This window comes from Dasypus novemcinctus, chromosome X (genome assembly GCF_030445035.2).
Source record: "Dasypus novemcinctus isolate mDasNov1 chromosome X, mDasNov1.1.hap2, whole genome shotgun sequence".
NCBI lineage: Eukaryota > Metazoa > Chordata > Mammalia > Cingulata > Dasypodidae > Dasypus > Dasypus novemcinctus.
Genome location: NC_080704.1, coordinates 132,602,540 through 132,890,897, shown reverse-complemented (window position 1 = coordinate 132,890,897; position 288,358 = coordinate 132,602,540). Strand labels below are relative to the sequence as shown.

The 288,358-nt window shown below is 37.5% G+C and overlaps 2 pseudogenes; both read left to right on the top strand.

Annotated features, from left to right (window-relative positions):
- The first annotated feature begins 22,435 nt into the window (after window positions 1–22,435).
- LOC101420366 (Friend leukemia integration 1 transcription factor-like) lies at window positions 22,436–28,500 on the top strand (annotated as a pseudogene).
- A 67,537-nt stretch (window positions 28,501–96,037) lies between these two features.
- On the top strand, window positions 96,038–280,660 carry LOC101421168 (acyl-coenzyme A diphosphatase NUDT19-like; annotated as a pseudogene).
- Window positions 280,661–288,358: the final 7,698 nt, after the last annotated feature.

Below are 288,358 nucleotides of genomic sequence, written 5' to 3'. Positions count from 1 at the left end.
AATGACCAAAAAGTGCATGCAATATGCTTAATATGATTACCTATTAGGAAAATGCAGGTAAAATCCACTATGATAATATTTCCTACTCATTAAAAGTTCTACTAATTTTAAAAAACAGACATTATGAAATATTGGAGATAATACAGAGAAATAAAAACATACATCCATGGTTATTAGGAAAGTGAAAGAGTGTAGTTGTTGTAGATGGTGCAAGACAGTTTGGTCTGGAAACAAGTATAGAATTACCATATAACCCCACAATTCCACTTCTAGATATATAACAAAATTAACTGTAAGGAAGGACTAAAATAGATATCTGTGCAGTGATGTTTGTAGTGACATTATTCATAATAGCCCAAAGTTAGAAGCAATACATGTGCCCATCAATCATTGAATGAGTAAAAATATGATATATGCTAAAAATGTAATATTATTCTTCCATCAAAAGAAATTAAATTCTGGTATATATAACAACATGGATGAATCTTGAAGACATCACGTTGAGTGAAACCAGACAAAGGACAAATATTGTGTGCTCTTACTGAAATGAAATAATTAAAGCAAATTTAGAGTCAGAAACTAGAATTCAGGTTACAAGAAGACAGGGTGGCATTAGTGAATGGGTAGTTAAAGCTTATATTTTACAGCAGGCTTTTCTTCTACCCCTAGGATTTCTGCAACAAAAAATAATATTTCTTGGTCAGTTCCATTGATCACAATTCAACAAATTGGAAAATAGTTTAAAAATAATCATCCCTAAATAACAAACAGTTTAAATTTTAAGAAAAACACATTCCTTTTACCCATGACTAAGAAAAAAAATCATAGAAAAAATATGTTGAAACTATTACACAAAAAATTATAATGAATACACAACCTGTGAGATGTACACATAATATTCAGAATGGAATGTATTTGACTGTGAATTATAGCTAATAATATAATTATAAAAATGTTCTATCACCAATTGTAAGAAATGTTCCATCCAAATGCAATGTCTCAATAAAAATATGCGATTCCTGTATTTTATGTGTTATTGTTCTTTAAACCCACAACTTTTCTGATAATGAAAAAAGTAGTGTAGTGCATGTGTATATGACAGATTAAAAATGTAAGGATAAAGTATTCAACTATAAAACCAGAATGAGAACAATAAAATAAATGCAAGTTAAGCTGAATGAAAGAATAAGAGAATAAGAAAAAAATGGTAGAAATAATCCACAGGACAAAAAAATTATTGGACAAAGCTAATTTAATACACAAAATATTATAAGTTTAATAAAAAAGAGAGAAGGCAAAAATAAACAATGTTAAAAGACTGCTGGCGGCAGACTTTGCTAAGCGGTTAGGGCATCCGTCTACTACATGGGAGGTCCGCGTTCAAAGCTCGGGCCTCCTTGACCCAGGTGGAGCTGGCCCATGTGAAGTGCTGATGCACACAAGGAGTGCCCTGCCATGCAGGGGTGTCCCCCACAGAGGGGAGCCCCATGTTCAGGGAGTGTGCCCTATAAGGAGAGCCACCCAGAGTGAAAGAAAGTGCAGCCTGCCCAGGAATGGAGAACTGACACAACAAGATGATGCAACAACAAAAAAGAAACACAGATTCCCATGTTGCTGACAACAACAGAAGCGGACAAAGAAGACACGGCAAATAGGCACAGAGAACAGACAACCGGGTTAGAGGGGGGAAGGGGAGAGAAATAAATAAATAAATAAATCTTTTTTAAAAAGACTGCTATATTAGGATGATACTAAGTACAAATTATACCAACATATTTGCTCATATAGACAAAGCAGGGTGTTACTTAGTAAAACAATGAATATGCAAAGTAGAGAAATTGAATAGAGATTTGAATGGCAAAATGAAATGCACAAACATATGAATTCTAAGCATCCCAGAGGGAGAAGAGAGGGAAAGTGGACAGAAGGTGTGCTGTAGGAAAAGATAGCTGAATATTTTCCAGCCCTATTGAAGAACATTCATATATGACAGGAAGTATAGCACACCCCAAACATTATAAATGTTTGGAATAACCTGTAAGTATTTACAATGTTTAGGGTATGCTGCACTTCTTGTCAAATTGTTCCAATCCACAAGAAAAGGGAGAATGCTGAAAACAAGAAAAGAGATCCATTACATACAAGGGAAGCTTGATAAGACTAAGTGTGGATTTCTCATCTGAAATAATGGAGGCAAGAAGAAAGTGGTATGACATAGTTAAGGTGCTATAAGAAAAAAACATACCAGGGAAAAATTCTCTATCCAGCAAAGATGGTATTGAAAAATGAGGGAGAGTTCAAAATATTCAAAGATAAACAGAAATTAAGAGGGTTTTTCAATAAGAAACCTGCCCTACAGGAAATATTAAAGGGAGTTCTGCAGGTAGAGAAAAAAAAAAAAAAAACAGGTGAGAGAGAGTTGGAGGAGAATGTAAGAACAAATAAAAGGATAAAAAAAATAAAAACAACATATGGCATACATAAACCTAAAGTCAACATGGTTAATGTTAGTAATTCCTTGAAAATAATAGCATCGACTGTTAATAGATTAAACTTTCCAGTCAAGAGCCATAGATTGCAGAATGGGTAAGTTTATATGACCCATCTCTATGCTGTCTACAAAAACTCACCTTAGACCTAGGGACTTAAAGTGGCTGAAAGTGAATGGATGGAAAACAATCTTACCTGAAACAATAACCAAAAAGAGCGGAAGTAGCTTTACTAAATCAGACAAAATGGCTTTTAAATGCAAAACTATTGTAAGAGACAAAGAATGCCACTATATGTTAATAAGTCTATATTATTTTCATCTGTCAAGAAGAAAAAACAATCATAAATATTTTTGCATCTAATCAGAGTGCCTCAAAATATATGAGGCAAAGAAAAGAAAAAAATTAAGTGGATAAATAGATGCCACCACAATTATAGTGGGAGACTTTAATACACCATTATCATGATTATACAGAATGTTTTGACAGAGAATCAATAAAAACCAAAGATTATGAATCACACATTAGAGGGTCTGTACCTACTAAACATATACAGAACATTGCACTCAAATACAGTGGGATATACACTTTTAAAATAGCTCAAAATTAATTCAGAAAGATTGAAATTATACAAAGTAATTCCTCTGGACTCAATGTAATGAATTTGAAAATCAGAAAGCAGCAGAGAACCACATTAGGCACAAAGATATGGAACTTAAACAATACACTATTAGACAAAGAGTGGGTCAAGGAGGAAGATTAATAAAATTGACAAACCATTAGGTAAACTAACAGAGAAAAAAGATGGTTCAACATAAGAAAATCATAATCAATTAATATAACACACCACATAAGCAATGAAAAGAAAAAATCACGTGATCACCTCTAAAGAAGCAGAAAGAGCATTCAGCAAAATACAGCACCCTTTACAGATAAAAATACTTCAAAAGATATGAATAGAAAGAAACTTCTACAACATGACAAAGGGTATCTATGAAAAATCCTCAGTTAGCATCACATTCAATGGTGAAACCATAAAAGCTTTCCCTTTACTATCTGGAACAAGGCAAGGATCCCCTCTTTCACCACTCCTATTTAACATTGTGTTAGATGTACTTGCTCAAGCACTTAGGCAAGAAAATTTATAAATATCCAAATTAAGAAGGAAGAAGTAAAAATTAGACTATTTGTAGTTGACATTATCATATAGATAGAAAGCCCTGACAAATATACAACAAAGCTTTGATTGCAGATAAATGACTTCAGTAAAGTTGCAGATTATAGGATCAATGTGCAAAAATCAATAGCATTTCTGTACTCCAATAATGAGTAAACTGAGGAGGAACTCAAGAAAAAAATCACTTTCACAATGTCACCTAAAAGAATCAAATAACTAGGTGCAAATTTAAATAAATATGTAAATAACATGTACACAGAAAACTACACAGCACTGTAAAAGTAAATCAAAGAAGACCTAAATAAATGAAAGTATATTCCCTGTTCATGGGTAAGAATAATGAACTTCATTAAGATGTCTATTCTACCCATACTGACTTACAGATTAAATGCAATCCTAATAAAAATTATCATAGCACTTTTTTTGCTGAATAGGAAAAGCTAATGATGAAATGTATTTGGAAGGGCAAGGGGGGCCCTGAATGGCCAAAGACATATTGAAAAGGAGAAGTGAAGTTGGAGGAATCACACAACCTGACTTTAAAACATACTAATGCTACAGTGGTCAAAAGTGCAGGGCATTGGCACAAGGATAGAAATACTGACCAATGCAACCAAATTTTGAGTCCTAATAATGATCTCAAAATATACAGTCAACTGGTATTCAACAAGGCCACCAAAGCCAATCACCCGGGAAAGAATGGCCCCTTCAACAAATGGTTCTTTAAGAAATGGATATCCATGTCCAACAGAATGAGAAAGAAATAACATCTCACACTGTATACAAAAATTAACTCAAGATGGATCAAAGATCTAAATATAAGAGGCTAGAGCATAAAATCCTGAAAGATAATTTAAGGAAGCATCTACAGGATCTTGTAATAGGAAATGATCTCATGAAATTTACACTCAAAGCAGTAGTAATGAAAGAAAAATAATAGGTAAATTGGACTTCCTCAAAATTAAAAACCTAAAAGGAATTTGTCAAGAAAGATAAAAGGCAGCCCCTTCAATGGAAGAAAATATTTGGTAATAAAATAACTGATAGCGGTATAATATACAGCAGATATAAAGAAACCCTATACTTCAAAAATAAAAAGGCAAACAAAACATTTCAAAAATGGGTAAGTGATTTGAATAGACACTTCTCTAAAGAAAAAAAATATGAATGGCTAAAAAGCAGATGAAAAGATGCTCAACATCACTAGCTATTAGGGGAATGCAAATCAAAACCACAATAAGATATAATTTTCTCCCATTGAACTGGTGGCTATAAAAAATAGAAGAATATAAGTGTTGGAGAGGATCTGGAGGAATAGAAACTCTCATCCACTGTTTGTGGGAATGTACAATGGTGCAGCCATTGTGGAGAATAGTTTGGCAGCTCTTCTGAAATCTAACTATAAAACTGTCATATGATCCAGCAATCCCACTGCTGGGTATCTATCTATTCAGAAGAATTGAAAACAAGGACATGAACAGATATATGCACACTAATGTTCATAATGGCATTATTCACTATTCCCACAAGTTGTAAACAACCTAAATGCCCATCAAAAGATGAATGGAAAAACAAATTGTGATATGTCCATACAATAGAATATTACTCAGCTGTAGAAATGAAGTAAAAGCATGTGGGATAACATTGATAAATCTTGATGACCTTAAACTGAGTGATGTAAGCCAGGCCTTGAAGGACAAATATTATATGACCCCGCTGATGTTAATTAAGTAAATTGAGCAAATTCAAAGAAATAGAGTCTGGATGATAGGCTAACAGGAGACAGAAAGGGAAACGATTGTTGTGAGTCAGTGCCCATATGGACAAAATATATGATAGGGAGTAGTTCAGTGGATGGGCATTACACTGTGCAGTGATGCTGTTGGTCTGGGCTCTGCTGGTCTGTGAGAGGTTGGGGAGGTTGGGTAGGACTATCAATGGAACTGGGGGAAGGGCTAAGGGAAACAGCAGGTGAACCATTGTGACTTGTGTGTTTGTAGTTAAAACTAAAAGGTTGGGAATGATCTTTTGGCAAATATGGCAGGAGGAAGTTATTGCTTTAAGGTGTTTAATTTGGAGGGCATGTGGGACAGGGACCAGTTGAGTCAGATGTCTAGAAAATGTGTAGTGTCAATTATATCATAGTGTGGTGCATCAGTGAGTTGAGATGTATATAATGAGTGCGAAGGTGTTGGAATCCCATCCTGGGGAGTCCTGCTATTATCTCAAATAGATGGGAGGGAGTCTCTTGGGAGCAGAAGCAGAGCCTAATACAGGAGGAGAGATGAGTATGTCAAACCCTCAATGTTGTTGCACAAAACTCTGAATCTTGTCATTCAATGAGTTAATCTTGGTGGTTGCCATGGTTCCTGAGAGGAGAGGGAGGAAGGAATAGAATAGATAGAACATAGGCATTTTGGGAGTGTTAAATTGTTCTAAATAATCTTGCAAGGATGGATACAGGCCATCTTAAATTTTATAAAAATTTATAAAATTGTATGGTCTAAAATGTAAATCACAATGTCCAGCATCAGTCCCTGCAGTACCACCCAGGACAACTCCAAGACCTGAAAACACATCCACATCATAGCTCTTCTTGCCATTCCCAAACCTCAGCAGCTCCCTTGGCCACTTTTTCTACATCAGTGATATAATTTCTTCCATTACTAATCACAATAGTTCCATAGTAGAATATCAGTAAGTTCACACTAATCCATACTCTCTTCCTCAGTCCTGTGGAACCTGGCATGGTTGTGTCTACTCCACCTCTATATATAGAGGGGCTTAGATTCCACATGAATGATGGATGCAATTCTCCTGCTTGCAGTTGTAGGCATTCTTGGCTTCCTGGTGTGATGGTTTAACTTCTTCACCTCCCTTTTAGCTGGCTGGGGCTGGATAGATGCTGTACCTTGTATCACCTGCCATGGCCCACTGAGTGGACTGGGGGAGAGTATAAACTACAATGTAAACCACTCTCCATGTGGTGCAGCAGTGCTCCAAAATGTATTCACCAAATGCAATGAATGAGCCACGATGATGAAAGAGGTTGTTGATGTGGGAGGAGGGGGGTAAGGGGGGTGGGGGGTTTGTGGGGACCTTTTATATTTTTTGAATGTGTCATTAAAAAAAATAGAGATAAGTAAATAAATAATAGAAAAAATTTAAACCACAATGTAAAATATTGGCCATGATTAGTAGCAATGTTTCAATATTTGTATGTAAATAGTAACAAATGAAACATCGACATGTAAAAAGTTATTAATAAGGGAAAGGGAGAGGATGTTTGCTATATGGGAATCCCCTGTATTCTGTTTGTGATTTTTCTGTTACTGAAAGCTTTTGTGAAGACAAAAAAAAAAAAAGAAAGAAACTGGGGGAATAAATGTCACTGTGCATAAAATACAACACATTTTACAGTGATGAAAGACAAATTGTCAATTTATTTAACTTAATATATGCTTTTTATTTCAAAAACCTTTAATTTTTAAATTTTATTCTTTATTTTTAGAAAAAAAACATTGTTATTTCATTTGCCTGTTTCTTGTATTCAATTATTTTGTTGGCTCCAATTTGGAAAACTGTTGGATCACAGAAGGGTTACAACTGTGGCAGGGTAGGATCTTTGGTGCAGGATGTGAGAGATGGGGCTGCATGGGAGGAAGTTCACCTGGGGTATACCTAAAAAGCTTATGAACGTGTTCAAGTGGTTATGGGGCATTGTCACAGCAGATGGAGAGTCACACAGTAACCAAAAGAATATTAAATTTCCATCATGGGGAGCTCTGCCACATTTTCTAATGGGACATCAAGATTCCCGTAAGTACAGGGGTAATGACTAGGGAAGGAGGATGAACCACTGATTGACTCTTAAGACTGAAGACTGTACTTAGGAACCTTTGCTTTTGAAATTGAAACTTAGACTAGTTTATAGGTGCATAAGAGCTACCTCTGGAGAACCTCCTTTTTGCTCAAATGTAGCCTTACACTGAGCCAAACTCAGGATATAAATGCTTTACCTACCCCCCAGCATGGGACATGACTCCTGGGAGGGGGGTTCCTTGGCACTGAGGGAATCCTACCAAGCACCACCTATCAATGCAACTGGAAAAATACCTTGACTTAAGGGGGAAAGCTTAAATACAAATGAGTTTATATGATTCAGAGACTTCAAAGTCACTTAGCAGTTCATTTGATAGTTACGCTTATGCACAATTCAGCAGGACCTCATTTTCTTCCAAAGCAAATCTTGCCTAAAATACCATGGATTCTGAGGACTCTGGAATCATTCAGACAGGAAAGGCAATGCAGACAGCTCAGATGTTTGAAGCTCTCCCAGTGCACCTTACTTTGGTATTTATGTTCCCCCAGTGTGACAGTTTGACTCACTTGAATTTTCACTACACCTGGCTCTTCTGCCCCTTCTATTTGAACCTATAGTTAGTACTAGAGTTGATAATTGTATTTCAAAAAGACTTAAATCTGTGGACTGTCCTAGTACCAGTTGGAACCAGAATCTCAACAGATTTGCAACACATAGTCTCTGTTCAACGAACTTATCCAGGACAACTAACAAGGAGATGATGATGTAGAATGACCATCTCAAGGAACAGAGAGGATCTGAAACTGCAAGCAAGATAGTTCCATCCTTCTTCCCCATGGGATCTAAGTCCCCTCTCAATTAGAGGTGGAGTGGGCATCATCATCCCAGATTCGTCAGGACTGAGGAATGAATAATGGAATAGAGTAGACTTACTGTTATTCTACTATAGATTTACTGTTATTCTAGCTATGGAGAACTTCTATCACTGATGTTGAGGCAAGGGACAACAAAGGTTCTGAGAGGAAGAAGGAGGAAAATAGGTGTAATTTATGGGCATTTTCAGTACTTGGAATTGTTCTGAATGAAATTGCAATGACAGATACAGTCCATTATATATTCTGCTATAATCTACAGAATGGAGTGGAAGAGAGTGAAAACTGTAATGTAATCTGTATACCATGCTTTGTGGCAATGCTAAAAAATGTATTCATCATTTTTATCAAATATACCACAATAATGAAGGATGCTTTTTAATGTGGGAAAATGTGTGAGGAGAGGGAGTGGGGCATATGGGAATCCCTATATATTTTTTTCTTTTATTTCACTATTTTTTAAAATGTTATATTAAAAAATATGAGGTCCCTATATATCCCCCATCCCCCTCACCTCACTCCTCCCACATCAACAACCTATTTCATAATCTTAGAAAATTCATTCCATTTAATCAGTACATTTTGGAGCACTGCTGCACCACATGGATAATTGTTTACCTAGTAGCTTAAACTCTCCCCCAGTCAACCCAGTGGGCCACGGCGGGACATCCAATGTCCAGCATCTGTCCCTGCAATACCATCCAGGACAATTCCAAGATCTGACAGTGCCTCCACACCAAAATTGTTACATTAAAAGTATAAGAGGTTTCCATATACCCCACACCCCTCCCCACCCATTCCTCCCACCCCAATAACCTCTTTAATCATTGTGGCACATTCATTTCATTTGGTAAATACATTCTGGAGCATTGCTGCACCACATGGAAAACAGTTTACATTGCAGTTTGCACTCTTCCTCAGTACTTTCAGTGGGTTATGGCAGGGTATATAATGTCCAGCATTTTTTCCTGCCAATATAATTCAGGATACCCCAATCCCAAAAATGTCACCACATCAGGTCTCTTCTTTCCTCTTCCTACCCACAGCAAATACTGTGGTCATTTTCTCCACATTGATGCTACAATTTATTTCATTACCAGTCACAATAGTTATATAGTAAAATACCAGTAAGTCCACTCTAATCCATATTTTATTCCTCCATCCTGGTGATGTCCACTCCTGGTAATGTCCCCTCCATCTCTATATTGAGAGAGGAATTAGATCCCATGTGGTTGATGGATGCAGTTCTCCAGCTTGCAATTGTCGGCACTCTCTGGTCCCTGGTGTGGTGGTTGATCATCTTTATTTCCCTTTTACTCAACCTTGGTAAGTCCAATGAACTGGAGAGTAGGATTTGCAACTCTTCTGAGGCTCAGGACACAGCTGGCACATGGTCAGTCCAGAAATTCAAATCTCCTGAGTGTACACCAATGCCAGAGCCAACCACAGGTACAGTAAAAGTGACAGAAGAGGCATGTGTAGAAAGATCATATCTGAATCCAACTCGGTTACATTCAGGAACACAAAATACAAAGTAGGGTTCACTGACAAGGCAATGATCTCCATAAACACATGGGTGGGGTTCTTTTCTTGGTCCAAGGTGATATCTTAATTCCAGATCTCAGCTTCCATGGTTTTCCTCTTAAAGCTGTTTCTCCTTCAATCTCCCCTTTCCATGTCCATTTTAGCCCAAACTGGCAGTGGTTTTGTTCATACAGTTCTTTCGAAAACCTTCTTGGTTTAGTATGCAAGAAACAGGGGTCTGAAGTCATCATACAGCAAGACTTTCCACAAGTCTTTCTGAGATAACTGAATCTTCAATCCTGATTCATAAGTTCCATGTTTAGTTAAATTCTCCACTAGGGCACTTTCATCTGGGAGCTTGATGTGCAGAGGCTTGGAATTTCCTGAATTAGTTTCTGTTTTCTTTGTGCCTGACAGTTCAGTCCTCAGTATATCTCTCTTGTCTAACATTTTGCTATAAGCTGCAAGCAGAAGCCAAGCCACATTCTTTGGGTTTACTTTGGAAATTTCTCCAGCTAAGTACCCAGGCTCACCATTTTCAAATTCTGCACTCCATAAAACACCAAGAGTTAATCTTGCTAAGTTCTCTGCAACTTTAAAACATGGATCACCTTTCCTCCAGGTTCCAATAATAGTTTCATCATTTACTTCTAAGACATCATAAAAAGTCTCTTTAGCAATGATATTGCTATCAACAGTCTATTCAAATCATTGTAGGTCTTTTCTTTCTAGCTTCTCACATTTCTTTCAAAAAGTACCTCTTACCCCTTTATATAACCATTCCAGTATTTTGGTAATTGCAAAAGCACTTCCCCAGTCCTCAGTACCAAATTCTGTATTAGTCAGCGAAAGGGGTGCTGATGCAAAATACCAGAAATTCATTGGCTTTTATAAAGGCTATTTTTTGGGGGGTATGAACTTACATATACAAGGCCATAAGCATAACTTACTTCCTTCACCAAAGTCTATTTTTACGTGTTAGAGCAAGATGGCTGCCAACATCTGTCAGACTTCAGGCTTCCTGGGTTCCTCCCTTCCAGGGTCTTGCTTTTCTCTGGGTTCAAGGTTCCTTTCTTTCCATGGCTTGCTTCTACCTGGGCTCAGCTTTCCTCTCTTCCTGGAGCTGGCTTCTCTTTCCTCTGTGAGCTTAATTCTCTGGGCTCAAGCTTAAAGTTTCATCATCAAACTCCAACATAAAAACTCCAACATCAAAAACCCTAAACTGTCCTTTGCCTTGCCTTTTATGTGAGTTCCCACCAAGGGATGGGGACTCAACACCCTGATTAAGTGGCCCAATCAAAGTCCTAATCCTACCTTAATAATTCCCAGGTTCAGACCAGTTTGAAAACATAATCTAATATCTATTCTTGAATTCATAACTATGTCAAACTGCTACAGGTACATTAAAATCACTATAATTAAATAAAGATGGAATCCTAAAAAAAATGTTTATGTAATACAAAGGAGAACAAGGAGAAGGAAATAGAGGTATGAGGACCAGAGGAAATTAATAAATAAGTAATAAAATAGCAGAATTTAGCACTAGCATATAATTACCTTAAATTGAGTTAGACCCATTTATAGTTTACCTAAACATGATTCTTCTATCCCTTATATTTGAACCTATAATTAGCTCTGTACACAGTAAATGTATGTTACAGCCAAGTAAGTCTTTGGTCTGTTCTTTGCTTTTTGATACCTGACTCTCAGCAAAGTTGTGGCCAACACCTATTCTTCAGTTCTTCAGACTTACCCAGTACAACTGAAAAATGATGATGATGGACAAACCTCATCCCCAAAAACAAAGAGTACCTACAACTGCAAGCTAAACAGTTCCTTCCATCTTCCTCTTAAGAATTAAGGTCACTCTCATTCTGAAGCAGAGTGGACATCATCATCCCAAAATCCTCAATTTTGAAGAATGAGCAAACATAAAGGGGAAATGCAACCATGAACAAAGTAAACTTATTAATATTGTAGTAATGAAAAAATATATAACATTGATATAAACATTGTGGTTACCAGAGGTTCGGACGGAAGAGGGATGGAAAATAGGTTAACATAAGGCATTTTTAGGGTATTGGAATTATGTGTAAATCACAATGTAAACCATAGCCTTTGTTTAGTAGCCAGGCTTCAATATTTATTCATCAATTGTAACAGGTGTACCACACAATTGTAAGATGTTGTTAATTGGGGATGATGTGCAAGGGGAAGGTGTAGTGTATATAGAATCCCTACATTTTTTTTACATTTTTAAAATTTATGGAAATATATCACTCATACATAAACATACATAAACAATAAATGTATAATATTTTGTGAACTTAGTAAGCAAACATATATAACATCAAACATAAAATACCTCACCCTACCACCAATAACTTGCATTGTTTTTAAACCTTTTAAACTAATGATTAAAGAGCATTGTAAAAATATTAATACTAAGCAAAGTATTTTCCCCTAGCCTATCAGATTATTATCTTTATACCATTTATATATGAACTTACATAAACATTTAAGTACATACTAAAAGTTGGTAACTTCCAAAGCAAACTAGCATAACATCATACAGTGGTCCCATACATCATCCCTCCACCAAAACCTTGCATTGTCATGAGATATTTGTTACAAACTATGAAAGAACACTCAAAATCTTACTACTAATCACAGTTCTTGTCTTTCATTTGGTGTGTTTTCCCCAACCTACAGTATAATAATTTTTTAAATATTTTTATGACAGAAGTTGTAAACTTATAAAACAATCATGCACAGGTGCAGAATTCCCAAACAACCCCCCTCCATCAACACACCACAATGTGGTGTGTCATTTGCTACAGATAAAATAATGTCATCTGATTATTGCCATGTCCATAGTTGTCATGTCCACAGTGTACATTTGGCTCACATTTTTCATATTGCCTCAGTATTAACACAGTACATATTTTGCATAGATGCAAGAATATTATATTATTACTACTAACCACAATCCACAGGTCATTCCAGCTGTATTTTCCCATGCTTTACCACATTCCCAACATCCTGCAGTAGTGATATACATTTGTTGTAGCTAACAAAAGACACTCTTGCATCTACCATCAACCACAATTCTCACCCACCTCTTGGTTTACTGTGCTATCTAGTTCCTAGATTATTCTCAAGCATCCTGTCAATTGACATTTACTTAACTAGACTACCAATTTCAGTCCCTTCCCCTTTTTATAAACTAGTTGTTAATTATTGTGTATTACCATCCACTCTATATATTTCCACAATTTTTCAGTAAAGCTTATTAAATCTTCTATATACATTAAACGTCAGCAGTCCACTCAGTCCTTCTCTTATCTCCTTTAAGAATCCATTACTTATCACCATGACTTGAAGATATTTTCCAATAATTTCTTCTAGAAATTTTATGATTCTTGCTTTTATTTTCAGCTTTTTTATCCATTTTGAGTTAGTTTTTAGATAACATGTGAGATAGGGGTCCTCTTTCCTTCGTTCAGCTATGGATGTCCATTTTTTTCAGCACCATTTATTGAATGGATTGTTCTGCCTGACCTGTGTGTGTTTGACAGGCTAGTCAAAAATCACTTGACCATATCTGTGAGAATCTCTTTCTGAACCATAAATTTGGTTCTATTGGTCTATTTTGTCTGTCTTTAGGCTAGTACCATGCTGTTTTTACCACTATAGGTAGATATTTTGTCTTAGCGTCTGGAAAGGAGGGTTCTTTTTTCCTTTTTATGATGTTTCTGGCTATTCAGGACTCCTTACCCTCCCAAATAAATTTAATGATCATGTTTTCAATATTTTCTTTAATGCTTATGAAAGTTTACCAGGATTGCATTTAATCTGTATATCAATTTGAGTAGAATTGACATCTTAATGATATTTAGTCTTCCAATCCATGAGCATGGAATGTTCTTCCCCTTATTTAGGGCTTTTTTGATTTGTTTTAACCTTGAGTTGCAGTTTTCTGAATACAAGTGCTTTACATAATTGGTGAAGTATATTCCTGACTATTTGAGTTTTATCTGTCATGTTTTATTTTCACCACTCTTTTGACACTTTTTGTTACTTTTATTGATATAATATTCATTTCTAGACTTTCTTCCAGGCCCTTCTTTCCTGTATTTTCTTTTCAGGCTCTAGCACAACTTTTTTAGTATTTCTTGAAAATCTGGTCTCTTGCTTAGAAATTCTCTGTTTCTGTTTATCTGTGCATATTCTAATTTTTCCCTCACTTTTTTCTTTATTTTTTTTTAATGTTACATTCAAAAAATATTAGGTCTCCATATACCCCCCACCCCCCTCACCACACTCCTCCCCCCATAACAACAACCTCCTCCATCATCATGAGACATTCATTGCATTTGGTGAATACATCTCTGAACACAGCTGCACCTCATGGTCAATGGTCCACACCATAGCCCATACTCTCCCACAGTCCATTAAACTCATCACTATATTCCATTTAACTATTAATGGAGCATCACCCTAATTTTTGAAAGACAGTCTTGCTAGATATAAGATTCTTTGCTGGAAATTTTTCTCTTGTAGTATCGTAAATATATCAGACCACTGCCTAATTGCCTCCATGGATTCTGTTGAGAAATCAGTACTTAATCTTATTGGATATTGGAGAAGGACTTGGCCCAATGGTTAGGGCATTTGTCTACCACATGGGAGGTATGCAGTTCAAACTCCAGGCCTCCTTGACCCCTGTGGAGCTGGCCCATGTGCAGCGCTGATGCATGCAAGGAGTTCCCTGCCATGCAAGGGTGTCCCCGTGCAGGGGAGCCCCACATGCAAGGAGTGCACCCTGTAAGGAGAGCCGTCCAGTGCAAAACAAAGTGCAGCCTGCCCAGGAATGGTGCCACACAGAGAGCTGACACAACAAGATGATGCAACAAAAAGAAACACAGATTCCCATGCTGCTGACAAAAACAGAAGCAGACAAAGAAGAAGACAGCAAATAGACACAGAGAACAGACATCCGAGGAGGGGTTGGGGGTGGGGGGAAGGAGAGAGAATGAAATAAATAAAATCTAAAAAAAAATCTTATTGGATATCCCTTAAATATTATGCATTTCTTTTCTCTTGCTGCTCTCTGAATTCACTCTTTGTCTTTGACACTCTGATGAGTATGTGTCTTGGAGTTGGTCTCTTTGGATTTTTTCAGATGGGAGTACATGGTGCTTCTTGGACTGGGATATCTATGTCCTTCAATAGGGTTGGGAATTTTCTACCATTATTTTTAAAAATTTCCTTCTGCCCCTTTTCCCTTCTCTTCTCCTTCTGGGACAGCAATGACATGTATATTTGCATGCCTTTTGCTGTTATTTAGGTCCCTGAGACCTAGTTCAATTTTTTCCATTCTTTTCTTCATATCTTCTTTTGTATGTTAACTTTCAGAGGCCATTTCTTCAACCTCATCCATCCTTTCTTCTGCCACCTCAAATCTACTATTACATGATTCCATTGATTTTAAAAATTTCATTGATTGCAACTTTCATTCCCATAAGATCTGCTATTTTTCTATGTATACTTTCAAATTCCTCTTTGTGCTCATCCAATGTCTTCTTAATATCCTTAATCTCTTTAGCCATCTCATTGAATTTATTAAGGAGATTTGTTTGAACAGCTCTAATTAGTTGTCTCAACTCCTTGATGATATCTGGAGGTCTATATTGTTCCTTTAACTAGGCCATAGCTTCCTGTTTCTTGGTGTGGATTGTAATTTTTTGTTGGCGTCTTTGCATTTGGTTTACTAGAGTATTTTTTTCTGGGTGCAGTTTTTCTCTCTAGTTTAGGGCTTCTATCATTTCTCCCTTGCTGGTTATGCAGTAGGTTCCAAGCATGTAGTTGGTTTTGTAAGCTCTGGATGTTCAAGCTGCCCTCATTGCACCAGGGACCAATGAAGTTTCTTCCAATTTTCTCCTTTGCCAGGGGTAGATACCGAGTCACAGCTATGTGGAATAGTCCCTGTGCAGGCCTAGACTGTAGTTGCCCAGAGAGATTGATGAAGCTTCACATCCTTTTCTCCTCTGCCTGGGTCAGGGATAGAGCTGGAGGTGTGGGCAACAATCTATGCTGTGTGGGTCCTAAGAAGACCACAGTTTTCCTGGTAGACTTCTGATTTTCATTCTATGCCAGCCAACGTTCCCTCCAGTTACCTGTATATGCTGGTGCATGGCTCCTCAGCCTCCTCCCAGCCAGAGGCAGTGCTGAAGCCTAGGTGGGCTGCAGGCTGATCTGTGTGAAAGAAATTGTCAGCATGGCTTCCCGTCAGGTCGGGTTAGAGTCAGAATGACAGCTACTAGACTCTCTCTGACTTATATTCGTTCTTACCCCGGCTGTCCCCAGGGTTATCTCTTAGCCAGCCAAGTCTCTCAATCAGTAGCTGAAATCAACAGCCAACCATCTCCTCCTCCCCTGTTTCTAGGAAATGGTGCTTCTAATTCCCACCACAGAACAGCTCCTGGGATGGTTTGTGCCACCAGAGTAGGATATTCACTGGCTTCCACAGGTTGTCCAGTAATTTGCCAGAGAGCCTGGCACAGGTCCCCGCAGCTTCCTCCCTGCTGGAGGTGGCACTGGGGCCTAGGCTACACCTGCAATATGATCTGGATGGGAAGAAGCTGGTTCCCAGCAGCACTGGGATTCTCAGTCAGCCCTGCTTCCCCTCGTGGCAAGTGTGGAGTTAAGATGGCTGATCCCAGCTTCTTTCTGACCTGGACAGGCTCAAACCTTATGTGTTCTCAGGATCATAATATAGCCCACTGAATTTCCTCATCATAGCTGAAATTGGTGCCCAACAGTCTCTTCCTCCCTTGTTTTGGGAAGTGGACCTTTCAGTTCCAGGCATGGAACAGCTCCCGAGGCTGCTCATGCTTCCAGTGGAGAATGGGCACCAGCCTCCAGGGTGTGGAGGGCTCTACTTATGAGTCTTCTCTGCAGATGGGCAGTCTCCTCCTTCCACTCCCCCAAGAACATTGCAGGATGCTCTTCTGTCCTCCTGGAACCCCCAAACAGGTGCTTCAGCTAGCTCCAGAGACCTCTGGGAGTTTTATAACTGCCCTGGAGCAGGAGCTGACTCTATAATCTCCTTACTCCATGGTCATCTTGCTGGTTCTTCCCTTACACTTTTGATGTAACTTTTCTATAATCTAAAAGTTCTTTAAAATAATGTTTATTATATAAAAATAAATTCTCCATTCAAACGTAAGAGATTGATAGAGTGGATTTAATATAAAAGGACCTACCTGTGTGCTATTTGCAAGAAATTCACTTCAAATTTAACATTGTAGGTAGGTTGAAAGTAAGATGATGGAAAAATATACCATGCAAGCATCAATTTTTTTCTTAATTCAGGAATTGCTATAATATCCAACAAAGTAGACTTCACAGCAATGAAAACTTATAGAGGCAAAGAGGGATATTAAGTAAAAATAAAAGAATTAATACATCAGAAAGAAAAAGTGATATCAAAATGTACACACCAAACAAAGGAGTCTCAACATACATTAAGTAGACATGGATAGAGCTGATAGGAGAAAAAGAAAAATCTAAAATTATAGTTGATGACTTCAATGATGACAGGATTACATGAGAGAAAATTATTAAGTATATAGATCTGAACATTCCAAGCAACCAAATTATATAGAACAATCCATCCAAAAATAATGTATTACATATTTTTTTCAAGTGCCAATGAAACATTTGCCAAGATAGACAGTGTCCTGGGACATTAAAATAAATCTCAACCAATTTTGCAATATCAAAATGCTGACTCTTTTGTACAGCACATACATGAGGTTTTCAGGGAATTCTGCAAAGGCCACTTCCCCCTATTCAATTGCCTAACAGTTGGACTTGGGTTCTTCAACTCAACATCTTGAACCTAATCCCCAGGCATCTATTTCATAGATTTTTCTGCAGGGCTGTCAATATCTAGTAGTTAACCCTCTTGCATGGGATAATGAAATATGGCTCAAGATCAGCTGATTTCCCAATATCCACTTGGTCATGGGTAATTCATTTCCTTGCCACATCAAATACTTTTGTCTCCTCTAATTGGCCATCTATTGTTTCCTTAAACATTTTTCTTACCTTTATTTAATTTTTTAAAGTTTATTGAATTATATCCCACATGTATAACATATGTAAACAATAAGCATATGGTAATAGTTGTGAACTTGATAAATAAACATACCTAACATCATATAGGGCTCCCATACATCACGCTACCACCAATACCTTGAATTGTTGTGAAACATTTTCAACTAATGATTATAAAGTATCCTCACAATATTACTATTAACCAAAGTAATTTACATTTGGTGTATATTCCCCTAATCCCCCCCATTATTATTATCATCATCATTATTATTATATCATTTCTACATGAACATACATAAAAAATAATTTTATAGTAAAAGTTTTGGACTTGCAAAGAAAACATGCATAACATCATACATGGGTCCCATATATCATCCAACCACCAACACCTTGCATTGTCATGAGACATATGATACAAATTATGAAGGAAAATCTTCAAAATATACTACTAGCTAAAGTCGTTATCTTACATTTGGTGTTTTTCCCCCCAACCCACGCTATTATTATTTGATAAATATATATTTTAAGACAGAAGTTGCAAACTTACAAAACAATCATGCCATGTGCATAATTCCCATACAATACCCCTCTATCAACATGCCACATAATGGTGGAACATTAGTTTCAGAGTATGAGATAATATCAAGAGAGTATTACCAGGTGCATAACATATATTTGGCACAATTTTTCCATACATCTCCACTATCAACATTGTGCATCTTTGACTTAGATGCATGAATACTACATTACTGTTAACTGCACTCCATAACTCACTCTGGTAGTATTTTTTTGTCATGTTTCTGCACATTCCCACCACCCTGCAGTAGTGATGTACATCTGCTCTAGCTCACAAAGGACACTCTTGCACCTGTACCATCAACCATAATTCTCATCTATCTCTAGGTTAACTGTTATTCAGTCCCTAGAATATTCTCTAGCTTTCATTCAATTGGCATTTAAATCCCTAGATTACCCTTTTCACCCACATTCCTAATTATAAAACAGCTGTTACTCATTATATATAATGTGTTATCATTAACACTATTGAATGTCCACACTTTTAGAGTAAAGTTGATTAAAATTCTATATACATTAAACATCAGTAGTCCATTTCAGTCCTCCTCTTATCTCTGTTAAGAATCCACCACCTACTACCATGTCTTGAAGATGATTTCCTACATTTTATTCTAGAAGCTTCATGGTTCTTGCTTTTATATTGAGGTTTTTGATACATTTTGAGTTAAATTTTGTATATGGTGTGAGATATGCATCCACTGCCCTTCTTTATGCTATGGATATCCAGTTATCCCAACACCATTTCTTGACTGGACTGCTCTGCATGAACTGGGTGGTTTAACAGGCTTGTCAAAAATCACTTGACCATTGATGTGAGGGTCTGTTTCCGAACCATAAAATTGGTTCCATTCATCTATATGTCTGTCTTTTTGCCAGTACCATGCAATTTTTACCACTGTAGGTAAGTAATATGATTAAAAATCTGGAAGTGAGAGTTCTCCTACTTTGCTTTTCATTTTTAAGGTGTTTCTGGTTATTCAGGATACCTTATCCTTCCAAATAAATGTTTTAATTATATTTTCATTTAGTTTTTGAAATGCTGGTGGAATTTTTATCAGGTTTGCATTGAATCTACATATCAATTTGTGTGTTATTGACATCTTAATGATATTTATTTATTTATTTTTTTAGTTATTTTTTAAATTGACTTTGTAATAATATTACATTAAAAATATATATGTGAGGTCCCATTCAACCCCACCCCCCCACCCCCCTCTCCCCCCCCCCAACAACACTCGTTCCCATCATCATGACACATCCATTGGATTTGGTAAGTACATCTTTGGGCACCTCTGCACCTCATAGACAATGGTTCACATCATGGCCCATACTCTCCTCCATTCTATCCAGTGGGCCCTGTGAGGATTTACAATGTCTGGTGATTACCTCTGAAGCACCATCCAGGGCAGCTCCATGTCCCAAAGACGCCTCCACCTCTCATCTCTTCCTGCCTTTCCCCATACCCATCGTCCACCATGTACAGTGTGCAACAGAGGAGTACAAGACAAAGAAAGAAACAGGAAATGATGATTCATCCAAAGGAGGAGGATAAAAACACAGGAAAAAAAGAACAATGGAGAAGATAAGAATATGGATATACTGAAAAAAGCTTTTTAAAAAAGAATCCTAAAAATGCAAAGGGAGATGAAGGAAAATACATAAAATTAATTAAATTTTATCAGGAAAATAACAAATGAGCAATATGAAAGTCTAAGTAAATGGATAGGAATTTTTAAAAAGGAATCAGAACTTCTAAAGTCGAAGATCACAAAAACTGAAAGGGAAAATTCTCATATGGGCAAAATCTATGATGAGGTGGAATAGTGTGGTTGTAAAGTGGATGGCTGTGAGAGCAGTGCAGTGATGAGTTTGGGTTCAATGGTGCTGGTCTGTGAGGTTGAGTAGGTTGGGGGGTTTGGACTGGACAATTCATGGAAATGGTGGAAGGGCTGGAGGAAGGAGCAGGTGAACTCAGGGGATTTGCTCATAAGTAGTTAAAACTACAATGGTGGAACTGTTCTTTTGGCAAATATGTCAGGGGAGGTTTACTGGCTTAGGTCAACAGGTGTGGGGTGATATGCAGGATGGGTGTAACTGGGGCATACTTCTATGGGATATGTAACTGTTCATATTGTCTTTTGTTGTTATCTCAGTGTGTGGAGACCCACACACAAAAAAAAACACAATATTAAAATCCCATCCTGGGAGTCCTGCAGTGTTCTCAATTACAGGGGCAACAAAACAGACCAATATGTCAAGTTCTCGATATTACTGCAAGTACCTATACATCTTATTCTTTAAATACTGAAACTAATTGTTTAACATAGGTCCTGAGAGGAATGGGAGAGAAAAACAGAATACATGGAACATAGGGCACTTCTTGGGCATTAGAATTGCTCTGCATGATCTTGCAATAATGGATATAGGCCATTTTAAATTTTGCCGAAACTTATAAAATTGTATGGTGTAAAATGTAAACCATAACGTAAAACATTGACCATGGTTAGTAGCAAAGTTTCAATATTTTTACATCAATTGTAACAAATGTACCATTCACATGTAAAATATTATATAATAGGGGAGAATGGTATAAAGGGAATCTCCTATATTTTATATCTGACTTTTCTCTGACATAAAACTTCTTTGAAGATAAAATTAAAAAAAAATAAGACACTGGGGGAACAAAAGGAAGAAATTCTCACTGTACCTATAAGGTAACAGATCTTTCAGTGTTGAAAGATACAATGTATAAAAATTCTTATTTTATTTCAATTTCTTGTATTTTATTTTTTATTTTTAAATTTACTACTTTTATTTTATTTTATTATTAACTTGCCTTGGTTTCTTTGGATTCACTTTTTGAGAGATTTTGGATCAAAGGGTAACAACGTGATAGGGAGGACAACTGGTGTAGGGTGTTGGTGATGAGGGAATATGTGCAGAGGGTTGCACCTGGGTCATGCCTCTAAAGCATATTAATATGTTCAAGTGTTAATAGGTCATTGACTCAGTGGGCAGAGACATAAAAAATAACCAAAATAATATTGAATTTTCGTTCTGGGGAGTCCTGCTACATACTCTAACAGAATGGCAAGAATCCCCTGAATACCCAGGCAGTGGCTAATGTAGGAACACAGACCATTACACCAGACCCCTTTATAATGATGATTTTACTTATTAATCTTGTTCATGTGAAGTTAACTAAGAGTTACCTCCTGAAAGCCTCCTTGTTGTTCAAATATGGCCTCTCTCTAAGTCAAATTCAGCATATAGATGCAATACATTCCCCCCAGCATAGGACATGACTCCTTGTGATGAGCCTCCTTGGCACCAAGGGATTATTACCAACCATAAACTAGCAATGTATCTTGAAAAAGACCTTGACCAAAAGGGAAAATATGAAATACAAACATGTTTTTATAGCTATGATTTTTCAAAGAGATTTGGGAGATCATTTCAGATGTTACATTTACGTACATCTGAGCAGGATCTCATTCACTGCCACAGTAAACAGTGCCCCAAACAGTGGGTTTCTGAAGGTTCTAGCGACATATAGAATCTATAAGCAGGACAAATAAGGTCAAGAAATGGGCATGATTTCAGTGGACCTTACTTTGGAATTTATGCTCCCCAGTGTGAAAGAGTTAGGTTCATTTATAGTTTCCCTACATATGGTCTGCTCCCCCTTTTATTTGAATGTATATTTAGCAGTATACTTGTTATATATGTTCCAAGAGACTTAAACATTTGGTCTGTTCATGTGTCGTTTGAACCCTGATTCTCAGCAGAGTTGCAAAATCGACATTCCAGTTCATTGGGCTCCTACGGATCAATTAATAAGGAAGTGATGATGGACAATGCCAATCCCAAGGAACAGATAATGTCTGAAACTGGAAGCAAGATAGTTCCATCCATCTGCCCCATGGAATCTAAGCCTCCTCTCAGTTAGAAACAGAGTGGGCATCCCCATTGCAAATCCTCAAGATTGACAAATTAACTATGGACTAAAGTAGAATTATTATTCTATTAAAGAATTACCATTTTTGTCTTTTTTTTTAAGGTTACATTAAAAAAATATGAGGTTCCCATACACCCCCAATCCCCTCACCCCACTTCTCCCCTCATAACAACAAACTCCTCAATCATCATGAGACATTTATTGCATTTGGTGGATACATCTCTGAGCACCACTGCACCTCATGGTCAATGGTCCACATCATAGCCCACACTCTCCCACAGCCCATCCAGTGGGCCATGGGAGGACATACAATGTCCAGTAACTGTCCTTGCAGCACCACCCAGGACAACTCCAAGTCCCAAAAATGGCCCCACATCACATCTCTTCCTCCCACTCCCTACCCCGAACAACCACCATGACCACTTTCTCCACACCAATGCCACGTTTTCTTCGATTACTAATCACAATAGTTCATGAATAGAATATCAATAAGTCCACTCTAATCCATACTCTATTCCTCCATCCTGTGGACATTAGAATGGTTGTGTCCACTCCACGTCTATATCAAGAGGGGGCTTAGATTCCACATGGATGCTGGATGCAATTCTCATGCTTTCAGTTGTAGGCACTCTTGGCTCCCTGGTGTGGTGGTTGACCTTCTTCACCTCCATGTTAGATGAGTGGGGCAAGTCCAATAAACCAGAGTGTAGGAGTTGCAAATCTGTTGACGCTCAGGGCCTGGCTATCACATGGTCAGGCCAGAGATTCAGGTCCCTTGAGTATACATTAAACCCCAGCACCAACTACAGTTTTGGTAAAAGTAACAGGAGAGATTTGTGGACAAAGATCATGTCTAAGTCCAGCTCCATCACACAGAAACACAAACTCCAGAGTAGGGCCGACTGACATTGCACTGAACACTATCTGCCATGACCGTAGAAACTGTGGGTCTCTGTAGCCCTCAGAAGAACCAATACCTGGGTTTGTATCATTTTTCTAGCAATGGAACAACTTTTATCATTGATATAATGGCAGTATTCAGCAGATGTTCTGAGAAGAGGGCGAGGGAAGAATAGGTGTAATGTGGGGACATTTTCAGAAAACTGGAAATGTCCTGCATGGCATTATGGGGATGGATACAGGCCATTCACATTTTCTCATAACCTATAGAATTGTGTGTGGGAGAATGTAAATTATAATGTAAACTACAGACCACGGTTAGTAGCAATGCTTCAATATGTGTTCATCATTTTTTAAACTTTTATTTATTTATTTTTATTAAATTGTCTTTGTTTTAAAGATAGATAGATCACAAAAAGTTACATTTAAAAACATGAGGTTCCCCGATACACCAATCCCCACCCGCCACTCGTCCATATATCACAGCAATGAAAGATGTTAATACAGAAAAATGTGGAACTGGCAGAGGTTGGGACATATTGGAATTTCCTATATTTTATGTATCATTTATATGATCCTAAGCTTATTTTTAAAATGGAGAAATAAAACTAAAAGATAAAAACTAAAAATATATAAAAGACATTGGGTGAGCATAAATAACAATTTGAAAAATGGCAAAGAAGAGTAAGGGAGCTAATACCAATGAAAGAAAAAATGGATGGGATTAAAAATACAGTAAAGCAATATAACAGCAGGTTTGAAATGAAAGATTGAGAAATGAGATAAGGAATTACAATAATACATGACAAAATTCTATGCTAGATTAAATAAAATATACAAAATTATAACCTAGTTTAAGAGTCAGGTAAGAATTTCCCAAATATCTTTAGTGGAAAAATATTTGATAGCTCATTTTCAAGGGTATACTAGTAAAAGAGTCAGTAAGTGTGAAATGCTGAAAGATGGAGAAACACCATATATTTAGTTGAAAAGAAATATATTTAGTGTAATGAAGAAAAATATTCTAGAGGAAGAAAGAAGAAATGAGCCTGGATATGTAGGCAGCATCTGGACATTGAAAGAATTTTAAGCAATATTTAGTAATGAGATGTTATTCTAAGGACAATGAGAAGAAATTGAAAGGTTTTATATAGAGAAGTGGCATAATAATATTTGCCTTTAAGAGAGATAACTCTAACTACTTTGTGGAAAATAGATTGGAGAGGAACACATTTGGCTGCAGGGAATCTACTTGGGAAAATAGTGGCCTTAAGCACAATTCACGTTCTTGCATTAGGTAGAAGAGATATGATATGGGAGCATTTTCAGGACTTGGAGTTGTCTTGGGTGGTACTGCAGGGATAGATGCTGGACATTATATGCCCTGCCATGGCCCACTGGGTGGACTGGGGGAGAGTGTTAACTATAATGTAAACCACTATCCATGTGGTTCAGCAGTGCTCAAAAATGTATTCACCAAATTCAATGAATGTCCCACGATGATGAAAGAGGTTGTTGATGTGGGAGGAGTGGGGTGAGGGGGGGTATGTTGGGACCTCTTATATTTTTTGAATGTAACATTAAAAAAATAAATAAATATAAAAACCTATGCTAATTGTTTAGTGTCATTTGCAGCTTTTACTTCCCATTTTGACTCAGAGATACAGAAAGTCTTACGATCTGTCTGATATCATGTTGGATTTTCTCCATCTTTATGTAAATTGCATGGTAAGCTTCTGTATCCCTGGTCTTTAAACATAATCTATTGCCCTTCACTTGGTTAATGTATTTCCTTCAATCACTTTCACACAGGAACACTCACAGATACATTTAGGAAATCCAAATTAATTCTCTTACAAGCAAAAATAATGTCCTATATTACGTCATTAAAATGAAATTAAATTTCGGCGTGTGGGAGCATCATTTTAAATTTTAAATATGAATAGACAATTAGGGAGAATAATTTATGTTAATATTTATTTCTTTTTGCATCTCTTACAAAAGTTCTTTTGATTTTTCCTTCCTCCCATTCCAAGAAAGAGTCGGGTTTCAACTCCGTTGCCTCAGAAATTTTTGAAGTATGTATAGTAAAAGTTACTTAAATACAACTAAATTAATTGAGAGTAATTTGTTAAATGTGAAAGATAACTAGAATTATTTAGAGTAATTTGTTAAGTGTTCGTGATTGGGAAGTAGGAGATGTAGTGCCTGATAAATTGATATGATCTTCTATGTAGTGAAGCAATTCCCCTAAAATTAGAAGGACTAGAATGTTTGTGGTTGTTACCGACAATGGGCACCCATGAAAACAGGAGGAATACTAGGGCAATGACTCTTAGTCTTAGAAAACAGACTGCCAGGAATCACATAAATTTGAACAAAGGACATAATAGTGGTTAATGTGATGGACCAAACTCCAGAGGGGCTTTCACAAATGTTTTATTAGATGCATCCCTTGCATCTTTTTATAATTCTGAAAAGAGGTGGGATCATTAACACTGAAAATGACTGAAAATTTAATCTTGCTTTAATTCATCAAAATGCAAATTTGGATTTGAATTACATTTTATTTAAAGAAAATAGTGTCTAAGAAAACACTTTGTGGAATAAGACTCAAATCATTATATAAAATAAAGATTTTAAATAAATAACTTTCATGTTAAATAGAACAACAAAATCACAAAGTATTTTACCAAAAAGAAACAAACTCCTAAAACGAAAAAAAATATGGGGTGTGGCTAAAGATGTACTAAAAAAAATCCAAAGCCTCAAATATATTTTCATTGGATATGCAAGAATGAAATAATTGAACTGGACATTTAATTGAAGAAAATACAAGAAAAAGTTTAAGGGAAAAAGAAAGAAAGAAATGAAATAAATAGCATAAATTGATGGATTAGAAAACAAAAATAATCATATGAATTATTTATTTGAGAAAACCAAAGCAATTAGGGAAGGTTTCAGGGGCATGTGATTTGTGCCATTACGTAGACCCTTATTCTCAGAAGCGCAATTCTCTTGATTTAATGATCTGTTGTTGCTGCTGTGAAATACTTAGCTCTAGTCTTGAAGGTAGGCTTTATACTTGAAGTCCCATGGGACAATGGGAGCATGTAAATAAGTAGAGGAGATATGTGCTATATGCAGGACTGCAGCTGTTACATGACAACTAATTTTCATATAAATTTTGAAATGCTCCAAGAGTATAGAATTCTGGTGGATCAATGAGGTTTGGGAATTCAGCAAGATTCAAAGTGAGTACAAGGAAGTACGTTATATCTGTGACAAAGTAGGCAAGGATACTGTGATCTCCAAAAGTCCATGCTTTCTGCATGAGCCAGAACTTACTCCTGAATATTGAAAAAAAGGAATGGCATTCTAAGAAACATGTACAAAAAAGAAATCCTATTATATTATTTCTTACTAATGATGCTTCCCTGTGTTAGTCAAATACTTAGACTGAAAGTATTCAAATGGAAAAGGAAAAAATATGGCAATCCATAATCCCTTTCCATTCTTTCCTGCTTGAATCATCAGTAAGCCATAGCTAGAGAGTGTTCATAGAATTTGCACTTATGGAGAAGTGAAAAAAATAGTACACCTAGTGACTGAATACAGTAAATAAAAAATAAATACTCCCTCCATTTTTCATGCTGTAGCTTAACTACTCCACACAGCTAGGAAGAGACATTTCTTCTTATGCCTGAAAGAGTCCCATGTGGCCAAGTGCCACATAAACATATGTCCACACTGTGTGGCCACTGTTCTCCACCCTCCTCTCCACCCTCTTTTTTGAGGATGTCAGCCTACAGACCCAAAAAATGAAACCAGTGTCTAAACTCTCTTTTCACCCTGGGTATACAGGAAAGACCCAATCAGTTTTGCATAACAGTATATTTACCCATGGTAGTTGAGTCAATCAGCAAGCTGCATGCATAGTTAGGCCTTCAGAGAAAGATGGCCCAGGACAGCCTAGCTCAGAGGGAGAATGCCTCTTGATGATTAGTCACTGGCTATCTGTCTTTTTCTCCTGGTTTTCCCAGGCCTTCAGGAGTCTCTGTCAATGGTGAGCAATGACCAATCCATTTGACTCCACATAAGGAGCTGCAGCCTACCTTACCAAAGTTGACACGACCATCTCATGGAATACTGACAACAGCTTCACATAATCAACAGTCTTCTGTCACAGCAGGAATGGTTAAACTGGGAGGTGAAGGTCAATGTCAAGTGGGAGTATTACTACATGAATAGATTCAGGGATTCTCCAGGGGACTGCAATGTTAGCAAATGCAGCAAGCTGGTTAAAGGAGGCTACTCCAACCCCATAACCTACAACACCTACATGGATGAGAAGAAGAGCCTCTTTCTCCAAATATGACCACCAATGAAAGGAGAGCCATTATCCCAACAAAATCTACCCTCTGAAAATAGAGTATTGTCACAGTGACTGGAGTGGGCCATAAAGGTGTAAGTCCTGAGGGAGATTGACACATCTGTTTTCATAACCTGAATGGCAAGGAAATGTATAAAAGGAACAAGGAGGACTTTCTCCAAGCTGCCTCGATCTACAACATGGAAGTGCTGTTGTAACAACTCAAATATATCATGGAAAATTCACCATTGGCCTGTAACACATCCTCCCACACAGGCCATTCCTTAAGAATGAGTATTAAGAAGATGCTACTTATAATTCAGGAGAGGAGGAGAGGAGGAAAGGGCAATAATATGAATTCTGGCTACAACAAAAATTGTACCCTTGGAGGAGCAGAGACAACAAGTAGGAATACTCAACAATGGCCCCAGGCAGATCTGTATCAGATCTTTGTTATGACCAGCAGTTATCTAATGAATCCTGGAAGTGGGTAAAGCCAGCTGTGGCAGTTTCTTCTAGAGGTACTCTTGGATAGTGCCAATGCCAGCTCCATGAACTTGGAGGGGAGCATTGGGGTGTTCAAAATGACAGACCTGGATGAGGTGACTAGATGCTGGGTGGGGAACAGAAAAGCAAGCTCAATGTGAATTATGACAAGCTGAGACGGGCCTTCCTATACAACTAGAATAAAAAAAGACATGATGAGATCTAAGAAGGTGGAGTAGGAAATGGCAGGCTGCAATCTTCCTCCAGAAACTGCAGGACATTAAGCAGGTTTACATGGAAGAAGGGAAGCTACAAATCTGTGGGGATGATTGAAGAAGGCAGCTAGGGAAGGGGGCTTAGTAGGCCAGGGAAAAGGGAAACCATGGGAGATGGGACAGGCAAGCCAGCACACAGCCGGCTAAGAAAAGGGAAGCCAGGGAAGTAATTTGGCTAGAAGACCAGTGTTCAGCTGGCTCTGAGAGTGAAGAAGGCCCCTGGTTGACCACATGGGGAGGGGAGATAGGGTGAGTGGACCATATCTTGGTGGATCCAAGAAAAGAAAAGACTACAGCTGGTACTAAACAGCTCTAGGGAGAGGGAAGGAGAGGTGAAAGCTGATCAGGTAGGCTGTCACACTCACCTGTCCTGGGAGAGAGAGAAACTAGATCAGTGAGACTGACAGACATCTAACAGTTCAGGAGAGAGGGAAGAGCAGACAGGCGGCCAGCGAATAATCAGAAGCCCAAGTGGCCTGAGGGCAAGGGGACAGGGAGCCCAGGAGCTGTCAGATGCCAAACCAGTATGGAAGACAAGGGATTTAGAAAGCAATCCAGTTTGTTTTCAGGTACCCAGCCAGTTCCCTTATGGTGGGATGTTGACGGACAAGCTGCCTCATGAGTGGAAAAATAGATTGAGTTTTTTTAGGCTTTTTATAATTTTTATTTTTAGAATAATTTGTTCTTTATTTTCTCTACACTGGGTCCTTTACCTGTGGAGGGCAGGTTGAAAGATAATTAGTGAATACTGGTAGTCAGAGACAGTTACTAGTAGCCTGAAAGGGATGACCTCTTTATTTATTTATTTTGTTTCTTCTTCTTTTTTCTCTTTTTTCTATCATTTTTATGGTCATAATATTTTTTCATGGGAACACAAATACACGGATAGAGAATAAGTGGAACCAAGTGACAAAGAGGGCCTTTAACACAAAACAAAATTAAATTAAAGCCTAGAGTAGAAAGAGAAGCTAACCAACTGAATAAGCTCATCAAGATAAAGAAATGCCTAAACAACAGCTAAAGATAATAAGCCATACTATGAAATAGGGAGACCTGGCCCAGTCTAATGAACAAACTAAAAAGCAGGAGGAGATGCAGGATGTGGAACTACTAATCAAGGATTCCAAACAAATCACATGGATCCACTGAGTGCAGTGAAGGAAGAGAAAACAGATATTAAGAAGACACTTGAGGAACATACAGTAGAGATTGTATAAATGCATAAAAATATAACAGATCTGATAGTGATGAAAGGCAAAATGCAAGAAATTAAAAATGCACTGGAAACACAGAGCAGCAGATTTGAAGAGGCAGAGAAAATAATTAGGAATGTCAGAAAGAGAACATTTAATATCACACAAATTTTAGAACAGATAGGTAAAAGAAAAAAAAAAAGTCAGTAGAGACTCAGGGCATTATAGGCATTCCAGAGGGAGACAAGAAGGGAAAGGGGGTAGAAGGAGTATTGGAGGAAATATTGGCTGTAAATTTCCCAACTCTTATATTGGACATGGATGTACATGTCCAGGAAGTACAGCACACTCCAAGCAGTATAAATTCTAATAAGACTACCCTGAAACACATACTTATCAAGTCATGAAACTCTCAAACCAAAGAGAGAATTCTGAAAGCAGCAAGAGAAAAGAGGTACACCTTGAAGGAAAGAGTGATAAGATTAAGTGATTATTTCTCATCTGAAACCATGGAAGTGAGAAGGCATGGGTATCACATAGTTAAGATGAAAAATGAAAAACAAAACTGCCAGACAAAAACTCTGTACTCAACAAAGCTGGAATTCAAAAATGATGGAGTGTTCAAAGTGTTGACAAATATATAGAAATTAAAAGAATTTGTCAACAAGAGTCCTGCCCTTTGAGAAATACTAAATGGAGTTCTACAGGATGAAAGGAAAAAAAAATGGGAGAGAGGGAGAGAATTGGTGATTTCATAGAGATTGTAAAAGGGGAAAGTAGGGATGAAAAGAGAAATTAAAACAAAGTATGAATATATAAACCTAAAGAAAAATGTCAAAAGTAAGTACTGCCTTGACAGTAATGAAATTAATGTTTATGGATTAAATACTCTAATCAAAAGACACAGATTCACAAAATAGATAAGGAAATATCACTTATCTATATGCTGTCCACAAAAACTAACCTTAGATGCACAGAGACAAGGAGGTTTCAAGTGAATGTTTGGAAAATAATTTTTCAGTCAAACAATAATTTTTAAAAGGAGAAGTAATAGCAAAAATAACAGACAAAATAGACTTTAAATGAAAAAGAAATTATAAAAAGAATATTATTTCAAGAAGAAAGAATAAGCATAAATATTTATGCACCTTTCCAAGCTGCCACAAAATAAATGAGGCAAACAATGGAAAAACTAAATGGAGAAATAGATACTTCTACAATCATAGTGGGAATCTTTAATACACACTTAAGACAAATAGACTGAGCATCTCAACAGAGAGTCAATAAAGAAACAGAGATGTTGAATAATATTCTAGAAGCCTAGATCTAATCAATACATACTGAACATTACAACCAAATGCAGCAGGCTACACGTTCTTCTTAAGTGCACATAGTATTTTCTCCTGGATAGAGCACATGTTAGGTCAAGAACAAGTCTCAACTAATTTAAAATGATTGAAATTATACAAAGTAATTTCTCTGACCACAACTGAATGAGGACAGAAAATAAAAAGAGAATCAGAATATGAAAAAAAACATATGAAAGTTAAACAACAACATCTTAATCAGTGTGTCAAGGAGAAAATTGCAAAAGAAATCCGTAACTAAATTGAAATGAAAAAAAAATGAGAACACAACATATCAAAATCTATGGGATGCAGGAAAAGCAGTGTTAAGAAGAAAATTTCTAATAATAAAAGCTTATATTAAAAAAGAATAAAGAACTAAAAGACACAACTGGAAGAATTAGAAAAAGAACGACAACCTAATCCCTAAACAAGTAGAAAGATATGTTTAAAAAACATATCAAATGAATTATACACCATTACCAAATGGAATTTAACACTATTATGCAAGGATGGTTCAACATAAGTAAATCAATCAATATAATATACTAAATTAGTGGTTAAAATGAAAAAAAAATCACACGATCATTTCTATGAATACAGAAAAAGCATTTGACAATAAAGAGCATATCTTCTTTATAAAATAAAAACCCTCCAAATTATAGGAATAGAAAGAAACTTCCTCAACTTTATAAAGGGTGATATATGAAAAACCCACCGCTAACATCATACTCAAAGGTGAAATGTTAAAGTTTTTCCCACTAAGATCTAGAAAAAGGTAAGGCTGCACACTGCCACTGCTCTTATTTAACAATGTGTTAGAAATACTTGCTCATGTATAGGCAAAATAATAAAAACAAAGATAAAAAGGCATCCAAATTGGAAAATAAGAAGTAAAAATGTTGTCATTTGTTAACATGATTCCCTATGTAGAAAGGCCAGAATAATCTACAAAAAATTTTCTAGGGCATATAAACGAGTTCAGTAAAGTAGCAGGATATAAGATCAACATGGAAAAAATCAGTAGCATTTCTGTATACCCATCAAGAGCAATCTGAGGAGGAAATCAAGAAAAAAATGTTTTGAATCAAACAAAAAATCAATTATCTTGGAATAAACTTAACTAAAGATGCAAACTATACAGAAAACTACAAAACATTGTTTAAAGAACTCAAAGAAGACCTAAATAAATGGAATAATATACCATGTTCATGGATTGAAGACTAAACATCATTATGGTGTCCCTCCTACCCAAATCGATTTACAGATTTAATGCAATACCAATAAAATTGTATTAGCATTTTTTACTGAACAGGAAAAGCCAGTCATGGCCAATTATGGACATGAATACACAAAACCATATTGAGAAAGAAAAAGAAAATAGAGGAATCAGGCTCTGCCTGACTTTTAGTCACACCACAAATCTGCAGTGGTCAAACTTGCATGGTTTTGGCACAAGATTAGACATATTGACCAATGGAATCAAATCAAGAGTTCTGATATAGAGCCACATATATACAGAAAATTGATAATTGACAAGGTCACAAAATCCACTCAACTAGGTCAGAATGACCTCTTCAAGAAATGGTGTTGGGGGAACTGGATATTCATATCCAAAAGAATTATAAAAGATCACTATCTCACACCCTATACAAAAAGTAACACAAAATAGATCAAAAATCTAACTATTATATAAGAGCCAAGATCATAAAGCTCCTAGAAGATAATGTAGGAAAGTATCTATGTGTTCTTGTAGTAGGAAATGATTTCATAAACTTTACACCAAAAGCATGAGCAAAGCCTGTGCCTCAAAGGACTTTGTCAAAAAGTAAAAAGGCAACCTACTCAATGGGAGAAATTGAGAATCACTTACTTTATAAAGGTATAATGCCCAGAATATATAAAGAAATCCTATGAATCAAAAATAAAAAGACAACCCATTTTTAAAATGGACAAGCAATTTGAATAGACACTTTTACTGGGAGTTAAAAATGTACATGAAAAGGTTCTCAACATCACTAACTATTAGGGAATTACAATTGAAAACCACAATGAGATGTCATTTTACACCTATTAGACTGGCAGCTATAGGAAAAAAAAACCAGATTACTACAAGTGTTGGAGAGTATGTGGGGCAAAAGGAACGCTTATTCATTGCAAGAGGGACTGTAGACTTGTACAGCATTTGTGGAAGAATGTTTGGCTGTTCTTCAGATAGGAAACTATAGAACTGCCATATGACCCAGCAATCCCACTGCTTGGTAGATAACCAGAAATACTGAAAGAATGGACATTAACAGACATATGAACAGCAATTATTCACTATTGCCACAAATTGGAAGCAACTCAATTGTCCATCAACAGATGAATGGATAAGCAATATATTGTTATAAGACATACAATATAATAAGATTCATCCTTAAGAAGGAATGAAGTATTGGCACATGCAATAATATGAATAAATCTCAAAGAGGTTATCATACTCAATAGTGAAAATATTAATGACATTGGCCAGTCAATAAGGGACAAATATTGCATGATCTCACTATTACGACCTAATTATATTGAGCAAAATCAAAGAGGTAAAGTCTGGAAGATAAGTTACCAGGAGACAGAAAGAAAGTAGAGTGCGGTGAGCAGGTGATCAATCTGGGCAGAAATTATGATAAGGTGGAAGGGAGTGATTTGTTAGTGGATGGAGATGATAGTGCAGGGATGTGAATAGGGTCAAAAGTGCTGGAATATGCAGGTGAAATGGGTAGGGTGGTGGGTTTGTAGATTCCATGTAATTGAGGGGAGGGCTAGAGGAAGGAACAGGTGAACTCTGGGGATTTGTATGTTTGTAGTTGAAACTAAGATTGTGGGAATGTTCTTTTGGCAAAAAAAGAAATGGAGGGTCACTTGTGCATGGTGACAGTAGTGGGGGATATGTGGAAGAGGGTGCACCTGGGACATGTTTCTGTGGAATATGTATGCATTCATTTTGTCACATAGTGTTATCTCAATGGGTGGAGACCCACAAAATAAACAATAAAATATTAAAATCCCATCCTGGAATGTCCTGCTTAGTTCACAAAAAGCAGCAGGAATCTCTTGGGTACAGAGGCAGTGCCTAATAAATGAAAATAAACTAGTATGTCAAGCCCTCAATGTTAATGCATTTAACTATGAATTTTATTCTCAAAATATTGAAACTTAGGGTTTACCATAAGTTCTGAGGAGAGGAGGAGGGAATAGTTTGGACATAGGGCATTTTTAGGGCACTGGAGTTGCTCTGCATGATTTTACAATACAATGACAAACACAGGCCATTATAAATTTTATCAAAACCTATAAAATTGTATAGTGCAAAGTGTAAAACATAATGCAAACTATTGAGCATGATTAGGAACAATGAATCAATATTTGTCCATCAATTTTAACAAATGTATCATACTCACATGAGATATTACTAATAGAGTAAAATGTGAGAGGTAGAAGTTCTGGGGTATATGGGAATCCCATTGTTACAACATAACTCCTGAAGGACACAAGATCATGTGACCATGAGACAAAGAATGCACTGGGCATTTAGTCATGCATAAGCTTTATTGGGACTTATGGACAGGAGAGAATTTCTGAAGGTGGAAGTACAGATAATGGCACTCCATAAAGAGATGAGAAAATAAGGAATAATATATAATGGGTTTCAGAACAAGGATATTCCATAGGGTATGAGAACTGAGCTCCTGCTAGGATCACATGAAGCATACACATGGTGTGTGGTGAAGTTTTCATTAAGCTTGGAGGAAGGAATTTTATGAAGGGTGTTTACTGCTTTGGGAAGATTCTAGTTTACGATGCCATCTATGCATTCTCTCTCCTCTGTGGAAGGTTGTTAATGTCTAACTTATATCTAGGTCATGCAGGTGGCTATGTGCTTGGAACTTAGAGGGGCCTGGATCCCCACACCCCTGTATTTTGAATGCAGGTTTTCTGTCTTTGCAAAGTGAAAAATTAAGACAGTGGGGAACATAAATAGAAAATTATAAGCTCACAAAAAAATATCAGATGTTTTGAAGATGAATGCGACAAGGCAAGAAAAAATTTTTTTTCGGGGGTAGGTTTTAGATTAAGAAAATGTTACAACAATGGCAGGGAAGGATCAATGGTGCAGGGTGTCAGTTGTAGGGGGATGTGTGAGGAAGTATGCTTCAGTGGAATATTAATAAGTTAATGTGGTCATGGGGTATTGTCTTAGTGGGTGGAGACTCACACAACAGCAATCAAAATATTAAAGTCCTATGCTGGTTAGTTCTGCCACATTTTCTAACAGAGTGGTAAGAATCTCTAGAGTGCATAGTCAGTACTTAGCAATAGAGGAGAGATTAATATGCCAGTTCCTTGATATTAATGCTTGTACTTATGAGGCTTATTCTTGAAAAAATTGAAACTTAACCTAGTAATATATACTGCCTGAGAATGACCTGCTGAAAAGCTCATTTTTATTAAAATAAAGCCTCCCTCTCTAATCAAAACCCGGCATAGAAACTCACTGCCTTCTCACTAGTGTGGAACATTACTCTTGAGAATGGGCCTCCCTGGCACCAAGGAATTATGACCAAGTGCCAACTAGTGATGCATTTGGAAAAAAAAACATTGATCAAATTGGGAAAATATTAAATAAAAAAGGATTTTTATAAATAAGAGATTTCAAAGTGAGTTGGCATGACTTTCCAGAGGTTCTGCTTATGCACGTCTCAAGAGGTTTTCATTGACTGCCACAGTGAACAATTCCTCAAAAGGGATATTCCTGAGGGATCTAAGTAAGTATGGACACTATAGGCAGGGGAAAAATAAACAGTAAATCAACACTCATCGGTGGGCCTTTCCCTAAATTATATGTTAACCTTTCTCCCCAGAGGATCAGAGTTAGTATTAATCACAATTTTCATACAAAAGGTTCTTCTACCCCTTTCATTGAACCTATAATTAGAGTTATATACATAAAGTATATGTCCCAAAGATTTAAATCTTTGGTTTGTACATATGCCAATTGGGCCTTAAATCTCAGCAGACTTACAGTCAACACCTACTCTCCAATTCATTGGAATTGCCCAGGACAACTAACAAAATGATGATGATGAGCAATGCCCATACCCTCAATAAAAGAGTGTATCTACAATAGCAAGCAAGAAAGTTCCATCCATAGGCCATGTGGAATCTAAGCACAGTCTCTCTCCAAATCCAGGATACAATTTCTTCCATTGCTAGTGTAACAATAATTCTATAGTAGAATACTAATGAATCCACTCTAATTCATATTTTTTCCTCCATCCTGAGGACCCTGGCATGGTGATATCCACTCCACCACTAAATCAAGAGTGAGCTTATATTCAACATGGCTGATGGATGTAATTCTCCTGCTTGCAGCTGTAAACTCTTTCAGTTCCTGGTGTGCTGATTGACCATCCTCACCTCCCTGTTAGCTGACCTGGGTAAGTCCAGTGAACCAGAGAGTAGGTGTTGCAATTCTGCTGAGGCTCAGGCTAAGTTGGCACATAGAGTTGAGAGATTCAAGTCTCCTGAGCATACATGAACCTCAGCACCAACCACAGGTTCAGTATAAATGATAGAAGAGGCAAGTGTAGAGAGGTCACATGTGAGTCCAACTCCATCACATTCAGGAAAACAAATTCCAAAGTAGGGCCCACTGGCAAGGCACTGAACTTCAGAGCCATCTTGCATGACCACCAGACCTGGGTGTCTCCATAGCCCTCAGGAGCACCACTTCTTGGTATTTTATCTAGTTTGGATGTCTCTGAGATCCTGCTGAGTTGTGCATAAGCATGACCCCTCCGATGACCTCCCAATTCATTTTGAAAACTCTTAGGCATATGAACTCATTTGACTTTACCATTTACCCTTTTACTCAAATTCCTTTTCTAGTTGCATCAGTGCATGGTAGTAATCCCTTGGCACCAAGGTGGCTCATCACTGGGAGTCATGTCCTATGCTGGGGGAAGGTAATCCATTTACATCCTGAGTTTGGCTAAGAGAGTGCCCACAATGAGCAACATGGGAACTCTCAGAGCTAACTCTTAGGCACCCTGGTGCTCTAGGCCTAGTTGAAATTTCAAGCCCACAGTCTTATAAGCATAGACATCAGTATCAAGGGTAGGGACTTAACACCTTCCCACTTATTGTATAGATCTCTACCCACCGATATAACACACTATGGCATAATGAACACTCACACACTCCCTAGAAGGCTGCCCAAGCTGGACCCTGTGCCAGGTGTGTCCTGAAAAATACCTTACACCAGGAATCCTTCCTTATTATATTTTCTAAAGAGTTTTTTCAACATTACAGTTTCAACTACATACCCAAAAGACTCCCATATTCACTTGCTCCCCCGAAACCTTCCCTTTTTTCCTTGGACCATCCACCAAACCTCCCAACCCTGGTTCCCCACAAGCCTCCAGAGCCCCTCCCAATAGTATCCCTATGCCTCCATCTTATCCCTTCACTGCACAACTACTTAGATCCACATTTTCATTGATTTCACCCATGTGTTCATTGGCTCCCAAACTTCCTCACCCTTCCAATTTCCTGTAAGCCTATCTTCCAGTCTCTATCTCTCTAAGACAACTTGTTTTTCTTAATTCATACCAGAGAGGCGTTCTGGTATTTGTCCTTCAATCCTGGCTTGCTTCAATCAACATAAGGTCCTCAAGATTCATCCATCTTATCTCATGTTTAATACTGTATTCCTTCTTACAGCTGAGTAGTATCCCATGTGTGTCTATACCACAATTCATTAATCCTTTTATCTGATATGGGCATTTGGGTTGATCCCAACTGTGGCAGTAGTGAATAATGCTGCTATGAACGTTGGTCTTCACATATTTTTTCATGTCTTTGATTTCAGTTCTACTGGGTATATATACAACAGTGGAATTGCTGGGTCATATGGCAAATTTATAACTAGTTTTTTTTTTTTTTTGAGGAACCACCAAACTGTTCCCCACAATAGCTGGATCCTTCTACATTCCCACCAGCAATGGATGAGGGTTCCCATTCCTCCACACCTTCTCTAACACAAGTAGGCCTCTTTTTTTAAATATCCGCCTGCCTAATGGATGTTAGATGGTTTCTCATTTTAGTTTTGATTTGCATTTCCCGAATAGCTAGTGGTGTTGAGCATCTTTTCATGTGTTTTTGAGCCATTTGTATTTCTTCTTTGGAAAAGCATCTGTTCAAATCTCTTGCCCATTTTTAAAAATGGGTTGTTTGTCTTTTTATTTTTGAGGTATAGGATTTCTTTGTATATGTTGCATATTAGGCTTCTATCAGATATATGGTTACCAAATAATTTCCCCCATTGGGTAGCCTCTCTTTCAATTTCTTAATAAAATCCTTTGAGGTGCAAGAGGTTGTAATTTTGAGGAGGTCCCGTTTATCTATTTAATTTTTCACTGTTCATGATTTGAGTGTGAAGTTCATGGAGCCATTTCTTATTACAAGTTCCTGTAGTTGCTTCCTTACATTGTCTTCCAAGGTCTTCATGATCTTGGCTCTTTTATTTAGATCTCGCATCCATTTGAGTTGATTTTTGCATAAGGTCTAAGATGGTACTCCTTTCTCAAAGTTTTGCATATGGAAATCTAGTTCCTAAAGCATCATTTGTTGAAGAAGCCATTCTCTCACTGTTGAATGTGCTTGGTGGCCTTGTCGAATATCAGATTATTCTCTATGTGAGAATGTATATCAGAACTCTCAATTCGGTTCCATTTGTTAGTATGACTATACTTGTGCCAATACCATGCTCTTTTTTGTCTTTATTTATTTTTAATACTACATTAAAAAATATGAGGTCCCCAAATACCCCTCAATCCCCTCACCCAACTCCTCCCCCCTTAACGACAATCTCCTTCATCATGAAGAGACATTAACTGCATTTGGTGAATACATCTCTGAACACCGCTGCACCTCATGGTCAATGGTCCACATCATAGCCCACACTCTACCATGTTCCACCCAGTGGGACATGGGAGGACATACGATGTCCAGTAACTGTACCTGCAGCATCACTCAGGACAACTCCAAGTCCCGAAAGTGCCTCCACATCTAATCTATTCCTCCCATTCTCCACCCCCAGCAGCCACCATGGCCACTTTCTCCACAAAAATGCCACGTTTTCTTTGATTACTAATCACAATAGTTCATGAATAGATTATCAGTAAGTCCACTCTAATCCATACACTATTCCTCCATCCTGAGGACCTTGGAATGGTTGTGTCCACTCCACATCTATGTCAAGAGGGGGCTTAGATTCCACATGGATGCTGGATGCAATTCTTCTGCTTTCAGTTGTAGGCACTCTTGGCTCCCTGGTGTGGTGATTGACCTTCTTCAACTCCATGTTAGCTGAGTGGGGTAAGTCCAATAAACCAGAGTCAAGGAGCTGAAGTCTGTTGAGGCTCAGGACCTGGCTATCACGTGGTCAGTCCAGATTCAGGTTCCCTGGGTATATATTAAAACCCAGCACCTACTACAATTATGGTAAAAGTAACAGGAAAGGCTTGTGAACAAAGATCACATCTGAGTCCAGCTCCATCACACAGAAATAGAAACTCCAAAGTAGGGCCAAGTAACATGGCACTGAACTCCATCTGCCATGACAATAGAACTTGCTGGTCTCTGTTGCCCTCAGAAGAACCAAAACCAAGGGTTGTATCTAAGTTATCTACCTCTGGGACTCTGCTGAGTTGTGCATAAGGGCAACCCCTCTGATGACCTCCCGGCTCTTTTTGGGAACTCATAGCCATATAAACTCATTTGTCCTTTCCATTTCCCTCTTTTCTTTAGGTCAAAAAGCATTTTTAACTCCTGGTATTATATGTAGATTGAGATATTCTCCTGGTCTGAGTTGACCCTTTTTTTCAAGGTCATTTTCTAGTTACATCATCAGCTGGTACTTGGTAGCAATCTGTCAGTGCCAGGGAGGCTCATTCCCAGGAGTCATGTCCATGCTGTAGGAAAGGCAAAGCATTTACATGCTGAGTTTGGCTTCGAGACTGGCCACATTTGTGCAACACAGAGACTCTCGGGAGGTAACTCTTAGGCATCCTGCAGCTCTAGGCCTTCTTCTTATTTCAGGTGCACAGGCTCACAAACATAGTCATTAGTATCAAGGGCTCATTGTTGGACCTTCCTTATTTTTTGGTCTTTGCCATTGCACTTGGGGGATTGTTGCTGTTCCTTTATGGACTGTGATAGAACTCCCTTTGCTAGGAATTCAGCACTCCCTCAGTTGTTGTTTTTAATTGTATCCACTATAAAAATATCAAAACATTTTTATGTACCCTGGATATATGACCTGGAGAACTCCCTTCCAACCATGTGTCCCCTGTCAATAATATCCCACACCAGTATTTCTCCCCTGCCATTGTTGAACCTCTCTGTGATCCAAAACTTGCTGAAAAGTGAAGCCCAATGTATTGCCAGGTTCCATTAATAGTAAAATGGAATATAGCGAAAAGTTTAAAGGTGAGATATAGAATACATATTAATTAGGAAAAATTAAGGTAAAAATAAATTGGGATATCAAAAAGTTAAGAAATGCAAAAGCTTTCTTTTTGATGTTTCACTTCCATCACTGCAATAAGTGTTGACTTGTAAGTAAATTGTCAAGGCAACTACATACGTCTTTTCCTCAGTGTCTACATCCTATCTTTTTCTTTTCTTTTTCTAATTATTAAGCTTATCTTCACAGGAGGTTTAGATCACAGTAACTCATATATACAATATACAGTATTCCCACATATCCAACATAGAACCTTTCCCTTCCACAGCAATAATCTTTTTACATATTCATAATATTTTAACTGAAACTGATGTACAGATATTGAGACAATAGCTCTCAAAAAAGGTAACATATGGGTTTACATTGTGGTATATTTTTGACTATACAATTTTCTAAATTTTTAGTTATCTTATGTTTTACATTATGATTTACATTTTAGCCTATCAGCCCATATATATTTTTGGTGTAACTTTACATGCCTTATAACCATCCTTGCATAATCTTTTGGAACACTTCTCTTGCCCACACATTTACATTGGTTCCATCTATTCAATACCTCTTTCCCCCTCCCCTTAAGGCCCACTCTGACAGTGAATCTTCATTGCTTGAAAGGTCATGTTCAAAGATACTTACAAAAGTGTTGAGGGCTTGACATACTCAAATGCCCTAATGAACTGGGAGCCACCATTTCTCTTGAGAGATACAATTCCCTCTATTTGAGGGCATCAGTCCTCCCCAGGATGTGGGTATATTTTCACTCTCATTAAATGGGTCTCTATCCAATTATATAACCAACTTTGGCAAAATGAGCATTCACATATTCCCTAGGAGCCTGTCCTGCATCAGATTATCCTCCTTAACCATCTTACACAGGTAACCTTCCTTATTATATATATATATCAAAAATTGAAGAATTGCACATTTGGAGGAATTAGTAAAAAAAAACAAAGTAACCCCACAGGAATAAGAAAGAAAGAAATAACAAAGATAAAAGCGGAAATAAATGAAATAGAAAATAAGAAAGTACTTGAAAAGAAAAACAAAACCAAGAGCTGGTTTTTTAGAAGATCAATAAAATTGAAAAACCATTTGACTAACAAAGAAAAAAAGAGAGAAGATGCAAATACACAAAATAAGAAATGAGAAAGGAGATATCACCACTGACCCCACAGAAATAAAGACTATCTTAAGAGGATACATTGAAAAACTATATTCCAACAATAATGACAGTTCAGAGGAATTGGACAAATTCCTAGAAACATATAAGCAGCCTATATTGATGAAAGAAGAAATTGATGATCTCAACAAACCAATCACAAGTAAAGAGATAGAATCAGTCATTAAAAACCTCCCAACTAAGAAGATCCAAGGGCCAGACCTCTTCAAAGGTGAATTCTACAAAACATTCTGCAAAGAACTAACACCAATCCTGCTGAAATTCTTCCAAAAAATTGAAACAGAAGGAACATTACCTAACTCATTCTATCATGCCAACTTTACCTTAGTACCAAAGCCAAACAAAGACAACACAAGAAAGGAAAACTACAGACCAATTTATCCAATGAACCTAGATGTAAAAATCCTCAACAACATACTTGCTAACCATATTCAACAACACATTAAGCGAATTATAAAACAGGACCAAGTGGGATTCATTCCGGGTATGCAAGGATGGTTCAACATAAGAAAATCATTCAATATAATACACCTTATAAACAGATTGAAGGAAAAAAAAATCACATGATTATATCTATAGGTGCAGAAAAAGCATTTGACAAAATACAGCACTCAGTCTTGATAAAAACACTGCAAAAGATTGGAATACAAGGAAATTTTCTGAAAATGAAAGAGTATATATGAAAAATCAACAGTCAACATTGTTAACAATGGTGAAATCCTAAAATCCTTCCCTCTAAGATCAGGAACAAGGCAAGGATGCCCACTCTCACCTCTTCTATTTAACATTGTCTTAGAAGTACTTGCTTGAGCACTGAGGAAAGAACCAGAAATAAAAGGCATTCAAATTGGAAAGGAAGAAGTAAAAATTTCATTATTTGCAGATTACCTGATCCTGTACATAGAAAACACTGAGAGGTCTACAACAAAGGTTCTAGAACTCATAAATGAGTTTAGTGAAGTCACAGGTTATAAGATTAATGCACAAAAATCAGTAGCATTTCTGTACACCAATAATGAGCAAGCTCAGGAGGAAATTAAGACACAAATACCATTTACAAAAGTAAATAAAAAAAGTCAATTACCTAGGAATAAATTTAACTAAAGATGTAAAAAACTTATGCACAAAGAACTACACAAGACTGTTCAAGGAAATCAAAGAAGACTTAAATAAATGGAAGAATATTTCCTGTTCATGGACAGGAAGACTAAATATTATTAAGATGTCTATCCTACCAAAACTGATGTACACATCCATTGCAATCCCAATAAAAATCAACACAGCATTCTTAATGGAACTAGAAAAATTTGCTATGAAATATATTTGGAAAGGAAAGAGGCCCCGAATAGCCAAAGACATATTTGAAAAAGAAAAACAAAATTGGAGGAATCACACTACATGACTTCAAAACATACTACATACCTACAGTAGTGAAAACAGCATGGTATTGGCACAAGGAGAGACACACAGACCAATGGAACTGAACTGAGAGTTCTGATATAGATCCTCATATATATAGTCATGTAATATTCAATAAAGCCACTAAACACTCTCAACTGGGAGAGAATGGCCTATTCAACAAATGGTGCCTGGAGAACTGGAAATCCATATGTAAAAGAATGAAAGAGGATTATCATCTCACACCTTATACAAAAATCAACTCAAGATGGATCAAAGACCTAAATATAAGAACCAAGACCATAATGACTTTGGAAAGCATTGTAGGGAAGCATATACAAGACCTTGTAATATTAAATGGCTTCATGAACTTCACACCAAAAGCACGAGCAGCAAATGAACAAATAGATGAATGGCACTTCCTTAAAATTAAAGCCTTCTGCACCTCAAAAGAGTTTGTTGATAAAGTGAAAAGAGAGCCTACACAATGGGAGAAAATATTTGGTAACCATATATTGGATAGGAGAATTATAACATGCATATATAAAGAACTCCTATATCTTGAAAATAAAAAGATAAACGACCCATTTAAAAAATGGGGAAAAGATTTAAACAGACACTTCTCCAAAGAAGAAATACAAATGGCTAAAAACAAATGAAAAAATGCTCCAAATCTCTAGCTATCAGGGAAATGCAAGTCAAAAGTACAAGGAGATACCATCTTTCTCCCATAAGATTGGCAGCTATGAAAAAAAAAAAAAAACAGAAGACTATAAATCCTGGAGAGGATGTGAAGGAATAGGAACACTCATCCACTGCTGGTGGGAATGCAGAAGGATCCAGCCATTCTGGAGGACAGTTTGGTGGTTTCTCAACAAACTAGTCATAGATTTGCTATATGACCCAGCAATTCCACTGCTGGGTATATACCCAGTAGAACTGAAAACAAGGACACAAATCAATATATGCACACCAATGTTCTTAACAGCATTGTTCACTATTGCCAAAAGTTGGAATCGACCCAAATGCCCATCAACAGATGAATGGTTAAATAAAATGTAGTATATACATACAATGGAATACTACTCAGCTTTAAGAACGAATACACTACAAACACCAGTGATAACATGGATGAATCTTGAGAACCTTATGTTGAGTGAAGCAACCCAGGCATTGAAGGACAAATACTACATGACCTCAATGATATGAAATTAGTAAACCAAGCTGCCTCAGAGAGCTAGAAACTGGATGATAGGCTTACAGGAAATTGGGGTTAGAGGAAGGATGTAAGTTGACACCTACATGGGTGAAATCTATGATAAGCTGGAGGTAAGTTTTTGTACAAGGAAGGGATAAAATGGGGGCATAGGGTTACCTTTGGGTGGGGCTTTGCAGGCTTGAGGTGTGCTAGGGGTGAGAGGATTGGTAATATTGCCCAAGAAATTGGGAGGAGGATGGGGCAACATATGAACATAGGAGATTGTCAGGTATTTGATTGAGGGTATAATGCTGAGAAAACTTTTTCAAAAATACCATGCTCCTAATATTATAGATTTGCAGTATTCTTTAAAGTCAGGTAGTGTGATTTCTCCAATTTCAGTGTTCTTTTTCAATATGTATTTGACTATTTGGGGCTTATTTTCCTTCCAAATAAATTTCATAGTTATTTTTCGTAGTTCATTTTAAAAATCTATATTGATATTTATTGCGATTGCATTAAATCTTTACATCAGTTTGGGTTGGATATACATCTTAGTGATACTCATTCTTCCTACCCATGAACAAGGAATATTCTCTATTTATTTATGTCTTTTTCATTTCCTTTAACATTGCTATATATTTTTATGTTATAAGTCTTTTACATCTTTAGTTGAATTTATTACTAGGTATTTGATTTTTTAAATTTACTATTGTAAATGGTATTTTCATCTTGATTCACTCCTTAGATTGCTCATTATTGGGGTATAGAAATGCTACTGATTTTTGAACATTGCACTCATAACCTGCAACAGTACTGAAACCATTTATAAGTTCTAGGTGCTTTGTTGTAGATTTCTCAGGGCTTTCTATGCATAGGATCAAATAGTGATATTTGACTTTTTCTATGTCAAATTTTTGTTCCTTTTATATTATACGTCTTGCCTCAGTATTCGACCAAGTACTTCTAACCCAATGTTAAATAGGAGGGGTAATAGTGGGTATCCTTCTTTTTTTCCTGATCTTGGAAGGAAAGGTTTTAGGTTTTCACCATTGTAAATGTTGTTAGTTGTAGGTTTTTCATATATACCCTTTATCATGTTAAGAAAATTTCCTTCTATTCCTATCTTTTGCAGTGTTTTCATGAGGAAAGGGTGCTGTGTTTTATCAAGTGTTTTTTGGCATCCATATATGTGATCGTGTAATTTTTTCCCTTTGATTAGTTTATAATATTGATTGATTTTATTATGTTGAACTATCTTTGCATACCAGGGTTGAAACCCACTTGGTCATGGTGTATAATTCATTTGATATGTTGTTGAATATAAATAACATGTATTTTGTTGAGTATTTTAGCATCTAGGTTCATTAGAGAGATTTTTCTGTAATTTTCCTTTCTTGTGCTGTCTTTGTTTTGCAGTGCTATTGGGATAATGTTGGCATCATAGAATGTGTTAGGCAATTTTCTTTCTATTTCAAATTTTGGGAAGACTACAAGCAAGATTGGTATAATTTCTTTCCAAAATGTTTGGTAGAATTCACCTGTGAAGCGATCAGACTTGAGGCTCCTATTAGTTGGGAGGTTTTTAAGCACTCCTTCTAGATCTTCACTTGTGATTGGAGTGTTGAGATCATCAATTTTTCTTTCATCAATGTAGGCTTCTTATGTGTTTCTAGGAATTTGTCTATTTCCTCTAATTGTCTTTCTTGTTGACATATAGTTATTCAAAGTATCCTCTTATCATAGTTTTTAATTCTTTGGGTTCAGGGGTGATATTCCCTTTCTCATTGCTTATTTTGGGTATTTGAATCTTCCCTCTTTTTTCTTTGTTAGTCTAACTAAGGGTTTTTCAACTTCTCAAAGAACCAACTCTTTGTTTTGTTAATTTTTCTAATGCTTTCTTAGTTTCTATTTCATTTAGTTCTGCTCTGTTCTCTATTTCTTTCTTTCTTCCTTTTCAGGTTTAGGTAAATTTTTATAATTTATTAATTACTAAAAGTGTGCAGTTAAGACTTCGATTTTAGGTCTTTCTTTTTTGGTGTATGAATTTATAGCTATGAATTTCCCTATCTATACAGGTTTTGCTGCATCCCATAAATTTGATACGTTGTGTTATAATTTTTATTAGTTTCAAGGCACTTACTGAGTTTTTGAGATTTCCTTCTTTACTCACTGTTTGTCTAAGAGTGTGTTGCTTAACTTTCATATCACTGTGCCTGATCTAGTTCTCTGTCCCTTATAGATATTCAATTTCATTCCACTGCGGTCAGAGAAATTATTTTCCATGATTTTAATCCTTCTGAATTCATTGAGACATTCTCAGTGGCCTAGCAAATGGTCTATCTTGGAGAATGACCCCTGCGTGCTTGAGGAGAATGTATATCCTGCTGTTTGGGGGTGTATTGTTTTGTATATGACTATTAGGTCCAGATCCCCTAATAGAAAATCCAAAGTCTACTTCATTGTTGATTCTTTGTTGAGATGTTCTGTCAGTGGTGATAATGGTGTATTAAAGTCCCCCTGTGTAATTGTCAAGGCATCTCTTCCTCCACTGAATTTTTCCAGGGTTTGTCTCACATATTTTGAGGGACAATTTTTAGGTGCATAAATGTTTATGACTGTTCTCTCTTCTTGAAAGATTACCCCTTTTACTAATATATACTGTCCACCTTTGTCTCTTGCAATAATTTTGCATTTAAAGTCTATTTTGTCTGATATTATTATAGCTACTCCTGCCTTTTTGGTTATTGTTTGCGTGTAAGATTGTTTTCCAGCCATTCCCTTTCAACCTTCCTGAATCCCTGAGTCTAAGATGGGTTTCTTGTAAACAGCATATAGATGAGTCATAGTCCCTTATCTATTATGCTAATCTGTGTCTCTTGAAACATGTGTTTTATCCATTAAGATTCAGCATTATTACTCTCAAGGAATTATTTACATTAGCCATGATTTCTTTGGATTTGTGTATGTCTTATGCTGATTTCATTTCTTTTTGTATTTTTAGTTGTTCTTACACACTCCTACAACTCTGTCTCTCCTGTTTTGTTCTTTCCTCCTGCAGAACTCCCTTTAGTATCTTGAAGGGCACCCTTCTTATTGGAATACTCTCAGTTTCTGTTTAGCTCTGAATATTTTGTACTCTCCATAATTTTTGAATTCCAGCTTTGCTGGGTTGAGTATCCTTGGCTGGATTTTTTTTTTCTTTTAGTAAATCAATTATGTCATACCACTGCCTTCTTGCCGCCATGGTTTCAGATGAGAAATCATCACTTAATCTTATTCAGCTTCCCTTGTATGTGATGGTTCTCTTTCTCTTGCTGCCTTCAGTATTTTCTCTTTATCTTGATCATTGGATTATTTGACAATTATATGTTTTGTGGTAGGCCTGTTGGAATTTATGTGTTTGGGGTACTTGCACTTTTTGGACATGCATATCTATCTCCCTCAATAGGTTTGGGAACTTTTCAGCCATTATTTCATCCAACACCCCTTCCGTCCCCTTTCCCTTCTCTTCTCCTTCTGAGATACCTATAATGCATATGGGTCTTTTGTGTTGTAATTCAAATCCTTAAGTTCCTGCTGGTTCATTCTTTCTTTTCATCTATCAATTCTACAGTCTGCTTTATTTCACATCACTAATTATTTCCTCTGACACTTCTAATCTTCTGTTATTTGCTCAGAGTGTATTTTTGACTTCTTGGATTTTCCCATTCATTACCATCATATCTTTTATATTTTTGCATATGTTAACAATTTATTCAACATCCTTTCCAAGTGTTATCTTAATATCCCTAATCTCTTACTTCACTTTATTATGTTGTTCCATGATATTTGTTTGGAGAGCTTTGATTAGTTGTTTGATGTTCTGCTCCTCTTCCTGGTTTTTAGTTTGTTTATTGGCTTGGACAATATCTTCCTGATTATTGGTATGCTATATAATTTTTTGTTGGTCTCTGGTCATCATTTTATCTGTATGGATTTGTTCAGTTGATTAGCTCTCCATCTAGTCTCAGGTTTCATTTATTTTTTTTAATTTTTTTTCTTTAATTTTGTTTTTTATTTTTACTTTTTAAAGATTTATTTAATTTATTTTTATCCCCTTCCCACCCATTGTCTGCTCTCTGGGTCCATTCACTGTGTGTTCTTCCGCATCTGCCTGCATGGCGGCACTGGGAAAATGCATCTCTTTTCTGTTGCTTCATCTTTTTTTTTCTTTTCTTTTTTTTAAATTAAAATTATTTATTTTTACGAATTACATTCAAAAAATACGAGGTCCAGGGGGAGGAGACAAGATGGTCGCTGAGTGAACTTGCCTTTGTGGTCTGTCCCGGGAAGAGACGGCTGGGTGCGGCGGCAGGTTCTCCAAGGCGAGGCTTTTTCAGGATTTTTGCAGGGCAGAAGTGCCAGGACATCGATTGGGTGGAAAGGTGCGGCAGGAAACACCTCACATTCGCTGGGTTTTCTCATCCTTCACTGCCTCATTTCTGTGTGAACTGATTTAGGCTACCTACACTATCCTCTTTCCCCTACATCTTGATATCCGCCACCATCTACTGGCTCTCCTATATTCCACCTCCCACCTCCCTTTCTTCGATCCAAGACGGGACTAAGTCTTAATTTCTAATACCTATGTTTTGTTTTCTGTCTGTTATCCACTCTTGAAACTATTACCTTTCTTTTCTCTTTCCCTCTCTCACGAAATCAATTGCTTTTTAGCTCATACCATATTCCTCCCATATTCAATCATCTACCTCATAATAGGTACTCTACCTACTGCTATAACTCTACACAATTTACATGAATCTAACCTCCATCCTCCCAGATCTCATGTTCTTGCTTTGTTAACATATATCACCAATACTACTTTACACTTTTCCCTTGCTTACACAATTGCCTTTCCCCAACACTAATACTTTCCTTTAAAGTGAACTTAACCAACATCAAGAAACTAGAATAAGAAGAAAAAAGTGACAAAGAGAAGATATAACACCTATGCAAAAATAACAGCTAATTAACATCCAAGAGTAGACAAAGAAGCTAAGGAACTGATTAAATCCGTCAAGATAAAGAGATGACCAGAAAGCAACAAAAATCTACAAACCAAACCAGTAATCAGGAAAACATGGCCGAATCCAATCAACAAACCAATAATCACGAAGGGGAGCAAAACTTGGCACAAGCAATGAAAGATCTCAGAACATTTATCACCAACAAATTTGACGAAGTAATGAAAGAGGTTAACAAAATGAAGACATCACTTGGAGGGGAAATTGCAGACATACGCAAAAACATAACAGATATGATGGGAATGAACATCACAGTTCAAGAAATCAAAAATACACTTGCAGCAAATATCAGCAGACTAGAAGAGACAGAGCAGAGAATTAGTGATGTGGAAGACAGTACATCAGAAATCAAACAGATAGTAGAAGGGATCAATAAGAAGATAGAAAAAATCCAATTAGGATTTAGGGACCTGAATGACAATGCAAAATGCTCAAACATACGTATTATAGGCATTCCAGAAGGTGAAGAGAAGGGAAAGGGGTCAGAAGGAGTGCTGCAGGAAATAATGGCTGAAAACTTCCCAAATCTACTGAAAGAGACAGATGTACATATCCAAGAAGCACAGCGCACTCCACTAGTCATAAACCCCAACAAGCCCACCCCAAGACATATACTTGTCAAATTATCCAATGCTCAAGACAAAGAGAAAATCCTAAAAGAAGCAAGAGAAAAGAATACCATCACATACAAGGGAAGCTCAATTAGATTAAGTGCTGATTTCTCTTCTGAAACCATGGAGGCAAGAAGGCAGAGGTATGATATAGTCAAGGTACTAAAGGAAAAAAATTTCCAACCAAGAATACTCTATCCAGCTAAACTAGCATTCAAACATGATGGAGAGTTCAAAATATTTGCAGACAAACAAACTGAAAGAGTATACCAACAAGAAACCTCCCCTTCAAGAAATTCTAAAGGGAGTTCTGCAGGAAGAAATGAAAAAACAGGAAAGGCAGAGGTGGAGGAGAGTATAAGACCAACAACAACAACAAAAAAAGAAAAAAAAATATACAAACAAATTATGACAAACACAAATCCAATCAAAATATGGCTAACACAAATAATTCCATGATAGTAATAACACTGAATGTCAATGGATTAAACTCACCTATCAAAAGATTCAGACTGGGACATTGGATAAGGAAATATGACCCATCCGTATGCTGTCTACAAGAGACACATCTTAGACCCAGAGACGCATGGAGATTGAAAGTGAATGGCTGGAAAACAATCATACAAGCTAACAATAACCAAAAAAAGGCAGGAGTAGCTATATTAATATCAGACAAAATAGACTTTAAATGTGAAACAATTGTGAGAGACAAAGAAGGATACTACATTTTAGTGAAAGGGAAAATCTGTCAAGAAGATCGAACAATCATAAATATTTATGCCCCTAACAAGGGTGCCTCTAAATACGTCAGGCAAACGCTGGAAAAACTAAGTGAAAGAATAGATACATCTACAATTATAGTGGGGGATTTTAATACACCACTATCAACTCTGGACAGAACATCTCAAAAGAGAATCACCAATGAAACAAAACATCTGAATAGTATATTAGAGGAGCTGGATCTAGTAGACATATATAGATCGCTACACCCAAACACAGCAATATATACATTTTTCTCAAGCGCACATGGATCATTCTCCAAGATAGATCATATGCTAGGCCACAAAGAAAGGCTGAACGAATTCAGAAAAATTGAAATCATACAAAACATTATCTCTGACCACAGTGGAGTCAAGCTGGAGATTTGCAAGGGACAGAAGCCCAGATTTCACACCACGATTTGGAAATTAAACAGCACACTCTTAGAAAAACAGTGGGTCAAAGAGGAAATCTCAAAAGAAATCAATGACTACCTTGAAACAAATGATAATGATAACACAACATACCAAAATTCATGGGATGCAGCAAAAGCAGTACTGAGAGGGAAGTTTATAGCCATAAATTCATATATCAAAAAAGAAAAAAGAGCAAAAATTGAAGAACTAACTGCACATTTGAAGGAATTAGAAAAACAACAACAAAGTAACCCAACAGGAAGAAGAAGGAAGGAAATAACAAAGATAAGAGCAGAACTAAATGAAATAGAAAATAAGAAAGCAATTGAACAGATAAGACCAAGAGCTGGTTTTTTGAGAAGATTAACAAAATTGACAAACCTTTAGCGACACTAACAAAGAAAAAAGAGAGAAGATGCAAATGCACAAAATAAGAAATGAGAAAGGCAATATCACCACTGACCACACAGAAATAAAGACTATCATAAGAGGATATTTTGAAAAACTATATTCCAACAAAAATGACAATCTAGAGGAAATGGACAAATTCCTAGAAACACATAAGCAGCCCATATTGACAAAAGAAGAAATTGATGATCTTAACAAACCAATCACAAGCAGAGAGATAGAATCAGTTATTAAAAATCTCCCAACTAAGAAGAGCCCAGGGCCAGATGGCTTCACAGATGAATTCCACAAAACATTCCGGAAAGAACTGACACCAATCCTGCTGAAACTATTCCAAAACATCGAAACAGAAAGAACATTACCCAACTCCTTCTATGATGCCAACATTACCCTAGTACCAAAGCCAAACAAAGACACCACAAGAAAGGAAAATTACAGACCAATTTCTCTAATGAACCTAGACGCAAAAATACTTAACAAAATACTTGCTAATCATATTCAACAACACATTAAACGTATTATACACCAAGACGAAGTGGGATTCATCCCAGGTATGCAAGGATGGTTCAACATAAGAAAATCAATCAACGTAATACACCATATAAACAGATTGAAGGAAAAAAATCACATGATTATATCTATTGATGCAGAAAAAGCATTTGACAAAATACAGCACCCTTTCTTGATAAAAACACTCCAAAAGATGGAATACAAGGAAATTTTTGGAACATGACAAAGAGTATATATGAAAAACCTAAAGCCAATATTGTTTACAATGGAGAAATCCTAGACTCCTTCCCTCTAAACTCAGGAACAAGACAAGGATGCCCACTGTCTCCGCTCCTATTTAACATTGTCTTAGAAGTACTTGCTCGAGCACTGAGGCAAGAACCAGAAATAAAAGGCATTCAAATTGGAAAATAAGAAGTAAAAATTTCATTATTTGCAGATGACATGATCCTATACATAGAAAACCCTGAGAGATCTACAACGAAGATTCTAGAACTTATAAATGAGTTTAGTAAAGTCGCAGATTATAAGATCAATGCGCTAAAATCAGTAGCATTTCTGTACACCAATAATGAGCAAGATCAGGAGGAAATCAAGAAACAAATACCATTCACAATAGTAAATAAAAAAATCAAATACTTAGGAATAAATTTAGCTAAAGAGGTAAAGAACTTATACACCCAGAACTATACAAGATTGTTCAAGGAAATCAAAGAAGACCTGAATAAATGGAAGTCAATTCCTTGTTCATGGATAGGAAGACTGAACATTATTAAGATGTCTATCCTACCAAAACTTATCTACACATTCAATGCAATCCCAATAAAAATCAACGCAGCCTTCTTTAAGGAACTAGAAAAACTAACTATGAAATTTATTTGGAAAGGAAAGAGACCCCGAATAGCCAAAGATATACTGAAAAAGAAAAACGAAATTGGAGGAATCACACTACCTGACTTCAAAACATACTACAAAGCTACGGTGGTGAAAACAGCATGGTATTGGCATAAAGAGAGACACATAGACCAATGGAATCGAATTGAAAGCTCTGATATAGAACCTCACATATACAGCCACATAATATTCGATAAAGCCACAAAACCCTCTCAACTGGGAGAAAGTGGCCTATTCAACAAATGGTGTCTGGAGAACTGGATAGCCATATGTAGAAGAATGAAAGAGGATTACCATCTCACACCTTATACAAAGATCAACTCAAGATGGATCAAAGACCTAAATATAAGAGCGAAGACCATAAAAACCTTAGAAAGCAGTGTAGGGAAACATCTACAGGACCTTGTAATAGGAAATGGATTTATGAATATCTCACCAAAAGCACGAGCAGCAAAAGAACTAATAGATAAATGGGACTTCCTCAAAATTAAAGCCTTCTGCACCTCAAAGGAGTTTGTCAAGAAAGTAAAAAGGGAGCCCACACAGTGGGAGAAAATATTTGGCAATCATATATCTGATAAGAAACTTATAACTTGCATATATAAAGAACTCCTATATCTTGAAAATAAAAAGATAAACAACCCATTTAAAAAATGGGAAAAAGACTTAAACAGACACTTCTCCGAAGAAGAAATACAAATGGCAAGAAAGCACATGAAAAAATGTTCCAAATCTCTAGCTATCAGGGAAATGCAAATCAAAACTACAATGAGATACCATCTTACACCCATAAGATTGGCAGCTATGAAAAAAACAGAAGAATACAACTGCTGGAGGGGATGTGAAGGAAGGGGAACACTCATCCACTGCTGGTGGGAATGCAGAAGGATCCAACCATTCTGGAGGACAGTATGGCGGTTTCTCAAAAAACTAGCCATAGATTTGCCATATGACCCAGCAATACCACTGCTGGGTATATACCCAGCAGAAATGAAAACAAGGACACAAACCGATATATGTACACCAATGTTCATAGCAGCATTGTTCACTATTGCCAAAAGTGAAATCAACCCAAATGCCCATCAACAGATGAGTGGATCAATAAAATGTGGTATATACACACAATGGAATACTACTCGGCTGTAAGAACAAACACACTACAAACACATGTGACAACATGGATGAATCTTGAGAACCTTATGTTGAGTGAAGCAACCCAGACATTGAAGGACAAATACTACATGACCTCAATGATATGAAATAAACAAGCTGCCCTAGATAGCAAATGACTGAACGATAGGCTTACAGGAAATCGGAGGGTGGAGGAAGGATGTGAGCCGATGTCTGCAGGGGTGGAATTTAAGATGTAAGTATGAACACAAAGAAGAGATAAAAGGGGGCCAAGGGGTTGCCTTTGGTTGGGGCTTTGCGGGTTTGAGGGTGGCTGGGGAGGGACGGATGGGTAACATTGCCCAAAAGTGGGGGGAGGGAGGGGTAGCATATGAACACAGGAGAAGGTCAGGTGTTGGTGGAGAGTAAAATGCCGAGAAAATCATATGAAAATATAATAAAGAGGGTTACCTGTTTAGAATGCTCGGAGGGGATGGTCTGATGCAGGACGGGCTCCTGGGGAAAATCTAAATGCTCATTCTGCCAGAGTGGGTGACACCATGGGGTAGAAACCCAAGTAGTGAGAGAGGGGGTGGACCCACATCCTGGGGAGGACTAATGCCATCAAATAGAGGGAACTGTATCCCTCGAGAGAAAGGGTGGCTCCCAGGGCATTGGGGCAGTTGAGCAAGTTAGGCCCTGAACACTATTCCATCTATCTCTGGAAGTGGCTCCTCAGGAAACGGAGGTTGGCTGTCACTGTGGGCACCAAGCTTGAAGGGAAAATGGACGTTAAATGTGTGGAACCAAGGTAAATGGTGGGTAAGAGAGGAGTTTCTTGAGAGTACACAAGGATGGATATAAAACATGTAATATTAGACCATAACATATAGGAGATGACGGACTGATAATGTAAACCATAATGTAAAACATAGGATAACTAAGAATGTAAAAAACTGTGTATCCTAAAGTATGCACCATAATGTAAGCACAGATGTCACCTTGTTAGAAAGCTAGTGTCTCAGACTCTGTACATCACGTTAAGTAAATATGATGTGAATAGGGTGTAAGAGTATCGCTGTGGAAGGGAAAAGGTTTTGTGGTGGATGTATGGGAGTGCTGTATATTATATATATGCATTGCTGTGGTCTAGGGCTCCTGTGAAGAGAAGCTGAATAATTAGGGGAAAAAAAAAAGAAAAAGATAGGATGTAGAATTTTTTCCAAGTAAACACGTGTTCTTTATCTAACCTTTAAACCTATCGCTATATGCCATTCCCTAGTAAGGGACCCTGACATTATATTGGGCTTCAAATTTCGGGGAGTTCTGGATCACAGAGTGTTTCAACAATGGCAGTGGAGGGATACTGCTATGGGATGCCATTGACAGGTGATATATGGCTGACAGGGAGCTGTACAGAACATATGTCCAGGGTGCATGGTAATGTTTGGATATATTCATAGTGGCAACAATTAAAAACCACAGCACTGGGGGTACTGGGTTCCTGGCCAGTGGTTCTCTGTTGTTGTCCCTACAGGAGCAGCGACAGTCTCCCAGGTGCAGCGGTGGGGACTGGGAGGAAGTGAGGGTTCAACAGTGAGCCCCTGATGCTAATGACTATGCTTGTGAGCTGATAAGCCTAAAATAAGAACAAGGCCTAGAGCAACATTGTGCCTGCGAATTTCCTCCTGTCAGCCTTCATGTTACTCAAATGTGGCCAGTCTCGAAGCCAAACTCAGCATGTAAATGCAATGCCTTCCCCCCAGCGTGGGACATGACACCCCGGGATGAGCCTCCCTGGCACCGAGGGACCACTATCAACTACCAACTGATGATGCAACTGGAAAATGACCTTATACAGAAGGTTCAATGCGGATCAGCAGAATATCCCTGTCTACATAAAATAACATGACTTTAAAATGCTGTTTGACCTAAAGTAAGGGGGAAATGGAAAGGAGAAATGAGTTTATATGGCTATGAGTTTCTAAAAAATAGTCTGGAGGCTGGCAGAAGGATTGCCCTTATGCACAACTGAGCAGAGTCAGAGAGACAGATAAAGCAGATACAACACCCAGATATTGGTTCCTTTGAGGGCTTAAGAGACCCATGGGATTTATGGTCATGGCCGATGGGGTTAACTACCAGGTCAGATGGCCCCTCTTTGGAAATGGTGTTTATGTGTGATGAATCTGGACTCAGATGGGATCTCTGTTCATAAGACTTTCATGCTAATGTGCTGAAGGGGCAGTTAATGTTGGGGTTTAAGATATATTTAGGGAGGAAGAGATGAGATGTGGAGGCGTTTTCGGGACATGGAGTTGTCCTGGATAGTGCTTCACGGACAATTACGGGACACTGTAGATCCCCCCAGGGCCCACTGGATGGAACGTGAGAGAGTCTGGGCTATGATGTGGACCATTGACTATGGGGTGCAGTGATGCTCAGAGATGAACTTACCAGGTGCAATGGATGTATCACGATGATGGGAGAGAGTGTTGCTGTGGGGAGAGGGGGGGGGCGGGGGCGGTGGGGTTGAATGGGACCTCATATATATTTTTTAATGTAATTAAAAAAATAAATAAATAAATATTAAAAAAAAAAGATATATTTAGGGGATTTGAATCTCTGGACTGACAATGTGATAGCCAGGTCCTGAGCCTCAACAGACTCCAGCACCTACAATCCGATCTACTGGACTTACCACACTCAGCTAAGATGTAGTTGAAGAAGGACAACCACCACACCATGGAGCCTAGAGTGATTACAACTGAAAGTGGGAGGATTGCATCCAGCATCCATGTGGAATCTGAGCCTCCTCTTGACATAGAGGTGCAATGGACACAACCAATCCAATGTCCACATAGAAGAGGTGGCATTGGATTGGGAAAAGTGGATATGGTGGCTGATGGATATGGGGAAAGGCAGGAAGAGATGAGAGGTGGAGGCATCTTTGGGACATGGAGCTGCCCTGGATGGTGCTTCAGAGGCAATCACTGGACATTGTAAATCCTCACAGGGCCCACTGGATGGAATGGAGGAGAGTATGGGCCATGATGTGGACCATTGACTATGAGGTGCAGAGGTGCCCAAAGATGTACTTACCAAATCAAATGAATGTGTCATGACGATGGGAACGAATGTTGCTGGGGGGGGGGGGGGAGAGGTGGGGTGGGGTGGTGGGGTTGAATGGGACCTCACATATATATTTTTAATGTAATATTATTACAAAGTCAATTAAAAAAAAAGAAGAAGGAAACAAAAAAAAAAATATGAGTTCCTAATCAACCCCACCGCCCCCACCCCCCACTCCCCCCACAGCAACACTCTCTCCCATCATCATGATACATCCATTGCACCCAGTAAGTACATCTCTGAACATCACTGCACCCCGTAGTCAATGGTCCACATCATAGCCCACACTCTCCCCCGTTCCATGCAGTGGGCCCTGGGGGGGTCTACAATGTCCTGTAATTGTCCGTGAAGCATAGTCTCAGGTTTCATTTAGTTGCTGTTTGTGTGTATTTTCTCTTGACACTGTTATTCTTATTCTATTTCCTTGTTCTTCTTTAAATTCCCTTGTAGGATAAAAGATTAAAGCCAGGGAAAGGAAAAGAGGTAAGTAAAGAAAAAATTATAATATTAGTATTGATATAAAATATTTGCGGAAGAACCCTGTAATAATTAGGCGAATGAATATTAAACTCATGTAAGCTGTGTAGAGTTATAGGAATAAAAAATTGGAGTACCTACAATGAAAGTTAAACTGAATATGGAGAATAAAATAGTATGAAATAAATGTCAGCATGATCAAGAGAGAGGGAAAGAGAAAATAAAGGACAATAGCATAAAGACTTAATAAAAAATAGAAAACAGAAGTGTTAGAATTAAAAAGTCACACAAATTGGGGGCTAAGAAAAGAGAGGTGGATTGTAAGAGCACCAACAGGAAGAGAAAGGTAGGAAGATGTAGGAAGGCAAAGAAATCACACTGGTAGCCAAAATCAGTACACAGAGAAAAGAGGAAATTGGAGATGAGGAAGCAGAGCAAACAAGAAAAAAGTCAGCAACACCTGACAGAAAAAAAGGAAAAAAAAGGTGGAGTCCAGCCATTACCCACTGATTGTACTGGTGAAGTGTGTAAACTACAATGTGAACTATAATCCATGTAGTGCAGCAGTACCCCAAAATGTATTATTCAAGTGCAATATTTGTCCCACATTGATGAAAGAGGTTTTATGATGAGGGAGGAGTGTTGGGGTGGGGAGTGGCATATATAGGGACTTCATTTTTTTTACATAAAATTTTGTGTGATCTATATATCTTTTAAAAATACAGTAGAAAAGTAAATAAAAATAAAAAATAATAAATATATTACAAAACAAAAAGCAGGGTGGGATTAAAAGGAAGGAGAGTCAAGAAAACAAAAACAAACAAACAAAAAACAGACAAGTGCACAAGCAAGGAGTCAACCAAAAACTAAGAAAAAACAGACTTCCCTCTTATGCCCCTGTGGAACTTGTCAGTCTTCTAGTGTTCATCAATTACCCTGCAGCTTTCTCACTGCAGGTTTTGAAGTGGTTTTTAAGTTACTAAATTAATTCAAATTACGTAATAAAAGAACAAAAATTTTTTTTTTTTTTAGGAAAAATTAGAAACCCAATGAACACTAATACAAGGATGATGTCTATGTTTTCCCTGTATCATAGGATCAGCTAAATGTTTAATATCCCACTGGGTCACTACTCTAAGAGGAGCCAGGAACAGAACCAGAGACCTTGCACATTGAAGGCGGAAACTCCTCCACTGAACCAAACTCTCCTTCCAGGGCAACCTTATCCTCAAAAAGGGTCCAGTTCTAGGGAAGGACTGACTCTTTGCAATTGAATAAACTGATTAGGAATCTGTCCTTTCCCTTTTCTCCTTTCCTTACTTCCCTCTGTCCCAGGGCAGCAGGAAGCCCATGAGAGCTCCCCTCTGAGATTTTAATGGGACTCTGATGAACCAAATTACCACAGAAAATGACTCTCAGTCTCTTTGAGAGAGAGCACATTCACTTTACTAGGAACCATAAATACGTTCTCAGAAACCTACCAAGCACTTCTTAATGCCCCCCCTCCCTTAGATGTGTTTCACAGAACTAGTTAATTGCCTGACTTCGCCTTTTCCCAGAGCAGTTTTCCATATCCCAATGTGCTTAGGTAAATCAGGCTGCCTCATCAGACTTGCCTTTCATATCTTCCTAGCTTCTCTTCAAACCTTCTGGTATGCTTCTCAAAGCTCAAACAGGGGTTTCAGACAATTGAAACCATACTCATTGGACCCCTCTTTCCCCTTCAACAGAACCCTCCTGCTATCAGTTTTTCTGATGCAAGCAGGGTTCATGGAACACCAGGATTCGGGGTTCAGGGAATGCTAGATTTGGGAAATGTGGGTTTGGGAACTGTGGACTCAGGGATTGCAGATATGAAGAACACGGGGTTCAGGGAAGGCTGCCATGTGGCTGGTAGGGTTCAGGGAATGCTGTTGCTACCTTCGCTAATGGAGAGACTTAACCATCCTACAGCTACAGCCACAAGTGAAAGAAACCCAAGATTTTACCTTAAGCAATCACTCATCTTATTGTACTCTCTCCAGATCGATATCCAGAAGCCTCCTACTTTGTGTGTTCCCAAAACAGCTCATTCAGGCACGATTTTGTCCCCACTCAGACATTTTTTTGTAGGAGAGATGATGTGGGTGCACTTACTCTGATTCCATCTCCCCTCTCTTACTTCACATATTTTTTTTTAATATTGAAAAATTTTGCTTCTCTTTCCTTGAACAATAAGTTGGAACATTTTGTAGGCCAGGACTCCATTTTAGATTTTCAAACTTCAATCAACTTATAAGCCAATAATTTATATTTCTGGAGAATTTTTATCATGATTCTGGTTAAGAAACTGTAAAACTTTCCCTGTATTTTATGACCAAAGTAGTTTCTTGTCACCATATTTATCTCATCATGGACCTTGTGAGGTTCTGTTTGGTCAAGAATAATGGATTTAACTAGTTATTCTCTTGTTTGTGACTTAGTGAGAACAGAAGCAGTATACATACAATTTATTTTAGGAGAACCTAATTAAGTGAATGACCACTGTTCCATTAACTGTAAGGTAATTAAAATTTTCACCCAATAGGAGCCAAAGTATTTAGTGGTGCTCATGAGGGCTATGGAGTCTCCCAGGACCTACAGTCATGACAGATGGCTTTGGAGTACAATGCCTTGCCAGTGGGCCCTACTTTGGAATTTGCTCTCCTGAGTGTGATGGAGTTGGACTCAGATGTGACCCCTGTATGAGTGATTCTTCTGCAACAATTACTTAATCTGTGCTTGGTACTGGGGTTGGTGTTTGCTCAAAAGACTTGAATCTCTGGACTGCCTATGTGTCAGCTGGGGCCTGAGCTTCAGGAGAGGTGCAACACTGACACTCTGGTTCATCGGACTTGCCCAAGCCAGCTAACGGGGAGGTGATGAGGGCCAACCATGACACCAGGGAACCGAGAGGGTCTAAATCTGCAAGCAGGAGAATTCCATCCATCAGTCATGTGGGATTTAAGCACCCTCTCAATTTAGAGGTGGAGTGAACATCACCGTCCATGGGTCCTCAGGATGGAGGGATAAAATATGGATTAGAGTGGGCTTGTTGTTAATCTACTATGTAATTATTGTGACTCTAGCAATGGAATAAATTATATCATTGATATGGAGACAGTGGCCATGGGGGATACTGAAGGCAGGGAGAGGGAAGAAGAGGTATGATATAGGGGCATTTCTGGGACTTGCAGTTGTCCTAAATGGTATTGCAGGTAGAGATGCAGGACATTATATATCCTGTCATAACCCACTGAATGCACTGACAGAGAGTGTAAGCTGCAACATAAACTATTATTCATACTTTGTAGCCATGCTTCGAAATGGTCTCATCAAACAATGGATATTACACACTAATGAAAGAAGTTGTCATTGTGGGAAGAGTGGGGTATGTGGGGAGTGGGGTATATGGGTACTTCTTATATTTTTTTAATTTAACATTTGTCCAATTTAAGTATATTTAAAAAGCTAATAAAAATTTAAAAAAAAGAACATGGGTGTGCTTTTAAGAAACCAAAGAGCAGGAGTCTCTTGAGAGCATGGATGTTTCCTGATAGGGGAAACAAACCAGTGTGTCAAGTCCTCAGTGCTGCTGCATGTAACTGTGAATCTTGTTATCCCAGGAGTGAGCATGGGGAGTCACTGTGGGTCCCAAGGGGAGGGGGAAAGATGAATAGAATAGATGGAACAGGGGATATTTAGTGGAAAGTGTAATTCTTCTGCATGATCTTGCAATGATGGACACAGACCATATTAAATATCATCAAAATTTAAAAAGTGTATGGTCTAAAATGTAAACCTTAATAAAAACATTTGACCATGGTTAATACCTATTTTTCCCTATCGGTATACCAGTTTTAAACAATGGTACCATACAAATATAAAAAAGTTATTAATATGGAAAGGGGGAAAAGGGGGAGGATGTTGGGTATATGGAAGCTCCAGTATTCTGTATGTGACTTTACTGTGACCTAACATTTCTTTGAAAACAAAATTAAAATAAATAAGACACTGTTGAATAAAAGGAAGAAAATGTCACTCTACAAAAAGATAATAGATATTAAAGTGAAGAAAGGGAAAATATCAAAACACTTTTAAAATATTTCTCATTATTTTTAATATCCCAAACCTTTAATTTTATTTCTACTTTTCTAAAAGTTTTATGTATTTTATTCTTATAATTAAAACTATTGTTATTATTTCATTTGCCTACTAAATTTATTTGGCTATTTTATTGTCTACATTTTTTTAAGATGCTTTGGATCACAGGAGGGTTACAACTGGGTCAGGGAATGATCATTAATGTGGGGTGTCAGTGATGGGGGATACAAGGGAGGAAGTTTACCTGGGCATACATATAAGGTATATAAATGTGTTCAAACGTTCATGCGACATTGTCACAGTGAGTGGAGGCTCACACAATAACTGAGAAAACACCAAAACTCCATCCTGGATAACTCTACCATGTTTTGTACTGGAGAAACAACAGTCCCCCAAGTGCAAGGGCAATGCCTGGCTAAATAGGGTGGTCATTGAAACAACCATGATATTGATGACTATGCTTTTGAGCCTTTGCTCTTGAAATTGATACTTAACCTAGTTTTGTGGAGTGCCTAAGAGTTGCCTCCACAGAGCCTCATTGCTGAAATGTAGTCTCTCTCTAAGCCAAGCTCAGCATATAAATGTTTGGGACATGACTCCTGGGGATGAATCTCCCTTGCACAAAAGCATTACTACCAAGCACCAACTAGCAATACAATTAGAAAAAGACCTCAAACAAAAGAGGGAAAAGGTAAAGATAAATGTGTTTATAGGGCTAAGAGATTTGAAAGTGAGTAAGGAGGTCATCCTAGAGGTAGTGCTTATGCACATCTCAGCAGGATCTCATAGCCTGCCAAAGTGGATATTACACTAAGTAGTGGGACTCCTAAGGGCTCTGGAGACACCCAGACCTTATGGTCAGGGCATAGAGCTCCAGTGGCAGTGGACCCTACTTTGTAGTTCATGATCCTGAGAGTGACAGGGGTAGGCTCATTTATGACTTCCCTACATGTGGCTCATCTCTCCCTTCTATTTATACCTCTATTTGGTGCTGGAGTTTGACAGTGCATATCCAAAAGACTTGAATCTTTGAGCTGGCCATGGGTCAGCTGGACCCTAAGCCTAAGCAGAGTTGCAACACCTACTTCCCAGGGGATTGGACTCTCCCAGAACAACTAACAAAATGGTGAGAATTGACAACCACCATTCCAAGGAAATGAGAGCTAGCATACATCTGCAGGCTATAGAATCTCATCCATTGGCTGCATGGGATCAAAACCCCCTCTCAGTTAAATGTGGAGTGAACATCACCATCACAGAAGCTTCAGGACTAAAGAATCAACTATGAACTAGATCAGACTTAATGGTACTCTACTATCGCCTTATTTTGATTCTAGCAGTGCAAGAAACTACAACATTGATGTGGAGGTCATTGACACCGGAGGATCTGGGGGCAGGGAGAGTGGTAATCAGTTATAATACAGGGCCTTTTTTTGGAGTTGGGGATCGTCCTGAATGACACTGCAAGGTCAGATATAGGCCATTATATATTTTCCCATAACAAGCAGAATTATGGGGGAGAGAATGTAATCTACAATGTGAACTATAGTCCATGATGAGTGGCAATGCCCCAGGATGGGTTTATCAATTGCAATGAATGCACCACACTAATGAAGGATGTTGCTTATGTGGGAGGGTAGGGGAGGTTTGGGGTGTGGGACATATTGGAATCCCTATTTTTTCTGTGTAACATTTATGTAATCTAAATATCTTTTTAAAAATAAGCAAAGTATAGTATTAAAAATAAAAAGAAGACAAGGGAATTACAAACTACCTCACAGTGGGCGATAAGATTGAAAATAAGAAAGTTTAATGCAAACACAGACATTCTAGAAAGACAGAAAATTAAATAGCTATTATTTTAAAATAATGATATTGGGTTTTATAACTTTGAAAAGTCTGGGGATTTCTATAGACAATTAGACTCTCAAACCCTGTTCATTTGTCAGTTTAACAGTACAGGGTCAACCAAGCATAAGGCAAGTTACTGTATAAATTATGCAAAGCTATTTTCATATATCTTAAACACTATTAAAATAAATTTTAAACATTAAAATTAATAAATGAGTTGACATCATTCACAATTACAATTTTGTAATCATCAAATCCATTATCATATTTTAAAAATGTAATTTATGTATATTGTGTCAATCTTTGAATTTGAGTTGTTTGTATGGTTTTATAGATTATTTTATTAAAATGACATAATGTCCATCTGCCCCATTGTATCTAACACTCTCTTAGTTAGAGGTAAAGTGATCATTACCATCCCAAAAATCTCAGGATTGGGGAATGAAGGATGGATTAGACTAGACTCACTGTTATTCTATTATAAGCTTATTGTTATTATAGCTATGAAAGAACTTTTTATCTTATTTTATTGTCTTTTTAAAAGATACATAGATCAAAAAATGTTACATTTAAAAATATAAGAGGTTCTCACATACCCAACACCCCATCCCCCCCACTCCTCCCAAATCAACAACCTCTTTCATCAGTGTGGCACATTCATTGCATTTGGTGAACACATTTTGGAACACTGCTGCACCGCATGGATTATAGTTTACACTGTAGTTTACACTTTCCCCCAGTACATTCAGTGGGATGTGGCAGGATATAAAATGTCCAATATTTGTTCCTACAATATGTTTTAGGGCAACTCCAAGTCCCAAAAATGCCCCCACATCTCATCTCTTCTTCCTCTCCCTGCCCTCAGCAACTACCATGACCACATTCTCTACATCAATGTTACTGTTTCTACCACTACTAGTCACAATAGTTCTATAGTAGAATACCGTGGAAGATTCTTGGTTATGTGCTGGAAGAACTTTTTATCATTGATGTGGAGGCAATGGTCATCAGAGTTTCTGAGCGGAGGTGGAGAGGAGAGAAAAATAGGTGTAATATGGTGGCATTTTTGGGACATTGGAATTGTTCTGAATAATGCTGCAGTGACATACACCTTGACATAACTTACAAAATTGTGCAGAAGAGAGATAAACTATAATGCACACTTAGTGACAATGCTCCAATATGTGTTCATCAATTGTAACAAATGTACCACACCAATGAAGAATGTTGTTAATGTGGGAAAGTGAGGGGTGGCAGGGAGTGGGGCAAATTGGAATCCCCTACAAATTTTCTGTAATATTTAATAATCTGATTATCTTTTAAAAATTAAAAAGTATGTATATAAAAAAGGCATAATGTGCATAATGTGTTTATTGTTGAAAAGGACACATGCTATTTGAGTCACTGATTTAATAGAAAGTAAAGAAATGTTGCAGTTATTTAACAGGCACACAAAAGGTTGTAACACATCCATTTAATCCTTTAATTCTTTGGAAATGTGTATAAATAATTCTACTGCAAAAATCACAACTTTTGTAAAAAAAAACACAAACTTTCCTTTGCTGATACAAGTGATTTTCCGGTTCTATGTATGAAATATATTTTTCAGATATTGAAATTATATAATTTTGAAAGTAGTCTTAGAATTTTTTAAAACTTTATTAATTGTTCAACAGTCAATGAAGACTATGTAGTAAAATAATTTGAGTAAATGAATTTTGCCTTCCATTCACAGGAAAAATTAATGACATTTCATTTATTTTTGCAGTTTCCACTGAATAAAACACATATGATTGCAAGAGCTACAAAATACAAATTGTCTAATTTTAGTGATTTTGTACATGCTGTGAGTATACTGATAATTGTATTTAAAAGTTACAATTCAAAATTTAAAAGTAAACATAAATATTTATGCTAATAAATTTAAAAATAAGTTTTATATTCTTAGAAGAACTTTCAGTTGCAAAGAAAGAAAAATATGATGTGTTGTGTTCATGATAAAGCATAAGAGAAAATGAGGTGAAGTACCTATCTGTGAATGTAATGATTAAATGAAAATATGCATAGAAAACCTTGGGAACTGCAAGGTCCATTTACCACCTTGCTTCCAGAGTTTTAGAAGCCAACTACTGTGGCCATTTTCTCCACATCAGTGCTACAATTTGTTCCATTACTAGTCACAATAGTTGCATAGTAGAATATCAGTAGGTCCACTCTAATCCATATTTTAGTCCTCCATCCTGCGGACCCTGGGATGGTGATGTCCACTCCATATCTAAATTGAGAGGAGGCTTAGATCCCACATGGTTGATGGATTCAATTCTCCTGTTTCTTTTTACAGGCACTCTTGGCTCCCTGGTGTTGTAGTTGGCCATCTTCACCTCCCTGTTAGCTGACCTGGGTAAGTCAAATGAACCAGAGAATAGGGGTACAACTCTGCTGAGTCTCATGGTTCAGGTGGCAAATGACAAGTCCATGCATTAAAGTCTCCTGTGTATACACCAAAGCTACTTCCAGCCACAGGTTTAGTAAAAGTGACAAAGGAGGAAAATGTAGAAAGGTCACATCTCAGAACCTGACATTATATTGGGCTTCACTTTTCAGGAAGTTTTGGATCACAGAGTGGTTCAACAATGGCAGCGGAGGAATACTGGTATGGGATGTTATGGACAGGAGACATATGGTTGACAGGGAGTTATACAGGGCATGTGTCCAGGGTGCATGGAAATGTTTGGATATACTCATAGTGGAGACAATTAAAACAACAGCTGGGGGGTATTGGGTTCCTGGCCAGGGGGGGCTCTATCGTGGTCCCTAGGGGAGCAGCGGCAGTCCCCCATTTGCAACGGCAAGGACCAGGGAGGAATGAAGGCCCAACATTAAGCCCCTGATACTAATGACTATGCTTGTGACTTATACACCTGAAATAAGAACAAGGCCTAGAACAGCACTGTGCCTAGAAGTTCCCTCCTGACAGCCTCTGTGTTACTCAAATGTGGCCAGTCTCAAAGCCAAACTCAGCATGCAAATGCAATGCCTTCCCCCCAGCGTGGGACATGGCACCCGGGGATAAGCCTCCCTGGCACTGAGGGATCATTACCAAGTACCAGCTGATGATGTAACTAGAAAATGACCTTGAATTAAAGGTTCAATGCGGACCAACAGAATATCCCCGTCTACATATAATAACAGGAGTTAAAAATGCTGTTTGACCTAAAGTAAGGGGGAAATGGAAAGGACAAATGAGTTCATATGTCTATGAGTCTCTAAAAAAGAGTCTGGAGGTTGTCAGAAGGATTGCCCTTATGCACACCTGAGCAGAGTCTCAGAGACAGATAAAGTAGATAAAACCCCAGGCATTGGTTCATTTGAGGGCTAAAGAGACCCACAGGTTCTATGGTAATGGCAGATGGAGTTCCCTGCCATATCAGTTGGCCCTTCTTTGGAGCTGGTGTTTCTGCGTGATGGAGCTGGACTCAGAAGGGATCTCTTCTCTATTGTGGTTAATAATCAAGAAAATGTGGCATTGGTGTGGAAAAAGTGGCCATGGTGGCTGCTGGGTGCGAGGAATGGGAGGAAGAGATGAGATGTGGAGGCATTTTCGGGACTTGGAGATGTCCTGAGTGGTGCTGCAGGGACAATTGCTGGACATTGTATGTCCTCCCATGGCCCACTGGATGGAACATGGGAGAGTGTGGGCTATGATATGGACCACAGAACATGGGGTGCAGTGATGCCCAGAGATGTACTCACCAGATGCAATGGATGTGTCATGATGATGGGGGAGAGTGTTACAGTGGGGGGAGTGGTGGGGTGGGGGCGGTGCGGGTGAATGGGGACCTCATATTTTTTTAATGTAATATTTTTTAAAAAACGAATAAATAAAATAAAATTAAAAAGATAAATAAATAAAATGCACTCTGAATTTAAAAAAAAATTCCAAAGCAGGGCCTGCTGCCATGACACTGAACTCCAGAGCCTTCTGCCATGACAATAGAACCTGTGGGTCTCCATAACCCTCAGGAGAACCAGGTTCTGTGGTTGTACCTACTTTGGCTCTCTGTGGGGTCGTGCTGAGATGTGCATAAGCACAACGACTCTGATGACCTTCCAACTCTTTATTGAAGACTCTTAGCCATATAAACTCATTTGTCTTTGTTGTTTCCCCTTTATTCAAGGTCAAAAAGCAGTTTTTAATACATGATCCTACATGTAGCCTGAGATGTTCTGCTGGTCTGAGTTGGCCCTTTTATTCAAGGTCTCTTTCTAGTTGCATCACCAGTTAGTGATTGGTAGTAATTCCTTGCTGCCAGGGAGGTTCATCCGTGGGAGTCATATCCTACAGTGGGGGGAAGATAATGCATTTACATGCTGAGATTGGCTTAGAGAGAGGCCACATTTGAACAACGTGGAGTCTCTCAGGAAATAACTTAGGCACCCTGCAGCTGTAGGCCTAGTTCAAAATTCAGGCACACAGTCTCATAAGCATAATCATCTTATTCTTTTTTTGAATATTTAGAAAAATTGACCAGAGAAGACAATTTTCTATATTGGGAGATGTTTGAATACCCATTCAATCTCCTTACTTATTATAAGTCTGTTCAGAGTTTTAAAATTTCTTCTTGAGTCAATTTAGTTAGTTTGTGGGTTTCTAGGATTCTTTCCATTTTGTCTGTGTTATTTAATATTGTGGCATACAATGGCCAACAGTATCCTCTTATAATCATTTTTTTAAAAATATATCAACTATTACTAGCAATGTCCCTATTTACATTTCTTATTTTTAAATTTCATCCTCTTCCTTTTTAATCATTTAGTCTAAATAAATTTTGTCAATTTTATTGATCTTTTAAAGAATAAAGTTTTGTTTATTTGACTCTGTCTATTGTTTTCCTATTCTCTATTTTATTATTCTGTGCTCTGATATTTATTATTTCTTTCTGATCACTTTGTGTTTGATTTGCACTATTTTCCTCATTCTTCTATATGTAGGGATAAGTTACTTGTCTGAGAACCTTATTCCAATTTAATGTAAGTATTTACAGCAATAAATTTCCCTCTGAACGTTGCCTTATATGTATCACATAATTTTTAGTTTGTTGTGTTTTTTCATTGTTGTTCATGACAAGGTATTATTTAATTTCCCTTTTAATTTCTTTGTTTATAATTTAATAGTGTAATTTTAATTTAATAGTATAAAGTAGTATAAAGGTTTATTTCTCTGGAAATCTGAGTTTTCCAGTTGTCTTTCTATTATTAATATCTACCTTCATTATATTATGGGAGGAAAAATTGTTGATATGATTTGGCTTAAGTATTCTATATATTTCTGCTAGTTTTACTTGATTGATTGTATTGTTCAAGTCTTCTATTTCCTTACTGCTCTTCTGTCTGCATCTTCTATTCATTATTGAAAGTGGTGTATTGCAATCTTCTATATTTATGGGGAAACATTTATTTCTACCTTCAATTCCCTCTGTATGATTTCTTCATATATTTTGGGCCTCTTTTGTTAAATTAATATATGTGTGTAATTGTCATGTCCCTTCATTGAATTGATCCCTTTATCAATTTATGTCCGTCTTTTCCCTTATAGTACTGTTTTACTTAAAATCTATTTTTATTATATTAATGTAACTACCCTAAACCCCCTTTGTTTGTTGTTTGTATGGAATATTTTTCCAGCTTTTCACTTTCAAACTACTCATGACATGAATATGAGATGAGTTTTTTGTAAATAGCATATATTTGGTCCATGGCTTTTTAATTCCTTCTGCCATATTCTATCTTTGATTTGGAGAGTTAATTTACATTCATAGAAATTATTCATAATGTAGGACTTTCCTCTGATATGCTGCCGTTTGGTATTTTTTAAAGTTTTATACAAGTTTTTTCCTTGTTTCTTCTGTTGTTGCCTACATTTGTGTTTAGTTGATCATCTATATTGAACCATTTTAGAGTAACTTCCCATTTCTTTTTATGCATAATTTTTCATTGTGTTTACCTTGGGGATTAGTTTAATATCTTAAGTCTCATTTATTTGGTACCATTTGAACTTTAATAGCATACATAATTTATGTTCATATATTACTCCATCCCTCTGTGTTTATGTTCTTCTTGTTTCATATCTTTATGCATTCTATGCTAACATTTAGATTTATAATTAAGTGTTATAAATAAATTATAAAATATAATGTATAATTTTTATACATTCTTACTTTACATCATGTAAGAAGTGAAAAATGGAATTATATTCCAAAAATATAGTAACAGAGGGATTTGGTTTATCCATGCAGTCACCTTTATCAGAGATTTTTATTTTTTCTTATAGCTTTGAGTTACTGTCTCCCATCCTTTCTTTTCATCCTGATGAGCTCCCTTTAATATTGCTTGTAGGGCAGGTCTAGTGGCTATGAACTCCCTCAGTTTTTGTTTATCTTGGGATGTCTCAATTTTTTACTTCATTTTTGACTGACAGTTTTGCCAGATATAGATTTCTTGATTGGCAACATTTTTTTATGTTCAGCTCTTTTAATATATCATCCCACTGCCTCCACTATTCAAATGTTGCTGATGAGAAATTGACACAGCCTTTTTCAGACTCCCTTGTCGATTGCATGTTTCTTCTCTCTTAATGTTTTCTGGATTCTCTTTGTCCTTGGCATTTAACAGTTTGGTTTTAGTATGTCTCAGTGTGGATCTTCCTGGGTTTATTTATTTGGAATTTGTTGAGATTCTTGCATGTATACATTGATGTCTTTCAAAAATTTCTGTTACCTTACAGCCATATTTTTTGAAATATTATTTCTGCTTTTTTCTTTCCATTTTGGGACTCCCATAGTGCATATATTATCATACTTGATGGTGTCTTAGAGGTATCTTAGGCTCTTTTCTTCTTTTTAGCTTTTTGTTCCTTAGGGTAGATCATTTCATTTGTCCTATCTTTGAGCTTGTTGATTTTTTTTCTTCTAGCTTCAATTTGCTGAACATCTATACAAATTTTTTATATCAGTTACTTTATTGTTTTGCTCAAATATTTCTCTTTGGTTCATTTTCATAATTTCGACATCTTTCTTGATATTCTCCTTTTGCTTATATATCATTTTCCTGACTTTCTGTCATTCTTTATTGATGTTTTCCTTTATCTCTGTGAGAATATTTAAGAAAACTTTACCAGTCTTTGTCTGGACCAAACTTTTTCCAAATTCAGACATGTAACCAGCTGGAGCAGGTGTGGCAGTGACAGTACAGCTGTGACATGGGAGCAGGTACCCAGTAAGAATGCAAGGTATGGGGAGATCCTGGCTGTGAGGATCTAGTGACAACATGAGAGGTTCTAGGTTTTTACAACAACTTGGCACCATGTGTGAATATATGCTTGTCCTTCTAGGCACAGCAGGCATTGGAAACTCTGCTCGGATCATGCAGTTTGTTCAAGGAATTTTGCTGAAAATATGATCTTATGATAAAAGTTTCTTATAGAAACAAATTGAATTAGATACACAACAGTGTATCCTTGAAATCTTGGATGCTGCAGGAATGGAACATTTTACAGCAATGATGGATTTGTACATGAAAAATGGACAAAGTTATAGCTTATTCCATGACATTAGAGTACAGTGTGCATTTAATAATTTACCAGATCTGAGAGAACAGATTCCTTAAATAAAAGACACTGATGATGTTCCAATGAAAATAGTTGGCAATAAATGTAACTTGGAGGATGAAAGAGTCATAGGAAAGTAGAAAGGATGAAATCTAGCAAGAAATGGGACAACTATACATTCTTAGAATTTCCTCTAAAATAAAAAATAAATGCTAATGAGATCTTTTATGACTTAGTATAGCAAATTAACAGAAAATCTCCAGTGCCTGAGAAAGTCTAAAAAAAGACATCAAGTCACTTGCTTTAATATACTAAATGCATTGTAGCTCTGAGCCGGTTCTGAAGAACTGTTGTCCAATTCAACAATGCCAGCATTCCAACTTTTTTGATTTCACAAATATCTTAAATGAACTTTCCTGTGGTAGTCTTTAGAGTCAGATGAAGTCTACTTCATCAGTTTTCATATTCTAATCATTTTCCAATATCACAAGAGAGGTTTTTACTTACAAAATAGTAAAACCAGAAGCTATATCCATTATTACTGATTAAAAGATATTCCTTATTGACCAAAGTTCAACATGTATAAAAATGGTGTACTGTATACTTTTAAATGCCCCATAAACTATGTATTGGAGAGTACAATAATTTATGTCCTAAAGCAACACTATTTTTGCTTAATAAAAGAAAGCTAAAAAATTTCCTATATAGATTCCTCTAAATAGCTGCTCCTTTGAAACTTGTAGCTTATTGTAATTATCTTTTTTCCCATTTTTAAAATTTACATATATTTTTTGAGGTATGTATTATTCAGTCAAAGAGGTGCTGATGCAAAATATTAGAAATTGGTTGGGTTTTTATTTATTTATTTATTTATTTATTTTCTTCTTTATTTTCTTTTAATGTTACATTAAAAATACATGAGGTCCTCATATACCCCAACCCCACCCACTCTATCCTTCAGACATCAACAACCTCTTCCGTCATTGTGGCACATCCACTGTACCTGGCAAAAACATTCTGGAGCACTGCTGCACCACATGGACAGTGGTCCACATTGTAGTCCACACTCTCCTCCAGTTCACCCAGTGGGCCACGACAGGGCACACAACATCCAGCATCTGTCCCTGCAGCACCACTCAGGTCAACTACAAATCCTGAAAATGCCCCCACACCATTTTCTTTTTAGAAATTCAAAGTCATTATCATATTATTGTATAAATAATCCCTTCTTGATTAATGTGGCTATACGGTTTTTTATTAAAAAGAACAACAACAACTGATGGATGTAAGGTAAAATGACCAAAAATATGAATGTATTGTTTGTTCCATTTTGCGGGGATACAAAGGAAAGAATTAAATATTAATTAGAAAGTAATGAGATGCAATCGTCCTTTGGTGCCAGATTCCATTTTTTGTGATTCCTGTTGAAGAGATGAAGTATGAAAACCAGCTTCAACTGGTTGGTCAGACCTGCACAGAAGAAGATCCTTGCTGTCCTCACTTCTACTTGCTTAATTGACAGTAAAATTCTCATTTAAGTGTGGAGTAATCGGTCCCTTTTTCAATCATGCAATGTATGTGCAGGTGTGATTTCCTGAACATACTAATCATGCAGTTATATAGCTATGTATGTGTCTTCATCCATATGTATAAATGCTAATACATAATCAAAGCAAATGCTGCATGAGAACTTACGTATTTAAGCAAGACTAAAAATGCAGCACAGATAGTCAGGTCTGAGTCTCTTTAGATTGACCTTGGCTTCTGCCTCTGCAGACACAATAAATATAAGTTCTGCCTAACTCTTATGTTAATTTTTTTCTCTACATTTCTTGTTATCCCCAAAAGACCAGCTTTCAGGCCTAATCAAACCTGTCGATGCTGTCATTTGTCTCTAAAATATCATGGTCCTTTCAGTACAATGTTTTAAAGACATTGCCTTTAAGTATTTTTTAAGAACTAAATGTCCAGACTTGTCTTATATATGTTTCCTTTCTTTTTTTACATAGGGAACAACATTTATAATGTGTGCAGTGGGGTTCTACTATAAGATGTGTATACATTTTCAAACATTTTTTAATGATTTACAAAATTTTGTAAATCATCAGGCTTCTGCAGCTGTCAGTTTTGACTGTGGATCCCTTGCTTGTTCATGTGTATTTGCTATACCAAATATACAGGTTTCATATTTTTACCTGTTACTGATTGTGTTTCACATGTGTAACATTTTTGCTTGATGTTAAGTAATGGACGAGTTCTGTGGATGTGGGAAGTAATTTTAATCATGTGTAGTTGTTCACAAGGCCTAAGTTACAGTAATTATTGCTGTTTTATTTAAGAATGCCTTGTTGCTTTGTATGCATCAAAGATTGTGTGTCTACCCAACAGAGAGCTACATTATTTAAACTGACTAACCTAGTGTTATAACTACTTTGAAGTGTCCAAATGTAAACTAAAAGCCTTAATTAAAGTGGTGCAATTTTGTATAACTTACCATCAAAAGTACAATCAATTGTGATTGCCGTGCAAAAACAAAGTTTTCATCTGGTATGTTCATTATCTGTTCTTACTGATGATTCATTGACTATCTGTCACTTTATTTTGGACCTTTATAATGGGGGAATTTGTTCCTCATTCTTTAAATGCTTTGTGCTTTTTGTTGCTGAAATCTCTATTTTTGAATATTTTAACATTATTACCAGGTGCAATGGATGTATCACGATGATGGGAGAGAGTGTTGCTGTGGGGGGAGTGGGGGGCGGGGGCGGTGGGGTTGAATGGGACCTCATATATTTTTTTAATGTAATTAAAAATAATAATAATAAATAAATATTTAAAAAAAATAAATAAATTTAACATAGTAATAAGTATAAAAAAAAACTGGAAATCAAATTCTTACTCCTTCCCTAGAGTTTGTTTTTTATCCCTGTTTATTGTTGAAGACTATTGTGATATGGGCTGTGTGGGGAGGCTGTATGTTTCTTCATAAATAACCTGGGCTGTGTGTGTAAACTAAATGTGTTAATTCAAGCTTACCTGGAATGAGGAAGATATGTGTTTATTTAAGCTTACCTGGAATATAGGGGATATGTGTTAATTCAAGCTTATCTAGAGAGTATGTGTTAATTCAAGAACTATCTGATAGTCAGATAAAGCACTTGAAATTCTAGAAAACTAACAAAAAAGTCCTTTTTGAGTGTAAGCACCATTTGACTACCCACTCCTACATTCTCTGTATAAAAGAAACCCAAAGATCCTATTCAGGGCTCAGATTTTTGAATTGGTGTCCCCAAACCTGACTGGTCATAAATAAATTTTCCTTCCCAAGAATATTACTGAGTCCTGGCCTTCACTGAATCTCTCTGCTTCCACAACATTTCCTGGGGGCTCATCCAGGATCACAACAAAGGTCAGAGATGGGAGCGCTTCACTACCCCTTTTAGATATCTCCAAGGAAGCCAGAAGGGCTCAGGTGAACCCCAAATTTAGGTACCCCTGGACAACTTTCAGTGCAGAAAAAGGATGTGGGCTCCACTGGAGTCCTCCTGGGGACAATAGGATACACTGGAAGGTCTAAAAGGAAATTCTGAGAATGAAAAAATTCCACACACCTAACATGTAAGACCACGCCCAGGGGCAGAGTGTCAGGAAAATCTAACTTTAAACATTAGAAGGGGAGCCAGAGCAGCTCCCAAAGAAGTCCAAAGTACCTCCAAATATTCAGGGAGAAGCCATCTTCTCCAGGTCTGAAAGAAAAGAAAAAAGCCTAATATTTAATTTTAACTAACTGTGAGTTAGCATCTGGTTCTGGTTCTGCCTTCACTAAGAAATAGTGAAGGTTTGATTATAGTGGAAAAGAACACTAATGGGTTTAAGTCCTAATGCATCGTGAAAAATCAGTCTGGATTTGAAAAATGTTGGTTATAAAAAAGTGGATTGGTTCTTGTTATAAACCTTAGTCTGAATATGAGTTAAAGAGTGGAAAGGTTTATCCAAAAATAAGTCTTTGTTTTGGTGCTTGATTGAAAATGAACTTGTTTTGTAAATAATAAGGTTAGGCAAAAAGTCCCGTTAAAAGTTTGGTTTGGTATTTAAAGCTCTTCCTCACTAAGGTTGCAATAATTAAGAAGCTGTAGCTCAAAAACAGTCATACTGGAAAAATGAAAATTACGAGTCAAATTCATGGGCTTTGTGTTTCTGTCTGTTTATTCAATGCTAGTGTGTAGATTTTCATGCCTCCAGATAGTAGTATTAAATTGTGTGAAATAGTGGACTTTGGTTAAGCTGGAGTCCCTCCCTTGCCATTGATAAAGGAGTGGAATAATTAATAGTTTATAAAGCAAACTGTGAAGGTTGAACTTATGCGTGCTCCACTGTCTTGCTCTAAGCCCATACCTGCCCTTTGTACACTGCTCTTGCCATTTGCTGGGGCTCAGGAATTCTGTGTCCATTCTGTGCACCCAGGTTTATTTAATCTGACCCCTGTCAGGATGGCTGGGTCCTAGAACAGTTGCTTAAGTCATGGCTCTGCCAATACAAAGGTTCCCCCAGGAGAACACTGGGCCCTACAAAGCTTCTTTAAGCCATTTTAGTAGCCATTGCCCTGAGACTTACCTACCATTGCCTTTTCCCACCCTCTCTCCTAAGGGAGTGCATGGCAATGGTGGACAGCTGAGGACTTACCCCTCCCATCAGGCCCACAACTTTGCAAGCCGCATTCCTATCTAACCACACAGAACTACCTGGGAAAATGAAGTAAGAAGGAGTCAGGCAGAAACCAAATGAGTGTAGTGGAAGTTCCTTTCCCCAAGGCAGACATAGGCCAGGATACCTTTGCATTATCAACCTTTACCCATGTTTACCTTTCTACTTCTTGCTACTGATTTTCCTTTGCAAGTTTGTGTTAAAATGCTTTGGAATGTTTTAAAAACTGTAAAACTGGTAAAGTGCCTTTATCTAGCCAAAAAGCTATTGCCTCAAAAACCCAAAACCTGTTAGCTAGAACAATGAAACTCCAATCACTTAATGGCCTTTTAAGGGCTGGTTTAACTGGGGAACTATCAGACCATAAAGTCATGAAACTAAAACTGTGAAGAAGGAAAAAAAAACACAATTTCACATGGCAACTTCATGTTAAAATTTAATCAGCAGTCTAAAACTGCCCCAGAAGTGCAAAGGAATACAATTCTTTTGTGTTAATCTGTGCTTAATTTTGTGTTTAACTTTAAGGTCCATTTATTTTTGTCAATTTGCTTATGCCTAGAAAATAAAATTTAGAGTTCACTTGTTACAAGTTGGATGATGGTAAAAGGTAACCTGGAAATGAAACTTTGAATGCCAATACTGTCTTGCTAATAAATTTTATGCACAACTCACAAGTGAAATTTATTTAATTGCTGAAAATGTGGAAACACTGCACAGAATTGTTACTAATAAAATTATTTTAATTGGATAATTAATAAAGTTACCCAAATTAATTTTAAGTAAAATTTTTCTAGAAACTCAAAATTGAAAAGGTATAAGTACCTTTATAAATATATATATATGAAATTTATAACTGAAATTATTACAGTGGAGTATATGTAGCCTAGATTTCAGCTATTGTAATAGTAATCTTAAACTAATTTACCTTTGTTTATGGTTACTTCAAGCTTATTTAGTGCTTACTATAATAAGAGTAGTTATAACTTAAACATCTTTATAGTCATTTTATAACTAATTTCACCTACCCCTAGACTTCAACAATTGTGATGATAATTATAAACTGAATTCACCTTTGCTTATGGTTACTGCAAGTCTATTTCAAAAAATTGCATTATAGCATTGGAAACATTTTTGTTATAAGCCATTAATTTAATAACAGCCACAAAGGGAAAATCGCAAACCCCTAATCTGGAAAAGCCAGCAAAAAAGAGCATTCAGGAAAATCTTTCAAATATTATTTTACAGTTAAACTTGTTTTATAGGAAAAAAACCCACCATTTTTTGTTTAAACAATAATAATTTCAACTTATTTTGCTAAGAGTTGTCTTTTTGTAAAACCTGGTTTTAAAACACCAGGTTAATAGATTAACATTATATGTATTAGATCTTTAAAATAATAAAAAACATACTGTAAGTTTGTGTTTAATAAAATCGAGTTTTTAAAAAAAATGTAAGTCTGCCTCCTCCTAAATGCATAAAGTAAACTCCATTGATTGCCAATTTTAATTAGAGGTAAATTAACCAGTCTATATAATTATATTTAAGTATAAAAATTTGTAAAAGCTTCTTCAAAATTAAAACATGTAAATGACTACTTATAAAAAACATTAATTAAAAATCTAAATTGATATTAATGACAAAAATAAATTACTTTGTAACAATAAAACCTGTATGAAAGTCACATTAATGTGCATATTCAAGTGGTGGGAGTAAAAAGTTACCTTGATTCCATTGGGAATCTTCAGTTTTTGTTTTAAAAATAAAAAAGTTATTTTTCCCTCTACTGCTAAAATAAATTACCTGTTTAATTAATGTCTCCATGGTAGAAGTATAAAAATAAAAAGCAAAGTACTGAAAGTTCATTTAATATATAGCACAGCGCATTAAAAGTGTTTAAAAGATGTATAAAAATCAAGAGATAAACTTCAACATTGTCAAAATCTCTTGTGCATTCAAACCAGGTGTCCAATTCATACAGGGTGCTTCTCCATGTAAGTTATTAGCTAGTTTGGTCACTGACCACTAAAACAATAAAATTATCTACTACATCTCTGGTCATGCCCCTGAAGTGGATGGAAACTACTTTGCAGTTTCAAGCTCCTGCAGCAGCCAGCAATGGTTAAGTACAACCAAATGTACAAGAGACATAACTCCAAACTGGTACTGTTTCATAGTGCCAGAGAGCACTATGCTCCAGGCTGGTAAGATCTACTCCTTAGTTTCTCTCTAGGGTCAATGGTGCTGCAACTTCTGTGAAGAACATACAAAGTGGAGCAATAAATACCAGAATACTGAATAGAATTTAAACACAATTAGCACTATAACTTGCTCCCATGGAAAAATAACCTGTATAGTATTGTAAACCTGAAGCTTAAGGCTATTAATTGCAGCTCAAGAAAAACTTATACATTAAGTAATACATTAATTAGTATTAAGTACTCTACCTATATCCTATTCTAGATTTATGTCTGATAACTATGGTAATGCTTCTAGTAAATCATATAGAGAAAAACATTGAACATGTTAAAGGTCCTGATCAACTTCATTTTCTGAATACTTAATAAACATGTCTATAAAATAAAAAAGTGGCGACCTTGCCTGAGAGCAATGGGATCAACAAACATTTTAATTAAAAAGTCACCAAATTAACTTAGGGGCAACCTCTCACATCCTTCTCCCCACACTAGGTGAAGGATGTGCTTGAGTCAAAAGCCACCAATGACTTACAGGTAATTGGTTAATTAATACCAGGCTCAATTACTGAAAACTTCCAAGGTGCAAATAATGGTGTATCAAACTCTCAACGCAGAATTCCAGCACCTGTACTAGTACCTAAATTTCCACAGTGTACCCAGGGTAAACCAACCAGGGTAGATAGCTTGAATTTCACCCTAAAAACTCATGGGTAGATTGTTAAAAATGTTAAAATCTACCTGCCAGGAGCAGTGTAATAAAAAGTCCTTCCTGAACTTCACCAAGGCACTCATCTGGGGAAAAATGCCTGATCCAGCTTAACAAAACAGATTCTCAAAAAAACAAAGCCTGGTAAAACCGTCAAAAAATTTATGAGGAGTTACTCAATTAAAGCCAAAATATAAAAGCTTTACTCTGTAGTTCTGATTACTCCCACAGCTATTAAAGCTAAAGGAATATCCAGCTTGATTTGCTAATCCTAAATAAAGTCAGCTACCCAAGAGTGCCAGCTCATCAGAAGCACCTGACTAAACACATGAGTGCCAGTCATTGAACATCCTGGGATGCATCTTCAAAAATAAGCAAAGCTAAGTGCCTAATAACATTGTCTATTACAATTTCTCTCTGGGGTTAACCAATAACATAAGGTAACTTAAATATATATATATATATAATACTGCACCCCACCAACTTTAGAAAAGTGCCATCTTTGCAGGTACCTAATGTTTTCTACTTCTGTAATCCAGTGTCCTCTTAAAAGAAAACATGTATTCCCAAAATTCTAATTAAGTTTGTTTCTTTAAAAATGGGCATCTTTTTAGCCATGTGAAAACTTCATCCAGCTTCATACAGAATGCCAGATCCATCTTACTCCAGTCAAAATAAAGTAACTAAGTTTTTACACATTGTCAGGTAGGAACTACAGACCATGGCGAGTAGGAAGTAGCTACAGAAAAAAAAATCATCTCCCTTCAGCAACCCTTTAAGATTAAAGGTGTAAATTCTCTAAAGGAAAAAGAAAGCAAAATTAATAAGATAACAAATTAATAGATGGATCTGGAACCTGGCAGAGAGTCCATGTGAACATCAGTAACCCCCAAGATGGCTGTTGGAAAATCCCCACCCCCAAGATTCTGCTATACAAAACAAAGCCTTCTTCTGGAAACAAGAAAAAGCCCCAGATATTACCCAAAAACTTTATGTTTAAGCCCTCATTGGGAAATTAATAGATGGGGTAATCAATCAAAACAAAAAATATCTGCCCACCTCATAACTTCAACAATAGTGATGCCAAAGCTAAACAAGTTAAGCTGGCATCAAAGGTGGGAATGATATGGTCTATGTGTGCGGGGGGGGGGGGGTTGTGCATTTCTTCATAAATAACATGGTCTGTGTGTGTAAGCTAAATATGTTAATTCAAGCTTACCTGGAATGTAGAAGGTATGTGTTTATTCAAGCTTACCTGGAATGTAGGGGGTATCTGTTAATTCAAGCTTATCTAGAGAGTATGTACTAATTCAAGACCTATCTGATACTCAGATAGAGCACTTGAAACTCTAGGAAACTAACAAAGAGTCCTTTTGAATGTAAGCACCATTTGACTCCCCACTCCTACATCCTCTGTATAAAAGAAACCTAAAGATCCTCTTCAGGGCTTGGGTTTTTCGAACAGGAGTCCCTGAGCTCAGTCTGTCATAAATAAATTTTCCCTCCTAAGAATAGTACTGAGTCCTGTCCTTCCATATGTAATCTTTGAATCACTCTGCATCCACAACGATAGCAGTCTGTTTAAACTTTTTGCAAAGACTATCGCTTTTTGTTGTCATTGGGGCACATGTATCTTTAATTAAGTTGCCACTGATTAAAAGTCAAATACAATATCTTTAATCTTTGTATGTTCCTTATCATTTTCATGTTCACAGTTGATTTAGAGTGTGGGATATTCCAAAAGTTCATAATGACTTCTGAAGTATAAAACTGTATTTTCCTCTATCACTGTGAATAGCAAGAGATGTCCGAGTCATCTGCTCCAGACATGGGTACCTTAAACCACCCTGGGGTCAGCCACACAGTCTTCTGCTTGCTGGGCAGTAAGTTGTTACTGATGTTTTCCATTCCCTAAGGTTGTATTCAGCTAGTGTTATCACAGAGATTCCCTGAATGCCAGGAGCTATCAAACAAAAAGAAGATAATAGGAAAAAATCACCTTTCCCAGTCTTTGCAGATTGACCCTGTTTAGGTGTTTTCATTCAGTACTTAGCCAGCCCCACACTAAAACTGAAGGACAGCCTGAAGTGAATGCATAGGGTACTCTCATGTCTTTTTGGAGCATTTTTCTTGTCCTGGGAATGGACATCTGGCCTTTTCAATTTCCCCATATCCACTGAGAGTTGAAATGAACCATGATTCATCATGAAAATTTGCAGCCTTTCTTTCTGCTCTGAATGGTATTGTATGTATCAACAGATGATTGTTTGCCCCAGTCAGCTATGGTTTGATTGTTCTCTTACTGTGTTTAAGCAGCCCTTCAAGCCATCTCTACTTCCAAAGTAACCTCACAGAATTGTGAAAATGGGATTCTTGTTCGGCATTAGTGCCTCAGACTTCTAACCAAAGGATTGGAGAAAACATAAACGCACTGCAATATATGCACAAAGGTTACTTTGCTCCCTCCAGATATTTGGGCCAGGGAGGGAATGGGGAAATTGGCTGTAAAAGTTCCATGTGCTTTTTTAAAATAAATTTTTTATCTGTTTTTAAAAGATACCTAGATCCCACAAAATAAAATGTTACATTAAAAATATGGGAGGTTCTTATAGTCCCCACTCCCCATACCCTCCAGATATTTGGGCCAGGGAGGGAATGGGGAAATTGGCTGTAAAAGTTCCATGTGCTTTTTTAAAATAAATTTTTTATCTGTTTTTAAAAGATACCTAGATCCCACAAAATAAAATGTTACATTAAAAATATGGGAGATTCTTATAGTCCCCACTCCCCATACCCCTCCCCACTATTTCCACATCAACAACTTTGATTAGTGTTGTGCATTCATTGCATTTGATGAATACATATTGGAGCACTACTACACAGTGTGGATTATAATTTACATTGATGTTTACACTCTCTCCCATTCCATTCAGTGGACTATGGCAGGATATATAATGTCCTGCAACTGTCCTGGATTTAAGTTGCCTTTTTCTTAATTTGTCCTTTCCCCAGCTACTTCAATCCTTTAACTGTTTTCCGAAAGTCTGGGAACGTTAGTTCAGCCAGTGTCTGTTGTTTTTTAATTGTTGCTATTTGGGACTAAAACCCTGGAGCCTTTTTCTTTCATTTTGCTGTTGTAACTCCCTGAGATTGGCCTTTTAATCGCTCTTATATTCATCTACAATATGTGACACAAGATAATATCCAATGGCTATTGTCTTTTAAGAGGTTTTTATGATACAAACAAGTATTTTGCCTAATGAGTTCTACTGACGTTATCTGTATCTATCACCAGCCTAAAATTTATGAGGCCAGCACTCTTCAACAGTTTATATCTAGTTGTATGAGCCTCCTAGTTTCCTTAATAAATGTCCACTATCTTGGTTTTCTAAAGAAAAATTGTTTAATTTAACATGAAATTAACAGCACTAAAAAGAGAGAGTATTGGGATACTAGTAGTTATGGGGTTTCAAAAAGTTTTAATATAGGTGATTTTTAATTTACAGAGAATTCGCAATAAATTTCTGTTAATTTAATTACAATAATTACATGATAATAATGAATAAATGAGCAGAGAAGTTATTGAGGAAAGACAGCAAGCAGGACACATGCTCAAATTTTAAAAATGAATATAGATTTGTAATAGTCAGTAAACTTTCAGCAAGAGGTAAATATTCTCCTGAGTCTAAAAGTTTTAAATATAAAATACAACCTTTTTTTCAGGTAGTTTCTATTACTGAGGATGCAACATTGTTCTGAAAAGAATAAATGTATAATCTTTTTACCTCCTCCTGAAAATCATGCAAATTATGCAATTGAGACACAATTCAAGGTATGGGTTTATATGACTAATTATCATTCTTTCTTTTTACTGATAATGGTGTAAGAATAAGAAGAATATGATTTATAGCAGGTTTGTTTTTCCTCTGATCCCTTTGCACATCTTTAGGCAGTTAAGACACACACATTTCCAAATACCTGGATATATTAATAAAAGGACACTACCACGTTTACTCTTTTGCTTTGCTTTCTTAGGACTCCCCTTTAGAAGCATTGCATTTTTGGACAATTCTTGGGAGATTGTCTTCATTACCACTGCCCCACTCTTGCATATATTGGAATTTTCCCCCACAGAGACCAACATACCTTGTTCTATTCTTAACACAAATAGGTATAAGTTTTGGAGATTTGGGCCCGAAGAGTATCAGGAATGATAGAAAGACAAAGGAGAAGGAAACAAAGAGAAAGAAAGAGAGAGTGCTGGGATCAGGGGTGTGTGAGTAGAGACTCCTCATACAACTTTATTTTCTACAAGTGGCATTATATATACTCGAGCTATTGTGATAACAAGCAGCGTAGCTACACATTAACAATACTCATAAATTAAGCTACTTACTTCAGAGTACAAAGATTTAGTATTCCTTTCAAACTGCAAAGTGTGTTTGCTCATATTTCTCCCCGGCCTGGACAGCTTTGTCCTGTTGATCCAAAAGGCTTAATTGCTGCATTCCAATGTTAAAAGCATAGTCATGGAAACAGCACAGTCTCTTACTGCAAGACCACCATGTCTTTGTTTCCCACATATAAGAACTTTTATGGGGTTATAGTGCCTTAATTAAAGAAGGCATTAAAAGCAATAATTGAAGTGATCATTCAAGAGATATTTACTTTTGGTCAGGAGAGTAAGATTAGGATTAAATGAGAGAAAGATCCTTCTTTTGTAAATTGTGTGGAGGACAACTAAAGGTATATTCTTAGGTGTAGCTGAGCGTGGGGGTTTCGTCCTCGCTCAGGCCCAAGGGTCGGGGGGGCTTGCTCCTGCCGATCAGCCGGCGGGGGGTGCCCCAAGAGGGAGCACCGGTTCTCCAGGCGTGGGGGACGCGCGGTTGGGGAAAAACCACGGAGAATGCTTGAGCGCAAGAACAGGTCTGCTTTATTGCGGAAGTACACTTGGTTATATAGGGTTGGGTAGAGGGAGGGGTTGGAGCTAGGGTGGGTTAGCTCGGGGGTGGTAGTGGATAGGTGGAAGTGGGCGGGTGGCTATGAGATAAGCAGTCGCTAGGGAAGGAGGCAGATTATATGTTGGCAATGTGGGCGGGACTGGCGGAAAAGACGGCGGGGGCTGAAAGGGGAGGAGGGGCGGAGAAAGGCGGCAGCACTTAGGTAGTTCACTTTAGTGAAGTGTTCATATGGACATTGAAGTTCTACAAATTGAATCTTTTAAAATTATCAGTGTCTGAGTATCTTTTGGAAAATATTCATCTATTTCCTGGTTTATGTATACTCCAGTTTGATGACCATTAATTCAGGGACTTAGGTTCACTGGAAGACTGTATCATCATAGTAACAAAGAGGTCAAATATTTCATTCATCTCATTGAAAAATAATTGGCTTTAGAATATGCAATTACCTGGTTGATTCAGGGAATCATTCAAATTAGTTGTTTGGTTTCATAAAAGTCAATTTGCTAATGGACCAACAAGCATAATTTTCTACTAATAGGTAAACTAACTTATTAGTACAATATAATTAGTACAATATAATTAGTACAATATAATTTATCAACAATTAAAAATGCATGGCAAGTCTCCCTGCAGCATGCCCACAATCCATGCCTTGGATTGTGTTATCTCTTCTTGTTTCTTAGCAAACTCTCTAATGCCTTGCCAACCCCCAAAAAAATTTACGGTAATTTTATTTTTTAATATGCTTTTTGAGGGGTAAGTATTGTTTAACATTTCGTTTGGTTTTGAATAGACATTTTTTTTTGTCTTTAGGTCAATGGATCTAAACTCGCTGACTATTTTGTCTTATGGCTCATTCAAAATAATGTAAGTGAAATTAAATAGTCTATTTCTTATTTTATCCCATAATATTTATTCAGCTTCTTATATCCTGGACTGAAGGAACCAGATTTTCTGATAAAATTTAAGCTTGCAAACCTGGAATAATAACTTGAAGAGAGGTGTCAAATTAGGCATACTGAATATTTTGGATAGTATTTAAATTTTTTCAGGGTTTTTACTGATGAAATTCTGAGAACTAAACTTTTCCCTCTTTTCCAGACTGTGGAGACATCCTGCACATTTTTAGTCATTTCTGGAAATCAGTAGAGGTGCCATCATGTTGAATCTCCTCATAACCTTGGTCATGATGGAAGTATAAGGTTTAAGCTATTCAGTAGGGTCTTCTTTGATTTAAAATTAAATTAAATGCTATCATGGAACATGAAGAAATCCTGCCTCTTGAAAAGGGATGTTTTCCTTTTGTTTCTTTTCAATATCAGGTTACATAAAACCCTGGCCCCTTGGTGGGCTGATATAAATGGACAGTCACTCAAGAAGACACGTAGAAGAGATCGATCTGTCATGTTTTATCCTGGAAAGAAATTAGCCCTATGCCAGCCTACAGCTGAGATTGGAAGAAGCTGGGCCCTCAGAGCCTTAAGAAGAAGAAAGAATGTGAGACCAGGCAGAGCTCATCCACCATCTTGCTTCAACATGTGGCAACTGACTTTGGTGAGAAAGAAACTTTGAGTTGGACTCCTTAAGCCCTTATAACTGTGAACTTTTACCCCAAATAAATACCCTTTATCAAAACCAAAATATTTCTGATACTTTGCATCAGCACCCCTTTGGCCGACTAACAGAAAATTTGCTAATGAATGTGGGGAACCTTCTGATGCATTTATCCAAAATGATGGAATGATATTTTAAATAGGTAAGGGGTAGTTTGTGGAGGAATTGTGAGATCCTTGGTAACACATAGACTGCTTTGAAGAAAATGTTGGTAGGAATGTGTATGCTAAAGAGACCTTTGATAAGGACTTAGAAGGAAGTGATGAAACTATTTTAGAATTTGGAAGAAAAACGATCCATATTTTAAAAGTTGCAGAAAAATTAGCACAACTGATTGCTGATGTTATACGAATGGCATAATTTGAAAATTATGAGCCTGGACATTTAGTTAAGGAGATTTCTAAACTAAATGTGGAAAATGTAGCCTAAATTCTCCTTGCAGCTTATATCAAACTTTTAATGGAAAGAGATAAACTGATAAATGAATTGTTGGGCACAAAACAAACAAACAAACAAACAGAAACTGATTCCAGAAATCCCACACCTCTGGAAATCAAGCCCCCAGATGATAGGGCACAATTTAAAGAATTAATTAAACTTAAAACTTGTAAATCAGGATTGAAAATACCATTATTTAGGAAAGACTTATGGAAAGTCTTACTATCTGATGGCTTGGACTCCTGGTTCTTATAGGCTAAAACAGCAAGATTTTTGAACAAACCACTGTACGTCTAGACTAAAAGAGACAGAGCAGGGAAAAATCAAAGGGAAAATGATTTTAAGAGAAAAACCATGGAAGCTGAAGTCTGGAGTTAAGACCTCTCCTTGGGCCAAGAGAGGAACCCTACCCAGTTATATGGAGAGAGTGAGTTTACCTGAGCATTTGAAGAGGGTGGATGCTCCAGCCCACTAATCAGGCAGACTTTTGCCACCCCAGGCTACTGAGAGGTTGAAACACATTCCCTTAGGGTTGGGGAGAGTAAAGTTGCCACGCCAGTACTATGAGAGGTGGGGCCTATTCCCCATGGTTTAGGTAAAGCTAGATCAACACCCCAGTGCTCTGAGAGTGTTGGACTTCTTCCCCCAACTTGGAACGAGTGAATTTGACACTCCATTACTCTGAGAATGGTGGGACTGTTCCCCATATATTAGGGAAGTTCAGGTCACCACTTTATTGTTCTGAGGAGATTGGGCCAGTGTGCTAGAGATTAGGGAGAATGTTGCCACCACCTAACTGTACTAAGGGGGTTTAGACTCTGCCCAGGTGACTGTGTAAAGTGTTACCTTCACCCCAATGTTCTTGGAGGGTGAGATCTGGAGCTTGTTGATCACCCAGTTGTTTGATGAGGGAGGAATCAAGAAATTAGCTATTGGCAAGCTGTGGAATGAGCAGATCCCCATGAGGCCCTAAGGAGGAGGAAAAAACCTCATCTTAAGAATGACTCTCTCTTTATACTCTCTCCCATACAATTCTGCATGTTTTGGCAAGATAAAAAACTATTGTGTATGCTCAGTGGGAATATCCCAGATGAGTTTTATCAGTTGCAATTGATGTGTTACACTAATGAAGAATGTTGTTTATGTGGGAGGTTGTGGATGGTGTGGGGAGTGGGGCATATGGGAATACCTAAATTTTCTTTGTAACATTTATGCAATTTAAGTATTTTTTAAAAAATAAAAAAATATATGTATTTTTTTTAAAAAGGGACTATCAGACTTTGAGATCTAATGGAGTATGCCCCGCAGGTTTTCAGAACTGTTGGATGACTCATGTTTCCCTCCCAAATTTCCCTTATGGTAATGCAAATGTTTATTTTATGTCTGTCCCTTTGTATATTTGAAGCAGATAAATTGTTTTATAAGTTCACAAGTCTACATCCAGAGGGGATTTTCCCCAGGACAAACAGTATTTCTATAAACTAATTATGATGTGATTTTGTACTTAGCATTGTTACTGAAATAAGCTTTTTTTTAATATTGTAATATCTTTTTTGGGATTCAGAGGGTGGTGTGTGGCAGTTTCATATTATTTATGAACCCCCAAATAGAAAAAGATGTTTGCAAACTGGTCTGTTCCTCTGGGTGTGATACCCATTGAGTATATTAAATTCAGCTGACATGTATTTATTAAATTACCTATTATGATTAGAGCTTTGATTGGCAATGTAAGTAGGGCATGACTCAGGGTTGGGAACCTGCCCCTTTTGTGAGCTGATATAACTGGGCACTCACTCAAGAAGAGACAAGGAAGAGGAGAGAGTTCTGTAATTTTTGATCCAGGGGCCTCGGGGAGAGATGAGCCATTTACCTGATAGTTTGATGCTGAAGAGAATAGAACAGCTGAGCAGCTGATAAGGCCTGGAAGGAAACCAATCCTAAGCCAGACTGATATAGGAATCCCTGAGAGACAAGCCTTATACAAGCCTATAGCTGAGATGGTAAGAAGATGGTCCCATGGAGCTGTAAGGAGAAGTAGGAAGGAGAGACCAGGCAGAACTTGCTTGCCATCTTGCTTCACCATGTGCAACTCTTTCTGGTGAGAAAGTAGCCTTGAGTAGGATGTTTTAGGGCCTTGAAACTGTAAGATTTTACCCCATGTAACTATCCTTTATAAAAGTCAACAGATTTCTGGCACTTTTGCATAAGCATCCCGTGGTAGATAATATACTATTTTTACAAATTCTTTAATATTGCCTCTGAATTTTTGAGAAGCTTTGCTATTTGTTTTGAATCTATTAATTAAAATAAAATATTTCGGTTAGAATTTTGTTTGAGTGAATAGAATAATTGAAGATCCTAGCTGAAGCATATTTGTCTACTTAGGAAGTGATTATGATATTTTCTGTCATGAAAGAATGTGTGGGAAATTAAAACTTGGGTATTTGTATATAAATTGATTTCTCCAAATATTTTTATTTGTATCATATGTGCTATTATTTCCCTTACTTGAAAATCGTTAAATTAAGTGACAAATTTTTCAGCTAGTTTTTGTTCTATTTTTTTCTAATTTATATGTGAACAATGTCACTTTCTTACTCTTTGTAAAAAATGTAAGTGCCAATGGATAAAATTAAATATTGGTTCAACATCTTTGTGATCCATTAGTTCAAGAGTCACATGGTGATCAATTGCTAATATAACCCAACATAAATATAAGCTCCAGGTCAGCTTCAAAAGCATAATCCCTATGTAGGTAACTGGTTCTATTCACAAATTAAGCCTTGAATCACAAATCAAGTTTAATACCAATCTTCCTAATATCCAGCTTTAAAGATAGGTAGCAGAACTGAAAAGTGACAATGTTCTTCCTTGTCATTTTCCTAAGGCCCCATCTAACTTGAGGCTTAGCTTATACTTATATCAAACTAATTCTTCCTATGTGAGTGGCATATATTGTTTATTTATTTACCTTTGTTGTTTTGCAATATGGAAATACCTTTATTTTCACTTATTATAAATATATATTTAAAACAAATAGCCACACAAACATGAATATAGAGAGAATAAATTAACATAGCATGTAAATATCACCTGTATTTCCACCCTCCAGAGATAATTGATAACACTATATCCATCTTCTTCATGACAATTTTAAGTTTTGGTTTGACAATTTTTATTCATACAAAAATATTTGCTAAAAGTAGCATGATTCTGTTCTTTTTTATCCTTTAGATTTCAGGTACATAGAAATTGAGTAAAAAAAATGCATGCAAAGAAATGAAATTGCTATAATATTACAGGTGTTTGAAGGGAAATTAAAAAGAAAGAAAAACATGCAAAAAATGGAGATTACACTACTCAGTTTCTGGGCACTGTCAGCATGAGTCCATGTTAAACCTTATTATATTTTTTTTCAGTTCAACCTTTATTTTACAACCTGTAGGCTTCTGGTCGCTAAACAAAATGGAGTTTTTTGGGTGGCCATTTTTAAAATTAAAAAAAATTTTTTTTATTAGAGAAGCTATAGGTTTTCAGAAAAATCATACTGGAAATACAGTATTTAATTATTTCCTTTCTGGAAAGCAGACTTGGACCAATGGTTAGGGCATTCACCTACCACATGGGAGGTCTGCAGTTCAAACCCTGGGCCTCCTTGACCCGTGTGGAGCTGGCCCATGCACAATGCTGATGCATGCAAGCAGTGCCCTGCCACACAGGGGTGCCCCTTGTGTAGGGGAGCCCCATGTGCAAGGAGTGCACCCCGTAAGAAGAGCCGCCCAGCATGAAAGAAAATGTGGCCTGCCCAGGAATGGCACTACACACATGGAGAGCTGACATAGCAAGATGATGCAACAAGAAGAAACACAGATTCCTGGTGCCACTTATAAGGGTAGTAGCGGTCACAGAAGAACACACAGCAAATGGACACAGAGAGTAGACAACTGGACTGGAGGAGGAGGGAGAGAGAAATAAATTCAAAAAATAAAAATAGAATTAAAAAATTATTTCCTTTCTTGTACATATGCATGCCCCTTCCCCTTTCTCTATCACCGATACCTAACTTAAAGCATTTAAAGTGCTTTCAGTCTACCTTCAATATAATAAGTTGTGTACATGTGTATCTTGAAAAGTATTAAGTGTTGTATTATGTGTATATTCAATTTTAAACAAATAGTAGTGTGATTTGAATATATACATCTTTTTTCACATTTAACTGCTGTATAGCATTTCACTGTATTCCTATGTTAAATCTTATTTATTAATTTTCCTAGTGATGGATCTTATTTATTAAATTTCTTAGTAATTTCCTGCTGTTGTGGGAAACTGGCATACTTGTTCCCTATTTGTTGCTTCCTGTATTGTAGATGTTGCCTTATGATGATGTTGCCTTATTGTTGAAGTTGCAGTTGCTTCCTGTTGTAGACATTGCCTTATTGTAAATGTTGCAGTTGCTTTCTGTTATTGTGGATGTTGCAGTTGCTGCCTGTTATTGTAGATGATGTTGCAGTTCTGATAGCAAACAGCTGATTGTTAGTTTCTAAATAAATACAATGTGGAAACTAGGGTTGAGGCTTTCAGTTCCAGAAGCTGTGAGTCCCCTGTTCCCATCTTTATCTCCTCTCTTGTGTCTCTCTCTCTGTCCTTATTTTGTAAAGTTCTGTGTTACCTTCCCTTTGAGCCAACCAACTGCTGACTTAGTGCAGCAACTGGCACCTGAACAGGGACCCAAAGAGAAGAAGTCTTGCTTGGAGCAAAGCTAAAAGGGAGTGTAACATCATAAAGCCCTGAGTGGTAAAGAAAATTTTCCAAGTTCTCAGTAAGTAAGGACAATCTCAGGTGATTTTGCAGGGTTATGATGGGAAACAGACAATTCAACAAAATATTGTGTGTACGTGTGTCCCTTGAAACACTTCTCAAAGCAAAATGAGCTAAGGCCACTGAGCCTTGTATTTTGGAACTCCTACAGGTTATAGAACAATATTGCTCGTGGTCCCTAGCAATAGGAAGTTCAGAATTAGGAGACTGACTGTGAAAAAGGAGGAAAAGAGTTAGAAAAATTACTTGTATGAGGTAATCCACTCCCTATTACTATTTGGCCTGCTGTAATTATAATTAAATCTGTTTTAGAACCCTTGTAAACAAGAAGATGAAAATGGAGAATGTGAGGAAATTCTTCCCATTATTTTGCATTCAGCCCCTTCATTAACTGACTTTAGAAAATCAGTTTCCCCTCCACTGATTCCCTCTTCCCCTCCCAAATCTGGAGACACTCAAAGTTGTCCACTTTACAACAAGGCATCTTACAGGATAGAAAGGAGGGTGATTTGAAGGCATTTCAAGTGGCCTTTCCAGTTAACATACCAGAAAGAGTAGCTCCTGGAGTAGGTCTCAAAAACCCAAATGGAGTGTATGAGTTCACCAACAAATTTCCCATTTAAAATATTGAAAGAGTTAAAAGCAGCAGTGCAACAGTATGGTCCAACTTCTCCTTTTACCTATGGTGTAGTGCAGGAGCTTGCTGATTCCGGCTAACCGGTCTGCGTTAGCATGCATCACCTTAGGGCCTGGAGAATTTTACAATTCAAAATCTGCTGGACAGATAATGCAGAGACTCAGGCTGCTCATAATAGAGCTCATAACATCCCCATTTCCTTGGATTGATTAGTAGGGGTGGGGAACTGGGTGTGAGTAGAACAATTAGTGATGAATTATCAAACCATCACACAGGTACAGCGCTGTTGCTTAAGAACCTGGGAAAAGATTAAGACTAAAAGCAAGCCTCTAGTGTCACTTCAAAAAATATTACAGGGACCTAAAGAACCCTATTCTGACTTTATTGCTTGGTTACAAGAGGCTATCAAAAGACAGGTCAATAACTTAGAAGCTGCAGATTCTATTTTGCAGCTAATGGCTTATGAAAAGGCTAATCAGGATTGTCAGAAAGCTATAAGGATTATGAAGGGTAAAGGGGATTTGACTGGATATATTAAATTGTGCCAGGATGTAGGGAAGGAGGGTCAATGTGCTACAATTATGGCTCAGGCTATGGCAGGGATGAAAATCAATAAAAGGTTTTCTGGAAAATGATTTAATTTTCAAAAAAACTGGTCATATGAAAAAAAAAGATTGTTGGAAAATCTCTGAGGGAAAAACAATGGAATTAAGACAGAATATTTCAGCTTGAAAGTAACACAAGCTCTGTCCCCACTGTGGTAAAGGATTTCATTGGTCTAACCTCTGTTGGTCTAAATACCATAAGAATGGCACCTCCATGTCTGGAAACTTCCAACGGGGCCTGCTCCCAGGTACACTCCAAAAGTGGGTTTTCCCACTTCAGCAAAACAATCCATAATGGCCACTGCTCAGTCTAACCTCCTTGGACCACCCAAACCCATTCCTCTTAAAGGGAATACAACCCCTCTGGTATGGGTTGAAAAGTGGCCATTAACCCTAAAACAATTGGAAGCAGTCCATAAATTTGTTAAGGAACAGTTAAATAAGGGGCATATTGAAGAATCTTTTAGTACTTGAAACTCTCTGGTGTTTCCTATTAAGAAAATTCAGGCAAATGGAGGCTTTTAACAGACCTCTGAGCAGTAAATGCAGTCATTCAACCTATGGGTGCACTGCAACCAGGTTGGCCCAAACCAGCTCTGACCCCTTGCAGCTGGCCACATGTTGTTATTGATTTAAAAGTATATTTCTTTACATTACCTTTGGCTCCCTAAGACTGAGAAATTTGCACTCTCAGTGCCTTCTTTCAATAACAAAGAACCCACAAAATCGTTTCAGTGGAGATATCTTCCTCAAGGAATGTTTAATCACCCCACCATATGTCAAAATTTTGTAGCTAAAGCATTAAATCTGGTCAGATTGACTTTTACTTCTTGCTGTATTATACATTACATTGATGATATATTATGAGCTGCTCCCTCTTCCTAGACTCTAGTTTTAGCATATCAGGCCTTAGAAAAGAGCTTAACTGTAGTAGCATTAAAACTTGCCCCTGAGAAAATACAAAAGTTTACTCTTATTTGTTATCTTGAGACTATTGTTGATAAAATTACAGGTAAGCCTCAGAAGTTTCAGATTCATAGAGACTCTATTAAACTTTGAATGATCTGCAGAAATTATTAGGAGATATAAATCAGCTGAAGCCCAAATTAGGATTTCCACATATGGAACGTCTAAACTCTTTTCAGTATTATGAGGAGATCCTCAATTAAAGAGTGACCAGGTTCTAACAAGAGAGGCAGAACAAGAACTGAAACTCATAGAGAAAATTGAAAGTGCCCAAATTGAGTGCATTAATCCAGAATAGCCAATGCAATTGATTATCTTACATTCCTTACACTTCCCCTTGGGAATCATTATGCAACAAGATCGTTTTGCAAAGAATGGATATTTTTACCTAACAGTATTGTTATAACTTTATTTCCTTATGTGGATTTTATGGCTCAAATTATACTTAAAGGCCATGAACGCACTCATGCCCTTCACCAGCAGGACCCTTGTCATACCATTCTTCCACTTTTGCACAAGGAAGTTGAGGCTTCCCTTCAAAATCGCTTACAATGGCGAATAGCCTTTGTCGATTATATTGGACAAATAGCGAGCAGGTAAGCCAGTTGTGCTAAGAAGCAATTGTAATGATCCTCTCTTACATGTTAACCTGTAGACCCCTACTTGAATTTCTTTGGGATCTATATCCAAAAGGGGGATTCCTGAATCAAAGTTGCAGAGGTGGTTAATACAATTTAAAAGATAGTTCCTAAATACTCTCTGAAATGTGCTTATCAGTATAGAGCACAAGAGATTTGCTATATCCCCATATATTAATAATTTCTGACTTCCTAATTTGCCAATTTGATAAATGTAAATTGGCAACATATCTATTTTATGTGCATTTCTCTGATTATTAAAGTTTTTAAGCATTTATTCATGAGTTACTAGCCAGTCCTTTTTTCCTTCTGAAAATAATCTATTAATACTGCTTATCTATTTTCTCTATTATGTTTCATTTATCAGTTCACTGTTTTGCATGAATTCCTTGTGTTCTCTAAATATAAATCTCTGTTTGGATTTAGATGTTGTGTATGCCTTCTACTCTATCACCTAACTAGTAGCTTTACTATGGTGTTTACCTTGTAGGTCTCTGTATATAAGGCATTTACATCATTAGATATTTATTCCTAGATGTTTGGCTTTTATAATTACTATTGTAAATGACATTTTTTCTTGATTTCCTTCTCAGAATTGTCATTATTGGTGTTCAGAACTTGCTACTGATTTTTGCACATTGATCTTATAACCTGTGACTTTACTGAATTCATTTATAAGTTCTAGAAGCTTTGTTGTAGCTTTCTCAGGACTTTGTATGTATAGGATCATGTTATCTGCAAATAGTGAAATTTTGACTACTTTTCTAATTTGGATGTTTTATGACTCCTTGTTGACTCAGTGCTCAAGCATGTACTTCTAACCAATGTTAAATAGGAGGGGTTATATGGGAAATCCTTGTCTTGTTCTCAGTATTAAAGTGAAACCTTTTAGAATTTCAACATTGTATATGATGTTAGCTGTGGGTTGTTCATATATACCCTTTATCATGTTCAGAAAGTTCCCTTCTATTCCTACCTATTGCAAGGTTTTTATAAGGTAAGGTTTCAGTATTTTGTCTAATGATTTTTCTGCATCAATAGAGATGATCATGTGCCTTTTTTTTCATTTTAATCTGTTTATGTGGTGTAGCAGTTTGACATAGTTATGAATTCCAAAAATAGATATTAGATTATGTGTGTAAACTGTTCTGAACATGGGCATGATTAAGTTATGATTAGAGATTTGATTGGGCCACATCAATAGGGTGTTCTATCCCCACCCTCTGGAGGGTGGGGAATCACAGATAAAATGCATAGTGAAGGAGAGTTGAGGGTTTTTGATGTTGGAGTTTTTATGTTGGAGTTTGATGCTAAAGGCTTAAGCTGGAGTCCAGGAAGTAATCACACAGAGGAAAAAGAGGCAAGCCCCAGGAAAAGGGTAACCTTGAATCCAGAAATAAACAAGACCCTGGAAGGGAGGAATGCAGGAAACCTGAACTCTAGTAGACATCAGCAGGCATCTTGCTCCAACACATGGAAATAGACTTTGGTGAGGGAAGTAACTTATGCTTTATGGCCTGCTATCTGCAAGTTTTCACACCAAAAAAAATACACTTTATAAAAACCAGCCAATTTCTAATATTTTTCATCAGCTCCCCTTTGGCCGACTAATGCAGAATTTGGTAGCAAGGTGTGGGGAAGTGCTTTTGCAGTTACCGAAATGCTGGAATAGTTTTATAAATGGATAAGGGGTAATTTTGGTAGAAATTGTGAGATGCTTGATGGAAAATGCCTACAGAGTTTTGCAGAGACTGTTGATAGCAATATGGAAGCTAAAGAGACTTTTTATGATGCCTTAGATGTAAATGATGACACTATTATTGGAAACTGGAGGAAAGGTGATCTGTGTTTTAAAGTTGCAGAGAGCTTAACAAGTTTAACTCTTGCTGTTTTATGGAAGGCAGAATTTGAAAATGACGATCCTGGGTATTTAGCTGAAGAACTTTACAAATTAAACCGGTAAAATGCAGCTTGGCTTCTTTTTGCAGCTTATAACAAAATGCTAGATGAGAGAGATATGCTGAGAACTGAACTGTCAGGTATAAAGAAAACAGAAACTGATTCTGGAAATTCCAAGCCTCTGAAAACCACGCTCCCAGATGAAAGTGCCCCATTCCAGGACTTAACTAAACTTGTAACTTGTAAATCAGAATGGAAGATGCAGTTATCTCAGAAAGACTTGTGGAAATCTTACTGTCTGATGGGTTTGACCCCTGCTTCCTGCATGCTAAAACAATAAGTTTTTTGAGAGAACTGTATGATCCAAAGCACTGTCAGCTAGGACTAAAAGGGACATGGAAGGAAAAGATTTATGGAGAAACAGCTAGGAAAAACATGGAAGCTGTGATCTGTAATGAAGACATCACCTTGGACCAAGAATGGAACCCCACCTATGTGTACAGAGATGGTGAACTTGCTTCCATGGTTGAAGAGTATGTATCTTCCCACCCTATGTTCTGGGAGAATTTTGCCACCCCAATGTACAGAGGCGGAACACATTCCCCAAGGTTTATGATGGTAAAGGTCAGCACCCCACAGATCTGAGAGGGGTGGACCTGTCCCCCATGGATTAAGGAAGACCAGGTGGCCAACTCATTGCTCTGAGAGGGTTGAGCCTGTATGCTAAAGGTTAGGGAAAGCCAAGGGTTCAACTCATTGCACTGAGTAGGTTGAGCTGTATGCCAAAGTTTAAGGGGAATGTTGTCTTTGTGTCACTGTACTAGGGAGGTTAAGACTCTAATACAAAGATTGGGTAAGGTCTGGAAATCACACCAATTCTCTTTGGGTGAGATCTAGAGCTTGGTCTACACCCAGATGCTTGATGAGGGTGAAAACTCATCAAGGTTGGGAAATGGCTCTTGGGAAAGCATGTTGAAAGGGCAGGTTCCCATAAGGCACCAAGGAGAAGAAACCATCAACTTAAGAGTGACTGTCAAACTGAAATTGGATGGAGGATGCCGTATAGGTTAACTGAACTGTAGAGGACCCATGCTTCATCTCCCTCCCAATTTCTCCTTATTGTAATTAAAACATTATCCTTTGTCTGTACATGTGTGTATTGGAAACAGATATATTGTTTTGTAACTTTCAGAGGTCTATAGCAGACAGGACTTTGCCCCAAGACAAAATGTATTTCTTTAAATTGATTGTGATATGATTTAATACTTGCACTGTTACTGATTTAAAGTTGTTTTTTTTTTAATCAGAATGTCTTTTTGGAATTCATAAGGTGGAGTGTAGCATTTTGACATAGTTATGAGTTCCAGAAATAGATATTGGATTATGATTGTAATCTGCTCTGTACAATGGCATGATTGTTATGATTAGGGCTTTGATTAGGCCACTTCATTAGGGCGTTTAGTCCCCACACCTTGGCGACTGGGGACTCACAGATAAAAGGCATGGCAAAAGACAGAGTTGAGGGTTTTTGATGTTGGAGTTTTGGTGTTGGAATTTGATACTGAAGCCTTAATCTGGAGCACTGATAAGTAAGTATACATAGGAAAGAGAAGCAACTCTAGGAAGAGAGGAAACCTGAGCTCATAGAGAAGCAAGACCTGGGAAGCAAGAACTCCAAGAAGCCTGAACCCTGGCAGATGTCAGCAGCCATCTTGCTACAACACGTGGAAATAAAATTTGAAGAGGGAATAACCTAGGCATTATGGCTTGGTACATGTAAGCTCCTACACCAAATAAATATCCTTTATAAAAACCAACCAATTTCTGGTATTTTGCATCAGTACTCCTTTGGCTGACTAATACAGGGCCAGCTTTGTGGAAGTCATGGTTACTGTGAGGAAAGTTGAAAGTCTATTTCTATTACAAATTTTAAGAGAAATGAGGATTATTTGTTTTGAATACCTAAGTGGAAACCATATCAGGTTATAGATTCATATGCCTTCAGAAAATCTAAATCCAAGTTATATAGTGCTGTATTACTACTATTTTTACTTTTTAATAATTGATAACACCTGTTCTTTGCTTTCTGTATCTGCACATCTGACACAGTGGAAATCCTATGAGCATTGAATCAGAAATCTCCTAGTTTGATTTCCTGATCTTCCATTTGCTATCTTCTCGAACTTGAGAAAATTACTTAAGTTTTTTTTTTCTCATCTGTAAAATCAGTAAAATAATTTACATTTCATGGTAGTCTTGTGAAGATTAAATAATCAGTGCACAGCAGGATAGTTGACACTGAACATGTGTTTCCCATAAACCTCTTTCATCTTCTTGCTTCCATAGATTAGATTTAAATCATGCCATACTAGCATTATGGTAACTTCTAAGGAAAGTTACAATTACAGGGAAATAGACCTGTAGTGACTAATATCTGACTTCCTTTACACTGGAGGATCTCATTTCATAAAATTGATGTAGTTATATAACGGTAATTTTTTCCTAAATAGAATCCTTTTCAAATGTTTTGGGGAAGGTAGTACTTTAAAAGATCTTATTATAAACTATATCGTAAAATAAAATATCACTCTCCCATTTATTATTGCTTTGACACCACTGTCATAGTTGTTATTTTATGAATATATTTAACATAAGTATATATCTTTATTAAGCATGCTAAATATAAGCAACTTAGAAATATATATTAAAGCACACCATTCTTTACAGGAGAGATAAACATAAAAAAATAATTAGGCACTAAGAATAAATTACCCACTGTTTACCGGACATTGTATGTCCTCCCATGGCCCACTGGGTGGAATGTGGGAGAGTGTGGGTTATGATGCGGACCATTGACATTGACATTGACATTGAGGTGCAGTGGTGTTCAGAGATGTATTCACCAAATGCAATGAATGTCTCATGATGATGGAGGAGATTGTTGTTATGGGGGGAGGACTGGGGTGAGGGGGGTGGGGGGTATATGGGGACCTCATATTTTTTTAATGTAATATTAAAAAATAAATAAAGGCAAAAAATAAATTACCCAATGTTATAGAATATAATAGAATATAATTTGGGGTTTGTGGAGAAAGGAGGAATGTGTTTACTTATTGCACTTTCTTTTTTTTTTTTAATTGATTTTGTAAAATTATTACATTAAAAAAATATGAGGTCCCATTCAACCTTACCACCCCCATCCCACCACTCCCCCCCCCCCCCCAGCAACCCATCATCATGACACATCCATTGCACCTGGTAAGCGCATCTCTGGGCATCTCTGGGCATCTCTGCACCCCATGGTCAATGGTCCACATCATGGCCCATACTCTCCCACATTCCATCTAGTGGGCCCTGGGAGGATTTACAATGTCCAGTGATTGCCCCTGAAGCACAATCCAGGGCAATTCTAAGTCCCAAAGGCGCCTCCACCTCTCATTTCTTCCTGCCATTCCCCATACCCATCAGCCACCATATCCACTTTTCCCACTCCAATGCCACCTTTTCTCTGTGGGCCTTGGATTGGTTGTGTCCGTTGCACCTCTATGTCAAGAGGAGGCTCAGATTCCACATGGATACTGGATGCAATCCTCTTGCTTTCAGTTGTAGGTCCTCTAGACTCCATGGTGTGGTGGTTGTCCTTCTTCAACTCCATCTTAGCTGAGTGAGGTGAGTCCAATAAATCAGATTGAGGAGTTATGGTGACAGATTTCATCATGTAATGACAGTGGTTTAAGTATTTCACTCCAGGCTGTGCTGTCATTTGAGATAACTAGAATTGCATATTTCTCCATGACAAGTTTTTTTAAAAATCTGAGTGACCATTATTTTGAGCAAATGTTATCAGGTTGTGTATGAAGTTAAATCTCTAAATAAGAATTTGCTATTTTATATATAAGCTTATAGGGATAGATATTTTCTAATATAAGAGGTTTTACTTAATAGCATTTTATTGGTTTTGTTTTGTTTTTGTAAAAGTAATAAATTCTAGAAATTTTTAGAAAATTGAAAAGAGAAGTATACATACAGATGCAAGAAAGTATACCAATAGCAAACACCCATTAATCTTTTAATTAATTATATTAATTAAGGTAAAACTATACATTTTGCCTTCTTCAACTATTATTTAAGTTATTAAAGTGGAATTTGTCTACATTATTAAAAATCTTTTTGCACGCTAATTTTAATGGTGTCAGCATTTCCATTGACTGCACATACATTAAGTTATTTAAAAATTCAGGAATTGTTGGGCATCATAGTTGATTAAACTTTTTACACTTCTGTAAATGTTCTGTTATTGGCATTTCCAGTCTCCCTCACCCCTTCTGGGAATTACTCCTACTCTTAATATGTCCACATGTTTACCATAGATACTGTCATGTTCTTACATGGACTTACCCTTAGACTATAGTTGAATTATTAAGGTATTACTTAGCATTTTACCTCAAGCTTGGCTAATCATTCTGTTCTCTAGATTATTGGGAATTTTAATGAAAGAGAATCATGTACATGTATTGGAAGCTGTTGGCAGCTGAATGTAGTGTCACCTGTCAAATGCTGAATTTGCTGAGAGACAATGGAACTGCTCTATATGGAAACTAACCTGAAAGATAGTATTTTATTTCCTGTTGCAAGAATTTTTAAAAAATGGTGTTATGTGAGTTTCTAAAATGTACAGAAAAGGAGGTTTCTTTGAGACACTCTATTAAATATCATTGGGCACAGCACATGGTCCACATTTGAAAGTAATTCTTTAAGTATAAAGTATCAAAATAGAATTACTGGATGAAATTTTCTGTATATTTAAAAGTCTCAGAATAAGGGGATTTAAATACCATAAGGTTTAAAGAAAATGGTGAAGACAATCCTGATAAGCTACCAAGTTTTGCCTTATTCCTGAAGACACTTGTGAGAATGATGGCAAAGAGCTAGCAATCAGTTAAAGAAGGACTTGTATGTGTCATGATGATGGGAACGAGTGTTGTTGGGGGGGGGGAGAGGGGGGTGGGGGGGTGGGGTTGAATGGGACCTCACATATATATTTTTAATGTAATATTATTACAAAGTCAATAAAAAAAAAAAAAGAAGGACTTGTAGCTCACCATGATAAAACAGTATCTCACCATTCCCTAACTCACTCTGGCCACTGATAACCTATGTTCTAGTTTCTCATTCTATGAATTTGCGTATTCTAAGTATTTCCTATCAGTGAGATCATAATGCCTAATTGGTGCAGAATTTCTGTTTGGGGTGATCGAAAATTTTGGGAATGCATGGTGGTGATGGTAGTACAGAACTATGACGCTAATTAATAACACTGAACTATATATTTAAATGTGGTTGAAGGGAGAAATTTTAGGATAAATGTATGTTACTAGGACAAATATAAGATACAATAAAATAGGATTGTAAAATACAGTGAACCCTAACATAAACTATGGGCTATAGTTAATAGTACAATTATAATAATCTTTCATCAATTCTAACAAAGATACCACATTAGTGCAAGGTGTTAGTAATACAGAAGGTATATGGAGACTCTATTTTGTACATGATGTTTCTGTAAACCTTCAAATTCTAATAAAAACATTATGTATATAAAATGTCTGTGCATTGTATTAATAAATGAGAAATAGATTAATGTCTCCAGCTATAGCTATTCTTCAGCTTTCAGATTTCACTGTTTTATACTTCACTATTCAGATTTTCAAAAAATTACCTCCTGGTTCTCTTTTAAGCAATGGGCTTTTTAATTGAATTAGTTCCAGTATATATATGTAAATTAACATGTCTATACCTTCACAAAAGGTTTCTTATAAAACTTAGTTCTGTTACATATTTTAAAATGAAATCCCTTACCAAGTAGAATAAAAAATGAAGATATAAGAAAGTGGACTGATCACCTATGCATCAAGGTTCTTTATTGCCCACCCTAGAGGGGCCTTTAACTTGTAGTCATCTCCCAGAAATGTACAGAAATATTTGTGGCAAGTAAATGGACAGTATATACACAAATATCTATATAATCTCTTACTGTCCACCAAATTGGATGATCTGGTTACAGTACGTCCTTCAACTAACATATGCTCTTACTAATCCCTTTTGAACTGTATCATGGATTGTATGTAGTATCTGAGGAGTGCTTGTCAGTGAATAACCCATCCTCTATCGCATCTATTCTTGTTTCTTTCTCTACCACAGCAATTTCATATTACTGAGAACCTAGGGAGATTTTGTCTAAATCCTTGTTAGTTACAGAATTATTATATTGAAAGGACTTAAGGTGCAGCCATAGGTTTGGAAGGTGGACTAAATTTTTTATATTAAAGGTGTGTGTACATATGATGACCTCCATTTTTTATTTAGTCTGTATGATTATTTGAGATAACTTGAGGATATTTTGGAGGGATTGTACTACCTCTCTACTACCACCTATTTGTTTTATAACTGTCCAAAATCATCACAATTTTAACCACCAAGAAATGTATTTTAATAATTTTTTAGAACTAATAAGATGGAGATGAATTTTTGTTATGTCCAGACTATTTATGCAACTGAAGTAGATCTTCATCATACTGAGTTCCAATAGGTCAAAAATACCAGTTACCTGGAATAATTTAGGAATGAAGAGAGAAGATCTCTTCAAGGGATAGTGAGGGAACTAGAGTAAGGGGAGACTAGACCTAAGGAATATGAATTTTATGATTTTTGTGGAGGTTCCAGGGATTGAACCTTTATTGTACTTGAGAAGCAGGCACTCAAACACTTAGCAACAGCTGATCCCCGAATACTACAATTTTGATAGGAGAGATGTATTTTACAATTTTAACTTTGGTAGAGTGGTGTATATTCAGCATTATTTGATGTAAATGCAAGGATTATAGAGACTTGTCAAAGAATAGTAGAAAACGTTTTAAAGAAGCAATTTGGAATAGATTCTTTGGAGTATATCCAAATATTTTTCTATGAGCTGGAATTAGTTCATAAAACATAGCCTAAGAGATATTCAGAGAATAGGTAAGAGAATGATTAATCTTGCACTGAGAAAAAAAAAGGTGAAGGTCCCTTGAAGTCCATGAACATTGGCTTTTTCCATAGTAAGACTACAATTGTATCAGTAGCAGAGATAACCCATAGCTCAAAATTTCATGTGGAGATGGGTAACTCATAAATTGAAGGCACCATCTGTTTCTTATGGCTCATTAATGGAGCCTGAACAGAAAGAGTAAGACCCATGAAACGTAGAAAGACTCAAAGAAACTGGCAATGAGCAGTAAAATCAGAATAAAGAGGGTCATTTGACATCTCCACCATTATACAGAAATTTTATAGATAAAATAGGATGACAGAGGTGGAAATCACATATGTATTCAATGGGAAAGACTAAAATATTTACATAAGTCACTGTAGCAGAGTAGAAATGGACAGATGGCATTTCTGGTTTTTTTCCCTCAGGTTTTTTTTGTTGTTGTTGTTCTCCAGTGAAAGTCAGCTACCCTCTATTTGAATAGCTCACCTCTAATGTTCTCTGCCTTTAGCAGAAAGCTAAGCCTCATTGCCCAGGACAGTATTTCTCTCTGTTCTTAGGGTGCTGCTTCTTTCCAGCAGCTGGAGAGGCATCTAGCCTTTGTATACCCTTTCCTTAAAACTCACCAAGTGGAGCTAAGCTGCCTATAGGAGTTGGGGAAACATTTTTTTATCTAAGTTTGAGAAGTGGGGAGTGAGTGAGCATTATTTGAATAATTCTAGCTCTGTCAAAGAAGTGTGGGTAAAGACCTGAAGTAACCCTCTTTTCAGTAGAGGTTAGATAAAAAAAGTCTAGTCTGGGGACAGCTGCAGCATGAAAGTTTCTTTCTTGGCTCTCATTATTCCTTTTTTGCTGTCTAGAACTGTTTTCTATAAAATTCTATAGAAAGTTAAAGCTTATAAAATGTCTTTACTGCACAGATAACTCTGGTTCCCTTTGAAGTCATGTAACCCAATGGTTTTCAAAATTTTTAAAATTTGATATATAGTGATACAATTTATATTACAACTTAGAGCACACACATATAAATGTACAGGTAATGAAACAAAAATTTCAAGAAACAGCTTTACTGAATGCAAGGTTTTCAGATATTTTCTTTTCTATCATATTTTATTAAAAATCTGCTGTGGGAGGCAGAGCAAGATGGCATCTGAGTGAGTTTACCTCATAATCTGTCCTGCAAAGAAGCAACTGAGTAGGGTTGGAGTCGTGCTGGACTGGGTTGTTTTGGGTGCTTGCAGGGCAGGAGGTGTCTGGACATCAATTTAGTAGGGTGGTGACAGAGGAGATTCTTGCAAGAGGTAGAATTTTGGGTCTCTTTCATGGAGTTCCAGGTTGTGGGCAGGACCATTCCCCCTGGGGCTGGTGGCCTATGGGCAGTGATTCCTGAAGGCTTTACTGTGCTGGGGAGTTCTCAAGCCCTGAGCAGGCTGTTTTGGGGGCTTGCAGGGCAGGAAGTGCCTGGAAGGCGATTTGGTGAGGCAGTGACAGAAGAGATTCTTGCGAGAGGTGGAATTTTGGGTTTCTGACACAGAGGTCAGAAGTTCTGGGTGGAGCACCTCCCCCTAGGGTTGGCGGCCAGGCCGTGGTGATCCCTGAGATTTTTGTTTTGTAGGATGTTCCAAAACCATGAGCGCCCTGTTTCTGGGGCTTGCAGGGCAGGAAGTGTCTGGATGTCGTTTTGGTGAGACAGTGACAGAAGAGATACTTGCAAGAGGTGGAACTTTTGGTTTCTGACATGGAGGTTAGAAGTTGCAAGTGGAACCCCTCCCCCTAGGGCTGACAGCCCATCCACAGTGGTCCCTGAAATCTATGTTGTGCTGTGGTGCTCCGAAAACCTGACAAGCTGTTTCAGGGGCTTTCAGGGCAGGAGGTGTCTGGATGTCGATTTGGTGAGACAGTGACAGAAGAGATTCTTGTGGGAAGTGAAATTTTGGGCTTCTGACATGTAGGTCAGAGGTTGTGGGCAAGACCCCTCCCCCTAGGGCTGAAGCCCAGATGCAGGGATCCCTGATGGCTGTGTTTTGCTGCAGTGCTCCCAGACCCCCTGTTAACCAGATGCATGGTTCCCAGGTCTGTACCACTAAACCCTGGTGGCCCACGCTCGAGAGACTCACAAACCTTGTGTCTGCAATATCACAGAATTCCCATCCCTGAATCCACCGCATCCTGAGGTCCCTAGCCCTCGGCATTTGCAGGGTTTTTTTTCTTTTTTATCTCTCTCCTTGAACTTGGAGGAGTGTACCAACTGTATTGGGGAGAGTCTAGGAAGAAAAGAGAGGTGAATCTGCTGAGAAAGCCCAATATACCTAAATGGGCTGAGATAAGAAACTTGGTCTGGGAGAAGGTGGAGTCAGAAAATCAATTAGACCTCTCCTAGCATACCTAAGGGGGAGGGACTGTAGGAGGTGCTATCCAAGTTTCCAATAACATATTTGTGGTTTCTGGTGAGGTGTAGGTACTCTCAAGCTAGAAATAAAGAGATGTAGTCTTCTGTGTTGAGTTGGTTCAAGTTGGACCTACTTGAATCTCCTACAGGACATGTCAGGCAGCTTTCCTGCTGCCCAGGGAGAGAGAGAAGTGAGGAAAGGAGAAAGGGGGAAGGTCAGATCCCTAAGTATATTATTTAACTGCAAAGAGGATTCCTAGCTTGAAACATTGGTTCTTTTTTTTTTTTTTTTTTTGGAATGGTTGCTAATATTGCATTGTCTCCTGGTCTTTTCTCACATTGTATCCCCCCAAGGACCTTTTTCATTTATTTAGTTTTTTTCTCTGTTTCTTTTTCTTGCTTGTTTCCCCTCCTTTTTCTTTGCCCCCACCTTTTTCTCTTCTCTTTTTTTTCTTTTCTCTCATTTTCTTCTTTTTTGTTTTATTTTATTTATATAATAGGTGCTGGAGGGAGCAGTTCACACTTGCTGTGTTTCCTCATCTTCCATTTCCTCTTTTTGGTATGTTTTGATTTTGGCCACCTACACTATCCCCTTTCCCCCACATCTTTCTATCCTCCATCATCTGCTGTTTCTCTTACATTCGACCTCCCTTTCATTGACCCCCAAATTGTCTGACATTTTATTTCTAATACCTTTGTTCTGTTTTCTGTCTTTTATCCTCTCTTGATATTATTGTCTTTCTTTTCTCTCTCCCTCTCTCATGAAAACACTGGCCTTTTAATTCATACTATATTCCTCCCCATATTCAGTTGACTATCTCAGTATATGTACTCTACTTACTGCTCAAACTCTACACAACTTACATGACTCTAATATCTATTTTCCTAGATCTCACATTGTTGCTCTGTTAACATTTATTACCAGTACTACTATGCACATTTTCTTCTCTCACTCATTTTGCTTTCCCTGGCCCCAATAATTTCCTTCAAAGTGAACTTAGCAAGCAAAAAGAAAATAGAGTAAGAAGAACAAAGTGACAAAGAGAATACATAACACATATGCATGAACAACTAATTAATCCACAAGACTAGACAAAGAAGCTAAGAAACTGATTAAACTTGTCAAGATAAAATGATGACCAGACAGCAACAAAAAACTACAAACCAAGCCAATAATCAGGAAAACATGGCTGAATCCAATAAACAAATAAAAACCAGGAAGAGGAACAGAATATTGGACAAGTAATTAAAGACCTCAAAACATATATTAGAGACTAACTTAATGAAGTAAAGGAAGAGATTAACTATATGAAGAAAACACTTGGAGAGGAAATTGAAGACATATGCAAAAAGATAACAGATATGAGGTTAAGAACAACACAGTTTAGGAAATCAAAAATACACTCTCAGCACATAGCAGCAGATTAGAAGAAGCAAAGGGAGAGAATTACTGATGTGGAAGACAGTACATCTGAAATCAAACAGAGAGTAGAACTGATTGATAAAAAGATAGAAAAAATCCAGGTACTTAGGGACCTGTATGACAAATGCAAAATGCACAAACATATGTATCATAGGCATCCCAGAAGGAGAAGACAAGGGAAAGGGGACAGAAGGGGTGTTGGAGGAAATAATGGCTGAAAATTTCCCAAACCTATTGAGGGAGATGGATGTACATGTCGAGGAAGCTCAACACACACCAAACACCATAAATTTCAACAGGCCCACCCCAAGACATATACTTGTCAAAATATCCAATGCTCAAGACAAAGAGAAAATTCTAAAAGCTGCAAGAGAAAAGAGAACCATCACATACAAGAGAGGCTCCATATGATTAAGTGCAGATTTCTCATCTGAAACCATGGAGGCAAGAAAGCAGTGGTATGATATAGTCAAGGTACAAAAAAAACAAAATTCCTACCAAGAATACTCTACCCAGCTAAACTAGCATTCAAAAATGATGGAGAGTTCAGAATATTCACAGAAAAACAGAAATTGAAAGAGTATGCCAACAAGAACCCTGCACTTCAAGAAATACTAAAGGGAATTCTGCAGGAAGAAAGAAAAAACAGGAGAGGCACAGTTGGAGGAGAGTGTAAGAACAACAAAAAAGACAAAAAGAGAAGGAAAAAAACAAACAAGCAAAATATGACAAACACAACCCCAAACAAAATATGGCTAACATAAATAATTCCTTGAAAGTAATAACACTGAATGTCAATGGATTAAACTCACCTGTCAAAAGATTCAGACTGGAAGATTGGATAAGGAAATATGCCCCATCTATATGCTGTCTGCAAGAAACACGTCTTAGACCCAGGGGTTCATGGAGGTTGAAAGTGAATGTTTGGGAAAGAATCTTATAAGCATACAATAACCAAAGAAAGGCAGGAGTAGCTATGTTAATATCAGGCAAAATAGACTAAATGCGAAACAATTGTGAGAGACAAAGATGGATACTACATATTAGTGAAAGGGATCATCTTTCAAGAAGAACAAACAATCATAAGTATTTATGCTCCTAACAAGTGAGTCTCCAGATACGTGAGGCAAACACTGGAAAAACTCAGTGAAAGGATAGATGCCTCTAAAATTATACTAGGAGATTTTAATACACCACTATCAACTTTGGACAGAACATGTCAAAAGAGAATCAATAAAGAAACAAAAACTTTGAACAATATATTAGAGGAGATTAATGTAATAGACATATTAGATCATTACACCTGAATACAGCAGGATATACATTTTTCTCAAGTTCACATGGATCATTCTCAAAGATAGACCATACGCTAGGCCACAAAGAAAGGCCCAATGAATTCAGAAAGATCAAAATCATACAAAATAGTATCTCTGACCACAGTGGAGTGAAGTGGAAATCTGCCAGGACCAGAGACCCAGACTTCACACCAAGTATGGAAATTAAACAGCACACTTTTAGAATAAGAGTGGCCAAAGAGGAAATCTAAAAAGAAATTAATAACTACATTGAAATTAATGAAAATGATAACAAAACATAAAAAAACATATGGGATGAAGCAAAAGCAGTACTGAGAGGGAAATTTATAGCCATAAATTCATACTTCAAGAAGGACAATCACCACACCATGGAGCCTAGAGTGATTACAACTGAAAATGGGAGGATTGCATCCAGCATCCATGTGGAATTTGAGCCTCCTCTTGACATAGAGGTGCAATGGACACAACCAATCCAATGTCCACATAGAAGAGGTGGTTTTGGATTGAGAAAAGTGGACATGGTGGACGATGGGTATGGGGAAAGGCAGGAAGAGATGAGAGGTGGAGGTGTCTCTGGGACATGGAGCTGCCCTGGATAGTGCTTCAGAGGCAATCACCAGACATTGTAAATCCTCACAGGGCCCACTGGATGGAATGGAGGAGAGTATGGGCCATGATGTGGACCATTGACTATGAGGTGCAGAGGTGCCCAAAGATGTACTTACCAAATCCAATGGATGTGTCATGATGATGGGAACGAGTGTTTTGGGGGGGAGAGGGGGGGTGGGGGAGTGGAGTTGAATGGGACCTCACATATATATTTTTGATGTAATATTATTACAAAGTCAATAAAAAAAATTCATACTTCAAAAAAGAAGAAAGAGCAACAATTAAATAACTAACCTCACATTTGGAGGAATTAGTAAAAAAACAACAAAGTAACCCCAGAGGAAGAGGAAAGAAAGAAATAACAAAGATAAGATCAGAACTAAATGAAATAGAAAATAAGAAAGCACTTGAAAAGATAAACAAAACCAAGAGCTGGTTCTTTGAGAAAATCAATAAAATTGAAAAAACCTTAGCTAGACTAACAAAGAAAAAAAGAGAGAAGATGCCAATACACAAAATAAGAAATGAGAAAGGAGATTTCACCACTGGCCCCTCAGAAATAAAGACTATCATAAGAACATACTTTGAAAAACTATATTCTAACAAAAATGACAATTCAGAGGAAATGGACAAATTCCTAGAAACACACAAGAAGTCTATATTGATGAAAGAAGAAATTAATGATCTCAACAAACCAATCACAAGTAAAAATATAGGATCTGTCATTAAAAACCTCCCAACTAAGAAGAGTCAGGGGCAGATGGCTTCACAGGTGAATTCTACAAAACATTCTGGAAAGAATTAACACCAATCTTGCTGAAACTCTTCCAAAAAATCGAAACACAAAGAACATTATTTAACTCATTCTATAATGCCAGCATTACCCTAGTGCCAAAGCCAAACAAAGCCACCACAAGAAAGGAAAATTACAGACCAATTTCTCTAATGAACCTAGAAACAAAAATCCTCAACAACATACTTGCTAACTGTATCAAACAACACAATTAAACAAATTATACACCATGACCAAGTGGGATTCATTCCAGGTATGCAAGGATGTTTCAACATAAGAACATCAATCAATTTAATACACCATATAAAGAGACTGAAGGGAAAAAAATCACGATTCCATCTATAGATGCAGGAAAAGCGTTTGTCAAAATACAGCGCACTTTCTTGATAAAAGCAATGCAAAAGATCAGAATACAAGGAAATTTTCTGAACATGGTAAAGAGTATATATGAAAAAAACACAGCCAATGTCGTTTACAATGGTGAAATCCCAAAATCCTTCCCTCTATGATCAGAAATATTACAAGCATGCCCTCTATCACCTCTTTCATTTAACATTGTCTTAAAAGTACTTCCTCGTGCACTGAGGCAAGAACCAGATATAAAAGGTATTCAAATTGGAAAGGAAGAAGTCAATATTTCATTATTTGCAGATGACATGATCCTATACATAGAAAACCCAGAGAGGTCTACAACAAAGCTTCTAGAACACATAAATGAGTTTAGTAAAACTGCAAGTTATAAGATCAATGCACAAAAATCAGTAGCATTTCTGTATACCAATAATGAGCAAGCTCAGGAGGAAATCAAGAAACAAATACCATTTAAAATAGTCAATAAGAAAATCAAATACCTAGGAATAAATTTAACTAAAGATGTAAAAAACTTATACACAACAAACTATACAACACTGTTCAAGGAAATCAAAGAAGACCTAAATAAATGGAAGAATATTCCCTGTTCATGGATAGGAAGACTAATTATTACTAAGATTTCTCTTCTACCAAAACTGATCTACATATTCAATGCAATCCCAATAAAAATCAACACAGCATTCTTTAAGGAACTAGAAAAACTAGCAATGAAACTTATTTGGAAAGGAAAGAGGCCCCGAATAGTCAAAGACATATTGAAAAAAAAAATGAAATTGGAGGATTCACACTACCTTACTTCAAAATATACTACAAAGCTACAGTAGTGAAAACAGCATGGTATTGGCACAAGGAGAGACACACAGACCAATGGAACCGAATTGAGAGTTCTGATATAGATCCTCATATATATAGTCATATAATATTCAATAAAGGCACCAAAACCTCTCAACTTGGAGAGAATGGCCTATTCTACAAATGGTGCCTGGAGAACTGGATATCCATATGTAAAAGAATGAAAGAGGACTACCATCTCACACCTTATACAAAAATCAACTCAAGATGGATCAAAGACCTAAATATAATATCCAAGGCCATAAAGACTTTGGAAAGCAGTGTAGGGAAGCATCTATAAGACCTTATAATAGAAAATGACTTCATGAACTTCACACCAAATGCACGAGCAGCCAAAGAACAAATAGATAGATGAGACTTCCTCAAAATTAAAACCTTCTGCACCTCAAAGGAAATTGTCGATAATGTGAAATGAGAGCCTACATAATAGGAGTAAATATTTGGTAACCATATATCTGATAGGAGACTTATAACTTGCATATATAAAGAACTTCTATATCTTGAAAATAAAAAGACAACCCATTTAAAAATTGGGGAAAACATTTAGCAGACACTTCTCCAAAGAAGAAATACAAATGTCTAAAAAACACATGAAAAATGCTCCATATCTCTAGCTATCAGGGAAATGCAAATCAAAACTACAATAAGATGCTATCTTACTCCCATAAGATTGGCAGATATGAAAAAAACAGAAGACAACAAATGCTGGATAGTATGTGGAGGAATGGGAACCCTTATCCACTGCTGATGGGAATGCAGAAGGATCCAGCCATTCTGGAGGACAGTTTGGCAGTTTCTCAAAAAATCAGCTATAGATTTGCCATATGACCCAGGAATACCACTGCTGGGTATAATCCCTGTAGAACTGAAAACAAGGACACAAACTGATATATGCACAGCAATGTTCATAGCAGCATTGTTCACTCTTGACAAAAGATGGAATCAACCCAAATGCCCATCAACAGATGAATGCATAAGTAAAATGTAGTATATACATACAATGTTATACTACTCAGCTTTAATAAGGAATACACTATAAACTCACATGATAACATAGGTGAATCTTGAAAACCTTAAGTTAAGTGAAAAAATGCAGGCATTGAAGGACAAATACTACATGACCTCAATGATATGAAATAAATAAACCACACTGCCTCAGAGAGCTAGAGACTGGTTGATAGGCTTAAAGGAAAATGGGGGGTAGAGGAAGAATGTAAACTGACACCTATATGGGTGAAATCTATGATAAGCTGGAGGTAAGTATTTGTACAAGGAAGAGATGCTTCCTTTTAAGAGATGCTTAAAGGAGATAATCTGATGCAGGACATGCTCCTAGGGAGTATTTGAATGCTCATTTTGCCATACTGGGTTATATCATTGAATAGAGACCCATATAATGGGAGTGAAGATATACCCACATCCTGGGGAGGACAGATGCCCTCAAATAGAGGGAATTGTATCTCTCAAGAAAAATATTGACTCCCAGTGCATTAGGGCAGTCGAACATGTCAAGCCCTCAACACTGTTGCAAGTATCTCTGAACATGGTCCTTCAAGCAATAAAGATTGACAGTCACTGTGGGCCCTAAGGGAAGGGGGAAAGAAGTATTGAATAGATGGAACCAATGTAACTGTGTGGGAAATAGAAGTGTTCCACAAGAGTATGCAAGGATGGATATAAGACATGTTAAATTACACCAAAAATGTATAGGGGCTGATAGGCTAAAATGTAAATCAAAATGTAAAACATAAGATAACTAAAAATTTAGAAAATTGTATAGTCTAAAATATAAATCACAATGTAAACCCAAATGTTACCTTATTTGAGAGCTATTGTCTCAGTATCTGTACATTAGTTTCAGTAAATATAATATGAATATGTAAAAAGATTATTGCTGTGGAAGGGAAAAGGATTTTACGCTGGATATGTGGGAGTACTGTATATTCTATATATGAATTACTGTGATCTAAAGCTTTCATTAAGATAAGTTTAATAATTAGGGAAAAAAAAGAAAAAGATAGGACGAATACACTGAGCAAAAGACGGAAGTAGTTGCCTTGCCAATTTGCATACAGGGCAACAGTTATTGCAGTGATGGAAGGCAAAATATGAAAAACAAAGTTTTGCATTTTTAAATTTTTTGATACCCCAATTTATTTTTACCCTAATTTTTCTAAATTAATATGTATTCTCTATTTAACCTTTAAACTCATCACTATAATCCATTTTACTATTAATGGAACCTGGCAATATATTGGGCTTCACTTTTGAAGAAGTTTTGATTCACAAAGAGTTTCAACAATGGCAGGGGAGGAATACTGGTGTGGGATGTTATTAACAGAGGACACATGGTCGGCAGGGAGTACTACAGGGCATATATCCAGTGTACATAAAAATGATTGGCTATTTTCATAGAGGTTACAATTAAAAACCACAACTGAGGGAGTGCTGAGTTCCTAGCCAGGAGTGCTCTATCACAGTCCCTATAGTAACAGCAACAATCCCCCAAGTGCAATGGCAAAGACCAAAAAAGAAGGAAGGTCCAACAGTGAGCCCTTGATATTAATGACTATGCATATGAGATTGTGCACCTGAAATAAGAACAAGGCCTAGAGCTGAAAGGTGCCTAAGAGTTACCTCCTGAGAGCCTTCATGTTGCTCAAATGTGGCCAGTCTTGAAGCAAAACTCAGCATAAAAATGTGTTACCTTCCTACCGGCATGGGACATAATTCCTGGGGAAGAGCCTCCATGGTGCTGAGGGATTACTACCAAGTACCAACTGATGATGCAACTAGAAAATGACCTTGAATAAAAGGGTCAACTCAGACCAGGAGAATATCTCAGTCTACATATAATACCAGGAGTTAAAAATGCTTTTTGGGTGGCAGACTTGGCCCAGTGGTTAGGGCGTCCGTCTACCACATGGGAGGTCCACGGTTCAAACCCCAGTCCTCCTTGACCCATGTGGGGTCAGCCCATGCACAGGGCTGATGTGCACAAGGAGTGTCCTGCCACGCAGGGTTGTCCCTTGTGTAGAGGAGCTCCATGCGCAAGGAGTGCGCCCAGTAAGGAGAGCCGCCCAGCGTGAAACAAAGTGCAGCCTGCCCAGGAATGGTGCTGCACATACAAAGATCTGATACAGCAAGATGATGCAGTGAAAAGAAACACAGATTCCTGTGCCACTGATAACAACAGAAGCGGACAAAGAAGACGCAGCAAATAGACACAGAGAACAGACAACCGGGGTGGGGGGGAAGGGAAGAGAAATAAATAAATAAGTAAATCTTTTTAAAAAATCTTTTTGACCTGAAGAAAAGGGGGAAATGGAAAGGACAAATGAGTTTATATGGCTATGAGTCTCCAGAAAGAGCTGGGAGGTTATCGGAAGGGTTGCCATTATGCACACCTCAGCAGAGTCCCAGAGACAGATAAAGTAGATACAACCCCAGGTATTGGTTCTGCTGAGTGCTACAGAGACCCACAGGTTCTATGGTCATGGCAGATGGAGTTCAGTGCCATCTCAGTTGGCCCTACTTTGGAGTTTGTGTTTCTATGTGATGGAGTTGGACTTAGATGTGATCTTTGTCCACAAGTCTCTCCTTTTACTTTTACCGGAACTGTAGTTGGTGCTGGTGTTTAATGTATACACAGGGGACCTGAATCTCTGGACTGACCATGTGATAGCCAGGCCCTGAGCATCAACAGACTTCCAACTCCTACACTCTGGTTTATTGGACTTACCCCACTCAGCTAACATGGAGGTGAAGAAGGTCAACCACCATACTAGGGAGCCAAGTCTGCCTGCAACTGAAAGCAGGAGTATTGCCTCCAGCATTAATCTGGAATCTAAGTCCCCTATTGATATAGATATGGAGTGGACACAACCATTCTAAGATCCACAGGATGGAGGAATAGAGTATGGATTAGAGTGGACTTACTGATATTCTGTTCATGAACTATTGTGATTAGTAATCGAAGAAAATGTGGCATTGGTGGGGAGAAAGTGGCCATGGTGGCTGCTGGGGGTAGGGAGTGGGAGGAAGACATGAGATGTGGGGGCATTTTCAGGACTTGGAGTTGTCCCTGGGTGGTGCTGCAGGGATAGTTACCATACATTGTATATCCTCCCATGGCCCACTGGGTGGAATGTGGGAGAGTGTGAGGCAAGATGTGGACCATTCACCATGAGGTGCAGCAGTGTTCAGAGGTGTATTCACCAAATGCAATGAATGTCTCATGATGATGGAGTAGATTGTTGTTATGGGGGGAGGTGTGGGGTGACGGTGGGTATATGGGAACCTTATAATTTTTAATGTAATTTTAAAAAAATTAAAGACAAAAAATGAAAAATTATTTCAGATGTAAAAAAAGAATCTGCTGTGACCCATGCCACTAATTTCAAAGCAAATTAATATATTGTTACATCAATCTAATCTAATAAAATTAATGAATTCCTCCTTTTGCATGTATTTATCATTTACTTGATTTGCTAACTTAAAAAAATCTATTTTCAACTTCCATGAAAACAACTGTATCCTATATTAATGTATTTTAAATAGATCAACAACTCTTAGTTTCCTTTTTTTTTCCTATTGTATGAGATGTAGAATGGTAAAGTCGAAAGAGCACTGGATTGGAACTTTCAGTCTTGGATCTGAAACTAGTTAGCTTTGGTATATTTAGCAAGTCTCTTCCCATCTCTTGGTCTAAATTTCCTCAACTTTAATATGAGAAGATTAGATTATAAATTACTTACAAGGTCCATTTCAAGTAGAATCTGTGATTTTATGTCATTTTCCCAGCAATTGATATTATGATGATGAGAGGTAATACACATGATCAATTTATGCAACATTTTGTGACCCTAATTTCTTTAATAATAATAGTGAATTTTGCACCTAAATGGGACTCAGCCACTTTGGCAGAGAGGTGAGGAATAAAGAAAATTTATGTAACTTATATGGTGGCAGGAAAAAATGTTATCTGAGCTCATGGAACTTTCCAAACTATAAGTATTCCTGAATTCAAATCATAGTCCAAAGCACTAATTTACTGTCTTTGAGTATCACTTAACTTATAAGTATTAGAAAAATGAGATAGTTATGTAATCACAATGTCAAGTGGTTAAAGGAACTCAGAATTTATTTAATTCACAGAGCATAATTATATGTCCCTGAATATATCTAAATTTTGCAGAGAAATACAAAGTAAAATCTGAGCATGGATTGGATTTATTCAACAGAGCAGAGTTATTCTGCAGTCTTCTTCAAAATTGGAGAGGGTTTTTTTTAAAGTATGTAATACAATCTTTGTTTTAATGAAATCATTGACAATTACATTTGGAAACTGGGGAGTAAAAAAATTCTTCTTAGATTTTTGCAAGTCTGGGGGAATATTTTGCAATAGAACATTATTTTATCCTTTAATCTGACTCTAAAATGAGGTGCTTAATTTTAATAATAGGTTTGAAAATATGATTTCTCTGTTGTTGGGAAGTCCAATATATCTCATGTATAGCACTGAAGACTTTGTCTTAGTAAGCATGTTCAAATGAACCTCATCCCAATTGTGGAAGTTTGAGAAAAGTGGTCTGGTATATCCTATTGGAGGACTGCTTTACAACAAAACAACAAACATGTATGAAGAGCCTTCTGGGGCAGACATTGTGTTCTGACATATTTGACATAGCATTTGAAATTCTTGTAAATTTTTTCTTGAAACTATCATTATCAAAGCTCGGTGAAAGATGAGGCACTGGGCAGAATTAGCAAGCATGCTGATTTAATCATAAGTCAGGGGTTTGCAGCCAGAGTTCTGACACTGTTCATTAGGATTCAAAACAGAACCATTTTTTTTAATTTATAGCAAAATAGTATTTAATAACTTTTTGGAAGGTTTTAAATACATGAATACTCTTTCTAAAACAATTTAATGTTAGCAGATAGAAAGCATCCTCCGCAAGAAATAAACCCATAAATTCCCTTTTAAACTGCATTATTTTATTTGTTGAATAAGTTACCTGAATTAACCAGTTGTGTTTTTTATACATAATGTAGGCATGATTTGTTTCTTTTATTAATTTACTTATTTTACCTATGTTAAAATATACACAATATAAGAACCATTGAAACAATTTTACATGGGCAATTCATTGACAGTACTGTGTAAATTTCACCATTATCTATTTCCAGACTATTTTCATCATCCCAAACCAAAACCCATACTCATTTAATAATAAGTCACCTTTTCCCATTCCCCCGCCACTGGTAATTACAATTCTGCTTTCCTTTATTTTAATGAATTTTTATTGTCTTTTTCTTAAAGATACAGAGATCACAAAAAATTACATTAAAACGTATGAGGTTCTCATATGTCCTACTCCCCATCCTCCTCCCACATCAACAACCTCTTTCATCATCATGGCACATTGATTGCACTTAGTGAATACATTTTGGAGCACTACTGCAGTGCATGAATTATCATTTATATTGAACTTTACACTCTTCCTGATTCCATTCAGTGGGTTATGGCAGGATATGTAATGTCCAGCATCTGTCCCTGCAATATCATTTAGGACAACTCTAAGTCCCGAAAATGTCCCCACGTCACATCTCTTCTTCCCTTTCCCTGTCCTCAGCAACTACCATGGCCACTTTCTCCACATCAAAGCTACAATTTCTTCCATTACTAGTCACAATATTTCTACAGTAGAATACGAGTAAATCCACACTAATCCATATTTTATTGCTCCATCCCATGGACCCTGCGATGGTGATGTCCACTCCATCTCTAAATTGAGAGGGGGCTTAGATCCCCTATGGCCAATGAATGCGATTCTCCTGCTTGTAGTTCTAGGCACACTCGGTTCACTGGTGTGGTGGTTGAGCATCTTCACCTCCCTGTTAGCCTACATGGGTAAGTCCAACGAACTGGAGAGTAGAAAATCAAACTCTGCTGGGGCTCAGGGTCAAGTTGGGACATGGCCAGCCCAGAGATTCAAGTCTCCTGAGTATACACAAACACCAGCACCAATCACAGGTTCAGTAAAAGTGTCAGAAAGGCCACATCTGAGTCCAACTCCATCACATTCAGGAAAACAAATTTCAAAGTAGGGCCCACTGACAAGGGACTGAACTCCAGAGCCATCTGCCATGACTGTAGAACCTTTGCTTCTCTGTAAGCCTCAGGAGCACCAATACCTGGGGTTGTATCTACGTTGGCTGACTCTGGGATCCTGCTGAGATGTGCATAAATGCACTGATGACCTCCTGAGTCTTTTTGAAGTCTTTAATCCATATAAACTCATTTGACTTTACCATTTCCCCCTTTAATTCAAGGTCTTTTTCTTGTTGCATCACCAGCTGGTGATTGCTTTCTGACTCTATGAATTTGCTTCTTCTATTTCATATGAAATAATCCATGGAATATTTAACCTTTTATTTCTGACTTATTTCATTTAACAGTATATCTTTAAGGTTCATCCATACTGTAGCATGTACCAGCACTTCCCTTGTTTTTACAGAGGAATCATATGGAATCATATGGATATACCATATTTTGTTTATCCTTTCATCTGTTGATAGACACCTGGGTTGCTTTCACTTTTTGGCTATTGTGAATAATTCCGCAATGAACATGAATAAAAATATCTATCTTTTTTCCTGCTTATTATTCTTTTGGATATATATATAAAAGTGGAATTGTTGGATCATATGGTAATTCTGTGTTTAAATTTCTGAGTGCAGCAGTTGTGTTTTGTTTATGAATTATAAAATTAGAAACTGAATTATGTTTGTAAACTGGTCTGTTCCTCTGGGCGTGTTCCCCTTTGATTATGTTAAGTTAGAAGTTTCACTTTTCCTTGATTAAATTATGATAAAGCCTTTGGCTGGGCTATGTCAGTAGGACATTGAGTCCCCACCCCCTCGGTTGGTGGGTATTCACAGAGACAGTGACATGGCAGAGGACTGAGTCAAAATTTTGATGCTGAAGCCCTAGGAAGTAAATATATAAGAGAAGGACACAGAGGAATAGAGTCAATTCCATATACACAGCAGAGGCCCTGGGAAGAGAGAAAGTCTGATAGTTTACAGCTTACTTTGGGGAAAGAACAGAGCAGCTGAGCCTGGGAAGAAATGAGCCCTGGGGAGGGAGATGGTTTGTTCGCAAAGTTATAGTAATGGATTGTGCTATGGTAGCACAAATTTGTGAATGTAATTAAAGGCACTGCATGATATATTTGAATGTAGTTGAAAGGGGAAATTTTATGTTGCAAATATGTCCCTAGAACAAAAATTTAAACAAAAATCATAGGACTGTACAACACAATCAGTGGACCCTATTGTAAACCAGCTTAGATCAATAGAAGCTGGGACCATGGAGTCTGAAGAGGAAGGCTGAACCTTTGCAAAGAATAGCAGCCATCTTCTTCAACACAAGGCAACAGACTTTGCTTAAATCAACAGAAGCTGGAACCATGGAGTCTGAGGAGGAAGGCTGAACCCTTGCAGAGACCAGCAGCCATCTTCTTCAACACAAGACAACAGACTTTGGTTAGGGATGTAATTAAAGACTGGAGGCTGTAAGCTTTTACCCCAAGTAAATACCCTTTATAAAAACACTCTATTTCTGGTATTTTGCATCAGCAACCTTTTGGCTGACTAATACACTGAGGAACTGTTAAACTGTTTTGCACAGTGGCTGCACCACTTTACATCCCCACCAACAACGGATCCTCACCAACACTTGTTATTTTCCCTTTATTTAATAGAAACTGTCCTGGTAGGTGTGACATGGTTTCTCATTGTATTTTTTTGTGTGTGTGTGTGGATATTTTATTTGAAAAGAGAAATTACAAAAATTATGCATTAAATACAGAGTTCACATACACCACCATATTATTAACACTTTGCATTAGTTTGCTACATTTATTGCTATTCATGAAAAAACATTTTTTGTTATTCTACTAGAAACTATAGTCCATGGTTTACAATAGGGTTCACTGATTGTGTTGTACAATCCTATAATTTTTGTTTAAATTTTTGTTCTAGAAACATATTTGCAACATAAAATTTCCCTTTCAACTACCTTCAAATATATTACTCAGTTCCTTTAATTACTTTCACAAATTTGTGCTACCATAGCCACAATCCATTACCATAACTGCCAGCAAACCAAATAGAAATTCTTTCCAATTAAGCAAAAACTCCATGTTCCCTACCCCCAGGTAAATTATTCAATTTTGGAACATTTTTGATGACTGAGTCAATCTGTTTACTTGTAATTGGTCTATTGAGATCTTCTGTGTTTTAGGGTAGTGTAAATTATTTGTGTGTTTCTAGGAATTTGTCTATTTCATCTAATTTGCATAATTTATTGTTATAGAGTTGTTCATAGTATCCTCTTTTGATCCATTTTTTTCCTGTAAGATAATTGGAATGATCCTTCTTATTTCTGGTTTTATTTGTGTCCTCTTTTTTTCTTTGTAAGTCTCACTAAAATGTAATCAATTTTATAGATTTATATGAATAAAAAACTGTTGGCTTTGTAAATGCTCTCTGTTGATTTTTTATTTCTCTTGTTTATTTATGCTCCAATCTTTTTTTATGTCTATCTTTCTGCTTGCTTTGACTTTAATTTGCTATTCTTTTTCTAGTTTCTACAGGGGTGCATTTAGATATTTAACTTCAGTTCTTTTTCATATGAAATTTAGGGCTATACATTTTCCTCTAAGCACTACCTTTACTATATCCCATATGTTTTGATATGTTGAATTCTCATTTTCATTTGTCTCAAGATATTTACTGATTTTCCTTGTGAATTCTCCATTGACACATTGATAGTTTAAGGGTATGTTATTTAACTTCCGTATATTTGTGGATTTTCCAGTTTCCTGCCTGTTAGTGATTTCCAGGTCCTGCCATTGTGGACAGAGAAGATGCTTTGTATAAATTCAACTGTTTTAAATTTACTGAGATTAATTTTTTGATGCAAAATATGCTCTATCCTGGAGAATGATCCATGTGCTCTTGAGAACTATATGTATTCTGCTGTTTTGGTGTGCAATGTTCTGTATATGTGTGTTAGGTCTAGTTAATTTAACATGCTGTTCATATTTTCTGTTTCAGTATTGATGTTTTGTCTAGAAGTTCTATCTATTGATGATAGTGGTGTTTTAAAGCCCTAAAAATTATTGTAGAAATGTCTATGCCACTCAGCAGGTCATGAGTTTTCCCTTAAGACAATCAGCAAGAAGCAGCATTGGGAAGCTGCACAGTAGTACTCAAAGAATGGTCCTTGGAAATGTGTTAGAAATTCTAATTTTCAGGGCTAAAACAGAACTACTGAAATAATAAATTTTGGATTTGGGGCCCAGCAAATTGTGGACATTTGGATTAGCATTTTTCTCTTATTTTTAAGGAAGATTTTTAAAAATTGAATTAATTCTTTTATAAATAAATGTTAGATTGCATAAGTGTTATATAAAAAAATTGTGGATTCCTGTATGTCCCACTCCTTCCACCTCCCACACTTCCATGTTAACATCATCCTCCATTAATGAGGTACATTTTTACAATTGATAAACACATATTGAAGCATTGCCACAAACCATGGACTATAGTTTACACTATAGTTTACATTCTGTCTTGCACAATTTTGTAAGTTTTGACAAAATATGTAATGAACTGTGTCCGTCATTGCAACATCATGCAGAACAATTCCGATGTCCAGAAAATGCCTCCTTCATATTACACCAATTTTTCACTCTCCCTCCCTTCAGTTCTCTAGTGGCCACTGCCTACACATCAATGATAAAATTTCTGCCATTGCTAGAATAACAGTAAGCATATAGTAGAATAATTGTAGGTATAATCCAATCCATTGTTCACACCCCAATCTTAATGATTTGGTGATGGTGATGTCCACTCTGCTTCTAAATGAGAGGGAGCTTATATTCCATGAGGCAGATGGATGGAATTCTCTTGCTTGCAGTTACAGACTCTGTTCCTTGGGATGGGAATTGTTCATCATCATCACCACCTTGTTAATTGTCCTGGGTGAGTCCAATGAACTGGAGAGTAGGTGTTTCAACTCTACTGAGATTCAAGGCACAACTGGCACATATATGGAACAAATATTTAAGTCTCTTGTACATACACCTATTAAGTATAATACTAACTATTGGTTCAAATAGAAGGGGCAGAAGATCCATGTGTAGGGTAATCACAAATGAGTCCAACCCTGTCACATTGAGGAGCATAAATCCCAAAGTAAGGCCTAATAACAAGGCATCAAAGTCCTGAGATGTCTACCCTGCCTATAGTTTCTGGATGTCTCTAGAGCCCTCAGGAGCCCCACTATTTGAGGCAATATTTACTATGGCTGTCAATGAGATTCTGATGAGACCTGCATAAGTGTAACCTCTGGAATGACCTCCTGACTCACTTTGAAGTCTCTTACCTATATAAACTCATTTGTTTTAGCATTTCCCCCTTTTGGTCAAGATTTTTTTTTCAGTTGCATTGCTAGTTGGGCCTTGGTAATCATCTCTTGGTACCAGAGAGGTTATTCCCTGGAGTCATGTCCCACACTAGACAGAAATTAGTATATTTATATGCTGAGTTTGCCTTTGAAAGAGGCCATATTTGAGCTACAAGGAGTCCCTCAGGAGGTAATTATTGGGCAATATGTAATACTAGTTGAAGTCTCAATTTCCAAACTAAAGGTTCATAATTACAATAATCCATAATTACAACCTCAGGAGGTAACTCTTGGGCAATATATAATACTAGGGTAAGTTTCAATTTCAAAAATAAAGGTTCATAATTACAAGCATTCAATGTTCTTCCCCCTTCACTAGTCTCTTCCCCTCTGCTTGGGGGATTCTTGCTGCCCCATTAAAGACTGTAGCAGAACTTTAGATTACATAAATGTCACATTGAAAATATTGGAACTCCCATACACCCCTCCCATACTTTCCCCATTAACATATTTCATTTGTGTAATATATTTGCTAAAATTGATTAACACATACGGAAGCATTGCTACTAAGCATGGACAATAGTTTACATTATGGTTTACACTTTTCAGCATACAATTTTATAGATTTTAGCCAAATGGGTTGTATCTGTTATTACAATATCATGCGGAATGATTCCTGTGTTCCAAAAATGCTGGATGTAATACCTATTTTTTCATCTCCCTCCCCTTATAAACTTTGGTGGCCAAAGTCTTTATATCAGTGTTATGATTTCTTCTGTTTGTAGAACAATAATAAGTCTATAGTTGCAATCTTCCTTATGATTGTTCTTTTCTCAATCAAGGATTTTGGAATGGTGATGCCCATTCTGCTTCCAATTGAGAGGGGCCTTAGTTCCCATAGGGCAGATAGATGGGACTGTCTTGCTTGAAGTTGTAGATACTCTCCAATTTGGGGGGATGAGCATGGTCCATCATCATCCTTTTGTTAATTGTCCTGTGTGAGTCCCATGAACTGGAGAGTAGGTGTTGGCTGAAACTCTACTGAGATTCAGGGTTCAAAAATCACATGAAAAAAATGAAAAATTTATATCTTTGGGACATATATTTAACAGATATAGTGCTAATTATAAGTTAAAATAAAAGAAGCAGAAGAATCATGTGTAGGAAAATTTAAATAAGTCTAAATCTGATGCATTGGGGAGATAGGTTAACATATATTCCATGGCAAGGTGCACCAATCAGGTACTGATTTCCTGGGGTTGTCTGCACTGTCCATAGGGTTTAGATGTCTTTAAAGCCTCAGCGCCTTGAGGCACTATTTATTGTGGCAGTCAGTGAGATCCTCCCTATTATGTGCATAAACCTAATTTCTGGTTGCATAAACCTAACTTCTGGTATGCCCTCCCAACTCATTTTGAAATCTCTTAGCCATAAAAACTCATTTGTATTTAATATTTCTCCCTTTTGGAATAGGTCCTTTTCTAAATGCTTCACTGGTTGGTGCTTGTCAGTTATTCCTCAGTGCCAAGGAGCTTCATCCCTGGGAATAATGTACTTCCTGGGTGGGGGTGGGGATGTAGTGAATTTATATGCTTATTGTGGCTTAGGAAGAGTCTGCTTAGATTTTAACTCCTTTCTCATTTATCATCCAATTTCCCAGGTCACACTCAGCTAATGTACCCACCAAAATGACTCTTTCACTCTTTCTGGAATCATATCTACTCTATTCTTTCTGTTTTAGCAATACTCTCCTCCATTTTTATAGAAACATTTTATATTTTATTTCAATATTCTTATTTTCAGTGGAAGTTTTGGGTACCATAAGTTCATGTATATTACCTGGCATCTTGTGCTTTGTAATTTTTATCGTATGTGTGATATAATATGGGATTCAAAAATATTAAAGTAAAACATTCTATCAATGCTTTTCATTAATTTTTGGTGATTTACTTGATTTCATTAAAATATCTTCCAAATTTTCATATATAAATATATTTCAATATAAATATATTTTGTTTCTTTTTTATTTTTAAGCAAATAGTACAGAGTTCTTATATACATCTTCTTTACTCCCCACCCCACTAGTCTCTACATCACCCCACTAGCCCTGAATTTTTGCAGTTTCCCCTATCATTATCATCTTGCATTAATGAGGTAGATTAATTACAATTTTTAATCAATATTGCTATATCATTTACTGAAGTACATAGTTTACAGTAGGGTTCAATCCCTGTGTTTTAAAGTTCTATGAGTATTGACAAGTGCATAATGTCATGTATTCACCATTAGGTTATCCTACAGAATAATTAAAAAATCCAAAAAATCTCATGGTATACCTCTTCATCCTTTCCCCACTCCCCCCATATCCATCAAAAACAATGATCATTTTACTATCTCTATATTTTTGCCTTTTCTAGAATGCCATGGTTGAGATCATAGTATGCAGCTTTTTCAAATTAGCATCTTTTACTTAGCAATATGCATTTAAAGTTATTTCATGTCTATTTGTGGCTTCCCAGATTATTTATTTTTACTGAATGATACTTATCATCTTTTATCACTGAACAATATTATACTGTATGGATGTAATAGTTAGTTTATATTTACCTATTAAAGAACATGATGTTTGCTTCTAGGTTTTGGTTAAACTATGAATAAAGCTTATATGAACATTCATGTGTGGGTTTTTGTGTAGACATAAGTTTTGAACATATTTTTTTAAACTCCTCAGAGTGTGATTACTTGGTTGTGTGGTAAGACTAAGTGTAGGTTTCTAAGGAACTGTCAAACTGTCTTCCAAACTGGTTGTATAATTTTGCATTCCCATGAGCAATGAATGAATATCTTGTTGCTCTACTCTTTCAAAAGCATTTCATGGTGTCAGTCTAATGGATTTTATTTTATTTTATTTTTAATATATTTTTAATTTTAAAAGACATCTAGATAACATAAATTTTACAGAAAAATATAGGGGATTCCCATATGCCCTGCTTTCTACATCTCACAAATTTTCCCACATTAATGACATCCTTCATTAAGGTTGTACATTCACCACGGTCAATGAAAACACGTTGGAGCATTGAAACCAAGCATGAACTACAGTTTACATTGTAGTTTACACTCTCTCCAGCACAACCTTGGAGCTTATGACAAGACATGCAATGGACTGAATATGTTGCTGCAATGTCATTCAGGACATCTCCCAAGTCTCAAAATTCCCCACATCACACCTGTTTATCCCACACCCTGCTCTCAGAACTTCCAGTGGCCACTGCATCCACATCAATGATATAATTTCTTGTATAGCTAGAATCACAATTCTATATCGAAATATCAGCAAGTCTACCCCAATCCATAGTTCACTCCCCAGTCCCAAGGACACTGGGATGGTCATGTCCATTCGACCTCTAACACAGAGGGGGCTTCAATCCCCTGAGGAAAATGGATGGGACTCTCTTAAAGTTGTAGACATTTTTGGTTCTTTGGGATGATCATTGTCCATCATCAACACCTTGTTAGTTGTCCTGGCTGAGTCCAATGACCTGGAGAGTAGGTATTGCAACTCTTCAGGACCCAGATTGCACATGGACAGTTCAAAGATTTTAGTTTCTTGAATGTACACCTATCAACCCTAGTACTAATTTTAGGTTCAACTAGAAGGGTAAGAAGAGCCATGTTTAGGGAAACCAAAACTGAGTCCAAACTATCATACAGGGGGTCATAAATTCCAAAGGAAGGCCGATGGGCAAGGCAACAAAATCCTGAGCTATCTATCCTGAACAGAGTGTCTGGATGTCTCTAGATCCCTTGGAAGGCCCACTATTTGAGGTAGTATTTACTTTGGCAATCAAGGAGATCCTGCTGAGACATGCATAAGTGCAACTTCTAGAATGACCTCCTGACTCACTTTGAAGTCTCTTAGCCATATAAACTCATTTGTCTTTACATTTCCCCCCTTTATTCAAGGTCTTTTTTCATTTGCATTACTAGTTGGTGCTTGGTAGTAAGCCCTTGGTGTCAGGGAGACTCATCCCCAGGTCATGTCCCATGCTGGGAGTAAGGTAATACATTTATGCACTGAGTTCGGCTTAGAGAGAGGCCACATTTGAGCAACAAGGAGGCTCCCATTAGGTAACTCTTAGACACCCTATAATACTAGACTAAGTTTCAATTTCAGGTATAACATTTCATCAGTACGGTCATCAAAATTAAGGGCCCATCAATGGACCATCCTTCTTTACTAATTTTTGTCCCTGTACTCAGGAGATCCTTGCTGTTCCATTAGAGAATGTGGCAGAGTTCTCTAGAAGGGAATTCAGTATTCGTTCAGTTATTGTATGAATATCCACTTACCTGGACAATGCCCCATGGACATTTGAACACATATGCCTTATGTGTATGCCCAGGGGAACTCATCCAATATATCCCCCATCACTGACACTTCACCCAAATGATACTCAACTGGCATAGTTGTAATCCTTCTGTGATCCAAAACTTCTTCAAAAATGGGAAGTGGAAGTGACGCAATCAATTGGGCTCCCTAGGGTCTATTCCCAGATCCTCCTTGTGAAGGCAAGCTGGCCTGCCTGCACAGAGAGCTGACAGCCCATGCCCTCAGAGAGCTGATGGCCCATGCCCTTGGAAAGCTGGAACAGAAAGATGACACAACAAAGGGAGACAAGCAGACACAGAAGAACATGCAGCGAATGGACACACGGAGCAGACAGCAAGCAAGCAGCAAGGGAGGGTAAATAAAAATAAATAAATAAATAAATAAATAAATAAGAAGCCAACAAAATAACTAAATACAAATAACAAGAAAATGAAAATATAATTACAGTTTTAAAAAGAAATACAATTTTAAAAATAAATTTTAAAAAATTAGAATAATAAAAAGTAATGAAAATATATTTAAAAAGTATTTTCTTTTTAAAAAGATACATAAATCACACAAAATGTTACATTAAAAATATAAGAGGTTCCCATATACCCCACTCCCCACTCACTCCACTCCTCTGACATTAACAACTTCTTTCATAGTGTGATACATTCATGGTATTTGATGAGTACCTTTTGGAGCATTGTTACACAACATGGATTATAATTTATGTTGTAGTTTGCACTCTCTCCCAGTCCTTTCAGAGACTTATGGTGGGATGTATAATGTCCTGCATCTCTCCCTGCAATATCAATGAGGACAGTTCCAAGTCCAGAAATTACCTCAATATCACACCATTATTTCCCGCTCCCTGCCTTCAGCAACTCCTGAAGTCCTGTCTCCACATAAATGGTATAATTTATTCCATTGCTGAGAGTCACAATATTTCTATAGTAGAATAACAGTAAGTCCACTTTAATCCACATTTTATCCCTTCAACCTGAGGACCCTGGGATGGCAAGGTCCACTCCACCTCTAAAATGAGAGGGTGCTTATTTCCCTCATGGGTGATGGATGGAATTCTCCTGTTTGCAGATGTAGACTCTCTCTGTTCCCTGATGTGGTGTTTGACCATCCTCACCACTGTGTTACCTGGCCAGGGTAAGTCCAATGAATGAGAGAGTAAGTATTGCAACTCTGCTGAAGCTCAGGGCCCCGTTGACACATAGACAGTCCAGAGACTCAAGTCTCCTGAATGTACACCAAATTCAGCAGCAACCACAAGTTCAGTAAAAGTGACAGAACAGGCATGTGTAGAGAGGACACATCTAAGTCCAACTTCATCAAAATCAGGAGCACAAATTCCAAAGTAAGGCCCACTGACAAGGCTTTGATCTCCAGAGCCATCTGTCATGACTAGAGAATATGGGTTTCTCTGTAGCCCTCAGAAGCACCACTACCTGGTATTGTACCTACTTTGTCTGTCTCTAAGATCCTGCAGAGGTGTGTATAAGCATGACCCCTCTGATGACATCCAATTTCATTTTGAAGTCTCTTAGTCATATAAACTCATTTGCTATTGCCATTTACCTTTGTTATTCAAGGTCTTTTTGTAGTTGCATCATCAGCTGGTGTTTCATAGTTATCCCTCAGTACCAGGGAGGCTCATCCCCAGGAGTCATGTCCAACACTGGGGGGAAGGTAATGCATTTATATGCTGAGTTTGGCTTAGCGAGCAGCCACATTTGAGCAACATGAAGGCTCTCAAGAGGTAACTCTTAGGCACTCTGCACCTCTAGGCCTGGTTGAAATTTCATGCAGAGAGGCTTATAAGCATAGTCATCAGTATCAAGGGTCCATCATTGAACCACCTACCTTCACTAGTCTTTGCCCTTGTACTTGGAAGATTGCTGTTGCTCCACTGGGGAGTGTGGCAGAATTTCCCAGAATGGGAACTCATCACTCCCTCAGTTCTCTTGTGAAACTCTAATCCATGTGTCAATACCCAACGAACATCTGAATATATCTATAAACCCTATATACATGCTCTGGAAAACTCCCTCCCACCCATGAATCCCCCATCAATGACACCCCATATCAGTGCTCCTCCTTTGCCATAGTTTAATCCCTCTGTGATCCAAACTGCTTCAAAATGAAGTCTAATATATTGCCAAATAGAATTAATAGTAAAGTGAATTAGTAATGATAGGATTAGAGATTAAAGTAGAATACATAGTAATTTAGAAAAAATAAAATAAAATAAAAAATAAATTGGAGTATTAAAAAATGGAAAATATCACATTTTTTTTTTACATTTTGACTTTCATCACTATAATAGGTGTTGCTCTGTATGTACAGTGGCAAGGCAATCTCTTCCAATTATTGCTCAGTATCTAAATCCTTTTTATTTATTATGTCTTCAAAGAAGTTTTGGTCACAGTAAAGTCACGTAGAGAATAGAAGGAACCCCATATATCTGACATAAAACCCTTTTCCCCTTTTCCTAGCAATGATCTTTTTACACTTGAATGTTATATTTACTGAAACTGATGTATAGATATTGAATCATAGCTACTAACCATGGTTCCATTATAATTTACATTATGGTTTACATTTTTAAAAATTATTTATTTATTATTATTTTTTAAATTACATTAAAAAAATATGAGGTCCCATTCAACCCCACTGCCCCGGCCCCCCACTCCCCCCACAGCAACACGCTCTCCCATCATCATGACACATCCATTGCACCTGGTAAGTTCATCTCTGAGCATCACTGCACCCCATAGTCAATGGTCCACATCATAGCCCAGACTCTTTCACGTTCCATCCAGTGGGCCCTAGGGGGATCTACAATGTCCCGTAATTGTCCGTGAAGCACTATCCAGGACAACTCCACGTCCCGAAAACGCCTCCACATCTCATCTCTTCCTCCCGTTCCCCACACCCAGCAGCCACCATGGCTACCGTTCCCACACCCATTCCACATTTTCTCTGTGGACATTGGATTGGTTGTGTCCATTGCACATCTATGTCAAGTGAGGGCTTAGATTCCACATGGGTACTGGATGCACTCCTCCCGCTTCCAGTTGTAGACACTCTAGGCTCCATGTTGTGGTGGTTGACCTTCTTCAACTCCATGTTAGCTGAGTGGAGTAAGTCCAATAAATCAAAGTGTAGGAGCTGAAGTCTGTTGAGGCTCTGGGCCTGGGTGTCATATTATCAGTCCAGAGATTCAAATCCCCTACATATATCTTAAACCCAGCACCAAGTACAATTCCAATAAAGTAGCATGCAAGTCTTGTGAAAAGAGATCCCCTCTGAGTCCAATTCCATCACGCAGAAACACCAGCTCCAAAGAAGGGCTATCTGTCATGGCAGTGAACCCCTTCTGCCATGACCATAGAACCCGTGGGTCTCTTTATCCCTCAAAAGAACCAATACCTGGGGTTGTATCTACCTTATCTGTCTCTTAGACTCTGTTCAGTTGTGCATAAGGGCATTCCTTCTGACAACCTCCAGACTCTTTTTTAGAGACTCACAGCCTTATAATCTCATTTCTCCTTTCCATTTCCCCCTTACATTAGGTCAAACAGCTTCCCAAAGTCATGTTATTATATGTAGACAGGTATATTCTGCTGTTCCGCATTGAATCTTTAATTCAAGGTCATTTTCTAGTTGCTTCTTCAGCTGGTATGTGGTAGTGATCCCTCGGTGCCAGGGAGGCTCATCCCCGGGTGTCGTGTCCCACGCTGGGGGGAATGCATCGCATCTACACGCTGAGTTTTGCTGTGAGAGTGGCCACATTTGAGTAACATGAAGGCTCTCAGGAGGAAACCCCCAGGCACAATGCTACTCTAGGCCTTGTTCTTATTGCAGGTGTATAGGCTCAAAAGTGTAACCATTAGTATCACAAGCCCACTGTTGGGCCCTCCTTCCTTCCTGGTTCTTGCCGTTGCACCTGGAGGATTGCCGCTGCTCTCCCAAACACCCTCTATTTGACTTATAACATATCAAATGAACTTAATTATTACTTTAATTTTTCTTTCAAGGTAAAAGAACAAATCTCTTATAATTAGTTTGGAATAAAAGGCTACTGTTCAGGATTAGGTTTTGAGAAAGCAGTTTTGAACATTATGTTCCTTTAAGAGATAAAGCTTTCCTTCTTGGAATACTTAGGAAACGATAAGCACAAGAAACACAAGACAGACTTTCTTTGTATACTGACTGAGGATAAGAACTTTTACCAAAACAGATTAATGGTGAAAGGCCTTGAGAAAGAACAAAAATTTTTAACTTTGCATCAGCATACTACCCGACACCAAAGCCTGTAAAATTTTATAGATAGACCCATTAAATTTTATTTAACTTTAACTGTAAAAATTCCTTTTCCACCAACTTTCTGCAGTTTCAGCATTTACTCAGGTTTTGTCCTATATTCTACTCTTTCCGATAATTGATTATTTTATCTCAGGATAAAATCATTTTCTGTTTCTTAAATAATAAAAACAAATTCCATATAGCCTACATACAAAGTTATTAAGCAAAGTTCTTATAATACTGTGAACACTAAACAAGCTTGTTAAAATAATGAACCTTTCTTTAAATACTTAGTAGCATGCAATATTAGAAACAGTTTCCTAGAAGCAAGTTGGCAGGGGAGGCTGGTTGCTGCCAATCTTTCCTGTTATAAAATTACCTTTTATTATTATTATCATCAATTCAGTTTTATATGTATTTAAGAATGACCTTTTGGAATTAGCCATTTAATACCTTAATGTAAACAATGCTTTATTAAACCTTTTATTTATAACTATATAGACTATTGAAGACAAATTTTCTTTACAGAACACATTCCCTTACTTAAAGTTATCACAATACCTTTTACAGCTTGCCACATGCAAATTAAGTTTCAAGAGTTTATGAAAAATTAGCTATTCTTCTTTAGGACAAAATACGCCTTTTTGCAAAACTTATTACATTTCAGTTAGCATTTTCACAAACTTTTAACCAAATGTTCATTTAAGTTTTGCATCCTTCATATTATCCTGTGAAGAAAGATAAGTTATTTATTTCAATCTAGGCAAGAACCATTTTTAATGAAAAGACATAGTAATTTTGTTAATTAAGACTCACAATTTTTATTATTGTAGATATCTTATTAACATTTAAACTTATGTATTAATATAATAAACTTAAGTATTAATATAAGCGCTTATTTAATTTTTGGCCATTTGAATAGAGCTCTTTTAAAAATTTCTAGTAATTTATATTTACCATCCAGAGGTATCACAATATACATTGACATTGAATGAACAGACGGACAAACACAAAACAATTACAACACATTAACAGAAACATACAGTTTATTTACAATCGACTCATAATTCTTTACTTTCTTGGTATAGCTGCTTTTAAATCTTCTGTTATATAGCACATCTTAGATTGTACCTTTCAAGATTTCTTCTGGAATTCATGTTGCCTGTAATATGCAAGCTTGTGCTTGGAAACATTATTATTAGTTATCAGCAATCAGTTAAAATAACTTGAGCAGCAGTTAGGCAGACCATTAGCACACATTTTTGGATTATTACTGTAAGACTATACTGAGACTTGAAGTTCTGGAGATAATTATTGATTTAAAACTGAAAATTCCTTTTAGACCTTGATAAAAATTTTGTACTCATTTTATTATCTTGGTTAAATTAAGCCCAATCAGAATTAGCATGGAAATAAAACAAAACACAAATGTTGCCACGTTTTTCTCTCATACCAGTGGATTAACTATTATTAGCCTTCACTAGTCCAGAGCTACATTGTCATGTAGATAGTAGGGAGCCCCAGGAGTTGTGAAAGGGGTGGGTGTTTGCTGGAGCAGAGTTGATTGCCTTATAAGCTTGTTTGGATTTTGGGGCTTGTGGCTGGCCTTGTTGATAGGCGGGGCCAATTTCAGAACAAAGCCTGATGTAACCAGACAAGTTCTCCTACTTTCTGTTAGATCTAACTGCGGCCTGATAAGCCGCATTTGCATTTACAAAGGCAATTTGCTTAACAAAGTCTGTTTCTGAGTTGGTATCGCCAAACAGTTTTTCTGCAGCATTGCACAATTTGCCTACAAACTTTGAAAAGGGTTATTTTGGCCCCTGCTTAATATTAGTGAGGGAGGAGGCAGTAGGGATTAGCGACTCATTTTCGAAAGAGATGAGGCTAACGAGTGAATCGGAACACTCAGGGTTATTCTCTTTTGTACTTTCCCCACCCTGGTTTCTATATTCCTTGTCTCAGCTGCTGCAACATGAGGCAGGGCGGGAAGGTGATTGTGATTTAAGGACAGTTTTCCCTTCCATAATAATATCTTTAATATCAGGGGGTTTATTGTCAAAGGAAATTAAGCTAAAAGGTGAGTCTGGGCGTGAGTGATGGGGTTGCGAGTGATGTTCAGACCTCTTACTGCAACCCGAAGGGGGTTGAGAACTTAATTTTAAAGCAGTCTCCCCTTCTGTAACTAAATTCTTTATATTTAGTCAGGGGGTGATTCCTAGTACATCTTGTACTAGCCGCCAGTAGCTAAAGGCAGTGATGGGGACCCTTTGAGGTCCAAAAGTTTTGTAATAATCAGTTAAACAATTGCCTACTCTGTTCCAACATTTTTCATCTATTGTGCCCTCCTCGGGAAACCATGGACAGGTTTTGATAACAAACTTAAAGAACTCAGTTAAACTTTTCTTTTTAACCTTAACTCCTCGTGTCTTGAGTGCCTCCTTTACTTGGCAAAGAAATAATGAGTGTGAGGATTTTGCTTGTCCCATGATTACAAAGAAGTGAAGTGAAATAGAGTATTTCGCTTACCCGCTTGGCCACCGTCAATGACTGAAGGATTTACGGGTTGGTGAAGAGCTGTTCCCTTTCCGCCCCTGGGAGCCTTTCATCGGCTGATGTGCTGGGAGTACTCCCTTCCTGGGTGAAGCGACGTTCTGTTCTTGATTACAGGGAATCATCGGGCCCCACGTTGGGCGCCAAACTGCCCCAGCCCACGGGACAGCAACGGAGACCCGAAACCTGCCGAGAAAGAATGGTGGGACAAGAGACACAAAGAATGACAGCAAGACAGGGTTCTGATCAAACTGCAACATTTTATTGAGGGGACTGAGCATATATACTCTTGGGAAGGGGAAGGGCGGTGGGTGGAGGTGGAAGCTAGGGATTGGCTATTTCTGTTGCTGAGGTAGAAGACGGACTTCAGTTTCACGTCTTGCGCCTGTGCACTATCTTATCAGTCTGGGCAGTGGCGGGAAACGGAGAACAAAGGAGCAGGGAGGGAGAACAAGGAAGTGGGCTCTGCTCTGGTGGCCATGTTGCTGGCATTGCTGAACTCAGTGTATACTCGTATTGACCGCTCCCAACAAGAGTTGAAGGAAAGTGTAAGATCAATTAAAACAATAAAAAGAGAAAAAATCAAACAACATGTTACAAACACAAACACAAAGAAAATGTGGCTAATATAAGTAATTCCTTGAATGTAATAACACTGAATGTCAATGGATTAAACTCACCTGTTAAGAGACACAGATTGGAAAATTAGATAAGGGAATATGACTGATCTTTATGCTGTCTACAAGAAACACATCCTAGATTCAGGGATTCAAGGTGATTGAAAGTGAATGGCTGGAAAACAATCTTACAAGCAAACAATATCCACTAAAGGGCAGGCGTAGCTATATTAATATCAGACAAAATAGACTTTAAATGCAAATCTATTGTGAGACATAAAGATGGGCAATTACATATTAGTGAAAGTGATAATCTTTCAAGAAGAAAGAACAATCAAACATTTATGCCCCTAACAAGGGTGAGTCCAAATAAATGAGGTAAACACTGGAGAAACTAAGTGAAGTAATAGATGCCTTTAGAGGTATAGTGGGGAACTTTAAAACACTACTATCACCATTGGACAGAACATCTCAAAAGAAAATCAACAAACAGACTTTGAACAATATATTAGATAATCTGAACCCAATAGAAATACACAGAACATTACACCGAAATACAGAAGGATATACATTCTTCTCAAGTGCACATGGAACATTCTCCAAGGTAGACCACATTCTAGGCCTCAATGAATTCAGAAAGATTGTAATCATACTAAATAATTTCTCTAACCACAGTGGAATGAAGCTGGAAATCTTCAAGGTGCAGCGACCCAGATTTGGCACCAAGATAAGGAAGATAAACAACACAATCCTAGAAACACTGTGAGTCAAAAAAGAAATCACAACAGAAATCAAAAACTACCTTGAAAAGAATGTAAATGATTGCTGCGGAGACAAGGTAAACACGCAAGTCCAACTTTATTGAGGGAGAGGCAACAGTTTTATAGGGGCTGGGGAAGGCTGATTGGTCAAAGCCACGCCCTGCTCTGATTGGTTGCTGGAGAAAGTTCAGTGGGAGGTGCTGGATGGGGGAGGGGTGGTGGTTAGGGATTGGCTGTCACTGTTGCTGGGGGAAGGGGCAGGGTTTAGGGATTGGTGGCTGCTGTTGCTGGGGTGGAGGGCAGACTTGAGTTTCCCGCCCATGCCTGGCTGTTGCTGCTGTCAGGGGGAGGGGAAAAGGCGGACTGGAATTTTCCGCCCTGCGCCTGCGCAGGGAGAAAGAAGGTATCGTGTGGCGCTATCTGGGAGGAGGGGCGGCCACGGAAGCATGGCTGCCGAGAAGGGGAGACCCGAGGGCACTCTGCGCCCATGCCGAGCTTCCTTCAGGGGTGGCGGTGAGTCCGACCAGCCACCCTATTATGGGGGCAGCGGCTTGGAATTAGGCCTACCGCAGCCGCTCCCCTGCCAGGCCAGTAAACCACACTTTGGCCTGAGGGGTGACTGCAAATGATAACACAACATATCCAAACTTATGGAATGCAGTGAAAGTTTTTGAGAGGGAAATTCATAGTCATAAATTCAAACATCAAAAAAGCAGAGAGAGCTAAAATTGAAGAATTAATTGCAGATTTGCATGAATTAGTAAAACAACAACAACAAACTAACCCCAAAGGAAGAAGAAAGAAAGAAAGAACAAAGATCAGAGCAGAACTAAATGAAACAGAAAATAAGAAAGCACTAAAAAAAACAACAACAGATAGCTGGTTCTTTGAGATCAATAAAATTGACAAACCCTTAGCTAGACTAACAAAGAAAAAAAAAGAAAAGCTGTAAATAGACAAAATAAGAAATGAGAAAGGGACTATCACCACTGAACCAACAGAAATAAAGACTACCATAAGAGTATATTTTGAAAAACTATATTCCAAAAGACAGACAATTTAGAGGAAATGGACAAATTCCTAGAAACACATAAGCAGCCCACATTGATGAATGGAGAAATCCTTGACCTCAACAAACCAATGAAAAGTAAAAGGATACAATCAATCATTATAAACCTTCCAACTAAGACAAGCCTTTTGTCAGATGGCTTCAGAGTTGAATTCTACCAAATATTCCAGAAAGAACGAAAACCAATCTTGCTTAAACTCTTCCAAAAGTTGAAATAGAAGGAACATTGCCTAACTAATTATATGATTCCAATGTTACCCTAATACCAAAGCCAAACAAAGACACCACAAGAAAGGAAAATTACAGGCCAATTTCGATAATGAATCTAGATGTGAAAATCCTCGAACAAATATACTTGCTAGTCATATTCGACAACACATTAAATGAATTATACACCACGATCAAGTGGATTTCACTCCTGGTATGCAAGGATGTTTCACCATAAGAAAATCAATTAATGTAATACACAGCATAAACAGATTGAAGGGAAAAATCACATGTTCATATCTATAGATGCAGAAAAAGCATTCAACAAAATATAGCACACTTTCTTGATAAAAACACTGCAAAAATAGGAATAGAAGGAAAATTTCTGAACACAATAAAGGGTATATATGAAAAACCCACAGTTAACATCATTTACATTGGTGAAACCCTAAAATCTTTCCATCTAAGATCAGGAACAAGAAAATGATGCCCATTATCACCCCTTCTATTTAACATTGTGCTAGAAGTACTTGCTTGAGCACTGAGGCAATACCCAGATATAAAAGACCTCCAAATAAGAAAGGGAGAAGTCAAAATTTTACTATTTGCACATGACGAGATCCTATACATAGAAAGGCCTGAGATGTCTCCAACAAAGTTTCTAGAAATTATAAATGAGTTCAGTAAAGTTACAGGTTATAAGAGCAATGCCCAAAAATCAGTACTATTTCTGTACACTGATGATGAATAATTTGAGAAGGAAATAAAGAAACAAATACCTTTTACAATAGTAAATTAGAAAAAATTAAATACCTAGGAATAAATTTACCTGAAGATGTAAAAGACTTATACACAGCAAACTACACAGCAATGCTCAAGGAAATCAAAGAAGACCTAAATAAATGGAAGAATATTACTTGTTCATGTTTAGGAAGACAAAATATTAGTAAGATATCTACCCTAATAAACTGTTCTACAGATTCAGGGCAATAACAATAAAAATCAATACAGCATTTTTTAATGAACTAGAAAAACTAACTATGAAATTTATTTGAAGAGGAAAGAGACACCAAATAGCCAAAGACATTGAAAAAGAAAAATGAAACTGGAGCAATCACACTACCGGACTTCAAAACATACTTAAAAGCTTGAGTAGTGAAAACACATGGTTTTGGCACAAGGATAGGCACACTGACCAATGGAACCAAAGTGAGAGTTCTGATATAGGTCCTCATTTATACAGTCATCTGATATTTGACAAGGCCACCAAGCCCACTCAAATGAGAGAGAATGGCCTCTTCAAAAAATGGTGCTTAGAGAATTGTTTATCCATATGGAAAAGAAAGAAAAGGATTGCCATCTCACATCTTATACAAAAACCAACTCAAGACGGATAAAAGACCTAACTGTAATAGCCAGGATCCTAAAAACCTTAGAAAACAATGTAGGGAAGCAGCTACATGATTTTATAATAGGAAAAACCTTCACAAACTTCACACCCAAAGCACAAGCAGCAAAAGAACAAATAGATGAACAGGATTTCCTCAAAATTAAAACATTTTGCACCTCAAAGGAGTTTGTCAAGAAAGTGAAAGGAGAGCCTACACAATGGGAGAAAATATTTGGTATCCATATATCTGATAGGAGACTTACATCCTTCATATATAAATAATTCCTATATCCTGAAAATAAAAGGCAAACAACCCATTTGAAAAATGGGAAAAAGATTTGAACAGATGCTTCTCCAAAGAAGAAATATAAATTGATAAAAAGCAATGAAAAACATGCTCAAAATCACTACCTATTAGGGAAATGCAAATCAAAACTACAATGAGATACCATCTTACTCCCATAAGACTGGAAGCTGTCAAAAAAACCCAGAAGACTACAAGTGCTGGAGAGGATGTGGAGGAATGGGAACACTCATCCACTACTGGTGGGAATACAGAAGCATCCAGCCATTTTGGAGGACTCTTTGGCAGTTTCTCAAAACGTTTGCTATAGATTTGCCATATGACCCAACAATTCCACTGCAGAGTATATACACAGAAGAACTGAAGATAAGGACACAAACCGATATATGCACACCAATGCTCTTAGCAGCATTATCCACTATTACCAAAAGTTGGAATCAACTCAAAGCCCATCAACAGATGAATGGATAAATTAAAATGTGGAATATACATACAATTGAATACTACTCAGCTATAAAAAGGAATACAGTACATGCACATATGATAACATGGATGAATCTTGAGTACCTTATGTTGAGTGAAGCAAGCCAGACATTGAAAGCCAAATACTACATGACCTCTCTGATATGATAAAAGCAAACCGAGCTGTGTCAGAGACCTAGAGACTGGAAGATAGGCTTAAAGGAATTTGTGGAGGGAAGGAAGGTTGTGAGCTGATGCCTACATGGGTGAAGACTATGATAAGAAGCAGGTAAGTATTTGTACAGGGAAGGGATAATTAGGGGCATAAGGATACCTTTGGGTGGAGCTTTGTGGGCTTGCCAGGGGCTAGGTTTGGGAGGATGGGTCAGATGGCCCAAGGAATTATGGGGAAGGCTGGGGGTAACAGTTAAATATGGGAGAGTGTCAAGTATATGTTTGAAGCTATAACATTGAGAAAACTATATTATATTATAATATCATAAGGAAAGATTATGTGTTTAAGTTGTTTAAGGGGGTTATCTGGTACAGGGGCAAGTTTCTAGGGAGGGTGTGAGTGCTCATTTTGTCTTAGTGTGTTATGTCATTGGGAGGAGACCCATAGAATGAGTGACAAGTCATACCCACCTCCTGGGGAGACCTGATGTTCCCAAATAGAGGGAATTGTGTCGCTCCAGAGAATCCATGGCTCTCAATTAGTTAGGGCAGTCTAGTATGTCAAGCCCTCAGCATTGTTGCAGTATCTGTAAATCTGGTCTCTCAAGTAGTGAGGGTTGATTGTCACTGTAGGCCCTGAGGGGAGGGGGAGAGAGTTGTAGAATAGATGGAAGCAGGGCAACTGGGGGACAATGCAAGTGCTCCACAAGACCAAGATGGATATAGGACATGTTAAATCACATCAAAAGTGTATAGAAGTCTGTAAACTAAAAGGTAAACCATAATGTAAAACATAAGGAAGTTAAAATTTAGAAATTTGTAAAGTTTAAAATATAAACCATAATGTAAACCAAAATAGGACCATGTTTGAGAGCTATTTTTCAAAATCTGTACATCAACTGCAGCAATATAACATGAACATGTAAAAAGATCACTGCTGGAGAAAGGGGAAAAGGGTTTGATATTGTATATATGTAATTACCCTATATTGTGTATGTGAATTATTGTGATCAAAAAATTATTTGAAGACATCATTAAAAATTAGGAAAAAAAGAGAAAGGATGTAGACACTGAGGAAGAAATGAAAGAAAGTGTCTTGCCACTGTACATAAATGGCAGCAACTATTACAGTGACGAACAGTAAAATGTTTGAAAAAAAGCTTTATAATATTTTTCATTTTATTAATACACCAATTTATTTTAATTTTATTTTGTATTTCTTAATTATGATGTATTCTGTTTCTAAATTTTAAACCCATCTCTATATTTCAATTTCCTGTTAATTGAATTTGGCAATATATTAGGACTCATTGTTGAAGAAGTTTTGAAGCACAGGGAGGTTCAACTATTGCAAGGGAGTTAAACTGGTGTGGGGTGTTATTGATGGGGAACACATGAGTGGGGGGAAGTTCTCCAGGGCATGTATACAGGGGACATAAAATGTTCTGATACATGTTGGGTATTTTTATAGTAGTTACAGTTACAAACATCAACTGAGGGAGTGCTGAGTTCCTACCCAGGGGACCTTGGGCACCTTCCCCAATCGAGCAACAATAATACCCCAAGTGCAAAGGAAGGATAGTCCAATAATGATCCCTTGATATTGATGACTATGCTTATGAGTCTGTGTGCCTGAAATATGAATTAGGCCTAGAGCTGTAGGGTGCCTAAGTGTTATCTACTGAAAGCCTCTATGTTGCACAAGTTTGGCCACTCTCTAAGCCAAACTCAGAATGTAAATGCATTACCTTTTCCCCAGCATGAGACATGACTCCTGGGGTGTGTCTCCCTAGTACCAAGGGATTTCTACCAGTCACTACCTGGTGATGCAAATAGAAAGAGACATTCAATAAAAGGGTCAACTCAGAGCAGCAGAATATCTCAGCCTACAGATTGGATCAAATGTTAAAAACTGCTTTTTTTACATTGAATAAAAGTGGGAAATGGCAAAGACAAATGAGTTTATATGGCTAAGAGTCTTCCAAAAAGAGTAGGGAGGTCATCAGAGGGGTCATGCTTATGCACACTTCAGCAGAACACCAGAGAGCCAAAGTAGGTACAACCCTAGGGGCTGATTCTCCTGAAGGCTACAGAGATCCACAGGGTATATGGTCATGGCAGGTGGATTTGGAACACTGTGTCATGTCAAAGGGCCCTACTTCATAATTTGTGCTGCTGAGTGTGATCGAGCTGGACTCAGATGTAACCTTCCTACACATGCCTCTTCTGTCACATTTACTGAACCTGTGGTTGACACTAGAGATGGTGCATATCAGGGAACTTGAATCTCTGGACTGCCTATGTGCCAGCTGGGCCCTGAACCTCAGCAGGATTGTGACATCTACTCTCTGGCTCATTGGATCTACTCAGGTCAGCTAACAGGGAGGTGAAGATGGTCAAACACCACACCAGCAAATCAAGAGTGCCAACAGCTGCAAGCAGAGGAATTGCATCCATCATCCATATGAAATCTAAGCCCCCTCTTGATCTAGAGGTGGAGTGGATATCACCATCCCAGGGTCCACAGAATGGAGAATAAAATATGGACTAGAGTGGACTTACTGATAATCTACTATAAAACTATTTTGACAAGTAATAGAAGAAATTGTAGCAACTTCAGGAGCATTCACCTGCAGAGAATGGATGGTTGGGTGCCTGTGGTTTCATCCCTGTCCCTGAAAGGATGTGAGGGACAGAACAACATCAACTTCTCAGGGAAACTGAAAATTATTTTATCCCACAGGGACTGGATTGTTGGGTGACTGTGGCTCCATTCCTGCCCCTGAATGGACAGAAAGGACAGTTCACCTTCATCCTCTCAATGCAACTGCAGGCACTATTAGTCCACATTCGTTGGACTTTTGAGTGTTTGTAGCTCAATCCCTGCTCCCAAATGGGTAAAAAGCAGAATACTACCTCAGCCTCTGTGGACAGTGTCAGGAAATTTCAGCCCACACAACTTAGATTTCTGGGTACTTCTGAATTTCCATCCCTACCTATGGCAGGGGAGTTGGGGTTCAGAATTACATTAATCTACCTTGGCAATGTGGTGAGTTTTGACATGTATGACTTAGTTTGCTTCCCACATCTGCAGCCTATCCTAACCCATGCAAGGGAAGAAGGGATGCGAAGCTTGATTGGTCTCATTGAGAATCTATAGGTGATCTTGGCCTACATAACATGGATTACTTCACATGGCTGTGGCTAATTCCCTGTTCCTGGCAAAGGAGAAGAGTGAGAGAAGCTTCATTGGATCCTTAAGCAACATGGGACTGAAGCTTCAATCTCAATGGCTAAAAGTAGAAACTGCATCTTCAGGTTCCAGTATGCAACCAACAAGGGAGAAATTGCAAGAAACAGAAAAAAGATTAAAAATTCAGTTCCAAATTTAATTGATCCAAGCATCAAAAAGGGGTGCAGCACAAAGTCAATCAAATAGAAGGCCCTAGAATAAAGAGAGAAACTGTCCAGAAAAATTAATCTGATAAGCCTGATGCCCAGGATACCAACAAAATTTTACAATCCATACCAAGAAACAGGAAGATATGGTCCAAGCAATTGAAGAAACTAAGCCTCCAGATGACATAAAGGAGTTGAAACAACTAAACATTTATGTTCAAATAAATTTCCTTAATAAATTCAATGAGATGGCAAAGGAGCTTAAGGATATTAAGAAGATACTGGATGAGCACAAAGAAGAATCTGAAAGCAAATATAGAAATAATTAGATCTCATTGGAATAAAAGGCACAATAAATTAAATAAAAATACACTGGAGTTATGTAACAGCAGAGTTGAAGAAGTAGACAACAGGATCAGTGAGCTTAAATACATGCCCCCCCCCCAAAAAAAAATGAACAGACATTTGAACAGATAAAGAACAGAATGGAAAATATTGAACATGGTCTTGGGGAAATAAAAGACAGCAAGAGATATGCAATCATATGTCACATGGGTATCCCAGAAGGAGAGGAGTAGGGAAAAAAGTCAGAAGGAATATTTGAAGAAATAATGGTAGAAAAATTCCCAAACTTATTGAACAATATAGACATCTGTATCCAAGAATCACAATATACTTCCATCCAAATAAATATGAATAGACCTCCTCAGAGACACTTACTAATCAGAATGCCAAATATGAAAGACAAAGAAACTCTGGAGAGCAGCAAGACAAAAGCAATGCTTCACAAATACAAAATACCCAATACATTCAAGTACAGATTTGTCATCAAAAACTATGAAGGCAAGAAGGCAGCCTCATGGTGTATTTAAGCTGCTGCAAGAGAAAAACTGCCAGCCAAGAATCTAATCTGGGAAGATAGTCTTTCAAAAATAAAGGTGAATTTAGAGTATTCAGAGATAAACAGAAACTGAGAGTGTTGTAACCAAGAGGCAATCCTTGCAGGGAATGCTAAAGGGAGTGCTGCAGTCTGAAAAGAGAAGACAGGAGAGAGAGGATTGGAAGAGTCTAGAAATGAAGGTAACATCAGTAAAAGTTATGAGAAATGCAAAGGTGGTGAAGGTAAGATATGACAAATAAAACCCAAAGGTCAAAATGTGTGAAGTAAGAACTGCCTTTACAGTAATAATATTGAATGTTAATGGATTAACCTCACCAATCAAAATACACAGACTAGTGGAACTGATAAGAAAATAGAAGCCTTCTATATACTGTCAAAAAAAGCCTCACCATAGTCTCAAGGATAGCAACAAATTGAAAATGAAAGACTGGAAAAAGATATTGATACATGCAGTAACCAAAAAAAAGCTGGAATAGATATACTTATGTCTGATGAAATGGACTTTAACAGCAAAACTCTTATCAGAGACAAAGAAGAATATTATATATTAATAAAAGGGACAATTTAACAGGAAAAATAACAATCATAAATGTATATGCACCTAGCCAGGCAAACACTTACAAATCTTAAAAGAGAATTAGCTATATCTACAATACCACATGGAGACTTCAAGACACCACTCTCATCATTGGATAGAATATCTGAGCAAAGGATGAATAAACATACAGATAGCATAAATAATATGATAAATAGACTAAACCTAACAGACATATACAGGATGTGACATCCCAAAAAAAACCAGGATATACATTCTTCTAATGTGGTCATAGAATTTTCTACTAGATAGACCATATTCTGGGTCACAAAGAAGATTATAATAAATTAGCAAGATTGAAATTATGCAAAACACCTTCCTCTGATCATAAGGGAATAAATTTATAAATCATAAACAGGGAGAGAAAGGGAAAATACAAAAATGTGTGGTAATTATACAATACATTCTTAAACACTCAGTAAGTAAAAGAAGAAATTTTGAGAGAAATTAATAAATACCTCAAGACAAATGTAAATGATAGCACAACATGTCAGAACCTATGGCATGCAGCAAATGCAGTGGTGAGAAGGAAATTTATATTGCTCAATGCTTACAATAAAAACAAAGAAAGGCATAAAACAATAACCCAACAACACAGCTGGTGGAACTAGAAAAAGAACAGCAGTCTATTCTCAAAGCAGGCAGTGGTAATGAAATAAATATTAGAACTGAAATAAATGAAATTGAGAATAAAAAAATAGAGAAAATTAAAAAACAAAAGCTTATTCTTGAAGATTAACAAAACTGACAAACTCTTAGCCAGACCGACAATGAAAAAAGAGAGAAGATGCAAATTTTAAAAATCAGAAATGAAAATGTTGACATTATTACTGAACCTACAGAAATAAAATATTTCATAGGAGGATACTAAGAACATGTATATAACAACAAACTAGACAATTTAGAAGAAACAGAGAAATTCCTATGAAAATAATAACAACCTACAATGATTCTAGAAGAAATAGAATACCTCAGCAAACCAATCAAGAGTAAAGAGACTGAAACAGTCTTCAAACAACTCCCTAAAATGACAAGCCCAGGACCATATGGTTTAACAGGTGAATTCTACCAAGCATCCAAAGAAGATATAACTCAAACTCTTCCAAATACTTGAACAAGCAGAAAGGCTAACAAACTCACTCTATGAAGCCATTATCATTCTACTGGCAAAGCCAGATAAAAATATTACAAAAATAAATAAATTTGCAGGATCATTTCCTTAATGAAGACGAATGAAAAAAATCCCCCCCCAAATACTTACTCATCAAATCCTACAACCTATTAAAATAATTATTCATCATGATCAAGTGGATTTTATACCAGGCATACAAGGGTGGTTCAACACAAGGAAATCAATCAGCATCTATCAGCCTAATATATCTCATTAATAAATCAAAGAAGAAAAATCACATGATTATCTCAATTAATGCAGAACAGGCATTTGGTAAAATCCAGTATCATTTCTTGATTAAGATACTGCAAAATGTAGGGACTGAAAAAAATTCCTCAGCATAATAAAGGGCATATATGAAGAAAATGACAACTACACATTGTAGTCAATGGTGAAAGATGGAAATCTTTCCTGTTAAGATTGGGAACAAGACAAATATGACCACTGTCACCCCTATTGCTCAATAGAGTGCTAGAGGTTCTAGCTAGAGCAATCACGCAAGAAAAATAATTTAAAAGAGTCTAAGTTGTAATGGAAGAAGTAAAACCTTTACTATTCACAGATGATATGACCCAATACCTAGACAGCCTCTAAAAATCTGCAACGGAGCTACTCGAGCTAATAAATGAGCTAAGCAGGTTGGGAGGGTACATGAGAAATGCAGAAAAATCTATGGTGTTTCTATACACAAATAATAAATTGTCTGAAGAGAATGTGAGGACAAAATTCCATTTACAATAGCAAATAAAATATCAAATATTTAAGAATAAATGTAACAAAGCACACAAAGCATTTGTATTCAGAAAACTGTAATGCACTGCTAAATAGAATCAGAGAACACCTAAATAAATTGAAGAACATGGGAGTGGGTGTTGCTCAATGGTTGAGCATCTGCTAGCCATATACAAGGTCCTAGGTTCAACCCTGAAACCCCCTAAAAAATAAATAAAAATAAATTGAAGAGTATTCTGTGTTCATGTATTAGAAAACTAAATTTTGTTATGATGTCAGTTCTACTCAAACTGGTACACAGATTCAACGCAAACCCGATAAAAATTCCATTAGCATTTTTTGAAGAAATGGAAAACAAAATTACCAAATTTGGAAGAGTAATTTGACACAAACAGCCAGAAACAATTAAAAGGGAAGAACAAACATGGAGTACTGTCACTTCTGATCATTAAATCATATTATGTAGCTACAGTAGTAAAAACAGTATGGAACTAGCATGAACATAGGCATATAGATCCATGGAAACAAATTGATGGATTGGTAACAGACACACATCTTTGGTCAAGTGAGTTTTGACAAGGCTGTCAAGCCCTCCGAGCTGTGGCAGAAAAGACTATTTAACAAATGTTGCAAGGAGAACTGGGTAGCCAAAGCCAAAAGAAAGAAAGTGGGCCTCTATCTTAAAACTTATACAAAAATTTAACTCAAAAGGGATCAAGAACTAACACACACCTTATACAAAAATTTAACTCAAGAGGGATCAAGACCTAACTTTAACATATACAACCATGAAGCTCCTAGAAGAAAATGTAGGGAAATATTTTCAGTACCTGGTAGTAAGTGGTGCATACTTAAACCTTACACTGAAAGCACAAACAAAGAAAAAATGTATATATGGGACCTCCTCAAATTTGAACAATTTTGTAAAACAGAAGACTTTGTCAAGATGGTGAATAAGCAGCCTATTTAATAGGAGAAAATATTTGGCAAACATATATCCAGTTAAGGGCTTGGTTTCCATGCTATATAAAGAAATCATACAACTCAACAATAAAAGAGAAAGGAGTCCAATTTAAAAATGGGTCAAGACTTAAATAGACGTTTCTACAAAGAGGAAATACAAATGTGAAAAAATGCTCAATATCACTAACTACTACGGGAATGCAAATCAAAACAGCAATGAGATATCATCTAACCCTTCATAGAATGGCCATTAAAAGAAAAACAGAAAGCTGTAAATACTGGAGAGAGAGTATGTGGAGAAATAGGAACTCTTTAATTGTCGGTGGGAGTGTGAAATGGTGCAACCTTTATGGAAAACAGCTTGATGGCTCCTCAGAAAGCTTAGTGTAGAACCACCATATGATACAGTAATTCCTCTTCTAGGAATATATCCATAAGAACTGAAAACAGTGACACAAACATTCAATCACACACCAATGTTCATGGTGATATTAATCACAATTGCCAAAAGATGGAAACAATTCAAATTTCCATCAAGTAATGAATGGATATAAAAATTGTGGTATATTCGTATGGTGGAATACTATGCTGCAGTAAGAAGAAGTGGAATTGGGATTGATATGATAACATGGATGAAACTTGAAGACATTAAGCTAAGTGAAATAAGCCAGACAGAAAGGGAGAAATATTGTATGGCTCACAAATATGAAGTAAACACAAATAATAAAATGCATGGAGTTAAATCCTTGAGTATAGGTTACTAGATGACAGAATGAGTGCTGAGAGTTATTGATGCTTAATGTAAGTAGACATTTTAATTAACTTGTCTCTAAAGGTAAAGTAATAGGCAAAGTTTATGGTAACACATTATACTGAGTTTAACTAACACAGCTGATTTATAAATGGGATTGTGCCTGAAAGACTTAGTCTAGGAATGTAATTGTGTAATGAAAGAAAGCTAGAGAATAATCTAGGGACTGAACAACAGTGAATCCAGAGGTGGATGAGAATTGTGGTTAATATTTCAAATATAATAATGCCCTTCTATGAACTAGAACAAATGTACATCACTATGGCCAGATGGTGAGACTATGACAATGCATGGGAAATTATGATTAATGTAACCTATCAGTTATACTTAACAGCAATGTTTTAGTATTCCCCCATCAATGTAAAACAAGTACTGTGTTAAGAATAGGGAGGTATGGAAAATATACCAAAGGGACCCTATAGACCATAATTAGTCTATCTGTAACAAATATTCCATAGCAATGCTCCCTCTTGCTAGAGGGATATTGTATGGTAAATCTGCACAGTTGCATGATTGCTTTGTAAATTCACAACTTCTCTAAATATATATTTATGTATAAAATCCTACAATAGACTGGACACCAAATTAAAGATATTGTGTGTAGTTAGTAGTAATGTTTTGAGATGTTCTTTCATAGTTTGTAACAATTGTTTCACAACAATGCAAGTTGGTGATGGTAGGGCAATATTTGGGTGTCCTGTATTATGTTATACATGTTTGTCTTGTAACGTCACAGCTATTAGTATACAATTATTGTTTATGGCTGTTAATGCATGAATGTAAACATCAATAAAAAAGATTTAAAATCGTAATATAATGTATAATTGAAAATTATTTACTTATTTGCCGTTATTTCTTCTTCCATCTTTCAAATGTGATTATTAATAGAATTTTCCTTTGTTCTCCTTCCCTACTTTATTTTTTAAAATATATTTATTTACTTTTTACTTTTTACTTTTTGATTTCTCTTATTTATCCCCTTCCTCTCCCCTAGATGGTTCATCCAAAACTTCCTGAAAAATTTGGCCAAAAATGTAACTAAATACAATTAATAAGAAAATTAAGTAATAATGATAGTTTTAAAAATAGCATATAAAATAAAAAAAGAATTAAAAGAAAATTTGGAATAATAAAATATAATGAGAAAAACATAAACAAAATTTTAACATTATGTCCGTCATCACTCTAAAATCTGTGGGAATATCTCTAGGGAGTATATGAGTGTTCACTTCTTCATAGTTGATTGTTTTAATTGGTGGAGACCCACATAATGAGTGGGAAGGTGTTGAAACCCCATCCTGGAGATTCCTGTTGTGTTCTCAAATAGAGAGTTTTGAGTCTTTTGAGATCATAGGCAGTGCCTAATAGGGAAGGAAAGGCTAGTATGTCAAGCCCTCAGTTTTCTTGCAAGTAACTATGAATCTCATTCTTCCTGGAGTAAAGCTTGGTGATTGCCATGAGTCTTGAGGGAAGGAGACAGAAGAACAGTATATATGGAAAATGGAACATTTTGGGGGGCCATGGAATAGTACTAAATGATCTTGCAATGATGGGTATGGGAAAAGTCAAATTGCATTCGCATTTATAAAAGTATATGGTCCAAAATGTAAACCATAATGTAAATCATTGACCACGGTTGGAGAAATTGTTTCAATATTTGTACATCAAATGTAACAAATACACCATCTACATATAAAATATTATTAATAGGGCGAAGGGGAAATGGAGGAGGATATTTGGTGTATTCTGTACATCACTTTTCTGAAACTTTGTCTTTTTCTTATTATTAATCTCTTTAAACATCTCATTGAATTTACTAAGGGGATTTGTTTGAATATCTATGATTAGTTTTTTCAACTCCTTTATGTCATCTGGAAGCTTATCTTTTTCATTTAGCTGGGCCATATCTTCCTGTTTCTTGCTATTTATTATAAATTTTTGTTAGTGTCTTGGAATCTGGCTTCTAGATATATTATTGGGCATGAAGTTTCTCTCTTTAGTTCAGGGCTGTCTGGCTCTTTCTCCCTAGCTGATTGGGTAGTAGGAGCCAAGGATCCAGTTGGTGCAGTAAACTGTGGAGGCTCAAAATGTCCATGTTGCTCCAGGGATTGCAGCCCCCCAGACAAGTGCTTTAGATAGCTCTGGGTCATTGCTAACTCTACTGTAGCACAAGGTGGCACTAGGACCTCCTTTTTATATTGTCAGTATGCTGGTTGTCTGCCTTTCCTTAATTTTTAAAATTTTGAGATGATTTTTAATTTCAAAAATAAGTTTTTCCTTCAATTTTTCCATTTTTAGCATTCTATCCTTATTTCAAATACAAAATTTATATATTCTGAAGATATTAGTTGCTGAATTTTTTGCAGGCTTATGTGTTTCCTATGATTTCTCTTTATTTCTTTCTTTTCTCTTGACTTTTAGTGTTTTCATGTTTGAGAGTTTCTGATCATCTTGTTAACCTTCGACTAATTTCAGTGAAATAAAAGGGTCTTCTGGTAGAATATAATGTGTAGAAACTTAATCTGTCTGAAAATATTGTATATATAATTTGGAATAGAAAATTCAGAATATTTCTGTATGAATATGTACAGTGAAAAAGTGATATTTAGGTTAGAAGACACTTGTCTGTGCTTTTATTTTGATACTAAAGAGATTGAGAGTCATGTGGGTTTTCCTTCTCTCAGGAGGATTTGGTGAAAAAAATAGAAGTTTGTGTGAAAGACTCTTCATGAATTTGCTTTAAAAAAAAGGAAACTGAGCTCACTAAAGAGATAATGGTAGTTATTCCAAAGCGTGTAGGAAGATGGGAGTGCCTTTATAATATTGGAGTGATAGAGAAGAATTTTTCTCTGGTCTTTGGAAGTTTCAAGGTATGGGGCATCTTCCAGCATACCCTTGCTATGGCAGCACTCAGAGAGGGTGGTAAGAGCTTAGGAGTGAATATTTAAAGAGCTACTTGGAAGTGCTGTATAAATGACCTGAACTTTTTAGTTAGCTTCAATGTCCAGGGATTGTACAATGATCCAGTTCTTTTGCTAGGAGAATCTACAAATGTTTTTTCTCTGAAGTCCTTCCATTTTTAAATAAAATATCTAATATCCTATGTAGCATGTATAAACTGGCTTCTAAAATTATGGAAGCAGGGTGGCAAATGGACCCTGCATTTCCCAAGGTTCACTATGCACATTTTCATTTAATTATTACACTCACAGATATGTATTTCACCTCATCTTCTCTATGCTTTGTCATGAATACAACACATCATGTTCTTTCTGTGTTATTGAATGTTCTAGGAAAATAAAACTTATTTTTAAAATTATTAAGATAATTCTGTTTATTTTTTATGTAAAGTGTAACTTTAAAATGCAAATATAAGTACACTTACATCATGTGCGAAATCACTAAAATTAGACAATTTGTATATTGTAGCTCATGCAATCATATGTGTTTTGTTCATTGGAAACTGTACAAAAGTAACTGGTCATTCTTTTTTCCTGTGAAAGGAAGGCAAAATTCATTCAGTCAAATTATTTTACTACATAGTCTTCATTGACCACTTAACAATTAATATAGATTTAAAAAGTCAAAGATTACCTTCAAAATTATATGATTTCAATACCCGAAAAATATATTCAATATATAGAACTGGAAAATCATTTGTATCAACAAAGGACAGTTTGGTTTTTTTTTTTACCAAAATTATGATTAATATAGTATAGTTATTTATACACATTTCCAAAGAACTAGGGGATTAAATGGATGTGTTACATCCTTTTGTGTGCCTGTTAAATAATAGCAACAGTTCTTCAGTTTCTATTAAGTCAGTGACTCAGATATCCTGTATGCTTCTCAACACTAGTCACATTATGCCTTGTTTTATAAATGCTTTTATAATTTTTAATAGATACTTAGATTACATAAATATTACACAAAAATTATAGGGAATTCCCACTTGCCCCACTCCCTACTCCTTCCACATTTTCTCACATTGACAACATCCTGCATTAGTGTGGTACTTTTGTTATAATTGATGAACAGATATTGGAACATTGCCACTAAGTGTGCTTTATAGTTTACATTATAATTTATCTCTCACACAATTTTGTAAGTTATGTCAAGATGTATAATGACCTGTATCTTTTTTTCTTTATTTATTTATTAATATTACATTAAAAAAATATGAGGTCCCTGTATAACCCCACCCCCCTCATCCCACTCCTCCACCCATAACAACAACCTCCTCAATCATCATGAGACATTCATTGCATTTGGTGAATACATCTCTGAGCACCACTGTACCTCATGGTCAATGGTCCATATCATAGCCCACACTCTCCCACAGTCCACCTAGTAGGCCATGGGAGGACAAACAATGTCCAGTAACTGTCTGTGCAACACCACCCAGGATAACTCCAAGTCCCGAAAACGCCCCCACATCACATCTCTTCCTCCCTCCCTAACTCTTCCTCCCTCCCTGCCCCTAAGAGCCACCATGGACACTTTCTCCACACCAATATCATATTTTCTTCAAACACTAATCTTAATAGTTCATGAATAGAATATCAGTAAGTCCACTCTAATCCATACTCTATTCCTCCATCCTGTGGACCTTAAAATGGTTGTGTCCACTATACATCTATATCAAGAGGGGGCTTAGATTCCACATGGATGCTGGATGCAATTCTCCTGTTTTCTTTTCTTATTTTTTTTAATTCATTTTTAAAAAATATTACATTAAAAAAATGTGAGGTCCCATTCAACCCCACTACCCCCACCCCCCACTCTCTCCACAGCAGTACTCTCTCCCATCATCGTGACACATCCATTGCACCTGTTAAGTACATCTCTGGGCATCGTTGCACCCCATAGTCAATGGTCCACATCATAGCCCACACTCTCCCACGTTCCATCCAGTGGGCCCTGGGAGGATCTACAATGTCCCGTAGTTGTCCGTGAAGCACCACCCAGGACAACTCCAAGTCCTGAAAACGCCTCCCCATCTCATCTCTTCCTCCCATTCCCCGCACCCAGCAGCCACCATGGCCACCCTTCCCACACCAATGCCACATTTTCTCTGTGGACATTGGATTGGTTGCGTCCATTGCACATCTATGTCAAGTGGGGGCTTAGATTCCACATGGATACTGGATGCAATCCTCCTGCTTTCAGTTGTAGGCACTCTAGGCTCAATGGTGTGGTGGTTGACATTCTTCAACTCCATGTTAGCTGAGTGTGGTAAGTCCAATAAATCAGCATGTAGGAGCTGAAGTCTGTTGAGGCTCAGGGCATGGCTATCATATTGTCAGTCCAGATATTCAAATCCCCTAAATATATCTTAAACCACAACACCAACGACAATTCCAGTAAAGTAGCATGAAAGTCTTGTGAAAAGAGATCCCATCTGAGTCCAGTTCCATCAGCTCAAATTAAAAGATAGAGAAAATACATTCAAATTACATTAAAAAATCGATGATGGTTTTGATGATTACAAAATAATATTTGTGAATATGTCAACTCATTTATTATTTTCATTTTTATTTCTTTTTTAAAAGAAATTGTTTTATTAAGATATGCATCATATACCATAAACTTCATCCATTCATCACCGGAGTCAATGTTAGTACATTTTCATTAACTCGCAAAGAGAAAATATAACCTTTACTTCTTATTATCTTACACTTCTATGTCTCATTTAGTATTTTTTTTCATTTTTTATTTTTTGGTTTACATTGTGGTTTATATATTTTTCCTTCTTTATTTTCTTTTAAATGTTACTTTAAAAAACATGAGGTTCCCATATACCCCCCACTCCCCCCAGCCCACTTCTCCCATATCAGTGTTTAAGATATAGGAAAATAATATTTTATAATTTTTTATCTGTTAAATGTTTCTTTCTCTATTTATAAATGTTACATTAAAAAATATGAGGTCCCCATATACTTCCAACACCCTCACCCCACTCCTCCCACATCAACAACCTCTTTCATCATCATGGCACACTCTTTGCATTTGGTGAATACATTTTGGAGCATTGCTGCACCACATGGTCAATGGTTTACTTTGTAGTTTACACTCTCCCCCAGTCCACCCAGTGGGCCATGGCAGGTACAATGTCCAGCACCTGTCCGTGCAGTACCTCCCATGACAACTCCAAGTCCTGAACTTTTCATAATTTATACTGTAAATTGCCTTATGATTGAATGACCTTGGCTGATAATCTGACAAATGCACAGGACTTGTGAATTTCCTTGTCTTAAGAAATCCTTAATAATTTTCAAAGTTCTGTCTTCCAATGTCATTATTTTAAAAAATAGCTTTTATATTATGGTCTTTCCAGAATGCTGTGTTTGCATTAGACTTTCTTATTTCCAATCTTATCTCCCACTGTGAGGTAGTTTGTAATTCCCTTAACTTCTTTTTCTTTTAGAAAATGTAACAATTCCCATATATCCGACTCCCCAAACCTGCTCCACCCTCCCACATAAACAACACCCTTTATTAGTATGGTGCATTAATTGCAATTGGGCTTTGCCACTCAGCATAGGCCATAATTCACATATAGATTACACTATCTCCCACACAAGTCTGCATGTTATTGGACTATACAAAATGCCCTATATCAGTCATTGTAATGTCATTCAGAATGATCGTCAAGGCCAGCAAAGGGCCCTGTATTAAGCCTGTTTATCCTTCTTCCTGCCCCCAGGGCCTCCAGTGACCATGGCCTTCACATCAGTGTTTTAATTTCTTCCACTGCTAGAATCAAAATAAGTCTACAGTAGAATACCAATTAGGCTGATTTACTTCATAGTTCATTCCCCAATCTTGAAAATTCTGCAATGGTGATGTCCACTCCTCCTCTAATTAAGAGGGGGCTTTGATCCCATACAGCCAATGGCTGGGACTCTCTTGCTGCAGTTGTAGGCTCTCTCATTTCTTTGGAATAATGGTTATCAATCCTCACCTCTTTGTTGCCCTTGGTGAGCCCAATGCACTGGATAGTAGGTGTTACAACTTTGCTGAGGCTCAGGGCCCAACTGATACAAGGCCAGCTCAAAGATTCCAGTCTTTTAGCCATACACTGACAAACTCCAGCACCAAGTAGATATTTAAATAGAAGGGACAGATGAGCCATGTGTAGGCAGGCCATAATTGAGTCCAATTCTGTCACTCTCAGGACCACAAACAAAAAAGTAGCACCCACTGGCAACACACCAAAATCCAGAGCTCTGTGCCCTGGCCAAAGGACGTGGGTGTCACCAGAGCCCTTAGGAATCACACTACTTGGGGTAGTATCCACTTTGGCAGGCTATGAGATCCTGCTGAGATGTTCATAAACAATACCTCTGGCATGACCTCCCAACTCACCTTGAAGTCTCTTGGCCATATAAACTCATTGTCTTTACCTCCCCCCCTTTTATTTATGGTATTTTTCCAGCTGCATTGCTAATTGTTGCTTGGTAGAAATCCTTCCATGCAAGGGGCACTCATCCCCAGGAGTCATATCCCACACTGGGGGGAAGGTAATACATTTATGTGTTGAGTTTGGCTAGAAATAGGCCACATTTGAGCAATGGGGTTCTCAGGAGGTAACCCTTATATAACTCTCAGGAGGTAACTCTTATATAACTCTATATAACTAGGCTAAGTTTCAATTTCACAAAAAAAAGGCTCACACACGTAATCATCAAAACTCAAAGGACCATCAATGGACCACACTCTTTTGCCAGTCATTGCCCCTGTACTTGGGGGACTGGTGCTCCTCCATTAGAGAACGTGGCAGAATTATACAGGATGTAAATTTAATATTTTCTCAGTTATCATATGAGTCTTCATCCACTGTGACAATGCCCCATGAACAATTGAACACATTTATATAACTTATATGTATGCCCAGGTAAACTTTCTCCCTTGTATCCCCCATCACTGAAATCCCACTTCAATGATCCTAAATGTGGCCAAAAAAATAGCCAAATACAATTAATAGGAAAATGAAATGATAATGATAGGTTTAAATATAAGAAATAAAATATATAAAATGGTTAAAAAGTTTAAATAAAATTAAAAGATGGGATAATAAAAAATGAAAAATATTTAATTTTTTGACATTTTGCCTCTCATTACTAATATTTATTGTCTTTTTGTATAGTGACACTTTCTTACTTTTATTCCATAGTGTCTTATTTATTTTAATTTTGTTTTCAAGGAAGTTTTATATCACAGTAAAGTCACATACAGAATACAGGGGACTCCCATAAACCCAATATCCCCCCCCTTCCCATATTAATCACTTTTTATATGTGGATGGAACCTTTGTTAAAACTGGTATACCAATAGTGAAACATAGCTACGAACCATGGTCAATGGTTTTAATTAATGTTTATATTTTAGACCATACACTTTTAAAAATCTTGATTATATTTAATATGGCCTGTGTCCATAATTGCAAGATCAGGCAGAAGAGTTCCACTGCCCATTAAATACCCCCTGTTCCATCTATTCTACTCCTCCTTTCCCCTCCCCTCAGGACCTATGTTAACCCCACAGCTTCACTCATTGGATGACAAGATTCATAGTTACATGCAGCAAAACTGAGGTCTTGACACACTGGTTTGTCTTTCTCTATTAGGAACCATCCATTCTCTCAAGAGACACCCGCTCCTTGGTTTCATTTTTTAAATATATATATTAATTGACGACTCTCCTGCTTGCAGTTGTAGGCACTCTTGGTTCCCTGGTGTGGTAGTTGCCCATCTTCTTAAATGCATACACATGTTCTTTTTTATTTTTTAATAATCTTTCTTAAAGATATATATATATATCACAAATATTACATTACAAATATGAGGTTCCTATATACCCCACTCTCCACAACTCCCACTCCTCCCACATTGACAAATTCTTTCATTAGTGTGGTAGGTTAATTGCATTTGATGAGTATATTTTGGAGCATTGCAAAACAGCATGGATTAACGTTTATGTTGTAGTTTACACTCTCTCCCAGTCAATTCAGTGGGTTATGGCAGTATATATAATGCCCTGCATCTGTCCCTGCAATATCATTCAGGACAACTCCAAGTTGAGAAAATGTCCCTATATTACACCTCCCTCTTCTTCCCTCTCCCTGTCTTCAGCAACTCCCATGGCCACTGTCTCCACATCAACGGTATAATTTCTTTCATTACTAGAGTCACAATAATTCTATACTAGAATACCAATAAGTTCACTCTAATCCATATTTCATTCATGCATCCTGAGGACCCTGGGATGGCAATGTCTATTCCACCTCTAAATTGAGAGGGAGCTTAATTCCATATGGCTGATGGATTGAATTCTCCTGCTTGCAGCTGTAGAGTTGTAGACTGTCTTGGTTCCCTGATGTGCTGGTTGACCATCTTCACCTCCCTGTTAGCTGACCTGGGTAAGTCCAACGAAATGGACCGTAGTTGTTGCAACTCTGCTGAGGCTCAGGGCCCAGTTTGCACATAGATAGCGCAGAGATTCAAGTCTCCTGAGCATACACCAACCCCAATGCTTACCACAGGTTCAGTAAAAGTTACAGAAGAGGCAAACTTAGAGAAGTCACATATGAGTCCAACTCCATCACACTCAGGAGCACAAATTCCAAAGCAGGACCCACTGGCAAGCCTCTGAACTACAGAGACATCTGTAATGACCATAGGTCCTGGGATTCTTCAGGGCCCTCAGGAGTACCATTAATTGGTGCTATATCTACTTTGTCTTGCATTGGGGAAAAGTTCAATTGCCTTACAGTCAATGGTACAGTTGTCATCCACTTAATTAAGTCCTCCTAAAATAAGGTCATAAGTGTACTGCCGCTGTTCTCACTAAGTCTCAAACCAGAGAATGACTGCTTAATTCATAATTCTTGACCATACTGAGACCATGATGAGAAGCAATATGTTGACAAGAAACTACTTTGGTCATAAAAATACAGAGAAACTTGATAAAACTGCTCCAGAAATATAAATGGTCAACTCGTAAGATAATAGAAGATTGGAACTAGAGTACGGGCTTACAAAATGTTCCATCTTATTGTTCAAGGTAAGGGAAGCCAAACTTACCAACATTTAAAATATAATGTGAAGGAGGTGAGGCAAATGGCTTCAGAGTAAGTGCACTCACATCATCTCTCCTACCAAAAAACTGGCTGAGTGGGGACAAAATCCTTCTTGAGTGAGATGTGTTGGGAACACACAAAGCTAGAGGCTTCTGGACATTGATCTGGAGAGAGTGTGGCAAAAAGAGTGATTGTGCAAGGTAAAAGCATGGGTTTCTGGAACTTGTGGCTGGAGCTGTGTGGAGGTTAAGCCTCTCCCTTAGGGCAGGTAGACATGGCAGTTCCCAAACACCCACCGTCACACAGTGGTAGTTCCCGAACCCTGTGTACCCAAAACCCAGCTTTCCTGAACCCCAAACCACAGCATTCCACGAACTCTGCCTGTCTCAGGCAAACTCCGAGAGTGGGAGGGTTCTGCTGAAGGGAGGAGTGTGGTCCCCCGAGTGTGGGCTCAATTGTCTAGAACACCTTTTTAAGCTTTGTGTGGCATACCAGCAGCTTGAAGAGAAACTAAGATGTGGTGAGAGGCAAATTTGCTGAGGCCCCCTGACTTGGGAAAGGAAAAATTCATCTGTGAGAAGGTGGATTCAGGCAATTATCTAGTCATGTGCAACACACCTAAGGGACTGTGAGAGTAGGAAGTGTTTGATAGGCTTCCAAGAGCATATTTTAGGTCCCAGGTAAGGTGTGGGTGCTCTCTCTCTCAAATAGACTGATAGTCATTATTTTCTGTGGTGAGTTAAATCACCAGGGTCCCATTAGAATTTCAAAAGGGAAGTCACAGGCATATTTCCAGGTACCCTGGGAGAGAAAACAATTAGGAAATAAAAGGGGGGGGGGCGGAGATTCCTAATTAGCAGTGTATCCAATTACAGAGTTGATACTGCACCAAGAAAGGGAATATTTTTGAAGAGCAAATAAACCCAGAAATGAAGTTTAGTGCAGTGGAGGAGTTTCATCCTTAAGTGTGCAAGGGCTCTAGATCAATTCCCAGCTCCTCTGAGAGTAACAACCCTCTGGGATATAAAATATCTAGCTGATACTTTAGGTCAGGGAAAACATAGACATTATCCTCATATTATCTTCCCTCGGGTTTCTTTTTGCTTTTTTTTTTTTTTTTCCACACTATTTTATTTTTTTAACATAATCTTTTTTATTGTCTTTTTTAAATTGAAAAATAAATCACACAAAATGTTACATTAAAAAATATAAGAGGTTCCCATATACCCCATTCCCCACCCACACTGCTCTTCCCACATCAACATCCCCTTCCATCAGTAAGGCACATTCATTACATTTGGTGAATACACCATGGTGCACTCCCATGCCACATGGATGACAGTTCATTCAGTGGGTTATGACAGGATAAACAATGTCCTGCATCTGTCCATGCAATATCATTCAGGAGAAATCCAAGTCCCGAAAATGCCCCATATCACACCTCTTCCCCCTTCTACCTGCCCTCAGCAATGTCCATAACCACCATCTCCACATCAATGATACAATTTCTTCCATTGCTAAAGTCAAAACAATTTTATAGTAGAATACCAGAAAGTTCACTCCAATCCATATTATATTCCTCCATCTTGTGGACACTGTTATGGTGAGATACACCCCACCTCTAAATCGAGAGGTGGCTTAGAGCCCACATTTCTGATGGATGCAAATCTCCTGCTTGCAGTGGTAGACATTCTCAGGTTTCTTATTTTTCCTAAAAAAAATTACTTTTGTTACATAATTTAGTAGTTTACTGAATAAAACCTTTTTCAAAATCTGCAGAGAGAAATATGCAGGGTAATTGACTGATAAACACCAGCATCCTGACAAATTCCACAGGGGTTTAAGAAAGAAATCTGTTTATTCTTAATCTTTAGTAGACTCTTGCCTGTGGGTTCATCTGTTTTGTTTTATTTTTTTATTTCTTATCTTTCCTTCCTCTTTATCCCCCACCCATTATTTTTCCCTTTCTTCTTCTTTTTAATTACATGCTGCTGGTTTGTCTCTTGATTTCCTCTTTTCTGTTTCTACAGATTTTGGCTACCAATGTTATCTCTTTCCTTTCTACTTTATTCTATCTTCCACCTCTGTTGTTGCTCTTACATTCCACCTCTCTTTCTTTAGCACCCAATTTTTCTGACTTTTAACACTTCTATTCTGTTTTCTGTTTTTTATTAGCTCTTTATGTTAGTGTCCTTTCTTTTCTCTTTCCCTCTCTCCTGATCACTCTGGCCTTTTAATTCATATTGTATTTTTCTCCATATTCAGTTTCCCATTTCATTGTAGGTACTCCAATTTTTTTATTCCTATAATTCTACACTGCTAACATGAGTTTAACATTCATTCTCTTAGGCCTTATATGGTTCTTCTGCTAACATTTTCTATCAATAATACAATTATACTTTTATTTTTCTTCCCTCGTTTGCTGAATGACAACACAAAGCATGCAAATACATGCATTACAGGTATCCCAGAATTAGAAGAGAAGGGAGAGGGGACAGAAGGAATGTTGGAAGAAATAATGGCTGAAAACATCCCAAACATATTGAGGGAGATGGGTGTATATGTCCAGGAAGCACAACAAACCCCAAATGTATAAAATTGAACACAACTTCTCTAGGACATATACTTGTCAAATTATCCAATGCTCAAGATGAAGAGGAAATACTGAAAGCAGCAAGAGAAAAGAGAACCATCACATACAAGGGAAGCTCATCAAAATTAAGAACTGGTTTCTCATCTGAAATCATGGGGGCAAGAAGGAAGTTGCATGACATAGTCAAGATACTAAAAGAATAAAAAATCCAGCCAAGAATAGTCTAGTTAGCAAAGCTGGCATTAAAAAATGATGGAGAATCCAAAATATTCAGATAAACAGAAACCAACATAGTATGCCAATAAGAAACATGCCCTTCGAGAAATATTAAAGGGAGTTCTGAAGGTTGAAAGAAAATAACAGGAGAGACACAGTTGGAGGAGGGTATAAGAACAACTAAGAAGACAAAATAGAGATAAAACAACATATGACATACAAAAATCCAAAAAAAATATATGGCTAATATAAGTAATTCCTTGAGAGTAATAACACTGAATGTTAATGAATTAAATGCATCATTCAAGAGAGAAAGATTGGCAGAATAGAAAGGAAATATAACCCATCTATAAGCTGTCTGTAAGAAACCCACCTTAGATCCAATGATTCAAGGAGGTTGAAAGTGAATGACTGGGAAACAATCTTACACAGACACAATAACAAAAAAGGCAGAAGTAGGTATAAAATTAATGGGAAAAATAGACTTAAAATGCAAAACTATTGTGAGAGAAAAAGATGGACAGTAAAGATTAGTAAAATGGATAATCTTTCAAGAAGAAAAAACAATAAAAAACATTTTTGTACCTAACCAGGGTGCCTCAAAATATTCGTGGCAAATACTGGAAAAACAAAGTAGAGGAATAGATGCCTCTACAGTTATAGTGGGGACATTAATAAACCATTATCACCATTAGACAGAAAATCTTAACAGAGAATCAATAAAGAAACAAAAACTTTAATAATATATTAGATAATCTGGACCTAATAGACATATATAGAGCACTACACCGAAATATAGCAGGATATACATTGTTCTCAAATGTGCATGGAACATTCTCCAAGATAGACCACATGCTAGGACACAGAGAAAGTCTCAATGAATACAGAAAGATTGAAATCATACAAAATAATTTCTCTGAATACAATGGAATGAAGCTGGAAATCTGAAAGAGCCAGAGAACCAGGTTAGGAACAAAGATATGGAAGTTAAACAACACACTTTTAGACAAACTGTGGGTCAAGGAAGGAATCTCAAAAGAAATCAGTTACAACCTTGAAACTAATGAAAATGGCAACACAACATATCAAAATTTATGTGATGCAGCAAAAGCTGTATCGAGGGAAATTCATTGCCATAAATTCATATATCAAAAAAGAAGAAAGAGCTAAAATCAAAGACCTAACTGTACACTTGGGGGAATTAGTAAAACAACAACAACAAAATGACAACAAATTAATTCCAAAGGTTGAAGAAAGAAATAATGTACATTAAAGCACAATCAAATTAAATAGAAAATAAGAAGGTGCTAGAAAAAATAAACAAAACAAAGAGCTGATTCTTTGAGATCAACAAAATTTACAAACCCTTTGCTGGACTAACAAAGAAAATTAGAGAAAAGATGTAAATACACAAAATAAGAAATGAAAAAGGGGATATAAACATTGACCCACAAAAATAAAAATAATCATAAGAGGAAACTTTGAAAAACTATATGCAATAAAAAGGACAATTAGAGGAAATTGACAAATTCCTAGAAACACATGAGCAGCCTACATTAGCAAAAGAAGAAATTGATGATCTCAACAAACCAATCATAAGTAAAGAGTTAGAATCAGCTATTAAAAAATATATAAGTAAGAAGAGTGCAGGGTCAGATGGCTTCACAGGTGAAATCTATCAAACATTCTGGAAATAATTAACACCACACTTGCTTATACTCTTCCAAAAAAAATCAAAATAGAAGTGTAGCATTTTTGTATGGTTAAAAATTCCATAAATAGATATTAGATTATACTTGTAATCTGGTCTATACCTGAGCATGTTTAAGTTATCATTAGGGCTTTGATTAGGCCACATCATTAGGGTGTTGAGTCCCTACTCCTTGGTGGGTGGGTATTCACAGATAAAAGGCATGACAAAAAACATAGGTAGAGGGTTTTTGATGTTGGGAGTTGATGCTAAAGCCTTAAGCTGGAGTCCTGAGAAGTAAGCAAAAAGAAGAAAGAGAAATAAGCCCCAGGAAGAGAAGAACTTTGAGCCCAGGAAGAAGCAAACTGCTGGAAGAGAGGAACTCAGGAAGCCTGAACCCTCACAGATGTCAGCAGTCATCTTGCTCCAACACATGAAAATTGACTTTGGTGAGGGAACTAATGTATGCTTATAGCCTGGTGTCTGTAATTTCCTACCACAAATAAATACCCTTTATTTTTTTTTTTTTAAATTTTTTTATTTTTTATTGACTTTGTAATAATATTACATTAAAAATATATATGTGAGGTCCCATTCAACCCCACCCCCCCCACCCCCCCTCTCCGCCCGCCCAACAACACTCGTTCCCATCATCATGACACATCCATTGGATTTGGTAAGTACATCTTTGGGCACCTCTGCACCTCATATACATTGGTTCACATCATGGCCCATACTCTCCTCTATTCCATCATGTAGGCCCTGTGAGGATTTACAATGTCCGGTGATTACCTCTGAAGCACCATCCAGGGCAGCTCCATGTCCCGAAGACGCCTCCACCTCTCATCTCTTCCTGCCTTTCCCCATAACCTTTGTCCATTATGTCCACTTTTCCCAATCCAATGCCACCTCTTCTATGTGGACACTGGATTGGTTGTGTCCATTGCACCTTTATGTCAAGAGGAGGCTCAGATTCCACCTGGATGCTGGATGCAATCCTCCCATTTTCAGTTGTAATCACTCTAGGCTCCATGGTGTGGTGGTTGTCCTTCTTCACCTCCATCTTAGCTGAGTGTGGTAAGTCCAATAAATCAGATTGTAGGTGCTGGAGTCTGTTGAGGCTCAGGATCTGGCTATCACATTGTCAGTCCAGAGATTCAAATCCCCTAAATATATCTTAAACCCCAACATTAACTGCACCTCCAGCACATTAGCATGAAAGTCTTATGAAGGGAGATCCCATCTGAGTCCAGATTCATCACACATAAACACCATTTCCAAAGAGGGGCCATCTGCCCTGGTAGTTAACCCCATCGGCCATGACCATAATTCCCATGGGTCTCTTTAGCCCTCAAAGGAACCAATATCTGGGGGTTGTATCTGCTTTATCTGTCTCTCTGACTCTGCTCAGTTGTGCATGAGGGCAAACCTTCTGCCAGCCTCCAGACTCTTTTTTAGAAACTCGTAGCCATATAAACTCATTTCTCCTTTCCATTTCCCCCTTACTTTAGGTCAAACAGCATTTTAAAGTCATGGTATTTTATGTAGACATGGATATTCTGCTGATCCGCATTGAACCTTCCGTATAAGGTCATTTTCCAGTTGCATCATCAGTTGGTAGTTGATAGTGGTCCCTCGTTGCCAGGGAGGCTCATCCCCGGGTGTCATGTCCCACGCTGGGGGGAAGGCATTGCATTTACATGCTGAGTTTGGCTTCGAGACTGGCCACATTTGAGTAACATGAAGGCTGACAGAAGGAAATTCCCAGGCACAAAGTTGCTCTAGGCCTTGTTATTATTTTGGGTTTATCAGCTCACAAGCATAGTCATTAGTATCAGGGGCTCACTGTTGAACCCTCACTCCCTCCCGGTCCCCACCACTGTACCTGGGAGACTGTCGCTGCTCCCCTAGGGACCACGACAGAGCACCACTGGCCAGGAACCCAGTACCTCCCCTACTGTGGTTTTTAATTGTTGCCACTATGAGTATATCCAAACATTACCATGCACCCTGGACATATGTTCTGTACAGCTCCCTGTCAGTCATATATCACCTGTCATTGGTATCCCATACCAGTATCCCTCCATTGCCATTGTTGAAACATTCTGTGATCCAGAACTCCCCGAAATTTGAAGCCCAATATAATGTCATGGTCCCTTACTAGGGAATGGCATATAGCGATGAGTTTAAAGGATAGATAAAGAACTTGGATAAAGTTAGATAAAGAACTTAGATAAAGAATGTTGACTTGAAAAAATTCCACATCCTATTTTTTTCTTTTTTCTTTTTTCCCCCCCCCCCCCCCCTAATTATTCAGCTTTTCTTCACAGGAGTCCTAGACCACAGCAATGTATATATATAATATACAGCACTCCCACACATCCACCAGAAAACCTTTTCCCTTCCACAGTGATACTCTTACGCCCTATTCATATCATATTTACTTAAAGTGATGTACAGAGTCTGAGACATTAGCTTTCTAACAAGGTGACATCTGTGTTTACATTATGGTGCATACTTTAGGATACACAGTTCTTTACATTTTTAGTTATCCTATGTTTTACATTATGGTTTACATTATCAGTCTGTCATCTCCTATATGTTATGGTGTAATATTACATGTTTTATATCCATCCTTGTGTACTCTCAAGAAACTCCTCTCTTACCCCCCATTTACTTTGGTTCCACACATTTAACGTCCATTTTCCCTTCCACCTTGGTGCCCTCAGTGATAGCCAACCTCCGTTTCCTGAGGAGCCACTTCCAGAGATAGATGTAATAGTGTTCAGGGCCTAACTTGCTCAACTGCCCCAATGCCCTGGGAGCCACCCTTTCTCTCGAGGGATACAGTTCCCTCTATTGGATGGCATTAGTCCTCCCCAGGATGTGGGTCCACCCCCACTCTCACTACTTGGGTTTCTACCCCATGGTGTCACCCACTCTGGCAGAATGAGCATTTAGACATTCCCCAGGAGCCCGTCCTGCATCAGACCCTCCCCTCCGAGCATTCTAAACAGGTAACCCTCTTTATTATATTTTGATATGATTTTCTCGGCATTTTACTCTCCACCAACACCTGACCCTCTCCTGGTTCGTATGCTACCCCTCCCTCCCCCCACTTTTGGGCAACGTTACCCACCCGTCCCTCCCCAGCCACCCTCAAACCCGCAAAGCCCCAAGCAAAGGCAACCCCTTGCCCCCCTTTTATCTCTTCTTTGTGTTCATACTTACCACCATCTCGTCTTAAATTCCACCCCTGCAGACATCGGCTCATATCCTTCCTCCACCCTCCGATTTCCTGCAAGCCTATCGTTCAGTCTCTTGCTATCTAGGGCAGCTTGTTTATTTCATATCATTGAGGTCATGTAGTATTTGTCCTTCAATGTCTGGGTTGCTTCACTCAACATAAGGTTCTCAAGATTCATCCATGTTATCACATGTGTTTGTAGTGTGTTTGTTCTTACAGCCGAGTAGTATTCCATTGTGTGTATATACCACATTTTATTGATCCACTCGTCTGTTGATGGGCATTTGGGTTGATTCCAACTTTTGGCAATAGTGAACAATGCTGCTATGAACATTGGTGTACATATATTGGTTTGTGTTCTTGTTTTCAGTTCTGCTGGGTATATTCCCAGCAGTGGTATTGCTGGGTCATATGGCAAATCTATGGCTAGTTTTTTGAGAAACCGCCATACTGTTCTCCAGAATGGTTGGATCCTTCTGCATTCCCACCAGCAGTGGATGAGTGTTCCCCTTCCTTCACATCCTCTCCAGCACTTGTATTCTTCTGTTTTTTTCATAGCTGCCAATCTTATGGGTGTAAGATGGTATCTCATTGTGGTTTTGATTTGCATTTCCCTGATAGCTAGAGATTTGGAACATTTTTTCATGTGCTTTCTTGCCATTTGTATTTCTTCTTCGGAGAAGTGTCTGTTTAAGTCTTTTTCCCATTTTTTAAATGGATTGTTTATCTTTTTATTTTCAAGATGTAGGAGTTCTTTATATATGCAAGTTATAAGTTTCTTATCAGATATATGATTGCCAAATATTTTCTCCCACTGTGTGGGCTCCCTTTTTACTTTCTTGACAAACTCCTTTGAGGTGCAGAAGGCTTTAATTTTGAGGAAGTCCCATTTATCTATTAGTTCTTTTGCTGCTCGTGCTTTTGGTGAGATATTCATAAATCCATTACCTATTACAAGGTCCTGTAGATGTTTCCCTACACTGCTTTCTAAGGTTTTTATGGTCTTGGCTCTTATATTTAGGTCTTTGATCCATCTTGAGTTGATCTTTGTATAAGGTGTGAGATGGTAATCCTCTTTCATTCTTCTACATATGGCTATCCAGTTCTCCAGACACCATTTGTTGAATAGGCCACTCTCTCCCAGTTGAGAGGGTTTGGTGGCTTTATCGAATATTATGTGGTTGTATATGTGAGGTTCTATATCAGAGCTTTCAATTCGATTCCATTGGTCTATATGTCTCTCCTTATGCCAATACCATGCTGTTTTCACCACCGTAGCTTTATAGTATGTTTTGAAGTCAGGTAGTGTGATTCCTCCAATTTCGTTTTTCTTTTTCAGTATGTCTTTGGCTATTCGGGGTCTCTTTCCTTTCCAAATAAATTTCATAGTTAGTTTTTCTAGTTCCTTAAAGAAGGCTGCATTGATTTTTATTGGGATTGCATTGAATGTGTAGATCAATTTTGGTAGGATAGACATCTTAATAATGTTCAGTCTTCCTATCCATGAACAAGGAATAGTCTTCCATTTATTTAGGTCTTCTTTGATTTCCTTGAACAATCTTGTATAGTTCTCAGTGTATAAATTCTTTGCCTCTTTAGTTAAATTTATTCCTAAGTATTTGATTTTTTTATTTACTATTGTGAATGGTATTTGTTTCTTGATTTGCTCCTGATCTTGCTCATTATTGGTGTACAGAAATGCTACTGATTTTTGCGCATTGATCTTATAACCTGCGACTTTACTAAACTCATTTATGAGTTCTAGAATCTTCGTTGTAGATCTCTCAGGGTTTTCTATGTATAGGATCATGTCATCTGCAAATAATGAAATTTTGACTTCTTCCTTTCCAATTTGAATGCCTTTTATTTCTGGTTCTTGCCTCAGTGCTCGAGCAAGTACTTCTAAGACAATGTTAAATAGGAGCGGCGACAGTGGGCATCCTTGTCTTGTTCCTGAGTTTAGAGGGAAGGAGTCTAGGATTTCTCCATTGTAAACAATATTGGCTTTAGGTTTTTCATATATACTCTTTATCATGTTCAAAAAATTTCCTTGTATTCCAATCATTTGGAGTGTTTTTATCAAGAAAGGGTGCTGTATTTTGTCAAATGCTTTTTCTGCATCAATAGATATAATCATGTGATTTTTTTCCTTCAATCTGTTTATATGGTGTATTACGTTGATTGATTTTCTTATGTTGAACCATCCTTGCATACCTGGGATGAATCCCACTTGGTCGTGGTGTATAATTCGTTTAATGTGTTGTTGAATACGATTAGCCAGTATTTTGTTAAGTATTTTTGCGTCTAGGTTCATTAGAGAAATTGGTCTGTAATTTTCCTTTCTTGTGATGTCTTTGTTTGGCTTTGGTACTAGGGTAATGTTGGCATCATAGAAGGAGTTGGGTAATGTTCTTTCTGTTTCGATGGTTTGGAATAGTTTCAGCAGGATTGGTGTCAGTTCTTTCCGGAATGTTTTATAGAATTCACCTGTGAAGCCATCTGGCCCTGGGCTCTTCTTAGTTGGGAGGTTTTTAATAACTGATTCTATCTCTCTGCTTGTGATCGGTTTGTTAAGATCATCAATTTCTTCTTTTGTCAATATGGGCTGTTTATGTGTTTCTAGGAATTTGTCCATTTCCTCTAGATTGTCATTTTTGTTGGAATATAGTTTTTCAAAATATCCTCTTATGATAGTCTTTATTTCTGTGGGGTCAGTGGTGATATCGCCTTTCTCATTTCTTATTTTGTGTATTTGCATCTTCTCTCTTTTTTTCTTTGTTAGTGTTGCTAAAGGTTTGTCAATTTTGTTAATCTTCTCAAAAAACCAGCTCTTGGTCTTGTTTATTTGTTCAAGTGCTTTCTTATTTTCTATTTCATTTAGTTCTGCTCTTATCTTTGTTATTTCCTTCCTTCTTCTTCCTGTTGGGTTACTTTGTTGTTGTTTTTCTAATTCCTTCAAATGTGCAGTTAGTTCTTCAATTTTTGCTCTTTCTTCTTTTTTGATATATGAATTTATGGCTATAAACTTCCCTCTCAGTACTGCTTTTGCTGCATCCCATAAATTTTGGTATGTTGTGTTATCATTATCATTTGTTTCAAGGTAGTCATTTATTTCTTTTGAGATTTCCTCTTTGACCCACTGTTTTTCTAAGAGTGTGTTGTTTAATTTCCAAATCGTGGTGTGAAATCTGGGCTTCTTTCCCTTGCAAATCTCCAGCTTGACTCCACTGTGGTCAGAGATAATGTTTTGTATGATTTCAATCTTTCTGAATTCGTTCAGCCTTTCTTTGTGGCCTAGCATATGATCTATCTTGGAGAATGATCCATGTGCGCTTGAGAAAAATGTATATCCTGCTGTGTTTGGGTGTAGCAATCTATATATGTCTATTAGATCGAGCTCCTCTAATATACTATTCAGATGTTTTGTTTCTTTGGTGATTCTCTTTTGAGATGTTCTGTCCAGAGTTGATAGTGGTGTATTAAAATCCCCCACTATAATTGTAGATGTATCTATTCTTTCACTTAGTTTTTCCAGCGTTTGCCTGACGTATTTAGAGGCACCCTTGTTAGGGGCATAGATATTTATGATTGTTCGATCTTCTTGACAGATTTTCCCTTTGACTAAAATGTAGTATCCTTCTTTGTCTCTCACAATTGTTTCACATTTAAAGTCTATTTTGTCTGATATTAATATAGCTACTCCTGCCTTTTTTTGGTTATTGTTAGCTTGTATGATTGTTTTCCAGCCTTTCACTTTCAATCTCCATGCGTCTCTGGGTCTAAGATGTGTCTCTTGTAGACAGCATATGGATGGGTCATATTTCCTTATCCAGTGTCCCAGTCTGAATCTTTTGATAGGTGAGTTTAATCCATTGACATTCAGTGTTATTACTATCAAGGAATTATTTGTGTTAGCCATATTTTGATTGGATTTGTGTTTGTCATATTTTGTTTGTATATTTTTTTTTGTCTTTTTTGTTGTTGTTGTTGGTCTTATACTCTCCTCCAACTTTGCCTTTCCTGTTTTTTCCTTTCTTTCTGCAGAACTCCCTTTAGAATTTCTTGAAGGGGAGGTTTCTTGTTGGTATACTCTTTCAGTTTCTGTTTGTCTGCGAATATTTTGAACTCTCCATCATGTTTGAATGCTAGTTTAGCTGGATAGAGTATTCTTGGTTGGAAATTTTTTTCCTTTAGTACCTTGACTATATCATACCACTGTCTTCTTGCCTCCATGGTTTCAGAAGAGAAATCAGCACTTAATCTAATTGAGCTTCCCTTGTATGTGATGGTTTTCTTTTCTCTTGCTGCTTTTAGGATTTTCTCTTTGTCTTGAGCATTGGATAATTTGACAAGTATATGTCTTGGGGTGGGCCTGTTGGGGTTTATGACTTGTGGAGTGCGCTGTGCTTCTTGGATATGTACATCTGTCTCTTTCAGTAGATTTGGGAAGTTTTCAGCCATTATTTCCTGCAACACTCTTTCTGACCCCTTTCCCTTCTCTTCACCTTCTGGAATGCCTATAATACGTATGTTTGAGCGTTTTGCATTGTCATTCAGGTCCCTAAATCCTAATTGGATTTTTTCTATCTTCTTATTGACCCCTTCTACTATCTGTTTGATTTCTGATGTACTGTCTTCCACATCACTAATTCTCTGCTCTGTCTCTTCTAGTCTGCTGATATTTGCTGCAAGTGTATTTTTGATTTCTTGAACTGTGGTGTTCATTCCCATCATATCTGTTATGTTTTTGCGTATGTCTGCAATTTCCCCTCCAAGTGATGTCTTCATGTTGTTAACCTCTTTCATTACTGCATCAAATTTGTCGGTGATAAATGTTCTGAGATCTTTCATTGCTTGTGCCAAGTTTTGCTCCCCTTCGTGATTATTGGTTTGTTGATTGGATTCAGCCATGTTTTCCTGATTATTGGTTTGGTTCGTAGATTTTTGTTGCTTTCTGGTCATCTCTTTATTTTGACGAATTTAATCAGTTCCTTAGCTTCTTTGTCTGCTCTTGGAGGTTAATTAGTTGTTATTTTTGCACAGGTGTTATATCTTCTCTTTGTCACTTTTTTCTTCTTATTCTAGTTACTTGTTGTTGGTTAAGTTCACTTTAGAGGAAAGTATTAGTGTTGGGGAAAGGCAATTGTGTAAGCAAGGGAAAAGTGTAAAGTTGTATTGGTGATGTATGTTAATAAAGCAGGAATATGAGATCTGGAAGGATGGAGGTTAGATTCATGTAGATTGTATAGAGTTATAGCTGTAGGTAGAGTACCTTTTATGAAGTTGATGACTGAATTTGGGAGGAATATGGTATGAACTACACAGCTATTGTTTTCATGAGAGAGGGAAAAAGAAAAGAAAGGTAATAGTTTCAAGAGTGGATAATAGACAGAAAACAGAACAAAGGTATTAGAAATTAAGAGTTAGACACTTTGTGGATCAAAGAACGGGAGGTGGGGGGTGGAATATAGGAGAGACAGTAGATGATAGTGGATATCAAGATGCAGGGGAAGGGGGATAGTGTAGGTAGCCTAAATCAGTTCACACAGAAATGAGGCAGTGGAGGATGGGAAAACCCAGCAAATGTGAGGTGTTCCCTGTAGCACCTATTGTATACTTGAATTAAAGTAAAAATAAGTGGAAGATGAGGGACAAGAGGGAAAGAGAAAACCGAAAAAAGAAAAAAAAAAAACAAACTAATTATAATAAAGAAAAAAGAAAGGCAAGAAGAAAGGAAGAAAGAAAAAGAGGATGGGCAAACGGTGGGGAACGGATAGGGAGAAGAGAGATACAGGTACACACGTGTCACAATTGCAACACTATCTAAAACAACAACTTCCCCCCGCTTTGCCCTAAAACCCCCCCGTCTGTCTGCCCAAATGGGTCTGCAAGCACCTCCCTTCCCACAAACCCCCAATAGGCCGCCCAGGGCCCACGAACTCCCCAGTACTGCAGATACTCAAAAAAAAAAAAAAAAAAAAAAATTAAGTAAAATTAAAAAAAAAAAAAAAAAAAAAACAAACAAAAAAAACCAGAAACCCCTCCGCATGCCCGGCTCCGCCCGCCGCGGAGGCTTGGACCGGCTCTGCCCGGCTCCTCACGCCGCCTTGGCCTGGCCTGGCTCCGCCCAGCTCCGCTCGCTACAGCGGCCCAGCTGGCTCCGGCGTCCACCTCCCGCCACCGCGGCCTGGACCGGCCCTGCCCGGCTCCGTACCCGCCGCGGCCTGCACCGGCCCCGCCCGGCTCCAAACGCTACCGCGGCCTGCAGCTGGGGCCTGCACCGGCCCCGCCCGGCTCCAAGCACTACCGCGGCCCGCAGCCGGGGCCTGCACCGGCCCCGCCCGGCTCCAAGCGCTACCGCGGCCCGCAGCCGGGGCCTGCACCGGCCCCGCCCGGCCCCAAGCGCTACCGCGGCCCGCAGCCGGGGCCTGCACCGGCCCCGCCCGGCCCCAAGCGCTACCGCGGCCCGCAGCCGGGGCCTGCACCGGCCCCGCCCGGCCCCAAGCGCTACCGCGGCCCGCAGCTGGGGCCTGCACCGGCCCCGCCCGGCCCCAAGCGCTACCGCGGCCCGCAGCCGGGGCCTGCACCGGCCCCGCCCGGCTCCAAACGCTACCGCGGCCCGGCTCGGCCTGGCTCGGCCCCGCCCGGCCCCGCTCACCGCCGGCGCAGCGCGGCCCGGCCTGGCTCAGCCCCACCGAGCGGGGCTAGATGCCTCGTCTCCGCCTACCCAAGAAGGGAATCCTCTACAGGTAGCTGGGATCTCCGTGTATATTTCACAGACGAATCCTCTCTGTTACCTTCCCTCCAAATCGATGTCCAGACACCTCCGGACCAGCAAAAATCCCGAAACAATCCGGTCCCAAAGAGTCTCCAACGCCGCCCCATAAATACCCTTTATAAAAACCAATGAATGGGATACTCAGGAGATTTAAATCTCTGGAATGGGCATATGCCCATTGGGCCCTGAGCCTAAGCAGAGTTGCAACTCCTACTAACTGTTTCGTTGGACTTACCCAGGTCAGCTGAAAAGGATGGGCAAGTACCACACCAGGGAACCAGGAGGGCCTAGAACTGCAAGCAGGAAAATCATATCCATCAACCATGTGGAATCCAAGCCACTTCTCAATTTAGAGGTGGAGTGGAAGTCAACATCCAAGGGGCCACAGGATGGAGGAATAAAATATGGATTAAAGTGGACTTACAGGTATAGAACCATTGTGACTAGTAATGGAAGAAATTGTAGCATTGATCTGGAGAAAGTGGTCAGGGTAGTTGCAGGGGGCAGGGAGAAGGAAGAAGAAATGTGATGTGGGGGCATTTTTGGGACTTGGAGTTGTCCTAAATGATATTGCAGGGACAGATGCTGGACATTATATATCCAGCCATAACCCACTGAATGTAATGGGGGAGAGTGTAAGCTACAATATTAACTATAATCCATGCGGTGCAGCAGTGCTCCAAGATGTATCCACCAAATGCAATGGATGTGCCACAATGCTGATGGAGATTGTTAATGTGGGAGAAGGGGGGTGGGGAGTGGGGTGTATGGGAAGCTCCTATATTTTTTAATGTGACTTTTTTTGTTACCTATGTATCTTCAAAAATTATAATAAAAAACTGTTGGGAGGTGGGGAGTGGGGTATATGAGAACTTCTTATAGTTTTTAATGTAACATTTTTTTGTGATCTAATACCTTTAAAAAGATAATTAAAAATAAAATAAACTTTAAAAATAAATGAATAAGAAAACAAGAAACAAGAAAGAAAAATTACAGATCAATCTCTCTAATGAACCTAGATGCTAAAATTCTCAACAAAATACTTGCTAATGGTATTCAACAACATATCAAATGAATTATACACCATGACCAAGTGGGTTTCATCCCTGGTGTGCAAGAATGGTTCAATATAATAAAAGCAATGTAATATATCACATAAACTTCTCAAATTAAAAAAAATCACAGTATCATATTTATAGATGCAGAAAAAACACTTGACGAAATACACCTGGACTTTCCTGATGAAAACACTGCAAAAGATAGGAACAGAAGGAAACTTTCTAAACATGATAAAGGGTATATATGAAAAACCACAGCTAACATAACTCACAAAGTTGAAATCCTCAAATCTTTCCATCTAAGATCAGGAAGAAGAAAAGAATGTCCACTATCACCCCTCCTATTTAACCTTGTGCTAGAAGTACTTGCTTGGGCACTGAGGCAAGAAACAGTTATAAAAGACATCCAAATTGGAAAGGAAGAAGTCAAAATTTCACTATTTTCAGATGACATGATCCTATACAAAGAAATCCCTGAGAAATCTACAACATAGGTTTTAGAAATTATAAATTAGTTCAGGTATGTTGCAGGTTACAAGATTAATGTGCAAAAGTTAGCATCATATCTGTATGCTAATAGGGAGCAATCTGATCAGGAAATCAAGAAAAAATACCATTTGCAATAGTAAATTAAAAAATCAAATATATAGGAATACATTTAACTAAAGATGTGAATACTTATATGCAGAAAACTACACTACACTGTTAAAGGAAATCAAAGAAGACTTAAATAAATGGAAAAATATTCCTTGTTCATGGATATGAAGACAAAACATCACTAAGATATCTATCCTACCCAAACTGATCTACAGTTTTAAGGCAATCCCAATAAAAATCAACACACCTTTTTTTATTAATTGGAAAAACTAATTATGAAATTTATTTGAAAGGGAAAGTAGCCCCAAATAGCCAAAGGGATATTGAAAAAGAAAAATGAAATTGGAGGAATCACACTACCTGACTTTAAAGCATATTTACAAAGATATAGTGGTCAAAACGTTAAGGTATTGGCATAACAATAGACATTGAGTAATGGAACCGAACTGGGAGTTTTGATACATATTTTCACATGTACAGTCATCTGAAATTCAACAAGGCTACCAAGCCTACTCAACTGGGGAAAAAAAATTGGCATCTTCAATAAATGGTGCTTGGAGAACTGGATATCCATCTGGAAAAGAATGATAGGGGGATACCATCACATCTTAAACAAAAATCAATTCAAGATGGATAAAAGATCTGAATATAAGAACCAAGGCCATAAAGACCTTGGAAGACAATGTAAGGAAGCATCTACAGGACCTTGTAATAGGAAATGTCTTCAAGAACTTCACACTCAAACATGAACAGTGAAAAAAAATAGATAAATGGGACCTCCTCAAAATGAAAGTCCTTTGAACCTCAAAGGAGTTTATCAAGAAAGTGAAAAGACAGCCTACCCAATGATAGAAAATATTTGGTAACCATATATCTGATAGGAGCCTAATATTCAGCATATACAAAGAATTCCCAAGTCTCAATAATAAAAAGAGAGTCTATATAAGAAAAAGGGCAAGGGATTTGAACAGACACTTCTCCAAAGAAGGAATAAAAATGGCTAAAAGGCACATGAAAAGATTCTCAACACCACTAGCTGTTAGAGAAATATGAATCAAAACTGCAGTAAGATACTATCTTACACCAGTTGGGTTGGTGGCTATTCAAAAGACAGAGAACTACTTGTGTTAGAGAGAATGTGGAGAAATGGAAACCCTCATTCACTGCTGGTGGGAAAGTAACATGACCTAGCCATTGTGGAAGACAGTTTGGTGGTTCCTCAAAAAACTAGCTATAGATTTGCCATATGACCCAGCAAATCCACTGCTGGGTATACATCCAGAAGAACTGAAAACTAGGACACAAACAGATCTATGAACACTGATGTTCTTAGCAGCATTATTCACTATTGCCAAAAGTTGGAATCAACACAAATACCCATCAACCAATGAACAGACAAACAAAATGTAGTATATACCTGCAATAGAATACTACTAAGCTGTAAGAAGGAATACAGTACTAACACTTGGATAACATGGATGAATCTTGAGGACTTTATGTTGAGTGAACCAAGCTAAGCATTGAAGGACAAATACTCATGATCTATTAGTCAACCAAAAGGATACTGATACAAAATACCAGAAATTCGTTAGTTTTAATAAAGGGTATTTATTTGGGGTCTTAAAGCATAAGGTACTTCCCTCACCAAAGTCTCTTTTCATGTGTTGGAGCAAGATGGCTGACAATGTCTGTGAGGGTTCAGGCTTCGTGGCTTCCTCCCTTTCTGGGGTTTGCTTTTTTTTCTCTCTGTGTGCTTTCTTCTTGGCACTCTAGCTTAAGGCTTCAGCATCAAACTTCAACATCAAAACTCCAATATCAAAAATCCTCAACTCTGTCCTTCGACATGCCTTTTAAATGTGAATCCCCACCCACCAAGGGGCAGGGACTCAATGCCCTAATGACATGGCCCAAACGATGCCTGGATCATAAATTAATCATGTCCAGGTACAGACCAGATTAGAAATCTAATCCAAAATATATTTTTGGAATTCATAATCATATAAAACTGCTACACTTCACCCTCTGAATTCCAAAAACACATTGCAATACTAAAAAAATAAAATTAAACAGTAACGACACAAGTGCTAAATCATATCACAATCAATTTTAAGAAATATGTTTTGTCTTGGGGCAAAGTCCTGTCTGCTATAGGCCTCTGACACTTACAAAACAATTCATCTACTTCCAACATCCAAATGGACAGACAAAGGATAAACATTGTTATTACAATAAGGAGAAATTTAGAGGGAAACATGAATCATGGGTTCCCTACAGTTCAGTAAACCTGCAGGGCAGCTTCCATTCGATTTCAGTCTAACAGTCATTCTTAAGATGGTGGTTTCTTCTCCTTGGTACCTTATGGGAAGCCACACTTTTGACATGCTTACCCAATGGCCATTTTTTCTTGGTTCCACCCTCATCAAGTATCTGGCTGTCGCCAAACTCCAGACCTCTCCGTCTAAGTGTGTTGAGGTGATTGCCACACCTTACACATTCTTTGGGTTAGAGTCTTAACCCTCCTAGTACAGTGACATGAAGACAACATCCCCCCTAACTTTAGCATACAGAGCTCAACCCCTTCAGAGCAATGAATTGACCACCTAGCTTTCCCTAATCCATGTGGAATAGGTTCACCCTTCTCAGACCTCTGGGGTGCTGACCTTAACCATCCTAATCCTTGAGGAAAATGGCCTACCCTCTCTGTTCCATGAGGGGCAAAACTTTCCCAGAATATCAGGTGGGAACATCAACTCTCTTCAACTGCTGGTGGAAACTGGCCCTCACAGTACACATGGGTGGAGTTCCTCTCTTTGCCCAAGGTGATAAATTAATTCCAGATCTCACCTTCCATGGTTTTCCTCTTAAAGCTATTTCTCTTTCCATGTCCTTTTGGTTCCAAGCTGACAGTGGTTTTGTTCATGCAATTCTTTCAAACCCTTGTTGGTTTAGCATTCAAGAAGCAGTGTTCCTAGCCATCAGACAGTTAAGACTTCCACAAGTCTTTCTGAGATAACTGCATCTTCCATCTTGACTTACAAGTTCTAAGGTTATTTAAGTCTCCAAATGTGGCACATTCATCTGCGAGCTTGATTTACAGAGGCTTGGAATTTTCAGAATCAATTTCTGTTTTCTTTGTGTCCTCAAATTGTCTCTTTCATCCAGCATTTTGCTATAAGCTGCAAGCAGAAGCTAAGCCGCATTCTCTGGGTTTACTTTGGAAGTTTCTTGAGCTAAATGCCCATTCTAATCATGTTCAAATTCTGCCTTCTGTAAAACAACAGGAGTTAATCTTGCTAAGTTCTCTGCAACTTTAAAACATGGACCGCCTTTCCTCCAGTTTCTAATAATAGTTTCATCATTTATTTCTAAGACATTATATATAGTCTCTTTAGCATCCATATTGCTATCAACACTCTCTTCAAAGCATTGTAGGCCTTTTCCATCAAGCATTTCACAGTTCCTACAAAAATACCCATTACCCATTTATAAAACCATTCCAGCATTTAGGTAATTGAAAAAGGACTTCCCCACTCCTTGGTACCAAATTCTGTATTAGTCAGCCAAACGGGTGCTGATTCAAAATGCCAGATATTGTTTGGTATTTATAAAGGATGCAATCTCTCCTACCAATTAAGCAAATCAAGCTGTCTTAGAGAGCTAGAGAATGGAAGATAGACTTACAGGAAATGGGGGGGGGGGAGGAAGGTAGTGAGTCAATTACTACATCAAAAAAATTATGATAAAGTGGATATAAGTAGCTGTGCAGTGAAGGGATAAGATGTGGGCATAGGGATACTGTTGGGTGGGGCTTTGCTGACTTGATGGATGTTAAGGTGGGAGAATGAGTCACATGGTCCATGGAAGAGTGGGGAGTGTTGGGAAGAGCACGTGAACACGGGAAATTGTCAGGTGTGTGTTTGATACTATAATGTTGAGAAAACACTTTAATATATATAATAAGGAAGGGTTACAGATTAAAAGTGTTTGATGCAGGACAACTGGAGGAGGGTGCACCTGGGGTAGGCTTCTAGGGAGTGTGTGTGCTCAAATTTCATAGTATATCAGTGGGTGGTGACCCATATAATGAGTGGGAAGGTGCTGTATCCCCATTCTGGGGAGGCTGGACATTCTCAAACAGAAGGGTGAGTGTCTATTGAGTGTATGGGTGGCTCATAATGGGGTATGACAGACTAGTGTGTCATGCCCTCAGCATTGTTGCAAGTATCTATGAATCTTAAACTTTAAGCAGTGAAGCTTAATTGTCAATGTGGGCCCCAAGGGGAGGGGTAGAGAGGAATAGACTAGATGGAAGAAGGAGTAATGGGACAATGGTATTGATCTGCCTGTTCATGCAATGATGGATACAGGCCACGTTAAATTTCAACAAAAATATATGAAACTGTATAGTCTAAAATGTAAATCATAATGTAAACAATAATGCAATAAGTAATTTTTCAATATGTATAGTCCCAAATATAAAGCATAATGGAACCATGGTTGGTAGCCATGTTTCAATATCTGTACATTTTTTTGTATCAAATGTAACATCCACACGTAAGAAGATCATTTCTGGGGAAGGGAAAAAAGGGTTTGATATTGGGTACATGGAATCCTCTATAATCTATATGTGACTTTACTGTGACCAAAAATTTTTTGAAGACATAAGAAAAAGTTTAAAACAACAGCAACAAGAAAGGAGGTTGGCACTGAGGAAGAAAAGGAAGATATTGCCTTGCCACAGTATGTACATGGCAACTCATATCATGGTGATAAAAGGTAAAACATTTTAAAAAATGATATTTTCATTTTTAATACCCCAGTTTATTTTTTACTTTAGTTATTCTAAATTATTTTACATTCTATTTCTAATCTTTAGACATGTCTCTACCATTTCATTTTCTTACTAATTGAATTTGGCAATATATTAAATTTCAGTTTTGAAGAAGTGTTGGATCACAGAGGGTTTGAACTATGATAGGGGACTAGCACTGGTGTGAGATGTCATTGATGGGGAATACATGGCTTAGAGGGAGTCCTGCAGGGCATGCATATACAGTATATAGATACGTTTGGATGTTCATTGGGTATTGTCAAAGTGGGTAGTTACACACAACAACCTAGGGAGTGCTGAGTTCCCATCCTGAGGAACTCTGTCACATTCCCCAGTGGAGCAGCAACCATCTCCCAAGAGCAAGGGCAAAGACCAGTGAAGAATCCCTTGATACTCATCTCTATGTTTATGAGCCTGTGTGTCTGAAATGTGAACTAGGCCTAGGGCTTCAGGGTGCCTAAGAGTTACCTCCTGAGAGCCTCCATGCTGCTCAAATGTGGCCACTCTCTAAGCCAAACTCAGCATGTAAATGCGTTACATTATTCCCAGCATGGGACATGACTCCTTGGGATGAGTCTCCCTGAGGATGAGGAATTACGACCAATTACAATTACTTGGTACAATTACTACCTTTACTACCTTTACTAGCTGGTGAATAAAAGGGGGAAATGGGAAAGACAAATGAGTTTTTATGATTAAGAGAATTCAAAATGAGCTGGGAATCATCAAAGAAGTCTCACTTATGCATGTCTCAGCAGGATCCCAGAGACAGCCAAAGTAGACACAACCCCTGGTAGAGGTGCTCCTGAGAGCCACAGAGACACCCAGTTCCTACAGTCATGACAGATGGCTCTGGAGTTCCGTGCCTTGTCAGTGAACCGTACTTTGAATTTAGTACTCCTGAGTGTGATGGAGTTGGACTCAGATGTGACCTCTCTACACATGCCTCTTCTGTCACTTATACTAATCCTATGGTTGGTGCTGGGGTTGGTGTATGCTCAGGAAACTTGAGTCTCTGGACTGTTCATGTGCCAGCTGAGCCATGAGCCTCAGCAAAGTTGCAACTCCTACTCTCCTGCTCATTGGACTTACCCAGGTCAGCTAACAGGGAGTTGAGGACTGTCAACCATCACACCAGTGTACCGAGAGTGTCTACAACTGCAAGCAGTAAAATCCTACCCATCGGCCATGTGGGATCTAAGCCTCTTCTCAATTTAGAGGTGGAGTGGACAACACCATCCCAGCGTCCTCAGGATGGAGGAATAAAATATGGATTAGAGTGGACTTACAGGTATCCTACTATAGAATTATTGTGACTCTAGCAATGGAAGAAATTACATCATTGGTGTGGAACAGAGGCCACAGGAGTTGCTGAAGGCATGGAAAGGGAAAAAGAGGTGTGATAGGGGGCATTTTTGGGACTTGGCGTTTTCCTCAGTGATATTGTAGGCATAGGTGCAGGACATTGTATATCCTGCCATAATATACTGAATGACCTGGGGAGAGAGTAAATTATAATGTAAAGTATAATCCATGCTGTGTAGTAGTGCTCCAAAATGTATTCATCAAATGCAATGAATGTGCCACATTGATGAATGAGGTTGTTGATATGGGAGGAGTGGGGGGGGGTTGGGAGTGGGGTATAAGAGAACCCCCTTTTTTAAGGTAAAATTTCATGTGTGCTAAGTCTCTTTAAAAATATGGCAATAAAATATTTTTTAAACATTTATATATATAGAAAACTCAAAAGAACACACAAGAAAAATACACTAGAATCAATAAGCAATTTCAGCAAAGCGGTGTGGTACAAGACCAATGCATAAAAATCATTTGAATTCTGATATAATAACAATGAACAATCCAAAGAGGGAATTTAGAAAAAAAAATCCTCTTACAAAGAGAAATTAATGAATAAAATATGTAGGAAAAAATTTAACAAGAATATTGGTTTTGTTTGCTCAACACTTACAAGGCAATATATCAGAATTGTGTTGGCGTGTTAAAATGGGTGTTCATTAACTTAGAAGCTTACAGTTCTGAGGCAGTGAGTGTGTCTAGTTCAACACATTATCAGGCTATGCTTCCTCCCCAAGCTGCAGTTGTGGGTGATCAGGCATGTCAGCATCTGCCTTGACCTCTGGGCTCTGATTTTTTCTGCTTCTGACTTCTTTTCTCCCCAGCCCATTGATTTCTACTTCTTGTCCTTATGGCTTTGTCTCTCAGGTTCTGTGATTTCTTCTCAGTCTCTTCAGCCTTTTTTTCTCTGTATATTTATCCAACTTTTAATGACTACAGTAAGATAATTAAAACCCACCCTGGGCAGTGCCTTACAGGAGTAATATAATCAAAGATTCACAGTAGGTTCATATCCCCAGGAATGGAGTAATTTAAGAATATAATTTTCTGGTGTCTACAAAAGACTCAAACAACCAAAAATATAACAAACTTTTATACTGAAACAAAAAACAGTGCTGAAAGAAATTAAAGAATATCTAAATAAATGGCAAAATATCCCATTTTCATGGATTGGAAGGGTATTATTGTTAAGAAACCAATTTCACCCAAAGTTATCTACTGAGAAAATGAAATTCCTATAAAAATTCCAGTAGCATTTTTGCAGAAATGGAAAAACCAAACCTCAATTTCATAAGGAAATGCAAAGGGACCTGAGTTGCCTAAATAAGCTTTTAAAAAGATAAAAAATGGAAAACTCACACTTCCTAATTTCAAATTTCAAATTGCTTTATAAATCTGAAGTAAAAAATACAGTGTGTTACAGGTATAAAGATAGGTAAATAGACCAATGGACCAGAACTGAAAGTCCACAAATAGATCCACACATCTGTGTTCAAGTGATTTTGACAAATGTTTCTAAGTACATGCACTCTGGAAAGAATAGTCTCTTCAGCAAATGTTGCTTGGAAAACAGGATATCCATATGCAAAAGACTGAATTTTTACCCCTATATCAAATCATATTAAAAATCACCTAAAATTAACCAATGGCCTAAATATAAGAGATAAAAGTTATAGAAGATAACATAGAGTTAAATCCTCATTACCTGGGATATGACAATGAATTCTTAAATATGACACCAAAATCATGGCAACAAAAGAAACAATAGATAAATTCAACTGAATGAAAATAAAAAAGGACCAAAGGAAATTATCAAGAAAGTAAATAGACAACAAAAGAATGAGAGAAAATCATTTTCAGTCTGAAAAACGTAAGAAGGGCTTAATATCCAGAATATATAAAACCCTTTTACAACACAACAACAAAAAGTCAAACAACCAAATGAAAAATTGGGAAGAAGTCTTGAAGAGACTTTTCTCCAAAGAAGATATACAAATGACCAATAAACATTTGCAAAGCTACTCTACATAATTAGGCATTAGGGGAATGCAAATTATAACCCCTGTGAGATACCACTTCGCATCCATAAGGATGATTATTATTAATAAAAAGTAAGTTATGGCTCATGACCCTTTCTGTCTTCTGTAAATCTATCTTCCAGACTCTAGCTCTGTGAGTATGCTCAATTTGCTTAATTCATATAAGGAGGCCTTATAATATTTGTCCTTCAGTAGCTGGCTTAATTCATTCAAAATAATGTCTTCAAGATTCATCCATGTTATCCCATACGTTAATATTGCATTCCTTCTTACAGCATACAGGCCATTATATATTTTATAATAACTTACAAAATTGCATGGGATGGAATGTAAACTATAATGTAAACTATACTCCACAGTTATTGGCAATGCTTCAATATGCGTTCATAAATTGTAACAAATGTACCACACAAATGAAGGATATTGGTAATGTGGGAAAGTGTAGGAGGGGGAGGGAGTGGGGCATATATGAATCCCTTGTGTTTTTTAAGTAACATTTATGTAATATAAATTTTAAAAAATAAATTTTAAAAATTAAGCTTACAAAAAAGTAAAATTATTAGTGAAATGCAAAAGCATAGGAAAAATGAACTCTGAGCTCCATTCCGGATGTTATCAGATGCCTTAGACAAGATTATCACACTGCTCTATGTCTAATATTCTTCGACATTTAAATGAGAATAACGAAATCAATTGAAAGAATTAAATAAGATAGTGTGTGTAAAAGAAAAAGAAATAAAAAATCAACAACAGGGAAATTTCAAGTGTTGGAGAGGATGCAGAGAAATTTGAACTGTAATACAATGTTGGTGGGAATGAAAAATGGTGCAGCCACTGTGGAAGGCAATATGGCTAATCGTCAAAAGGCTATATATAGAATTCCATTTCTATGTGTATCCTCAAAGGAAGGGAAAACAGGGTCTCAAACAGATAGTTGCTCATCTATGTTTATAGCAGCATTGATCACAATAGCCAACAAGTGGAAACAACTCAAGTTTCCATCAAGAAATAAATGAATAAAAAAAGTGCATACATTCACTGGAATACTATTCAGCCTTGACACAGAAAGAAGTTATGAGAAATGCTGCAACATAGAAGAACCTTGAAAATATTTTGTAATAATGAAATAAGCAAGGCACAAATTGATATATATTGAATGCTATGACTTATAAGAGATAACTAGAGAGAGCAAATTTGCAGAGCTAGAAAGTTGATTAGTGGTTATCACTGGATAATTTATTTTTGGTAAAAATTTAAAGTCATTGTTTATTTAATATCCGTTCTTATCTGAGCTGAGAAATATCGTGTAAAAGTAATGTTCCAAGTCAGGCTCATTACCTCTGAAATTTGAATGTTGACTGGAACTTACCAAAATTTTCCTTGCAGTAATTAACATGCAATATATGACTTGCAATTTATTTATATTTCCAAGTAATTAGTAACTGACAATAATACAAATTATGTGCTTGATAAACATGCAGAATTATATTTTCCAAACAGTTGTATTTAGGTTCAAAAGAAGGTACAGTTTTATGAATGTGCAAACAAGGATATAAAATTGGAAAGACAACAGAATTGAGGTGAACACACATTGCCAAGTACCCTGCCACCCACCATTTGGTGTATGAACTGCCCTGATAAATGTTGGTCTTGGTGAAATATCCCACAGAAAAATGAGCCTTGAGAGCCATTTTCTCTTGCTGTCATCCTTTATTAGTCCCCTGAGGAATTAGTGGCTGTAAAATAAAGATCTGGACCAGTGCCGATAACAGACTCCCATTTCCTGCCTCACCTCTTTAAAAGCATATAAGGAACAATGCTTCCAGAAGCTATTTCCTTTACAAATTGGCACACAGTTATACACAGTTACGACATATAGCTTGTGGATATTCCAAACCCATGAGATTGTTCAGAATGGACAGGCAATACATACCTAGAACTTGGCCCAAAAGTAGTACAGTTTAGTTCTTGCAATGCAGTAGCATAAACAAGTCTGTGCTTAAAAAATTGGGGTAACAGGAGAAGGTTGTCTTCATTGTCATTCAGCAAATATGTACTTAATACTGGTTATGTGGCAGGCACTTATTGAGATACTACAGATACAACAATGAAAACAAGTGAAAAATTCTCAACTTTGGAGAATCTTACATTCTAGTGAATGGCAAGAGAAATTAAACAAATAAAGCAAGGAAGATGGAAAGTATGAGAAAAGATAGTGAACTACCATTTTAAATAAAATGGTTGTGTAAACATCATAGCGAAGGAAAAACTTGAGGAAAAAAGCCCCATGTATGCTGGCAGAAAAAGCACACTGATTAGAGGGAACAATAAATGCAAAAGCCCTGAGTGAGGGCCATGCCTGGCATCTTTGAAGAACAGAGACGGGGCCAGTATGGCTAGAGCCAAATGAAAAATATGGGGGGAAGCAGGAGACAAGGACAGAGAATTAATGGCATCTGGGTTGGAGGGAACGAAAAACCATATAGTGTAGGTGCTCAGAAGGATAGTTGAAAGGACTTTGGATTTTACTCTGACATGGAAATGTGGTTGAAGAATCAGAACAAAAAGTTTATTTCGCTTGTATTTTAAAATTATCACTTGAGCAACTGTGTAGACTGAATGGAAGCAATGATACAAGTAAGGCCCTCTCTTAGAAAGCTGTTAGAATAATCCAAATGAGGAATGATGGTGACCTCAGTCAGAGGCGTTTAGTGACAAAATTAATTTTGAGTCCAAGGCAAGCACAGGTGTACTAAGTAACAGTGGGTGAGTTGCATGCATGTTAAAGGAAATTAGATTGGGGCTCAGTAACCATGTATCCTAAATTATCCACACGCTCCCTACTAACCTCTGTTGTCTGGGCGTAATTACAAAGAATGCCTTATTTTCCTCTCAAAAATGTCTGTTATTAGATGATAAACTGTGTGGTAATACTAGTTATAGCTGAGAAAATGAGGACATAAATTTGGATGATTCTAGTGTTTGGCCTTAGATGTGATTGCATGGTGAGTTAGAGGAGATTTGTCTTTATATTTTCCATTATCAATCATACACTACATCCAATTAGTTAATTTTTTTCTTCTAAATAACTCATATTTATTTTCTCAATGGTAAAAAAATAATAAAAGAAACAACCATAGACCTCTTTTCAGGGTAAGTCATTGTGAAATATTATATACATAGTGTGATAGTTAAGATTTGTGTCAATTTGCCAAGGTTATACTGTCCGGTTGTTTGAGTTAACAAGAACTGGCCTGATTCATAATGTGAGGGTATTTCATGGATTTAAAACATGAGTAAGCTGATTGCATCTATGGCAGATCACATTTAAAATCAATTTAGGAGATTGCTTTAATAGGAAGAGAAGTCTCATCCAGTCAGTTTAAGGACTCAAAAAGAAAAGGGATGTAACTCTTAGGCACCATGCAACTCTAGACCTATTTGAAATTTCAGGCACACAGGCTCATAAGCATACTCATCAGAATCAAGGGGTCATCATTGGACTATCCTTCTTAACTGGTCTTTGCCCTTGCACTTGGGAGATTGTTGCTGTTCCATTGGGGAATGTGACAGAGCTCCCCAGGAGCTCTGCACCCCCTCAGTTGTCGCTTGTAACTCTACCTACTATGAAAATTGCCCAATGAGTATCCGAACATTTTTATTTATGCTACATACATATCCTGGAGAACTCACTCTCAACCATGTGTCCCCCATCAATAACCCCCCCACACACAACGGTGTTCCTCCCCTGCCATAGTTGAACCTCTCAGCGATGTAAAACTTAAAAAATGAAGCCTTATATATTGCCAAATTTGATTAGTAGGAAAGTGAAATATGAATGATAGGAGAAACACTAGAAATAGAATATGCACTAATTTGGAAAAAACTAAAATAAAGTAAAAAAATAAGTTGGGTTATTAAAAATGAAAAAATACCATAAAACGTTGTTTTTGACATTTTGCCTTTCATCCCTGTCTTAGGTATTGCCCTGTATGTACAGTGGCAAGGTAATCTCTTTCAATCCACCCTCAGTGTCTACATCCTAGTTCTTTCTAATTTATAATTTTGTCTTAAAAATAATTTTAGATCACAGTAATGTAACATATAAAATATAGGGGACTCTCATACATCCAACATCAACCCCTTTTCCCCCTTCCTCAGCAATGATCTTTTTTTTTCTTTTTCTTTTGGCTTTATTTCTTTTTTTAATATTACATTCAAAAAATATGAGGTCCGCATATACCCCCCACCCCTCTCACCCCACTCCTCCCCCCATAGCAACAATCTCCTCCATCATCATGAGACATTCATTGCATTTGGTGAATACAATTCTGAGCACCGCTGCACTTCATGGTCAATGGTCCACATCATAGCCCACACTCTCCCACGTTCCATCCAGTGGCCCATGGGAGGATGTAAAATGTCTGGCAGTTGTCCCTGCAGCATCACCCAGGACAACTCCAAGTCCTGAAAATGCCTCCATATCTCATCTCTTCCTCCCATTCCCCACACCCAGCAGCCACCATGGCCACTTTATCCACACCAATGCCACATTTTCTTCGATTACTAATCACAATAGTTCATGAAAAGAATATCAGTAAGTCCACTCTAATCCATATTCTATTCCTCCATCCTGTGGACCTTGGAATGGTTTTGTCCACTCCACATCTATATCAAGAGGGGGCTTAGATTCCACATGGATATTGGATGCAATCCTCATGATCTTTTTACATGTTCATTTATATTTGCTAAAGCTGATGCACAGATACTGAAAAATAGCTACTAAGCATGGCTCCATTATGGCTAACATTACGGTTTATGTTTTAGACTGTACACTTTTATAAATTTTTAGGTACATTATGGTTTACATTTTAGACTATGCACTTTTATAAATTTTTGGTGAAATTTAACATGTCCTATATCCATCATTGCACTATATTGTCGAAAACTTCCATTGCCCACAGTTACACCCACTTCTATCTATTCTATTCCTCTCTCCCCCTCCCTTCAGGGCCCACAGTGACACACAAACTTAATGCTTGAAGGACCAGATTCATAGATACTTGCAACAATGCTGAAGGCTTGACACACTAGACAGCCCTCCCCCATTGAGAGCAACCAATGCTTTCAAGAGACTCCCTTTCTTCTGCTTGAGAACTTCAGGCATCCCCAGGATGGGGGTACACCTTCCCACTCATTGTATGTGTCTCCACCCAATGATATAACACTCTATGAAAAGATGAGCACCCATACACTCCCTAGAAGCCTGCCCCTGTGCCAGATGCCCCCATTAACCACCTTTAACAAGTAACCCTTGCTTATTTCATTTCCTAAAGAGTTTTCTCAACATTTAAGTTTCAACTACATAACCGACAATCTCCCATGTTCATCTGCTTCTCCCAACCCTCCCCCCAATCCCTTGGACCATCTGACTCATCCTCCCAATCCTAGCCCCCCTCGAGCCTGCAAAGTCCTACCCAATATTGTCCCTATGCCCCCATTATTATCATTTTCCTGCACAACTACTTACCTCCACTTTTTCATAGATTTCACCCTGTAGGCAACAGCTCACAACCTTGCTCTCTGCCACAATTTCTTGTAAGCATATCTTCTAGTTTCTACCTTTCAAGACAGCTTGATTTGCTTATTTCATATCAGAGAAATCATGTAGTATTTGTCCTTCAATGCCTGGCTTGCTTCACTCAACATAAGTTCCTCAGAATTAATCCATGTTATTTCATGTGTTAGTACTATATTTTTTCTTATAGCTGAGTAGCATTCCATTGTATATATATTCCACATTTTGGTTATCCATTCATCTCTTGATGAGCTTTCGGATTGATTCCAACTTTTGAAAATAGTAAATAATGCTGCAATGGACATTGGTGTGCATATATCAGGTTTGTGTTCTTGTTTTCAGTTCTTCTGGGTATATACACAGCAGTGGAATAGCTGGGTCATATGGCAAACCTGTAGCTAGTTTTTGGAGGAAACACAACACTGTCCTCTAGAATGGCTGGATACTGAGCCCCCATGTTGCTCAAATGTGGCCACTCTCTAAGCCAAACACAGCATGCAAATGCATTACCTTCCCCCAGCATGGGTCTTGACTCCCAGGAATGAGAATCCCTGGCTCCAAAGGATTGGTATCAATCACCAGCTGGTGATACAGCTAGAAAAATATCTTGAAAACAAGGGGGAAATGGTAAGGACAAATATGTTTATATGGCTAAGAAACTTCAAAATGAGTTGGGCCAAAGTAGATACAACCCCATTTACTGGTGCTCCTGAGGGCTACAGAGACACACAGGTTCTACTATCATGCCAGATGGCTCTGGAGATCAGGGCCTTTTCATTGGGCCGTACTTTGGAATTTGTGCTCCTGAGTGTGATGGAGTTGGACTCATATGTGAGCTTTGTACACATGCTTCTTCTGTCACTTTTGCTGAACCTGTGGTTGGCGCTGGGGTTGGTGTATACTCAGGAGACTTGAAACTCTGGACTGGCCATGTGCCAGCTGGGGCCTGAGCCTCTGGAAGGTTGCAACACCTACTCACCTGTTAGGTGTACTTACCCAGGTCAGCTAACAGGGAGGTGAATATGGCCAACCACCAGATCAAGACCTGAGAGTACATACGACTTCAGGAAGGAGAATCACACCCATCAGCCATGTGGAATCTAAGCCCCCTCTCAATGTAGAGGTGGAGTGGACATCACTATCCCATGGTCTGCCAGATGGATGAATAAAATATGGATTAGAGTGGGCTTACTGGTATTCTACTATGGAACTATAGTGACTCTAGTGATGGAAGAAATTGTATCATTGATGTGAAAACAGTGGCCACGGTAGTTACTGAGGGCAGGAAGAGGGAAAAAGAGGTGTGATGTGGGGGCGTATTCAGGAATTGGAATTGTCCTAAATTATATTGCAAGGGCAGATACAAGTCATTATATATCTTGCCATAACCTGCGACGGCTTGCTCGGTCGGTAGAGGTGGGGTCTGGCTGCGGACGAGGGGTCGGTCCAGCTCTGGACGAGGGGTCGGTCCCACTTGGGACGAGGGGTCGGTCCCACTTGGGACGAGGGGTCAGTCCGGCAGCAGACGAGGGATCGGTCTCACAAGGGGTTGCGCGGTTCGGCTGACGGGGTCGCCCGGCGAAGCCGGCGACGAAGGGGTCGCCCGGAGAAGCTGGCGACGAAGGGGTCGCCCGGAGAAGCAGGCGACGAACTGGGGACAAGGGAGGCCAGGCCCTTGTCGGGGGCTCTCAGGACTGGAGGGCGCACGGCAGAAAAACTACCGCGGGGACAAGGTAAACACGCAAGTCCACTTTACTGAGGGAGAGGCAACAGTTTTATAGGGGCTGGGGAAGGCTGATTGGTCGAAGCCACGCCCTGTTCTGATTGGTTGCCGGCGAAAGGTCAGTGGGCGTTACTGGATGGGGGGGGTGGTGGTTAGGGATTGGCTGTCGCTGTTGCTGGGGGAAGGGGCAGGGTTTAGGGATTGGTGGCTGCTGTTGCTGGGGTGGAGGGCAGACTTGAGTTTCCCGCCCACGCCTGGCAGTTGCTGCTGTCGGGGGAGGGGAAAAGGGCAGACTGGATTTCTCCGCCCACACCTGGCTGTTGCTGCTGTCGGGGGAGGGGAAAAGGGCAGACTGGAATTTTCTGCCCTGCGCCTGCGCAGGGAGAAGGAAGAAGAAGGGTGCCGCCCCACAAGGCATCGGGTGGCGCCATCTGGGAGGAGGAGCGGCCACAGAAGCATGGCTGCCGAGAAGGGGAGACCCGAGGGCACTCTGCCCCCATGCCAAGCTTCCTTCAGGGGTGGCGGTGGGCCCGACCAACCACCCTATTATGGGGGCAGTGGAATTAGGCCTACCGCGGCCGCTCCCCTGCCAGGCCAGCAAACCACACTTCAGCCCGAGGGGTGACCGCAATAACCCACTGGATGGACCGGGGGAGATTATAAACAACAATGTAAACTATAATCCAGGTGGTGCAGCAGTGATCAAAAATGTATTCACAAAGTGCAGTGAATGTGCTACAATGATGAAAGAATTTTTGATGTGGGAGGAGTGAGAATGTGGGGTGCAGGGTATATGGGAACCTCTTTTATATATATATATATATATATATATATATATATATATATATATATATATATGTATTTTAAATTAGGAATTATTTATTTATTTAAAATATACATAGATCACAAAAGTTGTTACATTACTCCTTGCTTTCTTGTGTTTCTCTGCTCCTCTGCGTTCCTCTCTGTACGCCTGTGGCTCTTTTATATTCATCTCATTTATAAAAGACTCTAGTAAGAGGATTAAGTCCTAGCCAGGGTCACGCCCTACTGAAGTAACCTAATCAAAAATAAAGTTCCACCTACAATAGGTTTATACTCACGGAAATGGATTATTTCTAAAGACATGATATTTTCTGGGGTCAGTAAAAGCCTCAAACTACCACAGCAGTCTAGAAGCAACCGAGCGTCAGGGAAATGCAAATTAAATAAATATCTCAGTACCACTTTCATCCTTGATATAGGAAAATAATAGTATAGAAGAAAATAAAAGACTTCTCTCTAGTTTTAAGAAGGTCTGAGGAAATGGGCCATCTCAACCATGGCTTTAGGGAGTATGAATTTGCTATAAGTTTTTGTCATTTGTTTTATAATTTTATTTGATATTAAACTGTTATTTATATATATTTTATTGAAGTATATCGTTCACACATGAACATACATAAACACAAAATGTGTAGCAAAAGTTGTGTACTTTCAAAATAAACATGCATAACATAATAAAGGGGTCCCATTTGTACCCCTCCACCAACATCTTGCATTGTTATAAAACTTTTGTTACAAATCCTTCAAGATCATTACCAAAATATTACTACTAATTATAATCCTTATCTTATATTTGGTGTATTTTTCCCCAATCCAACCTATTATTTTTATAAAATATATTTTTATTATGGAAGTTGAGAGCTTACAAAAAAATTATGCACATTTGTAGAATTCCCATACAACACCTCTTCACCAACACACCACACCATGGCAGAAATTTGTTACAATTTATGAGATATCATCAGACTATTACCACCAAATGTACTATAGTATACATTTGGTGCCCTTCTTCCATAATCCTCCATTTCAGCACAGTTATTGTTATTCCACATTGACTCTGTAGATTTTTGAAAGTGATAAAAGGCATATAGGTAAACAATGTAGAGCTTGTTTGGTAAATCTTCATCCTAATTACATCTTCTTGACAACCGTACATGAATACAGTATGACACATTCCATGTTGCTTTGGCCTAGACAGTTTTGGTGAGCCTTGAATGAACACGTCGGACATTTCCATTTCCTTCATCAAATATTTCCAGATCTCTTTGAGTACCCAAGGGACAGCTTCATGAAGCCCACTCTATGGATACATTTGTGCATGTTGATGGTATACTTCTCAGTTTACCACCAAAATGATGGCAGAATGGCCTTTTTCTCAGCACCATTCATTTCAGGAACCAATCTTCTAGGACCAGATTGGAAAAGAACATGACAGATTGTTGCTATAATTATTTAATATGCTAATTTTTCAGCACATTAAAGTTAAATATGTTTTGACCCAGAATTTCCACCTTTAAGAAACCATCCCACCTTAATAAAATCAACAGCATGTAAAAAATATACTGCATGTTATTTTACTTTTTAAAAATTATGAATATTTCCTTTTTGTGAGGGAATGGGTAACTAAATTTTGTATTGTCATTCTAGATTTTAAAAAGAAACGAAAATATTTATATCTATTGTCCCAGAGACATCTCCATAGTACTTTATCTGGGAAAATACTGAAGAATAAGGGTTATAACATGATTCCCTAATAACATAAAGGGATCAAGAAATTAAAAATTAATATTTTCCTCTGTTAATGCAAAAAAGGCATTTGAATAAATCCAGCATCCTTTCTTTCTTTTTTTTAGGGTCTTAGAACTGCTTTTATTTTATTTATTTTTTATTTTTCAAGAAGATATGGATTATGTATATTACATCAAAAATAAAGAGGATTCCCATATACTCCATCCACTTCCCCTATCACACTTTCCCACATTAAAAAACATATTTCACTATTGTGGTACATTTGTTACAATTGATGAACACATTGAAGCATTGCTACCAATCATGACCTATAGTTTACCTTTTAGTTTATACTGTGTCCCACACAATTTTATAAGTTTGAACAAAATGTATAATGGCCTGTATCCACTGTTGCAATGCCATGCAGGACAATTCTAATGTCCCCAAATTGCCCCCATGTTACACCTATTATTCTCTCTCTGTCCCCTCAGAACCTCTTTCTTGAAAAAAACACTTTGAAAGGTAGGGATAGAAGGAAATATCCCTGACATTATAGAGGTCATAGATGAAAAACCATTAGCCAACGTTGTATTCAGTGGTGAAATTATGAAAGCTTTACCTCTAAGATCAGGCGCAAGACAAGGATACCCACTGGTACCACTGCTATTCAAATCAAATTGGAAAGGATGATGCAAAACCTTCACTATACACAGATGATGTGATCCTATACTTAGAAAACCCAAAAAAATCTACAATAAAGCTGCCAGAGTTACCAAATGAGTTCAGAAAGATGGTAGGATAGAAGATCAACATGCCTAAAATTTGGTTTTGTTTCTCTTCACTACAAATAAACAATCAGGAGGAAATCAGGAAATAAATTCCATTTACAAGAGCAACTAAAAGAATCAAATATATAGGGATGTGCTTGACCAAGAATGTAAAGATTCTGTACACAGAAAGTAACAATACATTGCTAAGAGAAATTAAAGAACACCTAAACAAATCGAAGGATATTCTATTTTTATAGATTGGAAGATTAAATATCATTAAGTTTCAAATCTACCAAATTTGATTTAGAGATTCAACACAATCCCCCAAAATTCTAACAGCATAGTTTGCAGAAATGGAAAGGTCAATTACCAAATTTGGAAGAGAAAGGAACCCTGAATAGCCAAAAATATATTTAAAAAGAAGAACAAAGTCAGAGGACTCAAACTTCCTGATTTTAAATCAAATTACAATGCTGCTGTGGCCAAAGCTGCATGGCATAGGCTAAAAGATAGATAATAGACATAAAGTTCAATGGGATTGAACTCAGAATTCAGAAATAGATGCTTCTTTTAGATCAGAATATTTTCATTTTAAAATATTGACATTATTATCTAATATGTGTATAACATATTCCATAGCTGAATATTCCATTATACTTTACATATATATAGATATATTATCCACACACATTCATACATATACCATAATTTATCCATTTTATTCTTGAGGGTAAATTGCTTTTTTTTTCCACTTGGAGTATATTAGAATACAATTTTTATGAGCATTTTTTCTTTAAAGATTTGTTTTATTTATTTATTCACCCTTACTGCATTCAATTGCTGCCTGCTCTCTTTGTTCATTTTTTGCATGTTCTTCTGTTTCTGCTTGCCTTTTCTTCTCATCTTCTTTTTAGGAGACACTGAGAACTGATCCTGGGCCCCACCAATGTGGGAGAGAGGCACTCAATCGCTTGAGCAACCTCAGCTCCTTGTTTGATGTGCCTCTAATTGTCTTTCCTCTGTGTTTCCTTTTTGTTGCATCACCTTGTTGTGTTAGCTCTCAATGCAGGCCAGCATGACTTCACCAGGAGGCCCTGGGAAGTGAACCCAGGACTTTCCATATGGCAGACAGTAGCCCAATCACTTGAGCCACATCCACTTCCCTATGAACATTCTTCTACACATGTTTTTGTGAACATTTTTATATTTTTGTGGGATAATTAAGAGTAGAATTTTTGGTGGTGCAATATGCATATATTCAGCTTTGAGAGATATTGCTAAATCATTAAATCCTCAGGGTGATTGTGGAGAATCTAGTGATATAGCAGTGTGTTTAGCTAATGGAAAGATGACAAATTTTTGACAAGGGTAGCAAGTACAATGAACTGGGACAGAGCAGTCTATTCAAAAAATGCTGACAGGAGAACTGGATATTCATATCTAAAAGAATGAAAGAGAATCCCCATATTAAACCTTTTACAAAAATTAACTCAAAATAGATCAAATACCTAAAAATAAAAGCCAGGAACATAAAAATTCTTGAAGAAAATGTAAGAATATTTAGGATCTGGAGGTGGTTTGTTAGAGTTTAAACCCAAAACATATCAATGGAAGGAAGAATAGATAAGTGGTACCTTCAAAAATTAAACTATTTTGTACTTCAAAGAACTTTGTAATGAAGGTGAGAAGACAATCTCCTTAATGGGAGAAAGCATCTGGAAATCATGTATCTGATAATGGTTTAATAGTCATGATATATAAACAGATCCTACAACTCAACGATAAAAAGGCAAGTGACTAATTAACAAATGGGCAAAGGTCTTGAATAGATATTTTTTCCAAAGAGAAAATACAAATAACAAAGAAAAACAAATGATAAGGTGCTCAACATCTCTAGTTGTTAGGGAAATATAAATCAAAAGTACAAGATATAATTTCACACCTATTAGAATAGTCACTATTTAAAAAACAGAAAACTGTAAGTATTGGAGAGGATATAGAGAAACAGCAACACTTAACTATCTATTGCTGGGATTGTAGAATGGTGCAGCCACTGTGGAAGGTTATTTGGCAGTTCTTCAGGAAATTAAATAAAGGGCTGCATACAATTAGGCAATCTCATTCCTAGGTATATACTCAGAAGTTAGGATGCAAACAGACATTTGGACGCCAATTTCCAGAGCACTGCTATTCACAAATGTATAATCTCACTAATAGGAACAAATATAATGAGTAAAGTCACGGAGTTAATAACTAGAAGATTGGTCACCAGAAGATAAAATGAAGATAGAGAGGGGAGCAGAGACTTAATTTATGTAGAATTTTTTAATAAGGTTCATCGTAACTTTTTGGAATTGGATAGAGGTAATGATAGCACAATAGAGTGAATGTAATTAGCAGCCTCAATGTAAGGGTATAATTGTGGCTGAAAGGGAAAGTTTAAGGTTATGTATGCCAGTAAAAGAAATGCTAAAGGGTGAAACATGGGATTTCATAGCATAGTGAAATTGTTGCAGACAATTTATGATTAACTGTATAAATATGAGAAGAATGTTGTTCTTCCATGGATCAGGACAAATGTGTGTTAATATTACAGAATGTTAATAAAAGGGTGATAATTGAGCTAAAATAAACCTAAGGTAAATAAGAACCATAGTGAATAGTAATATATGAATATTTTTTCATTAATAGTAAAAAAAAAAGAATTATCCTGTTTCATAACCAGACAAGAAGTACTGCTGCATATTGCATTTATATTCATTGCAAATATACATAAATTTGTAGAGATGGAATTAGATTTGCAGATATGTATAGTATGAGAAGTGTAGAGGGATTAAGAGGTGACTGTTGTAGGATGTGGTTGTTTTTTTTTTGAGGAATGAAAATGCTCTAATATTGACTATAGTACTAAATGCACAAATTTGTGATTATACCAGAAGCCACTGAATTTACGTTTTGGGTGGATTTTGTGGTAAGTGTGCATATTTCAAGTAGACATTCTTACTCTGTTAATGGAAGAACTTGTAGTATTGATATAAAGGCAGTGGTCACCAGATTTTCTAAGGGAAGTGAGAGTGAAGAATAGTTGTAACTTGGGGCATTTTGGGGACATTTGGAATTGTTCTGCATGACATGATAATGATGGATACAGGCCATTATGTATTTTGTCAAAACCTATAAAACTGGTGCAAAGCAACAGTGCATGGTTAGTAGCAATACCTCAATATTTGTTCATCAATTGTAACAAATGTACCACACTAAAGAAAAAATGCTGTTATGAGGAAAAGCATGGGAGGGGAAGGATGGAGTATATGGAAGTTTGATATGTGGTATATGGAAGGTTGACAGCCAGAACTTAATTTTGCCACAGGGCAGATCATTCCTGTAACTGATTTTTATGAAACTTTGTACTCGGTCTTCTTACTGAAATGATTTTGGACTCTACTGAAATATTTTGATGGAAAGAATGTATTTACTCATGGAAAAAACATGTCTCTGGGGATTCCAGAGGATGGAGACTGGTAGTTTGAGGCTTATATGAGTCCCAGAAAAGATCATGTCCTTAAATCTAAGCCACTCTTGTAGGTATAAATCTATTGTAGATGTAACTAACACTTGATTAGATTACTTGAGTAGGTTATGAGGTGCAACTCTAGGTGGATTTTATTCCTCACATTGGAGGTTTTTATAAACAGGATGAATACAGAGAACGTGACAGGAGCTCAGAGAGGAATGTCGAGGAGCAGAGAGAGAAAGACACTATAGCAGGGAGCTGAAATTAAAAGAACTCAAGAAAGAGGAAGCCAGAAGCTGAAGAGATGAAACCTGGAAGAGAAGGGAGAAACCAGAAGATGCCTCCATGTGCCTCAATTCTATAACCTTTCAACCTAATAAATCTCCATTGTACAAGCCAACGCATTTCTGGTATATTGTTTTCAGCAGCTTTTAGCAATCTAAAACAACTGCCTAGGTTGTTCCTATATTTACTGTTTACCATCATGTATTTGTGGATAATCAGTGCCTACTATGTGCTGTGCACTGGGATAGATTCCTAGGAATACAAAAAACAAATGCAATTCTTTCCCTGACTCTTAGATTTCATCTGCCATTTGGAGAGTGTGGCAGTTTGAAATTATTTATGAATGTCCAAAAGAGGAATTATGCTTGTAAACTGATCTGTTCCTATGGGTGTGATTCCTCTTGATTATATTAAACTAAGATGCCTTTTTTTTTCTTTTTCTTTTTTTTATTCATTTTTTAAAAAATATTACATTCAAAAAATATGAAGTCCCATTCAACCCCACTGCTCCCACCCCCCTCTCCCCCCACAGCAACACTCTCTCCCATCATCATGACACATCCACTGCATTTGGTAAGTACATCTCTGGGCATCACTGCACCTCATGGTCAATGGTCCACATCACAGCTCATACTCTCCCACGTTCCATCCAGTGGGCCCTGGGAGGATCTACAATGTCTGGTAATTGTCCCTGAAGCACCACCCAGGACAATTCCAAGTCCGAAAAACGCCTCCACATCTCATCTCTTCCTCCCATTCCCCGCATGCAGCAGCCACCATGGCTATTTTTCCCACACCAATGCCACATTTTCTCTGTGGACCTTGGATTAGTTGTGTCCATTGCACTTCTATGTCAAGAGGGGGCTTAGATTCCACATGGATACTGGATGCAATCCTCCTGCTTTCAGTTGTAGGCACTCTAGGTTCCATGGTGTGGTGATTGACATTCTTCAACTCCATGTTAGCTGAGTGGGGTAAGTCCAATAAATCAGAGTGTAGGAGTTGAAGTCTGTTGAGGTTCAGGGTGTGGCTATCATATTGTCAGTCCAGAGATTCAAATCCCCTAGATAAATCTTAAACTCCAGCACTAACAACAATTCCAATAAAGTAGCATGAAAGACTCGTGAAAAGAGATCCCATCTGAGTCCAGGTCCATCACGCAGAAACACCAGCTCCAAAGAAGGGTCAATTGACATGGCAGTGAACCCCATCTGCCACGACCATAGAACCCGTGGGTCTCTTTAGCCCTCAAAAGAACCAATACCTGGGGTTGTATCTACTTTATCTGTCTCTGAGACTCTGTTCAGGTGTGCATGAGGGCAATCCTTCTGACAACTTCCAGACTCTTTTTTAGAGACTCATAGCCATATAAACTCATTTCTTCTTTCTGTTTCCCCCTTACATTAGGTCAAACAGCATTTTGAAGTCCTGTTATTATATGTAGACAGGGACATTCTGCTGGTCCACATTGAACCTTTAATTCAAGGTCATTTTCTAGTTGCATCATCAGCTGGTACTTGGTGGGATCCCTCGGTGCCAGGGAGGCTCATCCCCGGGTGTCATGTCCCACGCTGGGGGGAATGCATTGCATTTACATGCTGAGTTTGGCTTCGAGACTGGCCACATTTGAGTAACATGAAGGCTGTCAGGAGGAAACTCCCAGGCAGAGTGCTGCTCTAGGCCTTGTTCTTATTTCAGGCGTATAGGCTCACAAGCATAGTCATTAGTATCAGGGGCTCATTGTTAGACCCTCATTCCTTCCTGGTTCTTACCTTTGCACCTGGGGGACTGCCACTGCTCCCCTAGGGACCACGACAGAGCACCCCTGGCCAGGAACCCAGTACCCCCCCCCCAGCTGTTGTTTTTAATTGTTTCCACTATGAGTATATCCAAACATTAACATGCACCCTGGACATTTGCCCTGTAAAACTCCCTGTCAAACATATATCGTCTGTCCATAACATCCCATACGAGTATTCCTCCGCCACCACTGTTGAACCACTCTGTGATCCAAAACTTCCTGAAAAGTGAAGCCCAATATAGTGTCAGGTTCCCTTACTAGTAAAATGGAATATAGCGATGAGTTTAAAGGTTAGATCTAGAATACGTATTGATTAGGAAAAATTCTACATCCTATTTTTTCTTTTCTTTTTTCCTAATTATTGAGCTTCTCTTCACAAGAGCCCTAGATCACATTAATTCATATATACAATATACAGTACTCCCACACATCCACCATAAAACCTTTTTCCTTCCAAAGCGATAATCTTATAACTTATTCATATCATATTTACTTAAACAGATGTACAGACTCTGAGACAATAGCTTTCAAACAAAGTGATATCTGTGCTTACATTGTGGTCCATACTTTAAGATATACAGTTTTCTAAATTTTTAGTTATCCTATGTTTTACATTGTGGTTTACTTTATTAGTCTGTTGTACCCTATATGTTTTTGGTGTAATATTACATGTTTTATATCCATCCTTGTGTACTCTCGTGAAACTCCTCTCTTGCCCCCACGTTTACCTTGGTTCCATCCATTCAACGTTCATTTTCCCCTCCCCTTGGGGCCCTCAGCAACAGCCAATCTCCATTTTCTGAGTAGCCACATCCAGAGATACTTGCAACAGTGTTCAGGGCATGACTTGCTCAACTGCCCTAATGCCCTGGGAGCTACCCTTTCTCTCAAGAGATACAGTTCCCTCTATTTGATGGCATTAGTCCTCCCCAGGATGTGGGTCCAACCCAACTCTCATACTTGGGTCTCTACCCAATGGTACAACCCACCCTGGTAAAATGAGCATTCAGAAATTCCCCAGGAGTCCGTCCCGCATCAGACCATTCCCTCCGAGCATCCTAAACAGGTAACCCTCCTAATTATATTCTGATATGATTTTCTCAGCATTTTACTCTCAACCAACACCTGACACTCTCCTATGTTTGTATGTTGCCCCTCCCTCCCCCCAATTTTTTGGGCACTATTACCCATCCGCCCAGGCCCAGGCCCCCTCAAACCCGTAAAGCCCCACCGAAAGGAAACTCATTGCCCGCATTTTATCTCTTCTTTGTGCTCATACTTAATGCCAGCTCATCATAGATTCCACCCCTGTAGATGTCAGCTCACATCCCTCCTCCACCCCCCGATTTCCTGTAAGCCTATCTTCCAGTTTCTAGCTCTTTGAGGCAGCTTGCTTATTTCATATCATTGAGGTCATGTAGTATATGTCCTTCAATGCCTTGGTTGCTTCACTCAACATAAGTTTCTCAAGATTCATCCATGTTATCAAGTGTGTTTGTAGTGTATTTGTTCTTACAGCTGAGAAGTATTCCATTGTATGTATATACCACATTTTATTGATCCACTCATCTGTTGATGGGCATTTGGGTTGATTTCAACTTTTGGCGATAGTGAACAATGCTGCTATGAACATTGGTGTGCATATATCGGATTGTGACCTTGTTTTCAGTTCTGCTGGGTATATACCCAGCAGTGGTATTGCTGGGTCATATGGCAAATCTATGGTTAGTTTTTTGAGAAACCGCCAAATTGTCCTCCAGAATGGTTGGATCCTTCTGCATTCCCACCAGCAGTGGATGAGTGTTCCCCTTTCTTCACATCCTCTACAGCATTTGTATTCTTCTGTTTTTTTTCATAGCTGCCAATCTTACAGGAGTAAGATGGTATCTCATTGTAGTTTTGATTTGCATTTCCCTGATAGCTAGTTATTTAGACCATTTTTTCATGTGCTTTTTAGCCATTTGTGTTTCTTCTTTGGAGAAGTGTCTGTTTAAATCTTTTGGCCATTTTTTAAATGGGTTGCTTATCTTTTTATTTTCAAGATATAGTAGTTCTTTATATATGCAAGTTATAAGTCTCTTATCAGATATATGGTTGCCAAATATTTTCTCCCATTGTGTGGGTTCCCTTTTTACTTTCTTGACAAACTCCTTTAAGGTGCAGAAGGCTTTAATTTTGAGGAAGTCCATTTATCTATTTGTTCTTTTGCTGCTCATGCTTTTGGTGTGACGTTCATGAAGCCATTTCCTATTATAAGGTCCTGTAGATGTTTCCGTACACTGCTTTTCAAGGTCTTTATGGTCTTGGCTCTTATATTTAGGTCTTTGATCCATCTTGAGTTGATCTTTGTATAAGGTGTGAGATGGTAATTCTCTTTCATTCTTCTACATATGGCTATCCAGTTCTCCAGGCACCATTTGTTGAATAGGCCATTCTCTCCCAGTTGAGAAGGTTTGGTGGCTTTATCAAATATTATATGGCTATATATATGAGGTTCTATATCAGAACTTTCAATTCAATTCCATTGGTCTGTTATGCCAATGCCATGCCTTATGACAATGCCATGCTGTTTTCACTACTGTAGCTTTGTAGTATGTTTTGAAGTCAGGTAGTGTGATTCCTCCAATTTCGTTTTTCTTTTTCAATAAGTCTTTTGCTATTCGGGCCTCTTTTCTTTCCAAATAAATTTCATAGTTAGTTTTTCTAGTTCCTTAAAGAAGGCTGTGTTGATTTTTATTGGGATTGCATTGAATGTGTAGATCAGTTTTGGGAGGATAGACATCTTAATAATATTTAGTCTTCCTGTCAATGAACAAGGAATATTCTTCCATTTATTTAGGACTTCTTTGATTTCCTTGAACAGTCTTGTATAGTTCTCAGTGTACAAGTTTTTTACATCTTATTTAAATTTATTCCTAAATATTTGATTTTTTTATTTACTCTTGTGAATGGTATTAGTTTCCTCCTGATCTTGCTCATTACTGATGTGCAGAAATGCTACTGATTTTTGTGCATTGATCTTATAACCTGCAACTTTACTAAACTCATTTATGAGTTCTAGAAGCTTTTTTGTAGATCTCTCAGGGTTTTCTATGTATAGGATCATGTCATATGCAAATAATGAAATTTTGACTTCTTCTTTTCCAATTTGAATGCCTCTTATATCTGGTTCTTGCCACAGTGCTCGAGCAAGTACTTCTAAGTCAATGTTGAATAGAAGGGGAGACAATGGACATCCTTGTCTTGTTCCTCAGTTTAGAGGGAAGAATTTTAGGATTCTCCATTGTAAACAATGTTGGCTGTAGGTTTTTCATATATACTCTTTATCATGTTCAAAAAATTTCCTTGTATTCCAATCTTTTGGAGTGTTTTTATGAAGAAAGTGTGCTGTATTTTGTCAAATGCTTTTTCTGCATCTATAGATATAATCATGTGATTTTTTTCCTTCAATCTGTTTATATGGTGTATTACATTGATTGATTTTCTTATGTTGAACCATCCTTGCATACCTGGAATAAATCCCATTTGGTCGTGGAGTATAATTAGTTTAATATGTTTTTGAATACGATTAGCAAGTATTTTGTTAAGTATTTTTGCATCTAGGTTCATTAGAGAAATTGGTCTGTAATTTTCCTTTCTTGTGGTGTCTTTGTTTGGCTTTGGTACTAGCGTAATGTTGGCATCATAGGAGGAGTAAGGCAATGTTACTTCTGTTTCGATTTTTTGGAATAGTTTCAGCAGGATTGGTGTTAGTTCTTTCTGGAATGTTTTGTACAATTCATCTGTGAAGCCATATGGCCATGGGCTCTTCTTAGTTGGGAGGTTTTTAATGACTGATTCTATCTCTTTACTTTTGATTGGTTTGTTAAGATCATCAATTTCTTCTTTCGTCAATATGGACTGCTTATGTGTTTCTAGGAATTTGTCCATTACCTCTGAATTGTCATTTTTGTTGCAATACAGTTTTTCAAAGTATTCTCTTCTGATAGTCTTTATTTCTGTGGGGTCAGTGGTGATATCACTTTCCTCATTTCTTATTTTGTGTATTTGCATCTTCTCTCTTTTTTTCTTTGTTACTCTCGCTAAAGGTTTATTAATTTTGTTGATCTTCTCAAAAAACCAGCTCTTGGTCTTGTTTATCTTTTCAAGAGCTTTCTTGTTTTCTATTTCATTTAGTTCTGTTCTTATCTTTGTTATTTCCTTCCTTCTTCTTCCTGTTGGATTACTTTGTTGTTTTTCTTCTAATTCCTTCAAATGTGCAATTAATTCTTCAATTTTTGCTCTTTCTTCTTTTTTGATATATGAATTTATGGCTATAAATTTCCCTCTCAGTACTGCTTTTCCTGCATCCCATAAATTTTGGTATTTTGTGTTATCATTATCATTTTTTTCAAGGTAGTCATTGATTTCTTTTGAGATTTCCTCTTTGACCCTCTGCTTTTCTAAGAGTGTGCTGTTTAATTTCCAAATCGTGGTGTGAAATCTGGGCCTCTGTCCCTTGCAAATTTCCACTTTCACTCCACCATGGTCAGAGATTTTTTTTGTATGATTTCGATCTTTCTGAATTCATTAAGCCTTTCTTTGTGGCCTAACATATGGCCTATCTTGGAGAATGATCGATGTGTGCTTGAGAAAAATGTATATCCTGCTGTGTTTGGGTGTAATATTCTATATATGTCTATTAGATCCAGCTCCTTTAATATACTGTTCAAATGTTTTGTTTCTTTAGCGATTCTCTTTTGAGATATTCTGTCCAGAGTTGATAGTGGTGTATTAAAATCCCCCACTATAATTGTAGTTTCATCTATTCTTTCACTTAGTTTTTCCAGCATTTGCCTCACGTATTTAGAAGCGCCCTTGTTAGGAGCATAAATATTTATGATTGTTTGATCTTCTTGACCGATTGTCCCTTTCACTAAAATGTAGTATCCTTCTTTGTTTCTCACAATTGTTTCGCATTTAAAGTCTATTTTGTCTGATATTAATATAGCTCCTCCTGCCTTTTTTTGGTTATTGTTAGCTTGTATGATTGTTTTCCAGCCATTCACTTTCAACCTCCGTGAGTCTCTGGGTCTAAGATGTGTCTCTTGTAGACAGCATATAGATGGGTCATATTTCCTTATCCAATGTCCCAGTCTCAGTCTTTTGAAAGGTGAGTTTAATTTGTTGACATTCAGTGATATTACTTTCAAGGAATTATTTGTAATAGCCATATTTTGATTGGACTTGTGTTGGTCATATTTTGTTTGTATTTTTTTTCCCTTCTATTTTTGTTTTTTGTTGCCCTTACACTCTCCTACAATTCTGCCTGTCCTGTTTTTTCCTTTCTTCCTGCAGAACTCCCTTTAGAATTTCTTGAAGCAGAGGTTTCTTGTTGGCGTACTCTTTCAGTTTCTTTTTTTCTGTGAATATTTTGAACTCTCCATCATATTTGAATGCTAGTTTAGCTGGATAGAGTATTCTTGGTAGGAATTTTTTTCCTTTAAAACCTGGACTGTATCATACCACTGCCTTCTTGCCTCCATGGTTTCAGATAAGAAATCAGCACTTAATCTTATGGAGCTTTCCTTGTATGTGATGGTTTTCTTTTCTCTTGCTGATTTTGAATTTTCTCTTTGTCTTGAGCATTGGATAATTTAACAAGTATGTGTCTTGGGGTGGGCCTGTTGGGTTTTATTACGAGTGGTGTGTGCTGTGCTTCTTGGATATGTACATCTGTCTCTTTCAGTAGATTTGGGAAGTTTTCAGCCATTATTTCCTGCAACCCTCCTTCTGACCCCTTTCCCTACTCTTCTTCTTCTGGAATGCCTATAATACGTATGTTTGAGCATTTTGCATTATCATTCAGGTCCCTAAGTCCTAGCTGGATTTTTTCTATCTTTTTATCGTCCTATTCTACTATCTGTTTGATTTCTGATGTACTGTCTTCCACATCACTAATACTCTGCTATGGCTCTTCTTGTCTGCTGATATTTGCTGCAAGTGTATTTTTGAATTGTTGAACTGTGGTGTTCATTCCCATCATAACTGTTATCTTTTTGTGTACGTATGCAATTTCCCCTCCAAGTGTTGTCTTCATGTTGTTAACCTCTTCCTTTACTTCATTAAATTTGTTGGTGATAAATGTTCTGAGATATTTCATTACTTGTGTGAAGTTCTGTTCCCCTTCCTGATTTTTAGTTTGTTCATTGGATTCAGTCATGTTTTCTTGATTACTGGTTTGGTTTGTAGATTTTTGTTGCTGTCTGGTCATCATTTTATCTTGATTTGTTTAATCATTTCCTTAGCTTCTTTTTCTAGTCTTGGAGATTAATTAGCTGTTGTTTTTGCGTAAGTGCTATATCTTCTCTTTGTCACTTTGTTCTTCTTATTCTAATTTCTTATTGCTGATTGAGTTCACTTTAAAGGAAAATATTAGGGCCAGGGAAAGGCAATTGTGGAAGCAAGGAAAAAGTGTAAAGTAGTATTGATGATATATGTTAACAGAGCAACACTATGAGATCTGGGAGGATGGTGTTAGATTCATGTAAGTTGTGTAGAGTTATAGCAGTAGGTAGAGTACCTATAATGAGGTAGTCGACTGAATATGGGAGGAATATGGTATGAATTAAAAATTTATTGTTTTCATGAGAGAGGGAAAGAGAAAAGAAAGGCAATAGTTTCAAGAGTGGATAACCGACAGAAAACAAAACAAAGGTATTAGAAATTAAGAGTTAGACACTTTGTGGATCAAATAAAGGGAGGTGGAATATAGGAGAGACAGTAGATGATGGAGGATATCAAGATGTAGGGGAAAGGGCATAGTGTAGGTAGCCAAAATCTATTCATACTGAAATGAGGCAGTGAAGGATTAGGAAACCCAGCAAATGTGAGGTGTTCCCTGCAGCACCTATTGTACAGTTAAGATAAAATAAAATAAGAAGAAAATGAGTGACGAGAGAGAGAAAGAAAAAAAGGAGAAGAAAGGAAGAAAGAAAGAGAGGGAGGGTAAAGGGCAGGGATCAGGTAGGGAAAAGAAAAAAAAGATATACACCTACCACTACAGCCACAATAACAATTAAAAAAAAACCCTAAATAACTGAAAAAAAAAGGACTTTGGGGAATACGCTGGGAGAAAAGACTAGGGGATAATTCAATGTTAGCAGTCAGGACATTAAAAAAATATAAAAAAATAGAATAAAAATAAAAACAAAACAAAACAAATGTTGAGGGCTAGGACATTCAAGGACCTCAGATGGACCTCAGGGCATGATGAATTTAGGGATGGAAAGTCTGAGATATTGAAGACTCAAGAGGTGTGAGTCTCTGGGATGTGGGTCACCAGGGTTTAGGGGACTCAGACCTGACAACCTCAAGTCCAGTTAACAGGGAGCCTGGGAGCACTGCAGTGCATCACAGCCTTCAGGTATCCCCGCAGCTGGGTGCCAGCCATGTGGATGAGGTCACATCCGCATGCTCTATCCTGTGTGTCTGTATCCCACAATTCACTCACTCACTGGGTTCTATTCTGTGGCTGTATCACCAATTTGACTTTAGGACCCCTCTCACCCTGTGATCCCCCGGAACGGCCACCTGGGGGCGCCTCTACACTGCAGCCAATTTAATGACTCAGATCAATAGCCAGGCCCGGGCGTGTGGCTCCAGCCGGAAACACTAATAACAGAGTCCAAACCCAAAATTCCCATGCTTTGCAAAATATCCCCCTAATCGGCTTCCAAACTCTCCCACTCTGCCAGACCCTGGTGGCATCTCTTTATTGCTATCAATTTAAGTCCACCATAGATGGGCAGCTGGGTTTGGGGGGGGCAGGGCTCTAGGCGGAAGCACTATTGTTTGTGTCCGCAATCAAAAATTCCCCCGCTTCGCAATAAAACTCCCGTTTTTCTCCCCAAATCGGCCTGCAAGCACCTCCTGTCCTATTAACCCCCCAATAGGCCGCTCAGGGCTTATGAATTCCCCAGTACTGCAGAGCCCCCGAGATAAAAAAACAAAAACAAAGAAAAACGCTGTGGCGGTTCCAGGGGCCGCGGCTCCGCCCACCCTAGGGGGCAGTGTTCCCCGCCCAGCCGGGAGTTCCCTGTAAAGAGTCTTAATTATATTTTATAGACATATTTTCTCTGTTACCTTCCCACCAAATCGATGTCCAGACAACTCCTGTCCTGCAAAAATCCTAAAACAGCCTGGTCCCAAAGAACCTCCAACGCTGCCCAGCAAGTTCTTTGCAGGAGATATTATCAGGTAAGCTCACTCAGCCACCATCTTGCCCCCCTCCCACCATCGAGATGCCTTTGATTAAATTACCTGTTAAAATTAAGATATTGATTCAAACACTCCAGTAGGGAAGTCTCCACCCCCTTGATGGGCTGATATTAATGAACACTCCTTCAAGAAGACACATGGAAAAGGAGAGAACTTGGCCATTTAATCCTGTCATGTGACAGAAAGGAGAAGGCTCAAACAGCTAAACTGCCAGGAAGAGAGATAAGCCCTATTCTGGCCTACAGCTGAGATTGAAAGAAGCTGAGTCCATGGAGACTTAAGAGTAAGAAGGAAAGAAAGATCAGGTAGAGTTCACCAGCCATCTTGCTTTAACAAGTGGCAAGACTTTGATGAGAAAGCAGACTTGAGTTGGACTCTTTAGGGCTGTGTTAACATAAGCTTTTACCCCAAATATAAAAGCCAACATATTTCTGGTGCTTTCCATTAGGACTCATTTGGCTGACTAATACAGAGAGAAGAGAAAACAAATAAATCATGTCTGATAAGGGCTGTCTTAGAGATAAATATAGGGTGTGTTATGAGCATCATAGATGAGCATTTAAATGACCCATGGCATGTGTTGTTTTGGCTCAGTTTTCAAGAAAGGTAGACGTTAACTAGGTGAAAATATAGATGGAAAGAAATATTCAGGCAGAGAGACTAATTTTTAAAAACCATGGATGCATAAGCAATAGAATGCACTGAAAAATAGTAAATAATTCATATAAAGACAGACAGATAGACCAAAGTAACTGAATTGAAAACTCAGAAATAGACCCTCATATCTACAGGCAAGTGATTTTTGACAAGGCTGTTAAACCCACCCAGCTGGGTCAGGACAATCTACTCAAAAAATGCTGCTCAGAGAACTGGATAGCCATAGCCAAAAGAAAGAAAGAAGACCCCTCTCTCACTCTTTATATCAAAATCGACTCAATATAGATCAAGACCTAAATACAATAGCAACAACCATAAAACTCCTGGTAGAAAATATAGGAACACATCTTCAAGATATTGTGAAAGGCAGTAGTTTCTTACACTTTACATTCAAAGCACAAGCAACAAATTAAAAAATAAGTAAATCGGCCCTCCTCAAAATTAAACATTTTTGCACCTCAAAGGCTTTGGCAAAAAGGTGAAAAGGCAGCCAAATCAAGAGGAGAAAATATGTGTCAATCACATATCTGATAAGAGTTTATTATTTATGATATACAAAGAGATTTTACAAGTAAACAATAAAATGTAAAATGACCCAAATAGAAATTGGACCAAAGACTTGAATACACATTTTTCCAAAAAGGAAATGCAAAGACAAGAAAACACAAGAAAAGATGTTCAATAACATATCATGGAAATGTAAATAAAAAATAAAATGACATACAATTACACACCTATTAGAGTACAAGCCCACAATTAAAAAGTCAGAAAACTGCAAATGTTGGGGAGGATGAGGAGAGAGAGGAATGCTTTTTCACTGTTGGTGGTAATGTAGAAAGGAACAGCCACTGTGGCAAACTGTTCGGCAGTTCCTAAGGAAGCTGCATATAGACTTACCATGTGACCAGGAAATACCATCACTAAGTATGTCCCCAGTAGAACTGAGAATAGTGACATGAATAGACATCTGCACACCCATGTTCATACCTGTGCTGTTCACTTTTGCCAAAAGCTGAAAACAACACAGGTGTCCCTCAGCTGATGAATGGATGAACAAATTATGGCATTTATACATGATGAAAAATTAAGCAGCTGTATGAAGAAATGAAGTCGTGAAGCATGCAAAAACATGGATGAATCTAAAGGACATAATGTTGAGTGAAGGAAGGCAGACACAAAAGAACAAATTCTGTATGATTGTGCTATTATGAACTAAATATATTATATAAACTCATGGAATTAATAATTAGAATATATATCACCTGAAAATAATCTTTGCAGAATTGTTTAAAACCCTATTTGAAAATCTTTGAAAATGAATGGAAATGAATAATAGCAGAACTATTATATGAGTATCACACTGGTTGACAGGGAAGTGTAAGGAAATTTATATTAGTAGAAGGAAAGATACAAAATGTAACAGGGAACTGTATAACATAATGAAACTTCAGGTAAAATATGAATAAGGGTGATAATTGCATATATAAGAGTTTTTTATAAAATATAAATATAAATAAACTAGAGAGAAGGAAACAGTAGCAGCTACGTATAGCAGAGAAAGCATAGAGAGATTGAGAGGCCATGAGTTTTGTTTGTTAGACTTATTTTTTTTTTCGGTATTATTGCTATTACTGGAATAAAGAAAATGCTCTAAAAATGATACTAGTGATGAATTCATAGATATGTGATTATGCTGAATACTGTTGATTGTACACCTTGGATGGATTTATTCTTTAATAAAATGTATCAGTAAAATTGATTTGTGAAAATATGGTGAATACTTCAGCATATCTGAATTTACTTATGATTTTGAGGGATGAAAGTGGAAATCTTGAGAAGGGATGGGTGTTGAGGAGCCAAATAAGAATGGACTGTATGTGGAGCAGGTGTAACTCGTGGTTGAGCAGCTGCTTTGCATGTATGAGGTCCTAGGTTCAATCTCCATTACTTCCTCCAAACTTATAGTAGGTTTTGGATTCTACTTAAATGCCACAGGAAAATAGGGACAGATTTTGATTGTGAGAGCAAGGTGATTACATTTGTGACATTAAATAATAATTCTGTATTGTACATAAAGAAAGGTTAAGAGGATGGGTCACACTTGTGAAAGAGAAACTAGTAAATGTCTTTTTCTGTAATCCAGGAAGTGTTTGGACTAAGGGAGAGGGAATGGAGAAAAAGTAACATAAATGTGTTAGGAGGCAGCATCTATAAACTTTGTTGAAAAACTGTTGATTTAGGGGGTGTTTAGTGAGAGAGTAGGTTAATATTACTCCCATATTTTGAGTGGATGACAGAAATGTTCACAGAGAAAAAAAGGTAGAAGGAGTGGTGTCTTTGTTGCAGAATGTGGGTAGAACAAAGCAATAATAAGTTCAAATTTTTACATGTTGCATTGGAGGTCCCTACAGGAAAGCCAGATGAAAATGTATATTATGATATTTGCTATAATGCCTGGAGCTTAGGGGATATATTGTTGCCAGGGATATAGACTGAGGAATCATATAATACTTAAATGGTTATTGTAACCATCATCTCAAATGAAGTCCGGTATGATGAGTTCAGTGGCTCAAACTGAACTTGTTTCTTTATTCAAATATTTGCTCAAACCAAGGGCTTCTTTGACCACTCTATTTCAAATAAAAACCATTATCCATACTTTTTCCCATTCATGCTTCATTTTTTTCTCCTTGACAATTCTGAATAAACATTCTTACTTTATGTTTAACATTTACTTACATATCTTGTTTATATTTCTATTTTCTTTAGAATATAGTTTCATAAAGGCAGATGGTTTGGCTTGTTTTGCTCTCTATTATAACCTCAGACATAGAGTTGGTCATAGCTCATAGTATGTGCTTATTAAATACTAGTTGAATGGATAAAAAAAATGAGGAAGATGCAAACACAAAGATACCATTGACTGTGCTAAATGGCACAGAGCTATCAAGTGGAATGAGCACTCTGAATTGTCTGGAGAGGTTACTAGTGATCTTAGCAAAAACAGTTTCATTAGGAGGTAAGGGAAGAAGTCATAATCAGTTGAAGAGAGAATGGAAGACGCAGTAGAGGTAGAAAGACTGTTTTAAAGAGACTTGCTATTAAGACAAGATTTCTTACTGTTTTGTGAGCTAACTTTCTTCTCTCAGTCTTTCTAATTTTATGTCTTTATGATGACCTGATCTCCTTCTGCTTCTAGGCCACCTTTCTGTAGATTTAGAACTCATCTGACCTTTTTGGCTGTCAGCTTCACTACTACGCCATTGTTTTGTCTGTTTCACAATTAAAAATGGAAAACATAAGCTCCCCATTGGCCATATACTTTTCTGCATATGAGGTCCAACAAAAAGACCAATGTAAAAGAAAATAAGAATAAAAAATTCATTCTTATAACTTTTTTAGATTATGTTACTTACCGAGTTTAATTCTTCTGGATGTTTATTCATTTTTTCTTTTTAATTTATATATTTTTTATAAGAAGCACAAAAATATATAACCTATTCAGAAGACTGTAATTATATTTATATGCTATACCCTAACTCCTGCAGCCAAATGCTAAGGATTATTTCTGGAGATATTTAAAAATTTTGTAAGCATTTCTGAGTTGTGTTGTTAAAAGATAGTTATGTCTAGAAGCAGGAGGTTAAAATGATAACTCTTTCCAGGTTGTGTGTTCCTTTATCCAGGGACAATTCTACTTAGAATATAAGTTTTAAGCAAGGCACATGCATTGCTATTTTATGAGACTTAGTTACATTGGAGTTACAGGTTAACAGCTAGAAGTAGTTTACCTGGGTGGTGAAAAATGTTTTTGCAGTGCAACATATACAGTTGTGCCTTATATTTTGTTGTGGTGTCCGGCTGCATGTAACGTCATTATTATCACAGAAAATGATGGCAACCCACAATTCACATTGTTCCAAAGACATTTGATTGGACTGTCTTCTTAACTTGAAATACTGTACATGCTACTATAGAATTCATTTTATTTTATTTTACTGAAATATTCATACATGAACATATGTAAACAATAAGTGTACACTAAAGTTGTGAACTTACAAAGTAAACATGCACATCATAATACTGTGCTTCTATGTATCACTGCACCAGCAAAACCTTGCATTACTGTGAAACATTTGTTACAAACTATGAAAGAACATCATCAAATATTACTATGAACTATACCACATCTCTTCCCCTTGGTGAACTTTTCCCCCAGTTCACTGGATTGGAAACACATTGAATTAGCATTATATATTTGTTATAGCTCACGAGAGAACATTCTCATATTTGTTCTGTTAACCACAGTGATTCTACCACCACAGGATTCCATGTGCTATAAGGTCCCATGCTTTGTACAATCCATTCAAATTGTGCACTCAGTGGCCAATTTATTTTTTAATATTCTTTTTATATTTTTTGAAGATGCTTATATTACATAAATGTTACATAAAAAATATAGGGGATTCCCATGTGCCCCACTCCCTACACCTCCCACATATTCCCACATTAACATCCTTCATTAGTGCGGTACATTTGTTACAACACTAATCCACACTTAGTGAATTGCAGTTTACATTGTACTTTACACACTTGTCTGCACAATTTTATAACTTATGACAAGAAATATAATGGTTTGTATCTGTAATTGCAATATCATTCAGGACAATTCTCAAGTCCCCAGAACACTCTTATATTATACTGTACTTCCCGATACCTCCCCTCAAAATCTCTAGTGGCCACTGCCTCCACATCAATGATAAAATTCTTTCCATTGCTAGAATCATAAGTCTACAGTAGAAACCAGTAAGTCTACTCTCGGCTATCATTCATTTCCCAGTCTTGAGGATTCCGGAATGTTGATGGCCACTCCACCTCTAATTTACAATGAACTTAGATTCCATGGAGCAGATGGATGAGACTATCTTGCTTGCAGGTACATACACTTGCTGTTCCTTGTGATTGCCATTGTCCAACGTCATTTCCTTGTTAGTTGTCCTGTGTGAGTCCCATGAACTGAAAAATAGGTATTGCAACTCTGTTGAGATTCAGAGCCCAGCTGGCAAATGAACAGCCCAAAGATTTAAGTCTTTTGGGCAAACAACTATCTATTCTACTACTAACTATAGGTTGAAATATAAGGGGCCGAAGAGCCACATGTAGGGAATCTACAACTGAGTCCAACTCTGTCACACTGAGGAGCATAAATTCCAAAGTAGGGCCACTGACAAGACAACAAACTCCTGAGCTATCTGACCTGCTTACAGTATCTAGATGTCTCCAGAGTCCTCAGGAGCCCTGCTATTTGAGGCAGAATTACTTTGGCAGTCAATGAGATCCTGGTGAGACATGAACAAGCATAACCTCTGGAATGACCTTCCAACAAACTTTGAAGTCTCTTAGTCATATAAATGCAATTGTGTTTACCCTTTCCCCCTTTTAGTCAATGTCTTTTTCCAGGTGCATTGCTAGTTGGTGCTTGGTAGTAATCCTTCGTTGCCAGGAAGGCTCATCCCTGAGAGTCATGTCCCATGCTAGGGGGAAGGTAGAACATATATATATGCTGCTTTTGACTTAGATAGAGGATAAATTTGACAACAAGGAGGCTCTCGGGAGTTAATTTTTATGCACCTTATAATACTAGACAGTTTCACTTTCAAAAGTAAAGGTTCATAAGTACAGTCATCAATATCAAGCGTCTGTCAATGGTCCATACTCCTTCACTAGTTACTGCTGCTGCACTCAGGTGATTCATGCTCTCTCATTAGAGCATTGGGCAGGAGTCTCTAGAGAGCATTGACAGTGACTAATAGGGGAGGACAGGCCAGTATGGCAAGCCCTCACTGTTGTTGCAAGCAACTGTGAATCTTGTTCTACAAGGAGTGAAGCTTGGTGGTTGTCTAGGGTCCTGAGGGGAGGGGCAGGAGGAATAGAATAGATGGAACATGGAATGTTTTGTGGGTGATAGAAGTGTTCTACATAATCTTGCAATGATGGATACAGGCCATGTTAAATTTCATCAATATTTACAAGCATATGGTCCAAAATGTAAACCATAATGTAAATCATTGATCATGGTTGGTACCAATGTTTCAATATTTGTACACTAGTTGTAACAAATGTACCATCTACATGTAAAATGTTATTAATAGGGGAAAGGGGAAAAGGGGGAGGATTTTGGGTATATAGGAATCCCCTATATTCTTTACATTATTTATTGTAACCTAAAGCTTCCTTGAAGACAAAATGAAAAAAAAATGAGACATTAGTGAAATAAGTGGAAGAAAATGTCAATGTACATACAAGACAACAGATCTTAAAATGATGAAAGACAATGTCAAAACTGTTTTTTTATTTTATATTTTTAGTATTTTTATCATTTCAATTTTTAAAATTTTGTTATTTTTCAAAATATCATTGCTATTTCATTTTTTAAATTAATTGTATTTTGTTATTTTCTTGGCTTCATTTTTGAAGTTTTGGATTGCAGAAGGATTACAGCTATGGCAGGGGAGGATCATTGGTGCTGCATGTCAGAGATGGGGGATACAAGGGAGAACGTCCACCCGGGTCATGACTACAGAACATGTGAATGTGTTTAAGTATTCATGGGACATGGTCAGTGTGGATGGGGATTCACACAATAGCCAAAGGATGTTGAATTCACTATTGTATTTAAATGGAAAACATCTCTTCATTTTCCTTCAAAGGAAATGATTGAAATAAGATGTAAATTGCAATCTCATTTCTTAATAAAGGAAAACATCTTGCTGAAAATGATTTTAAAAGGAAAAATTCAATAGAATTTCTTAGTTATTAAAGTCATGATTTTTAGTTATTATTAGTTAAATAGCATTGATATTATAACTGAGGAAGACATCAGTTTAAATCCAATTAATGAAAAGACAAACATATCTACTGCAAATTGTTGCCTAACATTCAAAATCCAGTCTAAAAAATCAGTCTATTAATTTCAATAATTTCTTATACTTATAGACCCACTTTACTTTAGTTTACTTAACATTAATTCCTTTATATCATATTTTCATGACTTATTTTCTATAAAAAGTGGCTGGATGAATTTAAAATGTTAAAATTGCACATGTCTGACATTTGGTGTATTTTCCCCTACCCATACTATTTTTTAAAAATATATTTTTGTTGCAGATATTGTGAACTTGCAAAACAATCATACGGATGTGTAGATTTCCCATACAATGCCACACCCTGGTGGAACATTTGTTACAGATTATTAGACAATATCATCAGACTATTACCACCAATCATGGTCCATAGCATACATTTGGCACACTTTTTCCATACCCCTCCATTATCGACACAGTACAGCTTTGGCATCGATGCAAGAATATTATAGTAATGCTATAGACACAGTCTATAGGTCACACCAATTCGAGTTTTCCCATGTTTCTCAATATTCCTATCACCCTGCAATAGTGATGTACATCAGCTTCAGCTCAAAGAAGAACTCTATTACATTTGTACCCTTAACCACAATTCTCAACTGCCTTTGGGTTCACTATGTTATTCAGCCCCTAGATTTTTCTTTAGCTTTCTTTCTATTGAGATTTACTTCCCCAGACTAACTTTTCCAGCCACAATCCCATTTATAAACCAGATAAGGACTATAGTTGGCAGTAATATTTCGAAGATGCTATTGCTTAGTTTGTAACAAATGTTTCACAACAATGCAAATAGTTGGTGGAATGGGTGATGTATGGGACCCCTGTGTGATGATACGTATGTTTATTTTATAAGTTCACAATTTTTACTATACACTTATTGTTTATGAGTGTTCATGTATGCATGATATACTTCAATAAAAATTACAAAATATTGCACATGTCTCATGTACTGGTGAGAAAACTCCCAGTTATGGCTTTTCTCACAGATATGGCTAAGGTGACCTCTACTGCTGGAAGCAAAGTTGCCAAAGAATGAATAAAGTGTTAGCTCAGGTGAAGACTCCGTTCATGTATTTTTAAAATGTATTTAAAAAATTACATACAGTAAAATTTGCTTTTTTCGCTGTAAATTTCTGTGAGTTTTGGCATATGCACAAAATCGTGTGAACATATCTATGACCAAGATACAAAACAAGTCTATCATCTCAAGATACTCTCTTGTGTCGCACCCTTGTACAACGTACTCTTCCCTACTGCAATTATTGACAACCACTGATGTGTTCTTCATTCCTATAGTGTTTTTTTTTTCCTTTTCCCTAATGACATATCAATGGAATCATCTAGTACATAAACTTTTCAGTCTGGTTTCTTTAACTTAACATAATTCATTTGAGCCCCATCCAAATTATTATGTGTATAAATAATTCCGTCCTTTTAATTGTTTATTAGCATTCTGTTATATGGATATGCAACCGTTTATCCATTCCCCACTAACAGACATTTGGGTTGTCCCCACTTTGAAGTTATTATGAATAAAGCTGCTTTATAAACATTTGCATACAATTTCTTGCATAAACATAAATTCTCATTTCTCTATGATAAATACTTACGAGTAGGATGCCTGGGTCATATGGTAAGTGCATGTTTAAATTTATAGCACACTGACAAACTGTGTTCCATAGTGGTTCTACTACTATTTTCTCTTGCCATCAGCTGTGGAGGAGAGTTCCAGTAGTTTTGGATCCTTGCTAGCAATTGTTATTGTCAGTTTTTGTTTTCTTCTTTTTATTATTTTTTTCAAGAAGCTTTTAATTACATATATGTTACATCAAAAATATAGGGGATTCCCATGTAATTCACCCTCTCACAATTTTCCCCATTAATGAAAATTTTCATGAGTGTGATACATTTGTTACAATTGATGAACACATATTGAAACATTGCTAATAACCGTGGTCTACAGTTTACATTATGGTTTACATTTTCACTGCATGATTTTATAGGTTTTGACAAAATGTATAATTGCCTGTATCTGCCATTGCATGTTTGTGTATTTTTAAGAAGCATTTTCACATTCAGGATATAAACGTTCACATGCCTTATCCCAAATACCCTTGTCTTTCTTTTGATAATGTATACCGGCACAGTGGAAAATGTGCTCTGGAATGTGTGATGTGACCCTAATTACCTAATAGAAAATCAAACAATTTACTCCAGAAATTTCTTTCAAGAGAAATCGTTTGTAAAGAAATGCAGAATCAACAGTTGAAAATGGTGGGATCAATGCGCTAGTAAGATGGCAGATTAAAAGTCATCCATCTCTCCACTCTACTACCTATTAAAATCACCCTGGCCATTATTTTTTTTCCTCAGTAGAATATAGGTTAAATTATTATCGTTGATCATAATGAAGTTTGGGCAATGTTGCTGTGCCCCTTTCATGGGACATATTTGCCTATCTGAAATTAAGGACAAGTGATGAAAGATTAAAATACACTGTATTAAGGTTTTATTTGAGAAATTGTTTCTCTCTTAAACTCTTAGGGGAAACATTGACCATTTGTATAACAAATAAAGCAAAGGAAGGAAAATTCACCATGAGTTGCCCACAGAGATGGAGGTATAATTGAGATAGGGTTCTGTGAGATACAAATAAGAAATTGTTTGATTATTTTTCCTAATTGCTGCCTAGAGTCACACTCTGCTGAGCCTATCTTTCCAGTGGTAATGATATTTCAGGTAGATTCAACACTTGGTCACTTTCAATGATTATTAAATAGCACATATCAGGTTAATTAAACATTCTAATTTCTTCCCTTACCTCCAAATCTGCCCTGACTTTCAGACTAAGTGAACTGTAGAAAGTAAGAGGTGTGGTCTGATGTTCATTTACCCCCTCATTCCACCTCTTCTGGTTCTAGTTTCTCAGGAAAGGAAGCCTAACAAAAGTAATAGGGGAAATAGCAGGGATCCTCTTACATAATTGGCTAACTGGATGATACACTATTTTCTTTCATTGCTTCTCTAGTAAACATCCATACTATTAGCATCCTCTATTAAGCAGGTACTCAAATGTAGTTCTCTTCCTGGGCACATATATGAGTTTTTCAGGGATCCCTGCAGAAGGCTCTTTCCATTACAGAATTGTCTAACATTTAGATTTGGCCTCTTACACTCTCCATCTCAGATCTAATTCCCTGAAATATATTTCATACACTTTGCTACAGGGATGTCATTATGTGGTGGTTACCCTTCTTGCATTGGATACTGAAAGTGGTTCAAGGTCTGCTAATTTCCCTGATGTCCACTTGATCCAGGGAAATCCATTTCCTTGTCACACCAAAAACTGGGACTGCAAGATGCTCCACTCGGACGTGGACTTGGCCCAGTGGTTAGGGCATCCGTCTACCACAGGGAAGGTCTGCAGTTCAAACCCCGGGCCTCCTTGACCCGTGTGGAGCTGGCCCATGTGCAGTGCTGATGTGCACAAGGAGTGCCTTGCCACGTAGGGGTGACCCCACATAGGGGAGCTCCATGTGCAAGGAATGCGCCCCATAAGGAGAGCCGCCCAGTGTGAAAGAAAGTGCAGCCTGCCCAGGAATGGTGGGGCACACACGGAGAGCTGACACAAGATGATGCAACCAAAAGAAACACAGATTCCTGTGCCGCTCACAACAACAGAAGCGGACAAAAGAAGACGCAGCAAATAGACACACAGAGCAGACAACTGGGGTGGGGGGCGGGGAGAGAAATAATTTTAAAAATCTTTTTAAAAAACGCTGCACTCGAGCCTCCTGTCCTTGGCCTAACATTGCTTGTCTATTCCTGTTTCTCCATGTTTTTTCCATGTTTACATAATCACAGGATTCACTAGAAAAGCAAATTCTCAATTAGGAATGAGATACTAATCTCCTTTGCTTGTACACAGAACCAGTTTCTAGGAATAATTTTTGGAAAATATCTTCAATGGAATGAAGATGAGAGAAACACTCCTACCTCTCCCTATGTGAAAGGCAGGAAAAAGCCAGAGCAAACCTCAGTAGGCCAATGGCTCAGTACTCAAAAAAAAAAAAAATCACCAATGAACTTCTTTCTGTATCTATAGCTTGGGAAAGAGAAGCAGCAGAATCAGATCCAAAAGGGTTCTGAATAGCAAACCCAGGTTGATGACTTCTTAATAAATATTTACATATCACATATCCAGCAAAGAACTATTATTTAGGCTACATAAAGATTTCTCAAACCTCGATGGTTAAAAAACAAAATTTCAGTAAGAAAATGGACAAAGGACAGGAAGTGACATTTGCCTGAAGAGTATGTACAGATGGCATATAAACCCAGGAAAAGATGTTCAACACCTTTAGCCATTAAGGACATGTAAATTAAAGGCACAATTTAAAATCATCACACTCCCGTTTAGGGGAGACCCACGCACAAGGAGTGTGCCCCACAAGGAGAGCCACCCTGCATGAAAAAAGCACAGCCTCCCCAGGAGCGGCTCTGCATACATGGAGAAATGATGCAGCAAGATGGCGCAACAAAAAGAGATGCACATTCCTGGTGCTGCTGACAAGAATGCAATCAGACACAGAACACACAATGAATGAACACAGAGAGCAAGCAACAGGGGGAGAAGGCAAGAAATAAATAAAAATAAATAAAATCTTTAAAATAAAAGGAAAAGTTATATTTACAAAAATGTTCACAAACTAATGCTTATAGCATTTTTATTCATAATGACCAAAATCTTAAAACAACCTACATGACTTCATAAGTTGAAGGAATGGCTGAACAAACTCTCATATATCTATAACTGGAATAGTACTCATCAATAAACAGAAATGAAATATTGATAGATGCAACAATCTGGATTAAACTTGAGAATTAGCTGAGTGAAAAAAAGAAAGTCAAAACTTACAGAGTGAACAGTGCGTCAAATAGAGGGGCTCCTGATGGCTCTAGAGACATCTAGACAGTGTAAGCAAAACAGATAATCTCAGGAATTCAGCGCCCTGTCAGTGGACTATATTTTGCAATTTATGCTCCCGAATGTAACAGAGTTTGACTCATTTATATTTTCCCTACACACGGCTCTTCTGCACCTTTTATTTGAACCTATAATTATCACTTTACTCGTTAAATATATGCCCCAGAGATTGAAATCTTGGTCAGTTCATATGAGGGTTGGAGATCTGAAGCTCAACAGAGTTTCAATGCCTAATCTTCAGTTAATTGTAGTCACCAAGGACAAGGAACAAAAGGATGATGATTGACAATGATCATTCCAAAAATTAGGGAGCATCTACAACCACTAGCAAGACAGTTATATCCATCTGTTCCATGGGAATTAAGTCCCCTCTCAATTTGAAACAGAGTGGGCATCACCATTCCCAAATCCACACGTTTGGGAAATAAACAATGGACTAAACAGACTTATTATTATTCTATTATAGACTTATTATTATACTAGCAATTAAAGAACTAGTATCATTGATATAGAGAGTGGCCACCAGATTCTCTGAAGGTAGGGAAATGGAAGAATATGTGAAAACGGGGCATTTTTGGGACATGGGAATTGTCTTGCACAGCATTGCAATGATGGATACAGGCCATTATACATTTTATCAAAACCCATAAAATTGCATGGGGCAAGGTGTAAATAATAATGTAAACAATAATCCATGGTCAGTAGTAATACTTCAAATATGTTCATCAATTGTTACAAATGTACCACATTAATGAAAGATGTTTTTAATGGGGAAAGGGTGGAAGGGGTAGGGGATGGGGTATATGGGAATCTCCTATATAATTTTTTCATTAAAAAATGTATTGAAGTATATCATTCACAAATAAACATACATAACCAATAAGTGTTTACTAATAGTTGTGAACTTTCAAAATAAATGTACATAGCATTGTACAGGACTCTCGTAACTCAACCTACCACCAATACCTTGCATTGCTGTTAAACATTTTAAACTAAGGATTAAAGATCATTGTCAAAATATTACTACTAACAAAGTATTTTCCCAAACCCACTCTATTATTTTTATTATCTTTATATCATTTATATATGAACATATATAAACAATAAGTGTATAGTAAAAGTTGTGGACTTACAAAGCAAACAGGCATAATATTATATATACACTGGTCCCATACATCAAACATCCACCAACAACTTACATTGTTGTGAGACATTTTTTACACATTATGAAATAATATGTCAAAATCTTATTACTAATTTTAGTCCCTATCTCTACATTGGTGTATTTTCCACCAACCCACCCTATTATAATATTTAAATACATTTTATGACAGAAGATGTAAACTTAGAAAACAATCATGCACATGTGTAGAATTCACAAACAACATCCATCTATCAACATACCACACTGTGATGGAAAATTTGTTACAGATGAAATAAAATCATCTAATTGTTACCACATACATAGTGTACATTTGGCACACATTCTCTATACTGCTCCATTATGAACACAGTACATCTTTGGCATAGATGCAAGCATATTACATTATTACTATTAACCACAGTCCATATGTTACTGCATTTGTATTTTCCCATGCTTCTCCACATTCCCACCTCCCTGCAGTAGTGATATACATTTGCTCCAACTCACAAAGGATGCTCTTGCACCTATACCATCAACAATTCTCATCCACCTCTTAGTTTACCGTTCTATTCTGTTTCTAGATTATCTCTAGCATTCTGTCAGTTGATATTTACATCCCTAGACTACCATTTTCAGCCACATTCCCATTTATAAGCTAGCTATGACTCAGTATTTGTTACCATATAAGAAGTCCTCATATACCCCCACCACCCTCATCACACTCCTCCCTCATCAGCAACATCTTTCATCATCATGGCACATTCATTGCATTTGGTGAATACATTTTGGAACATGGCTTCACCACATGTATAATGGTTTACATTGTAGCTTACACTCTCCCCCAGTCCACCCAGTAGGCCATGGCAGGACATACAATGTCTAACATCTGTCCCTGTAGTACCACCCAGGACAACACAAAGTCCTGAAAATGCCTACACATCATATCTCTTCTTTCCTCTTTCTACCTTCAGCAGCTACTGTGGCCACTTTCTCTACATCAGAATCCACCACCTACCACTGGGGCTTGAAGTTGTTTTATCATTTCTTCTAGAAATTTTATGGTTCTTGCTTTTATATTTAGATTTTTGATCCATTTTGAGTTAAGTTTTAGATAAGGTGTGAGAAAGGGGTCCTCTTTCCTTCTTTTGGTTGTGTATATCCTGTTCTTTGAGCATCACTTGTGAAATGGACAGTTCTGACCAAGCTGTGTCAGTTCGACAGGCTAGTCAAAATCATTTTCCGATACATGTGTGGGTCTGTTTCTGAACTATAAATTTGATTTCATTAGTTTATGTATCTGTCTTTAAGCCAGTGCCATCCTGTTTTTACCACAGATCTGGGTAATATAATTTAAAGTCTGGAGATGAGAGTTCACTTTTCCTTTTTAAGATGTTTTTGGCTATTCAGTATATCTTAACCTTTAAAGTAAACTTCATAATTGTGCTTTCAATTTAAAAAAATGCTGGTGGAATTTTCATTGTGATTGCATTGAATCTATACATCAATTGGAGTACAATTGGCATCTTTATTATATTTAGTCTTTGAATACATGACATGGAATGTTCTTCCAGTTATTTAGGCCTTTATTGGTAATAGTTTTAACATTGAATTGTAGTTTTCTGCATACAAGTGCTTTACATCATTTGTTAAGTTTATTTCTGTTTGAGTTTTATCTGTCATATTTTATTTTTCACACTCTTTTGACAATTTTGTTTACTATTTTTGATATAACATTCATTCCTAGACTCTCTTCTAGGCCTTTCAATCCTGTCTTTTCTTTTCAGACTCTAGCACACCCTTTAGTATTTCCTGAAAATCTGATCTCTTGGTTAGAATTCTCTCAGTTTCTGTTTATATGTGAATATTTCAATCTTGCCCTCATTTTTGAAAGAAAATCTTGCTGGATATAAGATTATTGCCTGGAAGTTTTTCTCTTGTAGTATCTTTAAAAAAATCATACCACTGTCTTCTTGCTTCCATGGTTTGTGATGAGAAATCAGTACTTAATCTTATTGGTTATCCCTTATATGTTGTCCATTGTTTCTCTTGCTATTCTCAGAATACTCTTTTTCTTTTTGGCATTTAACTTTCTGATTAGTATGTGTCTTGCAGTTGATCTGCTCAGATTTTTTTCAGATGTAAGTACATTGTGATTCTTGAAAATGGATATCTATATCCTTCAATAGGGTGGGGAAATTATCTACCAGTATTTCTTCAAATATTCCTTCTGCCACTTTTCCCATCTCTTTTCATTCTGGGACACCCATTACACATATGTTTGCACATCTTTTTCTGTCTTTAAGTTCCTGAGACCTTGTTCACTTTTTTCCATTCTTTTCTTCTTCTGTTCTCTTCTATGTTCACTTTCAGATTCCATTTCTTTGAGCTCACCAATCCTTTCTTCTGTCACTTCAAATCTGCTGTTATATGATTCCAATGTTTTTTTAAATTTCATTCCCATAATACCTGCTATTTTTCTATGTATGCTTTCAAATTCTTTGTACTCATCCAATGTTTATTTAATATTCTTAATCTCTTTAGCCATCTTATTGAATTCATTTAGGAGATTTGTTTGAACATCTATGATAAGTTGTAACAACTCCTTTATGTCATCTGGAGACTTATCTTGTTCCTTTAACTGGGCCATATCATCCTATTTCTTGGAGTGGATTATAATTTTGTTGGTGACTTGGCATCTGGCTTACTAGAGTATTTATTCTGGGTGCAGGTTTTCCTTTTAGTTTAGGACTTTCTGCCCTTCCTTCCTTGCTGGTTGTGCAGTAAGAGCCAAATATGTAGTTAGTGCTATAAGGTGTGGAGGCTTAAACTACCCTCATTGCCCCAGGGAACAGTGAAGCTTCTCACAACTTTTTCCTTTGCCAGGGGTAGGACAGAGTCACAGTTGTGTGGAATAATCCAAGTTGTGCAAGCCTAAACTGTAGTTGCCCAGAGAGACTGATGATGCTTCATGCCCCTTTCTCCTCTGCCTGGGGCAGGGATGGAGCAGCAGGTGTGCACAGCAATCTATGTAATGTGGATGCAAGATGACTGCAGTTGCCCAGGTAGGCTTCTGTTGATTCATTCTGAGTCTGTCAAAGGTACCTGCAGTTACCTGGATAGGCTGGTGCATGGCCTGCCAGCCTCCTCCCTGCCAAAGGTGGGGCTGAAGCCTAGGGTGGAGATACAGTTCAATCTAGGTGAAAGAAATTGTTTCTTACCAACACTGTGATTTTAAGTCCTTGCTTTCCCTCAGGCTTGAGGTGGAGTCAAAATGGTGACTACTGGCCTCTTTCTGACTTAGACAGATTCACACCCTAGCTGTTCATAGGGTTATAACTTAGCCACCTGAGTCTATAAATCAGTAGCCAAAATCAATGCCCAACAATCTCCTTCTCTCCTGTTTTTGGTAAATGGAACTTCCAATCCCAGCTACAGCTTGCACTGCCAAAGTAGGACAATCACTGGCATCCAATGCTTGGCAGGTAGTTTCCCAGAGAGGCTAGAGTAGGTCCCCACAGCTTCCTCTCTCTGAGAGGTGGAGCTGGGGCTTAGGCTAGACCTGTAGTCTGATCTGGAAGGAAAGAAGCTGGTCCCTACTAGCACTGTGATTTTCAATCCATCTGACTTCCCCTTGTGCCAGGCACTGAGTTATGATGGCAGCTACTGGCCTCTTTCTGACTTGGACAGTCTCAAATTTTAGCTGTTCTCAGGATTATAGTTTAGCTACTCATCAGTAGCTGTAGTTGGTGCTTAACTGTCTCTTCCTTTGCCATTTTTGGGAAGTGCAGCTTTCAATTCCAGCCATGGAGCAGCTCCCAAGGTGGCTTGTGCCTCCAGTGGAGGATGGACACAGGCAGGCTTCCATGGTGTGGAGTGCTCTATTTATGTATCTTCTCTGCAGATTGTCAGTCTCCTTTCATTCCTTCAAGTATGTTGCAGGAAGCTCTTCTGGTTTCCTGGAGCTCCCAAACAGGTGCTTCAGCTAGCTTCCAATAGCTCTGGCTGTTTACTAACTGCCTGTAACAGCATCTGACTCAAGGAGCTCCTTACTCTGCTGCCTCCAGCTTGCTGGTTCTCTGGGAATCCCTTTTTTTTCATGTAAAATTTTGTAATCTAAAGCTTCTTTTAAAATATTTTAAAAATAGAAAAAAATACAGACAGTACGATTGCATTTCTATAGCATTCTTGAAATGATAAAATTATACAAATGAAGAATTGATTAATGATTTCCCAAGGTAAGGAACTAGCATAAGACGAGGTAAAAGGGATGGGGATGAAGGTGATTATAAAGGGATAGCTCTGTGTATCTTTGTAGACATAAAAGAGTACTTTGCGCTGATTGTGGTGCTATACAAATATACATATGTGATGAAATTGAATAGAACAATCCATCTATTTCAAAGAATACTTGAAAATAATCTTTGAGCTATATTTCATTCATGAGCCATAATTTGCTGACTCCAGGCCTAAAATGCTAGAGGGCCATTTTCCATGTTCCATGGATAAAGTAGTGGAAAGTTATTTATATATATATTGTAATACCTAAAAGAATACTTAAACAAAATCACAAAGAGATAGAGCCAAGAATCAATAGATAAATTAAAAGAGAATATTAAAACATGTGAATAATCAAAAAGAATATAAGAAAATGAGAATAGAGAACAAAAACTTGGGGATGAATTTTAACAAATGTACCACACTAATATAAGGTTTTAATTGGGTTGAATATAGTAAAATATAATACATTCCAATTTAAACTATGGGCTATTGTTAATAGTACAATTGTAATAATATTCAATAAATTCTAACAAAGGAACTATACTAATGCAAAGTGTTAATAAAAGGAGTGTTATATGGCAACTCTGTAGTTTTTCCCTGATTGTTCTGTTAATCTAAATCTTCTCTAAAAATGTTTTAAAAACCATGGGGTTTGGGAAAATATAAACTGCTAATGAAGAAGGATAAATCAAGAGATAAAATAGCAATTATGAGAAAATCTGAAAGACAAATTCATGCATAGAAGATATTCCACCTCACCAGTAATTGGGGAAATTAAAACTAATTTTACAATGATATATCATTTCATACTCATTCCCTGGCCAAAAATAAATAAATAAAGTCTGGCAGAAGCAAGTGTTGGTGGTATCAACTAGTATCATCATGTTAAGAAGTAATTTATTATTGTCTTGTAAAGTAAGATTGTACATATCTTAACGGCCGAGTAATTCCACTTCTAAAGAAAAATTTCAAACATGCAAACAAGTAGTCATATGAAGGATATATTACATAATTTGTTATAATAATTAAAATAGTAAATAATACATGCGAAATTTATATTTTATTTGTGATATTGAGTATAATTGCTTAGTTCAAAGTCTTCTTCAAATATTCCCTTTAAAATTATTTTATGTATTAGCCATCAAATAATGTGTTAAATGATCTTATAGATGTTTATATTTCTATTACATGTTTTCTCTTAAAGAAATGGAATCCATAATATTGGACTTTCTTTTAAATTCATAAATTTTACTCAATTAGAATTGAAGCTGTTGAATAAATCCATCAGCCCTCTTCATACATTTGAAAGCCAGAAATAATTTATTGATTAACTATTATATTCCAGGAACTGTGCTAGAACTTTAAGGTACAGAAATAAAAAGATGTGTGTGTTTCCCTCAAATTGTTTGTAATCTATTGGGGAAGAGAAAAATAAAAAAGCAATTCAAGTGCTATTCAAGAAATGTATACAGAGAACATTGGGGGTAAAAAAAGAATGATCAATTCTATGTTAGTACATAGGTCTATAAAATCTCATTAATTTCCAGAAAAAAAAAAAGAGGCAAGAAAGAGGGTTAGATCTGGATTAAGGAAGGCATTTCAGGCAAGAAAGTCATGAGACATGTCTATATCTCTAGAGAACTACAAAAAAATTTATGTGACTGAATCATTCCAAGGGTGGGCAGAACAAGGAAGAGTCCTTTAAAACACTAATATAAATGCCAGACAATAATGAAATCACAGATTAAATCATTGACAGTGGGCTCTTTAAAGTAGATTCTGATTCAAATGAAGAAATTAGAAATGACAGGAACTTTACAACTGGTTGGATATTGAGGGTGAAAGAAAATGAACAGTCTATGATTAAAACAGTTTTTTTTGACTGGATGACAGGGTGAATGGTGTTGCTGCCAACTGAGATAACAAAAGGAAGGCAGAATTTCTGACGGTGAAGATGACTAAGTACAGTAGGATTTTAATTACTTTTATGGGCCTATGAGACATCCTGGTGAAGAAGAAAATGTAATTTTACATCTCTCCTCAACAGCACATACTGTTTTATTATTGCCAGTCTTCATTCCATTATTTAAAAAAAAATACAAAGCTTAATCAAACCTTGTCTTCAGTTTCCCTTTCTTGGCTTTTACATTTCTACTTTTTTAAAATTACAGACATTATAATTTCTTACCATGTTCCAAATGTACAGGTACCATGTGTTCTCTGTTGTTTTCCAAATGCACCAGAAATTCATTAATCTTTTTGACTAGGAAGCTCTCTGGTACATAATATCTAGAGATGGAATTGTGTTCAGTGGGAAAAACTTTAAATAACTTGGTGGATTCAAAGGGATTAGAGGTCCTCAACACCAGGTCAAATTGACCTCTGTATAAAGAATTTTTCTGAAGTAAGCTTCCACTAATTAGAGTTTACTTAATAAGATCCATTTAAGTGAATCAGATGATGATTCAAGCTTCTGAGAATAAAACAGCAATGACTTAATAATGAGTCACACCATTGTGTGGTGTGCTTGATTATTCATTTATCTTTACCATGCCTTGAAAAAATTCAAGATCTCGTCAAGTAGATAACTTCAAAATAATGGTGGCATTTGTTTATATTTTGAGTTGGACTGACATTTATCAAGGCATCACAGAGCACCTCCAGGTGATGTTACCCTGGTAATAAGCAAAGGCAATATTCTAAACATAATTCCACATGGTGATTGTGACAATTATGAACAAGAACATATATGGATATAAGTTATTTATGCTGAGGGTCTTGACTAAATTATATCATTTGGTAGCATTTTCCATTAATGGAATTGTTATTTTTATTTCAATTGGCTCATTATATCTACACAATTACTTAGAACTTGGAGGAACTGACGGTTGTGACCGACTCCCTTTTATACCACCCACATCCAAAACACACAAACACACAAACACAATCTCTAATTCACAGTATCATTTGAAGCTAACTTGACTCAATAATAACCAAAGCCACATTCCTTAACAGAACAGTATGACTAGATTTATTCTTCTAACCATATTTTTTCAAATCAAGTGAATGTGATGGTGTCTCTAATCCAAGCAATAATAGCAATCACAGATTAATCAATAATAATTAATTGTTTTTGAGCACATATGTGCTAGACACTGTTTTTAGTGCTTACTGTACAGTAAACTCTAAACTCAAAAGGTCCTGATGAAGTGTGTTATTAGCACCACTATAGAGGTTAGTAAATGAGACGGAGAAGTTGAATAATTTGCCTAAATTCACAAACTGGTAATTACCAGATCTTGGATTTAAATCCAGATAAGTCTGACTCCAAAAACTAGTCAAAATCCAAGGTGGCAATTGCCCCAAGGTGTGTCTTATTCCAGAGTCTTATTTTTCATACAATAATCTTCAGTCTATAATTTTGTCCCTAAAAGTGGTATGTAATTATATGTAATTATGTAATTATGTAATTACAACTTAATAACCACTTCATTTTATAATCCTATTCAAGTGTTCTAGTTTCTTGTAGACTAAAAGAGATTTTGAAAGCTTAGCTTAGATCTTGCTTATTAAAATGGATGAATGAATGAATAAATGAATGAGGCCTCTGTTAAATTACTTAATTTAACATCTTTACCAAATAATTTCAACATGATAGATGTACATGCTATTTGTAGATAGGGTGTCACCAACTTAGAATCTTTGACTATTCTGACCCACACCTGGGCACCGAAGGGCTGATAGGCTCAATATTTCAGGTTCATCTGTAAGCAATTACCAAAACATTGCTTGCTAAGCTCTCATCTAAATCATTCTTAAGTCTATGTGTATCTTTGGAATTTTTATATTCTGATGAGTACATGAAATAACAGCTTAAAAGTCTAGCAAAATATACTATGGAGGATGGGGAAAGGGAGGAGTATAGAAAAAGTCTGTCCTTTCTACTTTATTACACAAATGTTTTCCTCTGCAGGTATTTAACAGTTCACACTTCGTCTTTCAGGTTAAAGAGAAAAGGTTAAATATCTAAAACATTAATGTATCCAAATTGCATTTGAGAAACAAGTAGTAAGTATGAACACAAAGAAGAGATAAAAGGGGGGCAAGGGGTTGCCTTTGGTTGGGGCTTTGCGGGTTTGAGGGTGGCTGGGGAGGGACGGATGGGTTGCCCAAAAGTGGGGGGAGGGACGGGTAGCATACGAACACAGGAGAGGGTCAGGTGTTGGTGGAGAGTAAAATGCCGAGAAAATCATATCAAAATATAATAAAGAGGGTTACTTGTTTAGAATGCCCGGAGGGGAGGGTCTGATGCAGGACGGGCTCCTGGGGAATGTCTAAATGCTCATTCTGCCAGAGTGGGTGACACCATGGGGTAGAAACCCAAGTAGTGAGAGTGGGGGTGGACCCACATCCTGGGGAGGACTAATGCCATCAAATAGAGGGAACTGTATCCCTCGAGAGAAAGGGTGGCTCCCAGGGCATTGGGGCAGTTGAGCAAGTTAGGCCCTGAACACTATTCCATCTATCTCTGGAAGTGGCTCCTCAGGAAACGGAGGTTGGCTGTCACTGTGGGCACCAAGGTGGAAGGGAAAATGGACGTTAAATGTGTGGAACCAAAGTAAATGGGGGGTAAGAGAGGAGTTTCTTGAGAGTACACAAGGATGGATATAAAACATGTAATATTACACCATAAAATATAGGAGATGACAGACTGATAATGTAAACCATAATGTAAAACATAGGATAACTAAAAATGTAAAGAACTCTGTATCCTAAAGTATGCACCATAATGTAAGCACAGATGTCACCTTGTTAGAAAGCTAATGTCTCAGACTCTGTACATCACTTTAAGTAAATATGATATGAATAGGGCGTAAGAGTATCACTGCGGAAGGGAAAAGGTTTTCTGGTGGATGTGTGGGAGTGTTGTATATTATATATATACATTGCTGTGGTCTAGGACTCCTGTGAAGAAAAGCTGAATAATTGGGGGGGGGGGGGGGAAAGAAAAAGATAGGATGTGGAATTTTTTCAAGTCAACATTCTTTATCTAAGTTCTATATCTAACTTTATCCAAGTTCTTTATCTATCCTTTAAACCCATCGCTATATGCCATTCCCTAGTAAGGGACCATGACATTATATTGGGCTTCAAATTTCGGGGAGTTCTGGATCACAGAGTGTTTCAACAATGGCAATGGAGGGATAATGGTATGGGATACCAATGACAGGTGATATATGGCTGACAGGGAGCTGTACAGAACATATGTCCAGGGTGCATGGTAATGTTTGGATATACTCATAGTGGCAACAATTAAAAACCACAGCAGGGGGGGTACTGGGTTCCTGGCCAGTGGTGCTCTGTCGTGGTCCCTAGGGGAGCAGCGACAGTCTCCCAGGTACAGCGGCGGGGACCGGGAGGGAGTGAGGGTTCAACAGTGAGCCCCTGATGCTAATGGCTATGCTTGTGAGCTGATAAACCTAAAATAAGAACAAGGCCTAGAGCAACATTGTGCCTGGGAATTTCCTCCTGTCAGCCTTCATGTTACTCAAATGTGGCCAGTCTCGAAGCCAAACTCAGCATGTAAATGCAATGCCTTCCCCCCAGCGTGGGACATGACACCCGGGGATGAGCCTCCCTGGCAACGAGGGACCACTATCAACTACCAACTGATGATGCAACTGGAAAATGACCTTATACGGAAGGTTCAATGCGGATCAGCAGAATATCCATGTCTACATAAAATACCATGACTTTAAAATGCTGTTTGACCTAAAGTAAGGGGGAAATGGAAAGGAGAAATGAGTTTATATGGCTACGAGTTTCTAAAAAAGAGTCTGGAGGCTGGCAGAAGGATTGCCCTCATGCACAACTGAGCAGAGTCAGAGAGACAGATAAAGCAGATACAACCCCCAGATATTGGTTCCTTTGAGGGCTAAAGAGACCCATGGGAGTTATGGTCATGGCCGTTGGGGTTAACTACCAGGGCGGATGGCCCCTCTTTGGAAATGGTGTTTATGTGTGATGAATCTGGACTCAGATGGGATCTCCCTTCATAAGACTTTCATGCTAATGTGCTGGAGGTGCAGTTAATGTTGGGGTTTAAGATATATTTAGGGGATTTGAATCTCTGGACTGACAATATGATAGCCAGGTACTGAGCCTCAACAGACTCCAGCACCTACAATCTGATCTATTGGACTTACCACACTCAGCTAAGATGGAGTTGAAGAAGGACAACCACCACACCATGGAGCCTAGAGTGATTACAACTGAAAATGGGAGGATTGCATCCAGCATCCATGTGGAATCTGAGCCTCCTCTTGACATAGAGGTGCAATGGACACAACCAATCCAATGTCCACATAGAAGAGGTGGCATTGGATTGGGAAAAGTGGACATGGTGGACGATGGGTATGGGGAAAGGCAGGAAGAGATGAGAGGTGGAGGCGTCTTTGGGACATGGAGCTGCCCTGGATGGTGCTTCAGAGGTAATCACTGGACATTGTAAATCCTCACAGGGCCCACTGGATGGAATGGAGGAGAGTATGGGCCATGATGTGAACCACTGTCTATGAGGTGCAGAGGTGCCCAAAGATGTACTTACCAAATCCAATGGATGTGTCATGATGATGGGAACGAGTGTTGTTGGGGGGGGGAGAGGGGGGTGGGGGGTGGGGTTGAATGGGACCTCACATATATATTTTTAATGTAATATTATTACAAAGTCAATAAAAAAAATATTCAAAAAAAAATAGAAACAAGTAGAGAAAAACTCTATTCTGGTACTGGTACTGGTTTATAAAGTGACAGAGGTTGTCATTAAGAATAACACCTAATTTTGTAGCTTTTACGTCTTATCACACCAAGAGACATGCACAATGAGCTGTCTTTCATGTTTGAATAAGGATGCTATTAATTCAGTTCTAGGAAGGGCATGTTCCTAAAAAGTTTCTGCATAATTTATAAGTGAAATTGTAATTTAAATGAACAAAGGGAACTTGTTTAAAGAAGTTCTATTTTGAAGCCAGAGCAAATGAAAATATTCAATACTTTAAAAGATAAAAGACTAAAAAAATTTAAGACAAAAGTAGCTGTTTAAAACAATAGCCTTTAAGTTAACACTTGATTGAACTGCAAAAAGCCAAATTAAAATAATTTTCAAGAATTTTAAAGTAAATTCCTCTAAATCAATCATGATCAACCCATTACAATAAAGTTCATTAGACCTTTCAGAACACCCCACATGATCTAGAAGGAAGTATGAAACATCATTTTTTTAATATTGATAAAACTGAAATATGTAAAATTAGAAGTTTAGCATTATAGTGCATTTATAAAGCATACGTTTGGAGAAATTCAAATGAAAATGATTGAAGTTTCGCTCTTCTCTTTACTTAGTTCTGTGATCTTGGGGAGCATTATTTAATCTATTTGAGTCTCATTTAACTTATGTGATGTCTCTATTTCCTTATTTATAAAATTTGATTATAAGGACTTCCACTTCCGGAAGGATAGTTTTCCTCTACTCTTCACGCTAAGTGAAACTAACAACTCAGGAAACTACAGAATAATTTTTTAAAAATATGACAAAACCCTGAATGGTGAAGTGATGAAGACAGATCAGATAAGAGCCTCAGAACCAAAGAAACAACACAGTGGTGAAATTCCAGGGTTTGTCTGTGTGGGTTTTTTTTTTTTTTTTTTTGGCATGTTTCTGATGTATACTAGACTTAGAGATGAAAAGGCCAGCAACCTGGAAATGCCAATGGTCACAAACAAAATAAGAAAACACCAACAAAATCTTGTTCTCTTTAACCAAAGGACCAGAAAAGGTATAGCCTAGCAAAACTTTTAGGTAAAATTGCTCTACTCCAAACAACTACAGAATAAATTGTGGCTCTAGCATCACCCATCCTATCAAAAGACAAATGGGAACCAAAACTATCATATTCACAATGTATAATGAAAGCAATTGAAATATCAGTCAGATTCTCAGCAGAAAACATGAAGTCTCGAATGAAGTGGGGCAATATTGTATTTTTCAAGGGATGAAAGTAAAGAACGCTGCATGGTGCAAGAAAAGACAGAGGAATGTTACAGAACATTCATACCATCAGACAGTAACAAGCACCACTTCCTATGACAACACTTCTCATTCCCCAGATGGAGAGGTTTCAGAGGAAGCCATCAAAACATCAAAAACAGAAAATTTGAATAAGATCTAGAGTGTCATAACATTATACTCAAAATGAACAGGTTTCTTCCATTCTGTGGATCCTGGGATGGCAATGTCCCCTCCACCTCTAGATCAAGAGGGTACTTAGATTCTACATTGATGATGAATGCAATTCCTCTGCTTACAGTTGTAGGCACTCTTGATTCCCTGGTGTGTGGGCTGACCGTATTCATCTCCCTGTTAGCTTGATATACTACTATAAAACTATTCTGATGAGTAATAGGAGACATTTTAGCATCGAGTTGGAGAAAGTGGCCACAGTAGTTGATGAGGGCAAGGAGAGGGTAGAAGAGTTGTGATTTGGGGGCATTTTTGGGATTTTGAGTTGTCCTTAATGATATTGCAGGGTCAGATGTTGAACCTTTTATATCCTGCCATAACCCACTGAATATACTGGGGGAGAGCGCAAACTACAGGGTAAATTATTATCTGTGTAGTGCAGCAGTACCCCAAAATGTGTTCACTGAGTGTGATGAGGGTGCTGTAATTGTGCGAGAGATTGTAGGTGTGGGAGGAGTGGGGTGGGGGGTTGTAAGGAACCTCTTATATTTTTAGTGTAACATTTTTTGTATGATGTATATATCTTCAAAAAATACAATTTACAAAAATGATGTGGTGGGGGCTAGGAAGTGAGTTATATGAGAAGCTCTTATGATTCTTGTTTTTTCATGTTTTTTTAAGAAAAACAAAATAAGCAGGATTCAGTAGAAAACAACTTATAAGAATAGACAGGAGAATCTCAAACTTAGTGAGAAAATGAAAATAGGGTCTTGCCAGGGATAAGGGAAGTTTCATGAGCAGCTCATGAGGGACACTTCAATGGGTAGACAGGGACAAAAAGGAGGGAGACAGCATAGCTCAGACTCCAGATGCCAGGGAACCATAGTAAAACATCAAGGAAGGAGTAAGACAGGGAGTCTGAAAGAGGCCAATACAGAGGAACTGTAAGTCAATTGCTCTGTAGTAGTGCCTGTTGCCCAGCCCCCATCCTTTAGACAAACAGCCTTGGCATAGACCGGGACTTGTTGGCAGCCCCAAAGAGACAGAGGTGGAGAAGACTTCCTCCACAGGAATTGGGGGTTGGGGCCGAGGTCTAAGGGAAGCTCCTGATCAGAGAGTTTGGATCTCTGGGGCCAGGCCAAATTGCAGTTCTGACTATCTTGTCAGGGTTCCTCCTGACCCATGATTTTAACACTGCCAATGATAGAGGGGGACCTGATGGAGACAAAATTTTCAAAAATAAAAACTCCCAAAGAATGTGGTAAACAAGTTGACTCAGCTGATTGGATATTACTCAGCTACAAGTGAGAATGAAGTTTTAACACATGCAACAACATGGATAGACCCCAAGCACCTGGTGTTCAGTGAAATATGCCATACCTAAAAGGATAAGTATTGCACATGATCTCATAGATATGAGCAAAAGATAGTGAGCAGACTCAAGGAGGTAGAGACTAGAAGGTAGGATACTAGGGGATAGAAGGGGAATAGAGATTAGTGGGCCAAAGCTTAATTTGTGCAGGATTTATAATTTGGCTTAGAAATGGACAGAGATGATTGTGGTGCAATGGTATGAGTGTAATTAACATTGCTGAAGTGTGAGTGTGAATGTGATAGACAGAAAAAATGCCAGAGAATAAATCAGGTGACTGTATAATTCATTGAATTCTACAGTGTCCAAGAATTGTAGTAAAGCATACAAATATAAGATTTTTTTTCAAGGTCTATAACAATGGTACATCACTAGCACAGGGTGGTGATACTGGAGTAATATATGGGGAAAATGCACCTAAACATACTTCTATGGGATATGAATGTGTTTGTGTTTTCATTTGTATGTTTCCTCAAGAGATACAGGCCCACACAATAACTAACAAAAATTAAATTACATGCTGGATAAACCATGCTAATTTCTCAAATAAAATGGCAAAAATCTTTAGAATATATAAACTATGCCTAAGAAAAAGAAACAGGCCAATATGCCAAGCTTTTGTATGAATGAACTTTATTTCTTTAAAAATGAAACTTAGCCTTATAATAATTAATGCCCAAGAGTTATCTCCTGGAAAACTCCTTGTTACTCAAACGTGTCCTTTCTCTAAGCCAAACTCACCAAATAAACACTACCTTCTCCCCCTGTATGGAACATGACACCTGGGGAATGAAACTCCCTGGTTCCAAAGGATTATTGCCAGTGATGCATTTGGAAACAGACCTTGAACAAAAGAGACCCTGACCGTACCCACTTCTCAGACATAGTTCATTAATTGCACAGTAAATGAAGCCTCCAAAAAGAGTGATCTAGTGGGATCTAGGGATGTCTGGACACGAGAGGCAAGGCACACAGTCTCACGAAATCAACAGCCCCTCTGAGGGCCCTATTTGAAAATACATGATAATTGATTTCCCCAATAAAACCAAGGTATACTCATGTATTATTTCACTAATCGTGATTCTTCTACTTCTTTTATTTGAAACTAAAATTTTCAAAGTAACTGTTAAGTATATTTCTGAGATTTAAATCTTCAGATTATTCTTTTTCTCTCTCTATTTAAAAAAAAATGTTACATTCAAAAATTATAAGAGATCCCGATATAACCCACGCCCCCTCATCCCACTCTCCCCATATCAACAACCTCGTTCTTCATCATGACGCATTTGGTGAATACATTTTGGAGCACTGCTGCACCACATGGATAATGGTTTACATTGTAGTGTACACTCTCCCACAGTCCACCCAGTGGACCATGGCAGTATATACATTGTCCAGCATCAGTCTCTGCAGAACCACCCAGGACAAATCCAAATTCTGAAAATACCCACACATCATATCTCTTCTTCCCTCTCCCTACCTTCAACAGCTACCGTAGCCACTTTTTCCACATCAATGCTACAATTTCTTTCATTACTAATCACAATAGTTCCATAGTAGAATATCAGTAAATCCACTCTAATCCATACTCTGTTCCTCCATCCTGTGGACCCTGGAATGGTTATGTCCACTTCACCTCTATATCGGGGGGGGGGGGGGGGGGGACTTAGATTCCACATGGATGATGGATGCAATTTTCCTGCTTGCATTTGTAGGCACTCTTAGCTCCCTGGTGTGGTGCTTGACCTTCTTCACCTCCCTGTTAGCTGGTCAGGGTAAGTCCAATAAACCAGACAGTACGAGTTGAAAGTCTGCTGAGGCTCAAGGCCTGGCTGTCACGTGGGAAATCCAGAGAATCAGGTCTCCTGAGTATACACCAACCCCAGTTCCAACCACAAGTCCAGTGAAAGTGACAGAAGAGGCATGTGTAGATAGGTCACATCTGAGTCCAACTACATTACACTCAGGAACACAAACTGTAATGTAAGGCCAAGTGACATGTCATTGAACTCCAGAGCCATCTGTCATGACCATAGAACCTGTGGGTCTCTGTAGTCCCCAGGAGAACCAATACCTGGGGTTGTATCCACTTTGGCTGTTTCTGCGGTTCTCCTGAGGAGTGCATAAGCGTGGCCTCTCTGTTGAAATCCTGATTCTTTTTTGGAGATTCATAGCCATATAAACTCATTTGTCTTTTCCATTTCCCCTTTTATTCAAAGTCAAAAAGCAGTTTTTAACACCTGATATTTTGTGTAGTCTGAGATATTCTGCTGATCTGAGTTGACCCTTTTATTCAAGGTATTTTCTAGTTACATCATCAGCTGGTCCTTGGTGGTAATCCCTCTGTGCCAAAGAGGCTCATCCCTCAGATTCATGCCCCACACTGGGGGGAAGGTAATGCACTTCATGCTGAATTTGGCTTAGAGAGTGGCCATATTTGAGAACATGGAGGCTCTCAGGAGGTAACTCTTAGGCACCCTGCAGCTATAAGCCTAGTTCATATTTCAGGTGCACTGGCTCATAAGTGTAGTGATCATTCCAGCAGAGTTGTGGCCATCTCCAACACTCCAGTTCTTCAGGCTTGCCATGGAAAACCAAAAACTGACTAAGTCCCATCCCAAAAATTAAGGGATATCTACAACTGCAAGCAAAAATATTCTTTCCATCTGTCCCATATTATCTAAATTCCCTCTCAGCCTGAAGCGGCCAGAGTGAACATCATCCCAAATATGTCAAGATTGAGGAATAAACCCTCAAAATGGGGACATATAACCAGAGACTAAAGTAGATTTGTTATTATGCTTTGTTCATGGAATAACTTGTAAGACTGATTTAAAGATAGTGGTTGACAGGGGTTCAACTGAAACTGTTCCACATGATGCTGCAATGATACAAACATGATATTATATATTTGTCAATGCCTAGAAAAGTTTACAGCATAAAGAGTAAAACATAATGTAAACTATAGGCTGGGTAATAGCAATGCTTCAATATCAGTCATCAATTGTGTCAAATGTGCCACACTAATCTAAAATGTCAATAATAGGGGAAAATATATGTGTGGCCATGTGGGGAGCTATAGGGGAATTCCCTATACTTTCAGTATAATTTCTTCATAAATGTAAATTTCAAATTTCTCCAAACATAAGGTTTAATATTTCAAAAATACATGCTAAAAAAAGGAAAGTTACAGACCAAACCCTCTAATGAATTTATTTTCTGAGTAAATAATTTTTAATGTTTTTTTTTGACTCAGGTATATTTTAGCCTCATGCAATGCTATCAGCATTGGAAGCAATGTTGGTACAATTCTGAACTCTCCTTTGCAACTGGTGCTGTGATGGCAGAACTTTTCATCTCTCCTTTATTATTAACTATGAATGCCATGTTATCTTCAAAATAAAGGAACACACCATCTTTTTTCTTGCATGACTTTTGATGCTGAATGACCACTGCTGGATTTACCTACTTTTTGTATTCTGGTTTGCCCTTCTTGACTGTGGCCATCACCATATCATCAACCCTAGTAGAAGGAGCTATTCAGCTGTCCCTTGATCCCCTTTACATAGATAATATAAAGATTATTGGTGTCTGTGTTCTCAGCACAGTTGATCATAGCTCCTATTGGAAGACCCAGGGAAATCCAGAATTTTGCATCAGAGTCCTTACTATGTCCTCTCTTGGACATCTTAATAGTTGGAAAAGGACAAAAGAATTCTAATGAATTTGCAAAAAGATTCAGTCATGGCAGATGGTCTGGAGTTCAGTGCCATATCAGTTGGCCCCTCTTTGGAGTTTGTGTTCCTGACTTTAATGGAGTTGGACTCAGATATGACCTTTCTACACATGCCTCTTCTGTTAATTTAACCAGACCTGTGGTTGTTGTTGGTGTTGGTGTATATTCAGGAGACCTGAATCTCTGGACTTTCCATGTGACAGCCAGGCCCTGAGACTCAGCAGACTTTCAACTCGTACTATCTAGTTTATTGGACTTACCCTGGCCAGGTAACAGGGAGGTGAAGAAGGTCAACCACCACACCAGGGAGCCAAGAGGCCTACATCTGCAAGCAGGAGAATTGCATTCATCAGCCACATGGAATCTGAGTCTCCTCTCGATATAGAGGGGGAGTAGACATTACCATCCCAGGGTCCACATGCTAGAGGAATAGAGTATGGATTAGAGTGGACTCACTGATATTCTACTACGGAAATATTATGATTAGTAATGGAAGAAATTGTAGCATTGATGTGGAGAAAGTGGCCACAGTAGCTGCTGAGGGTAGGGAGAGGGTAGAAAAGATTTGATGTGGGGACATTTTCAGTACTTGGATTTGTCTTAGGCGGTACTGCAGGGACAGATGCTGGACATTGTATGTCCTGCCATGGCCCACTGGGTTGACTGTGGGAGAGTGTAAACTACAATATAAACCAGTATTCATGTGGTACAGCAGTTCTCCAAAATGTATTCACCAAATGCAACGAATGTGCCACGATGATGAAAGAGGTTGTTGATGTGGGAGGAGTGGGATGAGGGAGTGTATATGGGAACCTCATAATTTTTGAATGTTACATTTAAAAATAAATAAGGAAAAAAAGATTCAATAAAATACTTGTAAACTGAATCCAATAAAAGACATTATAAGAATTAAACACCATGTTTAAGTGGGTATGCAAGGGTAGTTCAACACAAGAAAATCAATTAATATAATATAACATATTAACAAATGAAGTGGGAAAATCACATGATCATCTTGATTGATGCAGTAATGGCATTCAGCAAAATCCAGCATAAATTATTGATAAAAACACTTCCAAAGACAGAAATAGAGGAAAACTTCCTCAGCATGATAAATGGTATATACGAAAGATCCACAGATAATAACATACTTAATGGTGAATGACTGAAGTGTTTCCCTCTAAGATCTGAAACATGACAAGGGTGCAAAATGTCACCACACTTATTCAAAATTGCCTTACTAGTTCTTGCTGAAAAACAGGCAAGAAAAATAAATAAAATGCATCCCTATTGGAAAGGAAGAAGCAAAATTTCACTATTTGCAGATGGCATGATCCTATGTATATAAAGTCCTGGAAAATCTACAACCAAGCTGCTGGACCTACTAAACAAGTTCAGTAAACTGGAGGGATATTTGATAAATACACAAAACTCAGTAGTATTTCTGAACATTAGTAATGATCAATCTGTGTAGGAAATCAAGAAAAAAATCCTTTTATAATAGCAACTAAATGAATCAAATATCTAGGAATAAATTTAACCAGGGATGTAAAGGACTTATACACAGAGAACTACAAAACATTGCTAAAGGTAATCAAACAAGATCTAAATAAATTGAAGGGATTGGAAGACTAAATTCCATTTGAATGCCAGTTCTACCCAAATTGATTTAGAGATTGAATGCAATCCCAATAAAAATTCCAAGAGCCTTCTTGGTAAAAATGGAAAAGCCAATTATCAAGTTTATTTGGAAGGGTAAGTGGCTTTGGAAAGCCAAAACTTCTTGAAAAAGAAGAAATAAGAAGAAAGACTCACACTACCTGACTTTAAAGTATATTACAAAGCTACAGATATCAAATAAAGCATAGCATAGGCACCAGTATAGACATATTGACTGGTGGAATTTAATTTAGAGTTCAGAAATAGACCCTCTCTTCTGCAGCCAACTGATTTTTGACAAAGATCCCAAGTCCGTTAAACTAAGATAGAATAGTCTCTTCAAGACTTGGTACTGGGAGAACTGGATATCAATATCCAAAAGAATGGAAGAGACATCAATCTCACACTCTATAAAGGTATTAACTCAAGATGGATCAACGAACTAAATATAAGAGCCAGGACCATACAACTTCAAGAAGAAATAGTAGGGAAGCCTCTTTAAGAGCTTGTGATAGACAAGAGTTTCATAAACTTCACACCCAAAACAAGAGACATGAACAATGAGAAAATTACATAAAGGAGACCTCCTCAAAATTAAAAACTTTTGTGCTCTAAAGGAGTTTGTCAAGAAAGCAAAAAGGCTGCTTAATCAATGGGAATAAATATTTGGAAACCACATATCCAATAAGTGCCTCGTATTCAGCATATATAAAGAAATTCTACAATTCAACATTATAAAGACAAATAACCCAATTTAAAAATGGGCAAAAGCTTCGCAGACATTTTTCCAAGGAGGAAATAGAAATGACTGCAAAGCACAGGAAAAAATTCTCAAACTCTCTATCTAATAGGGGAATGCAAATCAAAATTCTAATGAGACATTTCTCACATACTAGATTGGCCACTATTAAAGAAATTAAAATCAATAAGTGTTGGAGAGGATATGGATAAATAGACACACTCATTCACTGCTGCTGGGAATGTAAAATGGGGCATCCATTGTGGAAGAATATCTGGTAGTTTCTCAGGAAGCTAAGTACAGAAATGCCATATGATCTGACAATCTTACTACTAGATCTATACCCCTAAGAACCTAAAGGAGAGACACAAATAGATAGATGTACATCATTGTTCATCATGTCACTATTCACAATTGCCAAAGGATGGAAGCAACCCAAATGTCCAACAACAGATGAATGGAAAAACATAATGTTCTATTTACATATAATCAAATATTTTTTGGCAGTAAGACGAATGAAGTACTAACACATGCAACAGTATGGTAGACTTCACGGAAACTGTGTTGAGTAAAATAAGCAAGTCAAAAAAAGGAAAAATATTGTATAATCTCACTTATAAGAACTAACTATAATACGAAAGCTCATAGAAGTAGAATCTAGAAGATAGGTTGTCAGGACATAGAATGGGGGTAGGAAATGGGGATTTGATGCTCAATATGTGAAGAATTTGTGGATGTGGTCAAATAGGGATGATTTGAGTCCTATATGTTACTAGAAGTAAAGCTATAGGATAAAATAAGGGATTGTAAAACACAGTGAACACTGTGGAGGACAAGGATTGTGGTTAATAATACAAATATAAGAATGTTCTTTCAGGATGTACAACAAAAGTACATCATGAATACAAGGTGTTAATAATAAGGTGATATATGGGGAAACATACTCCTAAAGCAAACATGGGCTATAGTTAGCAATTATGTTAACATTCTAAAATCAATTGTAACAAAGGTACCACACCAATGTCAAGTGTCAACAGTAGTGGGGGTATAGGGGAATATTGTATTGTTTCTTCTTAGAAAAATGGTATATTTCTCAGAAATGACCAAATTTCCTTGCCGGTTATATTGTTTTACTCTGAGTCTCCTCTGAAAGCACATGTGGCCAGTTGCAGGTCAAAGATCCATCTTCAGGAAAAACAAGAGCAACTTTATATAAGAAGCAAAGCAAGTATATAAATTATGTTCTACTGGTTGATTAACATACCTATGGTAAAAAGGTAAATGTGGACTATGGTTAATTATCTCAATAGACAGTCCCTTTTGAACACCTTGAACATTCTATAGCTACTTATGTCTTTGGCTATAAATGTGTTTGCTGACATAGATATGTTTTCTGGGTAGAAAGAGGCTCTTGCAGTAGCTAGCAACATATTAAACTTCCCTTTCTGAAGAAGTTTTGCTATATTCTCAAATGAGATGACCTAAAGCTCTAGAATACACAAGCTTTGCCTAATTAAAGAAAAAGGGGTGATAAGCCAAGCCCTCAATCTTAATGCTTGCACTTATGACCCTTATTCCTTTAACAGTGTATCTAAGCCTAATTATAATTAATACCCAATAGTTATCTCCTGAAACCCTCCTTGTTATTCAAGTTTAACAATCCTTTTAGCCAAACTCTCCAAATAAACTCAATACCTTCCCTCCGACAGGGGGCATGACTCCCTGATTTGAGCTTCCCTGGTGCCAAGGGATTATTACCAATGGTTAACTGGTAGTAAATTTGGAAACAGACCTTGACTGAAAGGGGGAAATATTAAATGAAATATGCTAAGCGATTTCAAAGTGAGTAGGGAGGTAATACCAGTCATGATGCTTATGCAGATCTCAGGCAGATTATGCAAACTTCCAAAGTAAACAAAGCCTCAAACATGAGGGTCCTAGGGGCATCCTGACACTATAGTCACACCACATGGCCTCATGCAATCAACACCTATTTGGTGGGCTCTATCTAGGAATATATGAAATACTATTTCCCCAATATAGCATAATTATAATCATTTCTAAATCCACCAATTATGATTCTTCTACATTTAAAATTTGAACCTACAATTTTCATATTACTTATTAAGTTTATTTTTCATAGACTTAAAGCCTTTGGATTATTCCAGTGTAGTTGAGCCCGGAAACCGAGCAGATATGCAGCCAACTCCTACTCTCCAGTTCTTCAGGCCTGCCCTGGGCAAATTACAAAATGATGGTGATGCACCAGCCCCATCTGAAAAGCAAGGGGTATCTTCAATGGCAAACAAAATAATTCCATTCCTCTGCTGCATAATATCTACATCCTTTCTCAGGCTGAAACAGAGTGGTGATCATCACAAATCCCTCAAGATTGAGGAATGAACAAAAATAAATGTGGAGTATAACCAATGAATAAAGTAAATTTATTGTTATTTTAGGTATTATCTTGTGTTAACTGAGTAATTTGTAACACTGATATAAAATCATAATTTAAATATATTAAAAAGGAAAATCAACACATGTCAACATTAAAATAATAGAAATGTGGCTTATCTGACAAAGATATTAAAACATTGTTAATAATGATGTTTCAATGAGCAACTGTGAACTGCTTTAAATAAATAAAAAATTAGAAGGACTTAGTAAAGAACTGGAAGTCATGAAGACCAAATGGAAATTTGGGGATTAAAAACTATATTAACTGAAATAAAAAAACACAATGTTTTGTGAAAGAGGATGGTCCATTGAAGGACCCTTTATATTGATGACTATGTTTATGAGACTTTGCTTTTGAAGTTGAAACTTAGCCTAGTGATGTAGGGTGCCTAAGAATTACCTACTAGGAGCCTTCTTGTTGCTCAAATGTGACCTCTCTCTAAACTTAATTCAGCAAATAAAAGCAATAACTTCCCCCCAGCTTGGAGCAAGACTCCCAGGGATTAGCATCCCTTGCACTGAGGGATTGCTACAAGGTACAAATAAACAATGCATCTGAGGAAATAATGCTAAATACAAATAAATTTGTATGGCTAAGAGACTTTAAAGTGAGTCAGGGAGCCATTCAAGAGGAAGTGCTTATGCACATCTCAACAGGATCTCATTGACAGCCAAAGTAGATACTGCCCCAAATAGTGAATCTCCTCAGGGAAATGGAGACATCCAGACACTATACTCAGGGTAGACAGCTCATGAATTTGGCTCCTTGTCAGTGGGTCTCAATCTGGTATTTATACTCTGCAGTGTGACAGAGTCAGATCCAGCAGTGGTTTCCCTATTCTTGACTATTCTGTCCTTTTATTTTAACCTATAATTAGTTTTAGTGTTGGTAGGTGTGAATCCAAGAGACTTAAATCTTTGGCTGTCCATGTGCCAGCTGAGCCCTGAGTCTCAGTGGTGTTGCAAAACCTACTCTCCAGTTCAATGGGCTCACCCAGTACAAATAAAGGAGAGGAGACAGTGGACAAACAACATACCAAGGAACTGAGAGTGTCTACAGATGCAAACAAGAGAGTCCCATCCATCAGATATATGGTACTGAAGTCCCCCTCAATTAATGGTGTAGTGGGCATCACTATCTTAGAGTCCTAAGGATTGGGAAATGAACAGTGGACTAAAATAAACTTACTAGTTTTCTACTATAGATTTATTGTGATTCTAGCAATGGAAGAAATACCATTGTTGTGGAGGCAGTAACCTATGAATGTTCCTGGATTAGGGAGTGGGGAAAACTGGTATAATGGGGGACAATTTTGGGACTTGGGAATCATCCTGAATGACAATACAATGACAGATACAGGCCATTATATATCTGGACATAACCTACAGAGTCAAATTGTGGAGAGTGTAAACTACAATGTAAACTATAATCATGTATAATGGCAATGCTCCAAAAATGTGTTTATCCATTGCAATGAATGTACCAACCAATGAAAGATGTTGCTAATGTGGGAGATGTGGTGAGCGGGGCATATGGGAATTCCCTATATATTCTCTGTAACATTTATATAACCAAAGTAATTTAAAAATTGTGAAAGAAAAAAAAAAGAACCACAATGGATGGACCCCAGAGATGAATGAAAGAGAGAGAGGAAAGAATCAATGAAATGGAATAAAGAAAAATATAGAAATAATCCATATAATCTGCAGAGCTGAAAACTGACAGAAACAAAAAAAGAACAGAATCAGGGACCAGTAGGATCATAACAAAATTTGTGTCATCAGAGAAATGATAAAAGAAGTAATCTTGAAGCATCAGAAAAGAAGAAATAACACAGTTTGCAAAAGTATGGGTAAATACCGTGACTTTTTTTCTCTTCTAGTTTTTTTTTAATTGTTTCACAGTTAAAGTAGAATTATAATTCAGTGGTTATAAATATAAATAAAGGAAATATTTAAGACAATTTTACTATAAAGGATGAAGGTAAAGAGAGGTAAGATTTTACACTTCACTCAAACTGGTAAAATAATGATTCAATGAATATGTAATAAAACATATAGAGTAACCACTAAAAATCAACATAAAGAGATTAATGAAAAAGATACTATAGAAAAATTTTTAAAAATGAAATTCTTTTAAAAATGTTCAAGAAACTTACAGAAATGTGGGAAAATAAGAAAACAAAAACTGAAAAAAAACAAAATAAAATAATAAAATGGCACTCAGTTATATATTAAAACTTCATGTGAACCTAAAATTATCTTAAAATTAAAGACTTAATTTTTAGTGTAGACAATACTACCTATTTTGTGTATATTTACCACAAATTAAATGAGACAATAATAATTGACTAATAGCTTCAAGTTAAAATTATAGCCCTACTTTTAAAGTTGAGATATGAGAATTGATCATAATAAGAATATGCCTCCCAGGGTGGCAGGTGTACAGATAAAGAACAGGACAAAGTCGTGTATAATCCAAGGTTACAGCACCACAACCCAGAAACTCCTTTAGACCTCAGTTCAAATATTCCATATTATTACTGAATTAAATTCTCCATAGGAAACAATGGCCTTGCCATATTATAGTATCTAGTTTACGGGTCTGTTCACCCCTCCACTATGACATGCACATACACACACACAAACAAAAATTCTTGGTTCGATATTCCACAAGTACAGGTAATAGGTAGACATCTTTGTGTCACTAGTACTTGCATAGAACCTGGCACTTAACAAGTATACACATATTCATATATTCTTTACTAAATAACTCAAAGTGTGCTCTGTGGACCAGCAGCATCAGCATCCCTTGGGAGCTTGTTTCAAATGCCGAATCTCAGACAATTTCCTGACCTACTCAATCAAAATCTACATTTAAACAATATCCTCAAGTGATTTGTTTGTACTTTTAATTTGAGAAACATTACTCTAGGCAATCAGCAATTGAAATAATCACCTTTGTGATAGCATACTTCAAATTATAAAATAAAACGTAATCTTTTGTCTACGTTGCTAATTAATTCTGAAACCTTCCTTTTAGCAATTTTGTCATTCCCGTTTGAAAAGTTTCTGATAGTTTCAAATACAAAGCATCTATCAGACCATACTGCTTTTTCACAGGCAACGGACATTATTTTTTAATGATGTATAAATATGGATGAGAGAAGTGGATGAAGGGGAATGTGGAAAAAGTCCCTAATCTGATTCAAGGAATTATTGCCATCTCTAATTTATATCTTAGCTGTCACATCTGTATAACTACAGATCAAATAGTTTAGTTTATGTTATTTACTTCCTGAGGAATATCCAGTAACTGCTCAAGGGGCAAAGATAAATTTAAATATGGAAGCTACATCAACCTAATATGAAGATAATAACTTCAACTACAAATTTTATAGCTGAAAATGTCATTATTTCATTCTTTATTTCTCAACTTCTCTGGCAATGACCATACCCCCACTATTCCTATTTAATGCCAATATCTAAGCCAATGAGTACAATGACAAATATATTAAAAGTGTTTTAAATAGGGGAGGAATCTTTATTTACTATTAGTTTTTGAAGCAAATTACTATTTATCTCCAAAGAAAGTAATTTCTCTTACAATAACAGTTTATTATGAAAGGAAAAATATGAAATAAAATAATTCCATCTGCATATTTTACACAACCTTTTAGAAATGGTTTAATAATCACGGTCCCCTGAAAGACAAAATCCTACTTTTCCAAGATTATTGTGATAAAATATACCATATACAGTAGGTGTTATCTGGCACCTGATGGGTAAATTGGGGAACGAATCCTCAAATGGCCCATTTTGAAAACACAAGTATTTCTAGGTATCTTCAATTTAAGACAAAGGAGATTAGTTTGCAAATTTGAACTGGCTCATCAAATCTCAAATTCAGAAACATGGACATTGGTCAGATTTATGCTGTGATCTACCTAATTTTTCAGGTCTATATAAATTGGCAAGGGATCCTTGATTCCATGGCCATCCACAAATATTCCTGCAATTTGGATGTGACTTTTAATCTCTTGGCTTCCACAGAACCCTAGGATCTTTCTTTCCTCTTATAGTCTTTACACTTGTATGCTACCACAAGTAGAGTATCACTCTCCTTAATTTCATGGAGTCCAAACTTTTCTATCTTCTCCAATTTTCCTCTATCCCTGCTTTCCTCTCTCCCTTCCTAACAAGAGCAAAAATAGCAAATTCCTTGGTTTCTCTCCTATAAAACACACACTCACAAAAACACACAGAGAGAAATACTCTATATTAAAAGATATTGGTGCCTGCAGGCTTATTATGTTATTTCTCCAGGACAGTGCATTGTCAATACACATGCCAGATCCTGTTAAACATGATTTGCTGTTATGATAAGGATTCTTATCCTTTGCTGACACAATAGAATATTTTAAATGACATGGGATTTTGTGTAATTATTGCTGATGTTCACCTTGGTACTTTCAGCTGATCATTTCAATTAATCTATTATACCTTGAATATTAAATTCAATATGTTGTGTAAAACTGCCAACTACAATTTATCAACTCTCACACTTGTATTTATACAAGTTATAGAAGTTCTGAATAGTACTGAAAACAAATAACCAATACTATCTCCACGTTGATGCTTATTGAAAAGTCTATACTCTTTTTTCAGGAAGTAGTGATGACTGAACCCAGGAACTTGTACCTGGGAAGTAGGTGCTCAACCACTGAGCTACCTACACTCCCAATTAATACTTTGTTCCTCTTTTAAAGGTATTATTTCAAAAAAAAATTTAGATTAAACAAAATTTACGTAAAAATATAGGAGACTTTCCTCCATCCCCAACATATTAAGCAGGAGTAAAGCCCTGCCTTGTTATATGGGACGAGTTTGGTAGGGTGTGATGTGGGTTACATGGGAACCTCTTATATATTTTTATGTAACATTTTTTTAGATCTCTGTATCTTTAAAAAAAAAAAAAAGACCAACAACCTCTGTCATCATTGTGGCACATTCATTGCACTTGGTGCGTATATTTTGGAGCACTGCTGCACCGCATGGATTATAGCTTACATTGTAGTTTATGCTCTCCCGCAATACATTCATGGGTTATGGCTGGATATATAATGTTCAGCATCTGTCAATGCAATATCATTTAGGACAACTCCAAGCCCTGAAAATGCCACCACATCACATCTCTTCTTAACTATCCCTGCCCGCAGCAACTACGTGGTGACTTTCTCCAGATCAATGCTACAGTTTCTTCCTTTACTAGTCACAATAGCTCTATAGTAGAATACTGGTAAGTTCACTGTAATCCATATTGTGTTCTTCCATCTTGTGGACCCTGGATTGGTGATGTCCACTGCACCTCTATATTGAGAGGGGGCTTAGATCTCACATGATTGATAGATGCAATTCTCCTGCTTGGAATTGTAGGCACTTTTGGTTCCCAGGTGTGGTGGTTGACCATCTTCACCTCCCTGTTAGCCAACCTGTGCAAGCCCAACAAACCAGAGAGTAGGATCTGCAACTCTTCTGAGGCTCAGGGCCCAGCTGGTACATGGCCAGTCCAGAGATTTAAGTCTCCTGGGCATATGCATACATCAACCCCACCACAAACACAGGATCAGTAAAAGTGAAAGAAGAAGGATGTGTTGAAAACTCGTATCTGTGTCCATCTCCATCCCACTCAGGAACACAAATTTCAAAGTAGGGCCCACTGACAAGGAATTGAACACCAGAGTCAACTGCCATGATTGTAGAATCTGTGTTTCTCTGTAGCCCTCAAGAGCACCAGTACCTGGGGTTGTATCTACTTTGTCTGTCTCTGGGATCCTGCTGAGGCATGCATAAGCATGACCCCACTGATGACCACCTGAATCTTTTTTGAAGACTCTTAGCTATGTATACACATTTGTATTGACCATTTCCCCTTTTTATTCAAGATCTTTTTCTAGTTGCATCACCAGTTAGTGATTGTTATTAATCCCTCAGTGCCAGGGATACTCACCCTGAGAGTCATTCCTCAAGGTGGGGGAAGGTAATTCATTTATTTACATGCTGAGTTTGGCTTAGAGAGTGATCATATTTGAGCAACTTGGAGACTCTCAGGAGGTTACTCTTAGGCACCCTGCAGCTCTAGGTCTAGTTCAAATTGTGGGAAGACTGGGGGGTGGGAGGTGGGGTATGTGGCAACCTCATATTTTTTAAGGTAATATTTTTTTGTAAACTTTGTAACTTATAAAAAAGAAAATTTAATAAAAATAAAAACAATTTAATTGTTAAAATAAAAAAGACCTTTAAATAAAAATTAAAAAATCAAAAAATTAAAAAATAACAGTTCTATGAAAACCTAAAATAAAAAGAATCTATATGTTCCCTGTCATAAAGTATCAGCTGAATGCCTGATAACCTAGTGGACAACTCTCTGGATCACTGCTATAAGGAGACCCTAGAATAAAAACAGGAAATCAAATATGCAAGTTGGTAATTCTTCCACTGAGTTAAAATGTTTCCTTATCTTCCTTGAAGATAAAAGTGAAAAACAAGTAAGACACTGGGGGAATAAATAGACAAAATTCAAAGCACATTCAAGACAACAGATCTTACATGATGAAAGACGTAGTCTCAAATTTTTTAATTTACATTTTGTAATTTTTATTATATGAATTTTTAATTTTTGATTATTTTTTAAAATTTATCATTATAATTTAATTTACATATAAATTTATTAATTTATTTTCTTTGCTTCATTTTTAATAAATATTTTAAATTTTATCATTATCTTTTTTTAAAGATACATAGATCACACAAAATGTTACATTAAAAATAAAAATGGATCCAATATACTCCACTCCCCACACTCCCCATTATCCTCACATGGACAACATCTTTCATTTGAGTGGTTAAATTCATTGCAGTTAATGAGTATATTTTGGAGGATTGTTACACAACATGGATTATAGTTTACAGTCATGTTGTAGTCTCAATCCATTCACTGGGTTATGGAAGGATATATAATGTTCTGCATCTGTCCCTACAAGATCATTGAGGACAATTCTAAGTCCGGAAAATGCCCCAATATCACACTACTTTTCCCCTCTTCTTGCCTTCAGCAACTCTCGTGGCCACAGTCGCCAATTCAATAATATATTTTTTTCCATTACTAAGTCATAATAGTTTTATAGTAGAATACCAGGAAGTCCACTCTAATCTATACTTTATTCCTCAGTCCTAAGGATCCTGTCATGGTGATGTCCACTCCACCTCTAATTGAGAGGCAACTTAGATCCTACATGGCTGATGGATGGAATTCTCCTGCTTGCAACTGTAGACTCACTCAGTTTCCTGGCCTGGTGTGGTGGTTGACCATCCTCACTTCTTTGTTATCTGACATGGGTAAGTCCAATGAACCGGAAAGTAGGTGATGACACTCTACTGAGTCTCAGGGTCCAGCTGGCACATTGATAGCACAGAGATTCAAGTCACCTGAGCAAACACCATCCCCAGCACCAACCAAAGGTTCAGCAAAAGAGATAGAAGATGCAAGCATAGAGAGGTCATATCTGAGTACAACAACTCCATTATAATCAGGAGCACAAATTCCAAAATAAGGCACTGAACTTCACAGCCATCTGTTATGACTGTAAGGCCTGGGTGTATTCCTAGCCCTCAGAAGCACCACTATTTAGCATTGTACCTACTTTGGCTGTCGCTGAGATCTTGGTGAAATGTGCATAAGTGCACATTTGATGACCTCTCAACACATTTTGAAGACTTTGAGCCAAATAAACTCATTTCTCTTTACCATTTCCCCCTTTTTTTCAAGGTCTTTTTTCTAATTGCATCACCAGCTTGGTAGTCATCCTCAGCACTAGGGAGGATCAAACACCGGGAGTCATTTCCCACAGTGATTGGAAGGTAATACATTTAAATGCTGAGTTTGGGTTAGAGTGCGGCCACATTTGCACCACAAGGAGGCTCTCAGGAGATAACTCTTAGGCACCCTGTAGCTCTAGGTATAGTTCAAATTTCAAGCACTCAGGCTCCTAAGCATGTTCATCAGTATCACAGGCGCATCATTGGACCTTCCTTCTTTGCTGGTCTTTGCCCTTGTACTTGGGGGATTTTTGCTGCTCCATTGGTGTGTGCAGCAGTTTCCTGGAATGAGAACTCAGCACTCCCTCAGTTGTCCTGTGAAACTCTACCCTCCTGTCAATACCCAATGAACATTCAAACACATATGTATAGTCCATATGCATGCCATGGAGAACTCCCTTCCACCCATGCATCTCCCATTAATGACACCCCACAGCAGTGTTCCTCTCCTGCCATAATTGAACTCCTTTGTGAAACAAAACTTCTTCAAAAATGAAATCAATATATTGCCAAATTCATTTAATAGGAAAATGAAATATTTATATTTTTAAAAATTAGAAATGGAATATATAATAATTTAGAAAAATTAAAATAAAGCAAAATATAAATTAGCATATTAAAAATGAAAAATATCATCAGAAAAAAATGTTTGACATTTTGCCTTTCATCACTGTAATAGGTGTTGCACTGTATGTACAGTGGCAAGGAAATCTTTTCAATTTCTTCCTCAGTGTCTGCATCCATTTTTTATGTCTATGGGCCATGATGTGGACCATTGACTATGAGGTGCAGAGGTGCCCAAAGATGTACTTACCAAATCCAATGGATGTGTCATGATGATGGGAACGAGTGTTGCTGGGGGGGGGGGGGGGGGAGAGGTGGGGTGGGGGGGTGGGGTTGAATGGGACCTCACATATATATTTTTAATGTAATATTATTACAAAGTCAATAAAAAAAATAAATAAAAAAAATAGTTTTAATTCACAATACATTTACATGTAGAATATAGGGAACTCCTATATATCCAATATTAAACCCTTCCCCCCCTTTCCTACAAATGATCTTTTTACATGTGGATGTTACCTTTGCAGCAAAAGATAGTGACGCATAACTACTACCTATTGTTCCATTATGGTTTACATTATGCTTTACATTTTAAACTGTACATTTGTGTAAACTTTTGGTTATATTATGGTTTATATTATGGTTTATATCTTAGATAATACACTCATAAATTTTTGGCAATATATAACATGGCCTGTACCCCTCATTGCAGGATCATGCAGAACACTTCTATTACCCCTGAGTTACACCCTCTTCCAACTATTCTACTCCACTCTTCCCCACCCCTCAGGGCACAAAGTGACAACTGAATTTCACTGCTTGAAGGACAAGATTCATAGATTCTTGCAGCAATGCTGAGGTCTTGACACACTAGTTTGTCCTCCCCATTTGGGAGTCATCCTTACTCTCAAAAGACACCATGCCCTCGGTTTGGGAACATCAGGCCTCCCAAGGATGGGGGCATAAAACCTTCCCACTCATTGTATGTATCGCCACACACTTTGACATAATGAACACTCACACACTCCTCGAAGCCTGCCTCAGGTGCACCCTATGTCAGATGCACCTATCAAACACATTAAACAATTAACCCTTCCTCATATTTTCTAAAGAGTTTTCTCAATATTATTGTTTCAACCACATACCTAACAATCACCAGTGTTCACATTAAATCCTATCCCTCCCCCAACCCTTGAACCATCTGAATCATTCTCCCAACCCTATTCTACCTCAAACCTGCAAAGTCCAACCCAATAATATCCCTATGTTCCAGTCTTATTCCAGCACTGCACAACTACTTACCTCCACATTTTCATAGATTTCACCCATGTGGGCATTGGCTAACAATCTTCCTTTCTCCGTCCCCCAATTTTCTGTAAGTCTTCCAGTGTCTAGCTCTCTGATTTGCTTGATTTGCTTACTTCATATCAGAGAGTTCATGTAGTATTTGTCCTTCAATGCCTGTCTTGTTTCCCTTAAATTAATGTCCTCAAGATTCATCCATGTTTTCCCACTTGTTAGACTGTATTTCTTCTTACAGCTGAATAGTATCCCAATGTATATATATACCACATTTTGTTTATCCATTCATCTGTTGATGGGCATCTGGGTTGACTCCAACTGTTGGCAATAGTGAACAATGCCTCTATGAACATTGGTATGCATAGATCCTTGTTTTCAGTTTTTTCTGGGTATATTCCCTTCAGTGAAATTGCTGGGTCATATGGCAAATCTATAACTAGTTTTGTGAGGAACCACCAAACTGTCCTCCAGAAAGGCTGGATCCTTCTGCATTCCCACCAGCAGTGGATGAGGGTTCCCATTCTTCCACGTCCACTCCAACACTTGTAATCCTCTATTTTTTAATAGCCACCAGTCTAATGGGTGTAAGATGGTATCGCATTGTAGTTATGATTTGCATTTCCCTAATAGCTAGTGATGTTGAGCATGTTTTCATGTGCTTTTTAGCCATTTGTATTTCTTCTTTGGAGAAGCATCTGTTCAAATCTCTTGCCCATTTTTAAAATGTTTTTTTTGTCTTTATTTTTGAGGTATATGATTTCTTTGTATATGCTGGATATTAGGCTCCTATCAGACATATGGTTACCAAATAGTTCTCCCATTGGTTATGCTGTCTTTTCACTTTCTTGATAGACTCCTTTGAGCTGCAAAAAGCTTTAATTTTGAGGAGGTGTCATTTATCTATTTTTTTCTTTTACTGTTTGTGCTTTAGGTGTAAAGTTCATGAAGCCATTTCCTATTACCATGTCCTGTAGATGCTTCCCTACATGTCTCCCAAATTCGATATGGTCTTGGCTCTTATATTTAGTTCTTTGATCCATTTTGAGTTGATTTTTGTATAAGTTGTATGACGTTAATCCTCTGTCATTATTTTACATATGAATATCTGCTTCATTTTTGAAGAAGTTTTGTGCCTCAGAAGGCTTACAACTATGGCAGGAGAGAACCATTGATGTGGGGTGTCAATGATGTAGGATAAATAGGAGGAGCTTCACCTGGTCCATGCCTATAAGGCATATCAAAGAGTTCAAGTTTCCACAGAGCATTGTCATGGTGGGTGGAGATTCACACAATGACTGAAGGCATATTGAAATCCCATTTTAGGAAGTTCTGCCGCATGCACTAATGGGACAGCAAGAATCCCCTGAGTACAGGGGCAGTGACTAGCAAAAGAGGATGGACAATTAATGGGCCCTTGATATTGATGAGTGTAGTTATGGGTCTTTACTTCTGAAATTGAAATTTAGCCTAGTATTACAGGTTGTCTACTATTACAGGGGCCTCTCGACATCCTCCTTCTTGCTCAAATGTGTCCTCTCTTAAGCCAAACTTAAGCTATAAATGCATTACCTCTCCCTTTGCATGGATATGGCTCCTGGGGATAAGACTTCCAGGCACTGAGGGATTACTAACAAGCACCAACTAGCAATGCAACTGGAAAATGATCTTGACCAAAAGGGGGAAAAGGTAAAATTTATATGGCTAAGTGTCTTCAAAGTGAGATGGGAGGTCACTCCAGAGGTTGCATTTATCCACATCTCAGCAGGATCTCATTGACTGCCATAATAAATATGGCCAAAATTTCAGGTCTCCTAGGGCTATGAAGATGTCCAGACACTACAGTGAAAGCTGACAGTTGAGGAGACCGGCACCCTTGCAGTGGGCCCTGGTTTGTAATTTATGCTCCGCGGCATACACAGATGGGTTCAATTGTGGTTTTGCTACACATGGCTGTTCTGTCCCTTCCATTTGAACTTATAGCTAGTACTAGTGTTGATAGGTGTTTGTCCAAGAGACTTAAATCTTTAGACTGTCCATGTATCAGCTGGGGCCTGAATCTCAATAGAGTTGCAATACCTACTCTCCAGTTCATTGGACTCACCCAGGACAATTAAGAAGGAAATGTTGGGAAGCGAACTTGGCCCAGTGGTTAGGGCATCTGTCTAGTACATGGGAGGTCTGTGGTTCAAACCCCAGGTCTCCTTGACCGGTGTGGAGCTGGCCCATGTACAGTGCTGATGCACGCAAAGAGTGCTGTGTCATGCTGCGGTGTCCCCCCGCATATGGGAGCCCCATGCGCAAGGAGTGTGCCCTGTAAGGAGAGCTGCCCAGTGCAAAAGAAAGCGCAGCCTGCCCAAGAATGGCACTGCACACAAAGAGAACTGACACAACAAGATGACACAACAAAAAGAAACACAGATTCCCATGCCGCTGACAACAACAGAAGCAGACAAAGAAGAAACACAGCAAATAGACACAGAGAACAGACAACTGGGGTGGAGGGTGAGAAGGGGAGAGAAATAAATAAATAAATCTTAAACAACAACAACAACAACAAGGAAATGTTGATGGACAATGACCATCCCAAAAAACAGAAAAGAGTCTGCAACTGCAAGCAAGAGAATTCCATACATCTGCCCCATAGTATCTAAGCTCTATCTCAATTAGAGTCTCAGTGGACATCACCATCCCAGGAACCTCAGGATTGAGGAATAAATGATGGACTAGGGTATACTTAATGTTATTATACTATAGACTTACTGTGATTCCAGCAATGGAAGAATTTTATCATTGATGTGGAAGAAGTTTCCACTGGAGGTTCTAGAGGAGTGAGAGAGAAAAGTAGGTATATTATAGGTGCATTTGGAGCTATCCTTAATGACATTGCAATGATAGATACATGCCATTTTATTTGTTGCTGTAACTTACAAAATTGTGAGGGAGAAAGTTAAACTATAAAATAAAATAAAATGCACACAGTGGCAATGCTACAATATATGTTCATCAATTGTAACATATGTACCACACTGATGAAGGATGTTGTCAATGTGGGGATGTGTGAGGGGAGAAGGGAGAGGGGCATATGGAAATCCCTTACATTATTTATGTAACATTTTTTTAATCTAGGTATCATTTTAAAATGTGTATTTCAAAAAGAAACTATAAAAGAGAAAAACTGGTATGATATATTTAAGGAACAGAAAAACTGCCAGCCAAGAATTCTGTTTCTGGAAAAGTTATCCTTCAAAAATGAAGGGGAGTTCATTGTCTTCACAGATAAACAAAAACTGATGGAATATGTTACCAAAAGACCAGAATTACAAGAGATACTAAAGGGGAGACAAAAAAGGGTAAAAGAATAGTAGAAGAGTGTAGAAATTAAGATTATTACAAAGGGTAGATTAAAGGGTAAAAAGACAATAGTACTATATGACAACAGAAAGCCAAATTCAAAATGGATGAAGTAATACCTTTACAGTAATAATATTGAATGTTAATGGTTCAAATTCCCCAATCAAAATACATTGGCTGATAGAATATAAAATATATATACATATATATATATATATGTGTGTGTGTGTGTGTGTGTGTGTGTGTGTGTGCGCTATCTGTATATTGTCTACAAGGGACTCCCCTCAGAGATAATGACAGTCAGGTTAAAAGTGAAAGGTTGTAAAAAGTTATTTTGTACAAATAATAACCAAAAATGCACTGGAGTAGTGATACTAATATCTGACAAAATAAACTTTAAATGCAAAACTGTCATATGGAATGAAAAAGATCATTATATATTAATAAAAAGGACAAATCAGGAAGAATAAATAACTATTTTAAAAGTTTGTGCACCTAATCTGAGTGTCACAAAAAAATGAGGCACAAATGGGCAAGATTGGAGTGTGAAATAGATGCCTCTGAAATAATAGTTGGAGACTTCAATACACCATTCTCAGTATGCAATAGAACATCTGAACAGAGGATGAATAAAGAAAGAAAGAATTTGAATATCTTAAATGGAATTGCCCTAACAGATATCTATAGAGCATTGCACTGCAAAACAGCAGGATATTCCTTCTATTTATGTGTCCATGGATCCTCTCCAAGATAGAAAATACATTGGGTCACAAGACAAGTCTCAGTAAATTAAATAAAAATTTGAAATTATATAAAACACTTTCTCTGATCATAATGGAATGAAGCTAGAAATCAATAATGGTTGGAAAAAGGGAAAATTTATAAATATATGGAGATTAAACAACACACTCTTAAATAATCAGTGGGTCAAAGAAGAAATTCCAAGAGAATTCAGTAAATATCTTGATATGAATGAAAATGAGACAGAACATATTAAAATCTATGGAACATTACAAAGGCAGTGCTCAGAGGGAACTTTATTGACCTCAAAGCTTACATTAAAAAGGTAAAAAAGCTAAATCTGAAGACCTAATTGCCCAAATGGAATAATTAGAAAAAGAACAGCAAATTAATCCCAAACAAAGCTGAAGAAAAGAAGTAGTAAAGATCAGAGCAAAATTAAATGAAGTGGAGAATGAACAACAACAAGAAAAGAGGCGGTAAAACCAAAATTTGGTTCTTTAAGAACATCAACAGCACTGGCAAATCAAACTACACTGACAAAGAAAAGGAGATGACAAAAAGAAATAAAATCTGAAAAGAGAGGGGGAAATTACCACTGACCCCTCAGGCATAAGAGAGTTCATAAGAGGCTACTATGAATAACTGTGGGACAAAAAGCTAGAAAATGTAGATGAGATGGACAAATTCCTAGAAACACACAAACCTTTTACACAGACCCTAGAAGAAATAGAACACTGCAACAAACCAATAACCAGTGAAGAGACTGAAATTATCATCAAATCCTCCCATAGATGAAAACCCAGGACTAGATGATTCGATAAGTGAATTGTACTTACTCAAAGACCATCTAAGGTCAAAAGTTGAATTAGGGTATCTTCCAAGATGGTATCTCTTTAGGTGTACAGTCCTGAGCTCTTTCACACACACAAAAAAAGAAAAAAAACAGCTGAGAAGGGGCAAAATCCTACCCAAATGAGCTGTTCTGCAAACCCACAGAGCAGGAGGCACCAGGGCATCAATCTGGAGGGAACTGTAAAAAGAGAAAACAAGCCCAAGGGAAAATCATGAGTATCTTGCCCCTGTGGCTAGAAAAGTGTTGTGACTAAGTCCCCTCCTCAAGGAAAACACCTCCAGGAACCCCCAACTTTCATCAGCCACTGAGTGGGAGGCAGCATTTTCTGGGAGGAAGAGGGTTCTGGTGAAGTGTGGAGAGGGGTTTCATTTCTCTGGCTTTTGTTACCTGAGCCCTCTTTAAAATTCAGGAAGCACACCTGCCAACAGGGAGGTGGCTCTGGGAAGAGGTGAGAAGGAAATATTCGCAGGCAGCCTATTGCACTCAGCCAAAGTGGGAAAGAGGGATTTGGGTGGGGAAGAGTGTGAAGAAAAGCAACAAACTAGCCCTGCACTTATAACTATCAAAATACCAACTCTCTTAAGGGAAGAGGGTGGTATGAAGCCTTAATAAGTTTTCAGTGGCCTATTTAGGGATCCATGAGAGGAGGAGAGGTCTGGAAGATGATTAAGAGTTGTTTCTTTTGGTGAGTTAAGTCACCAGCATCCTCTTTGAATCTTAGAAGGGACCATTACTGAACAGGAGGAGGAAGGGGGGTCCTTTCTCATGCAGGCTGTCATGCCCTGATGCTCTGGGAGGGAAGGCAATTAGAATAGAAAGGGTGCAGGATCAGACAGGCTCCTAATAAGCAGGAATCTGGGTCACTGCACATATTTTAACCTGCCTGAGGGAAAGTTGTCGGATAGTTTTCCAAAAGCTAACTACCCATGGAGAACTGTTAGCTCAGGGGAGGGTAGACTGCAGGGCAATTTATTGATGAACACAGGCAGCCTGAGAAAATCCTTATGAGCCTAAGGACAGCTGTTTATCCAGGGTTCTTGTTTCTTTGTTTGTTTGTTAATTGTTCTTTTTTGTCTTTTTTATCCTCTTTCTTCCACCCCCTTTATTGTTAACTAGTAGATGCTCTCTTGTTTCTTCTTTGTAGTGTTGCCTCCATCTTTTGTTTTCTTGTTTTGTTTATGTCTATCAGTTTTATCTACCCAGTTTTCCTTCCCATTTTCTATCTACTACTTTCTGTTCTTCTTTCATTCCACCTCTTTTTGTTTGGTCTTCAGTTTTTTCTTATTTCTCCTTCCTTTTTTCTCTGTTATCTTTCTTTTTTACTTTTTTCTCTTTTTGTCCTTTCTTTTCTCTTTCCCTCTCTTCTCATTATCTTGGTCTTTTAATCCATTCTATACATTTTTCTCTATTCTGTGTCTCATTTCATTGTTTGTACTCACCTTTTCTTTCTTATTCCTCTGCACTTCTTACTTGAGTTAATTATTCATTTTCCTAGGTATTACGTGTTTCCTTTTTTTACATTTTTCTATAATCAATACTATTATTGTTTCTCTCTTCATACTTCTTTCCTTTTATCTAGCCCTATTTCTTTCCCAAAGGAACATAGACAACAGGAAGTAAATAGGATATGAGGAACAAAGTGTCAAAATTAAAACTTAACAACACACACAAAAGCAACAGCAAAATGAAACCCTAGATTAGAAAAAGAAGTTAATAATGGGGGAAAAAAACCATCAGGATATACTGATGTCTAGAAACCAATAAATAATTACAACTAATACTTAAGAACAGGAGAACATGGCCCAATCCAATGAACCAACCAAAAAATAGGTGGAGATGCATAACATGGAACAATTAATTTGAGATATCCAAATAAATATAATGAATAAACTTAAGCAAGTGAAGGATGGGTTTAAGGTTACTAAGACACTGAGAGAACACACTGAAGAAATCATAAATACACATAAAAAGATAACAGATATGGTGATGATGAATGGCACAATCCAAGAAATCAAAAATACAATGGAAGCATGTAACAGCAGATTTGAACATGCAGAGGAAAAAATTAGTAATGTGGAAGAGAATAGAGGGGAAATCAAATAGACAGTAGAACAGATAGGTAAAAAGATAGAAAAAATCTATCAGGGACTCAGGGATTTGGATGACAGAATGAAATGCACAAATGCATGCATTATAGCCATGTGAATAGAGAAGGTAAAGGGGACAGAAGTTGTGTTGGAGGAAATAACGGCTGAAAACTTCCCAACCCTATGGAAGACATAGACCTACATGTTCAGGAAGCACAACATACCCCAAACAGTATAAATCCTAACAAGCCTATTCCAAGATGAATACTTATCAAATAGTCCAGTGTTCAAGATAAAGAAATAATACTGAAAGCAGCAAGAGAAAAGAGAACCACCCCATAGAAGGGGAGCATGATAAAATAAGTGCTGATCTCTCATCTTAAACCATGTAGGCAAGAAGGCAGTGGTATGACAAACTTAAAGAGAGAAAAGAAAAAAAAAAAAAACATCCAGCCAAGAATTGACTATTCAGCAAAAGTGGAATTTGAAAACGATGGAGAGTTCAATATATTCACAGATAAACAGAAATTAAGAGAATATATCAATAAGAAACCTGCACTTCAAGAAATACTATAGTGAGTTCTGCAGGTCAAAGGAAAAAATTAGGAGAGATAGAGTTTGGGGACAGTGTATGAATAACTAAAAATAAGAGAAATAAAAAGTGTGCATGGCTTACATAAACTAAAAGAAAATATGGCTAATGTAAATAATTGCTTGACAGTAATAGCATTGAATGTTAATGGATTAAACTCACCAGTCAAGAGATACAGACTAGCAAAATGGATAAGTTAATATGTTGTCTACAGGAAACCCAACTTAGACCTAGGGATGGAATGACACTTAAAGTGAATGGTTGGGAAGAAATTTTACAGCAAACAATATCCAAAAAGGGCAGGAATAACTATACAAATATCATACAAAATAGACTTTAAATGCATAACCACTGTAGAAGACAATGATAGGCACTATTTGTTAATAAAAGGAGTTATATTTCAAGAGGAAATAACAATCATAAACAGTTATGTATCTAAACAGAGCACCTCAAAATACATGGGGCAAACACTGGGGAAACTAAGTGGAGAAATAGATACCTCTACAATTATATTGAGGGATTTTAATACATCATTACCACCGTTAGACAGAACATTTCAAGAAAGAATTAATAAAGAAGTAAAGACTTTGAATAAAACATTAGAAGATTTGGACCTAATAGATATATACAGAACATTACACCCAAATGCAGTGGGATATACATTATTTTCAAGGGCACATATATCATTGTCTAAGAGAGAGTACATGCTAGGTCACAGAACTACACTCAATGAATTAAAAAATATTGAAATTATACAAAGTAATTTCTCTGAACACAGTTAAATGAAGATGGAAATAAATAAGGGACAGAGAGCCTGACTAGGCACAAAGACATGTAAATTCAACAAAACAATCTTAGAAAAACAGTGGGTCAAGGAGAAAATCACAAAAGAAATCAGTAACTACCCTGAAATGAATGAAAATGAGAACACAGTGTATCAAAATTATGGGATGCTGTAAAAGCTGTACAGAGAGGGAAATTCATAGCTATAAATGGCTATATTAAAAAAAGAAGAAAGAGCTAAAATAAAACACCTAACTGCACACCTGAAATAATTAGAAAAAAAACCAACAAACTAGTTCTATTTGACATAGAAGGGAATAACAAAGATTAGAGCATGATTAAATGAAATTGAAAATAAGAAATCACTGGAAATATAAATAAAACCAAAAGCTGGTTCTTTGAGAAGATCAATAAAATTGATAAACCCTTACTTATAGTAAAAAGAAAAAAAGAGAAAATCAAATATATAAAATAAGAAACAAGGGAGGTGATATCACCACTGATCCCATAGAAATAAAAAGTATCAAAAGAGTAGAAATCACTAGAAATATAAATAAAACCAAAAGCTGGTTCTTTGAGAAAATCAATAAAATTGATAAACCCTTACCTATAGTAAAAAGAAAAAAAGAGAAAATCAAATATATAAAATAAGAAACAAGGGAGGCGATATCACCACTGATCCCATACAAATAAAAAGTATCAAAAGAGTATAATTTGAGAAACAATATGCCAGCATGATGGATAATTTAGAGTAAATGGACAAATTCTTAGAAACACAAAAGCAGCCTAGATCGATTAAAGAAGAAATTGATGAAATCAGCAGACCTATGATGAGAAATGAGATAGAATCAATCATTAAAAATCTCCCAACTAACAAGAGCCCAGGACAAGATAGCTTCACGGGTGAATTCAATCAAACATTCTGGAACGAATTAACACTAATCTTGCTTAAACTCTGCCAAAAAATAGAAATGGAGGAAATACAGCCTATCTAATTCTATGATGTCAACATCACCCTAATACCAAGCCAGTGATGCCACAACAAATGAAAACTAGAGTACAATATTTCCAATGAACTTAAAGGCTACAATTCTCAACACAATCCTTGCTAATCATTTCCAACAACACATCGAATGAATTATGCACCACGACCAAGTGGGCTTCATCCCTGGTATGCAAGGATGGTTCAACATAAGAAAATCAATCAATGTAAAACCTCACCTAACATACTGAAAGAAAAAAATGACATGATCATCTCAATAGTTGCAGTAAAAGCATTCAGTAAAATACAACACCCGTTCCTGATTTAAAAAAAAAAAACTCTGAAAAAATAGGAATAGAAGAAAACTTTCTGAACATGATAAAGGGTATATATGAAAAACCCACAGCTAACATTCTATTCAATGGAGAAACCCTAAAACTTTCCCTGTAAGATTGTGAACAAGACAAGGATGCCCACTTTCACTGCTCCTACTTTACATTGTATGAGCAGTACTTGCCTGAGCACTTAGAAAAGAAAATCTACAAAAGGCATATAAGTAGGAAAAGAAGAAATGAAAATTTCACTATTTGTAGATGGCAAGATCCTACATGTAGAAAGTCCTGAGAAATTGTAAGAAAGCTTCTAGAGCTTATAAATGAGATCAGTAAAGTCACAGGTTATAAGATCAATGCACAAAATCAGTAGCATTTCTGTACAGTTATAATGACCATTCTGAGGATGAAATCAAGAAAAAATACCACTTACAACAACTAAAAGATTTAAATATCTAGGAATAAATTTAACTAAAGAGGAAAGTGATGTGGCTCAATTGATAGAGTGTCCATCTACCATATGGAGGGTCCAGGGTTCAATCCCAGGGCCTCCTGACCCATGTGGTGTGTTGGCTCACATGCAGTGCTGCCATACACGAGTGCCATGCCATGAAGGGGTGTCCCCCACATAGGGGAGCCCCATGTGCAAGGAGTGTGCACTGTAAGGAGAGCGACCCCGCATGAAAAAATTGCAGCCTACCCAGGAGTGGAGCTGCACACATGGAGAGCTGGTGCAGCAAGATGACACAACAAAATGACACAGATTCCCAGTGCTGCCAAGAATGCAAGTAGATGCAGAAGAACACACAGTGAATGGACACAGAGATCAGACAATGGGAGGGGGAAGGGGAAATAAATTTAAAAAAATAAATTAAAAATTAACTAAAATTTAAATGACCTGTAGGAAGAAAACAACACACATTGTTAAAGGAAAGCAAAGAAGACTTAAGTTAATGGAAGACTATTCCTGTTCATGGATAGGAAGACTAAACATCCTAAAGATGTCTATCCTACCCAACTCATCTAAAGATTTAATTCAACCCCAATAAAAAACATGAAAGCATTTTTTTACAGAATTGGGTAAACTAACCATGAAATTTATCTTGAAGAGCAAGAAGCCCCAAATAGCCAAAAACATATTGAAAAAAGAAAAATTAATCAGATGGATCACACTACTTGACTTTAAAACATACTACAAACCTACAGTGGTCAAAACTGCATGGTACTGGCACAAGGATAGACATACTAGTCAATGGAACCAAATTAAGAGATCTGATATATACTCTGGCATATACAGTCAACTGGTCTTCAACAAGTCCACCAAGCCCATTCAACTGGGAGAGAATGGCCTCTTCAACAAATGGTGTTTGCAGAACTGGAAATCCATATCCAAAGAATGAGAGAGGAACACCCTCTGACACCATGTACAAAAATTAATTCAAGATGGAGCAAAGATCTAAATATAAGAGCCAAGTCCATAAAGACCTTGGAAGATACTATAGGGAAGCATCTACAGAATCTTATAATAGGAAATAGTTTCATGAACTTCTTACCCAAAGTATGAGCATTGAAAAAAATAAATATATAGGACCTCTTCAAAACTGAAAAATTTTGCACCTCAAAGGAGTTTGTAAAGAAAGTGAAAAGACAGTCTACTCAATGGGAAAAAACATTTGGTAACTATATATTCGATACAGGCCTAACATCCTGCCTATAAAAAGAAATCTTACACTTCTGATACGCTATAGGAAAAATTATTAAGAATTGTGAATTATTAAGCTTTCTAATCATAGTGCCTGCTATTTTAGTCTAGAAATGTGAACAATTAATGTATTAATTTTCCTTTGGAATGTTTTAATTCTGCTGTACAGGCAATCCCTTTACCTAGTGACCAAAAACAAATGTTTAAAAGGAACAAGTTACCAGACATGACATTTGAACATCCTGTTTGTATACCCTATACAACTAAAAGCTGAAAACCTTGATGTTCCTTTTCAGTGTACCATGTATAAAATAGAGCACTTTGGGGCAAGATTTTGCTTCTTGTGTGTATAGGCCATTCCCCCAGAGATGGCCATTGTTTTTCCAGGGGGAGCTGACAAACACAAGTTACATGACCACCCTGAGATCATAGATTTGGTCTCTTATAGAAGGGGGGCCCTTTCAGCTGTCAGTTGAAGTCTCATGCAGGAGGGGACACTCTGCCTGGGACTGTTTTTCCTACTGGGAATCTCATTGGCCACCAAAGGGACTTCCTGATCTCATAAAAGATCATATGTTGTATTTCCCCCCAATTTGGTGAGAGTTTGTATATAATTTCATTCTTTCCTAAGTCTCGAATTAATTATTTTCTATTGTGATTACCCAATTTTTACAATCAATTGATATATCTTGAAACTCATTTAATTGAATAAAGCTGCTTTTATAGAGCATATATCATTTTTGCCCTTTACTCAACATTTTGGCATAGTCAGCAGGATTCATTAGATATTAAGCTTCCATTATTTTTAATCCTTCCTTAGCAAAACATTTTGGCATTGCCAGCAGGATTCAGGTACAATTACATTATCAGAATGCCTCTGATGTGGTGGTGGGCTAGTGAGTTCTCATCCTTCCAGGTAATGGAGGGAGCAGTGATCATGTGGCTGTGGGCTGATAGAATTAAACTGCTAGAGGAGTTGTTGAAAAACTTAGCAACATTTATATTTTCTGTTTTGTTTCCAAACTAATTCTAATTGGGCCTGGATGGCCAAATAGATAAAATTAGTGCTGTCAAAGTTTAGTAACTTTTTGAACTGGGCAACACTATTAAAGTAAGAGAAAAGGCAAATGTTAGCAGCTTTCATAAGCCAGCCAGTAAAAATAGATCATAAAACTGAAAGCTCATAATGCTTGTGTAAACTGTAGAAATGTTTGAATGGGATGTTACTTTGACAATGTTTCAAGTTTTAGGCATGTTTTATTTTTATTAGAAATTTTATCAAGGTGTTACAAAGAACTTTGAATTTTGGATCAATAGCTTTCTCCTGAACTTCGAGTCTAAGTGTACTCCTAAAGAGTAGCAATTCAAAATGTATGTGTTAAAAGTCAGTCTGTATAAATTGCTAAATTAGAGCTTAACTGCATTTATACTGGTCAAGTATTCCTAACTGGTTGCTGATAAGTAATAAACTTGTTTCCAAGAAAAATCTTGCATATTACAGGCAACACAGAGTCCAGAAGATATCTTAAAAGCAGTAAAATCAGAGATGTGAAATGATGGGGGGCTTGAAAATAGGCATACCAAAGGAGTAAGAAATATGAGTCAAATTATAAACTTTGTGTCTGTTAGTGTGTCTCAACTCTTTCTATGTTTGCATGTTTGTTCCATGTTAGTGTATAATTTCATACCTCCAGATGATAATATTAAATTGATAAATGCAAATTCTTAAAAAAGCTCTATGGAAATGGCCAAGAAAAAACAATTTGTTCTTTACCTAAATTGAAAAGAATAGTCTATTTTTCTTCACAGAAAGGATGAGGAAGATGAAACTTGAATGGATATTATTCCTAGAAATTTAACAATGTTTTTGCATAATAGTAGATAAAAGTATAATGTTGATAATCATGGTTTTAATTTTTTTAAATGTTATGTGCGCGAGAGGATTGCATCCAGTATCCATGAGGAATCTGAGCCTCCTCTTGACATAGAGGTGCAATGGACACAACCAATCCAATGTCCACAGAGAAAAGGTGGCATTGGAGTGGGAAAAGTGGACATGGTGGCTAATGGGTATGGGGAATGGCAGGAAGAGACGAGATGTGGAGGTGTCTTAGGGACTTGAAGCTGCCCTGGATGGTGCTTCAGGGGCAATCACCGGACATTGTAAATCCTCACAGGGCCCACTGGATGGAATGGGGGAGAGTATGGGCCATGATGTAGACCATTGACCATGAGGTGCAGAGGTGCCCAGAGACGTACTTACCAAATGCAATGGATGTGTCATGATGATGGGAATGAGTGTTGCTGGGGGGGGGGGGGGAGTGGTGGGGTGGGGGTGGTGGGGTTGAAGGGGTCCTCATATATTTTTTAATGTAATATTTTTACAAAATCAATTTAAAAAAATGTTATGTGCCACAGAAATAACGTCTTTGCTTGGAAATCAAAAGGCAGATGTTTTGGCTTATAGTCATCTGATTTGCTTCACCTCTGCTAAAGAAGCATCTCTATGACTAAAGAAAGATAGTAGCCACTGAGGGCTGCCAGGGGTGGTGCATAACAGTAAATTATCATAGATCAAAGTAACACCACTTTTGTATGCAACAGTCCCAAGTATTACTAGTTTGTTGCAAGAAATTAATATCTAGCCATGTCACCATCCTTTGTTTTAGAGATTGCTAAGGCTTTCTTTAGTATATCTTTTTTTAAAAAATATTTATTTATTATTATTATTATATTTAATTACATTAAAAAATATATATGAGGTCCCATTCAACCCCACCGTCCCAGCCCCCCACTCCCCCCACAGCAACACTCTCTCCCATCATCGTGATACATCCATTGCACCTGGTAAGTTCATCTCTGAGCATCACTGCACCCCATAGTCAATGGTCCACATCATAGCCCAGACTCTCTCACGTTCCATCCAGTGGGCCCTGGGGGGATCTACAGTGTCCCGTAATTGTCCGTGAAGCACTATCCAGGACAACTCCATGTCCCGAAAACACCTCCACATCTCATCTCTTCCTCCCGTTCCCCACACCCAGCAGCCCCCATGGTTACCGTTCCCACACCATTCCACATTTTCTCTGTGGACATTGGATTGGTTGTGTCCATTGCACATCTATGTCAAGTGATGGCTTAGATTCCACATGGGTACTGGATGCACTCTTCCCGCTTCTAGTTGTAGACACTCTAGGCTCCATGTTGTGGTGGTTGACCTTCTTCAACTCCATGTTAGCTGAGTGGAGTAAGTCCAATAAGTCAAAGTGTAGGAGCTGAAGTCTGTTGAGGCTCTGGGCCTGGGTGTCATATTATCAGTCCAGAGATTCAAATCCCCTACATATATCTTAAACCCAGCACCAACTACAATTCCAATAAAGTAGCATGCAAGTCTTGTGAAAAGAGATCCCCTCTGAGTCCATTTCCATCACGCAGAAACACCAGCTCCAAAGAAGGGCCATCTGTCATGGCAGTGAACCCCTTCTGCCATGACCATAGAACCCGTGGGTCTCTTTATCCCTCAAAAGAACCAATACCTGGGGTTGTATCTACCTTATCTGTCTCTTAGACTCTGTTCAGTTGTACATAGGGGTATTCCTTCTGACAACCTCCAGACTCTTTTTTAGAGACTCACAGACTTATAATCTCATTTCTCCTTTCCATTTCCCCCTTACATTAGGTCAAACCGTTTCCCGAAGTCATGTTATTATATGTAGATAGGTATATTCTGCTGTTCCGCATTGAATCTTTAATTCAAGTTCATTTTCTAGTTGCTTCTTCAGCTGGTATGTGGTAGTGATCCCTCGGTGCCAGGGAGGCTCATCCCCGGGTGTCATGTCCCACACTGGGGGGAATGCATCTCTTTAGTATATCTTTAGGAAAGCTAAGCCAGCCTGCGTTCACCTTCATGTGAAAAGGCCAAAAGTGGATTTTTCAGTGCTTCCCCTGGGCTGTCTGCATAACTCAACCATCAATCCTTACCTCAGGAAGGAGGAATAAAATATGGATTAGAGTGGACTTACTGGTATTCTACTATTGAATTATTGTGACTCTAGCAATGGAAGAAAATGTATCATTGATGTGAAGACAGTGGCCACAGGAGTTTCTGAGGGCAAGGAGAGAGAAGAAGAGGTGTGATATGGGGGCATATTCAGGGTTTGGAGTTGTCATGAATGATATTGCAGGGACAGATGAAGGATATTATATATCCTGCCATAATCCACTGAATGGCCTGGAAGAGAGTGTAAAATACAATGTAAACTATAATCTGTGCTGTGTAGTAGTACTTCAAAATGTATTCATCAAGTGCAATGAATGTGTCATACTGATTAAAGAGGTTGTTGATGTAGGAGGAGTGGGGGATGTGGGGAGTGGGGTATATGGGAGCCTCTTATACTTTTTAATGTAACATTTTCTGTAATCTATGTATCTTTAAAAATTATATAATAAAATATTTAGAAAAGAATATAGCTTCATGGAAGAAACCTGTGGCTGTAACCCTATTTTATTATATTGATTATATTATGATAACCATTAATTGTTTTTTCAGAATTGAAAGAACCATCAGTGACAGTGGTATCTTATCTTAAGAGCCTGTCATAGGCAAAATTTGGGAAAAGCTACAAAATCCTGTCTATCAAATTCTCAAATGTTGTTTAGTTGAGTAAAACAAACACTATACCCCCTACTTTAAGTGATAAATTACAATATTTTATATTAATAGAGCTTGTAATATTGTTGGGGTATTGAATACCCTTCATCCTTCATTTAGCTCAAATGTTAAAATAATTTTATGTGTTAATCAAAAAAAGAAAAAGAAAGAAAATAAGATGTGCTTGGAAATAAGAAAACCCCCAAGCAGGCTGCTTTTAAAACAATGGCACAAACTTAAGCAGTAAGGGATGGGGGACCCTGACTTACCCTATAAAGCCAGTACTAATATTGGCTTTGGGTGGGGTTTGTGGCAGAGACAATATTCTAAAAAAATACCCTTTGGGGTCTAGTCATAATTGTGGAAATGGTCCAAAATACAATATAGTCCCTTAGGAAATCAACTATGTGCAACACAGCATGCCCTGTTGAATACTGCCATCCCTATCCAGGAATGCAGATACTAAAAACAAGTTTGGAACAATGAAATGTTATGGGTTGCCCTCTGTGAGGGGAAGATCTGTGGAAGAACATCATGAATGCCTGCCAGCAGTGACAGGTAACTGTCATGTCCCTGCCTACTTCTCTAACATTTCTCTCAGGACTGTTGAGGCAGATGCCCTCATGAATATCAAGAGCCATACCATTGAGAGCCAAGAAGCATCAGTGATCCCACAGGAAAACAGATATCATGGCTACTACCAGCAGCCTGTTCCTTGCCAATAGCTTTTGGACATCATACACAAGTGTCCTTCATGCTCACTCTGACAACAGTGACATTGGCCTCTTCCAGGTCTCAGAAGGAGCAAGGTGCACTTTCAGTGCTGCAGACACTGCAACTGGACTCTTGTAACCAGATCCTTACAACAATGAACTAAGTTTAAATTTAGTGCTGAGGGCTCAGATGCTAAGAGAAGGGCCATTGCAGACATTGAGATCATGAGTTAAAGTGCCAGCCATCCCACAGTCCAAAAGGGGAAGTAATGATAATTAGACTTGATCTCTTATAAAGGTGGGACACCTTTTGTCTGTCAGTTGAAGTCTTACCCAGGAGAGGATGAACTGCCTAGAATCATTTTTCCAGTTGAGACTCTCATCAGTCACTGTGATGGTTAGAATACTGTGTCAACTCAGTCAGGTAATTGTGCAAAATTGTTTGGTCAAGCAAGCACTGTGTTAACTGTAATATGAGGGCATTTATGGACGTCAGTCATGACTGACTTTACAGCAGTGGTAAAGCATAGAAAACTGATTACAATTACATCAGTCAGGGGGATTGTCATCAGCAATGAGGGATGCTTAACCCAGTCATTTGAATGCCTTAAAAGGGGAAGTGATTCCAGCATTGAGAGAGAATTTCTCAGCCCATCTTTGGACAGCCAATATCTCCCAGAACTAATCAAGAACCTTCATTGGACTTTCATTGGAGCCCATGGTTGCAGCCTGCATGTGAAACTACTGTGCATCCCCACAGCTTCATAAGAGACTTTTATAAAATCTCATACTATTGACAGATATCTCTTGTTGATTCTTTTTCCCTAGAGCACCCTGACTAATACAGGTATTGATATTATGTCCTTCATAAGGGTTGGGGATTTTTAAGTCATTATCTCCTTAAATATTCTTTCTGCCCCTTTTCCATTCTCTTCTCTTTTTGGGACACTGATAATGCAAATATTTGATTCTGATTCCCTAGAGAACACTGACTAATACAGCTTGGTACCGGCAGTGTTTCCTGAGGAGCAGATTCTTAAAGATGGGGTGTCTGAGGTAGTTCTTGGAGTTTTGCAAATGGCTCTCTACTGTAATTGGACTCAAGGGTACTGATGACTCACTTTCCAATAATGTAGAGGCTGCTAACAGTCCATGGCACAAGTTGTCAATCAAAATACACAAAATATCATCACTGGATTCCCCTACTTCCATGTTAATAAGAAGCAAGGATCTGGGTGAGAGTGTTTTCAACACCTTGGCAGAGTTTTGTGGAGTCAGATGGTATAATGATATTGGCTGGCTCCTCCTAGATCCTCTGGATACTGTTACAAAAGAAAGAGATGAATTAAATGATTTAAATTTCAAACTTAAACACTACATGAGTGATGCGGAAGTTTATGTGTGTGCTCTGAAAGAAAATTTTGTCTCCTGTAATCACAGGTTCGAAGTATCTGAGACCAAACTCAGACTCTCATTGTACAAGTAGCAGAGTTACAAATGAAACAAAAATCTCAACCCTGCATGGATTCTGCAGTTAAAGTGAAGGCATTGATTGGAAAAGAGTGGAATCCAGAGAATTGGGATGGGTACATATAGGATGATGATAATATTGGTGGAGACATTGGAACCCTGAATTCTGCTGAGACTTTACCAGATAAGCCTGGTATGGCCTACCCTATGGAGACAACACCTTGTCAAACTTGTATCATCCAGGCTCTAGCTTGCCCCAGGGAGTCTGAAACAACTTCCAATCCAGAGGTGGGTATCAGCCATACTGAAGCCTGCCCTGCCCAGCCTCTGGCCTGCCCCAGAGAGTCTGGACCTTCTCCCATCCCTGAGGCACATACCAGTCAAACTCTACCAAGCACCTAGGAGCCTCCAGTCTGCCCTGAGGAAACTGCCTTTCAACTCCTGCCATGTTACCGTCTCTTTCCCAGTCCACAGCTTTGGCCTCTTGGAGAGTCCCTTGCAATGAGTTGACTGAGGAAGAGAAAACTTGGGCCTGGTTTACAGATGGTTCTGCAAGATATGCAGGTACCACCTGAAAGTGGACAGCTGCAGCACTGCAGCCCCATTATGGGACAACCCCGAAAGACAATGGTGAAGGGAAATCCTACTAGTGGGCAGAACTTCTAGCAGTGCACCTGGTTATTCATTTTGCTTGGAAGAAGAAATTGCCAGAGGTGCGTTTCTACACTGATTCATGGTCTGTTGCCAATGGTTTGGCTGGATGGTCACGGACTTGGAAGGAACATGATCAGAAAATTGGTGACAAAGACGTCTGGGGACAAATGTGGATAGATCTTTTTGAGTGGGCAAAAAAACATGAACATATTTGTGTCCCATATGAATGCTCACAAGAGAGTGACTTCAGCACAGGAAGATTTTAATAATCAAGTAAATAAGATGATCCACTCTGTGTCTAATGCTCAACCTCTTTCCCCAGCCACTCCTGTCATTGCCCAGTGGGTTCATGAACAAAGTGGCCATGGCGGCAGTGATGGAGGTTATGCATGGGCTTAGCAACACGGGCTTCCCCTTACCAAGGCTGACATGGCTACAACCACTGCTGAATGTCCAATATTCCAGCAGAAGACACCCACACTCAGCCCCTAATATGGCACCATTCGTTGAGGTGATTAGCCTGCTACCTCGTGTCAGGTTTACTACATTGAACCACTTCCAGCATAGAAGGGGCAGCAATTTGTTTTACCTGGAATTGACACCTACTCTGGATATGGGTTTGCATTTTCTGTATGCAATGCATCTTCCAAAACTACCATCTGTGAACTTACCAAATGTCTTATTGACTGCCATGGCATTCCACACAGCATTGCTTCTGATCAAGGAAACCATTTCACAGCCAATGATGTATGGAAATAGGCACGTGCCCATGGAATTCACAGTTCTTACCATATCTCCCATCACCCTGAAGCAGCTGGATTGAAAGAATGGTGGAATGGACTTTTGAAGACTCAATTATGGTGCCATCTAGGTGGCAATGCCTTACAGGACAGGAACAATGTTCTCCAGGAGGCTGTGTATGCTGTAAATCAGCGTCCACTCTATGATGTTTTTTCTCCCATAACCAGGATCCATGGGTCCAGGAATCAAGGGGTGGAAGTGGGAGTGGCATCACTCACTATTATTCCTAGTGACCCACTAGGAAAATTTTTTTTTTATTTTTAAAAATTTTTTAATTGTCTTCTTTATAAAGGTACATATATCACAAAAAAAAATGTTACTTTTAAAAATAGAAGAGGTTCCCATATACCCCAACCTCCACACTCCTCCCACATCAACAACCTCTTTCATCATTTTGACACATTCATTACATTTGGTGAATACATTTTATTTATTTATTTATTTTTTTAATTAAAATTTTCGGGACATGGAGTTGTCCTGGGTGGTGCTTCACGGACAATTACAGGACATTGTAGACCCCCCCAGGGCCCACTAGATGGAACGGGGGAGAGTGTGGGCTATGATGTGGACCATTGACTACGGGGTGCAGTGATGTTCAGAGATGTACTTACTGGGTGCAATGGATGTCTCACGATGATGGGAGAGAGTGTTGCTGTGGGGGGAGTGGGGGGTGGGGGCGGTGGGGTTGATTGGGACCTCGTGTTTTTTGAATGTAATTCGTAAAAATAATTTTAACTAGGAAAATTTTTGCTTCTCATTCCTGCAACCTCAAACTCCACTGGTCTACAGGTTTTAGTACCAAAAGGTGGAGTACTGTCACCAGGGCACACAGCAGTGATTCCACTGAACTGGAAGTTAAAACTGCTACCTGGCCACTTTGGACTCCTCTTACCTTTGAATCAACAGTAAATAAGGGAATTACTGTACTGGCTGGGGTGATTAATCCTAAATATCAAGGGGAAATAGGACTGCATCTAACTAATGGGGGTGAAAAAAAGTTTGCCTGGGGTAGAGACGATCCTCTGGGGCATTTCCTAATACTGCCATGTCCTATGATTAAATTTAATGGAAAATTGCAACAACCCACTCCAAGCAGGACTAACAATGACCCAGAATCTTCAGGAATGAAAGTTTGTGTCACCCACCAGGCAAAGAACCACGACCAGCTGAAGTGCTTGCTGAGGATAATGGAAACACAGAAAGGGTAGTGGAAGAAGGTAGTTATATATATGAACTTCAACCATGTGACCCATTACAGAAATTAGGATTATAATGATCATGAATCTTTCTTCCTTATTTCATGATGATGGTGATTGTGTATGTACACAAAACAAATTCCTTTGTCTTCTTCCCCAAACTTTTCCCTTATCATATAACAAGTTGTATGTGTTTCACGTCATAATATTTGAGGATGTCATTTGTGAGTGAATATTACCCAAGTACTTGTATCCTATTCTGTACTGAATTAATGCATTTCTAGTTGTACACAGGAGAGTTGGTCTTTCTTAGGTGGAAATATATGTGTGTGTATATATATATATGATTGTTATTGTTTTTACTTAGAGACTAAGTATGGTTTATGGTTATGTGTAAGGTTGCCTAGTTGACAAGGGGTGGACTGTGAAGGTTAGATTATTGTATCAACTTGGTCAGGTAATTGTTCCCAATTGTTTGGTCATGAAAGCACTAGGCTAACTGTAATACAAGGGCATTTATGGGTGCTGCTGCTGCGGCCCCTCCGAGCCCCGCTGGCAGCAGGGTCCCGACCGGAGCCCAGCAGCGCCCTCGAACCACCGCCGGGTCTGGATATCTGGCGCCACCTCATCCGCCGCGACCCTGGTCACTTCCTGAACCTGTGCACGCACCTGGATTGCACGCCCGAAATCTGGGCGCTGCATGACTGGAGCGCCTGGCTCACGCCCTTCATACAACCCGGTGGCCGCCGCTTCGACACGGCTTCCTTCCTGTGCTGCCTGCTCGAGGCACCGTCTGCCTGACCGGACTTGACCAAGGCGGTGGACTGCCAGTGGTCATCTCCATCAGAGGCAACTGAAAATTTCATGTCAAAAGAAATTTGGCTGGCACCGCCACAGTTTTATGAAATAAGAAGACTTGAAAACGTTGCCTCTCTCTCTGACTTGCACAAATTTTGTTTGGATCATGCAAAAGAAGGGAGGGAAAGATGGCTGCCGATTACATTATTAACTGCTGATGGGGTACTCCAGCGTTTTCCAGGTGATGAGCTGTGAATGCCCCGGCCAGCGGGGCTGCGAACTGGGGCTCGTGGCTTGCGTGGAGGAGAATGATGAGACAGGAGACGCGAGGAATGACAGCGAGACAGGGTGAGGATCAAGCTGCAAATTTTATTGAGGGGAACAAAGGATATATACTCTTGGGAAAAGGAGGGGTAATGGGTGGAGGTGAAAGTTAGGGATTGGTTGTGGTCACTACTGATATGTAGAGTGGGTTTCAGTTTACCTGCCTTGTGCCTGCGCACTGCCTTGTCAGCCTGGGCAGTGGCGGGAAGACAGAGAACAAAGACCTGAAGGGGAAGAAGAATGAGGAAGTGACAAGGCAGATTTGGATTCTGCCATGTTGTGGGACCTGACATATTGTGAGGGGCTAATTATAGTTTGCTTAATTGAGAGGGTTGGCTCTTCTCTGGCAGCCGTGCTACTGATTCTTGCTGAGTTCGACATACATTCTTTTTATCGCTCCCAACATCTCCCTTTTTCTTTTATTAGCACAGTACTTTCTGCATGGCTGACTGAGGGAAACAGAGGCCTCATTTTCTCGATGTGAAGAGGGGGCTTTACCGACTGCGCTACAAGGGCGAATAAAAAAGGGGGGACCGTGCCTGTCTTAGGTCGGAACTGCACCCGGTGAGCCATTTTAGCTCACTCACACACGTGACCAGTCTTACCCGTCATTGGGAAGCATGGCAGCGAAAGGCCATGTCCCTGTCTTAGGTTGACTGTTAGGTCAGTTCAGTTGCCCGTCATTGGCTAACCAGCCCAGCTCCCTGAGCGGCCAGTGATGCTATCGATGCATGTGATCGAAGCACCCTGCCCAGTGGCCCTTGCGAACAGAGCGGGTCCCCTAAATTAGTGAGGCATGCTTCTCAGAGAACAGCTAGGTTGTGCTTACCTCTAACCGTCTCTTGCAGTGTTGTACCTTGCACTCAGTAGCTTATTAGTGGGGGGAGTTGGTATCATAGGGGAGACAGTCTGGATGGTCCATAGATATACCTTGATCAGCGAGGTGGAGTCGATGGTAGTGCACTTGAATGGGCTTACCAAGAGCGGAGTCAACCTGGTCCTTAACTAACTGAATAATTCTTTTTACGACCCAAGGTCCAAAAGACAATATGAGGAGTATAGTTATTAGTGGTCCCAATATGGGAAGAATATAAGGGAGGATTCCATTAATCCCCCAGGAGAAATTTCCTTGGGTTTCTCTTTATTACGCTTTGCTGGTCCATTTCTGAGCTGAGCTACGTTATTTCTAATAAGGCTGGAATGATTAGCATAAAAAAAAGCATTCCTCTCCTAATGCCGCATAAATCCCTCCCTCTTTAAGAGGAGCCTTCTGCAATTTTGGAGGACAACCTCAGATAATGAATTTAGGGACTTTTCTAGATGGGAAATGGAGGTTTCGATGCAGGCTATATCTTCATCGACGGCTCGCCTGATAGAGGAGAAGGAAGTTTGTTGTGTAGTTAGGGCTGCTACTCCAGTACCAGCTCCAGCGAGACGATCACCATCATCAGAAGTTGTAGAAGTCTCCATCTCTTCATTCTGGAGTTTAATCCTTTTCGCAGATAACTAAATTTGTTCTCCATTTTCTGAAATGATAAGAGCATAGCCTCACCCCCTTACTATAATCCTGCCTTTTTTCCACACATTGCTTAAAATATCTTTCCAGAATATTGGTTGATCTTCATTTCCTGTGTCTACTGTAGATGTTTGACATTTTCTAAGTGACATTCCACAGGTGTTAATGAATTATAAACATTAAGAGAATGTAAAGTAAATAAAGCTTTAGCTAATTGATCTTTTGGTGTTATAATACCATCATCTCCCCCTTTTTGTTTTAAAAGCATAGTTTTTAGGGTATGATGGCTGCATTCAATTATGGCTTGACCTGTAGGATTATAAAGAATGCTGGTATCATGTTCAATACCATATTTTAAACAGAAAGATTCAAAGGATTTACTAATGTAAGAAGGTCCATTATCAGTTTTAATTTTCAGAGGGCATCCCATTACAGCAAAAGCAGACCAGAGGTGTGAGTGAACATGATGAAACTGTTCCCCACTTTGAGCAGTAGCCCAAATGAAATGAGAATAAGTGTCAATATAAACATGAACAGATTGTAGTTTACCAAAGGATGATATGTGAGTAACATCCATCTGCCATAATTGATTAGGAGTCAGGCCTCTGGGATTATTTCCAGCCTGAAAAGACACTGTAGTTAAGGGTCCACAGGTGGGACAGGTACAGATAATTCCTTGTGCCTGTAGTCTTGTTAACTTTTGATATTTATTTCACAGGCCTTTAGCATTAATATGAGTTAAAGCATGGCAATTATGAGCACTTTGTAAACACCTTACCAATAAATCAGCTCGAGCATTATTTGATGTCATAGGACTAGGCAAAGAGGCATGAGAGATATATGAATAATGTAAATAGATATTAACCTAATGAGATGTTGCAAATCAGCGCAAAGTTGAGATAACTCATCAGTAGCAAAGATATGAGCTGTTTCAATATGCTTGACAGTAAGGCATACATATTCAGAATCAGAGACAATATTCAAGGGCTTTTAAAACATTTGTAAAACTTTAATGATGGCTCAAAGCTCTGTGCATTGAGCAGATGAATAAGGAGTTGGCCAAACCTGTTCTTTTTGAAAAGTAACGTATTCTGCTTTTCCATTACTATTACTATCAGTAAATACTGTACAGGATGGTTGGGCTATGCACACAGCCTTGAAAAGCACTGCAAAAGTTTATTGTTGGGTTTTTTACAGATAAAGGAATGCAGCTGGCTTGATTTGTTTAAGAAGACACTAAAGAAAGTCTTAGCAAGTTTTAAAACAAAGTGATAGCAATACAGCTGGACTTTAACTTTTTGCAACAAACTAGCAGTGTTTGGGATTGCTGCATAGTATGTTGTTACTTTAATCTATGATAAGAGGTTGTTTTGTGATACTCTTTTATAATAACTAAAACCATGAACAACCACATTGTACTTTTCTTTAATATTATGTTGAAATATTGGTAACTTTGTACACGTTTAAGCATTCATAGAAACCTTTTATCCATACGACTTTAATTAATAGAGGGTTTAAGGGGAGAAAAAGTTGTTAATTTTTTAACACTGTAAAACACCTTTATTTAGCTTATAACATATCAAATGAACTTAATTATTACTTTAATTTTTCTTTCAAGGTAAAAGAACAAATCTCATAATTAGTTTGGAATAAAAGGCTACTGTTCAGGATTAGGTTTTGAGAAAGCAGTTTTGAACATTATGTTCCTTTAAGAGATAAAGCTTTCCTTCTTGGAATACCTAGGAAATGATAAGCACAAGAAACACAAGACAGACTTTCTTTGTATACTGACTGAGGATAAGAACTTTACCAAAACAGATTAATGGTGAGAGGCTTTGAGAAAGAACAAAAAAAAATTAACTTTGCATCAGCATACTACTCGAAGACTCATTAAATTTTATTTAACTTTAACTGTAAAAATTCCTTTTCCACCAACTTTCTGCAGTTTCAGCATTCACTCAGGTTCCATCTTCTACTTTACTCTTTCCAATAGTCAATTATTTTATCTCAGGACAAAATTATTTTCTGTTTCTTTAATAATAAAAACACATTCCATATAGCCTACATCAAAGTTATTAAGCAAACTTCTTATAATACTGAGAACACTAAACAAGCTTGTTAAAATAATGAACCTTTCTTTAAATACTTAGTAGCATGCAATATTAGAAATGGTTTTTAGAAGCAAGTTGGCAGGGGAGGCTGGTTGCTGTCAATCTTTCCTGTTATAAAATTACCTTTTATTATAATCATCATCAATTCAGTTTTATATATATTTAAGAATGACCTTTTGGAATTAGCCATTTAATACCTTAATGTAAACAATGCTTTATTAAACCTTTTATTTATAACCATATAGACTATTGAAGACAACTTTTATCTTTACAGAGCACATTCCCTTACTTAAAATTATCACAATACCTTCTACAACTCGCCACATGCAAATTAAGTTCCAAGAGTTTATGAAAAATTAGCCATCCTATTTTAGGACAAAACACCTTTTTGCAAAGACTTATTAAATTTCAGTTAGCATTTTCACAAACTTTTAACCTTTTGTTCACTTAAGTTTTGCATCTTTCATATTATCCTGTGAAGAAAGATAAGTTATTCATTTTAATCTAGGCAAGAACAACTTTTTATGAAGACGTACAGTTAATTTTGTTAATTAAGATTTACAATTTTTATTATTGTAGATATCTTATTAACATTTAAACTTATGTATTAATATAATAAACTTAAGTATTAATATAAGCGCTTATTTGATTTTTGGCCATTTGAATAGAGCTCTTTTAAAAATTTCTAGTAATTTATATTTACCATCCGGAGGTATTACAATATGCATTGACATTGAACGAACAGACAGACAAACACAGAACAATTACAACACATTAACAGAAATATATAATTTATTTACGATTGACTCATAATTCTTACTTTCTTGGTATAGCTGCTTTTAAATCTTCTGTTATATAGCATATCATAGATTATACCCTTGAAGATTTCTTCTGGACTTCATGTTGCCTGTAATATGAAAGCTTGTGCTTGGAAACATTTTTATTAGTCATCAGCAATCAGTTAAAATAACTTGAGCAGCATAAATGTAGTTAAACTCTAATTTAGCAGTTTAGACCATTAACACAAATTTTTGGATTATTATTCTGTAAGACTATACTGAGACTTGAAGTTCAGGAATAAACTACTGATCTAAAACTGAAAATTCCTTTTTAAACCTTGATAAAAATTTTGTACTAATTTTATTATCTTGGTTAAATAAGCCCAATTAGAATTAGCATGGAAATAAAACAGAACACCAATGTTGCCATGTTTTTCTCTTTTTTCAGTGGCTTAACTCTATTAACCCCCACTAGCCCACAGCTACATTGTCATGTAGACAGCAGGGAGTTTGAAAAGTTGCGAAAGTGGGCTAGTGTTTGCCTGGATAAAGTTGATTGCCTCGTAAAGTTTGTTTGGATTTTGGGGCTTGTGGCTGCCTTTGTTTCCCACTTCCCTAATGGGAAGCAGGGGCAGTGCCTTGCTCTTCGTGGTGGCGTGGATTTTGGCGGGCTTCAATCAGCAGGCACTTAAGCCCGCGCCCGCGGAGCGCAGGGAGGGTGCTAAGGCCAGGAAGGCTTGGGCCGAGTGCTGCCTGCCGCCAGCTGCGCTCCCCCCAGCCAGCGCCTGAGGCAGGGCTAATTTCAGAACAAAGCCTGAAGTAACCTGACAAGTTCTCCTACTTTCTGTAAGGTCTAACTGCTGCCTGATAAGCTGCATTTGCATTTACAAAGGCAATTTGCTTTACAAAGTCTGTTTCTGTGTTGATATCGCCAGTTTTTCTGCAGCCGTGCACAATTTGCCTACAAACTTTGAAAAGGGTTATTCTGGCCCCTGCTTAATATTAGTGAGGGAGGAGGCAGGGCGGAAGTGAGAGCAGTTTAAGATTACAACTTACATCTTCATTGGGAGTTTCTGGGTTATTTTCACAGACCTCATCCTCGGGGGAGGGGGTAGAAGGAGTGGAGGGTTTGTTATCAAAGGAAATTAAACTGAGGGGTTGAGTTTGAATGTAAGTGATGGGGTTGCGAGTGATGCTCAGACTTTTTACTGCAACTCGAAGGGGGTTGAGAACTTAATTTTAAAGCAGTCTCCCCTTCTGTGATGATTTCAGTAACATCAGGGAAGCAGGGGGGAAGCCCGAATCATCTCATATATCAGTTGACAATAATTAAATGCAGTGACAGGGATTCGGGAGGGGCTAAAAGTGTTATAATAATCGTTCAAACAGTCACTGACTCTTTTCCAACATCTTTCATCTATGGTTCCCTCCTCAGGGAACCACGGGCAAGTTTTTATGATAAACCTAAAAAATTCACTAAGACCCTTCTTTTTTACCACAATTCCTCACGCCTGAAGTGCTTCCTTTACTTGATTAAGAAATAGATCGTGTTGTGATTGTTCCTGTCCCATGGAAGAAAAAAACTTTAATTTTAGAAAAAGTAAGAAAAATGAAGAGACTAGAAGAAACTTTACCTCGAGTAGGTTCCCAGGACTCCCTCCTGGACAGGATCCTTCCCGGATGCCTGGACCTCTGCGCCGCTAGTTTCGCCTCTGCATCGGCTAGTAGTGAAGAGAGCTCTCTATCTTGGTGGGTACGGCGGTTCCCTCTCACGCGCAAGCCAAAAGTCCCACGTCCGGGCGCCAGCTGTGAATGCCCCGGCCAGCGGGGCTGCGAACTGGGGCTCGTGGCTTGCGTGGAGGAGAATGATGAGACAGGAGACGCGAGGAATGACAGCGAGACAGGGTGAGGATCAAGCTGCAAATTTTATTGAGGGGAACAAAGGATATATACTCTTGGGAAAAGGAGGGGTAATGGGTGGAGGTGAAAGTTAGGGATTGGTTGTGGTCACTACTGATATGTAGAGTGGGTTTCAGTTTACCTGCCTTGTGCCTGCGCACTGCCTTGTCAGCCTGGGCAGTGGCGGGAAGACAGAGAACAAAGACCTGAAGGGGAAGAAGAATGAGGAAGTGACAAGGCAGATTTGGATTCTGCCATGTTGTGGGACCTGACATATTGTGAGGGGCTAATTATAGTTTGCTTAATTGAGAGGGTTGGCTCTTCTCTGGCAGCCGTGCTACTGATTCTTGCTGAGTTCGACATACATTCTTTTTATCGCTCCCAACAATGAGCTGTATTTGGAAGATTTAGACTATTTAGAAAAACATTTATCCACTGAAAAAAAGACTGAAGAAATCATGAAAGAAGGCAAGAAATTTCATCGCCTAGTGATGCACGACAGCCATCGTTACAGTCTTTATGTGACTGTTCAGTCAAAGACTAAACAGGTTTATCCTAAGTCATATGTCATAGGTAAGAGCCATCTGTAGAGGGCTGCTTTTTTGCAAGCTGCCCTATTTGAAGTAGTCCTGATGAATAAGGAGAGTTAATCAGACTTGTTTGAAACTAGAGAACTTCATGCCTGTGAAAGTTATAGCACAGCCTTTATTTCAGGTGCATTATTGAGCTCTTGCCTGTTTTATTCTTTAAACTTCAAGTATGTCATCAGTAAAAGTATTAATGCTGTTGTTACATGAGAAAAAATTTCACGTCTTCCCATTTCTATATTGTTTTATTACCTCAAAGTTCAAATAAGATGTCCTACTCTTTGTTTTTCTAATACTCCAGTGTATTAACCTTCCTGATGTGATGTATGAATTCCTTAGACTTACTACCAGAATTGATTTAAAAGTGTCATGATTAGGTGTGTAAAAATAAACTTGAGACAACCAAAAAAAAAAAACAAGGGCATTTATGGACTGCAGGGGCAAAGCATAGATAGCTGATTACAATTATGTCAATCAGGGAGATTGCCATCAGCAATGAGGGATGCTTTATCCAATCAGTTGAATGCCTTAAAAGGGGAAGGTATCCTGGCACTGAGAGAGAATTTCCCAGCTCATTTGTGGAAAGGCATTATCTCCCAGAACTCGTCAAGAACCTTCATTGGACTTTCATTGGAGCCCCTAGTTGCAATTTGCCTGTGGAACCTTTACTGTGAATTCCCATGGCTGCATCAGAGATTCTTATAAAATCACATACTATTGACAAATATCTCTTGTTGATTCTGTTTTCCTAGAGAACCTTGACTAATACATCCAGCAATGGGACTTCCTGGTCTTGTAAAAGATCAAATATTGCTTTTTTTCCCAATTTGTTGAGTGTTTGTATATGCTTTCCTTCTTTCCAATATCTCTAATTAGTTATTTTCTGTTTTGATTACCCAATTATTATAATAATTTGATATAAACTGAAATGCATTTAATTGAATAAAGCTGCTTTTTTATAGCATCTAGAGTTTCTGCCTTTTCCTTATCAGAAATACTTTCAAAATAAAAAGACAAACAACCCATTTTAAAAATGGGCAAGTGATTTGAATAGACACTTATCTAAAGAAGAAATACAAATGAACTAAAAGCACTTGAAAAGATGCTCAATATCACTAGCTGTTAGGGAAATGCAAATCAAAACAATAAGATATCATCTTACACTCCTTAGACTGGTGGCCATTATAAAAACATAGGAATGCAAGAGGATGTGGAAGAATGGAAACCCTCATCCATTGCTGTTTGAAATGTAGAATTTTGCAGCCAATGTGGAGGACAGTTTGGTTGTTCCTCAGAAAACTAACTATAGAACTGCCATATGATCTAGCAATTTCTCTGCTGGGTATATACTCAGAAGAACTGAAAGCAAGGAAATGAATGGATATATGCACACCAATATTCACAGCAGCATTATTCAATACTGCTAAATTTGGAATCAACCAAAATGCCCTTCAACAGATGAATGGATAAATTGTTGTATATACATACAGTGGAATATTACTCATCTCTAAGAAGAAATAATATATTAACACATGGAAAACATGGATAATCCTGAGGACCATATGTTGAGTAACACAAGCCAGGCACTGAAGGAAAATTATTACATGACCTCCCTGATATGAATTAAGTAAATTGAGCAGACTCAGAATGCTACAGTCTGGAAGATAAGTTTACAGTAAATAGAAAGGTAAAAGAAGAACATGATCCAACTCCCATATGGACAAAATCTATGATAAGTTGGAAATGTGCAGTTGTATAGCAGCATTACAACATTCCAAAGGACAATGGACAAGCTAATGATTCACATTTCTAGGCTAAAAAGGCAGACTCTTGATTAGAAAGCTTATGAATACATAGTATTTAATAATTTCCTTATAGTACATCATTCTCTCCTAAGAACTGGGAATTTATATATACAAAAGAAAACCAACAGACACATTTTCCCAGTGCGATAAGGAAAGAAGGAAAGAAAACCCTGACTTATAAAGGTACCATACTCACTACAGGTATCCACGAGTTCTTAGAAGGCACCGTACTCAAAACAGGTGCCCCTCAAGTTTAAGATCAATCATTAGAAGGCACCATATTCGAGATAGGTGCCTGCAAGTTTAATTACTCTACATATTTATTTTGGACAAATCTTATGCTAATACTAGCATATTAGTAATAGATTGTAAGCAGAATGAGTATCACCAAATGATCAAGCAACAACTTAAAATAATACAGCACAATGCAGTAGCAATTCTTATTAATACCTTCTTCCAGGTTCAGCTTAAAGTAGAAAGCCAATTATTAATTGGGTTGTGGGATAAAGTTCCAATATTTGTAATCTGAGATGCCATATACTGCAGGGCTTGGGTAACATTTTAACAGAGTTGAATGCTTTTATTTTTTATGGACTTAAAATTTTCAACCAATAAGTCTGCATAGACCAGTATCATGACAAAAGGATAAATGTAAGACACTGGGGGAATAAATAAAAGGAAATGAGGACAACAGATCTTAGAAAGATGAAATGCAAAATGCCAAAAAAAAGGTTTTTAAATTTTTTTCATTAGTTTCTATTATCACATTCTTATTTTTAAATTTTTTTGTATTTTATTTATAATTTTAAAAAATATTATCATTTCATTTTCTTATTAATTGTATTTGACTATTTTATTGGCCTTATATTTAAAGAAGTTTTGAATCACAGAAATGTTACTACTATGGCAGAGGAGGATAAAAAAGTTCAACATCATTAGCAATTAGGGAAATGCAAATCAAATCTTCAAGGAGATATCTTTTCACACCTATTAGACTGGCCGCTATTAAAAAGTTGGAAAACTAAATGTTGGATTGGATGTGGATAGGAATGCCTTTTCACTGTTGGTGGGCATGTTGAATGGTACATTGACTGTGGAAGTCTGTTTTGCAGTTCCTAAAGAAGTTGAATATAGACTTGCCATGGGACCCAGCAATATCATTGCTAAGTATATATCCACAAGTACTTAGGGCAGCAACATGAATAGACATCTACACACTGATGTCCATTGTATTTTCCATGATAGCCAAAAGTTGGAAACAATCCAGGCTATCAACTGATGAAAGGATAAATAAATTGTGGTGTATACAAACAATGGAAAATTATGTAGTTGTGAGAAGAAAGGAAGTCATGAAACATGACAACATGTATAAACTGGAAGACATTAAGTGAAGCAAGCAGGACACAAAAGAACAAATACTAGATGGTTGTCCTATTATGAACTAAATATATTATGTGAAATAGCAATATATGAAATATGAATAAGGGTAAAATTGCATATGTAAGACCATTTTAAATTGAAACTAAACAATTTTAAGTTAATACTACAAAATGTTAATATCAGGAAAAAATATTATGAAGGAGACTAGATAGAGTACTACATATTATATGATTTCATTAATGTAAAATGTGACTTCAATAGCATACACATACTCTGATCTTATGCCCCTCCCCTCTTTTTGTTGTACTTGTCACAAATTGCATCTTTATATATTGTATGTATAAAACCATACATGTATCGTAACTTTCCATTCACTTGCTTTTTAAATACTGCAGGAAGTAAAAAGTGTAATCATGTATCAAAATATGCAATACAATGGTACTGGCATTTATAATTATCCATATGATTCCTTTGCTGCAAGTCTTTGCTTCTTTATGACACTTTTGTCCACTGTCTAGTGTCCTTTCCTTTCAATATAAAGAGTTCCTTTAAGCATTGCTTGTTGGCTAGGTATAGTGGTGATGAATGCCCTCAGCTTATGTTTTTCTTGGAATATCTTAAACTATCCCTCACTTCTGAAAAGTAGTCTTACCAAACAAATTATTGATTGATGTTCTAGTTTGTTACAGCTTCTCCAAGCAGATACAATGAAATGGGTTGTCTTTTAACATTGGGAGTTTATAATTTCACACACTTACCATTTTGTGGTGGAGAAAAATGTATAAATCAAGACATCGTAGTGCCTACTGAAGAAAGACAGACCATTACAATAGGTCCTTGATACGCTGATACTGATGATTGTACTTACGAACCATTTTTTAAAAATTGAAACTCAGTCTAGTATTATATAGTGCCCAAGACTTACCTCCTGAAAGCCTCCTTTTTGCTCAAATGTGGCCTTTCTCTAAGCCAAAATCAGTATTCAAACACAGTACCTTTGCCTGGAATAGGACATGACTCTCAGGGATGAGACTTCCTGGCACCAAAAGATTTTCAGCAAGTGCCAACTAGCAATGGATCTGGAAAATGATCTTAACCAAAAGGGGATGTGGTAAATACAAATGAGTTTCATGGCTAAGAGATTTCAAAGTGAGTTGGGAAGTCATTCCAGAGGAAATACTTATACATATCTCAGTAGGGTCTAATTGACAAACAGAGTATTATATATATTTTTTTATGAAGTTGAAAACAAATTTATTGAACACCCTTTATTAACCAGATACTTTGCTAGGTCTGAAAATTGATTTAGAGACAAAACAAGTTCTTTTTTGACATCTAAATTATATTCACTCATTTATTTTTTAGTTTTAATTTTTATCTTTATGTTTTTAAATGTTACATTCAAAAAATATAGGAGGTCCCCATATACTCCCCATCCTCCTCACACCAATCCTCCCACATCAACATCCTCTTTCATCATTGTGGCACAGTCATTGCATTTGATGAATACGTTTTGGAGCACTGCTACACCACATGGATAATGATTTACATTGTAGTTTACACTCTCCCCCAGTCCACCCAGTGGGCCATGGCAGCATCTGTCCCTGCAGTACCACCCAGTACAACTCCAAGTCCTGAAAATGCCCCCACATCATATCTCTTCTTCCCTCTCCCTACACTAAGCAGCTACCGTGGCCACTTTCTCCACATCAATGCTACAATTTCTTCCATTACTAATCACAATGGTTCCATAGTAGAATATCAGTAAGTCAACTCTAATCCATACTCTATTCTCCGTTCTGTGGACTCTGGAATGGTGATGTCCACTCCACCTCTATATTGAGAGGGGTCTTAGATTCCACATGGATGATGGATGCAATTCTCTTGCTTTCAGTTGTAGGCACTCTTGGCTCCCTGGTGTAGTGGTTGACAATCACACCCCTGTTAGCTGGCCAGGGTAAGTCCAATAAACCGGAGGATAGGAGTTGCAAGTCTGCTGAGGCTCAAGACATGGTTGTCAAATGAATAGTCCAGAGATTCAGGTTAAGCAAAGTATTATATTTTAAAATCATTTTCTTACATATTCTTAGTCTTGTTTTCATTGATGGTTTCTGGATTTTTATCTTTTTCCATTGGATAAGCCACCATAACCTGTTTCTTTGTTTGTCTTGTAATATTTTTGCACACTTTATACATTAAAATTTAAAATAACTATGACATTTAGTCCCTGAGCTGACTGTTCCTTAAGTTTATATCCCACTGGTTCTATGACTGAGATTTCAAATTTTTTAGCTCTAGGATATAAGAAAAACAAACAAACCTATACACAACATGTCTTTCACATATTTTGCACATGGGTTCTGTGTTGAATGGTACTTTCCTTTAGAGTTTAGCCCTCCTCGCATGATAAACCAAAGGAATTGAGACACACAGGATCTTCTCCTTCTTTTCTGAGACTGAATTTTGTCCTGGGCTTGTGCTTTATTGTGGTCTCAGGAATTCCTTCATTTATAGGAATTATAATGCCCCTTCCAATCCCTATGAAATATGCTTTCTCCCTGTCCTGGGTGCTCTATTTTATGACTTAAAGCAGGCAAACTTTTCTTCAGGTCACTTTGACTTAATTGTCTTTATATTGATTTAGCTCTCTGCAAGTTGCTTCTATCTCCAGGGCAAATTATGAAAGATGAGCCAGAGATGACTGTCTTACTTAAGTTTTTCAGGGTGCCGCCTAATAGATTGACAATGACAGTATTTGCCAAAGGATTATGCTGCTCCTTCAAAAACAGCCAGGATGTAAAAATGGGAGTGCCAGCTGGCTCCACACCTTCTTATGGAAATGAGGGTGTAAGACAGGAAGGTAACCTTGATCTTCTTCTATTTTTTTTTAAACTATGTTTTCTTGATTTGGCACCCTATCAGTTATTGCAGACTTTTAATTGTTTTCAGTGGTTATAAGGAAGATGGCACTGCCAGTGTTTATTATTATAGTTGCCCAATGATTTTGGGGGGCACTTTCACTCTGGATTGTCTTACATTAACATCATGCTTTACCAAAAGTCTATAATGGTTGTATAACAATATATATTTCATTCAGAGTCTTTGTCTGTAAAAGGACAAGCTATGGATTTAACTTTTCCCCCAGGAAATTGATTTTCTTTCATATTTCACAAGTCATTTTTCTGAGATGTTGCCACAATCTTGAGTGTGCATTAGTTGAGCTAGTATGCTAAAACCTCATGAGTTAGGATTTTCACTGAATTCAAAGGAGCATAAGGATTAGTCCATATATAGGAATGATTTCATTACCTGAAAAATCATGAGAGATAACACTCAAATTGTAGGTTCGCTGTAGGTGAAATTTGGGGATGGGATATTGAGATAATTTGCATAGTCACTCTTCCTTGTGTTCTAGTAGAGGATGAATCTCATAGCTTGAGATACTTTTCACTGTTTCTTTTTGTATTTATAATACGGTATTTAATCCAACCAAACGGGAATTTTTGGTAAAATAGATGATTATAACATTAATTGAAATGTAGTGGCAGTGGATCCTTAATCACAAAGCACCAAATTATAGATTTCCAGATTATTACAACCATGGGCTACAACAATTACGTTAATTACCAATGGTAGTAAAAAAAAGTCACTACAATTTTTTTCTCTTCTTGATTTTTGACAACAAAATAATATTATTGTTTCATGCTGATGCAATTAAACTAACTCAGTGCCCTGTCTCATTTCAATTAAATGGATTCCTTCAAGGGGAATTTATTGGGAAATAAGGTCTTCTGTACTTTTCAATTCTCAGCTCTCTTATATCAGAATCAGGTTTGTGGTCAGTTGTTTTCAGAGCTTTCCCCTTACTTTCTTTGAATAACACACTAGGAACCAATTCTGTGAATTCTTACCTAGTATTCTAGAAATGAAAATGAGAATCAGTAGGATTTAATGGAATGAATTGGATTACAATGAAAGTTGGCAGGTTCTTCTCTCAGAAATTCTGTTCCAGGGGGATTAATTAGTAAGACTCTGATTAGAAATGTGTCATACTACCTGTTCCTGAGGAATGATGTTCCCTGCTGAGAGAACCCTGCAGTGGGTAGAAGAGAATATCTAATAACCCTGTATTTAGAGCTTCTTATTTCAACATAGAGGTAACATAATACATTTTAAATAGATCTGAACAAATGTAATCAGGGAGACATTTGGTACCATTTGCTCAACATAAACTTATTATGTGTATATGCTGTGTTATTGACATGCTGGCTCCTACACCAAGATTGTCACCATTAATCCTATATTTATACTCTTTGGGGAGAACTCATACTTTCTTAGCTAAAAATCCTAAAATCCTAATTTTGTTTGTTTGTCTAGGAGCCTAATTGGTATTAAATTTTTGTGCAGGTGGGAAAAGTTATCTGCTGAAATTTATTGAATGATTTTTTCATTTTCCAAAAGATTGTGAAATTCATTGATGTCTGAGCCACTGACCTCTTTGTTTCATAGTGAAAAACAACTTGATTTTAAGCTGTCCAGATTTAACGTGTAAGTGAAAGAAAATAAACAAGAAAAGAGAAATTATGTGAGAGAGAACTGGGAGTACTAGAAACAGAAACAAGCAGGGATATATTGCCAGTATAAATATTTCTTTAATTATTATGACATCTAT